Below are 288,358 nucleotides of genomic sequence, written 5' to 3'. Positions count from 1 at the left end.
ACCCACGGTCATAACAGCTGACATAACGTGTCATAACCTGTCATAATATGGTCATAACACTAATGACCCATATATTTACACCTGTTGTGACATATATTGCATTATTTTATGGCTGGTTATGACACCTACAGAAGCGTGTCAAAACCCACATTTATTCAAATGAGTTTTTCCCTTCCTAGAACTTTCCTTCAGTTTTAAAGGTTGTTTCTTAAAACCTTTGTTGCTTTGTTGTTGTTGTAATGAATTCTTTACAGTCGTGTTTTTTCCCCCATCATTTTAAATAACTTGTAGAAAATACACGTTATTACACTCAAGAAGAATTATAACCATCTCATGACACTATCAAGAAGCATTATGATCATCATAATCATTAGGGTAGTTGCATGTCTGACATCAATGCGCTCACAAGTACAATTATAACTGAATATGGTACATAAAAATAAAAAAAAGATGACATAAAACATTCTATTTTGTAAGCTATGGTGTAAAGCAATGTTTTGTCTTGTGTGGTAGGTTTTGTGGGTTTTGACCCTCTTATGTAGGTGTCATAACCAGCCATAAAATAACTCCAGTGGTAGGTTTTGTGGGTTAGTATACTCTTATGTAGGTGTCATAACCAGCCATAAAATAACTCCAGTGGTAAGTTTTGTGGGTTAGTATACTCTTATGTAGGTGTCATAACCAGCCATAAAATAACTCCAGTGGTAGGTTTTGTGGGTTAGTATACTCTTATTTAGGTGTCATAACCAGCTAGAAAATAACACAATTGATGTCACAACAGGTCTTAACATATGCCATGACAGTGTTATGACCATTTTCTAACAAGTTACGTGAGCTGTTATGACGTCATGATGCTGGGTGTCAAGTAAAGTGTTACCATCATCATGTATGGCATTTGTGTGGAGATACAGAGATGGTATGCCTGCCTCTTATTTCTGGTGAGATTTTTCCTAAATTGTGTGATATGATAAAAAAGGGTATCTTTGGCACCGTCTTCTGGCTAGACTGTGTCAGGATCATGTAGCTGCAGCAGGCTTTCTCTCTCTCGTGACGTACCTGTGATGTCTACAGGCATAGGGAAGTCAGAATGTCATGTGTAACCCTAACCTCAACCCCAACAGCATGTGAGTGTGCCTGGATCGTCTGCTTGTCTGGGACATAAGCATGCTTGCTCCTGCTTGGTACCTCGCCCCTAGTCCTTCACACCCAAGGCCCAAAGCAGTGAGCAGTAACTGGAATGTATGCATGCACCGGACACACACTCATGCATGCACATGCATACATCTACCCACTCACTCTTAACACACACACACACACACAGTCAAAAGGTCTGGGGCAGACCCACAGTGCCAAGACAGAGGTACCCCCTGCACTCTGTGAAGAGGTATTCAGAGTGATGATTAATGCTATGATAACCATTACATAGGATGCATACACAGAGCATGGTAGATCCCTATACACAGTCACATGGTCAGGAAATACTCAAGGCCCTTAACATTGGATGAACAATATTATCTGGATACAAGATAAAAGGATGATAACATAATAATCTGGTCAGTGGCATCTAATGAAAAACGCTGAATGGTGCATTCAGATCAGGAAGTGGGTTTTAATGATCAGGGGATTAGAGTAAGGTTGCAAGAGCCAATGACGGTTTCTCTTGTCTGGCACTAACTGGGTGAATTAGCAACCTCTACTGGATATTATATGCAGTGCAAGCCACTGCAAGGTGACTCATCAAGGCCACGACTACTGCATGAATTTGGTACAGTTTACACACTCAATATTAAGCATTCAGTTTGGTCATAAGCCTTTAGTATGGTCGTTGATAATATCTATACCTACTTACACAATCAAATTGTTATGGAGATCCAGAGAACCCTCTTTAGGAACAATGTCCTCAGTATATCACCCCTCTGTACAATAATTAAAAGCCATCTTCCCAAATTCTAAGGATATTTTAAAAAGCAAATGGACAAAAGGTCATAAGTAACCTACATCATTCTTATTTTATACAGTCTATGGGCAAGAATTTTGACGATTCAAAAACGTTACTGTAGTTACGTTCTCTGTACACTAGGTGACAGGAGAGACCATAAAACAGCCATATACAACAAAATTGTTCATATTTAACCTAGCAATAGTGCTACTGGTTGTTCATCTACACACCTACCTATCTAGTCACTGTATCAGCACACGTGACCCCCTTTCACATGCAAAGGCAATTCATCAAAAGCACATACAAACAAGCACAGGCACACCTAACATGTGTGTAAATATCCCTGCCCACACACTCACTACATTTGACTAAACAGTGAAATCTGCTATTTCCCTTCTGAAACCTGAATTGAGAGAATGAGCCCCACTAGGCTCCAGCACTGGGGGAGCTGGGGGCTGTGTTGGGTCTGAACTGGTTCTGTGTGACACCAAGCTAATGTCAGTCAGCCCAGCACTACTGTCAGCCCACATAAAGCCACTTTAAATGTGAAAGGATATGCTTTGAGTTTGCTTTCTAGCCACGGTCAGAGTCATTGCAACAGGCCCAAGAATGGAGTTCCCCTCAGGTTACCCCCCCCCCCTCCCCCTTTCTTCCCCCTTCCTCCCTCTTTTGCCATCCCAAATAATCAGACAGACCCTGCTTATTTGTCCCGTTTGAGAAAACAAATCCTGAAATCCTGATGCTGTGCAAGAGATCAAAAAGCGACACAAAAATCAATTGGCTCTGCAAGTCTCAAGACTGCCATGCAGCAAATTGCCCCTGAAAGACGGCACTATGCGAAGGCTTTCTTTTTATAGCTCCTCTCTTCAAAAAATAAAACTAATATTTTAGGAGGGAAGAACAGAGTTCAGAAGGTCTTTACTGAAATGCATTTGAATCATGTGGATGGAGGGACTCTTCATTCGAAGCAGAATACTGTCTGGTGCTATTTGTGCTATCTTATTTGCCACATCCAATATCCACATCCTAAAATTACCAAAAAAAGTGTACATTTAGGTAGAACTTGTCCAAATACCACAGATCTAGGGTCCGATTACCCAACTCCCAAACCTAACCGTAACCATTACAAGTATGAATAAGAATCAGATCCTTTATTTCTATATGTGCAATCAAACATATTCCCTGGAATCCAATGAGTTCTTCCAAGCAGAGCTGAACTTTTTTGGAGATAATCAAATTTGTCAGGACCCTGAAACTCCCTCTCCACCCCTCCTCTCACCCCCTCCTCCATCTGCTCTGAAGGAAACAGACAAATTACTCCTAATCAATTAAGAGGCCTATGTTTTTGTGCATGCTCGTGGGAGACAGCCACATAAACTAGTGAGGGACAACTTCCCCCAACTTTGATCCTGCTGCTGTGTTGTAAGCATGGACTGGAGGGGGCTCACGGGGTGTGTTCACGCAGCCTCCCACCAGCACACCAGAGGAACAAAGGGGAAACTCTGACATCCTCAAAAAGTCTTCAAAATAGATCTTCGGCAAAGGGGACTAGCCTCACACGCCGAGTGCAGAGATGACAAATGACAAAACACAGATACATTGATCTTTATGGTATTTTGTATCAAAATATACTATACTAGACACAAATATAAATGCAACATGTAAAGTGTTGGTCCGATTTTTCATGAGCTGAAATAAAAGCTTATTTGTGTCAAATGTTGTGCACAAATGTGTTTTACATCCCTTTGTCTGCCGCCATCACCTCACCAGCATGATAATGCACGGCCCCATGTTACAGGGATCTGTACACAATTCCTGGAAGCTGAAAATGTCCCGGTTCTCTCATGGCCTGCATACTCACCAGATATGTCACCCATTGAGCATGTTCGGGATGCTCTGGATCAACGTGTACGATAGCGTGTTCCAGTTCTGGCCAATATCCAGCAACTTCACACAGCCATTGAAGAGCAGAGGGACAACATTCCACAGGCCACAATCAACAGCCTGATCAACTACATGCGAAGGAGATGTGTCTCGCTACATGAGGCAAATGGTGGTCACACCAGATATTGACTGGTTTTCTGATCTACACCCCTACCTTTTTTTTAAGGTATATGTGACCAACAGTATTCTGTATTCCAAATCATGTGAAATCCATAGATTAGGGCATAATGAATGTATTTAAATTGACTGGTTTCCTTATATGAACTGTAACTCAGCAAAATCTTTCAAATTGTTCCATGTTGCGTTTGTATTTCTGTTCAGTGTACAAAGTACTTGTATTGTGTAATGTATTTTATTAAAATACATCTGCTAAATGACCTAAATGTATATGTGAAAATGAACATTGGGTATTACTTTTGGCCTTGTTACGGGCTAGAGCTTAATTGTTCATTTTTATATTAACGTTAGGTAAACAATGAACCATAATCACAACTGTGTGAACCATGATGTTACTAACCTGATGAATTTGCAGGTAGCTAACCAACCAGGTTCAACGTTAGCTCGCTAACATTAGGCTATAGCTAGCCAGGCAAATAGCTCTGAGATAAAAACATTAAGGTCATAGACATAACGTTAGCTAGCGAGCCAACCAGCTAACGTTAGCTAGCTAGGTAAACAATTAACCATAATCACAGCTCATGACGTTACTACCCTGCATCAATCTGCAGGTAACTAACCAACCAGGTTCAATGTTAGCTAGCTAACTTTAGGCTATAGCAAGCCAAGCTAATGGCTCTTTCTGTCAAATTACAAACATGAAACATGTAATATTTGAAACTGTAGCTAGCTGGACTATGCCTTGACTGTGCCTTGACTGTGCCTTTAAACAGCTTGGAAAATTCCAGAAAATGATGTCATGGCTTTAGAAGCTTCTGATGAGCTACATAATTTGAGTCAATTGGAGGTGTACCTGTGGATGCATTTCAAGGCCTACCTTCAAACTCAGTGCCTCTTTGCTTGACATCATGGGAAAATCAAAATAAATCTGCCTCCACAAGTCTGGTTCATCCTTGGGAGCAATTTCCAAATGCCTGAAGGTACCATGTTCATCTGTACAAACAATAGTATGCAAGTATAAACACCATGGGACCATGCAGCCGTCATACCACTCAGGAAGGAGACTCGTTCTGTCTCCTAGAGGTGAACGTACTTTGGTGCGAAAAGTGCAAATCAATCCCAGAACAACAGCAAAGGACCTTGTGAAGATGCTGGGGGAAACAGATACAAACGTATCTATATCCACAGTAAAACAAGTCCTATATGGACATAACCTGAATGGCCGCTCAACAAGGAAGAAGCCACTGGTCCAAAACCGCCATAAAAAAAGCCATACTACAGTTTGCAACTGCACATGGGAAAAGGATTGTACTTTTTGGAGAAATGTCCTCTGTTTGGCCATAAAGACCATCGTTATGTTTGGAGGAAAAATGGGGAGGCTTGCAAGCCGAAGAACACCATCCCAACCGTGAAGCACGGGGGTGGCAGCATCATGTTGTGGGGGTGCTTTGCTGCAGGAGGGACTGGTGCACTTCACAAAATAGATGGCATCATGAGGAATGACAATTATGTGGATATGTTGAAGCAACCTCTCAAGACATCAGTCAGGAAGTTAAAGGTTGGTCTCAAATGGGTCTTCCAAATGGACAATGACCCCAAACATACTTCCAAAGTTGTGGCAAAATGGCTTAAGTACAACAAAGGCAGGGTATTGGATTGGCCATCACAAAGCCCTGACCTCAATCCAATAGAAAATTTGTGGGCAGAACTGAAAAAGCGTGAGCGAGCAAGGAGGCCTACAAACCTGATTCAGTTACACCAGCTCTGTCAGGAGGAATGGGCCAAAATTCCCCCAACTTATTGTGGGAAGGTTGTGGAAGGCTACCCAAAATGTTTGACCTAAGTTTCAATTGTTTAAGGCAATGCAACCAAATACTAATTGAGTGTATGTAAACTTCTGACCCAGTGGGAATGTAATGAAAGAAATAACATCTGAAATAAATCATTCTCTCTCTACTATTATTCTGACATTTCACGTTCATAAAATAAAGTGGTGATCCTAACTGACCAAAGACAGAGAATTTTTTACTATGATTAAATGTCAGGAATTGTGAAAAACTGAGTTTAAATGTATTTGGCTAAGGTGTATGTAAACTTCCGACTTCAACTGTACATTGATATTTAGTTAGTTTAGAAGATGGTCTTATTACACCATAGTACTATCAAACTTCTGATACCAATGCAGGGTGAAAAGGGGTGCCACAAAATGTGAACCACTAAATAAAAACATTTGTTATAGAAAAGTATTTAGAAAATAAAAAAATACAGTACAAAAATACTCAGACGTAATTAAAATACGTATTTCAAATATGTCTGCCCGAGTGGAGATGGTAAATTATACTCTACCATGGGTATGGTTAAAGTACAACAGGGACTAAAACACACATCCAGGACTTGAATAGATTTTACCATATGGTTGTCATGCTGGAATATGTTTACTAGGGTTCTACAGCTAAGGGTTCTAAACTCAGCAAAAAAAGAAACGTCCTCCCACTGTCAACTGCGTTTATTTTCAGCAAATTTTCACTGTGTAAATACAGTGGGGCAAAAAAAGTATTTAGTCAGTCACCAATTGTGCAAGTTCTCCCACTTAAAAAGATGAGAGAGGCCTGTAATTTTCATACCAGCAACAGTGTGTGAAAACCTTGTGAAGACTTACAGAAAACGTTTGACCTCTGTCATTGCCAACAAAGGGTATATAACAAAGTATTGAGAAAAACTTTTGTTATTGACCAAATACTTATTTTCCACCATAATTTGCAAATAAATTCAATTAAATTCCTACAATGTGATTTTCTGGGTTTTTTTTCTTCTCATTTTGTCTGTCATAGTTGAAGTGTACCTATGATGAAAATTACAGGCCTCTCTCATCTTTTTAAGTGGGAGAACTTGCACAATTGGTGGCTGACTAAATACTTTTTTGCCCCACTGTATTTGTATGAACATAACAATATTCAACAACTGAGACATAAACTGAACAAGTTCCACAGACATGTGACTAACAGAAATGGAATAATGTGTCCCTGAACAAAGGGGGGGTAAAAATAATTAAAAGTAACAGTCAGTATCTGGTGTGGCCACCAGCTGCATTAAGTACTGATGTGCATCTCCTCTTCATGGACTGCACCAGATTTGCCAGTTCTTGCTGTGAGATGTTACCCCACTCTTCCACCAAGACAACTGCAAGTTCCCGGACATTTCTGGGGGTGGAATGGCCCTAGACCTCACCCTCCGATCCAACAGGTCACAGACGTGCTCAATGGGATTAAGATCCGGGCTCTTCTCTGGCCATGGAAGAACACTGACATTCCTGCCTTGCAGGAAATCACTCACGGAACGAGCAGTATGGCTGGTGGCATTGTCATGCTGGAGGGTCATGTCAGGATGAGCCTGCAGGAAGGGTACCACATGAGGGAGGAGGATGCCTTCCGTATAACACACAGTGTTGAGATTGCATGCAACGGTTTTGTCTTTGCATGCAAGACAAAACTGTGACTCGTCAGTGAAGAGCACTTTTTGCCAGTCCTGTCTGGTCCAGCGACGGTGGATTTGTGCCCATAGGCGACGTTGTTGCCGGTGATGTCTGGTGAGGACCTTCCTTACAACAGGCCTACAAGCCCTCAGTCCAGCCTCTCTTAGCCTATTGCGGACAGTCTGAACACTGATGGAGGGATTGTGTGTTCCTGGTGTAACTCGGGCAGTTGTTGTTGCCATCCTGTACTGGTCCCGCAGGTGTGATGTTCGGATGTACCGATCCTGTGCAATCCTTACACGTGGTCTGCCACTGCGAGGACAATCAGCTGTCTGTCCTGTCTCCCTGTAGCGCTGTGTTAGGCGTCTCACAGTACGAACTTCCCAAATGATTGCCCTGGCCACATCTGCTGTCTTCATGCCTTCTGCAAACCAAAAGGTTTCTAGCTGGAACCAAAAAGGGTTCTCATATGGGGACAGCTGAAGAGCCCTTTTTGTGACATGGTAAGGGTGGACCCAGGTACAGAGAAGAGACCAGACGAGGATTCAGCGGCTAACGATAAACATAATACTTTACTGAGAAACAGTAGCCTCAGGATCACAGTACACTTGATAAAACAAACACTAAGTCTCGAAAAATTATTCAGGAAACAAACGCACACGGTAAACAATTCAAGCTTTTGCAAAGGACCACAGCAAATACATCTATTTTAACAGGGACACAATCATGAAATCATAAGACACACCCACCAGATTCCAATAAAAGTCTCTAGGGCGGTGTCTGCCGCACTCTGGTGCCAGGAGGAACCATGACAGAAAGGCTTGAATCTGGTGCTGACGTTTGTCCCAGTGGAGGGTTGTGGGTAGTAACAGATGGTGACTGGGTAGCTGGGAGGTAACTGCACAGCTCGTCAGGGTCTCCCTCTGTTGTGGCGAGCCCTGGCATTTCCCGCTAGCTCTAGGTAGGTAGCACAGAAATGGCCGAGATCTCCGCCGTAGAGGCAGCAGCCTTCACGCATTTGCCTGTCACGCTCCTGTGGGCTCAGACGTGCGCAACCCAGCTGCATTGGATCCTCCATGCTGGGCTTGGTGGGCTTTGGATTCTCAGGAAACCGGAATGCTGGAGTGGTGTCAAAAGGGCGCTTTCTCACCTGTTCCCGGATGCGGTTGTCAAACCTGATTGCCAGCGTTTTCAGGGACTCAAGGTCCTCTCCCAGTTTCCGAGTGGCCACTTCATCTTTGATGGAGTCAGACAGACCCTGGTGGAAAGCAGTAACCAGTACCTACATATTCCACCCACTCTCGGCAAAGTCAGCCACTGGTTTGGTCCCTCGGAGGAGGTTGAACAGTCGGCTGGCCGCTTCTCGTTCGCCAACTGGGTGGTCGAAGACTCGTCGCAGCGGCTACTATCGATCTGCAAGATGGTGGCTGCTGTTGCCATACCACCGTTTCCCACACCAGGGCATTGCCCGAGAGTAGAGATGATGTAGGTGATCATGGCCTGATTGGTGTGGAACGAGTAGGACTGTAGATCGAACACTGGAGAACACAAAGTGATTAACCCATTGCATCCTCCCGGGTGGCCATCATACCACTCCCTGGAGGAACAACAACGATGTCTGTAGCACTGGGCGATGAGACCTGGGCATTGGCTCCTCCTAGGTATGGGGTGTGCTGTGGTTGGAGGGACTCGGCAAGTGCCCGAAAGGTCCCGGAGATTTGGGAGAGCTGTCCTTGCTGCCGTCCTAACAGTGCTCCTTAGTGGGCTACCACATTCCGGATCTGGGTGATCTCTGCTGGGTCCATGTTGTGGCAAAAGCTTGCTGTGACGTGATAAGGTTGGACCCAGATGCAGAGAAGAGACCAGACGGAAGGAATCAGTGGTTAAATCAGTGGTTAAGGATAAACATAATACTTTACTGACAAACGTTAGCCGCAGGATCACAGTACACGTGAAAAAACAACAAACACTATGTCGCGAAAACTAACTCAGGAACCGACAGCACACGGTAAACAATTCAAGCTTCTGCAAAGGACCACAGAAAATACATATTTTTTAACAGGGACACAATCATGAAATCATAAGACACACCTGAGTCCAATCAAAGTCTCTAGGGCGAAGTCTGCCACCCTCTGCTGCCAGGAGGAACCATGACACTTTTAGGTTCTAGATAGCACCTTTTATTCTAAGAATGTATATTCTGTTACACTTAGTGCGTGCGCACACAGACACACACACACAACTACCGGGTCTAGAAAGTAGAGGCTGAGGGTAAGTGGAGTGGGGATTGAGGTTGAAGGACCAGGGAGAGAGATCTGGCAGTTTCAGTTTCTTCACTTTGTTGGTTGGAATTTGCAGCACCATGGAACGATTTAATAACAATGCGTGAAGCAATAAAAATTACACAGCTTCTGCTCCAAAGGAAAAATTCATTGCTCTCAGGTTGCACTCCAGATACATTTGTTCATCCGAGCAAACACACGCACAGGCAGGCACGCAGGCACATTCGATCAGACACACCCAGTTTATTTCTCTCTCTCTCTCTCTCTCTCTCACACACACACACACACACACACACACACACACACACATGCACACACACAGGTGCATGTAGAGCCCTTGGCTGCAGGCTGACCCTGGCCTAAGGACTATGAGATCTGATAGAAGTGAGTGCAACCGTGTGTGTGTGTGTGTGTGTGGGTGTGGGTGGGTGGGTGTACCTCAACCTGGAGCTCTGTTCAGTGTAGAGAAAGAGAGAGGGCCTGGGCCACATTCCAGCCTAGCCTCACTGGGTGAGAGACGGGCCAGCAGCATTCCACCGCCTTCCTGTCAGGCCAGGTGCATTCTGCTCTGTGAGGAGGGGGCCAGAACACACACATGAAAACACACATGCATGTATGCACAAGCACACACACACACACACACACACACACACACACACACACACACACACACACACACACACACACACACAGAACATCCCCCAAACAAACACACACACAGAGACCACCCCACAAACACACACACAGAGACCACCCCACAAACACACATGTTCACATTCATGCTCAATCACACTTAAAACATGCACATACATGCTTATTCCCACCCCATGTGTAAACATCTATTGGTGAACATACACATTGGTGAACATACACATATGCTCACCAATATATACACATACAAAAACAAATAGTACATCCTTTTTTTTTCAAACTAAAATATTATTGCACTATGTCGGTATAACATTAGCCATGAACATTCAACTCTGTATCATACAGTATACACAGCATACACACAATATCATGTAAAACACATTTAAGTACATCTACATACATACATACATACATACATACATACATAGTTGCACACATACAGTCTGACTCATTCCCATGAGTCATACACATATGGTATGTAGGCAAGGGAGAGACAAACTGCCATTGTCTGTGCAGCGCTCCTTTGAGAGCTGCGTGAAAAAGTATATTTAATTAATGTATGGTTCAGTCATTTCGAATGCATGGATTTTTCTGTTCATAGGAGGCACAGCTATTTAGAGCAGGGTTTGAATACACTGTGAATGTACAGCCAGCTTCGCGTTCTCACGGTGTTGCTGCTGTTGCTCTGTGAGTCACACACGGACAGATGGGGGTGGAGTGTGTGTGTGTGTGTGTGTGTGTGTGTGTGTGTGTGTGTGTGTGTGTGAGTGTGTCACCATCATGGTGATGGTGTGGCACCATCATCCGGGTCCTTTTTTCATTTGCTCTCTCATCATCAGGTTTGCTCCCTCCATCTCTGAGCTCTTCAGGAATCATATGGCAAAGGCCTGATATGTACTTCCTCTCCTCTCCTTTCATATTTTCACAAATCCCTCCTTCTTTTCTCACTGGACAAACTCAGTCGCACTCTGAAGAGCCCAATGACACTATCCTCTTCTCAAGGGTGAGGAGGACAGGTAGAAAGGGTGAAGGGGAGAGAGGGGGGATGGAGGGAGGGTGTAGGAAGAGACCACGTTTTATTGCTCCTCGCATGCAAAGACAGTTGTATCTGCAGTCTCGGTCCAATGTAAAAAAACGCAACGACCCCGGAACAAAAGCGCCATTCAGCGTTAGCGAGCTGCTTCCCCTCCACACTACTCGACCATCACACACACACAGAGAAAAAAAAGCTGCTGGTTACATGCTATTTGACAGGCACGGGACTCCATGCTTAAAAAGCCCTGAATCACACCCATTATTCCCTAGCATAGTGGACTATACCTTTTCCTTTGTGGTTCCGCTTGCTTCCCCCTATTCCTGCATCTCCCCACACCTTCCCCTCTTCTTCCACCCCTCCCCTCCTTCCAGCCCTCCATCCCTGTTCACATCTGCTGGTAGAGCGGGCCAACACCCACCTCATCCCCAACCCTCACCTCTCACCCCTGCCTACTACTCATCCATTTCCATACGGCTACTTTTCATCCCTGAAGTGCCGCCCCCACCCAGCATCAAGCTTTTCTGAATGGATGTTGAAGAGAGCAGCCAGGAGGATTGCTTCCTTCGCTCTTCCCGTGCCACCCCTTTGGCTGCCTCGGCACTTGGTACGTTCCGAGCGAAAGGACTAGAAGAAGTTGTGTGAGAGCACATTGTGTGTAATCTTGCATCGCAGGGGTCACTTCCTGAGTCGTGTGTCCGCTCTCCTAGCCCGCCGCCGATCCCCCTGTGTCTCTCCATCCACCCCCGCCATCCCCGCCCCACCCACCCCTGGGGGCTAAGCAGCCCCGAGAGGCTTTTCTGGACAGGCCCCTGTTCTTCCTCTTTTGTGTAGGAAAAGCTCTGACATCTGAAAACAATCAAATAATCTGGGCACAATGCGCCTCTTTATGGAGGGGGTACTGGTGGTTCCCAGATGAAGCGGGAAGGATTAAGGGGAGGATGGGGGAGGAAGGGGGGGTCACACAGCTAAAGTCGGGAGGGAGTGGGGACCATATTGTCACTGGTTGTGTGGGTGGGTGTCTGGGTGAGTGTTGGGGGATGCTCAACGGGAGAAAAAATATTCAAATATTCTTGCAAAGAGTAAGATGGGGAGTCATGTGTGACTCAGAGCTTTCCATCAGTGATTCCTCCTCCGGGTTTGAGGGAGACTGGAAAAGTCTCCGGGCCAGGTTAGGCAATGGGGGACTGAAATTTAAAACAGTTTTCACAGAAACACACCACATTCATAACTCATTTCAGATTCATCTCTGCAGTGTTTGTCAATTAATTTGTCATATTGGCTGTCTGACTGCTTGAAAACCACATACACAGTGAGAGTTGTGAGACGACAATGGTTCAATCCACTGAGTACATTGTAGGAGTGTATACACTGAATATTCACATAGATAATCAATAAGGGGGGGGGTTTATCAATACAATTAGGGTAACCTTTAAACCTCTATGTGCCTCTCTCTTTCTCTGTCTGTCTGTCTGTCTGTCTGTCTGTCTGTCTGTCTGTCTGTCTGTCTGTCTGCCTGCCTGCCTGCCTGCCTGTCTGTCTGTCTGTCCTTCTCGTTCTCTGCTCTTTGAAACATCCCCATGAGAATAGTAAACAGTCATCTGTAACTTCCTTTCCAACGTGTTCATTAATCCCTTTTATCCTGTGGGGTCGGATGATTACAGGGAAGCCAATTCAACTGACGCTGCCCAAATACACCACCGCCCCCCCATCCCCACCCCAACACCCCCATCCCCAAGCAACAAAGGCCTGTCTACCTCACCCAAAACACAGTTCCCTGCTTTAACAGGATCAGGTTTAAATAACACTAACATACAACCACAGAAACTAGTCTGAAATGACTAGAAAAGGCCCATTGTAAGTTAAAAAACGAAAACAAACAGTCCAAGTATCAATTTTAAGCCCACAGTGCAGTATGTTATTGAACTAAACAGGAGCTATTTCAATCTGGTCAAGCACATCCCTCAACTCTCTAAGCATGACACACTTTACCCATCCATTTAGCCAGATTCTCTAACTGGCCAATTTCCTAGATAAGTACACTCTCCTTAGGTGGGTCAACAACAGGTCCAACACATGGACTCATAGTCACATGTCACTACCTCAAAAGTACTTCAATATTACCATGCAGTGTTGTCACTGTCTACTCTAAACCAGTTTTAGTCACGTTCTGGTGAAAAAGTCCCACAGGCAGTCATAGGTCTACATACATATGCAGTAGTCAAATATGCCTGAAGGCCCCTAACACTTCCTCTCCTTGGAGCAGCTACACCTTTTCCGCTCGACACCCAGCAATTAGTGTGCCTGACAGCCACGAGCTTCCGAGGCTGGACCCGCACTAATCATAGGTATGCATTGTTGTGTTCAGCTGGCAGCCCTTTAAACAGTACCTCTTGTTCAACGCCCCACCTCTGTTGAGTTGGGTCCCAGCCTGTAGACTAGGCTAGTACATTGTCTGGTTAGATGGCAAATTGAAGTCAACAGGAACATAAAGGGAACCCAACCCGTTGTGGTTTAAACCAAATAAACAAGAGAGAGGGACACAATGTATATAAAAAAAAAAGGCACAGGATCCTTAGATTAGTGTCTTTAAGATGTGTTATTTATCATCTACTCTTAACGGGCTCCAGGAGGTCTCCACAGACTGAACGTCTGATGATGTACACACATCCAGTTCTCACCATAATGTTCATTCAAAGAGAGACCTTTGTGACCAGAGATTGTCTGTCTACTCTGCTGCTTATTATAGCGATCACCTGTGATCACCTGAGTTTGAGGTCGTCACCTAATTGTGGTCATACATGAGAGAAACTGGTGCTGCTACTACTTTGAATAGAACACAGCTTTGGACATGTTTCACCTTGAGCATCTTCCTCCAGTAGCCACGTTGTGTCCCTAGACTGTGTTTCAATGTGTGTCATAACTCACTTTCCTTGGAATGTTGAATTTTGGTGGGCATTTTTGCAGTGTGAGTAAATTATTTGTCTAACAGAGATCTACTGCATCTATAAAAAATGTGTTGTTACATCTATGAAATGCGTTGCCATGAGTTGTTACTCCCTTAACCCTATCAGCCCTGAGACACCAGAAAAAAAATGGCTTTTAATTTATCTGATTTTCATTTATCTGCATGTCCAGACCTTATATTTAGCCTCACAATGAAGTGGTTTACCATTTTATTTTCATAACAACCAGGGCTACAAGTAGAACACAAAACAATTTGACATAAACAGTTTTATTCATGAGTTTATTGACAAATGTCAATAAGAAAAACAAGGTCTGCCAAAGCAAAAGCCGGATAAAAATGTATTTATGTGAATGCTGTACAGAAATTGTTTGCTCACTGGGAATTGGCAACTGTGTGGAGTTTGACATCAACTACGTGAGCTTATTACAGTATTATAGACACTATGTCCTGGGATTTCCTATGATCTTCTATGTAGAAGAACACCTTACCTTCTAATTTATTGTGTGTAGCTTGTGAGTGGGAGAGTCTTAGCTTTCAAAAGTTTGTAGCTCAAACCATTCAGACTCTAGAGACGTTTTTGGAAAAAAGACCCGCCCCCAGGGCACCTTCGGGATCCACCCTTGTCTCACAAACACCACTCTAGCTCAACCCATGTTAAACATACAGACTAATGGTATCTACTGATGCAGAAGAAATAGACAAATCCAACGGTACAACCCAGAAGTCTGTAGCTCAAACACACAATGTTTAGAAAGGCATTTCACTGTGCTTGTGCATGTGATATTAAAACTTGAAACTTGTTTAAAAGGGGTTAGAATCCTAAAATGCACCGTTATGGTGGGACTCATTGGGTTAAGACTTGAGAAGCTAACCCTGTTATAGGTCTAATCTTCAGGTACTGTAAGTAGGTCACCATTGAACATCTTATTGATTCATTATGTTATATATCTCCTTCAACAGTTGACCCTTATTGCTCGTTGTGAGGGAAGTAGCGCACTAAGGCTTCTCTCTGTGAGCTAAACATCCTGTTGCCCTTTTGCTCAGTACACTGTGTCGAGTGAACAACACAGGAAATGCAATATAGGCAATTCATATTTTTGAGATGAGAAAACAAACTGACTTCCTGAACTCTGAACACTCCAAAGGATAGAGGCATGCTAGTGGGAAAATTCAAAGATGGTCATTGTTTTTCTTCTCCAATGACACTTTATTTGGGCATGTGGACGTAAGCCTAAGCATGAGGATGCTTGATTCTATTTAAGAACGGAGGGGTGAAAAGTGCACTACTGTAGCCGAAAATTAGTTCATTTTATGAATCCATTTCCACCAACATCTGTTTGATAACGTCGACATGCGTATGAGACTGTAAATAACTTGGCCGTCGAGACTGCACCATATTGTTGGAAAATTAACCTGAACAAAAAAACTCAACCTTTGTTCTAAGAATATCAGCAGCTACCCACCAAATCAGACCATTGTGTCACACTGATAAGCTCCACCCCCCACTGTCATGACAGATAGGAAATATTTTCAAACACCTGAGAGCAGTTCAAAATGCGTTAAACTATGCATCTCATTAGATAGAGCAATGTACTTTATCTACTGATTGGGGCTGTTTTATACAGCTGCTACATAGGCCGTAGCACAAGCTGTATGGGAGCCAGTAAAATACAAAGAAACTTCTCACACAACATACTGTCACTATGACAACCGGGTAGAATCATTTAGCCTGATCTCTTGCCATTCCACACAGCACAGAAATCCAATAGCATAAAGACTTATATAACCACCCCATTGGTTGCATATGACAAATCTTCAACTAGTCTAGTGAATAAGATGAATTCATGCCATATGGATTTGCAGTTAACTTGTCAATTGGTATTGCATTTGTTTTCTAGCTGTCTTTATCTCACAAAATACACGAATGAAATCCAACAGGGAGAGCTCAGAGATATTTCCCAATTTCCAATGGTTGTCCACGGAATGCCAATGTAATAGCACATTATGCTACATTCACACTATTTTCTGGAGAAACATGTGGCTAGAACAATACAATATTTATAATAAAGTTAAAGATCTGTAAACATGCTGAGTGGAGTAGGTTTTTTCAAAGGCCTGCACTTGCTGGTTAATGGAATTTAATTCAAGAATCTATTATTTTCTAAAGCCATGGCTGTGAAGGGCTTAAATACCTGGCTAACATTATTACCTGTCTTCAAATATAATTTAGATTAAAAAATCATATTATTGTGTATTATTATCACCTTTTTACATCCAAGAAAAAAAGGTAACAGTTTTGAGAAAATTATATTCTGGTCCCAGTAAATATACTCAGGATAATTTTCCTGGCCTAATTTTCCTGGCATTGAACATGATTCAATAATTGTATACAATTCAAAGTCAAACAAATTACAAGAATCACCATTCACATATCGGGCCTCAGACCTAAATTTAAGATCAAGCCTACAGCCAATAAATGAGAAGCAGATTGAAGAATACAACTATAGCCATCCTTCTCTGCTATTTGAAATCATGAAGGGAATCTGATGTAATTCCACGTGCTGCACCATGTATTCGGCTCATACTGTATGTCCAAACTATCTCCTCCATTTTAAAGCACTAGTCATCCAGAATTGAAAGTGCTTGTTTTTTGTGATATTAAATGCTTGAAATGCAACGCAAGTTAACATAATCTACACTTGATATTGGCGGTGCTATCACACAGTCACACACAATCCTTCCTACATATTATTTTCTATTTTGCGTGCTATCACACAGACGCTTCCCTTTTCTGTGTATCAATGCGTGATTGAAAGGAAACTTCGTTCGGGAAGTGCAGGGACTACTTTAAGTCAACTTTGGATATAAATAATCAATGTATATGCCAAATGACACAGGCATATTTGAACATGAAAACGAATTAAATATGTTTCGAGTAGATGTAAGCAATTGTATTGATAGTTGAGACCCCTTTGACATATATGTTTTTGCGGCCACGCGGAAGGATTTCATTCTCGAGCTGGGTCGACGCTTCCGCCCAGTTTTCCGATGTTCATTGCCCGAGTTGAAAATGGAATTCGATTAAAGCAGATGTCCAACAACTTCTTCGAGAAAATTTTACTCACCGTTTTTGCCTAATGTACTTCAATTTCATCATTGAAATTAGTTTGTAGGCCTGTCTTTTTCCCCCAGTTGTGGAGGTTATAATTCAACGTACACCGACACATTGACGGATCAACGCTGCAGCGCTTTTCAAGTGTTGTCCTGGACCTGAAGTTGGCGAGGGAACGCTCGATAGCTAAACACGAATAACGTGCCAAATGTCGGGTTTATTTTGTAAAAGAATGTAGCATCTGAACACATTGGATTTCGTGTTGGCGAAGAGGATGACGAAGCTGTGTATTTTATTCTGGTTGGATTTTACTTCCAGGGAAGATAAAATGAATCATCGGTTGTCATTCCTCCTGGCAATTTAGTTACAGCTAGCTAGGCTACTTGGTTTTCCGAAATAAAGCTCACTTATGCATGCACCACTGTAAGACCATTTACTTTTATCCAATATCTGGGTGTTTTATGCAAAAGAAAATGGTGATATTTGCGGTTTATTTCCCCGCCGTCACTGCGTCCTCGATGCTATTGCCAGGATTTGGATCCCCTTGAGGAAAGATGAGCGAAGATTCGACAAATCCAAACAACGAGTGAGTACATTTTACCCCACATTCTAGAATGCAACGATGTCCTTCATGTCTAATCTTCACTGCAATGATTTGCAGGATTCTAAATGACTACTCTGTTCCACTAGGATCATTGCTTCTACACATTGGTTCTACTCACGTTCATATTTAAATTAGATTACTATTGAAGTAATACAAAAGACAAACATCTATTTAGTTTGTTGTGATAATATAAAATAAACCAATGTGTTTTGGGACTGTATTTAATAGAAATAGAGGCCTCTTATTATATTATGGCAACGAGAGATGCTATAGGTAATTTTGACAACTGTACAGAAAATGGTATACAGTCCACTTTATAACAATAGCCTCATAATTAATGCAATATATGGTAGTTGTTTCATCAATATTGTCTTTGAAGAATACCTTTATGATTTGACTGCAATTGGATAATATATGTTGCTATTTCAGACTGTAATAAATTACACGATGTAGTCACACATAGTCACTGTGGCTAGATTATTTGTTTGTACATAGGATTTAAGACCCTATGCTTATCCGCTTTAAAATGATCTTGTCATAAGATTCAATATTATATACGATAGTGTTTTCTTGGCATTTGATAACAGGTTAACGCTAACTCCTCTACATGTACTAAGAGAGTATCATAAAATAGTAATGTGGTTTAAAAAAATATTCCCTCAATATTAAAATTATTCAATGTTAATGTGGCTGTAAACTGGTTGCTGCAATGTCAGAATCCAGAAGTAGAAGACGCCATATTTTTTTCTCAATCACACTCATTTGCATATTACAATCTCATTCATATATATATATTTTGTAATGGACGTAATACGTTCCAAATGCACTGGCCTGAACCCGGAAAGCAGTATTTATGTGATTGTGAACTTGAAATAGGGTCATTTGTGTACATTTCAATTATTTATCGCTGTAAATCCGTGTTGTTTTAATGGACTGATCGCTTGCGTGCGCTTGTTGACAGTCAGTGAGAAATATCTGGTCGGGAGGTGGTGCGGTCATGTGACCACTTCCATTCATAAAGTACCTGGGTGCCCATTCACAGTACTATGTGCAGTACAGTGTCTTGCAACGCATTGGCGATTACGCAAACATTTTATCTGCATTTGGAATCAGCTTAATCCAGATGGCCATTAATTTAAAAACAAATAGATAAGGCAAGGATGCTTCGCTCTTATTGCAGACTTCCAATGCTCTCAAAAGAATGGCGTCCATATTTCTTATTCTAGACGGTTGAAATGCGTTCATACGCTGACATTTCCACAGTTTTGTGCCCCAAGACGGCGATGTTCTCCATTCAATCTTTCTGCCTAGCACACCTCGAGTTGATTGATATATTGCAGGGAGGCTTTGTCCTTGAACTTGGCATGTGTTTCATATTCAATATATTACATAAGCGAGGACCATGATGTATGTGGTTCTGTGTGTTTGTTCTTCCTAGTGACAACAGCAGCACAGCGCATAAGATGGCCAACATATGATCCAATGTATTTGGTAATTATTCATTGAAGGTAAAGGAAGATGGTAGGAACGGATCAGTAAGACCCGCCTGATCCCTTTTTATGTTCATGCTGGCTGGAATTAGCAATCAGTCGAGCCCAACAATGGACTAAAGGAAAGGGATCGAGGATGGTACCTAGTCAGTTGTACAACTGAATGCATTCAACTGATATGTGTCTTCCGCATTTAACCCAACCCCTGTGAATCAGAGAGGTGTGGAGGGCTGCCTTAATCAACATCCACATCTTTGGTGCCCGGTGAACAGTGGGTTAACTGCCTTGCTCAGGGGCAGAACGACAGATTTTTTTTACCTTGTCAGCTCAGGGATTCGACCAGCAACCTTTTGGTTACTGACCCAATGCTCCTACCCGCCAGGAGCCTAATGTTATTCCTTATTGTCCATGGACCTTCCATGTTCTGTGTAGAGGCGAATTGGCTCTGGCAGTCAAAAGGGCCAAATACTCCATCAAACCGAGTATCGATTTTCAATTGCGGTACTACTTTCATATATACAAAATAAAAAAACACAAATGCTAAATCTACACTTACTGCAAACTGTTTTAACTTATTTTAACACAGTTGCAGCCGACAGTATTTTTCAGTGGCAACACGTTTGTGGCGCCTGTCTTTTGTTTACTCACAGGTGTTCACAGACACAGATAGCTAATTAGCACAGGTACACCTCTGTCTTATGTCTGTTTTCCGTGTGGGAACCCTAACCCTATATATTGTTTCCCATTGATGTCATCTGTTATGGATCTGATCAGTGTATTCACCCATCTTCTCACAAACTGACAGTCCAATTTTGTTATTTGTCTGCATTTTCATATATTTTACAGTTTGTTTTCTATTAGTGGTGTTTTGTTTGAATTGAGAGGATGGGGAGAATTTTGGATGCAATCGCACCGTGAAAAGGAATTGCACAACACAACCCTGTGTTTTTGTATCAGGATGGGTGGGTGGTTTTAGGTTATAAGCATGTATACCTTACTGTTTCTCCTCACAGTACCATTATAGTAAACCATGTCAATGCGTCTCGGGACGATACATTTCTTTTTTCTTAAAGGATGGTCAGGGGGTCGGAACATAATTTTCAAATAATTTGTATACTGCAAATTGACAGCAAGAAGCCCAAACAGATATAACATTTGACTGAAACATAGTCATTTCAAACATTGTTTACATTTGTATACGATCGCATATCTCTATTACGTGTAGGAATACTTTGAAATAATAGATTTCCCAAATGTAAATCACTTGGAGCTGATTTGCTGACCCTTCTCTGTTCGCATCATGGGTCACGTGTGATGAATATGCTTTTATTACGCATAGCAAATGTATAAAGTTCCACAGCTTTTTCCTTCATCAAAATAGCACAAAGCTGTCTGACGAAAAACATGTGGTTGAATAGGAATATGTGCGCTACTCACTGACACCTGCAAAGACTCACTCGTACAGGTTATTAATCCCTAAAAGTCTAAACCGTTGGGGTTTAAGATGGTTATACCATTGATCATTGTAGTTATTTGATTTAGATTTTAAGGACCCATGTAGGTATAAATAATATATTTAACAATGTGTGGATATAATATTGAGTTTGGCCTTTACTACTGTTGCCCATAGAAACGCATTGAATAACTCATTCAGAAATAGCAGAACAAAGCGTCAAAATGTTTTAAGTAATAAGGTTTTGAAGTGTCTGTCGTATATCTAGAAGATATAAGAACACTCAGGAAAGAAAAAAAAAAAAAAAAAAAAAAAAAAAAAAAAAAAAAAATATATATATATATATATATATATATATATATATATATATATATATATATATATATATATATATATATATATATATATATATATATATATATATATATATATATATATATATATATATATATATATATATATATATATACTGAACAAAAATATAAATGCAACAATTTCAAAGATGTTGCTGAGTTACAGTTCATAAAAGGAAATAAATCAATTTAAATAAATTCATTAGCCCCTAATCTATGGTTTTCACGTGACTGTCCACCCACTGGGGACCTAGACCCATCCAATCAGAATGAGTTTTTCCCCACAAAAGGGCTTTATTACAGAGAAATACTCCTCAGCGCCAACCCTCCCCCGATCCTGCAGGTGAAGAAGCTGGACATTGGTCCTTGACTGGCTTGGTCTATGTTTGTGAGGCCGGTTGGACATACTGCCAAATTCTCTAAAACGACGTTGGACGCTTATGGTAGACACATTTAATTCTCTGGCAACCGCTCTGGTGGACATTCCAGCAGTCATCATGACAATTGCACGCACCCTCAACTTGTTGTGGCCTTTTATTGATCCCAGCACAAGGTGCGCCTGTGTAATGATCATGCTGTTTAATTAGCTTCTTGATATGTCACATCTGTCAGGTGGATGGATTATCTTGACAAAGGAGAAATGCTCACTAACGGAGGTAAACAAATTTGAGAAATAAGCTTTTTGTGCGTATAGAACTTTTCAGCTCATGAAACATGGGATCAACACTTTACATGTAACGTTTATATTTTTGTTCAGTGTATATATGTTTTAGACACATTTAACCCCCTTTTTTCGGGTACAAAACTACTTCCATACTTCTAAAAAAATAAAATAAAATAAATAAAAAAAAGTTAAATGGTACTGGGCTACCTTCAGTCCCGTGGGGTTGTGGCGGTCGTAGAGCAACATGGAAAACGCCATTGTGTTCGTGAGAGTCTTGTCTTTTACACCAAACCGTTCAGATGCTTTTTGTGAGAAGACTGATTTTCGGGATGTCTCCTTGGTCTGACAAACAGAGCTATAACTGGGGTGCGTCAATCGACTCTTAAGGATTAACAGCTTTTTTTCCTGAGTGTGAAATACATACCACCATGTTAAATATCCGGTCTGCATGTTGCACTGAAAAGAGGAAGGACTAGGTATAACGTGTGTTTGAAGAAGGTAGCCTAGTTATCCAAAAACGCAAAATTTAATCAAACATAGGGAAGGACATGAATCAGGGTGTGTCTAGCTGTCTTGGACTTGATTATATTTCTTTGATTTTATTAGGATCCCATTAGCCGATGCAATGGCGACAGCTAGTCTTACTGGGGTCCAAGACATTACAGACAAGACTTTACAGTTTACGTACATTTAAAAACCTTAACATGTAGTGTGTGTTTGCTTTTATCAGTTGCACAGCCTTGTCAGTACATACACACAACAAGTAGGTCACGTGTATGCCGTTGTGTCTCCTATAGATGTACACAATAGCATTCATTCATATCCTTATGAGGGAGTATCTAGGTCTGTGTACTACTGTGCTGAACATTCATTCACTAAGTTATTTTCCTTTTTTTAACAATTGTAACTCAACAAATAGGCCTACAGGCTATATACACCTACAAACTGTAAATTTACTGTTAGCCAAAATAATTTTACTAAGTTTAGCCATTTGATGCTATTTGTTTTATGTCTGGTATTGGTAAAGTCATTGAATGATTAGGGTTAGTCTAATATTTTGATTGTTTAGTGTAGTTGTTCGCCAGTCAAGTGATTCCTCAGTCTTTTTTCTATCAGGGAGATTTATTTGACAGCTCAGCGTTTGTCTGTCAATGTGGGTTGTTGTGATCTTATCACCTGGGGGTCTGTTCTGCCCCTCACTCTCTTCTTTCAGGCTTTCCAAAACACATTCAACCCAAACAACCACTGATTTGAATGTGAGCATCTTGTCTTGACAACAGCGCATAGCTACTCCAACTGTTTGGCAAATAGTTTATGGTTGGAATTGCTCTGTGAAACCGATACTATGTGTATTGCGATTCTCACAATTCTATATGTATTGCGATTCGATACAATAGAATTCAAATCGCAGTATGTTGCAAACATATTTCTCACTAGAGCATGAGAATGAGTTTAGATCAGCCAGGGAAATAAATTTAACTATTTAAAAAGAGCATGGATAATTAAGCTATAGGATGAAAAAAACAGAAGTTTTGGCGCAGCCAACTAATGCCAGCTAACGCTACCTACAGTAGCAAAAACAATATAATGTCGTCACAAAATAATATTGCGATATGTAACTACATTTTTGGGATAGCCTACGTAACACCACCTTTAGTTCTATAGCCATGGTGTATGAGCCTAATATCCATTGGTGTGTAGTGGTCAGGCTCAGTAGAGGTTCTCAGTTGTTTGTAGTTTTGCTTCTGTAATCTTTTTAGGAAGTCGCCTTTTTGAATGCTTTTGGCCACTGCCCTGTATTGACTGAATTGGAACTTGTCTCTGTAAACAATGTCGAAAGGAAGTTTTGGTCTTACGTAAAGACTTGACTTTGGTTTCAGTCAGAGCTAATTGTTCTTTTGTAACTATGTCAGCTGGCTGTCCTAGTAGATTGTCAAACGATCACTGATACTAGCTAGGGCTGCACAACACGAGCAAAAAAATCTAATTGTGATTTTTTTTATTTTTTTTACCATTATATTGCGTTTTTACTTGCGATTTAGAGATCGGAACACTTGGGTAAACTGATGGAGTCATAAATAAAATGATCATTCTAATTTTATGGTTAGAATACAGTGGACACTTGGAATGTAGTTTTGTTTGGCGTGACAACGAATGGAAAAGTAAGGGAGATGTTTGTGACAGAGTATGAATCAAAGTGTTGGTCAGTGTTTCCCATGGGACCCTAATTAGGTTTAAATAATTTATTTAAATGCATTTTAAATAGTACATTCATATTTTTCTCTCTGATTAAGAACAAGCTGTTTCACAAACAGTGCTGATATACTTCCACTGGTACTGGCCTGTATTAAAGCAAAGGTTTGCTAGCAATATTTGCCCTAGCTCAGTGGATTTCGATAGCTTGTTAGCTAGCAATTAGCATTAGGAGCTAACACTCTTTTTAGGCACATTTAGAGCTTAAGAGCGACTAACTAGCATTTTGCAGAGAGCAAGTTACAAAAACTAATCGTATAATATAGAAAACGTGGATTTGTATTAACAAGCAAAGTGGAAAGCTGCGTCGTTCTGTTGACTGCATGCTGTTTGGTCCATGCATGCGGTCATCCCCCTCTTCAAAGGGGGAGACACTCTAGATCCAAACTGTTAGACTTATCCATCCTGCCCTGCCTTTCTAAAGTCTTTGAAAGCAAACTGAACAAACAGATCATCGATCATCTTGAATCCCACCATACCTTCTCCGCTATGCAATCTGGTTTCCGAGCTGGTCATGGGTGCATCGCAGCCACGCTCAAGATCCTAAACGATATCATAACTACTATTGATTTTTAAAAAAGTACTGTGCAGCCGTCTTCATCGACCTGGCCAAGGCTTTCGACTCTGTCAATCACCGCATTCTTATCGGCAGACTCAACAAATTTCAAATTTTCAAATGTGTATATATATAGCCCTTCGTACATCAGCTGATATCTCAAAGTGCTGTACAGAAACCCAGCCTAAACCCCCAAACAGCAAGCAATGCAGGTGTAGAAGCAGGTGGCTAGGAAAAACTCCCTAGAAAGGCCAAAACCTAGGAAGAAACCTAGAGAGGAACCAGGCTATGTGGGTTGGCCAGTCCTCTTCTGGCTGTGCCGGGTGGAGATTATAACAGAACGTGGCCAAGATGTTCAAATGTTCATAAATGACCAGCATGGTCGAATAATAAGGCAGAACAGTTGAAACTGGAGCAGCAGCACAGCCAGGTGGACTGGGGACAGCAAGGAGTCATCATGTCAGGTAGTCCTGGGGCATGGTCCTAGGGCTCAGGTCCTCCGAGAGAGAGAAAGAAGGAGAGAATTAACAGCCTTGGTTTCTCTAATGACTGCCTCGCCTGGTTCAGTAACTACTTCTTAGATTTCAATGTGTCAAATCAGAGGGCCTATTGTCTGGACCTCTGGTTGTCTCTATGGGGGTGCCACAGGGTTCAATTCTTGGGCCAACCGTTTTATTTGTATATATCAATAATGTCGCTCTTGCTGCGTGTGATTCTTTGATCCACCTCTATGCAGGCGACGCCATTCTGTATACATCTGTCCCTTTGGACACTGCTAACAAACCTCCAAACAAGCTTCAACTCCATACAACACTCCTTCCGTGGCCTACAACTGCTCTTAAACGTTAGTAAAACTAAGTGCATGCTCTTCAACCGATTGCTGCCTGCACCCGCCCGCCTAGCATCACTACTCTGGACGGTTCTGACTAAGAATATGTGGACAACTATAAATACCTATGTGTCTGGCTAGACTGTAAACTCTCCTTCCAGACTCACACTAAGCATCTCCAAACCAAAGTTAAATCTAAAATCGGCTTCCTATTTCACAACTAAGCCTCCTTCACTCATGCTGCCAATCATACCCCCGTAAAACTGACTATTCTGCCGATCCTTGACTTTGTCGATGTCATTTACAACAGCCTCCACTCTACTCATCAAATTGGATGCAGTCTATCACAGTGCCATCTGTTTTGTCACCAAAGCCCCATATACTACCCACCATTGCGACCTGTATGCTCTCGTTGGCTGGTCCTCTCTACATATTCGTCGCCAAACCCACTGGCTCCAGATCATCTATAATTATTTGCTAGGTAAAGCTCCGCCTTATCTAAGCTCACTGGTCACCATAGCAACACCCACACGTAGCACGCGCTCCAGCAGGTATATTTCACTGGTCATCCCCAAAGGCAACACCTGCTTTGGCCGCCTTTCCTTCCAGTTCTCTGCTGCAAATGACTGGAACGAATTGCAATAATCACTGAAGTTGGAGACCTATATCTCCCTCACTAACTTCAAGCGTCGGCTGTCAGAGCAGCTTACCGATCGCTGCAGCTGTACACAGCCCATCTGTAAATATCCCATCCAACCAACTGCATACCTTATCCCCATATTTTTTTTCTGCTCTTTTGCTCACCGGTATTTATACCTGTATTTATACTTACACATCCTCATCTGCATATCTATCACTCCAGTGTTAATTGCTAAAATGAAATTACTTCGCCACTATGGCCTATTTATTGCCGTACCTCCTTACTTCATTTGCACACACTATACAGATTTTCTATTGTGTTATTGACTCTACGTTTGTTTATCCCATGTGTAACTCTGTGTTGTTTTTGTCGCACTGCTTTGCTTTATCTTGACCAGGTCGCAGTTGTAAATGAGAACTTGTTCTCAAATGGCCTTCCTGGTTAAATAAAGGTGAAATAAAATAAAAATGCAAAGAGAATGTTGCGCACTAGGAACTGTCTGCTTGAGTGGCGGGGATTGGTGTGTGTGTAGGACTGGGAAGCGGACAAATAGAAGACGTACTGAGAGAGAACTCTGTCAACTCAAGGAATAAATCAATAGTAAAAAACAAACAAAAAACAGGCTTTACAGACGGCCTAGTGGCGTTTTGAAACTGTCACTGCCTCTTGCGATATGGATATTGCGCATGTCAATATTGCAATTTAGATAAATGTATTAACCGTGCAGCCGTAAAACTAGCTCACACTTACAGTTGAAGTCGGAAGTATACATACACTTAGGTTGGAGTCATTAAAACTAGTTTTTCAACCACTCCACAAATTTCTTGTTAACTTCGGGCTAGGGGGCAGTATTCGGAAGTTTGGATGAATGAGGTGCCCTAAGTAAACTGCCTGTTACTCAGGCCCAGAAGCTAGGAAATGCATATAATTAGTATTGGATTGAAAACACTCTAAAGGTTCCAAAACTTTTAAAATAATGTCTGTGAGTATAACAGAACTGATATGGCAGGTGAAAACCTGAGGACAATCCATCCAGAATAGTTTTTTTTCTTCCCCAGCTCACCTTTGATTGCAATGGCTGGGAATGGGAATATAACATGAAGACCTCCCAGATTTCAGTTCCAAGGGCTTCCACTAGATGTCAAGTCTTTCGAAAGAGTTTCAGGCTGTTTTTTTGAAAAATGAGCTAGAATTTGTAGTTTTTCTAAGTGGCTCCCATTTTAGCTGTAGTGTTTGTTGCGTGTTCCGGTGAGGGCGTGCACTTCGTTGTTTATCTCCGGTAATGGTCTCCGGTATTCTCCGTCTTATATTTTATAGTTTATTTACATATTAGGGTACCTGAGGATTGATTAGGAACATTGTTTGATATGTTTGGAAGAAGATTATTGGTACAGGATTCATTTGTATGCATTTTGAATGAGGGAAACCGGTGGATTACTGAGTTAAGTGCGCCATTGAAACATACTTTTTTCGGATCTAAAGAAGGACTTTATCGAACAAAAGTACCATTTTTTATATAGCTGGGACCCTTGTGATTGCAACCAGATGAAGATCTTCAAAGGTAAGTGATTGATTTTATCGCTATTTCTGACTTTCGTGACGCCTCTGCTTGGTTGGAAAATGTATGTAATGCTTTTGTGTGCCGGGCGCTGTCCTCGGATAATCGCATGGTGTGCTTTCGCCGTAAAGCCTTTTTGAAATCTGACAAAGCGGCTGAATTAACAAGAAGTTAAGCTTTTAAATGATGTATGACACTTGTATTTTCATGAATTTGTAATGTTACAATTTCTGTAATTTGAATTTGGCACTCTGCAATTTCACCGGATGTTGTCGAGATGGGACATTAGCTTCCCAACTATCCGTAAGAAGTTAACAAACTATAGTTTTGCCAAGTAGATTAGGACATCTACTGTGTGCATGACACAAGTAGTTTTTCCAACAATTGTTTACGAACAGATTATTTCACTTATAATTCACTGTATCACAATTCCAGTGGGTCAGAAGTTTACATACACTAAGTTGACTGTGCCTTTAAACAGCTTGGAAAATTCCAGAAAATTATGTCAAGGCTTTAGATGCTTCTGATAGGTTAATTAATGTAACTTGAGTCAATTGGAGGTGTACCTGTGGATGTATTTCAAGGCCTATCTTCAAACTCAGTGCCTATTTGCTTGACATTATGGAAAAATCAAAAGAAATCAGCCAAGACGAAGAAGAAGCCACTGCTCCAAAACCGCCATTAAAAAAAGACTACGATTTGTAACTACACATGGGGACAAAAATCGTACTTTTTGGAGAAATATTCTCTGGTATGATGAAACAAAAATAGAGCTGTTGGCAATAATGACCATCATTATGTTTGGAGAGAAAAGGGGGAGGCTTGCAAGCCAAAGAACACCATCCCAACCGTGAAGCACGTGGGTGACACATCATGTTGTGGGGTTGCTTTGCTGCAGGAGGGAGTGGAGCACTTCACAAAATAGATGTGACTTCCCTGACTTCAATCCTAGGATTTTACTAGGATTAAATGTCAGGAATTGTGAATAACTGAGTTTAAATGTATTTGGCTAAGGTGTATGTAAACTTCCGACTTAAACTGTCTCGATCTCTTTTGTCAAATGTTGAATTTTTTTGTCAATCTTTCCTGCCACAATATCATCCTTTGTTCTTAACTAATTACCATATGTTAAGAATTGGTAATGGAGATGAGCAGTTTCATCTGTGAAATGAACCCATGTACCGGCTATTTATGGTTTAGTTTGTTCTTTTAGAGGGTGTTGAATTGTTTGCATGATTAATGACAATCCTCTAACTCTCTGGCAAATGGGATGGTTTGTTACTGACCGTGTGTTACTGTGTAACTGAGCAGGCCCTGTACAGTATAAATGTTGTCTGGTTTGGCTGTTCTCTTCCCATGGCCAGAGTTATAATGCAGTATATTTTAAACCTGAGCCACTTCCCTCTTGTAATTCTCATTTCCTCTTAAAAGTATTTTAGCAGCAGACTTATTACTAAACTTGTAAATGTCTCCCAGTGTATTTGGAGATTTTTTATTTTCTTAAAGCACAGTATTCCTTCAAATAAAACTGTGCAGTGAAATATGTTTTAGCCTATTTAGTTGGTCACAACATTGAAGACAAATTATAGGTAACACATATGAAATGCCCATTTTGCCTTTGAAAATGCTACTGATTAGGCTATGTTGTGTCTTAGACTAAAAAAATCCTCCATTTTTTTTTGTTAGGCCTAGATCGGGAATTCAACTAGCGGTTTGCTGGCCAGATCTGGGCTGTTATTCATTTAGAATGGCCCTTAAATCAATTCTGAACATTAATAAAATATCTGCAAAAAAATCCTGCCAAAATCTTATGTTCAGTGCCAAAATGTCACTTTCCTGGAATTTGGCATTGGATGATTTGACTTATCATTGTGTTAATATTGAGCTTAGTTTTCAGATTTTTAAGAAGCTTTTAATAGTTAAAATGGTGAATGAGGGTTGCACCTTTTTTCCTTTTTGAATTAGCAAATATTTTTTTTGCGCCTCGACTTTTGTTGGTTGAGTGCCCTCCACTTCTTTCGTAATTACTTGTAGCAATATTTAAGTGCTTTATTGGTGTGTGTGTGTGTGCATTGCTTTTTTATACAGTTATTCCAAAGAATAATCTCATGTGGAAAATGTCCCCCCCTGCCGTTAACCTTAACCTGCCCCTGCCGTTAACCTTAACCTGCCCCTGCCGTTAACCTTAACCTGCCCCTGCCGTTAACCTTAACCTGCCCCTGCCGTTAACCTTAACCTGCCCCTGCCGTTAACCTTTTCTTTTTTTTTGTTCTTTTTTTGTTGTCCATCTGGCCCGTAAGAATATAGTTGAATATCCCTGGCCTACAATGTTACGTCTTTTTTCAAGGAGCCCGTCTCTCTTTAATTTGCCCTGGCCATATCTCATTGCTTCTAAGAATTGATTTGAGCAGTATAATGTCTGAATTGTACATATTGTTTTCAGTTGTACTGCTGCATGCAGGAGCATGAAGGCTAAGCCTTGTTGGATGGTGCTGCAGCTGGGTTACGACGGTTCTTTCCTTCGAGGCCACAGACCTAAATCCCTGTCTTTGAGTTACCAATCTCTTTGAAACAGGAAGGGGTTGGGGCCTGTGTGTGGGTTTGTGTAGGCCTGTGTTCGTGTTTGTGCTCAACTATGTATGTGAGTGTGTTTGTGTCTATAAAAGATAGGTAGGTATAGGCTAGATGAGGGGATTTAAGCAAACACATCATCATCTTATAAAATGAATCTTTTATGAACCAAACTCTTAACAGGGTATGTAGCCTATTAAAGGAAACATTGACCCAAAATCCAGAAACTCCCAAGTGATTCCATACATTGAAACTAGTTCAGTGGAGTTTGCCCTCTCACCCTCTCTCTCTGTAGCGCTGTCATGAAACGGCTGCAAAAACGGGTCACGTGACTGGTGACGTTGCTGGATGCCGTCCTCGCTCTGCTCCATTGCCAGTGAATCCATGATTCAGAAATCTGCGAAGTGTGGACATTTGGTTTTTATTGAAAGCATATGGCCGAATTAGCTATTTTGAGCAAAGTAGGATCCGTTTTGAGTCAGGAAATGTGTACTCTTCCACCTAAAACATTTGCGATTACAGCAGCGAAGATGGTTAACAACTGCGCATGTGGGGGAATCCCTGCCACATAGAAACTGCTATTATGCCGTTATTCATAGATGCTAGGTTTAACTTTACACTAACTTTACTTTATTTTACAGTAAACAACAACAACCTACAAATATGTCTGGTGACAAATTCAAGAGTCATGAAGAAAACAATGGGAGGAGAGCCCATTGTGTCATCGAACATATTTATTTGAGCCGGAGTATTGAAACAAAGATTTGTGGAAAATGAAGCTATGGATGGCCCACCGCAGCAGTAGCTAATAAAGGCCTTCAGGGGTCCAAAATGGACCTGGGGCTTTTCAACCTGTACCCGATATGCATAAATACATATAGAGACCCGTTCTGAACAGATCCGAGGACAACTAGAGTGAGGGAAACAGCAGAAAATGATATATTTTAATCTGCTTTATTAACCGTAGCTGATAAAGGGAGAGGTAGAGAGAAGTCCCGGATAACGTCTGAGGTATTCTGGTAGCTGGATAACACCCCCAACCCATCACCAGGATCAGCACAGACCAGATTGGTGGTGCAGTTGTTTTTGCTGCAAAAAATGTGTGTACGTGACTACAGTTCTTAATTAGAAATGGAAGAATGTAATGATGAGCAGTTAGTTTTACAAAAATCTGTAATACAAAAACGAATTGAAGATGCAAATGTCCAAATGGACACTTATCTAACAAGTAAGTTGCTAAACTTTACTTTATTCGCTTATCACAAACCTCTATGAACTAGCTATTTTAGTTGGTTTATGCTTTCACATTAGCCAAAAACACTATATTGCCTATGTTTATATATCACAATGTTTTGGGGATATTCTATTCTGCAATGTTAGGTGACAACATGTCACTCAACTATGGCTGTGGTGGTCATGAAATGTTGTCAGCCGGTTAGTGTCATGCAAAAGACGGTCTCATGGTAATTTACCGTTAGTTAATATAAACACATTTAGTAAAATATCTCGAGACCTGCTGATGCTGTATGCATCATCTGTATGCACTCTAATAGCGAATTGAATCTGCGCGTCCATTTTTCAATGATGCCAGGAGGCTACTTTGGTTTTATAGCAGAGCATGCGCTTAATATAAGCAGCTGAAAAAAATAAATATATAAGAACACTTATTTTACTCCACCCATCAACCACTGTTTGAGGAGCATTTTCTCGCTGAGTGACAGGTGATATTATGCCCAACCTATGTATGCCATGGGCTCTCCAACCCTGTTCCTGCAGCTGCCTAGTGCTTAATTTGCGAAACCAAGTGAAATCTGTCCGGGAACATCGATAGTAAAAGGTTTTTGCAATGAAACATATTTTACTAAACTGTTTCTGGAGCTGACAGCCCCTCTACCAGCTCCAGAAAGAAATAAAGGATGTGCCACCCAATTTAATTATGATAATGTAAAACCTTCCCTATTGCTAGGCTTTTCAAAATCTTCCTGCACAACCAACTTCATCGCCTAGGGCTGCTGTCTATCCACGAGTCTGGGAGAAAATGTACATTTTGGAGCATAGCATAAGTTAACCAGTCCATACTCAAGGCGACTATTGAGAAACTGTAAAATCTAGTGCCTATTTTCCTTGGTTTCCTCTATAAAGTGCAGCCAGGGACTGAACATCAGCTTGCAAGCTCCATATAAGGGCATATCGTGATGTTTCTACATGGCAGGGTCTCCCTTACGAGGGTGCACATGCACAGTTGTTACCCATCTGTGCTAGTGGGATACAAAAAATAATGATATAAAATAATCACAAGTTTTATGTGGAATAGACCCTGCCTTTCCTGATTTACAAAGGAATAAATCTGCCATGTCGCGGACACCAACGTCTTGCTCCCGGACAAGAGAAACACATTTTTCTCCCACTTTGAGGATAACACAGTGCCACCGACGTAAGACAGTTACGCGTGTTAACCCTTGCAAGGTTACCTTCCCAGACGGCATCCCTAGCCGTGTCCTCAGAGCATGTGCAGACCAGCTGAACATTCAATCTCTCCCAATCCCAGTCTGCTGTCCCAACTTGCTTCAAGATGTCCACCGTTGTTCCTGTACCCAAGAAAGCAAAGGTAACTGAACTAAATTACTATTGCCCTGCAGCACTCCATGCTCATCATACAGCTCAGGCCCTGGGTCTGAACCCTGCCCTGTGCAACTTGGTCCTGGACTTCCTGACGAGCTGCCCCCCAGGTGGTGAAGGTAGGAAACAACACATCCACTACACTAATCCTCAACACGTGCCCCACAAGGGTGCATGCTCTGCCCCCTCCAGTACTCCCCGTTCATCCTAGACTCCAACTCAATCATCAAGTTTGCAAACGACAACAGTTTTAGGCCTGATTTACCAACAATGGCAAGACAACCTACAGGGAGGAGGTGAGGGCCCTGGCGGAGTCGTGCCAGGAAAATAATATCTCTCAATGTCAACAAAACGAAGGAGCTGATCATGGACTTCAGTAGACAGCAGAGGGAGCACGCCCCATCCACATTGACGTGGCCGCAGTGGAGAAGGTGAAAAGCTTTAAGTTCCTCGGCATACATATAACTGACAATCTGAAATGGTCCACCCACACAGACAGTGTGGTGAAGAACGCGCAGCAGCGCCTCTTCAACATCAGGAGGCAGAAAAAATTTGGCTTGTCCCCGGAGACCCTCACAAACTTTTACAGCTGCACCATTGAGAGCATCCTGGTATGGCAACTGCACCGACCGCAACCACAGTGCTCTCCAGAGGGTGGTGCGGTCTGCCCAACGCGTCACTGCCTGCCCTCCAGGACACTTACAGCACCCAGTGTCACAGGAAGGCCAAAAAGATAATCAAGGACATCAACCACCTGAGCCACGGCCTGTTCACCCCGCTATCATCCAGAAGGCGAGGTCAGTACAGGTGCATCAAAACTGGGACTGAGAAGCTGTTTTTCAGTTTCTATCTCAAGGCCATCAGATTGTTAAATAGCCATCACTAGCCAGCCTCCACCCAGTACCCTGCCCTGAACTTAGTCACTGTCACTAGCCGGCTACCACTCGGTTACTCAACCCTTCACTTCAGAGATTGCTGCCCTATGTACATAGACATTGAATCACTGGTCACTTTAATAATATTACATACCATTTTACTCATTTCATATGTACAGTGTATTCGGACCCCATGACTCTTTCCACATTTTGTTACTTTACAGCCTTCTTCTAAAATGTATTAAATACATTTTTCCCCCTCATCAATCTACACACAATAACCCATAATGACAAAGCAAAAACAGGTTTGTAGAATATATATATCTCTATCTATATAAAAAAAGAGGAAATATCACATTTCCATAAGTATTCAGACCCTTTACTCAGTACTTTGTTGAAGCACCTTTATCAGCGACTACAACCTTGAGTCTTCTTGGGTGTGACACTACAAGTATGGCACACCGGTATTTGGGGAATGTCAGAGCAAAAACCAAGCCATGATGTCGAAGGAATTGTCTGTAAGGCTCCGGGACAGGATTGTGTGGAGGCACAGTTCTGGAGAAGGGTACCAAAATGTTTCTGCAGCATTGAAGGTCCGCAAGAACACAGTAGCCTTCATCATTCTAAAATGGAAGAACTTTGGAACCACAAAGACTCTTTCTAGAGCTAGTCACACGGCCAAACCTAGCAATCGTCGGTGAAGGGCCTTGGTCAGGGAGGGGACCTGACAGAGCTCCAGAGTTCCTCTGTGAAGATGAGTGAACCTTCCAGAAGGACAACCATCTTTGCAGCACTCCACCAATCAGGCCTTTTATGGTAGAGTTGCCAGAAGTAAGCCACTCCTCAGCAAAAGGCACATGACATCCCGCTTGGAGTTTACCAAAAGGCACCTAAAGGACTCTGACCATGAGAAACAAGATTCTCTGTTCTGATGAAGCCAAGATTGAACTCTTTGGCCTGACTGCGTCACATCTGGAGGAAACCTGGCACCATCTCCACAGTGAAGCATTCTATGGCAGGAACTGGGAGACTAGTCAGTATCGAGGGAAAGATGACCGGAGAAAAGTACAGTGAGATCCTTGATGAAAACATGCTCCAGAGCGCTCAGGACCTCGGACTGGGGCGAAGGTTCACCTTCCAACAGGACATCAACCCTAAGCACACAGCCAAAACAATGCAAGCGTGGCTTTAAGAAGAGTCTCTGAATGTCCTTGAGTGGCCCAGCCAGAGCCTGGATTTGAACCTGATCTAACATCTCTGGAGAGACCTGAAAATCACTGTTCAGGAATGCTCCTCATCCAACCTGACAGAGCTTGAGAGGATCTGCAGAGAAGTATGGGAGAAACTTCCCAAATACAGGTGTGCCACGCTTGTAGCGTCATACCCTAGAAGGCTCAAGGCTGTAATCGCTGCCCATGTGTTTCAACAAAGTACTGAGTAAGGGGTCTGAATACTTATGTACATTTCTATAAGCCTATTTTTTTCCTTTGTCCATTATGTGGTATTGTGTGTAGATTGAGGATAAAAAAGCAAGTTAATCAATTTTAGAACAAGGCTGTAACGTAACAAAATGTGGAAAAAGTCCAGGGGTCTGAATACTTTTTGAATGCACTAATGCATGCATACATACTCATTCACTCACTCACTCACTCACATACTCCGACATTGCTCATCCTAATATTTATATATTTCTTAATTCCATTTTTTATTTGTGCGTGTTGTGAATTGTTCAATGTTATTGCACTAGGAACACAAGCATTTCTCTACAAACACAACATCTAAATATGTGTATGAGACCATTAACATTGTATTTTGATTTTAAACCGATAGTACTTATGACAAAAGAAAGATAATTCGGCCATACATTTTCAATAAAACAGAATTTGTCTACAATTTTACATCAGCAGATGTCACAAAATGCTATACCGAAACCAAGCCCAAAACCCCAAACAGCAAGCAATGCAGATGTAGAAGCACGGTGGCTAGGAAAAACTCCCTAGATAGACAGGAATCTAGGAAGAAACCTAGAGGGGGAACCAGGTTCTGAGGGGTGGCCAGTCATCTTCTGGCTGTGCTGGGTAGAGATTATAAGTGTACATGGCAATTTAAGGCTAGCTTGAACATCTTGAAGAACAAACATTAATAGATGACCAGCAGGGTCAAATAATAATCAGTGGTTGTAGATGGTGAAACAGGTCAGTACCTCAGGAGTAAATGTCAGTTGGCTTTTCATTGGCGACGCATTCAGAGGTCGAGATAGCAGGTGCGAGGGAGAGAGATTCGAAAACAGCAAGTTCGGGACAAGGTAGCACTTCTGGTGAACAGGTCAGGGTTCTCTAGTCACAGGCAGAACAGTTGAAACTGTAGCAGCAGCACGACCAGGTGGACTGGGCCAGGAGGAGTCATCAGGCCAGCTAGTCCTGAGGCATGATCTGGGATGGGAGGGAGAAAGGGAATTAGAGGGAGCATACTTAAGTTTACACAGGACACCAGATATGACAGGAGAATTAAACCATATGTAACAGGCTGACCCTAGCTCCCCGGCACATAGACTATTGCAGCATAGATACTGGAGACAGACCGAGGTGGGTCGGGGGACACTGTGGCCCCGTCTGACAATACTTCCGGACAGGGCCTACCAGGCGGGATATAACCCCACCCACTTTGCCAAAGCACAGCCCTCACACCACTGGAGGGGTATCAACCGACCACCAACTTACTACCCTTAGACAAAGCTGAGTATAGCCCACAAAGATCTCCTTCACTGCAAGAGCCTGAGGGGGGCGCAAAACCGGACAGGAAGATCACGTCTGTGACTCAACACACTCAAGTGATGCACCCCTCCTAGGGACGGCATGGAAGAGCACTAGTAAGCCAGTGACTTAGCCCCCGTCAGAGGCAGAGAATCACAGTGGAGAGCCGTCCAGGCAGAGACAGCAAGGGCAGTTTGTCCCTCCAGTGCCTTTCACCTTCGCACCCCTGAGCCAGACTACACTCTATCGTAGGGCCTACTGAAGATGACTCTTCAGTAAAGACTTAAGGTTGAGACCGAGTCTGCCTCGCTCACATGGATAGGCAGATCATTTCATCAAAATTGAGATCTATAGGAGAAAGCCCCGCCTCCAGCCGTTTGCTTAGAAATTCTAGGGACAAGGAGGCCTGTGTCTTGTGAGCGTAGTGTAGGTATGTACGGCAGGACCAAATCGGAGAGATGGGTAGGAGCAATCCCATGTAATGCTTTGTAGGTTAGCGGTAAAACCTTGAAATCAGACCTAGCCTTAACAGGAAGCCAATGTAGAGAGGCTAGCAGTGGAGTAATATGATCACATTTTTTGGTTCTAGTCAGGATTCTAGCAGCCTTGTTTAGGACTAACTGAAGTTGATTTAGTGCTTTTATCCAGGTTGCCGGAGAGTAGAGTATTGCAGTCTAATCTAGAAGTGACAAAAGCATGGATTAGCTTTTCTGCATCCATTTATTTTACAAAAATATTCAGATTATGCAATCTTACAAAAATGGAAAAAAGCTGTCCTTGAAATATTCTTGATACTCTATGTTGGTCAAAAGAGATAAGGGTCCAGAGTAACGCAGAGGTCCTTCGCAGTTTTATTTGAGACAACTGTACAACCAAGATTAGTTGTCAGATCCAACACCAGATCTCTTTGTTTCTTAGGACTTAGAACTAGCGTCTCTGTTTTGTCTGAGTTTAAAACACTTGCCAAACTCCACTTCCGTTAAACATTTAGATCCACAATATTTATTCCACGGGACAAAACTAGATCCAGGGTATGACTGTGGCTATGAATAGGTCCGGAGACATGTTGGACAAAACCCACTAAGTCAATGATGGCTCCAAAAGCCTTTTGGAGTGGGTCTGTGGACTTTTCCAAGTGAATATTAAAGTCACTAAAAATGTGAATATCTGCCATGACTACAAGGTCCTCAAAAAGAATGGAGGACCAAGGCACTCTTCATATATTTCATCAAAATGCCTTTATTTGTATTAGAAGTCGACCGATTAATCGTAATCGGAATTTCAAGTTTTCATAACAATCGGAAATCTGTATTTTTGGGCACCGATTTAAAAAATTTATAATAATATTTTTTTTTAACACCTTTTTATTTAATCTTTATTTAACTAGGCAAGTCAGTTGAGAACACATTCTTATTTTCAATGACGGCCTAGAAACAGTGGGTTAACTGCCTTGTTCAGGGGCAGAATGACAGATTTTCACTTTGTCAGCTCGGGGGATCCAATCTTGCAACCTTAACTAGTCCAACGCAATAACGACCTGCCTCTTTCTCGTTGCACTCCACAAGGAGGCTGCCTGTTATGCGAATGCAGTAAGCCAAGGTAAGTTGCTAGCTAGCATTAAACTTATTTTATAAAAAACAGTCAGTCATAATCACTAGTTAACTACACATGGTTGATGATATTACTAGATATTATCTAGCGTGTCCTGCGTTGCATATAATCTGACTGAGCATACAAGTATCTGACTGAGCGGTGGTAGGCAGAAGCAGGCGCGTAAACATTCATTCAAACAGCACTTTGGTGCGTTTTGCCAGCAGCTCTTCGTTGTGCGTCAAGCATTGCGCTGTTTATGACTTCAAGCCTATCAACTCCCGAGCTGAGGCTGGTGTAACCGAAGTGAAATTGCTGGCTAGTTAGCGTGCGCTAATTGTCGTTGTGTTGCTGGTTCGAGCCCAGGGAGGAGCGAGGAGAGGGACGGAAGATATACTGTTACACTGGCAATACTAAAGTGCCTATAAGAACATCCAATAGTCAAAGGTATATGAAATACAAATGGTATAGAGGGAAATAGTCCTATAATTCCTATAATAACTACAACCTAAAACTTCTTACCTGGGAATATTGAAGACTCATGTTAAAAGGAACCACCCGCTTTCATATGTTCTCATGTTCTGAGCAAGGAACTGAAACGTTAGCTTTCTTACATGGCACATATTTTACATGGAACATATTGCACTTTTACTTTCTTCTCCAACACTTTGTTTTTGCATTATTTAAACCAAATTGAACATGTTTCATTATTTACTTGAGGCTAAATATATTTTATTGATGTATTATATTAAGTTAAAATAAGTGTTCATTCAGTATTGTTGTAATTGTCATTATTACAAATAAAAAGAATCGTCCGATTAATCGGTATCGGTGTTAAAATCATTATCGGTCAACCTCTAATTTGTATTGCATGTTTAATGGAAACAAAGATTTAAAAATCTGGCGCGTTTCGGCTGCATGGCCTTCGTCAGGGAGTACAAAGATGTGATAATACAATGTCCTCTTTTGAAGAGGGAGTGGTTACATAATTCATTGGACAATACCTAGTCAGCAATACTATACACATGCAAAAGTGAAACACTGTAGATATGTTATAAAAATGCAGAGCCCATAGAAAGGTAACCTTGAATATTTACTCCTGAGGTACTGACCTGTTGCACCCTCGACAACCACTGAGATTATTATTATTTGACCCTGCTGGTCATCTATGAACATTTGAACATCTTGGCCATGTTCTGTTATAATCTCCACCCAGCACAGCCAGAAGAGAACTGGCCACCCCTCATAGCCTGGTTCCTCTCTAGGTTTCTTCCTAGGTTCTGGCCTTTCTAGGGAGTTTTTCCTAGCAACCGTGCTTCTACATCTGCATTGCTCACTGTTTGGGGTTTTAGGCTGGGTTTCTGTACAGCACTTTGAGATATCAGCTGATGTAAGAAGGGCTTTATAAATTAGATTTGAATATGACTAGGCAAAGTGCTAAGAATAGGGGCGCCATCTATTTTATTGTACACTAGAACACAGCAAACGTGGACCACAACTGTCTAAACATAGCTGAGGGCAATAGAGCAAAAAGTCCACTAGATGACAGCAAATGGACCTCTCGCGACCCTACAGGAAAGGTGAGAAATCCATATCTTAATTTAAACCAAGGTATTTAGTGGCCTGTAGTTTGTAAATCTCAAAACTTTCCCTTTGGTTTAGCTGTTTAAGATGGTCCCTTTTTCTAATTGAGGCCGGAACATGATCAATACCCATAGCTTGTAGGGAGGCAGGCTTGCCTTGTTGTAAGGACAATTCCAATAGGAATTCAGGGAACTCGGTGAGGAACGCTGTATACGGCCCAGGAGGCCTGTAAACAGTAGCAATAAAAAGTGATTGAGTAGGCTGCATAGATTTCATGACTAGAAGCTCAAATTGTAAATACAAATTTGCTGTCATAAATGTTAGCTACACCTCTGCCTTTGCAGGATGCGCGGGGGATATGGTCACTTGTGTAACCAGGAGGAGAGGCCTCATTTAACATGGTAAATTCATCAGGCTTGGGCCATGTTTGTCAGGCCAATCACATCAAGATTATGATCAGTGGTTAGTGCATTGACTATGACTGCCTTGGAAGTGAGGGATCTAACATTAAGTAGCCCTCTTTTATGATGAGATATCACAATCTCTTTCAATAATGACAGGAATGGACGAGGTCTTTATTCCAGTGAGATTGCTAAGGCGAACACCGCCATGTTTTGTTTTGCTCAACCCAGACACAGTCTCAATGGGGATAGCTGAGCTGACCACGCTGACTGTGCTAGTGGCAGACTCAACTGAGCTGGCAGGCTGGCTAACAGCCTTCTGCCTGGCCTGCACCCTATCGTTGTGGAGCTAGAGGAGTTAGAGCCCTGTCTATGTTCATAGATAAGATGAGAGCACCCCTCCAGCTAGGATGGAGTCTGTCACTCCTCAGCAGGCCAGGCTTGGTCCTGTTTGTGGGTGAGTCCCAGAAAGAGGGCCAATTATCTACAAATTCTATATTTTGGGAAGGGCAGAAAACAGTTTTCAACCAGTGGTTGAGTTGTGAGACTGCTGTAGAGCTCATCACTCCCCCTTACTGGGAGGGGGCCAGAGACAATTACTCAATGCCGACATCTTTCTAGCTGATTTACATGCTGAAGCTATGTTGCGCTTGGTGACCTCTGACTGTTTCATCCTAACATTGTTGGTGCCAACGTGGATAACAATATCCCTATACTCTCTACACTCGCCAGTTTTAGCCTTAGCCAGCACCATCTTCAGATTAGCCTTAACGTCGGTAGCCCTGCCCCCTGGTAGTGTATGATAGCCGGATGATTATTTTTAAGTCTAATATTGCGGGTAATGGAGTCACCAATGAATAGGATTTTTAATTTGTCCAAGCTAATGGTGGGAGGCTTCGGCTGGTCAGACCCCGTAACGGGAGGAGGAGAGACTCAAGAAGGCCCGGACTCTGACTCCGACTTGTTGCTTAATGGAGAGAACCGGTTGAAAGTTTCTGTCGGCTGAATGAGCGACACAGGTTGAGCATGCTGACAGCATTTCTTTCCCGAAGACTTGAGGAAAATTGTCCAGCTGCGGGGACTGTGCGGGGGGGATTTAAACTACTCCCTGTACTTACAGACACTGTTTCATCCTTTCCTGCACTTACATGACCCTTGCCTAACAATTGCATCTGAAACTGTGCTTGCAACATGGCTATCCTCACCATAAGGCGATAGTTCTCCTGTATATTATGAGTACAGTGACTGCAATTGGATGGCATCGTGTTAATGTTACTACCTAGCTTTTTTGGCTGGTGGAGGTTCTGTAGAACCATGTCCAGATAAAGCGTCTGGGGTGAAAAAGTTGAATGAATAATTTCGAGCGATGAAAAAACTAAGACATTGGTAAATGTATTAAAAGTAAAATTAGAAAGGTTTGGCAGTTAGCCAAGTAGCAACACACCGCACAACAGCACAGACAAGTCCGGAAGTTGAGGGTGGCGCGAATGGCTGGAACAGTCTGGATTACAGGGATAGTTTGCAACCTAGATAGTTACATTTCTGTGATTTTACAGCCATGGTGGATGGTTGATGGCTTCTTTACAGCATGGTGGATTCCTTGTAATGATGGCTTCTTCTCAGCCTTGTCCTGGTACTCTTTCCCAACAGTCCCCAGTCTTGCGTTTCAGACTGTAACTATGACGTTTAGAAGCAGGGTCTCCAGAGACTACTTTCACATCAAAGCCGCCCCGGAGACGCCGCAGCAGTCCAAATTTGCGGTTCCTCTTTTTTTGTAATGGTGAGTGCAAGGTTTTAATTTTCCAAATGCTTGCGGTTCGAATTAAGATCATCTCAATATGTGGGGCTTTGACTGATGTTTGACAAATAGTTTTGGGGCTTTTGATACACATGTGGGATTATTTTTGATTTATTACACTAGCCTGGCGCTGCGGTACCCAGAACATTGTTGTTGGGGTTGCAGTCCCAATCCTGCAATGAAAGGTTGGTTAGCGTTGGCGCAAGGCATAAAATCAATGTTACAAAAAGCGTTGCCTGTGTAGCTTAACATGACGCTCTGGTTTATTTTTTAATTATTTGGCTGTTTTTCTGTGATTAGGCGTAAACAAAGGGTGGCCTTCAACCACTCTCTTTCCTTGTTACTCTTCTAGCCTATTTATACTCACCTTGATGGGTAGATTTGCTCTTGTGCGGAAGGCACGTTGCATTTTTCTGTCTCTGCTAAGCAGTGTTGTAGTGATGGAGATGAGTCACCACTAGCACCAGGCTGAGGTAGCTAGCTACCATGTTGAGAGAATATGTGGCTAGGACACCTTTCATTATCCCTTTTTTTAGGATGGCTAGGCTCATTGCTAACTAACCTGATACTTGCTGTACATAGATGTGTGTAGGCCTATTTGATATTTACGCTAAATTAGAAGCCTTAGTTTAGAAGGTCATGGTGGAATTCAGTCATTTGTCCAACATCCAAAGGATTGTGTTGGTCTTTTGTTTTGGGTCTGAATGCTTGTTGTGTAGCCTATTTGTAAACAAAATGTAAACAGTAGGCTAGATTTGTCTTTTGGAAGCATAAAGATGTGTGATTATATATTTGTCCTTTAACGGTTGCTTGGCTTGTGTGGAAGAAGGTAGACGATTCAGCCACAAAAAAATAATGAGTCACTGTGAAAAGCAAGCGGTTCGTTTCCCACTCTGCAGAAGGATAATCTATAGAATCCGATTGGGGTAAGTAGCTTGTTTATTTAGCAAATTATTATTTTTATTTTACCCAAAGTGGACTGCTGGAGCTTGACGGCCTTCCTCCGGTTTGGGCACAAGGGAGGTAGAAAAGGGGGAATTTGGGGAGGGTCATCTCTCCCCTTTTCTGATGCTAATGAAAAGAGGAACGGTTTTCCGCCTTTAGCTTGCAGAGTGTGTCTCTCCTGCAGCATGCTCCACTGCCTGGACATTGTGAGAGTACAAAACTTCAGGCCCGGGATCCAATAACGTGAAATTTCAGCAGAGAAGCGGCCATTGTGTAGAGAGAGGCAGCCGGGGAGGGTGATGGATAGGGGTGGGAGGGGATGGTGACTTGGCGAGCACCCAGGGCTCAGGCCACATCGTCCCTCTCCTCCTCCCCCACTCTTCCTCCACTCTCTCTCTCCTGTCTTTCACCCCCCTCCTCTCCCCTCAGGGGCTGGGAAGCCAGAGGGCTGAGGCAGAAGCAAAGCATGATGGCATGCTGGAGCTCTGTGAGCCACGGGCCGGGGCCACAGACAAACGGACACTTTGTCAGGCCAGGAAATGGCTGTCCCAGGATCCCCCTTCTCCACCACACACTGAAGCAGCCAGGCCCTCTGGACACAGGCCTGGCCAGCACGTGCTTGCTCTCAAGTACAGCCTTAGCCTACAGAAGTTCATAATGTAGGCCTTCCTGAGTGGCCTACCACCAAAAACTATGGAGAAAATGCATACCATTACTTTTTAACATGGAAAAAACTGTTCTATGATACAGCCTGCAGTAGCAGCCAATGTGTGGTGTTCAATGTGGGCCCATGTTCCACGAGATTTCTGAAAACATGCAGGTCTTGACATTAACCTGTTTAGCCACTTGTCCTTCAGACAAGGAGGTGACTGAAAATGTTGTTTGATGCAAGAAACCAAAATCAACAATTCCCTGTATGTTATGAGTGCTTGCAAATTTCACCAATCACTTCACTATTTTCACATACAACAGGCAAATCAAAGCAAAATTATTGCATAAAACTGACCCATCACCGCAGTACAAAAAGAGGGTTCGCAATTTCTACAAATCAATGCACATTTACCATTGTGGTTAAATCAAGCCACACAAAAAGAAAAATCCCTCTTCAGTGCATTTCCCCCCACAAATTTGACAAAATCATTGCATATTCCAATGCAAAATGTCAGATTTGCTGGAGACAAATGAAGCATTTTTGGCCACAAATATCACAAGATTCCTGTGGAATCCTGAAGGGACTGATTTATAACAAAGAATCAGACAACTGTATGTTACCCTCAGCCTATTGGCCTCTTACTTTATTCAAGCCCGTCTCAAAATGCAACACTGCCTTTTTAAAACAAAAAAAGCTATTTTCCTGACTCGCTTTTCAAAGATGGCTAGAATAAAACAAGTTTTGTGCTCTTGTAGGAGGCAATCATTCCCTCGTTGCTGACCAGAAATTATAGGGCTAATGACTCATTAACTAGCAAAGAATATAAAGAATTGAGCACACGCATGAGGCTTTCGCGCTGACATCTCACCACTGCTCAATTGTTTGCCAATGCAAAAAAAGTATAAAAAAATACTTAATGTTTTTCAGTGTAAACTTAAATAACTTAAACCAAATATTTAGAAAAAATAATATAGAAATATAATGGAACAATATACTTTTCCATAACATTAACGGTCGCGACTGGGAGACCAATGAGATGGCTCACAATTGGCACAGCATCGTCTGGGTTAGAGGAGGGTTTGTCCGTCTGGGATGTTCTTGTCCCATCGCACTCTAGCGACTCCTTGTGGTGGGCCGGGCACATGCACTCTGACTTCGGGCGCCAGTTATGCAGTGTTTCCTCCGACAAGTTAGTGGAGGACGCATGGCTCTTGACCGTTGCCTCTCCCTAGCCCGTACGGGAGTTGCAGACCTGTAACTACCAATCTGGATATCACAAAATTGGGGAGAAAAGGGGGTAAAAAAAACAACTAGACAGTCAGGGAGAATCTAACATTAAAAAATTGTCATACCATTGATTTTTATATTGGAGTCACTCAGAGCGCATAAGAACACAGCATAAGCCATGCAGGAAACTGGTTTTAAATCTGCAAATATGCTCTCAGCCCCATGGCAAAATGTGTAGAATTGCAGGAAATTAGCTTTAAAATGTTCTCTTAGACTGATGGCAAAATGCGAAGAATTTCAGAAAATAATCTTTAAAGCAAATGGTCTCTGGCTTCTAATACCGCATCATTGACTACACCTACCCCCATGAAACACTCCTGACTGCTTGTGCCTGTCAATGCAATAGATAAGAGGGAACTTTGGCTGAGAGACTCAAGAAATGTAACCACTCAAATTCATAAATTGACCTATGGATGTAAGGCCTTACTGACAGTACATGAGATCTACATATTTTGAAGTTATGCATTTTTTTGTTGACAAATACATAGTTTCCAAACCTTGGAGTAAAATAACCTTATTTTGGGTTTCAAATCTCACATCCAACAAGATTGTTTTGAGCGAACATTCTCAATGACCTGACTACACAAACCTGTTTGGCTAGCCTATATTGAGGAAGATGATATAATCCTGAAATGCACATGTATGCCCTCACATGAGAAGAGGAGACCCATGTCCTAGTTTGGTGATGAACTTGAGGGGTTTTAAATCCGGAAGAGAGCTGAAGACTCTCTCCCCACCCACACCCTCTTTCTACCCCGGGCTCACTCACTCCCTCTGTTTTGTTCTTCTCCTTTTTGTCGGAAATGAAGTCAGTCATCCAGCAGAAAATTTGGAATGGGGGGGCTCCTCTCTCTTTCTCTCTCTCCCTCTCTCTCTCCTTGCAGGCCTGAGCCAGCTGATCTGCTTCCGCTCTCATTGTATGTCCAGTGGACTGTGTGCACCCAGTGAGGAGCACGGCGCCCAACCTTAGTCTCCACAGACCGTCCCGCTCTGGACAGGAGGATTGTGTGTGTGTGTGTGTGAGGACAGTGGAGCAGTTGGTGTCTAGGCTTAGCACGTGCTTTTTTAGCAGATTGTGGGTTTCTCTTTTTAAGCAGGGGTGTAGGAGTTGTTGCATGAGAGGAGAAATATGAATTGAATTGGAATGAAAGGAAGTGAATCAATTTGTAGATATTTTAATGTCTGGACAGTGCAAGGCCTATTTTTCCAGACAAATGCTGCTCATTGTCATGCTGCTTTAGGGCCGTTCCATTTGATTTCAATCACTTTTTGACCACACCCCTTTTGCTTTGAACAAAACTTTCTATACATATTTGCCCACAATAGAAGTGGTCAGAGTAACTTTTTGGACCTGAATGCCCAAACATTTAAAGGGGAGAGGTGCTCTAAGTTTGCCCATTTTTATATACCCCACTCTACCATCACTGCAAAACAGGGATGGGTGGGACCCACTTTTGCAGGCCCACGGATCAGTCAGTCTCAACTTTAATGTTGTAAAATTGTAGAATACAGAAGGTGCAATTGTGAAATGTGGTTGTGTATCAGCAGTTGTTCTCTTATGTCAGTCACTGACATTCAATCAATTAGCCCATGCCAGCAAAAAAAAGTTAGTCTAGCGGCCAGCTATTGAAACGTATAGTAATCATGGTCGAGGGGCCCCCATTGATTTTTGTCAGCCAGTCTGACTCAAATCTCATTAAAAACTGCAAATATTTCTCTCTACCCTATGGCAAAATGTGTAGAATTGCAGGAAATTAATTGAAAAACTTTCTCTCAGCTATCAAGAGGGGGTCTGCTAAAATGTTTTGCTCACAAGGTATGAGAGGGGGGGCAACACATTTTTTCCTAGGACCCCATAGAACGCTAGAGCCGGCTCTGACTGCATGTGTGGGTACGCAGACCCACGAGCCACTGCGGCCCCTCATGATCATTTCAGATTTTGTGGCCCCCGCCCCATCAGTTGCCCATCCCTGCTGTAAAAGATAAACAGTTGAGTTTGATATCATCGACAAACAGTGTTGTAAAACTATTTAAAAATACAATTCAAAATAAAGGGATTCAAAAGATAATTTTTAAACCGTTAAAACCTGTTAAGTCTACCCTCTCCCTTTTCGAACATTCTGTTAAAAATCGCGCAACATTTCAGCGTCCTGCTACTCATGCCAGGAATATAGTATATGCATATGATTAGTATGTGTGGATAGAAAACACTCTGAAGTTTCTAAAACTGGTTAAATCACGGCTGTGACTATAACAGAGCGTGTGTTTCATCGAAAAGCGCAAGAAAAACTGGTCACTGAAAGCTGAAAATAATATCCATGCGCCACCTGCATGTATTGTTTAAAGGACACCAAATTAAATAGGGCCAAGGATGCAATTCCTACAGATTCCACACGATGCCGCCATTGTCGTCATTTTCCTGAGAGTTATTTCTTGGTCAAACAAAGGAAAGAGATTCCATTTCTTCCGGTCTCCGACAGGATGTTTTGGAGGAGAGATTTTCGACCATGATTTGAAGACGTGGAGCTATTGAATACACATCGCCCCGTGATCATTTTGATAGATTATAAACGTTTACTAATACCTAAAGTTGGATTACAAAAGTATTTCGAAGTCTTTTGTGAAAGTTTATCGTCGACTTTTTTAATTTTAAAAAATGACGCAGCGTTTTGAAACAATGTTTTTTTCTGAATTACACAGTTTCCATAGATGGCTATTTTGGATATATATGGACCGATTTAATCGAAAAAAAGACCCAATAGTGATGTTTATGGGGCATATAGGAGTGCCAAGAAAGAAGCTCGTCAAAGGTAATGAATGTTTTATATTTTATTTCTGTATTTGTGTAGCGCCGGCTACGCTAATTCTTTTGTTTACGTCGCCTTCAGGCATTTTGGGGTGTTGCATGCTATCAGATAATAGCTTCTCATGCTTTCGCCAAAAAGCATTTTAAAAATCTGACTTGTTGGCTAGATTCACAACGAGTGTAGCTTTAATTCAATACCCTGTATGTGTGTTTTAATGAACGTTTGAGTTTTAACGAGTACATTTAGCATTTAGCGTAGCGCATTTGCATTTCCAGGTGCCTACTTGAGACGCAGACGTCTCAAGTAGGATCAACAGGTTAACATCAACTATCAAGAAAAGCGTTAAAAATAGATATTTTTCATTTTCGCATATGTTGTAGCTTAGAGCCTGTTTAACATCATCTGAGGTGTTTGCATTGTGCCGGCCATCAGTAGAGACACAGCATGCTCTTATACAGGGTGGGTGTCATGTTTTGGCTGATAAATACAATTTGAAATGTAACTTTCAAATGGTAGCACAAAGGTGGTTGGTGGTCCACACATCAGAGAATGTTGACTTGGATGAGAATATCAACTGTTTTAAATTATACTGTCAATCTTCCATAAGAAGCCTATTGAAGTCATAGAAAAATGTATAATAGAATAGGCATTCCCCTTTTAAGTTGACATTTGACAGTAGGTGGACTGGCGGCCATCTTTGTGGTAGTAATTGGAAGTAAACATTTCAATTCAATGTACATTTCAATGATGTACCAGCTAAATTGCAGTGGTCTGAAGTAGAGTTGGGTGGTATCCTGAATTTCATATTGTAATACAGTCCTTCTCACATCCTGGGATTTACAGTATTACTGGCTTAGTACTACACAAGGGGGCACCAAAAAAAGAAAAGGCCATTGGCTGTCTATTACCAGAATGCTAACAAAAGGTACCTAAATATGCTAAAGAGCGCAAATGAAAATAATCAAATTGCAAAGACAGGCAAACCAGCTCATAAAGCTATACATGTATAGGTAGGAGCTACCGAATGCGAATGTCATTTTTGGTGCGTTTGGACATTTACAAGCAAATGTGAACGAGAGACATTGTGCAAATTAAATTTGTTTTGACGCATGCTAGTCTGAAGGACCAACAGTACAGGCTTTGAAGCAGCATGTGTACACGCTGTGTCTGTGTGGCGTCTGGAGTTGCTAGGGCAATGGGCCTGCCTGCTCTGCTTGGAGAAGAGGGGGAGGAGCAGACGGGAGAAAAATGCAAGGAAATCAAGCATTGGCAGCTGTACAGATAACTCATCCAAAGGGCTTGGCCTTCTCAACCACGGCAGAAAGCGAACAATATACACTGCTCAAAAAATAAAGGGAACACTAAAATAACACATCCTAGATCTGAATGAATGAAATATTCTTATGAAATACTTTTTTCTTTACATAGCTGAATGTGCTGACAACAAAATCACACACAAATGATCAATGGAAATCAAATGTATCAACCCATGGAGGTCTGGATTTGGAGTCACACTCAAAATTAAAGTGGAAAACCACACTACAGGCTGATCCAATTTTGATGTCATGTCCTTAAAACAAGTCAAAATGAGGCTCAGTAGTGTGTGTGTGGCCTCCACGTGCCTGTATGACCTCCCTACAACGCCTGGGCATGCTCCTGATGAGGTGGTGGATGGTCTCCTGACGGATCTCCTTCCAGACCTGGACTAAAGCATCCGCCAACTCCTGGACAGTCTGTGGTGCAACTGTTGGTGGATGGAGCGAGACATGATGTCCCAGATGTGCTTAATTGGATTCAGGTCTGGGGAACAGGCGGGCCAGTCCATAGCATCAATGCCTTCCTCTTGCAGGAACTGCTGACACACTCCAGCCACATGAGGTCTAGCATTGTCTTGCATTAGGAGGAACCCAGGGCCAACCGCACCAGCATATGGTCTCAATTATCAAGAGCCGGCTCCGGGTCCTTGTCTCATCGTTCACCAGCGACTCCTGTGGCGGGCCGGGCTCAGTGCGCTAACCAAGGTTGCCAGGTGCACGGTCTTTCCTCCAACACATTGGTGCGGCTGGCTTCCGGGTTGGATGCGCGCTGTGTTAAGAAGCAGTGCGGCTTGGTTGGGTTGTGTATTGGAGGACGCATGACCTTCAACCTTCGTCTCTCCCGAGCCCATACGGGAGTTGTAGCGATGAGACAAGATAGTAGCTGCTAAAACAATTGGATACCACGAAATTGGGGAGAAAAACGGGGTAAAATTCAAAAAAAAGAAATTCATGTTAGCAGGCAATATTAACTAGGGAAATTGCGTCTCTGTTCTTGTGTTCTGTGCAAGCAGAGTCGGGGTATATGCAGCAGTTTGGGCCGCCTGGCTCGTTGTGAACTGTGTGAAGACCATTTCTTCCTAACAAAGACTGTAATTAATTTGCCAGAATTGTACATAATTATGACATGACATAACATTGAAGGTTGTGCAATGTAACAGCAATATTTAGACTTAGGGATGCCACCCGTTCGATAAAATACGGAACGGTTCCGTATTTCAATGAAAGAATAAACATTTTTGTTTTTCGAAATGATAGTTTCCGGATTTGACCATATTAATGACCTAAGGCTCGTATTTCTCTGAGTTTATTATAATTAAGTCTATGATTTGATAGAGCAGTCGAACTGGGCAGTGGTAAGCAGCAGCAGGCTCGTAAGCATTCATTCAAACAGCACTTTCCTGCGTTTGCCAGCAGCTCTTCGCAATGCTTGAAGCACAGCGCTGTTTATGACTTCAAGCCTATCAACAACCGAGGTTAGGCTGGCCAGCCTATAGTCAAAGGTAAATGAAATACAAATGGTATAGACAGAAATAGTCCTATAATTCCTATAATAACTACAACCTAAAACTTCTTAACTGGGAATATTGAACTCATGTTAAAAGGAACCACCAGCTTTCATATGTTCTCATGTTCTGAGCAAGGAACTGAAACGTTAGCTTTATTACATGGCACATATTGCACTTTTACTTCTCCGACACTGTTTTTGCATTATTTAAACCAAATTGAACATGTTTCATTATTTATTTGAGACTAAGTAGATTTTATTATTTATGTATTATATTAAGTTAAAATAAAAGTTCATTCAGTATTGTTGTAATTGTCATTATTATAAAAATCGGCCATTAATCGGTATCGTTTTTTTTTTTTGGTCCTCCACTAATCGGTATTGGCGTTGAAAAATCATAATCGGTCATCCTCTAATTACAACCTTTATTCTAAAACGGGTCAAATACATGTTTCCCATCAATCTACACACAATACCCCATAATGACAAAGCAAAAACAGGTTTTTAGAAAAATTTGGCACATTTTCAGGTCTCTCCAGAGATGTTCGATCGGGTTCAAGTCTGGGCTCTGGCTGGGCCACTCAAGGACATTCAGAGAAGCCACTCCTGCATTGTCTTGGTAGGGTTGTTGTCCTGTCGGAAGGTGAACCGTTGCCCCAGTCCGAGATCCTGAGTGCTATGGAGCAGATTTTTTTATCAAGGATCTCTCTGTACGTTGCTCTGTTCATCTTTCCCTCAAACCTGACTAGTTTCCCAGTCCCTGCCACTGAAAAACCACCCCACAGCATGATGCTGCCACCAGCATAATTCACAGTAGGGATGGTGCCAGGTTTCCTCCAGACGTGACGCTTGGCATTTAGGCCAAATGGTTAAGTCTTAGTTTCATCAGACCAGAGAGTCTTGATTCTCATAGTCTGAGAGTCCTTTAGGTGCCTTTTTGCAAACTCCATACGGGCTGTCATGCCTTTTACTGAGGAGTGGCTTCCGTCTGGCCACTCTACCATAAAGGCCTGTTTGATGGTGTGTTGCTGAGATGGTTGTCCTTCTGGAAGGTTCTCCCATCTCCACAGAGGAACTCTGGAGCTCTGTCAGAGGGACCATCGGGTTTGTGGTCACCTCCCTGACCAAGGCCCTTTTCTCCCTATTGCTGAGTTTGGCCTGGCGGCCAGCTCTAGGATGCTTCTTGGTGTTTCCAAACTTCTTCCATTTAATAATGATGGAGGCCAATGCGTTCTTGGACCTTCAATGCTGCAGAAATGTTTTTGTACCCTTCGCCAGATCTGTTCCTCGACACAATCCTGTCTCGGAGCTCTACGGCCTTTCCTTCAACCTCAAGGCATAGTTTTTGCTCTGACATGCACTGTCAACTGTGGGACCTTTATATAATGTGTCCCTTTCCAAATCATGTCCAATCAATTGAATTTGCCACAGATGGAATCCACTCAAGTTGTATAAACATCTCAAGGATGATCAATGGAAACAGGATGCACCTGAGCTCAATTTGAGTCGAGTCTCATAGCAAAAGGTCTGAATACTTATGTAAATGAGGTCATTCTGTTTTATTTTTATAAAAATTTGCAAAGCTGTCTAAAAACCTGTTTTTGCTTTGTCATTACGGGGTATTGTGTATAGATTAAGGAAACATTTATTTAATCAATTTTAGGATAAGTCTGTAACGTAACAAAATATGGAAAAAGGGAAGGGGTCTGAATACTTTCTGAATGCACTATGTTCATTGTATTTAAATGTTTGAAATGACACCCACCTGTATTCAAGAGTATACTGTGTCTCAACTGATGACAGGCACAACACAAACACCTCAGATGTCAAATAGGGTTTAACTTACAATGTGAAAAACAGAGTTGATGCGTTTTTAGCGAATTGATGTTAAAATAATGATATAATTCTTTATTTAAAAAAATTATAATTCAAGGAATTGTTAGTGTTTGGAAGCTTTTAAATTATATCAAAATCAATTGTGTATATTTTCCAGTGATGAAGACATAGATGTCTCATGGTGGAGTGGGGTATGCAAAATGGGTCAACTTTAAGCACCTCAATCTTAGGGCTGGGTGGTATAACGTGTTTTACTATGTTCCGATATTGATGCACGGACCGGTTTGGGTTTTTACTTGATGTTCTATAACAGTATTTGAATGTTTGGTTTATTAAATGTGATATGCGATGTGTATCGTATATTTTCATTCGTATTCAAAGTGCCCACTATTATTTATATTCTAACTATTCATGGGTTGCATGTTTCATCACAATATTGTTTTGATGCTAATGATGCACCGACATTACATTTTTGGCCGATATCCGAAATATTTTCCTTGCCAAAAAAACGAAACCGATGAACAATATTAAAAATGTTATTTGCCTTAAGCATTCTAGTACAGTTAAATAGTTAAAACACAAACATGGACGCAGCAGTCTAAAGCACTGCATCTCAGTGCAAGAGGTGTCACTACAGTCCCTGGTTTGAATCCAGGCTGTATCACATCCAGGCTGTGATTGGGAGTCCCATAAGGCGGCGAACAATTGGCCCAGCGTCGTCTGGGCCGTCATTGTAAATAAGAATTTGTTCTTAACTGACTTGCCTAGTTAAATAAAGGTTACACACACGCACACCACACTGAACAAAAATTACTTTTTTTGGCATTTACGTATGTTCCCAGTACCAGTAAGACATAATCAAAACCTATTTATTTTACTTATTTGCTGTTCTGTTTCTTTGTTCATTTGGTCATTCGTTTCATTCTCAACCAGGATTTCTATGAAACGCCGTTTGGGTCTTTGCGTGTCAAAATATATACTATTTGACGTGTCTATTTGACCAATCAGGACCTGAATATGACTGCACGTCGCATAATAATTTAACGCGTTCATAATTTTAATGTAGTTATTACACATTGATTACACTATCACTCGTATTTCATATGTCACAACGATTCATTGATTCATCGATGCATATGCTATGATGCTGGTAGTTGTCTAGCGCACCTACAGTGCTGGTCATAAAGAAAAGCTAGCTAGCTCATGGATGCAAACAATGATCTTCCCCAAAAACATAGCAAAACGATATCTGTTTCAGTAGCTATAGCTGTTTCAGTAGCTACCTATATAGCTAGGTGTCATCTAAAATAATTTATAAGACAGTTCTTATTTGATTGATGGTAGTCAGACCAATCTGTGAAGTGAGCCCCGATGATTAGCCACAAGAGTGGATTTTGCGGTTAGCCTTCAAAATAAAAGTATGGCACAATTCTGCTATTTGTATTCATTTGCATCACTGTCAATGACACTTTTATTTTGAAGGCAAACCGCAAATTCCACTATTGTGCCTAATCCTTATTGTGGCTAGCTTCGCAACACATAACCCGGTCCGGTTGAGCCTCACTAACTGGCTGCATATAACCTTAGTTTTGGGTAACGGGGTTAAGTGGCTGGCTAGCTATTTATTTTCATGAATTGTAGTTACATTTCAATAGGCAAACAACACGTGGCAACCTAGCTAATACTTACTGTCAAGGATTCCTAAATCATTGCTATGTATAATGAAAATGACTGCAAAAACGGCGTTCCATAGTATGTATGTCGTGAAGCTAATAGCAGTGACACGATTACTGTGTAACTCCGGTAGGGCAACATCTGAAAAGTAGCGCACTTGGTAGTGTGTACTGGTACTTGACCAGTCGGCGAAAGCCAACATCACCCACGACAGAATGGTTGTCAAGGGCAATGAATTCCATTATATTGGCTTTAATGGATTTCGCCTTTCACTTGTCTCGCTGAAACTTTCTTACTCTTTCAAATGACTGATCGACTTGTTGACTGCTCGATCCACACAGCAGACATTGTGGGCTAAGTTAGGAATGCTGTGTTCACCGATATATCGTGCATCCCTAATTGATGCCCAACTGAGCATTCTACTCAATGCATTGTCAATGAGCGCTGAAGATTTAATCAAAAGTGTGTTACATTTGTTTGGAAATACAATGCCAGTGTGTAAATGATCTCAAATGAGTGCAGGAAATGCAGAAATGGATATTTTTGTTTTATACTGTTCAATTCAACATGAACCAATCAAAATGGAGATAGACCCATTGAAATCACTTTGTTTCCACCCTAGGGTCACACACAAAGCAAATTTGTTCCAAAACATAAAATACTGTCATACCGTGAAAAATACAGTGCTATATTTTGTCCATATCATCTAGCTCTACTCAATCTCCTAAAATGTTTTGGCATTCAGGTACAAACAGTAACTTTCTGACTACTTCTACCAAGGGCAAATATGTACAGCAAGTTTCATTCAAATCAAAAGGGCTGCGGTTAAAAAGTGATTGAAATGAATTGGAACAACACTTTAGTAAGCAGTTGAAGGGCAGAGCGAGTGTATGTGTAGCACCTGATTGTGATACCTCCAGAAATATGGATGTTCTTCGGTTTATGAAACCGTCTGCATTATTCAGTGATATTGAGTTACCAGGTTTCCGGCATAACTCAAATGGTCATTTGTGACCAGCAAAAAATGTGACTGACCAATTTTGGTTTTTACATTGGATAGAAGCAAAGACTCAGAGCTACAAAATGGTATGTCATAGACTGCAGTTGAGGAACAATGGGAAAGTCATTCTGCTTTTATAGTTGATAAACTTGTAACCCCACTTTTGAGAAAATGGTACACCTACTGGAGAGCTCTTTGTCTACACCCTTTCAGCATCATTCACACCCTCTTAAGCCTTAGTCCCACCCATCTCCTTAAGGGTTCACATGTGAGGCCATGTGCTAAACAGAGTGAAAAGTGTAGTAAACAACCAAAGATTAAGACTAAAAATAGTAGCCTACAAAAAGAAACTCCAGGTAGAAATAAACTATCTAGTACTTGGCCTATATCCTAATCTAACTTTGGTGCTGGTCATGTTGTTGTTCACATTACTGTCTCTGGTATATAAAAAAACACAAATCAAAGTATTTGTTACATGCGCAGGTTACAGAAAGTGTCAACTGTACAGTTGAATGGTTACTTGCATAGTAGCAATATCAAAAAGTGTCCAGATAAACATATTTTATAGATCTTAGATGACGCTTACCCAGACACACTTGTCTAAATTCATGGGTCATGTGAAGGAAATTATGTAACCCCCAACCACATCTTGTTCAGGGAAATGGGTCACTACAGAAGGTTTAAATGGTACAGTGAAATGATTACTAGCAATATCAAGAATAGAAAGTGTCAATATAAAAATGGTAAAAACAGTGTCAATGCCAGTAGAGAAAGAACAAAATAATATACTGTATGTACAATAACAATATCAATAACGATCTCAGTGAAACTGGTGAGACAAGTTCAGTTATATGCATACATTAAGAGGTAGTCGCTGAGCAGCAGGATATTACAAATATTATCAGCAACGTATGACTTTTATGTTTATGTTAGAGATTCATGGTAATTTGCATAGAGGCACTGAAGATAGTCTGGATGACTGGGAACTTGCCTCCAGTGATGAACCCGTCCGTTCACACCACGTATGAACAAGGGAATCTATATTCGGAGAGCCTGTTTCTGTTCTGCCCTTGACTTTGGTGCAGGGTATGTGATGTCCATGGCCTCTTTGTCGCACAACTCCCGATCTTCTCAAAAAGATAAGTTTGTCTAGTTGTGTCCAGTCCAGGTGGTTTCAGCTGCTGCATATAGCTGATGTCTTTCCTCCCATAGATGATCTATGGGAGGAAAGACATCAGCTATATGCAGCAGCTGAAACCTGGTACTGACTGAGTCCGAACGCTCCTTGGCAACAACAGGAAATAGACAAAAAAATGGAAGACATTACATTACATTACATCAATTGACCTCCCAAGTTTATATAATAAGGAAATACGATGGAATGAAAATTATATTCACCTGAAGTGCTGGTACTGCTTGTTCTGAGTCAGGTGCTTTCCACCAGCACCGTACATCCAGTCCATCCAGCTGTGGAATGTTAATTTTTTTAAATATATATATATATTTTTGAATTTTACCTCTTTTTCTCCCCAATTTCGTGGTATCCAATTGTTGTAGTAGCTTGTCTCATTGCTACAACTCCCGTACGGGCTCGGGAGAGACGAAGGCTGAATGTCATGCGTCCTCCGATACACAACCCAACCAGCCGTACAACCCAACCAGCCGTACACAGCGAGCATCCAACCCGGAAGCCAGCCACACCAATGTGTCGGAGGCTACACCGTGCACCTGGCAACCTTGGCTAGCGCGCACTGCGCCCGGCCCGCCACAGGAGTCGCTGGTGCGCGATGAGACAAGGAGATCCCTACCGACCAAACCCGGACGACGCTAGGCCAATTGTGCGTCGCCCCACGGACCTCCCGGTCGCGGCCGGTTACGACAGAGCCTGGGCGCGAACCCAGGGACTCTGATGGCAAAGCTGGCGCTGCAGTACAGCGCCCTTAACCACTGCGCCACCCGGGAGGCCTAGCTGTGGAATGTTGACCCCTGTCACAGTGCTGTCCTTCACTACACCAGCAGTCTCTTCACAGATTCCTGAAGGAAGACAGCCTGACTACACAAATAATTTGAGATCTAGAAAAGTATTGCCAATCATGTTGAAGGTAAAATAATAAACAAAATATTTGTTTATGCTTTATGCAAGTGTTGTCATATCCCTAGTAGACACTACACCGCTGATTTTGTCACATGAGATAGCAGCAGCTTTCCACCAAAGGGTTTGTTTCCTGGGTGGTGTCCTGGTAATAATAATAATCTTCTGCATAGTTGTTGATGAAGTTCACAACTCGCTGCAAGTTCCCCATGCTTCAGGTGGAACCTGTGCTTGCTTGGGCCGGCACTATTGATGGGAGGCATTAGACCATTCTCCTTGTATGAATGATTGAGGAGAGTCGGGCGTGTTCTATTGATGCTGAAAGACAAATTCCAGGTACAAATACATTAGCATTATTATACAATAAATGGCCGTAATCACCGCCAGACACTCCTGGCTAATTTGATGGGTTATGTCATCTGGTGAAGTGGAGTCTTTTGTTTAGACATGTAGCTAGCTAGCGAGCGAGCTAAACAATGAACCATAATCCCAACCCATAGATTACTAGCAATACAAACCGATTGTCATAGCTAGCTAAAGCTACCCAACTAGGTTCAATGTTAGTTAGCTAGCTAACATTAGGCTATAACTAGCAATGTGAATGGTTTCCTGAGATACGAATAATATTGCTTCACAGATCACACATGTTACATTAGCTAGTGAGCCAGCCAGCTAATATTAGCTAGCAAGCTAACAGTACGCTTTAAGTTGGAGTAGCTAGCTAGCTAAATAATGAACTATAATCCCAATCCATGGAGTACTAGCAATACAAACCGATTTTTATAGCTTTCTGGCAAAATGAGAAACTTTTATATCTGAAAATGTAGCTAGACTCTTACCTGTATACATGGATGAACGCTTCGCAGCAGACTGCAACCCTTTTCATTAAATATCACGTACTTTGTCATTTCCGTTTTGTTTGTACAGCTTTCTTGTACAAGTCACTCTGGTTCACACTGACCGTGTGCAATGCCAATGTCATCTGATCTTTCTCCCGCTTTGTCACGGATGCCATGGTTGCCTTTAGTTTGAAGATGTAATCCAGAGAAACACTTGCAGTTCTCCATATCATCATTCAAGAAAGCTGCAGTAGAAAGGGTTATCTACATGTACAGAGCAGATCATGTTATAAACAGAAGGTGCTACAAGGCAGACCCATCTGAACTCATCTCTCGGCATGTCCAGTCCATTCATTAGCAGGAAGGTTTCTGCTTTACTAGAATCGTAATTTAACAATTTGTATTCGTATTTACAGATGGTATACATGTTTGTTATTAAGGCACATGAAAGTTCACATGTTCCAGAAGGCATTTCTGCCCAAAAACGCATTTTGATCAACAGCAAAAAAAAGTTAACGTTCAAATGGCTCTCCTGTGAAGTAGTAACCTGCGACGTCATATCACATTTTATTTGTCACATGCGCCGAATACATCAGTGAACTTTACAGTGAAATGCTTACTTACAAGCCCTTATGCAGTTTTAAGAAAAATATTAACAAAAAAATAAATAAAAGTAACAAATAATTCAAGAGCAGCAGTGAAATAACAATAGCGAGACTATATACAGGGGATACCGGTACAGTCAATGTGTAGGGGCACCAGTTAGTCGAGGTACTATGTAGGTGGAGTTATTAAAGTGACTATGTATAGATACTAACAGAGAGGAGCAGCAGCATAAAGGGGGGGCTACTTGTTTCAATATTTGTATAAAATAATTGCCTGCACGTTTGGTTAGATTTTGGCTTGGCTACTTTGAAGCAAGGTAAGACATGCATCATAATATGTAGTAAAACATTCAGGTTTTAAAAAAGTATGTATATGTTTTCAAAATGCATACTGCCTCCAGCTCATTGCAAAGTGGTGTGCGACACGCTGAAGCCTGCCTAGTTGTCTCTGCACTTGAATGGGAAGTGTCAATTACCAGTTTAAAAAATAGTACCGCTTAATCGTGGCCATAGTTTTTTTTAATTTTTCTATTATTATTTTTTTTATTATTTATTTATTTTTTACACGTGCAATTGCCTTTAGAATGGTTTTACTCAATGATTGGGCTTATTAAAGCACATTTTACTCCAGCAGTAACAACCATTGTTTTGAGCTGTATCAGCAGCTCTCGTGCTACATTGACATATTTCAGTCAATGAACAGGCTAAAGTGCCATATATTGCATGTTTGTTCTTCTCCCAGACAATTGGCTGGGGGCAATTTTATTACCAGCTAATGGAAACACTGGTATAGAAATATTACTGTATTGTAAAGAAGCAAATCTTGATTCATATCTCACGTCACGTACACTACCCCCGTAGGTAGTGTACGACTCTACCCCTAGATTCGAACCCCCTCTGAGCAGTGGAATGTAAAGAGAATTGTCTCTTCAAGCCAAATGCTCGCACAGGAAAAATCTTAGCTCACATCTCTCCTGTTTGTTTCAAGCCCTAATGTTTGTATGAATCCATCTTCCTAGGAAGGAAGGCTACTTTTGATTAGCATGACCAGGAGTGTGTTACGACATTATGTGCACAAGTGATGTAATGCAGTAGGCCTTCTCCCACCTCTCATCCCTCCTTCCACCGGGACCAGAATTGACTGTGTGGCTTCAAGGCTGCTTAAACCAACTTTCCTATTTTGTTAGTTAATTTATTTTGTAGTTATTAACTTTGGTCATTGATCCTGGAAGGAACTTTGGTCAACTATTACCAGGGCTGGCTAGCATTTGTATGCAGGTCTACCTAAGTTTGGATGCAAGGAAAAAATATGTTTAAGCTCGATTACTAAAATGGATTAATTGATAACTAATAACCTTGGCATAAAGGTTTGCCAAGAGTTGTGGCTGCAGGGCAAAGGGCACCTGTTTGAGTTGTTGCTGCAGTGGAGAGACTTTACACTGGTATGAGTGGAGAAAACGGAACTCGGACAGGAACTGTCTTTTGACGGAGACCATTAGCCTATTTGACAGTACTTGAATAGGCAGTCTCTTTGTAAACGTTTTGTACATTTTCAGTCATCAAGCGTCATTTGGCATTTCCTCTCTCATTCCGGGCTCACTGACTACTACAATTGATCACAATTAACAGGAGGGGGTAAATACATGTTCCCAACCAAACCCAGTGGCGCTGGCAATGGAGGATCAAACCTGCCATAATTATAAATAAATGCACACACAAATAGATGAATACATAGATGAGTAAATGCACACCAATGGATCAATAATTATTTAAAGAATGTAATCCCACTAATTCATTTTATTAATTGATATTATTTATTGCCTTATTTCTTCTTCCAATATGATAATAAGGGGGTGTCAAGAAAACAGACTACATGACCAAAAGTGTGTGGGCACCTGCTCGTCGGCCAGCTCATTTCAAAATCATGGGCATTAACATGGAGTTGGTCCCCCCCTTAGTTGCTAACAGCCTTCACTCTTCTGGGAAGGCTTTCCACTAGATGTTGAAACATTGCTGCAGGGATTTGCTTTCATTCAGCCAGAATCTGAAGTCCTCGGGCAACTTCCTTCAAATTGTTAAGAACTAACGCGTTCACTTTTGTCTGTTGTAGCAGCTAGCTGACCCAATTTTTTAATGCATGCCTCCACACTGAAAACAGTTCATCTGGAGAGGCAATGTTTTCAGCAGTGTTAGCCAGCACCGCCAAGTCTCTGGTTACCGCTCATCTGATTGCAGCCATACTACATGCCAGAAGAACTGGGCTACTGTAGCTATCTACTGGTTGGTCTCTCAAGTATGTGTAGTTTTACTTTGTGGACCATCAGAGCCAGGCAAAAGCAATACAGCAACACGCCGTGACAACCAATGGTGTGTTAGATACCACCCACAGACATTTGTCACCCTGTCATTGACACCCTGTCATTATCATACAGAAATGAAAAGTGTAAATAATTGGATAATAGATCAATAATTGAATACATACAGGTATGTGGAGAGAAATGCATTTAATTTGGGTCAGTTTTCGTATTTCGTTGCTCTGTGTCAATTTTTTTCATTATTTGTTTATTTTTAATTATGGCAGGTTTGGTCTTCCATACTGGCGTCATCATTCGGTGAGGGTGCACCGTGCCACAGAGAGACGTCTCGCGGTCAAACTCCCTCATTTCTCTCTTCCTCCCAGCCTTTAATATGTTACTAGTAGGATCTGTAAAGTGCTACCCTCAGCACACTTTGACCTTTGTCGTTTCCGGTGGCCCAGTGGAATGTTCTTATCTAATCAGAGAGCCATCAGACGGCAGCCATAGAGCACAGGGAGAGGGCTGGATACATTTACTACACTACAGTAACTACCTGCCTGGCCTGCTGTAGGGGAAAGGTGAGGCCACAGCATGAGCCTGGTACTGTAGCCTGCCCACGTGGTCACTCACCCACTGTTTGACCTGAAAGGGGCGGGACACATCATATGCACTGACTGACACCCCCCCCAACACACACATACCGCACACCACACACAAAAGACCGACTTTCTGCCTCTGTCATATGTAGGGGCCTTTTTAATGTGGTGCTAGTTAGTTATAACCATAGTGCGTTTTAGTTTATGGTAACCTGGGATTGAGTTTTCAGTTGGTATCTTTATAGACTCTAACAGATTTGCATTTTATGCTTCATTTTTTGCTTCTCTCCAATACCTATTGATTGTGGTTGGGTATCCTTGGCTATTACCATTTGTTCAACTCTAACCAGTAGGATAAGTCCTGTCAAAATCATCTGTCAGTGAAGCCCATGGGATATGGAGGTTGTAAATGGTTATTCAAGAGTTTAATATCCTGTTGTTTTTGGGGTGTGTTGGGTTCCCAGGTCCTCCTGCCATTGTCTTTTATCAATCAAATGTATTTGTAAAGCCCTGTCACAAAGTGCTAAACAGAAACCCAACCTAAAACCCCAAACAGCAAGCAATGCAGATGTAGAAGCACAGTGGCTAGGAAAAACTCCCTAGAAAGGCATGAACCCAGGATGAAACCTAGAGGTGGAACCAGGTTCTGAGGGGTGGCCAGTCCTCTTCTGGCTGTGCCAGGTCGAGATTATAACAATAGATGGCCAAGATGTTTAAACGTTTGTTTTTATGACCCGTCTGCTCAAATGATTTTGTCTTTCTCTGACACCTCAAACTCTGTCTTCCTGTCTCTGGTTCTCTCTCTTTCTCTCCCTCTCTCACTTACTGACAGTTGTGAGAGAGTCACATCACGGTCAGTTATAAAGTGTGTGTTCAAGCAGTGGTCATGGAATGTGTTGCAGTCATTATGTCTAACCATGTTCTGTCTGTGTGCGATGGCACCCCTATATTCATGAGGCAACATGGTTGTGTTCAACTTCTCTCTATATGTGGAGGTAGTTGATGCCATGGTCTTGTTGCGGTCCCACCCTAACTATCCCTCTCTCTCTCTCTCTCTCCCTCTCTCTCTCTCTGCAGTGACAGTTATGCGCGTGTGAGAGCAGTGGTCATGACTCGGGATGACTCCAGTGGTGGGTGGCTGCCTCTGGGAGGCGGGGGCCTCAGCTGCGTTACCGTCTACAAAGTCAGCCAGACAGCGGACAGCAACAGCAGCACCACAGACCCAAACACCACCACCACCAACCCCACAGCAGACTTCCTCATCAAGGGGGAGAGGCTGAAAGACAAATCGGTAAAGGTCCAACTGGCTTTCTAAACACACACACCAAGCACAACTCTCCCCATTTAAGATGTATGACATGTAGCCTGCGATTCTTATAAAACTATACCAACCTTCCACTCAAGGGGTTACACACTCTTTATACACACCTCACACTCCTCACCTTGCAACTCTTGCTCACTCTGAGGACCTCACCCACACCTAACACTCGCCGCTCACAATGGAGTGCAAGGATGCTCGCTATGTACTATGCACCGACTCAGCCTGTGACGCAACGACCACTGAGGGGGTCGTGGGATGAGATCAACACGCGCACACACACACAGGAAGTGATTGTTTTGTCTTTCTTCCACTGCAAGGCAGGTATCTGTAAATAGGAGCAGGGCTGACTGAGTGTGTGATACATGCTGACATCATCAGAGAGAAGAGAAGGACAGACTGCTCAGGAGAAGAGAATGGGGGATGTAGGAAATTAAACGTTAAACTATATCAGAGGGAAAAGGAAGGAAATAAATGAATGAATGGATAGTCATGCTCTGAGCACTGCTTCAATTCATGACTATATATATACCTATGCTCTTGCCCTAAAACTCTGATACCGTTTTCTCTTTTTTCATGTAAAAAAACATATATTTCCTTTGACAAGAATTAAGAGATGACTGTATTAATTCATTTTTGCGGATACGTGGCTCCTCCCTGCCATGTCACTTCAAGTGTAACTGTCTATTCTGAGCCTGGGCCACTGTGCAACATGGAGCGTGAATATGGTGATGTCACCAATCCCAGTGGCTTGTTAAAGCAGGAGGTCCAACCCGCCGTTTTACTAGAGACAATCCTTCCACCTCAGACTGACACTCATAGTTCCCACCCCGTGTGTGTTTACGCGGTGGGACAGGGCGTGCTCTCGGAGTGTTGTACAGTCAGACCTACAGCACGTCTTCAGTTCAGATGTTTGGGTGGCTCATGTAGTAAAACATGGCTTCCCCGGCTACCACAACAAACACCCCACCATATGTAGGCTGTTTGGGGCATGCCACCCAGTGCCAGGGTGTCAGCTGGCATTACCCACTGTGCCACCAGCAGATTGAGGACACTAGAGAGCGAGAGGGGCACAGAGAAATGCATCGAGGGAAGGAAGAGGGTGAAACATGGGAAGAGTTGGAGCCAGAGAACAAGAGAAAGAAGGGAGCAGTGAAAGAGATGGAGAGGAGGGAAAAAGAGAGAAGGATGAGAGCGAAATGGCCAGTCAAATTGCAAGAGGTAGTGGAACAAAACATTTGACGGAAAGAGAGAAGGAGTGGGAAAGAGAGAGAAGAGGTGGTGACTGCAATGTTTGAGGGGGATCTGGCTATCAGTGCAGTGATGCGGCACAGAGTGTACTGATGAGTCAGCTGGCTCCTGATATAGCCACCAATGGGCCTCCTCTCTCTCTGTTCTCTCTCTGTGGTCTCTCTCTCTTTGTGTGTGTGTGTTAAAGAACACAGCTTTAATTGGCTGCTGAATTATCAGGTCTCAGATTATAACAGTGCTCTCTTTTTAACTACCCACATGTACATACTACCTCAATCAGCCAAACTAACCGGTGTCTGTGTGTAGCCTTGCTACTCTTATTTTCAAATGTCTTTTTACTGTTTTTTTTCTTAATTACCTACACACACACACACGTTTTTTCCACCACACTATTGGTTGGAGCCTGTAAGTAAGCATTTCACTGTAAGGTCTACTACACCTGTTGTAGTCGGCGCACGTGACAAATGAACTTTGATTTGATGTGCGACAAGAAGCTGTCACCTTCCCTCCCTGTAATTGGGCAACTTTGGGGGCATAGTGTAAATAAGAGGACCATGTGTTTTGAAAGATGAGACACTGTGAATTATAATAAATACAGTTTTGATGTCATACGAGCAAGCCAAACACCTGTGAGTCCAAATGGGCTCTTCACATTTCCAAATCATAAAACCCATGTCATATATAGTGTCAACGTTTATGATCACTATGTTTGTACAGTTACAAGATGACGTGTTGTCAAACCCTGGGTTGTTCTGAACAGAGTTGAGCCGTTGTTTGTTCATTGTGAAGAATATTTGGCGCGGCACACGCACCTGAATACACTCATGACCCCTTTCTATATACGCACCAACATTAGTCTGTTTCTCTGAACTGCCTTGTGCAAGCCTAGCACTGTCAGATCCTATTTTAGAACTTAGCTAGTCATGTTGGCAATAGAAAAAGCTTTGAAATCATGCCCGCCTGACCCAGATCGAGATTTTTACTTGACCATTTTTGGATTGCGTAAACTACAAAAGTAATTTGGTGATGCAGGGGAGTGTTTTTAAATGTAACATTTACAAGTGTGCTTGCTCTGCTTCCTCAGCGGCACAGCTAGGAGACCTCAAAACAGTACCTTATAGTTGAAGACTTCTTGTGAGTCATAAGTGCAGTGAAATTGCTTAAGAACTGTGCACATTTTGGAGAGGTGTGTGCCACTTGGAGACTCCAGTTAGCCCTCTCACTCAAACCTTTGTAAATGTTATGTTGCGCCTACCCCACGTTTTCCATGAATAGTCTTATGTTATCCAGAGTATTTTCAGATTTTGTTATCAACAAATGTTGCAAGAAGTACAATAAATAATCAAATCAACAGAGTAATATTTTGATTCAAGTGAAATGTTGCGTACTCACCTTTTGGTCTAATAATGTTCCCATTATCTCCAAATTGTTCCCTTTCAATTGCTACAATGGTTATGCATATGCTTTTCATATTTCTTCCGGAAGAAATGTTTCAATTCCCACAAATGTAAAGGGTTTTAAGCTTTTTGACTCTCAATACATTTCTTTCTCCACTGCTAGATTGAACCTAACTTCCTATTTCTGTCTACTATTTGTGTAGCCTGCCTAATAGGCTACTTTTGTATTGGAGTGTTTTAAGAAAGATAAAAAGTCAATCTTCCTTAACCAATGTAGTTCTTAAAGCTAGAATACTTAGTTAATACTTAGACTTATAAATGAATGTTATTGGGTGTATAGTTATATTCTCCAAGAATCAATGGGTATACATATACACCCCTGCCCCCATATATACAGTGGGGCAAAAAAGTATTTAGTCAGCCACCAATTGTGCAAGTTCTCCCACTTAAAAAGATCTGTAATTTTCATCATAGGTACACTTCAACTATGACAGACGAAATTAGAAATAAAATCCAGAAAATCACATTGTAGGATTTTTTTTATGACTTTATTTGCAAATTATGGTGGAAAATAAGTATTTGGTCACCTACAAGATTTCTGGCTGTCACAGACCTGTAACTTCTTCTTTAAGAGGCTCCTCTGTGCTCCACTCGTTACCTGCATTAATGGCACCTGTTTGAACTTGTTATCAGTATAAAAAACACCTGTCCACAACCTCAAACAGTCACACTCCAAACTCCACTATGGCCAAGACCAAAGAGCTGTCAAAGGACACCAGAAACAAAATTGTAGACCTGCACCAGGCTGGGAAGACTGAATCTGCAATAGGTAAGCAGCTTGGTTTGAAGAAATCAACTATGGGAGCAATTATTAGGAAATGGAAGACAAACAAGACGGTGAGCAAAAATCTCAGAACCACACGGGGGGACCTAGTGAATGACCTGCAGAGAGCTGGGACCAAAGTAACAAAGCCTACCATCAGTAACACACTACGCCGCCAGGGACTCAAATCCTGCAGTGCCAGACATGTCCCCCTGCTTAAGCCAGTACATGTCCAGGCCCGTCTGAAGTTTGCTAGAGAGCATTTGGATGATCCAGAAGAAGATTGGGAGAATGTCATATGGTCAGATGAAACCAAAATATAACTTTTTGGTAAAAACTCAACTCGTCGTGTTTGGAGGACAAAGAATTCTGAGTTGCATCCAAAGAACACCATACCTACTGTGAAGCATGGGGGTGGAAACATCATGCTTTGGGGCTGTTTTTCTGCAAAGGGGCCCGGAAGATTGATCCGTGTAAAGGAAAGAATGAATGGGGCCATGTATCGTGAGATTTTGATGCAAGGGCATTGAAGATGAAACGTGGCTGGGTCTTTCAGCATGACAATGATCCCAAACACACCGCCCGGGCAACGAAGGAGTGGCTTCGTAAGAAGCATTTCAAGGTCCTGGAGTGGCCTAGCCAGTCTCCAGATCTCAACCCCATAGAAAATCTTTGGAAGGAGTTGAAAGTCCATGTTGCCCAGCAACAGCCCCAAAACATCACTGCTCTAGAGGAGATCTGCATGGAGGAATACCAGCAACAATGTGTGAAAACCTTGTGAAGACTTACAGAAAACGTTTGACCTCTGTCATTCCCAACAAAGGGTATATAACAAAGTATTGAGAAACTTTTGTTATTGACCAAATACTTTTTCTCCACCATAATTTGCTAATAAATTCATAAAAAATCCTACAATGTGATTTTCTGGATTTTTTTTTCTCATTTCGTCTGTCATAGTTGAAGTGTACCTATGATGAAAATTACAGGCCTCTCATCTTTTAAGTGGGAGAACTTGCACAATTGGTGGCTGACTAAATACTTTTTTGCCCCACTGTACACTACCGTCCAAAAGTTTGGGGTCACTTAGAAATGTCCTTGTTTTTGAAAGAAAAGCACATTTTCTTGGTCCATTTAAAATAGCATAAAATTGATCAGAAATACAGTGTAGACACTGTTAATGTTGTAAATGACTATTGTAGCTGGAAACAGCAGGGTTTTTTAATAAAATAAAAAAAAAAGTGGAATATCTACGTAGGTGTACAGAGGCCCATTATCAGCAACCATCACTCACTTTAACTGATAAATTAAAACAAATAATAGATCATACGATCTAAGAGGACTCAGCCCCAGGTACTCTGTGCATCGGAAGTTGTTTTTGGAATTCGTTTTTAGCTAGCATTGCTGCTTGGTAGATTACCAAAGGGATACCTGAATGGATGGATGTGGTATCTATCCATCTCTGTGTGGTGTGTGTCTGCTGTTTGGTGTCTGCTCTCACACAGAGAAACAGTCCTGTCCTTTTGATAACATCCCAGAGTGGAATCAGTCCCTCTCCTCCTGTCACAAAAGCCAGAGTGCAACTCTAAACTCCCCAAATCTGTTTAGACCATCTTAATTCCATGAATCCTCTCGCTCCTTACTCATCTCTCACTGTCTTTCCTGATCCCGCTCTCTCTCTCGCTTCCTGTCTCCTATTTTTTTTCTCTCTCTCGCGTCACCTCTCTTCCTCTCGCTCTATCTCCCCTGTGTAGAATGCGTTGTCGTCATTCCTCCTAGTGGAGATACTTCCTCCTCCTCCCGGGCTCACCTTACCCACTCCGGCTCCGCTCAGTCTCGCCTCCCACAATCAGCCCCAGAGGCAGACACCTCTTGCCCCCTCTTCTCTCTCTCCCTCCCTCTATCCCTCAGCAGGCTCTGTGAACACAAGGGCTTAACCCTTACCCCTGTCTTTCTTACTCCTCTCTTTCCCTGGGAGCGACACACACACACCTTGTCTGTTACACACCTGCTAGGCCTGTTGGGAATGTGTTCATGCACTAATGTCATACTCCCTCACTCACAAACTCACCAAATATGTTTCCTTGCCTATTCATGTGACCACAGTCACACACCAGGTATATCACACATCCACATGCTGTCACATACAGCTGCCACGTATGCACTCTTATCAAACATCGACAAAGGTGCACAGGTTGACAGTGATTTAGATAGCGACTGTCATGGTGCAATTAGGGCTAGACTTTCTTTGAATGTTGATTTGTTTTAGGGGTTTCTATAGTATTGTTCTTGCGTTGGTAAGAATATTTCACTTATTTGTTTTATTGATTCATCTCATTTACTAAATACCATCAACACAGATTACCATGTTATAGACTGCTCCCATATAAGGGATTCAAACATGCACATCAAACAGAATGCACAAGTTACCAGGTGTCGTCCCTCCCTTCCCTCTCTGATCCAACCCCAGGTGCACGTGCCCCGTCTCACTCACTTGGCCCTCTTCGTTGTGCACGCTCACACACAACCTCAGACCAATGGCCACCTCATTTCATTTAATCTGCCTTGGGTAGTGGTCACCAACCTTTTCTGTGTCAAGGTCACTTTCCCAGCAAGCTGAGATCTACCACTCAGATTATTTATTTGAACAATACTTTAACAAAAAATTTAACATTAACCTAATATAACCAGTTCTGTAGGAAATAAGGTTTGTGCAGCAGGCCTAATACATTATCACAGCAAATTGGCTATATGCCTGGCCTGCCAATATTGTTATTCTCAGACCATGTTATATATAAAAACTCGAGCTTTGACAACAAAATAGATCAGTTGGTGTAGCAGAGGCACTGTGGAGCATAAATGTAAACAATTAGCGTTCTTATTTTACTGTACTGATGGTACCTGCATCTGATGCCACACAGTGCTTTCAAGACAACTGGGAACTTGGGGGGGACTAGGTCAAATCATGACGTCAGTGATCTTCAGGTCAGAAAGTTGGAGCCTCAATGCAGGGAGCAACAGAGGTTCCGTCTGTCACGACGGGCCCTGCCCTCTACTTCCTTTCCTCCGGGGAGACTGATCAGAGAGAAGGAACACCGTCTTTCACCTGATGGCGAATCTCGAGTCGCACCGCATCTGCCTCATGCACAAATTCATGTTGTTCCTATGACCAGAGAAAGTGAAATATTATTTGATATTAAAATAGAGACGACGAGCTGCTAACAATAATAACGCAGGGCTATCTACACTTGGCTACTCGTTTTATGTTTTGTAATAGTGTTAAATTAAAACTTAAAGTAACTTGTAAAAACAGCAGCTCTTTTCTGTATTCTTTGTCAGTCTCTCTGTGATCATGGTTCTAAAATGAATTCAATCTTACATAGAGGCTAGTATCAAAGTTTGCTGTGGCCAGGTTGTGGAAGCTCTGTATGCATGGAGATTTGAGCTATCTGATTTGGCCAGCGCATTAGGCGCACTCGTTTTAGCCACCGATATCCCAGTCTGCTGGGTAGGCGGAGTTTGTATATTCTGACAAATTAAATGGTTCAAAATGGGAACACTTTTCTTACCTGGTGCGCAGGACTTCTGAATCAAATGCACCTACCGCCAACAGAGCAAGCCTTTATCGTTCGCTTTTCTACAGAAATGTTTGGTGATCGACTAGGAATGCCTTCAAGATCGGCAAGTCGATTGGCGACCACTGGCCCAGGGGAAGGGCTGGAGGCCGTCCAGCACGCTTGATTAATAATGGGCTTTTGGAAGCATCCGACTTTCTGCCACACACTTGCAGTGCCTTCAGAAAGTATTCATACCCCTTGACTTATTCCACATTATGTTGTGTTACAGACTGTATTCTGAATGGATTAAAACAAAAAAATTATCTTACCCGATAATGACAGTGAAAACATGTTTAGAAATGTTGTATTGAAAAATTAAATACAGAAATATCTAATTTACACAAGTATTCACACCCCTGAGTCAACACATGCTAGAATCACCTTTGGCAGTGATTCCAGCTGTGAATTTTTCTGGGTAAGTCTCTAAGATCTTTGCACGCCTGGATTGTACAATATTTGCACATTAGCCTTTTTAAAATTCTTCAAGCTCTGTCAAGTTGGTTGTTGATTATTGCTAGACAGTCATATTCAAGTCTTGCCATAGATTTTCTGGACGATTTAAGTCAAAACTGTAACTGAACATTCAATGTTGCCTTGGTACGCAACTCCAGTATATATTTGGCCTTGTGTTTTAGGTTATTGTCAGGGTTGTGTTCGAGACCACCTAAAGCGGTAGCGATTCCAGACCAAGACCGGAGCAAATCGAGTCCGAGCCAAGAACGGAGGGGGGAGCCGAGAGCGATTTAAGACCGAGAGGGGTCCGAGACTAATTCAAGACCATGATTGTAATTTTGTCAAATCACCACCATAATAAGAGTTAAAAATGCCCACTAATTCTGTGCTCATATTTCAGAATGACAAAAAATGCAGTGAAAATAGAGCCACTCTACAAAATATTACTAACCTCAACACACAATGGGCCTTCTACACCTTCAGATAAGGGCTATGAATTTATGAAATAGTAATTATAGCACTATAGCAATTATAATTACATTATTTTCAATTATGTTCTGAATTAATCTCTTACGTTTTTATTGGAAAGGAAATGGTTAACACTGAAGAGGAGAAAAAAAAGATCTGATTTTAAAGATTTTTCTTTGCTGTTCTCTGGGGAGATCAATCTAGCTAGCAAAGTCAGCCATTGGCTAGGCCATCAAAAATTAGATTAAGGCATTTGCCATTCAACTATATTAGGGCAACATTTTGGACTGACAGTTGAATCATCCAATCACATTTTGACTTAATGGATGGGAACATTTTTACAAAACCATATGGAAACTTCTGCCTTCTTGAAGGCCAACATAGTCACAGCTCCAAATACAAGCAGTAGTCTTCCCACGGTCTAGCCAGTCAGAGCTACAGTAGCCCTTTTGTACAACAAGCCATTTGCCTCATGGGCCTGCCATCATTCACTTTGAACTGGACTGTGTGTTTACAGGCAGTTGCAACAGTGCGACTTTAGATCACTTGAAACCATTTGCCAAAAGCCACAAAATACTTCTGAATGGATTTCTGCAAATATGTAAACACCGCCAGAGTCCTCTTACATTTGGGAACTTTACAGTCCTATTGATCAAGCAAGCATGAAAAGGTAGTCGCTCTCTCTCTCTGTTATGCAAATAAACAACAAGGTCAACAACTAATGCTAGCCAGAGCAAGCTAAAATCTAACGAAGGAACATTATATAAACCCTCAAACTTTTTCAGCTAGTTGGCCGTCAAAATTGCATTGATAAACGATGGGGAATTGTAGCCGCCTCATTCTTCTGCAGCTTGCCTGCCAATGCATGCTTGTCCCAACCAAGCGAACTGGCTAAAGTTGGCTAGCTTCCAGACACAAATGAGAGCACACTTCACTGACAATTTTACTCTCCGTAACAGAGCTGGTAATCTAGAGCGTTCTTGACTAACTATATTATTATTTTTGTCTACGTTTACTGACACTGGTCATATTCAACAAGTGTTACGCGTTTGTAAATTCATCAATTGTTTTCCGCTCTGGCACACTCAGACGAGAGTGCTCTGAAATTGGGGTAGATAGCCAGAGTGAATTAGCCAACGCAAGAGATGCTAAATGAATAACAGTTGTTCAAGTTCTTGCTAGCTAACCAAATGACTCCTGCATCTCTAGCTGCATATAGACACTGAAAGCTTGAGGGGAAAAGGTTGGTCACTCAACTACTCCTCCAATGGCATGACATCCTCCTAGCAGCTAACTAACGTTAAGCTCCGTGTTTTTAGCTTGCTACATAAATAGATACGCTAGCCTATTAGCCACGTTATGACTGACTTGTGATCATTGCCCTTGCTAGTTTGATTGTATTGACATTCCCAGACTTAGTTATATTCTTCCGTTTTTGTCCAGAATTTTGAGTCACTAAAAACAGTGCATCACATCCCGAATGCAGACAGCAAACAATGCCAGCTGTGATTTACAACCTGATAGCAATATTTTTGGGACGATCATGAATTGAACCAGATCCATCTATTCTGCCAACAATGCCTTAATGTACGTCATGGAACTTTGAGTCAAATAGATCCCATTTTTAAAACCTCTTATAAAGTTGGTGTTGTAGCTTAAACTGGGAATTGAATATTTTTTGACTGATATTATGATTGTCTGTTTGTTTCATATCTGCAAAGTAGTTTAAACTAATTAAGAAGTGAATTAAGAAGTGAAAATACACAATACCCACTGAAAGAAAGTAAGTGTAGGGCCTATACGTGTGTATATAGCCTCCACTACATCACTGGCCCTTTGTGTTTTACAAAAAGTGCACTCTCCTACATGAGTGTGCTGGTATTAGGGTTGCTGTCCTTTCAGAATCACCAACCTGTCACACACTGAAGGTCATAGGTACACCACTGTGCTAACCTGTCACACACTGAAGGTCATAGGTTCGCCACTGTGAAAACATGTTTGCAATAGATATAAAGGATGTTAAGAATACTTTATTAATGTTTAAAGAAAGGAGTGTATATATTTGGGCTCGAAAGTGATTTTATGTGCTTTCTGAATGGAAGCTGATCATTTTGTTTTTTACTACTCTGGTCTCTGGAAGAAATTACGAGTCCTCACTGTCCTACACAGAGACCAGACCGAGACATGTCTCAAGTACTACAACACTGGTTATTGTCCTGCTGGAAGGTGAATTTGTCTCCCAGTGTCTGTTGGAAAGCAGACTGAACCAGGTCTTCCAGGATTCTGCCTCTGCTTAGCTCTATTCTGAATTTAAAATAAAAACATGTAACTCCCTAGGCTTCCGGATGACAAGTATACGCATACCATGCTGCAGCCACCACCATGCTTGAAAATATGAGGAGTGGTACTCTGATGTGTTGGATTTGCCCCCCAAAAAACATTTTATATTCAAGACATAAAGTACATTTCTTTGACACATTTTTGTACTTTAGTGACTTATTGTAAACAGGATGTATGTTTTTATACTGTACAGGCTTCTTTTCACTCTGTCATTTATTGTGGAGTAACTACATTGTTGTTGATCCATACTCAGTTGTGTCCTATCACAGCCATTCAACTCTTAACTGTTTTTTAAAATCACCATTTGCCTCATGGTGAAATCCCTGAGCGGTTTCCTTCCTCTCTGGCAACTGAGTTAGGAAGGATGCCTACATCTTTGTCGTGACTGGGTGTATTGATACACCATCCGAAGTGTAATTGGTAACTTCACCATGCTCAAAAGAATAATAATGCTTTTTATTTTTTTTACCCATCTACCAATAGGCACCGCCCTTTGTGAGGCATTGGAAAACCTCCCTGATCTTTGTGGTTGGATCTGTGTTTGAAATTCAATGCTCGACTGAGGGACCTTACAATTATCTGTATGTGTGGGATACAGAGATGAGGTAGTCATAAAAAAAATGTTAAACAAAAATGTCAAGATTTGTGAATACTTTCTGAAGGCTCTGTAGTTTCTGTGGATGCCTGCAAAACTTACCCCCCTCTACTGCTTTATCATAATTTGTAATTAAACCCCATTTATGTTATGTGTTTTACACATTTATGAGGGGGGGGGGGGGGGGGGAGATGTCTAAAATGATTTTTGGACTTGTTTATATTTTTCCGAAGTTTCATAACCAGTGTCGGGACAGGACTGGGGCTTTTCTTTCTCCACTTGTTTCGTTTTTCGGTGTTGTATTTGAACGAGACAATTATGCGTCTTAGGGTGAGGAGTAAGATGGCGGTTAATGTCTGTTCCTCAAAGGCTCCCTCGGACAGGGATAAATAACGAAGTTTCCACTTAGTGATTTTACACTCCTCTCAAGATGGATTTCTACTTAAAGAGAGAGACTGCAAGATTCTGGCAATTCAGACATTTTTCTACTAACCTCGAGTCAGGTGAACTTGTGGATACTGTTTTCTTTGCCCATGTGTGCAGTGTGATGGTAGAGGTCGTTTTGCAAGCCAATGCTAATTAGCGTTAGCGCAATGACGAAGTCCACAGGTACCTTGTACAGTAGCATAAAACCTTAGAATCTCGCAGTATCCCTTTAACCATGAATGGCTTTGCTTATTGGATATATACATTATTTGGGGGTTTTCTTCTGCTTCTGGAGATAGCTAGACTAGATTGTGATCTGTGTGCTTCTGTATCATATTATTTTTTGCATTAAAGTTGTGGGACCAACGTTTTACTATCTGGGAACTTCAAGTCACTAACAGAGATTTTCGTCTGTGTGGTCAGGTTGTTCTGGAGTGTATTCTAAAGAAGGACCTGGTCTACAACAAGGTCAACCCCATATTCCACCATTGGAGGATCAACGACAAGAAGTTTGGCCTGACCTTCCAGCGTCCTGCCGATGCCAGGGCCTTTGATAGAGGGATCCGCAGGGCCATCGAGGACATCAACCAAGGTGGGTTAGGAAGAATCCCTGAGCTTTTGTTCACCTCAGTTCAGTACAGTCTCACCTCACGGAACTTGTGCTTTTGTAGACTCCTTTCCTTTGACATTATGCGTGTGTCTGTTTGTATGAATTAGTGTGTGTGTGTGTGTGTCTGTTTGTATGAATTAGTGTGTGTGTCTGTTTGTATGAATTAGTGTGTGTGTGTGTGTGTGAGAAAGTGTACATTTCTGCGTGTGATTCTATGTTGGTTTATATCTGGCGTGTAATGGTTGACCTGTTCTCCAGGTGGTTGATGCATAGCATTGATTAGCTGTGACAACTTCCCCTGCTCCCTGCTCACTCACCCATGATTGGCCCTCCTATCTTATCTTTGCCAGTTGTGAAGGAGATAAGGGCACCACTTCCTGTACAGACTGGCAGCCTAGACAGTTGAGTTAGAGGATAGGGGCAGTCTCAAAATTGCAGCAGTCTGTGTCTGGTGAAATTTGGAGTTTGGGCTTTAAGATAGGTGGAGTTTGGAATAGGCTAGGTGGAGTTTGGAATAGGCTAGGTGGAGTTTGGAATAGGCTAGGTGGAGTTTGGAATAGGCTAGGTGGAGTTTGGAATAGGCTAGGTGGAGTTTGGAATAGGCTAGGTGGAGTTTGGAATAGGCTAGGTGGAGTTTGGAATAGGCTAGGTGGAGTTTGGAATAGGCTAGGTGGAGTTTGGAATAGGCTAGGTGGAGTTTGGAATAGGCTAGGTGGAGTTTGGAATAGGCTAGGTGGAGTTTGGAATAGGCTAGGTGGAGTTTGGAATAGGCTAGGTGGAGTTTGGAATAGGCTAGGTGGAGTTTGGAATAGGCTAGGTGGAGTTTGGAATAGGCTAGGTGGAGTTTGGAATAGCGGAGTCCCCACTTCCAGAAGTTGGGTTGAAAATATCCCTAAAAAAACGGTAACCACTTTCTACCGACTCCGCTGAGAGTGAGGCTTGCATTGTGAGAGATGGGCTGAGGATAGGCTAGGTTACCATGGTTGTTGATGTGCTGAACCTGGGATAGGCTAGATTAACATGGTTGTTAATGGGCAGGAGCTGGACTAGGCTAACCTGGTTGTTGGTGGGCAGAAGCTGGGCTAGGCTAACCTGGTTTTTGCTAGGCCAACCTGGTTACAGATGGGCTGAGGCTAGTGTAGGCCGGGCTAAGTGTTTGGAGATGGGCAGATGTTAATACAGCAGCTCGGGGCTCTGATAAGAGTTTCCAGTAGAGGTAGTGCCAGAGGTAGCAACGGCATCCAATTAGCAGGAGAGGCGCCAGCTCAGCAATCTGCCATCCAGCCTCCTGGCCTGTGTTACTCAAGACTCAAACCTGGCTTGGGTGCTATGGATACCTCCTCCACCTCCTGGCCCTGTAGACCTGGGGGGGAAACTGATGGGGTCTAACAACATGAAAAAGGGTTGCTAGCCTATACCAAAATATGTATGTAACTCTATCTCAAAATGTCTTAGGTACTGATAAACCAGTAGAAGTAACAGTCAATACTAGTGTATTAGCAGAAATATTATTGCTGTAAATTAGCACACATGCCTATGCCTTTGGTCTTGTCAGGAATGGCTGTATAATAAGAGTGCTGCCTGGCTCCCAGTGCCTGTTCTACTCTGCTCCTCTCCTCCCTGTATCCTCTGTTGTGTTCTGTCTTCCTCTGTATTCCTCCAGTGTTGTGTAATGCCTCTCCTCCACACAGGCAGGTTCCTCTGTATTCCCGTTGCATCGCTCTGTTGCCGGACTGCAGTGTGTGTGTGTGTTTGAGTGTGTGTGTGTGTGTGTGTCTCTCAACCTTGCAGTCCTCTGTTGCCATGACAACGGTGGGTACATGGTTCAGGCAGCTCCATGGCCCAGCACTGGCAGAGTCGTGCTGCAGAAAGTCTCTGTCTCAATGTGCTACAGACAGACGTTTGGCCAAGCCATCAATGTAAATAAGAATTTGTTCTTAATAGACGTGCCTGGAAAAATAAAGGTTAGGGAAAAAATAACATTAACAATGGACAGAGACTGACACAAAGATACACGCACACTGTTGAATGCTTCCGCAGTTTGATTCTGCTACGTTTCCACCCGACAGTCTTCTTCTCTAAACTAGAGACGGAGAGACAGACAGATGCCTGGTTTCTCCTGCTGCTTGCCTGGCTTCTCCTGCTGCTTGCCTGGTTTGTTTTAAATGAGATCTTGGTGATCCTAATTAAGTGAACTGGGAGTCTTAAAAGAGCCTCTTGATGCCGTAGGTACAAACAGTTTCCTCTTCGTCCGTCCCAGTGGAAAGGAGCTAATCTCTGTTTTCTACACTACTGCCAACATTTAACTTTGGACAAATTTTCTTTCCCCCAACATTTCAATCAAAGCTTGTTTTTAGACATGTTGTTGTTAAGAGTTGGGTACAAGTTCAACAGTACTATTACTTACACTGAATAAATATATAAACGTATAACATGTAAAGTGTTTCATGAGCTAAAATAAAAGATCCCAGAAATGTTCCATACACACAAAAAGCTTATTTCCCTCAAATGTTGTGCACATATTTGTTTACATCCCTGTTATTGACCATTTATCTTTTGCCAAGATAATTCATCCACCTGAAAGGTGTGGCATATCAAGAAGCTGATTAAACAGCATGATCATTACACAGTTGCACTTTTTGCTGGGGACAAAAAAGGCCACTCTAAAATGTGCAGTTTTTCACAACACAATGCCACAAACGTCTCAAGTTTCGAGTGACCGTGCAATTGACATGCTGACTGCAGGTATGTCCACCAGAGCTGTTGCCTGAGAATTTCATGTTCATTTCTCTACCATAAGCCGCCTCCAACATCACTTTAGAGAATTTGGCAGTACGTCCAACTGGCCTCAACTGCAGACCACGTATAACCACGCCAGCCCAGGACCTCCACATTCTGCTTCTTCACCTGCGGGATCTTGTGAGACCAGCCAACTTGACAGCTGATGGGGCTTGACAACTGTGAGGCTGGCACAAGCAAGTCATTTCTGTACAAACTGTCAAATTGTCTCAGGGAAGCTCATCTGCATGCTCAGTGTCCTCACCAGGGTTTTGACCTGACTGCAGTTAGGTGTCGTAACTGACTTCAGTGGACAAATTCTCACCTTCGATGGCCACTGGCACGCTGTAGAAGTGTGCTCTTCACGGATGAATCCCGGTATCATCTGTACCGGCAGATGGCAGACCACGTGTATGGCGTTGTGTGGGCGAGCGGTTTTCTGATGTCAACGTTGTGAAACAAGTGCCCATGGTGGGGTTATGGTATGGGCAGGCATAAAACAATTGCATCTTCTCGATGGCAATTTGAATGCACATAGCAACTGTGACGAGATCCTGAGGCCCGTTGTTGTGCCATTCATCCGCTGCCATCACGTCATGTTTAAGCATGATAATGCACGGCCCCATGTCTCAAGAATCTGTACACAATTCCTGGAAGTTGAAAATGTCCCTCTCTTCCGTTGCCTGCATACTCACCAGACACCCATTGAGCATGTGTGGGATGCTCTGGATCGACGCGCACGACATCGTGTTCCAGTTTCCTTCGATATCCAGCAACTTTGCACAGCCATTGAAGAGGAGTGGGACAACATTCCACAGGCCACAATCAACAACCTGATCAACTCAGTGAAGGAGATGTGTTGCACTGCATGAGGCAAATAGTGGTCACACCAGATACTGACTGGTTTTCTGATCCAAGCCCTTACCTTTTTTTTAAGGTATCTGTGACCAACAGATGCATATCTGTGTTAGAGGTTATGATTTTTCAACACCGATACCGATTGTAGGACCAAAAAAAGCCGATACTGATTAATCAGCCAATTTATTTTATTTATTTGTAATAATGACAATTACATCAATACTGAATGAACACTTATTTTAACTTAATATAATACATCCAATAAATAATGAAACATGTTCAATTTGGTTTAAATAATGCAAAAATAAAAAAGTGCAATATATGCCATGTAAGAAAGCTAACATTTAAGTTCCTTGCTCAGAACATGAGAACATATGAAAGCTGGTGGTTCCTTTTAACAGTTTTTTAGGTTGCAGTTATTATGGGACTTTCTCTCTATACCATTTGTATTTCATTAACCTTTGACTATTGGATGTTCTTATAGGCACATTAGTATTGCCAGTATAGCTTCCATCCCTCACCTCGCTCCTCCCTGGGCTCGAACCAGGAACACAACGACAACAGCCACCCTCGAAGCAGCGTTACCCATGCAGAGCAAGGGGAACAACCACTCCAAGTCTCAGAGCGAGTGACGTTTGAAACACTATTAGCGCGCACCCCACCTGGTTCGAGCCATTTCACATCGGTTACACACGCCTTATCTCGGGAGTTGATAGGCTTGAAGTCATAAACAGCTGCTGGCAAACGCGCAAAAGTGCTGTTTGAATTAATGCTTACGTGCCTGCTGGTGCCTACCACCGCTCAGTCAGACTGCTCTATCGAATCATACTTAGTTATAACATGATAACACACAGAAATACGAGCCTTAGGTCATTAATATGGCCGAATCCGGAAACTATCATCTCGAAAACAAGACGTTTATTCTTTCATTGAAATACGGGACCGTTCCGTATTTATCTAACGGGTGGCATCAATAAGTCTAAATATTCCTGTTACATTGCACAACCTTCAATGTTATGTCATAATTACGTAACATTCTGGCAAATTAGGCGGCCCAAACTGTTGCATATACACTAACTCTGCGCGCAATGAACGCAAGAGAAGTGACACAATTTCACCTGGTTAATATTGCCTGCTAACCTGGATTTCTTTTAGCTAAATATGCATTTTTAAAAATATATACTTCTGTGTATTGATTTTAAGAAAGGCATTGATGTTTATGGTTAGGTACACATTGGAGCAACAATACGCACCGCATCGACTATATGCAACGCAGGACACGCTAGATAAACTAGTAATATCATCAACCATGTGTAGTTAACTAGTGGTTATGATTGATTGATTGTTTTTTATAAGATAAATGTAATGCTAGCTAGCAACTTACCTTGGCTTACTGCATTCGCCTAACAGGCAGTCTTCTCGTGGAGTGCAATGAGAGGCAGGTAGTTGGAATAGTTAACTGTAAGTTTGCAAGATTGAATCCCCCGAGCTGACATGGTAAAAATGTAATTCTGCCCCTGAACAAGGCAGTTAACACACCGTTCCTAGGCCATCATTGAAAATAAGAATGTGTTCTTAACTGACTTGCCTAGTTAAATAAAGATTAAATAAAGGTGTAAAGATTTTTTTTCTTAAATTGGCCAAATCGGTGTCTAAAAATACAGATTTCCGATTGTTATGAGAACTTGAAATCGGCCCTAATTAATCGGACATTCCGATTAATCGGTCAACCTCTAATCTGTATTCCCAGTCGTGAAATCCATAGATTTTGAATGAATTTCAATTGAAATTGTTGCATGTTGCGATTTTATATTTTTGTTTAATGTAGTATTCTTATCATAAGTCTACTTTCTTCAAAATCGTCATGGCTTTTTATCCCCGACCCGAGTTGTACTTATACAAGAAGAGAGCAGATTTCATTAGGCCATGTGCCTTACTAACACAGAGTAGCTTTCATTTCCCCATTTAGCTGTGATGGCCAATGTAAGTCTGGGCCTACCATACTTCCCTCAATGGCTTCCCTCTTCCCATCTATCACCAGTGGCATGCTTGTGGGGATGTGTGACGTCTGGGGACTTATAACATTTTAGGGACTTTTGATAGAAAGGGACGTGGTGACGTGGGGATGTACAGTATGTTATGTGAACTGTCTGTTGTGTCTGTGTAGCTACATGCTGGAATTCTTATTGAATTTCTGACTTTAATCAATCTTCTCTTTTCAGGCTGTCCTGCGTTTGGTGACTCGGACTCCCTGGATGGATTACAGGTGAGTCCAGGGACAAGGGTCCTCGTATATTCTCCATGGCTTTATTTGGTAGCACTACGGATTTCTGTCGGACTGACCTGACTTCCCACCAGTCTAGTGTAATTCAGTTCTGTTGCCTGTGCTTGATTCAAGGACGCAGGGCCGAGGTAAATCTGAGCAGTGGCTCAACACGACACTCTATCCCAGTACTGCTTCAGGCCCTTTGTCTTTTCCTCTGACAGTTGTCTTTAGGATATGGGTCTGTTGGAACAGCCAGGGTCTTGCCTTACCTTTCATTGCTGGGGAGTTGTCGAGTGTGCCCACGGCTTAGGTGTGCATATCTGTCACCCGGTCAAAACTGATACCTGGGAACCAAGTTTCCTAAAAAAAAATAAAAAAAGTCAACATGGTACGTTTCTCCAGTTTGTCTTTGTGGGTTATCTGAAACCACTCGTATTTCCTCATCTCTTGATAGATTGAGCTGTGCTGAGGTGTAGTGTGTTGGTAAGTTGATAAAGGAGTTGGCTCTCTTTGTCCTCCTTAGTATGACCTTTTACAAGCTACTGGTACTGTTCGGCAGTGTAGATAGCAAAGTTTTCTCAATCTCATCAACAGGGAGTGAAGGTAAAGACCTGCACACCCAAGCTGATTTTGCTTTAGATATGGAGTGTGCTGTAAAAACACCACTGCTCCTTGCTCAAGTTTTGCTTATGAAACACCACAAGTAGACAAACCTATCAGATTTGTGACACGAAGGGCCAATGTGTTGTATTTGTGAAAGTATACATGGCAAACTGAACCTCTTTCCAAAAGGCATTGTTTCAGATGACCTGCTAAGCTAATGATTTAGTATCCCTTGCTGCTCTTTAATTCCCAGTATCTGGGGGTTTTGTGTCCACCAGTGACCTGGTGGCTGGGCTGCAATCACCTTTGACCCCACAGTATCTGACCTGATTCACAGAATGGAGTAGAGAAGGTCAGAGGGCGTGAGAGGAACGAGAGGATCTGTTCCTGTTCCTGTGGAGAGCAGCTTCCTCTTTAAGAAATCAGCCGTACAGGAAGTCCAATGACAGCTGTTGCCAGGCAGCAAAGGAGCCGGCGGGCGGCCGGTGGGTGGGTGGGTGGGAGGAGCAGGGGGGGTTCAGTAAGTGAGCAACCGAGGGTGTCGCCATGGTAATTTGGCATCAGAGTGTTGCGGTCTGAGACCTGGGAGTGGGCTACACGGGCGAGAAACTGTGAGGCTAGTCACACTCTCACACCAAGCCACGCAGCCAAAGAGATGGAGCTAACTAACACTCGACTCAAATGCCACCACACGCTAGGCAAGCTTCCATTGACCCAGGTTTATTTGACAAAAGCAACGTAAAATAAATAACTAAAAAACAGTTTTTGCAGTATGTGTAATGGAAACGGCAGATACAGTAGAAACGTTCTTAAGATCTACAACATATTTATCCTTGCCGAATCATTTTGAAGGTGATGACGCACGTGATGTCACCGCCTAACTATAAAGCTCCACTCCAGCATTTCATTTTGTCTACTGCTTGCAAAAAACATTTTTTAGTATAACAATCATGTTTCTTTGCAGGACAAGGATTGTCCTGACTTTCAAGAAGGCCTGAATTGCTTCTTCTTGCTTTTCTGGTTGGCTGGAAAGTTTCACCATCCAATTATTTCAGCTCTACAGGAGTGCAGGTTTCACCAAGACATCGACCGTGGCGACACATTGGCACATGAGGATTATTAGAACATGTCAAATATGAGTCTTTTTTATGCTGGCTTTCGCGGGCTACCTGAGACGTGAAGCGGATAGGTGGAAGGGCAAACAGGCTGTTTGTTGCCAATTTATTAATGCGCAATTGACCTAAATAGCTAATGGAAGCCCTTCAACCACTGCATTTTTATTTGGCGCTAGTTTTGTCATTATTTTCTTTCCAAATGTTTTTATTTATTTGTAGGTGTGATGTCATTACGTCCAGCTGTTTTCATCGACACAAGAGGGTTGAATGGAAACGCACCCTAGCAGGCAATTGTCACATCTATTTTCTACGCAAACTTTTTAAAAGTTACAAATAAATAACTGGACAAGTTACTGGAAACATATCTACTGTGTGACGTTAACTGGACACGTTTCAGCCATCACTATGTGCTGTGCTCCATCCCAGAATTTAACTCGCACGGCGAGAACTGTGTGTGCGCAGACTAAGTAAGCCATAGAAATAAGTTGGGTTTGGTCCAGTTGAATTTCTTTGTCGAAACTCTGACATGAATTGATTTAGCTGAAAGTGACCTTGTGCTGTAGCCCAGCCAAGATCCTTGAGACGAGTCACTTTGACACGGGAGGTAGGGCACTTTGACACGGGAGGTAGGGCACTTTGACACGGGAGGTAGGGCACTTTGACACGGGAGGTAGGGCACTTTGACACGGGAGGTAGGGCACTTTGACACGGGAGGTAGGGCACTTTGACACGGGAGGTAGGGCACTTTGACACGGGAGGTAGGGCACTTTGACACGGGAGGTAGGGCACTTTGACACGGGAGGTAGGGCACTTTGACACGGGAGGTAGGGCACTTTGACACGGGAGGTAGGGCACTTTGACACGGGAGGTAGGGCACTTTGACACGGGAGGTAGGGCACTTTGGAGGCTTGTTTGGCCTTTCATTGGATTTAGCCTAGTCACTCTCTATGAGCTTGACGGGACTTGTAACATGTCTGCCATGTAGAGCGTTTTAGGATGTCTGGTTTTCCCCTGATACTCTGAAACTCCGAGCATATGCAGACATCAATGGCCATCCAGGTCTCTTGGTATCTGGAACCTCTTAACCCCCAGTCCAGATGTGTGTGTGTGTGTGTGTGTGTGTGTAATGCTCGGCTCTGTATCTTGTGTATGCCTGTGTGTGGTGTAGGGCCCTCATCAGCCCACATCCTGCCCTCCCTCACCCTGACACCTCACACCCACTGCCAGTCTCTCTCTCACACACACACATGCACAGTCGACACTGTCAAAGGCTGACATACTGCAAAAATGCCCCCACCCCCACCCACACACACTCTCATAGCCATTCACACACTTCATTGACAAGATGCTGCTGTCCTTGACTTAGCCTTTGCAGAACCTTGTTTAGATGAAACATTTGACAGATTTATGAAGAAGAAAAACCACATCTACTGCATGACCTCAGCTGAGGGGGATGGATGAGCCTTTCCTTATCTCAAATGGATGTAGAAGATAGGACTTGTGGGAGATGTAGTTTGTGTTTGCAGAGATTTTGATGCAGCCACGTATTTGAGAGGAGGTGGGGTGATATAGTTCAAGAGAGATTAAAGAAGCAAACCCCAGTGGTGGGTGGTCAAACGGTGCATGTTTTAGTCCAAGTAAGGTAGTTTGGTTGAGGAGAAAGCTTACTGAAGAGAAGCCCCCCGTAGAATCAGTGTAGAGCAGGGCTGAGCAGCGTTTACAAGGATTCATACTAGGAATGAGTCATCGTCTGTGACACTGAAGAACTCGTCATACGCAATCCCACTCTCTCCCCTTCTGCTTCTCTCTCTAACACACATCTGAATGGTTTTTGCTTGGGATGTTTCACAATGAAATACTGTGAACAGAGGACCCAGATATTTCAGCGGTCGTCATGCAGATGCCTGGACCTGTGACTCCTTATGAGTCGCTGATTCAACACACCTGTGCCTTATGGGGTTTCCAGCATGTGGAGCAGCCAAGCCCCTTCCCCCGTGTGTGTGCCTGGGAGGGTGGGAGCGCTTGAAGCTCTGATGTTGGTCCTGCGCCAAGTTGCTCCCCGCCATCTCCCCCTCGACATCTCTGGGGTCAGATCAGAACCAGATTGGCCCCCACGCATGCCTTTGAATGGTGGGGCTCAGCCCAGTGCTTTAAAAGGAAGCCCAAATCTGGTTCCCATTTCACTCCCCTAAAACACACACACACACACACACATACACACACACACACACACACACACACACACACACACACACACACACACACACACACAGCTGTCATCTGTCTTTTTAAGTTATGGGCTGCATTTCTCCAGCTGGAGCTGGTTTATGACATTCTCTCGGCAGACTCGTTGGCCGTGCTCTCTGTCTCTCTCTCACACACACACACATACATACATACATACATACGTATACATATGCTCTCGTACACGCACTTATTTTATTCTGTTCTTTCTCTTCTTTCCACTCCTCTTCTTAGTCTGTCCTTCCTGCTCAGACGTCTAACACACTGGGTGTGTGTGACACAGTATTTTAACATTCAGAGAAGCAGAGAGGAAACAAGACGCACACACTTTGTTGAGAGAGAGAGGCATCTCTTAGCAACCACAGGACAGTAATTACTGTAACAGCAGCTGGGCGCAAACCAGATTTCCGCTGTGCGTTAAAACACTGGCGTGGGCTACTTTACACAGTGCACTGACTAACCAGCAGCCTCCTCCACACGCAGGGAGAGAGAGGGAGGGAGAGAGAGATGGACAAGCCTGGATGGAGCCAGGGAGTGTATGCTTATGTGTGTGAGAATATGTATCTTTGTGTGACTGCGTGTAAGGTTGCGTACTAATATATATTGTGTGTGTGTGTGTGAGAATTTGTGTGCCTGTGTCTGCATGCGTGTACTGGCATGTGCACAGATGGGACACCATGCTTGTGTGAGTGCTGAAATGTGCTGGCCATAAGGCCTCTCTCTGTCATGGCTGCCTATCCATCTCCTCTCCTCCATACCTTTCTGCCTCTCCTGCTGGGGTTGGGCTCATACTCCATTGTCACCTAACAGGTGTGTGTCTGAACATGTATGAATGTATTTGGTGTGTGTATGTTACGTAGTTATTAACAGTATTTGTCATTTTCAGTTGACTAGGAGCTGTCTGTGGATGATGCCGTTAATACCTTCTGAGACAAATTTTTCAAAGGGAAAAAAAAGACTCCTTTGAGGACACATTTAGCCTTAAAGAGGAGGGAATGTTTTACTTTTTAATTTAGCAGACACACTTATCCACAGTGACTTACAGTAGTGAGTGCATTTATTTTGGTACTGGTCCCCCTGTGGAGGTTGAACCCACAACCCTGGCGTTGCAAGCGCCGTGCTCTACCTACTGAGCCACACGGGACTGCGAAACTGGCTACAGGGTTAGAAGTGGCTATGTGTTTATCAGGCCCATGTTTGTAGATCTCACAGCAATAAAAATGCCTGTGGGAACACATGGGCGGCTGATAGGAACTCTGAGTTCTCAACAGACGGGGCTTGAGTCATCTCAGGCAGAAGCACAGGGAGAAATGTGGGCTCTGGCTGCCACCTGGTGGACAAATGTTGGAATTCATATAGTTAGGATATCAGTGGCATCTGTAGCTAATGTGAGTCAGTGTTACGCTTCTTATTTAGAAGTATAATAAAGACGCCTTGTATAAGTTGGAATAAGATGTGTTTAATATAAACTCAGCAAAAAAAGAAACGTCCTCTCACTGTCAACTGTGTTTATTTTTAGCAAACTTAACATGTGTAAATATTTGTATGAACATTACAAGATTCAACAACTGAGACATAAACTGAACAAGTTCCACAGACATGTGACTAACAGAAATTGAATAATGTGTCCCTGAACAAAGGGGGGGTCGAAATCAAAAGTAAAAGTCAGTATCTGGTGTGGCCACCAGCTGCATTAAGTACTGCAGTGCATCTCCTCCTTATGGGCTGCACCAGATTTGCCAGTTCTTGCTGTGAGATGTTACCCCATTCTTCCACCAAGGCATCTCTGGGGGAGAATGGCCCTAACCCTCACCCTCTGATCCAACAGGTCCCAGACGTGCTCAATGGGATTGAGATCTGGGCTCTTCTCTGGCCATGGCAGAACACTGACATTCCTGTTTCGGAGGAAATCACGCACAGAACGAGCAGTATGGCTGGTGGCATTGTCATGCTGGAGGGCAATGTCAGGATAAGCCTGCAGGAAGGGTACCACATAGTGTTGAGATTGGCTGTAATGACAACAAGCTCAGTCCGATGATGCTGTGACACACCGCCCCAGACCGTGACGGACCCTCCACCTCCAAATCGATCTCGCTCCAGAGTACAGGCCTAGGTGTAACGCTCATTCCTCCGATGATAAACGCGAATCCGACCATCACCCCTGGTGAGACAACTGCGACTCCTCATCGGTGAAGAGCACTTTTTGCCAGTCCTGTCTGGTCCAGCGATGGTGGGTTTGTGCTCATAGGTAACGTTGTTGCCGGTGATGTCTGCTGAGGACCTGCCTTACAACAGGCCTACAAGCCCTCAGTCCAGCCTCTCTCAGCCTATTGTGGACAGTCTGAGCACTGATGGAGGGATTGTGTGTTCCTGGTGTAACTCGGGCAGTTGTTGCCATCCTGTACCACAGGCGTGGTGTTCGGATGTACCGATCCTGTGCAGGTGTTGTTACACGTGGTCTGCCACTGCGAGGATGATCCACTGTCCGTCCTGTCTCCCTGTAGCGCTGTCTTAGGCGTCTCACAGTATGGACATAGCAATTTCTTGCCCTGGCCACATAAGCAGTCCTCATGCTTCCTTGCAGCATGCCTGAGGCACATTCACGCAGATGAGCAGGGACCCTGGGCATTTTTCTTTTGTTTTTCAGAGTCTGTAGAAAGGCCTCTTTTAGTGTTCCAAGTTTTCATAACTGTGACCTTAAATGCCTACCGTCTGTAAGCTGTTAGTGTCTTAACGACCGCTCCACAGGTGCATGTTCATTAATTGTTTATGGTTCATTGAACAAGCATGGGAAACAGTGTTTAAACCCTTTACAATGAAGATCTGTGAAGTTATTTGGATTTTTACGAATTATCTTTGAAAGACTGGGTTCTGAAAAAAGGACGTTTCTTTTTTTGCTGAGTTTAGAAGTTGATAAATGTGGCCGATGTCTGACTGGTTGTGTGTGGTTCTGTTGCAGCCCCTGTGTGAGGAGCCGCCCTCCATCTGTACACCCATGAAGGAGCCCTTCTCCCCCCTGAGTGTCCACAGTGTGGTGTCCACTGAGCCCTGCAGAGGCTGCTATGTCCGCGCTCAGCCTTTTGACGAGTTCCCCTCCAGCAACCGGCGCTACCTGCCTCCTCAGGTCAGTATCAAACGTCTCTAGACTTACTCAATATTATTGTATATCATTCGCCCTTTATCACTGATGGAGATTAAACCTAGTTAAGTATGGAAGAACAGTAAAGATCAGTCAAGATGCATACATGCTAAAATGTCTTGTGCACCCTCCTGAACTGAATATACAAATACTATAATAACTGTCTCCACTAGGTCTCCTTCAAGTCGACGCGCCACGTGAGCTTTCACATGGACGAGGAGGAGATCGTTAGGATCAACCCTCGTAAGGACGTTCTGATCCGCGGTTACGAGGACTACCGCCACCCCTTCATGTGGAAGCATGATGTGGAGCGAGAGGACCCTGACTTCCCCGCCTCCTTCCACAAACTGGACACCAAGAAGTGTGAGTACCTCTTCCCCGAGGGGCCGGGCATGGAGTCCCACTCGGGCCCTGGGAGTATGGGTATGGACACAGGGCGAGGGCTGGGTAAAGACTCCTCCATCAAGACCCAGCCCTCGCCGCTGCTCAAGTCCAAAAAAGGGCGGCGGCGGCGGGAGGATGGTGAGCGTTCACGCTGTATCTACTGTCGGGAAATGTTCAATCATGAGGACAACCGGCGGGGGCAGTGCCAGGACGCTCCAGACCCCATCAAGCAGTGCATCTATAAAGTCAGCTGCATGCTGTGTGCCGAGAGCATGTTGTACCACTGCATGTCCGACTCTGAGGGAGACTTCTCGGACCCGTGCTCGTGTGACACGGCCGACGAGCAGTTCTGCCTGCGCTGGCTGGCCCTTACGGCACTGTCCTTCATCGCTCCCTGTATGTGCTGCTACCTGCCGCTGAGAGCCTGCCACCACTGTGGGGAGGCCTGTCGATGCTGCGGGGGCAAGCACAAGGCCGCCGGGTGACCTGACTGAACTCTGACCCCCCCCTCACCCGGGACGACCTACCCACAACACAGCTAGCTAACACAGGAAAGCGGAAGCTTGTTTTTCCATTCACCTCTCAAAGGGGGGTGACATGTTGTTATAGACCCCTGGCTCTGGATGTCTTTTGGAGATGTTTGTGTCCTCCGACGCAGAGAGCAACGGAAGACCGACCTCGTGCTTTACGGGCTCTGAGTGTGAAGTTAAGTTCAGGAGCTGAACGCGAGGAGAAGGCATTGTGATTAACAGACATGATGATATTACTAAACACACACTCACACTCGTACATAATACACACAGGCAGGCCACCATGTCAGACTCTCTCTAAAAGTAATGTGTAACTTTATGAAGGAATAACAAATGACGACAAAAAGGAAAGAAAACATACTTAGTGTTCCAGTATGCTGAAAGGGATATTTTCTTGCATTTTTGTGAAATTGCGTTTGGGTAACAGTGGCCTTTTCTTTGACTCGAGCATTGGCCGACAGTGTAATTATTAGACAGAGAAAGTGCACCAGACATGTTTTATCCTCCCCCTCCCCCCATAAAGGTAAACTTCACACAATTCTAATGGTACGTTAACCATAAGACCATTCTTACAGAGTCATTTAACAGTTCAGAGATGTTGCTGTGGTGGATGTGTACGTGTTTCCTTATTTTGTACTATTCATCGAATGTTGAACAAAAAAAGAGCGTTTATCTTTAGACGGGTACAGTATGACATAGCTTTTGACGTTCACCATAGATAATGTTAGAATTATTTCCTTGTTTTGGTAAGGCGATTTGGACCACTTATTTGCATTCCAACATAAAGGGATCGATTCCATGAGCAGAAGGGAAAACATGGTAATGTATTCCCCCCCCCCCCCCCCCCCCCCCCTCCAAATGTTTTTCCCAAGTCAAGAGTTAATGTTAACACTCCTTGAATCACCTGACACGAATGAGACCAATACTTCACAATTCCATGTACTTAACCAGATTTTCAATGTTGACTCAATCAAATGTTTGCTTCGTGGTGAAACTGGTGTTTTTTTTGTTTTGTTTTTCTTGCTCATTTTATGTTTTGAATTTATAAAGCTGAAATTTTACTCAACCAGCAAGTTTTTACATGTAATTTTGGTGACTAAAATTAGGCTAGTTTTGGGGAAAACTAAATGTTTTTGAATTAGTCGGCAACAAGAAATCACCAATTTAAAAAAACCCACCTTGAAAGCACTGGGCTCCAAGCTTTGGTTACAGCACCATCTCCAAGTTTCAAAAGTACTGTATGTCTGTCCCCTTGTGATTGAAGCATTTGTAAGAATGAGTCTTAATGTACTGCTGTTATTAGGTCATTTTGCAGCTTGTTCACGGTAACTCCTAGAATACATCATTTAACATTTGTCCAGTCGTGAATGAATGGATGCATCGTTTTAAAGGTCACAGAAAGAAAGTACATTTGGAAATAGGTTATTAAAGCATGTGAGTATGATTGTTGCATAAGCACAGGGATCGTAGAAACTGCTATCTGTTTTGACTAGTTGTAACAAAACAGACTTTGTTGAAGCCTGATTGGTAGATATGAAGGTCCTTGTTCAAATCCGTATTTCACACAGAAGAACAATAGCCACGATAACAACCAATGAATGACTGTAGACAGACCCCCAGTTGTATTAATTTGATACTGCATCTCAAAAAGACAGTATGTTATTGCTAATTCCACACAACAGCATCAACTGTTGATTTTAGACTGTCTGCCTGTGCACCTGAATAATGTTTGAGTACAAAGAGTCTTCTTTGATCATTTAGATCAAACTGATTAGAAAATCGCCCTTCCCAATTTGAAAACCTTGTCATTACCGCCCTGTACCTTGGCCAGTAGATATGAACCCCATCCCTCGGCCCGCCACTCCTCCAGAAAAGGAAGTGGCAACTCGGTCTTTTCTCCAGACTGGACGGGGGCAGTCAACTTCTTCCAAATCCCACCCTTATGCCCCATGCTGGGCACTCTTTACTTTCTATGCAAACTCTTGACCATGGGAAACATATAGACCTCTCTCCACACTGAGTCAGTGAGAGGACACTTTAATAATGCTATATAGATGTTACCCAGGTACCAAAATCCAAATGCCTGTAAATATGTAACACTATATTGAAATAGCTGATAATAATCCCGTTTTAGTTTTTTGAAAATGAAGATAGAGCTGTATTTATCACTGCTGTCAGCATATACTGTAGCTTCAATTGACAGCATTATGCACATAGGTCACCTTTTAGTATTACTTCACATTGAAAAGTAGAGGGCGTTGAGGATTGAAATGACTATTGCGCGTTGAATAGAGTTTCTTTCTAGTTTTGTACCGAGGAAGGAAGGCTAGAGGGCTAACGTGTCAAAGTAGTGGCAGTCCACTTATTTTTAAAAAGTTTATATATAAAGCTGCTAGATACAATCACTAAGTTTATTGTGTTGGGAGGGAGAGAAAGATCTGCTCTGAAAGACTGTTAAAACAATATCTAGTTCTCTGACAGCATATAACCATGACCACGAGTGTGTGTTCTTGTGTGTTAGGCGTGTGCGTGTGTTCACCCGTTTTGGTTTGTTTGTCCATTTCCTTTCTGTTCTCATCCCATATTGTAATTTGGATTGCCCTGCATATTGCAAGCTGAACCAAGGTTTGATGAACCTGATTTTAAAAACTTGCTGGCTGAGAAGCAAAATGTAGGATGTACATTTATACAAGTATAGCTGAGAGATACTGAAATAGCCTGTTTCATTCTGCATTAACCAGCACAGTGCAACTCGCTATCATGTACTGTATTATATATGCAACGTCTGTCTGCTTTAATATATATCTTTTTTACCTGTCAGTTAACTTTGCAAATGTAAGACTTCAGTTTCTAACCACTGCTGCTAGTCTTATTATTCTTTCCTTCAATCTTAATGTTTGGATATCTTTGGAATGCATACAAAATGTACATTCTCGACTTTGTCTCGGTTCAAATGAAATGCCTATATAAACGTGTTTCTTCAGTGTGTTGCTTAGAAAGGGTACTTTTCACAGCAGTTGAGTGGTCACTTTTACATTCTCCGATGCTTTGGTGCACTGATATATGTAGACTTTTTTTCTCCTTCTTACGGCGCTTGATGATGTAACATTTTATGTGATTAGTTCTAAATAGTGGGAAACATTTGTGTTTTTTTTTTTTGAAAATTGCAGTAACAATGGTACTCTAGTTGTTCTGTAAACACTGCCTGTTTATTTTCTTTCTCGTGCATCTTTTCTTTCGTTTTCTTAGTGCCATTGGCTTCACACCCTGACAACCATCGGGGGGAAAAAAGTGCCTCACGTCCATCATAGTTTCCATCTAAAACTTAACAGCTCTTGTCCTGGTTATATTGGTTTATATATGTCTAGCTATTTCTATCATGGTTTGAAAATTCCAAGTATATGATGTAAAATGTATAGTTCAATAACTCATGTCATAGTTGTATTTTCTTCATACAGATGTAGCTTGTTACTTTTCATAAATATATCATGTAAATATACATACATATGTTTGTAACTGTTTTTGTTACATCATACACTTGTAATTTGACATATCAAATAACATTATCATAATAAAATGGTGAGTTTTAATCTTGTTGTTGTCTTGTGGGATTATTTTCAAGACTTCACTCATTATCTTGCCACCTCAAGTAATATAATTATATTTCTATGGGGGAGATGCCACCTTGCATATCTACATCCAAATTCTACGTAACGTTGCAGGAGTATTTCTCACGTATTATCCTCTAGCTAGTGGTATCGTTATTTTTCATTGAGAAAATATCAAGACGCTCATCAGCAGGATGAGTTTATGACAGCACCTTCCATTTGAGCTTCTCCGGGACCAAGTGAAATTCATCCCAGAATGTTTTCCCCATGTGAATGTCACATATACTATAATAGTATTCTGTTGAATCACTTGACATATAATTATGGTTAGACTATATAGAAGATTAATAACATTATCCATAGGTCATGGCTGTACACAAATTACACGTTTCATTCACATACTTGAATGGTAAGAATAACATTTCAGAATGTCATGTAACTCTTTTCAAAGAGTATTTTTTTGATGATTTTATTATGCTTTTCAGTCCACGGAAGATATGAAGATAAAACCCGGGAGGCTCCTGAGGGGAAGACGGCTCATAATAATGGCCGGAACAGTGCAAATGGAATGGCATCAAACGCATGGAAACCATGTGTTTGATGGATTTGATACCATTCCGCTCCAGCCGTTACCACTAGCCCGTCCTCCCGGTTAAGGTGCCACCAACCTGTGCCGGGAGGTTATTAGCGGGAACCATACTTAGACATCACATCATTATAGATTTTCCATTATGGCGTCTGTGAGGACATGAGCAACGCCATTGAGGCCGTCTCCATTTTAAAGTAGACCATTTTCTAAAATGTTCTACTACTAAATTTCCTCTAACTATGACAAAATACTTGTCAACAACCTATTTTTCCTGACTATGACGATAATGGGAAAATAAGCCCTGGAAAATATTAACCATTACAATTGACTTTTCATTTTAGTCTATGAAAATGTGAGCTGAGAATTTCACAAGACTAATGGACATTTAAGTTGACAAGAAGCTTATTTTCGTCTGTTTTTTTCCAATCATAAGAATGAATGCATGCACAATATTGCATGCAATCCTCTCATTGGAAGAATTGACAGTTCAGTTGCAAGGTCTAATTGAACTATAGTGAATGATAAAGGCCTCTACTGGCCAAAAGGGGGTTTTAACATGGGCAGCACCATTGAGGGCTTCCACCATCCTTCCACCTTTTTAAAGTAGTCAACTGGGTGGGGATTCTTATGGGTTGTAGCCTCAAGGGCACTGCCCATGCTGTCACTGACCATGCTGTCACTGACGCTATAATGGCACAGACAAAAAGATGAGTCCTCTATCTATCTCTATGGATTGATCTGCCTTTCACTTCAGTCACTCGACAATCTGAACTGATGCTAAACCAGACCGCTTCACTTGTAAGCCTAAATAACCTCAACTAGAAATAATAATACTCTCTCTCTCTTACTTTCATGTATAGGCTATTTTTGCTTTGATCACATCAGAAGCTCTATTTTCCTATATGCGCTGTGTTGCTGCTCTCGCACTGCAGTCCGCATATGCGAGTTGCAGTTGCTTTTTTCCTATGTGAAAAGCTTATGCTATTTGTTGCACATTATGAGTAAAGTAATACTTCTGGCATTTTTTGGCAAGCTCAAATTCTCCTCTTTTCAAAGAAACCACTTATTTACCCCCATTGATGGTTATGATCGAGAGAAAATCAGAGCTGTAAATTGTTCAACCTGTGGCCAAGGCTTTATAACGTGTATGCTTAATTATGGCTGGCATTGGTTACAATCTGCCACAATATCAATGTTGCCAGCTAATGTATACGAGAGGACAGTAGGCCTAGTTGGACAGAGCTATCTGAATGTGCACATGATGGAAGTTACAGGTAGCCTAAAAAAAAAAGGTAGCCTAAACCTAAAATATCTGGGATTAAAACTAGACAAAAACTGTCCAGAGTATTAGTGGACTGATAATTAACTAACTAAGGATGAAATTACTTAAATGTGACTAAGACTAAATTATATTTTAAAACTAGGACGTAAACTAAATCTAAAATAATGGCCAAAATTAAAAATGGTAGTGTTGTTTGAACAGGTATAAAGCCAAGGTTGGTGATTTACCGCCACCTGCAGTTCTGGAATGTTTGCTCACCAGTATAATTAATCTGCTAATCCTTCTTGATAACCCGGATGGAATCATGTGATTCTTCCTTAGGGAGAGAAATGTACACCATTGTAACCCGGAGAGGGTCATGCTTTCTCAATTTCAGGCATGGGGAGAGTAGTAATTTTTTATTTAAATTTAGTCCAGGGGAGGGTCATGTAATTTGTAATCGATTAAGTGTCATGTTAATCAGGGTTTAAGAATGAGTTGCTTATTATAGTATTTCATCTTTTCCCTGATTCTCTGCTGGGCTCAAAGTATAATGCGCCTAGTGTGGTCTCAATCAAATGATCATGTAGGCTATAGACCTAGGCTATATGAAGAGCATGCTCAGAGAAGCACAGGGCAAAGTTATATTTCTAAGAAAATGTACTTCCAGAGTTTTTGCGCTGGTGGGATGGTGTATTTAAACCAGGCAAAACTGCATTACACACCGCAATGGATATGAGTTCCCAATCATGAGCCCCGGCCTGCCCTGCTCTTGTTGATGTAAATATACCCTTTTGTACTGCCTAACCAATGACTGTGCTGTATACGGTGGCACTTCACTAGGCAAGTCGATTTGTTCAAAAATGCTATATCTGTGTGCGTGGACTGGGCCTACTGATGTCTTGTTCAGTTTAAGAAGGAGAGCATGAAGATGGTATTTTATTCCAGATACCCATTAGTTCTACCTGGGGTCCTAAGCTTCCTACTGCTATAATTAATTTTAAGAAAAACAATATGTTTCGTTGCCCATAATGAAGCTATTTGTCAGAATTATTGACCTCACAATAAGCCATACTCGAGTAATCTACATAATTTGCATTACTATGACACAGCAACCATGGAGATGGACAGCGCATGGGTGCTGAAAGTAGGCTAATTCCAGAAGGCCAAATTAATTTAAACAGACGTCATTTTAATTTGACTTTAGGCTACTAACAACAAGAGTGATTTGTGTTGGAGCCTATTTCTTCGTATTCAATAAATAAGTGACAGGCCTATCTGTTTGACAGACAGAACTAACCTGTGGAATGATCTACTTTAAAATTGGAGGAATTGGTGCCTCTAGGACATTTTAGATGGTTGTTAGGGAAACTTTTTACTGAGTAATGTGTCTGTTTTTCATGATTGTGCTTTGCTTTTCGAGTATTGTCGTGTATAATAATGTGTATTTTATTGTGTAGTTTAATGTGTTTATTGTATTTCAATTTATCCAACGGGTGGGTCTAATCCTGGACACTGATTCGTTAAAACCGCATTCCAGTCGATGTCTATTCCACAATTTACCACCGGCGAACACTATGACATTGAAATGCCTATTGACTCTGTTCCATCTCACAGCGCAATCCACTGTCTCTTCAACCCAGCCAGACAATTTAGAAACTTGATTTCCACTGTAAAAAAGCATCTAGACATCTCCCATTTATTTTAGACTAGGAATGAGTTTTCAATAGTGGAGATTTGTATAAACCTTGCTGTCTGTCTCTGACATCTGCAAAATTGTTTCAGTATTGAAATTCGATCTCCAGCTCATCCATAGTAATGAATGTGTAGGGGTTGGAAGTCTGGATGAGACAGACAGCCAGGCAGCTTTTCTCGGCCAGTCAAAATCATGAATCAGCATGATTTTTCTGAATATTTACAAAGAAATGTCAATAGATAACAGGTCAAACGAAACGAAGTGCAGCTAGTTTGGAGTCTTTCCAGCTCCAGTGTGACGTGATTGTGTTAGCTGTGTTGTTGGCTAGCTCCTCTGGACAACAGTGTTCTGACAAAAGAGCACATTTTCTATGCCAAGTGAATTTGTGCATCATTAGCTCAATGCTATGGATGTAACCAAATAAATGTCACTAGAAAACAGCTTAAACAAATACAAACGCAAATACTTTGTTGTTATTATGGCTGCACTGTTTGACGTGACTGTAAATTAGCCGTAGTTGGCTAGCTAGTGAGCAGGGAATAAGCACAGTGCCAGATGGGTCGCGTCAATAGATACAGAACAAAAATACTTAACGACTGGATCGAGTCTCTGGCAACCGAATAATAGAACGACCGACCAGCTGGCTTGGGAAGCAACCCTAGATTTGTGCCAGGACTATATATTGTGGAAGAATGAAATACGAATACATTAATCAAAATAACGTTTTTAATGAAAATATGTAAAACAGTATTTGAATAAGTTGATAACCTATTGTATAAAAGTGATAATGGCCTCAAAGCCGGTGTTTTGAGGATATATTGGCACGGTTTGCCGGCCCTCGACTTCATCTTGGGCCTAACAACACTCGTGCTAATATATCCTGCCAAACTAAAGTGTATTGTGGTGCTATACAGGGCTAATCTGGAGAAAAAATATGACAGCAATAACCCACTGTCAAAATAAAGGTTAAATAAAAAGATAAGAATAAACGAGTACCATTGTGTGATGTGATAATCTGCTATTTGTTATAATAATAACAACAATAATAATAATAAGTGATGAGTTGGACTAATTAGACAAAGGCAACACCTTAAAGGTTATTTTGAGTGACGTGAGCGCCCTTCGAATTGTGGTGCTGAAAGGACAGCAGCGGTCACGTGTCGTTCTGGGTTCCAATCCGTAAGGTGGTCGGTGGAGTTTTATGAACATCATGGCAAAAACGAGTGGATTTGGAGCCTAGATCTCGTTGGTGTGATGGTAAGGTCAATGCAGTAGATCAGATAGTCTGCATGTACAATAGAGGTGGTACGTTTCTGTAAGCTAAGCACTCGGAGAGTAGGGAAAATGTAAGTGCGTCGCACAAGACTGTTTTGAGGACAGCCGTTTTCGCCACCCTTTGGTAGAGTTTTCCGTCTGTGGCTATTCTTGTTATGTCGGATTTGGCCCACTCAAAGTAGTCACGCCACCGAGCGACGCGCCTCTGCACACAAGCAAACAGTTAGTTCATCATTCATGCCACCGCCATAGAGAGAGAATAAAGGGAAGAAACCACCATTTAGGCTACCTACCTCTAGGCTGCTATAGACTACATATTCATTTAGAATGTAATTGTATCGTTTTCATGGAATGTTACTGGTAATTAGCCCTAAATATCATGTATTTAGAATTTATCTGAATTAATTTTACAGAAATAATTTGACCATTCACCAAGGTCTCGGCTTTTCTCATATTGAAAAAAAAGTGCGGGAGCGTCGTAACAGGCTATCAAACAACATACTAAGTCTAAATAAGTCAGGACCAAGCCAGGTAACCTAAGAAGGAAATTATTATTATTATTTCAAGGATATAGTCTGCCATTTAAGAAACCAATTGTGGAGCATTTGTGACACAGTACAGGCTGGCAGGAGCGCTTAGTATTTCAACAACTTATTAAGAACAGCACTTCAACAACATGCCTATGCATTTAGCATTTAGGCTGTATAACATTACATACTTAGAATGACATAATAATGAAATTAAAATGCCTTATTAGGCCATACGGTCATTCTACAGTGTCTTTGAATTCACTTTTAGAAACACGAGTGTGGCCATCCTGGTTTGAGTATCATGTGGTGAGCTATGCATACCTAGTTTGTTCATTTAGCCTAGTAGGTGCTCTTATATTCCCATGCCCTAATCACAGTCAACACAAATCTATTTTGTAACAACAATATAGTGGAATAAAATGTAATAAATTAGAAAATTATAGTTTTTTCCCCCACAAGTGCATGTAGGCCTATCTGAGGATATCTGAGGATATGTGGCTGCTGTGTTAAACAATTAATGTCCTTTTCTTGAATTCATTGATGATCAGATACCTCAGTTGTAACTGGTTCTGTTGCCTACATTTTTACAGTTGATAGACAACTTTAGCACTGTTAAGACTATCCTCTTTTTTAACAATAGCCAATGGCCATCCATTTTCATTTCAGAGAGATCCGATTTTCTCCAGGTATCCCTCATTATAAATAATGCACAGTCCTTTAGACTACTAAGTATTTTTTTATCCTCCCACTTTGGGCTTGATGTATCAATGTATAGTTCATACATGCATAATCTATGATCAAAATTACTGTGTTACATTTAATTAGCCAAGAAATCCCAAGTTGGAAAGCGACTGTTTTTCTGAAAGCTAACATTTTACCCCAGTTGGGCCAGCCCCCAATTCGAGTTCTAGTCAATGAGCTTCAGCCCCTCGTCATTTGAGTGACAGCTAGCAAGAAGCACACACAGCAGAGTGAGACAGAGAGCAATGACGTGGTGCACATATCTGCACATATGTGATGTAGTATGCAATTTTCAGGCACAACTTTTGGCTCGTCAGACTATTTTCAGAACTACTGGCTAAAAAGTATACAAAAGTATCAGAGAATCCCTTTAACCCATAGGAAGTTCAACCCAGATGAACATGTGTTGTGAACTACATTAGCATGAGCAACAATAGTGGAATCGGCAGTTCGCCTTCCAAATAAAAGCCCCCCTCCCCCTAGCTGATCAATGTCTGCAGCTGGCTATGATCGAAGTGTAAGGAAAGAGGCAGGGAGCGTGAGCTCGTATGTGGAGGCCGGCGAACCCTCAACTTTCTGGCCTGTATCCCTGTGTAGCATCAACTGTGCCACAAAAGCATGCTGAAGAATTCCACATTTATAAACACAGGGATGCTACAGTTATTGCTATTTTTGGTCATAAACATTATTTTGAGTTAATTATATGAGGGGGGAGAGTGTTCAATTTATGTTACAGTACAAGGGGGAGGGTCATTTTAAAGTACAAGGAGAGTTGGACCAGTAGGCTAATATCCCACAAGTAAGCCTCCAATGCAATTCTGAAGCCAAATACATCCACAGTGCGATTTAAACAGATTTTCTTTGGTCAGATTAACTAATAATTGTATTTTCTTTAATTTATATAACAACATTCCAGTCTTGTTTAGCCTTATCTTGTCCAACTGTGGCATGTTTCCATCAGTTTGCGTCAGTTTCAATGGGGGACTTTTATTTTAACGGCAAATCAGCGATTCCCCTATTGTTGCTCATGCTCACGCTAATGTTATTCATAACACACTAGTCCCACTTGACTACTTCAAAACCCTTCCCATGTTAAAGCAGGCTTTTGGGCAGTAGAGTCCTCTATCTATCTCTATGAAGGGAACACACTGAGCGGAACAAAAGTAACCAACATGAATGTTCCACTACGGATTTAATTTCCGTTACTTCTGACTCTCGGGATGGTTTTAGCTAGCCGATGAATTAAGCTAATAATGTATGTTTGTGTCTCACAATGTCAATACACTCACGTTTATATCGGTTACATGTATAACTTTGAAGGAATCTGCTGATATTGTTGTCTGCCACAATGGAACGTGATATTTTAGATGTTCTGGAACAAATCGGGTAAGCAAACCACACTCCGCCATCTGATGGCATCATGGATTACGCTTCTCAATCAGTTATTAACCGCTAGCTAGCAAATGTACATGGCTGTTGTCAATATAGTGTATTCGTCCTAGACAGTGGTATTCAAAGTATATGCTCATTAGTTCACAAATGCATCCATGCAAAATCCAAGTCCTATCATGATTCGATGCTAGCTTGCTTTCCCATCCATGCATGTTCGGTATGCTAATACTAGCGCATTACGAAGTAAATTACGTATGTATGCCGCCCTGGGTTCTCGAGCTAAATTTGTCTTTTGGTACGCAGGTATGACGGACCTCTGCAGGATGAGGAGACGCTTGTCAAAGCATGTGAAGGTGGACTGTCATCACCTGAGTATATCAACCTTTGCATGTGGTTTAAATCCCGTCTGACACCGTTATGTGACCTGGAAGAGAGCAGTACATCAGGTTATGGTGAGCCAAAATACCATCAGACATCATCACCTCTCACTGCCTCTCACTGTTTTGTTAAATCACATACTACCCAGTTAATGTAACCAATGGGCCACTCTTCCGGTCTAGAAGCATGGTTTCGACTGCACATACGGTCTTGCTCAGTACTGCAGTTTAACTGAAGTTCGACCCAGAAAGACAATTTCCATAGACGACCACATAGAGAAGTCAGGTTTGAAAATTCAAAATTAAACACTTTAGTCGTTACCTTTGTGCACTAAACATCCATTTTTTTATTTTATTTTTTATTCCCCTGTCATTCACAGCCAAAGATATACCATTTTTATATTCATCCAATGTCTCCCGTGTTTTTGGATGATAATGAGCACGTCAGTGCTGCTCCCTGTGCGCACTGAGCGCTAGTGTGCTTGTGAAGTTGAGCCGTGCTAACCGGATGCAACCCGGATATAGACGGTCCATGAATCGGTTTATGCGATCATGAGTAGATTAGGTTGAAAACAATCAACGTCTCCAGTTATTTCATACTTTAGTGATTGCCATGTTAAAGTAATAAACACCAACAAATAGGGCACTGTCAGTGTAGCTAGCATGCTAACCTTATATAGCTAGCTAATGTAGTCAATGAACAGCATTCTTACATAGGAATTCCTTTTGTCCAGATGGGATAGGGCAGTGGATAAGAGGAATACCTATGTAAGAATGCTGTTCATTGCCTACAGCCCAATATTCAACACCATAGTACCCTCCAAACTCCTCATTAAGCTTGAGACCCTGGGTCTTGACGGGGGTAAAACATAACACTCATGTAGTAACCAAAAAAGTGTTTAAATAATTTAACTTAGAGATTCCTTGATGGCAGCTTTGCACACTCCAAGATTTGAAAGACACGCACATTATCTGGCAACTCCTTTTTTCTATATTTACAATTTAGGTCTGCTTATGCTGGTGTACGGAGTCTTTTGGGAAACCCAACTACTAAACCATCTAATGATGGGATTTCTAACTAAATTATCTGGGCTCCCAAAAGGACTGATCTCTATAATATATAAACAACTTTTGAAAATCTCATATTCTGACCAAAAGTATGGTCCACAGATCTAAGTGAATCTGAACAACTCTTTAACTGGACCAGAAAAATCTGAAAATATGACCTTGGCATCCCGTAATCCGAACCATCAACTCACAGCTCCCAACTGTTCACTGCATCTACTATGTTACTTAACAATGACAGTTTATTGAATCTCTCACGATTACTGCTGGCAGGCAGCACTGCAGCAAAACATATATATGGGGGGTTGGACGGAGACATGTTGGGCTTGGGGAAATGTGATTGAGAGTTTATATACCAATTTTATTATTACAAAATCCTGTGTGGTCAAAATTATAATTTCTCTATGTACAATAACAATCAAAAGTTTGTACACAGCAACTATTTCAAGGGTTTTTCTTTATTTAGACTATTTTCTACTTTGTAGAATAACATTGTAGACTTCAAAGCTATGAAATAACACATGGAATCATGTAGTAACCAAAAAAGTGTTAAACAAATCTAAATAGATTTTATGTTTGAGCCACACTTTGCCTTCTCTAAAAAGACCTGAAAATAGCTGTGCAGCGACGATAACCAAGCTATCTTTTCTTGTTGGCTTACAGCTGAAGCTATCATCAATTCACTACCCTGGTACTTTGTGCAAACCATAATGCAAAATACGCTGATTTCAAAGCTGATTGCCACCAAAACTTTATTAATTCACTTAATCTGTCTCTATTTTTGTTTCATCAGACCAGAAGACATTTCTCCAAAAAGTATGATCTTTGTCCCCATGTGCAGTTGCAAACCGTAGTCTGGCTTTTTTTTATGGCGGTTTTGGAGCAGTGGCTTCTTCCTTGCTGAGCGGCCTTTCAGGTTATGTCCATATAGGACTCGTTTTATTGTGGATATAGAAACATTTGTATCTGTTTTCTCCAGCATTTTCACAAGGTCCTTTGCTGTTCTGGGATTGATTTGCACTTTTCGCACCAAAGTACGTTCATCTCAAGGAGACAGAACGCGTCTTCTTCCTGAGCGGTATGACGGCTGCGTGGTTTCATGGTGTTTATACTTGCATACTATTGCTTGTACAGATGAACATGGTACCTTCAGGCATTTGGAAATTGCTCCCAAGGATGAACCAGTCTTGTGGAGGTCTACAGTTTTTTTTCTGAGGTCTTGGCTGATTTTTTTTTGATATTCCCATGATGTCAAGCAAAGAGGCACTGAGTTTGAAGGTAGGCCTTGAAATATATCCACAGGTACACCTCCAATTGATTCAAATGATGTCAATTAGCCTAACAGAAGCTTCTAAAGCCATGACATAATTTTCTGGAATTTTCCAAGCTGTATGTAAACTTCTGACCCACTGGAATTGTGATACAGTGAAATAATCTGTCTTTAAACAATTGTTGGTAAAATTACTTGTCATGCACAAAGTAGATGTCCTAACCGACTTGCCAAAACTATAGTTTGTTAAAAAGAGAAAATATAGTTTTAATGACTCCAACTTAAGTGTATGTAAAATTCAGACTTCAACTGTAAATGCTGTTGATCCGTTCAATAAAATAATTCCCAAATGGACGCAATGCATGCACACACTCCTATTAAATATGCAATCATAAATATGCAATCATAATAGGCCTAGGTTACAACTTGATTTACCCAGTTTATCAATAGAGATCTACCATTCAACTAAATTATTACGATGTTATGTAGTTCATTTGGTAAAAACTAGGAATATACAATACATCGGAATCTGACCAATCCTAGCTAGCTAAGTCAGCCATTGGCTAGGACATCAGAAACATCCCCACTGTATTTGGGTTAGTGGCTCTATTTTCCCTCAGCATGCTTTTTTTTTTTTACCTTTCTGAATGTCTAAACAATCCATATGTTCTGAAATATGAACACCGACATACTGGACATTTTGAACTCTTATTATGGTGGTGATTTGACAAAATTACAATCATGGTCTTGAATTAGTCTTGGACCCCTCTCGGTCTTAAATCGCTCTCGGCTCCCCCCTCCGTTCTTGGCTCGGACTCGATTTGCTCTGGTCTTGGTCTGGAATCGGTCTGGATTTAGGTGGTTTCCAACACAACACTGCTTATTGGCTCATCTCAGCCGCAAATAGGAATAACGTTACAGCTGTTTCTGATTATTAAACAATGCCATGCTAGTGGGTGGTAACATTTAAATAAAACCCATCCCTGAAACGAAATATAGGCTGAAAACAATTTGTAATATCATAGGGAAAGACACCACATTCACAGATTTGCACCAAGTGATCAGTTCAGATTTGTCACTTCAAGCTCAAATATATCATACTTTGACTACAACTCAGACTTATTGACTTAAATTGTTGTGCAACATCATGGGTAAGCTCTGGCCATCGTCTTTCAGCTCGAAAAAGTGGATTTCTACTAAATGCCCACAACATTTCACGTTGTGTTTAGGTGATACTGATGGCCTTCGGTTTGAGATGAGTGGTATGCTGAAGGAGTTGGAGTGCCCCTATCAAGGCCTTGTCTCCGGGATTCTACAGGGAGGGCTGCAGAATAAAGAAGACCATCTAAAGCTAGTATGTAAGTACTGACGTGACCATTTGTTCAGAAAACGGGTCTGAGTACCCTCATGTTATGATACCCTTTTGGTGTGTTGCTGATCTGCCATGGTTCTGACATATATTTTACAGTTTCCATTTTACATGAATGCGATTTTTACCTGTGGCTCATATCTTTATTCTGCAGTGTTTTTAAGCTCAGAGGTACAAGCTGCACAGATTGTGAAGAGCCGACTTGTTGAGGACAAACAACACAAAGACCGAAACGATCTCCAGGCAATCTGTGAAACACTGAAGCTCCCACAGCCAAGAGGGCAGGAAGTAGTAGAGCTGTTCTCCGGGATAGAACAAAAGGTGTGTCTAAGTTAGTCTTGCACACCCGATACTTCCTCCCTAGGCTCAGATCTGGTATAAAAAGGGCCTTCATTAACCCAATAGAAAGTCTGTGAGAAAGTGCCGAATGCATAGCCTTTGATTTTATCATTATCTTTGTATTCAACAAATGCATTGTATATCTGTATTTCCAGATAAACGCAGTGTTTCAAGAGCTTCCAAATTATCACATTGGAAAGCCTGTGCTGAAGAACAATCTCGACAGTGAACAGTGGGTAAGCAGACTGCATTCAGACTTTAACCCATTTATGTGCAGGCAAAATTCAGAATTCCTGCTAAGGCATGAGGAGATGTCAAGTGTGTCCATTGACTCTGGGCCTTGTCTGTATCCACAGGAAAGGCTGGAGCAGATCAACACGGTCCTGTCCTCACAGTATGAGTGTCGGCGGAGGCTGCTGATCAAACGTCTGGACGTCACTGTGCAGTCTTTCGGCTGGTCAGACAGAGCCAAGGCAGGTGGAGTCTTTGGGTGCATCTCAATAGTCTAAAGCAGGCATGGTCAACTTTGATGGGGGTGGGGGCCACAAAAAAATAACCACATGAATATGTGGACAACTACAAATACCTAGGTGTCTGGTTAGACTGTAAACTCTCCTTCCGGACTCACATCAAATATCTCCAATCTGAAGTTAAATCTAGAATTGGCTTCCTATTTCGCAACTCATGCTGCCAAACATACCCTCGTAAAACTGACCATCCTATCGATCCTCGACTTCGGCGATGTCATTTACAAAATAGCCTCCAATACCCATCTCAATAAATTGCATGCAGTCTATCACAGTGCCATCCGTTTTGTCACCAAAGCCCCATATACTACCCACCACTGAGACCTGTACGCTCTCGTTGGCTGGCCCTCGCTTCATACTCGTCGCCAAACCCACTGGCTCCAGGTCATCTACAAGACCCTGGCTGGCCCTCGCTTCATACTCGTCGCTTGATGAAAACCTGCTCCAGAATTACTCAGGACCTCAGACTGGGGTGAAGGTTCACCTTCCAACAGGACAACGACCCTAAGCACACAGTCAAGACAATGCAGGAGTGACTTCGGGACAAGTCTCTGAATGTCCTTGAGTGGCCCAGCCAGAGCCCGGACTTGAACCCGATCTAACACCTCTGGAGAGACCTGAAAATAGCTGTGCAGCGACACTCCCCTTCCAACCTGACAGTGCTTGAGAGGATCTGCAGAGAAAAATGGGAGAAACCCCCCAAATACAGGTGTGCCAAGCTTGTAGGGTCATACCCAAGAAGACTTGAGGCTGCAATCACTGCCAAAGGTGCTTCAACAAAGTACTGAGTAAAGGGTCTGAATACTTGCACTACCAGTCAACAGTTTGGAGTGGACACACCTACTCACTTTCTTTGTACTATTTTCTGCATTGTAGAATAATAGTGAAGACATCAGAACTATGAAATAACACAGAGAATCATGTAGTAACTAATAAAGTGTTCAACAACTCAAAATATATTTTAGATTATTCAAAGTAGCCAACCTTTGCCTTGATAGCTTTGCACACTCTTAGCATTCTCTCAACCAGCTTTACCTGGAATGCTTTTCCAACAATCTTGGAGTTCCCACATATGCTGAGCACTTGTTGGCTGCTTTTCCTTCACTCTGCGGTCCAATTCATCCCAAACCATCTCAATTGGATTGAGGTTGAGTGATTTTGTAGGCCAGGTCATCTGAAGCAACACTCCATCACTCTCCTTGGTCAAATAGCCCTTATACAGCCTGGAGGTGTGTTTTGGGTCATTGTCCTGTTGAAAAACAAATCATATTCCCGCTAAGCGCAAACCAGATGGGATGGTGTATCGCTGCAGAATGCTGTGGTAGCCATGCTGGTTAAATCAGACATTGTCACCAGCAAAGCACTACCACACCATAACACCACCTCCTCCATGCTTCAAGGTGGGAACCACACATGCGGAGATCATCCGTTCACCCACTCTGTCTCACACAAAGACACAGCGGTTGGAACGAAAAATCTCAAATTGGACTCACGAGACCAAAGGACAGATTTCCCCTGGTCTAATGTCCATTGCTCGTGTTTGTTGGTCCAAGAAAGTATCTTCTTATAATTGGTGTCCTTTAGTAATGGTTTCTTTGCAGCAAGTCAACAATGAAGGCCTGATTCACGCAGTATCATCTGAACAGTTGATGTTGAGATGTCTGCTACATGAATTTATTTTGGCTGCAATCTAAAGTGCAGTTAACTCTAATGAACTTATCCTCTGCAGGAGAGGTAACGCAGGGTCTTTCTTTCCTGTGGCGGTCCTCATGAGAACCAGTTTCATCATAGCGCTTGATGGTTTTTGCGATTGCACTTGAAGAAACTTTCAAAAGCCTTCCAGGTGAAGCTGGTTGAGAGATTGCTAAGAGTGTGCAAAGCTGTCATCAAGGCAAGAATGGCTACTTTGAAGAATCTAAAATCTATTTTGATTTGTTTAACACTTTTGGTTACTACATGATTCCATATGTGTTATTTCATAGTTTTGATGTCTACACTATTATTGTACAATGTAGACAATAGTAAAATAAAGAAAAACCCTTGAATGAGTAGGTGTGTCCAATTCCCCCACCCCTCAAAAGTTTGATCTTCAGGCCAACAAAATGGGCGCCTTCTGCACATCCCTGGTCTAAAGTGACGCCCTTTCCTCATCAGGACACAGTGCTACTGGTGATACTGTCCTTAATTGGCAGGCTACACCCTTTCTGCTCTCTATGACGAATCTCATTGTGCATGTCCTATGCTCAACAAACTACCCATCTGTCTTTTTTGTTAGGAGAGAGTTGACTGTATGGCCAGGGCCTACCAGCCTAAGAGACACTCCCTGGCCCAGATGTCGTCTGTGGGCATGGCTCACCTGCTGGCAGCCAGGGAGGACATATGCAACGTGGTGAAGACCAGCAGTGGCTCAAGCAGAGAGAATACTGCCTGTGCCGTCAATAAGGTACTGTGGAATGAGACCCAAAGTTCATTGTGTGCACAAATGTCTGAGTGTTGTCTTTAGGACAAAGCATTGTAACTGACCAAATGAGGGTCCATGGTCCCCAGCCATTGTCCTGTCATTGACCTACCATTTGTATTTCACTTCTATAGATCCTGATGGGGAGAGTGCCAGATCGCGGTGGTCGGCCCTCTGAGATAGATGCCCCCCTCCCTGAGATGCCAGCCTGGCAGAAGAGACAAGACGGAGGTTTTGGAGGTCGTGGTGGTGGTGGTGGTGGTGGTCGAGGAGGTGGTGGTAGTTGGGGAGGTGGTGGTAGTTGGGGAGGTGGTGGTAGTTGGGGAGGGGGTGGTAGTTGGGGAGGGGGTAAGAGTGGCTGGCGAGGAGGGGGTGGAGTAGGAGGGGGCGCTGGTTGGGGTCACGGAGGAAAGAGGGGACGTTATCAATACTAACAATGATTTATTTTTGACTGAAAAGCCAAACAGTGTTAACTGAAACCTACTCATGTGTACCTGCTTCGCTAAGGGCAACACTAAGGCATTGTTTATTTGGAGTGATGTGGACTTGACTGAGATTTACAGAATGCTACTGTAGGAACACTCCCAAATATTTGTCACCCATTTTTGTGTTCATTTTCAATGCTGTTATGAACTGTGCTGCTGAGGATCGTTGTAGAAGCAACGAGTCAAACTCACTGACCATTTTTTTTTTATAGATTTCTTTTATTATTTTGTTAACACTTTACTTGACACCCAGTGTTAACACGTTATGACACGGTCATAACCTGTTATAATACTGTGATGATGCATATATTTACACCGGTTGTGACATTGCGCTATTTTATTGCTGGTTATGACACCTGCATAAGTGTTAAAACCCACATTTATTCAAATTAGATTTTCCCTGCCAAGAAATGTCCTTTCATTTGAAAGTTTCTCTTTAAATCCTTTGTTTTTGTTTAGTCATGTATTTTTTAATAAATGTTTTAACTTGTAGGAAATACTCTTTATGACAGTCATGAAGATATAGGACCATCCTGTTTTATTTGACTTGGACTAAGAAAATACACTTTATGACACTGTCAAGAAGCATTATGACCATATTATCATACAAGCCAGATAGGCCTATCACGTACATGCCCTTATATCAGTTAAAAGGAGGGTGTCTTGTCCTGCTCCTGAAGTCATCAGCAACCGAGCATGGGGTTAGGTGCATGTCTGACGTCAATGTGTGCACAATTACAATGATAATTTAACATGGTAAATATAAAATATATATACATCATAAACATACTGTTACATACAGCACCAGTCAAAAGTCTGGACACGCCTACTCATTCAAGGGTTTTTATTCTTACTATTTTCTACATTGTACAATAATAGTGAAGACATCACAACTATGAAATGGAATCATGCAGTAATCAATTAAAGTGTATATATTTTAGATTCTTCAAAGAAGCCTTGATGACAGCTTTGCACACGCTTGGCATTCTCTCAACCAGCTTCACCTGGAATGCTTTTCCAACGATCTTGAAGTAGTTTCCACATATGCTGAGCACATGCTGGCTGCTTTTTCTTCACTCTGTGGTCCATTCTAAATAAATCACAGACAGTATCACTAGCAAAGCACCATCACACCACCTCCGCCATGCTCCAAGGTGGGAACCACACATGTAGAGATTGTCTGTTCACCTACTCTGGGTTTCACAAAGGCACAGTGGTTGGAACATAAATCTCAAAATTGGACACATGAAACCAAAGGACAGATTTCCACCGGTCTAATGTCCATTGCTCGTGTTTCTTTGCCCAAGTAAGTCCCTTCTTATAGGTGTGCTTTAGTAGTGGTTTCTTTGCAGCAATTCGACCATGAAGGCCTGATTCACGCTGTGTCCTCTGAACAGTTTATGTTGAGATGTCTGTTACTTGGACTGTGAAGCATTTATTTGGGCAGAAATCGGAGGTGCAGTTAACTAATGAAGCAGAGGTAACTCGGTCTTCCTTTCCTGTGGCGTTCCTCATGAGAGCCTGTTTCATCACAGTGCCCATTTTTGAGACCGCACTTGAAGAAACTTCTTGTTCTGTATTGACTGACATTCATGTCTTAAAGTAATGATGAACTGTCGTTTCTCTTTGCTTATTTGAGCTGTTCTTGCCATAATATGGACTTGGTCTTTTACCAAATAGGGCTCTCTTCTGTATACCACCCTACCTTGTCACAACATAACTGATTGGCCCAAACTCATTAAAAAGGAATGAAATTCCACAAATGAACTTTTAACAAGGCACACCTGTTAATTGAAATGCAATCCAGGTGACTACCTTTTGAAGCTGGTTGAGAGAATACCAAGAGTGTCCAAAGCTATCATTAAGGCAAAGGGTGTCTTTTTTGAAGAATCTCAAATATAAAATAGGGGGGGGGACGACGACTATGGATCTGCCTTTGTACGTTAGTCACACACGATATCTCAGACAGCGCTGGCCCGATTTTGACAAAACGTGGGTGTATGAAGTGTCTTGTCATAGAAATCCGGCATTTACAAAATGACACTGATTGGCCCAATGGGGGTGCTGTAGTAATCAACTGAAATTCCAAACTTTGAACAAGTATATCTCCTGTCCTGTTGTAGCTACAGTCATGACATGACATGACATTTTGTACATACCACCAATTGGCCCGGGGGGAGACATGTTTAAGGATACCTTGTTTACTTTAAACCAGAGAATGTACAGTATGAGTAATGATATACTGTACTGACTGTTAGCACGATAGAGAGGGTTCTCCATCAATTGAGCTGAGTTGCCAAAATCCCCAAGACCAAGTGTGCTAAAGGCGCCTGCAGATTAGGTTCTTACTGCTCCTAGTAGAACTCAAATAGGCAAAAGCTGGCATACTCCCTTAAAAGACCTTTGATTGAAAAGCTAGAAAAAATCTCTCTATCCTTCAGAAAGACACCATAGCAACAACATTGCCAGAACACTTCCTCAAAATAGTCAGAAAAATCTGTAATTTTGACATTTTTGCAAAGGAGGTCTTAGTCGTGCAATTTTATATCTAAGATATTTGGTGCAGTATTTCTCAAGTGAAAGAATTTGCATGAAAACAAGTCCTCTCTCATTGAATGACAACAACACTATGGATGGGATTCTGATATTAGAAACAACGTCACAAAATGTCATAATATAGGCCTATGTGCAAACTTTTTAGACTGGGAAGCATACAGTAAACTTTAGGGAGTTTTGTAGTGAGCCAAGAAAGCCAGAGGGGTATACTACGAAGCAGGAACAATGAGTTTGCCAGCTAACTTTGATAAACAACCAGAAATAGCAGTTGATTTTCTGGTTCCTTAAGAAAGCTAAACATAGGTATGTGTGTTTGGTTGTTAAGTCAATTAGAACATTCTCATTTCAAGCTTATCTTTCTAAAAAAACTACAAAGTTATTTCAGAATTTTCAGGCAAGATAGCTTGCTAACCTTGATATTCCCCTCTGCTCCCTGGGAAACCAAACACATGAAGCCCCGGGGTTAAACTGCATGAGAGCGGTAGGACACCAAGAGCAATGGAAAGTGTTAGGGACAGTTTAAAATTTACTGAGGGGTGGGCTTTAGCCAACAAACACACAAAATTGTTGTCACAAAAACTGTTGCGTTAAATAGCAAATGTGCCTACTATGGTCTTGGCACGCGCGCTCTAGCCAACAGCTCGCAGGTACAGTGGGTAGGCTGTGCTGGTGTAACACAATCTCACACTCAATTCATGTAAATATGTACAAGTATTTCAGCAGATTTTGTCTTTGTGTGGCTTAATTTGTGTGAAAATACACACATTTTAGTACAACTTAATTTGTGTGAAAATACACACATTTTAGTACAACTTAATTCGTAGGAAAATACACACATTTTAGTACAACTTAATTCGTAGGAAAATACACACATTTTAGTGCAACTTAATTCGTAGGAAAATACATTTTAGTACAACTTAATTTGTAGGAAAATACACACATTTTAGTACAACTTAATTCGTAGGAAAATACACACATTTTAGTACAACTTAATTCGTAGGAAAATACACACATTTTAGTACAACTTAATTCGTAGGAAAATACATTTTAGTACAACTTAATTCGTAGGAAAATACACACATTTTAGTACAACTTAATTCGTAGGAAAATACACACAGTTTAGTGTAACTTCATTCTTTTTGTGCAACACATTTTTGTGCAACTTCATAGGAAAACATTTTTAGGGGGGGAAAACTTCGGAACAATCTTTTGAAAGTTATTGGAGCAATGCATTTTGGGCAACGGTGTTCTACACTACCTTTTTTTGTGTCCCACTTTTATTTATATCAAATAACAAATTTGTCAACATCCTAATATTGTTAATCAAACAGAAGATAACAAAGTTATAACATTTATGCAACTGTTTGAGGGGCTGAATCAAGATTATGAATGACATGTCATAATCATCGTTTTAATCATCTGAAGTCAATGGCACGCAAATCCCTCAAATTGTCTAATCCACCTCTCCATTGTTACAGCCTGGCTCAACTGAGATCATGGTTTTTACCCTGAGTTATCAGTGATCTGCACTGGTCTGCTGTACTCTATAAACTGGTGTTAATGCAATGTCACAGTTCTTTACCATCAGAAAAAGGCATATTTCAATGGCGAGACGGGCGACACTTCAAGCTGGGGAGTATGGGCTTGTTTCAATCAGTAGGGCTGAAGATCACCGTTGTAGCGTGAATGACATTTGAAGGCAATGATCCTGCGTTAGCGGAGACTGTATTCACGGTAAAAGCTGCTAATGTCGGCTCAATTGAAAATGAGCTTTATATTTAAATTGCGCTATAATGCTGAACTTCAGCGATACAGATTGAATCAAGCACTAAGTTTCACAGATCTGCAACATATGCATAAAATCCATTTTGGACAGTTTGTTGAAGACACACTTATATCAGTGCGGTTGACATGGAAATGTTGAGTATGCTGAAAATACCAAAAATCATTTCTGATGAGATGTTTGTCAACACACATATTCCATTATGTGGAGCACTCAAAGCGTGTCTGTTGCCCAAACTCAGTTTCCTTGTTTCCGTAATGATGCCAGGATGAGTTTGCACTTTCAGGGTACATGTAAAACACTTCATTGTGAGACTAAATATAAGGGCTGGACATGCAGATAAATGAACGTCAGATAAATAAAAAGTAGATTTTTCTGGGGTCTCTGGACTGATATGGCCAATGGGATTGTAGTGCTAGGGGTTATACGGTGAAGGTGAATCATGGTTAATAAATCATGTTTGTTGATGTGGAGTGTCCACTATACCTGAATATGTCAAATATTAGAGCTGCGCTCGATTTTGAGTTTCCCCAGTAGTCAACTTTCAAGTATTTGACATATTTGACCCAGGTCTGGTGTGCATATGGCACAATGAACACTTTTAGGGTTAGTGCTGTGATTGGTGGAGGCTATAAGATCCAAGTTGATGCAACAAGCCACGGGTAGACAATGAAGTTACGCTGTTTGTTTTACGTTTTGTGCCTTGAAGGTGACCGGGCCACCTGTTGTCTTTCCTCAGGACCCATCAATAACCCCCACGATGCTTCACTTCTCTTTTTAGGTCAACAGAAAGACTTGTCACAGTTTCCATAAAGTGGACTATATTGTCACAACAAGGTTACCACAGATGTCATCTCAGCGAAAGTCGTGGCATTCAACTTCTGTCTTATGTGACAGGGCCAGAAAGGCCCCTATTAACTTTTTGTACCTTGGTTGTTGGTGGTGGTGGAACCACCTACTAGCATATTTCAAGGTGCTTCATGGTCATTCTATAACTGATCTAGCTAGCGACAGCATATTTGTTTTTAGTTTGAATTTGAGCAGAGGAAATGAGGGGTTGGACTGTAAATACTGGCGTGACAGGAATATGGAACAAATAAAGAAAGGCCTTCTCAGGCTGAAATATTGATAGTAAATGGGCAGAGGTAAAATCACATGTACGGGAGTTATCTTTTCTACAATATCAATTTTGGGTCTAACTCCCTACAGCACAACAAAGGAAAGCATGGTAGTGTGTCTGTTAACGCTTCACTTCTGGAGAGGAAAAGTGGACTTGAAGATGTTCAGTACTGGCTCACTGCAAACTTGTTCATCTGTATACCTTCCTCATTCACTTCGCTGTTATGTTCAAGGAAAAGGGAGGGGTGATACAGAAACACATTCAGGTTGACTGATTTGTGTGACACAATAAGATGCATCGCAATTCAGTTCACTCACCTGATTAAATCACTATTTCGAAATCAGTGAATTCCCTATTATTTCCAATGAGAATATTCTCAATATAACGATTGATTTTCCAATTAATTCCCTGAATAAAATGGCCTCAGCCCTGGTACAGTATTGTACCATGTACAGTACACTTCGGATGCATAGAATGGTGGCTGTCTCAAACTAATACAATACCAACACACGCCTAATGCTCGGGAAAAAACCTTGCTACCTGTAGGGGAATCTTTTGAATAGATTTGTCAGAAATTACTTTAAGAGGGAAACAAAGAGGGTCACAGAAAAACAATGTGTATATGTGGCTCAGTCTTTAGAGAATATCATGGACACAGAAATGTTACAGGGCAAGTTTATTTTTCCTCCTTCAGGTTTCATCCCATCACAACCTTCAAGTAATTTCTTCTCTCTATAGCTGCTGGAAGTAGTGATGCTGAAAAATAGAAATAAAAAATATAAATACGCCTCCTGGGTGGCGCAGTGGTCTCTGCTGTGCCACCAGAGATTCTGGGTTCGAGCCCCGGCTCTGTCGCAGCTGGCCGCGCCTGGGAGGACCATGGGGCGGCGCACAATTGGTCCAGTGTTGTCCGGGTTACGGGGGTTTGGCCAGCAGGGATATCCTTGTCTCATTGCGCACTAGCGGCTACTGTGGCGGGTCAGGCACAGTGCACTCTGACCAGGTCGCCAGGTGTATGGTGTTTCCTCCAACACATTGGTATGGCTGGCTTCCGGGTTGGATGTGCATTGTATCAAGAAGCAATGCGGCTTGGTTGGGTTGTGTTTCGGAGGACGCATGGCTCTCGACCTTCGCTTCTCCTGAATCTGTACGGGAGTTGCAGCGATGAGACAAGACTGTAACTACTACCAATTGGATACCACAAAATTGGGGAGAAAAAAGGGGTAAATAAATAAATAATATATATAAATACACCCCCCCCAAAAAAAATATGTATATTCCATTTTTTTCTTATCAAAAGTAGAGCGCTGGGCCTTTACAACTTGTGTATTAGCAGACCGATAGAGCCTTCTGCAGTGGAGGGGAAAACATTTCTCACAAAAGTTGTGGACTGGGCCTTTACTACTCCTGTATTCCTAGTCATTCTGCTGCCCTAGGCAAGACAAAAATATTGCACCCTGTACAAAACTAGAGTAGAATAGTCCCAGTAAGTGATATTACAGAGAAAATATGTAAGAAATACATATTTTCCAGACGTTGAGGTTAGACTCAATTTAGGTTCTGAATGAAAGATGAAAATACGTATTTCCAGGAAGTTCAAATCAGGTACATTTTCGGTTCTGAACGAAAGGGTTCCCGAGTGGCGCAGCGATCTAAGGCGCTGCATCACAGTGCAAGAGGTGTCACTACAGTCCCTGGTTCGATTTCAGGCTGTATTACATCCGGCCGTGATTGGGAGTCCCATAGGGCGGCACACAATTGGCCCAGCGTCATCCGGGTTTGACCGGTGTAGGCCATCATTGTAAATAAGAAATAGTTCTTAACTGACTTGCCTAGTTAAATACAGGTAAAACTATTTTTATATAGAATTAATCTCTGGTTTGACAAGTGGAAGAGCTCGTTTATTCCTTTGCTCATCTATCACTGCTCATAAACATGCAATAATGTAGCCTAAATCAAGTGTATCATTACACACATATTACACACATATTGACTCACGTTGTTGCCTTTTATAGCTTTATATAGAGCCTGTACTATTTTCCTAGCGTCCCAATCCCACTGAAACCCCAAATCCTGACTCCTGTCCCGATTCATAACTTTATTCTGCAATACATAGGTTACATTATCAAAGCACATGTCGCCTATGTATGTAAAAATAGCTTGAACATTTCCCCCGTTTCTCTGCGCTGTCTTGTAATTGCTTCCCATGAGAGCTTCGGTAGAGAATGTGTGATCAGTGATCAACAAACTGTATGAGAGTAGATATATGGTATTTTTTTAAACAGAGTTGGTCCCCGTTAAAATACCTTGATATTTAAACAATTTCCCTTTTTCAAACCCCCCGTTATTGATGAGCTGATCTGCTATCTTTATAATCATAAACTCAAGTCAAATAGGATATATTCTCTCATTCGTTGGAGGTTATCTAGCAATTTGAGCAACTTTAGTCATTTGACTTTAAAAAATAAACTTTTGTTACAAAGTTTGTATGATTCGCTATAGCGATAGCCTACTCTGGGTGCGCTCTTAGAACATGATGGCACAACACACCCTCCCATTTAGCAGATACTCTTATCCAGAGCGATTTACACTAGTGAGTGCATAAACTTCTCACACTTTTTCTAACTGGTCCCACGTGGCTATCGAACCCACAACTCACGGCGTTGCATGCGCCATGCTCTACCAACTGAGCAACGCGTGGTACATTACAATAGGCTCAATAGATTAGATATCTTTTACCGATCTATAGATAGATAGGAAACATGATCACAGATTACAGCAATGGAAAACCAATGATCTTGCCCTCGTGACAACCAACGGTTCTAGAGCGTTTGACTTGGAAAGACGGAGAACGAACAGGTCTATCGGGATGGGGAGCGTCTTTTACGGGTGTCTGTATGGCACCGGTTGCCCCAGTGGAAGAAGTTTGCACTGGGTGATAAGTGATTGCATTCGTTTTGGAACCTCCCAGCCATGAGCCCCACTCATGGCCAACCGCGATGTCGGCTCAAAACAAAAGTTACTTAGGTTAAGTACATGGAGTAATAAGTAGGATTCTGTTTTCACCTGCGAAAAGTGATTGCTTTTGAAAAACGCTTCATCTGTCTTCCGAATAAAAACTAGTTTGGAATTTTGAACAAATATGGTATGGAAAATAGATGTGTGTTTCTTCATGACAACATGACCGAGCGCCACAGATTACTGTTTATTTTGAGAAGGGCGCCTGTCCCTCCACGCTACCAGTCAAAAGTTTGGACACACCTACTCATTCAAGGGTGTTTCTTTATTTTTACTGTTTTCTACATTGTAGAATAATAGTGAAGACATCAAAATGATGAAATAACAAGTGTTAAACAAATCAAAATACATTTTAGATTTTAGATTCTTCAAAGTAGCCACTCTTTGCCTTGACAACTTTGCACACTCCTGGCATTCTCTCAACGAGTTTCATGAGGAATGCTTTTCCAATAGTCTTGAAGGAGTTCCCACATATGCTGTTCACTTGTTGGCTGCTTTTCCTTCACTCTGCGGTCCAACTCATCCCAAAACATCTCAATTGGGTTGAGGTCGGGTGATTGTGGAGGCCAGGTCATCTGACGCAGCTCTCCATCACTCTCCTTATTGGTCAAATAACCCTTACACAGCCTTACTAAGTGATAGTCTTACTAAGCACAAACCAGATGGGAGGACGTATCGCTGCAGAATGCTGTGGTAGCCATGCTGGTCCTGTGGCGGTCCTCATGAGAGCCTGTTTCATCATAGCGCTTGATGGTTTTTGCAACTGCACTTGAAGAAACTTTAAAAGTTCTTGAAATTTTCCGTATCGACTGACCTTCATGTCTTAAAGTAATGGTGGATTGTTGTTTCTCTTTGCTTATTTGATCTGTTCTTTCCATAATATGGACTTGGTCTTTTACCAAATAGGGCTATCTTCTGTATACCACCCCTACCTTAACACAACTGATTGGCTCAAACACATTAAGACGGAAAGAAATTCCAAAAAAATGGACTTTTAACAAGGCACACCTGTTAATTGAAATGCATTCCAGGTGACTACCTCATGAAGCTGGTTGAGAGAATGCCAAGCGTGTGCAAAGCTGTCATCAAGGCAAATGGTGACTACTTTAAACAATCTCAAATATATTTTGATTTGTTGAAAAACAAATTGGTTACTACATGATTCCGTATGTGTTATTTCATAGTTTTGTTATCTTCACTATTATTCTACAATGTAGAACATTGTAAAAAAAAAAAAAAATTAAAAATGGAATGAGTAGGTGTGTCCAAACGTTTGACTGGTACTTTATAGACATATATATATATATATATATATATATATATATATATATATATATAGGGGAGGAGTGAAGGCAGGGATGAGTACAAAAGTATAAACACTAAACAGAACAGGCTGTTGTGGTGGGCATGGAAACAATGGAAGTCTACAAAGCACTCTGTTTGATGAATCTACTAGTTGCATTCCTTTCAAAAGGTAAGAGACACGATTCCCATTATTCCACTGCTTTACGTCTATGGACAGTTCTACAGGTGACTCTGGAGTTAAAGGGATAGTGTGATTATGCTAGTTGTAGGGGAGACCATGCTAGCTGTTCAGCATCACTACATCATGGAAAAAATAATAGGCCTTTTCTTTCTAAAAAAAACGATATCTACTTATATATCAGGTAGTTGTGTATCCCTGTAAATAATTGGAATGCATGTAACCTCGAACACAAATTAATTTGACTTGTTGAAAATCAAGTTTCTTTTTACCTAACTTGCTTACCACTTTTTCCTTCACAGACTTTTAGAAACAAGGGTAGCTGAACTTACCCCTTTGGCTCAATTTACCCCACTCTCACCTACCTGTAGACTTCCAGTCATTGTGCTAACCTAGTGGCTTGCAAAACGACCTACAACTTCTTTCAAACAGCAGAGACATAAAAACGGTATCCCATGAGTTAATCTGACGCTTGGTAAAATCTTGCACTCACCCTTTAAGGAGTTGGCCAGGTTATGGAATGGTGATGGCCGTGAGCATAGCCAAAAAAGACAGTCAAAGTCAATACAATGTCATGTGCCTTATGACACAGGAGAGAGACCTGTTAGACTGTTTTGGGCCTTGAGGGTGCCGCAGTGCATGCAATGAGGCAGAACGTTTACATTTGTCTAACATGAGCATCATAGCAACACAACAGAAATGGTATTGAACATGACTGAAGTACACTGCAAAATGTTCTGTGTGTATAGTGTTGAAGTGGACAAGCTGAAGTCATCTTTCAAAGCAGTTAAAGGGACAGAATTAGATATTTAATGAGATGAAAGTTTAATCGTACAAGGAACTTAAGTTAGGGACAGAAAAAATACAAACCGGTGAGTAACAGAGTAACTCTTGGCCAGGTCTTCCTCGTAAAAGAAGGCTGACTTCAATGGGACTTCTTGGATAAAAAAAGGTTAAAAACAGTAAAACATTTTAAAAGCATTCCTCATTCAAGTAATGAGACTCATTAAACTACAATCTGACGCTAAGTAAAATGTTTATGAGAGAGAGAAAGAAAGAAACGAAAGGAAAAGGGTCTGCATGAAACCTCACTTTGATTATAGGGTGTCATGAACTCTGATGATGGCATAAAGGAGATACGCAATCCCTGAAATAAAAAAGACCACAGGCAATGTTCCTTTACATGTCATGTGTATACCTTTATACAAACTAAGATTCTCCTAGCCAGCCAGACAAATGCACTGAGAATTTGCATTTGAGAACAGCCTAAGAAAAAAAAGCTAAAGCACTGTCAAGTAGAGACACCTACAGTTGAAGTCGGAAGTTAACATACACCTTAGCCAAATACATTTAAACTCAGTTTTTCACAATTCCTGACATTGAATCCCTGTAAAAAAATGCCCTGTCTTAGGTCAGTTAGGATCACCACTTTATTTTAAGAATGTGAAATGTCAGAATAATAGTAGAGAGAATTATTTATTTCAGCTTTTATTTCTTTCATCACATTCCCAGTGGGTCAGAAGTTTACATACACTCAATTAGTATTTGGTAGCATTGCCTTTAAATTGTTTAACTTGGGTCAAACATTTTGGGTAGCCTTCCACAAGCTTTCCATAATAAGTTGGGTGAATTTTGGCACATTCCTCCTGACAGAGCTGGTGTAACTGAGTCAGGTTTGTAGGCCTCCTTGCTCGTACACGATTTTTCAGTTCTGCCCACAAATGTTCTATAGGATTGAGGTCATGGTTTGTGATGGCCACTCCAATACCTTGATTTTGTTGTCCTTAAGCCATTTTGCCACAACTTTGGAAGCATGCTTGGGGTCATTTGGGTCCATTTGGAAGACCCATTTGCGACCAAGCTTTAGCTTCCTGACTGATGTCTTGAGATGTTGCTTCAATATATCCACATAATTTTCCAGCCTCATGATGCTGCCACCTCCGTGCTTCACGGTTGGGATGGTGTTCTTCGGCTTGCAAGCCTCCCCCTTTTTCCTCCAAACATAATGATGGTCAATATGGCCAAACAGTTCTATTTTTGTTTCATCAGACCACAGGATATTTCTCCAAAAAGTATAACCTTTGTTCTCATGTGCAGTTGCAAACATTGGTCTGGCTTTTTTATGCCGTTTTCTGAGCAGTGTCTTCTTCCTTGTCGAGCGGCCTTTCGGGTTGTCAATATAGGACTTGTTTTACTGTGGATATAGATATTTTTGTACCTGTTACCTCCAGCATATTCACAAGATCCTTTGCTGTTATTCTGGGATTGATTTGCACTTTTTGCACCAAAGTACGTTCATCTCTAGGAGACCGAACGCGTCTCCATCCTGAGCAGTATGACGGCTACGTGGTCCCATGGTGTTTATACTTGCGTACTATTGTTTGTACAGATGAACATGGTACCTTCAGGCGTTTGGAAACTGCTCCCAAGGATGAACCATAATTCTGGAGGTCAATTTTTTTTTTCTGAGGTCTTGGCTGATTTCTTTTGATTTTCCCATGATGTCAAGCAAAGAGGCACTGAGTTTGAAGGTAGGCCTTGAAATACATCCACATGTACATCTCCAATTGACTAAAATTATGTCAATTAGCCTATCAGAAGCTTCTAAAGCCATGACATCATTTTCTGGAATTTTCCAAGCTGTTTAAAGGCACAGTTAACTTAGTGTTTGTAAACTTCTGACCCACTGGAATTGTGATACAGTGAATTATGAATGAAATAATCTGGCTGTAAACAATTTTTTGAAAAATGTATTGTGTCATGCACAAAGTAGATGTCCTAACCGACTTGCCAAAACTATAGTTTGTTAACAAGACATTATTGGAGTGGTTGAAAAACGAGTTAATGACTCCAACCTAAGTGTATGTAAACTTCTGACTTCAACTGTACATTCTAAAAAAATACATATATGTATATTGACACTTGGACCACATATGTGGCCTGTATGACGGTGGTTAGTTCTTAGATCTAATACAGCTGTAAAGCCAGTGCACCTGTAAAATGATGGACACTTCTTCCTGTTTATGCCACTGGAACTGATGTGAAAAAGGCACCTTTAATTAATTAGGCCTATCACTGATGTGTGTGTGTGTTTTTGTGTGCATGCAACATTCCCTCTGAAGCGCATGGAGAGTTGAGCAAGACCATAGAATGGCTTTTCAACACGTCAAGGAAATGCTTCACCTTCAGCTGACAATTCCATCTTACTGGAAACAGTTAGCTTGAGTCACCAATGTAATCAATGCTTGTTGTCGTTATCTTAAGGACAGAGTACAGGGAGGAAATTGAGGTTCCAAAGTGTATCAAAATTGGTGTCGACAGGAAAGTTGTGCCTCAAATCAAAATGTTTGTCCTCACACACAACAGTTGGGTGGAATACAATGTTTGATATGTTCATTATGTAATGCAATATTTCATGCAATGAATTTGTAGAAATGTATAATTTTGCAGTAGAGAAGTCTGATTTGTCGATTGTTGTTTGCCTCTTTGTGTGAAAAAAAACATTACCTGATTTTAATTTAGTGGGTGGGGACTGAATGTGAAGCCAGCCAGCCAGACACACCCACAGAGCACACAGAACTAGGGTGCTTATCAGTAGTCCACTAGTCTCTCACGGTTCTGGTTGCCAATATCAGCAGTCCAGTGGATCCCTCACCTTGTCTGTTCTCCTTTAGTTGCACTGGTATGAAAAGACAGAGTAGTTGAAAGTGTTATTAAGGCAGAAGTTTACCAGGGTTGCTTTCACATTGTCCAGTTCTTTCAGATCCGAGGAGAGGAAGCCACTTTGGAAGATTCAAAACATTAGAGGCAATAGAAGGGCAATTTGGGTTACCTTCTTTGTATTCTTTTCTGTGAAATCCCCATATAGTCCTACAGCCACGATGACTCTGTTGTGACCACAACGCTTCCTTTGTTGGATGATTGTGATTTTTTTCTTCTTGTTATTGTTTTGTTTGGATGAAATGTTTCCAGACGAAAAACCTGAATGAACAGTTTGGCACAAAGTTAACCATAACATTAACACCACCTAAAATGTATATACAGTGCATTCGTACACAGACCTGTTGACTTTTTCCACATATTGTTACGTTACAGCCTTATTCTAAAATTGATTACATTGTTTTTTCCCTCACCAATCTTCACATAATACCCCATGATGACTAAGCAAAAACATTATTTGTATATATTTTTTGCAAATGTATTAAAAAACAAAACTGAAATATCACATTTACATAACTATTCAGACCCTTTACTCAGTACTTTTTGAAGCACCTTTAAGCTTGGCACACCTGTATTTGGGGAGTTTCACCCATTCTTCTCTGCAGATCCTCGCAAACTCTGTCAGGTTGGATGGGGAGGGTCACTGCACAGCTATTTTCAGGTCTCTCCAGAGATGTTTGATCGGGTTCAATTACGGGCTCTGACTGGGCAATTCAAGGACATTCAAAGACTTGTCCCGAAGCCACTCCTGCGTTGTCTTGGCTGTGTGCTTAGGGTTGCTGTCCTGTTGGAAGGTGAACCTTCGCTTCAGGCTGGGGTCCTGAGCCCTCCGGAGCAGGTTTTCATCAAGGATCTTTCTGCTCCGTTCATCTTTACCTCGATCCTGACAAGTCTTCCGATCCCTGCCGCTGAAAAACATCCCCACAGTATGATGCTGCCACCACCATGCTTCACCGTAGAGATGGTGCCAGGTTTCCTCCAGACGTGACGCTTGGCATTCAGGCCAAACAATTCCATCTTAGTTTCATCAGACCAGAGAATCTTGTTTCTCGTGTTCTGAGTACTTTAGATGCCTTTTGGCAAACTCCAAGCAGGCCTTTTACGGAGGAGTGGCTTCCGTCTGGCCACTCTACCATAAAGGCCTTATTTACGCTTTATATACGCTTCTCATATGTTCTTCTGCATTGACTTATTATTAAGCATATCTTCTGCACCTGTTTCCGGACTCACAGTGTATTACGTTACAAACGCACATTCGGGATCATGTTAAGTGTACAGTAATGTTCGGTAACATACACAGGGATTAAATTCGTTTTGACAGATGGCGTTTTGTCAAACAATCCACAGACTCATGACAAGCATCCAGCATCCAAAGTTCGCTCACATGGAAACTATGGAGCAACACTAAATGCACTGACTAATTGATAGACAGGCTTGCTGGCTGTGCTCTAAGACTGTATGTTACTACCATAGAGATCCTATTCAATTATTCTAATTCCTTATGTGGTTGCTATTGTAAAACCAGTAGGGTGCAAAGAGTTAAGTTACATGTTTTCCCACAGTGTGCCAAAACCAAACTGTTCAACTGTTTTTCTCCTCTCCTGTTTGTAGGGTCTCACTCTCAGTTGGATGGTAAGTATTTTTCTAATTGAATGACATGACCATGCACCTATTCACTAACTTAGTGAGGTTTCAATCTCTTCACTTCCTTTGTGTGCTCCATTTCGTAAACCTTCATCCATATGTGTCTCTGTTAGTATGCGGAACCCCTCTCAACACTAGGATTGTGGGGGGTCAGGATGCTCTTGCAGGGAGTTGGCCATGGCAGGCCAGTCTGCACAGATCTGGCAGGCATTTTTGTGGGGGATCCCTCATCAACAAAGAGTGGGTGCTGACTGCTGCTCACTGCTTCTCCAGGTGAGGAATTGCAGGATTGCTAGAATCCCAACATTTAACTCTTACACCAAACCTAATCATAACTCAATTGAGCCTCCTTTTACAGCATTTCTGTTATCTTTTTTATACATATATTATCTCAGCCCCAGTACATCAAATTTGGTGGTCTACGTTGGTCGTCAGAACCAGAAGGGCTCTAACCCCAACGAGGTGAACCGCGGGGTCACTCAGATCATGTCCCACCCCAACTACACCAGAAGTACTAATGACAACGACATGTGTCTTCTCAAGCTCTCCTCCCCTGTGACTTTTACCAACTACATCCGGCCAGTCTGCCTAGCTGCACCAGGCAGCTCCTTTCATGCCGGCACTACTAGCTGGGTCACTGGCTGGGGCACCATCCGCAGTGGAGGTGAGATCTGATGGGAGAGATTAAATCTAATGCATGGGCAATAGTCAATATGTAAAATAGATTTGTAATATAATAGGAGTGATCAATTGTAACAAAATACCTTTTCCTCAAATAAACCTTCAAAATGAATCAATCAAGTAATGCATTTCAAATCATGTTGTACTAACTTTACTTGTCTGAATGTGTCTCCCATCTCCTCAGTGTCCCTGCCCTCACCAAAGACCCTACAGGAGGTGGATGTGCCAGTAGTGGGAAACAGGCAGTGTAACTTTAACTATGGAGTAGGTTCAATCACAGACAACATGATCTGTGCTGGTCTAGCAGCAGGAGGAAAGGATTCCTGTCAGGTAAATTCTCTTGGTTATCCTTTTTGTTTATTACATTGTGGGTCAATTACATATTGGTCCGATTCCCCGGACACAGGTTATACCTAATCCTAGTCTAAAAAGCATGTTCACATTGAAAATGGTTCCTCATCTGAGACTGTGCTTCATCTGGGAAACCGACTGTTTCATAATCCTGTGAAAATGCAATCTCAGTGACACTGTAAATCTGTCTATGCATAGGGGGACTCCGGAGGTCCGATGGTAACCAATCAGGGTACTCGCTGGATCCAGTCTGGTGTTGTGAGTTTCGGCAAAGGCTGTGCCCTGGCAAAATTCCCAGGAGTGTACACCAGAGTGTCCCAGTACCAGACCTGGATCAACAGCCAGATCAGCAGTGACCAGCCTGGCTTTGTCACCTTCTCCTCCAGTGGGACTGACTCTGACCTCAGTGTCTTCTGTACTGGTCTTTCAGCCCCTACAACCACCACTACCACTACAACCACCACTACAACTGCCCCTACAACTGCCCCTACAACCACCCCTACCACTGCCCCTACAACCGCCACTCCAACTGCCCCTACCACTGCCCCTACTGCCCCTACAACCACCACTACCACCACAACTGCCCCTACAACCGCATGTACATACCTACAGTGCCTTCAGAAAGTATTCAGACCCCTTGACATTTTCCAAATTTTGTTACGTTACAGCCTTATTCTAAAATATATATATTTTTCCCTCAATCAACCCCATAATGACAAAGCAAAAACAGGTTTTTGGACATTTTTAAATATAAAACGGAAATATCATATTTACATAAGTATTCAGACCCTTAGTACTTTGAAGCACCTTTGGCAGCAATTACACCCTTGAGTCTTCTTTGTTATGACGGTACAAGCTTTGCACACCTGTATTTGGGAAGTTTCTCCCATTCTTTGCAGATCCTCTCAAGCTCTGTCAGGTTGGATGGGGAGCGTTGCTGCTATTTTTAGGTCTCTCCAGAGATGTTCGATCAGGTTCAAGTCCGGGCTCGGCTGGGTCACTCAAGGGCATTCAGAGTCTTGTCCCGAAGCCACTCCTGCGTTGTCTTGGCTGTGTGCTTAGGGTCATTGTTCTGTTGGAAGGTGAACCTTAGCCCCAGTCTGAGGTCCTGAGCGTTCTGTAGCAGGTTTTCATCAAGGATCTCTCTGTACCTTGCTCTGTTCATCTTTCCCTCCATGTCTCCCAGTCCCTGCCGCTGAAAAATATCCCCACAGCATGATGCTGCCACCACCATGCTTCACCGTAGGGATGGTGCCAGGATTCCTCCAGACAAGATGCTTGGCATTCAAGCCAAAGAGTTCAACCTTTGTTTCATCAGAGCAGAGAATCTTGTTTCTCATGATCTGAAAGTCTTTAGGTGTCTTTTGGCAAACTCCAAGAGGGCTGTCATGCCCTTTACTAAGGAGTGGCTTCCGTCTGGCCACTCTACCATAAATGCCTGATTGATGGACTGCTGCAGAGATGGTTGTCCTTCTGGAAGTTTCTCCCGTTCCACAGAGGAACTCTGGAGCTCTGTCAGAGTGACAATCCGGTTCTTGGTCACCTCCCTGACCAAGGCCCTTCTCCCCCGATAGCTCAATTTGTCCAGGCAGCCGGCTCTAGGAAGAGTATTGGTGGTTCCAAACGATGGAGGCCAGTGTGTTCTTGGGGACCTTCAATGCTGCTGAAATGTTTTGGTACCCATCCCCAGATCTGTGACTCGACACAATGTCTCAGAGCTATACGGACAATTCCTTCGACCTCATGGCTTGGTTTTTTGCTCTTACATGCACTGTCAACTGTGGGACCTTATATAGACTGGTGTGTACCTTTCCAAATCTTGTCCAATCAATTGAATTTACCACAAGTTGGCTCCAATCAAGTTGTAGAAACATCTCAAGGATGATCATTGGAAACAGGATGCACTTGAGCTCTATTTCGAGTCTCATAGCAAAGGGTCTGAATACTTATGTAAATGAAGTGTTTCTGTTTTTTGAAAACCTGTTTTCACTTTGTCATTATGGGGTATTGTGTGTAGATTGCTGAGGGAAAAACATGTATTTAATCAATTTTGAAATAAGGCTGTAACATAACGTGAAAAAAGTCAAGGGGTCTGAATACTTTCCGAAGGCACTGTATAGACTAACTTGTGCTTATGGCTACAACTTAATGTGAATCTTTACTTTTGTAACATATCTGACTACTGAATTATTCCCTTTTATTTGTCTCTCAAATGTTTCTGTCTCTCCCTCCCTCTGCAGCTGTGGTGTGTGGCAGCGCTAGCTCCTCTTTGAACTCCCATGTTGGTGGCGGAAGCTCGTTGGCGACAGCAGGTTTGTGGCCCTGGATAGCCAGCATACAGACTAACGGAGCGCACGTCTGTGGGGGCACTTTAGTGGCGGTAGACTCTGTCATGAGTGATGCCAGCTGCTTTTCTAGGTAAGTTAACTCTACCTGTATGTCAAAGTGGGAGAGTTAGTAGCTGGATTGAAATGTCACTCCTTACATGATTCTAAGGAAATCTAATCATAGAACCTACATTTTGATTGGATTTAGATTTTTTTTACAGTGCCATTACATTAACAGTTAGTGACGTATAGAAATGTTTCCTTTTCAACCCTAATGCAAAGGTTAACCAAGATGAATACGTATGACATTTGTACAATCATTGTGCTACTGAAAATTCTAGGAGGGGTAGCTGTCTATAAACAACACCCATGTTTTACACAACCTTGGCTTCAGAAAGCATGGTTATGGTGTCATCATCATGCCAACCAGTGTCTGGGTGACTCCATGGGCTCAACAGGCACTTACTGTAGTAGTTACTCTAGTGTACCAGAGGGGGGAGCCACCAGCCAACATCTCTTCCACACTACTGTTTTACCATCCTAATCAGCTGGACAGTTTAACGTTTTGCTACCTTCACAAGGAATTTAGTGGCCCATTCAGACTTAGGATATCTATGACTTTTTACGTGTTTTGATTTAAGCACTTCTCAGTAGTTGGTATTCAGACTTACACTACATGGCCAAAAGTATGAGGATTCGACTGACACGTGTATAACAGAGCACACAGCAATGCAATATCCATACAGTAGAATGGCCTGTACTGAAGAGCTCAGTGACTTTCAACGTGGCACCGTCATAGGATGCCACCTTTCCAACAAGTCAGTTCATAACATTTCTACCCTGCTAGAACGGCCCGGTCAACTGTAAGTGCTGTTATTGTGAAATGTCAAGGAGCAACAACAGCTCAGCCGCGAAGTGGTAGGACACGCACGCTCCCAGAACGGGACCTCCAACTGCTGAAGCGCATAAAGATCATCTGTCCTCAGTTGCGACACTCACTACCAAGTTTCAAACTGCTTCTGGAAGCAACATCAGCACAATAACTGTTCGTCGGGAGTGTCAAGAAATGGGTTTCCATGGCCGAGCAGCCGCACACAAGCCTAAGATCACCACGCGCAATGCCAAGCGTCGGCTGGAGTGGTGTAAAGCTAAATGATGCCAGGAGAACGCTACCTGCCTGAATGCATAGTGCCAACTGTAAAGTTTGGTGGATTAATAATAGTCTTGGGCTGTTTTTTATGGTTCGGGCTAGGCCCGTAGGGAAAATCTTAAAGCTACAGCATAAAATGACTTTCAAGGAGATTCTGTGCTTCCAACTGTGTGACAACAGTTTGGGCAAGGCCTTTTCCTGTTTCAGCATGACAATGCCCCCGTGCACAAAGCGAGTTCCATACAGAAATGGTTTGTCAAGATCTGTGTGGAAGAACTTGACTGGCCTGCACAGAGACCTGACCTCAACCCCATTGAACAGCTTTGGGATGAATTGGAAAGCCGACTGCGAGCCAGGCCTAATCACCCAACATTAGTGCTCGACCTCAACAATGCCCTTGTTGCTGAATGGTAGCAAGTCCCCACAGCAATGTTCACATCTAGAGGAAAGCCTTAACAGAAGAGCTGTTATACCAACTCCATGTTAATTCCCATGATTTTTTTTAACAAGATGTTCGACGAGCAGGTGTCCACATAATTGTGCAGGGGGGTAGTGAGCTCTGCTGGTGTGGCTCCCTTGTTCGCACTGAATAAATGTAATTCAATTAAAAAGTTTTGGTTCAATTAGTTTTTCTGTTTATCTCAAACAAATCCATTTAAATATTGTGCAGCTTTCATTTAAATTAGATCAGCACAAGACTAATTCAGGTCTGAATTTCCCTTTAATTAATAATTACGTCAACTTCAAGACAAAGAAAATATCAACTTAGTACAATAATGAATTATGTCAAATGATGATAACATGAATGAAGAGTTGAGTATGAAGGGTGCCTACCTAGGGCATAACACATACATAACCCATACATATTACATAAGCAATAAATAAACATTTAATAAGACAATTGGAATGAAGAGTTTAGTATCCCTCACTAAAGTAGCAGGGTGAGGCCACTTGATGTACACCCCTTGGACAGGACGCTAGTCTGTCACAGGCAGTGGAGGCTCCACAGAGAAGGGAGGGGAGGACCATCCTCATCAGTAAATTTTATAAAAATGTAAATTGTAAAACATTAAAGTTATATAATTTTTAGATGAAACTATACTAAATATAATCACGTCACGTTCTCACCCCCTTCCATGGATATACACAGTAATTATGACAGGCTGGAGGACACCCTCCTGAAGTTATCAGAGCTCTTGCAACATGATCTGCCATGTTGTCCACCCAATCAAAGGATCAGATAATTAATCTAGCACTGAAAACATAATCTACAGTTTGCTAGCACTGCAGTGTATAAAATGTGGTGAGTAGTTAACTCAGAGAAAGGCAATAGTTGAACAGTTATTTTAACAAATGAATTTATTCTTAAATGAAGGAAGAGAAAGAGATCGAAAAAGACAGTTTCACTTACTTAGCTAGCAAATGCAGCTAGCTAGTTTAGCCTACTGAAACGCCCTGCTCAAACAGAGGGATGCTACGTTAACTAGCTGGCTATGACTATCCAACACAACACTGGAACTCTTCCAAATCAAGGTAAGCTTTTGGTATTACTAATTTATTGTCACCGGGGCCTGTCGGTGTAACTGCTTACTAACTTCACTGCATGATAGTAGCAGCTATACGAACGCATTAGTTCTATTAACTATGACGTTACTTTAGCTAATATGGTGACAACGAAGTAGGCTGTGTGTAGAGTTTTGGCTTGTAAACTCTTGTTTGCAACTGTTGGAACCTCTTTGGACTAGGGGGCAGTATTTTGACGTCTGGAGGAAAAGCGTGCCCACAGTAAACTGCCTGTTACTCAGATATGCATACAGTGAGGGAAAAAAGTATTTGATCCCCTGCTGATTTTGTACGTTTGCCCACTGACAAAGAAATTATCAGTCTATAATTTTAATGGTAGGTTTATTTGAACAGTGAGAGACGGAATAACAACAACAAAAAATCCAGAAAAAAAAGCATGTCAAAAACGTATTAGGGTACCTGAGGGTACCTGAGGGTACCTGAGGTTTGATTATAAGTGTTGTTTGACTTGTTTGGAGAAGTTTATTGATAACGTTTGGGATTAATTTTGTATGCATTTTGAAGGAGGGAAACCGGTGGATAGCCCTCCCTCATTTTGAATGAAACGCGCCAGCTAAACTGAGTTTTTGGGGATATAAAGAAGGACTTTATCGAACAAAGGGACCATTTGTGATGTAGCTGGGACCTTTTGGAGAGCCAACAGAAGATCATCTTCAAAGGTAAGGCATTTATTTTATAGCTATTTCTGACTTTCGTGGCGCACCAGCCTGGTTGAAAAATGTTTTTAATGCTTTTGTGTGCGGGCCGCTGTCCTCAGATAATCGCATGGTGTGCTTTCGCCGTAAAGCCTTTTTGAAATCTGACACAGCGGCTGGATTAACCAGAAGTTAAGCTTTTTTTCTGATGTATGACACTTGTATTTTCATGAATATTAAATATGACTATCTGCCATTTGAATTTCGCACTCTGCAATTTCACCAGATGTTGTTGAGGTGGGTCGCTAGCACCACGTCTAGCCATAACAGGTTTTAATGATTGCACCGAATATCAGCTAGGTGCAGGTAAGCGTGTGAAAGGCGGTATTGAATGTCACTGTCTGTCACCTCAAATTGTCTCTCGACCTGTGTGCACCTAAGTTGTAAACCTTCATTCATGAACTAGGTTGTAGCAACCTCATGATGGGTATAGGGAAAATTCCAGTATCATGTGCAGTTGAAGTCGCAAGTTTGCATATACCTTAGCCAAATACATTTAAACTCAGTTTTTCACAATTCCCTGTCTTAGGTCAGTTTGGATCACCACTTTATTTTAAGAATGTGAAATGTGAAATAAGAGATTTATTTCAGCTTTTATTTCTTTCATCGCATTCCCTATGGGTCAGAAGTTTACATGCACTCAATTAGTATTTGGTAGCATTGCTTTTAAATTGTTTAACTTGGGTCAAACATTTCTGGTAGCCTTCCACAACAAGTTGGGTGAATTTTGGCCCATACCTCCTGACAGAGCTGATGTAACGGAGTCAGGCTTGTATGCCTCCTTGCTCGCACATGCTTTTTCAGTTCTGCCCACACATTTTCTATAGGATTGAAGTCAGGGCTTTGTGATGGCCACTCCAATCCCTTGACTTTGTTGTCCGTAAGCCATTTTGCCACAACTTTGGAAGTATGCTTGGGGTCATTGTCCATTTGGAAAACCCATTTGCGACCAAGCTTTAACTTCCTGACTGATGTCTTGAGATGTTGCTTCAATATATCCACATCATTTTCCTGCCACATGATGCCATCTATTTTCTGAAGTGCACCAGTCCCTCCTGCAGCAAAGCACTCCCACAACATGATGCGGCCATCTCCGTGCTTCATGGTTGGGATGATGTTCTTCGGCTTGCAAGCCTCCCCATTTTCCCTCCAAACGTAACGATGGTCATTATGGCCAAACAGTTCTATTTTTGTTTCATCAGACCAGAGGACATTTCTCCAAAAAGTATGATATTTGTCCCCATGTGCAGTTGCAAAACGTAGTCTGACTTTTTTATGGTGGTTTTGGAGCAGTGTCTTCTTCCTTGCTGAGCGGCCTTTCAGATTATGTCGATACATGACTCTTTTTACTGTGTATATAGATACTTTTGTACCTGTTTCCTCCAGCATCTTCACAAGGTCCTTTGCTGTACGTTCATCTCTAGGAGACAGAACGAGTCTCCGTCCGAGTGGTGTGACGGCTGCGTGGTCCCAAGGTTTTTATACTTGCTTACTATTGTTTGTACAGATGTACGTGGTACCTTCAGGTGTTTGGAAATTGCTCCCAAGGATGAAACAGACTTGTGGAGGTCTACAATCTTTTTTCTGAGGTCTTGGCTGATTTATTTTGTTTTTCCCATGATGTCAAGCAAAGAGGCACTGAGTTTGAAGGTAGACCTTTAAATTCATCCACAGGTACACTTCAAATTATGTCAATTAGCCTATCAGAAGCTTCTAAAGCCATGACATAATTTTCTGTTTCTGTTTCTGTTTAAAGGCACAGTCAACTTAGTGTATGTAAACTTCTGACCCACTGGAATTGTGATAGTGTAATAATCTGTCTGTAAACAATTGTTGGGAAAATGTCTTGTCATGTAATGTAGATGTCCTAACCAACTTGCCAAAACTATAGTTTGTTAACAAGACATTTGTGGAGTGGTTGAAAAATGAGTTTTAATGACTCCAACCTAAGTGTATGTCATCTTCTGACTTCAACTGTAGTAGCCTAAACCTATCGCTGTTACATTGAACTGGGTGAATGGAATATGAATGAGTCATCCAATATGCTGTAATAGAAAAATAAGGCCATGCTCATGAATAGAAAATAGCCCTCCTCATTTTAAAGGGCACTGACCGCCAATGATCACAGGACATCACTAAACAGAGATGCAACTCATTATCTCTCTAGCCAGGCCAACGCCTCTGAGTGGACCGTGATTCTGGGTCGTCTGAAGCAGAGCGGCTCCAATCCCCACGAGGTAACCCAGAACGTCATCAACATCACCATGAGCAATGTGACAGGCAAAAACGTGGCCATCCTCCGACTGGCCAGCCAACCCACATTGTCTGACTACATCCAGCCTATCTGTGTGGACAAGGGAACCAGAACCTTCAGCACAGGGACTCCGTGTTGGGTAGCTGGCTGGGCAACAGGTCAGGGTGGCGGTGAGTGTAAGGACTACTGTCTTTGTGTGTTAGTGAGAAATGTTCCCTGTTCAGAAACAAACCCTATAGCACCAAGGCATTTGTGTAGATCTGAAATAATTGGGTAAGCAATGGTAGTAGGTCCACCTGTCTTCTGATAGGATAGGTGAGATTTTCACCATATTGCTTATAACCTATCCAGGCCTCTCAGATCTACACAAATGCCTAGGGTAGGAGCTGGCTGCACTGTAAGATGTTTCTGTAATTTCAACAGTAAAACACTGTAGAATAATACACAGTAATTATCGTGCATTGTGGGAAAATGTTGTGGGCAGGGAAAGTTGTCTTTGGCTCATAAATATATTGAAGGCGTGCATTGTAAGAGGCTATATTTGTTGCACCTGTGAGTGAGAATGCTGTACACAGAATACAGTAATATACTCCATTTTAGGAATTTTACAAATCTTGTCCTGAAAATTGACAGTTATTTACTGTAATTCAGAATCCTGGACCATACATCATTTTTGGAGCACCAAAAACCTTTTGAACAATAGTGGGTGGATGGTATTGTGTTTCTGACTAACATATTTTTAGGCATGTCTTGTAAGAGCTATATTTGTTGCACCCGTCAGGGTGAATCCTGAACGAATTTAACTGTATGTCTTAGTGGTCCCCTAACAATTTCATTTATAGAGGGGACAAATCAGTGGCAGCAAGTCTCAAACCTTTAATAGTTGAATGGCTAGCCATGTCCTTTTGATCTGTTTTGGCCTGTAGTTACTGTCAGCATAGAAGCCTTTGTTAAGGCATAAAGTGCAAGTGACATAAAACACCAAATATAGTGTTTTGTGTTTATTAGGTACACCAATCTAGTACCGGGTCAGACCCCTATTTGCCTCCATAACAGCCTGAATTATTTGGGGAATGGATTCTACAAGGTGGGGAGTTCAAACGTTGCTCTATTGGCGTCAAGGAACCGAACGTGCCAGGAAATAACATTCCCCACACCAGAGCCATCAGCCTGTAATGTTGACACCAGGCAGGATGTGGCCATGAACTTATGCTGCTTACGCCAAATCCTGACTCTCCCATCAGCATGACGCAACAGGAACTGGGATTTGTCAGACCAGGCAATGCACTCAATTGTCCAGCGTTGGTGATCATGTGCCTACTGGAGCTGCTTCTTCTTGTTTTCTGCTGCAATCGCCCATCCGTGACAAGGACAGACGCGTTGTGCGTTCCGAGATGCCGTTCTGCACATTACTGTTGTACTGCGCCATTTTATGCCTGTTTGTGGCCTGCCTGTTAGCTTACACGATTCTTGCCATTCTCCTTCGACCTCTCATCCACAAGCTGTTTTCACCCACAGTACTGCCGCTGACTGGATGTTTTTTGTTTTGTTACCCTATTCTTGATAAACCCTAGACACTGTCGTGTGTGAAAAGCCAAGGAGGCCGGCCAGTTCTGATATATTGGAACCGGCGCACCTGGCATCGACAATCATACCATGCTCAAAGTCGCTTAAGTCACTCGTTTTGCCCATTCTAACGTTGAATTGAACAGTAGCACTGCCTCTGCCTTCTTTAAATAGCAAGCCACGGCCATGTGACTCACTGTCTGAAGGAGCAAAACATTTGTGAATGGGGTGGTGTACCTAATAAACTGTAAGTTCATATGCTGTAATATCACTGGATTCACCATTAGCAATTGCAGTTTTTCAATACAATTCAACAAATTACTGTATTGCTGTATATTTAATGCAGCACACTGGTAGTGATGGTGCGTTGCATCCAGGTCTTGGACCCTCCACGTCACTTGCGGTGTCCCACAAGGATCTATTCTTGGACCCATGCTGCTCATCCTGTACATGGTCATGTAATTAGCCGGAATGGAATCTCATTCCACTGCTATGCTGATGACACCCAGCTGTATGTAAAAACTACCCCAAGTCCGTCTGATGCATATGTCTCATCCATGTCTTTATCTCCTCAAGCCTGGACTACTGTAACACACTCTTCATTGTGATCCCTGGCAGGAGTCTCCAAAAGCCCCACTACATCCAGAACAGCACTGTCAGGATCCTGGTGAGAGTGAAGAAACATCACCCCCATCCTGGCATCTTTGCCCTGGCTCCCCATCTCACTACGGATTTAATTTTAAAACCCTCTTGCTGACTTTCCAGCATAGTCATGGATATCCCACTCCTTTTCTCAAATACCATAACCCCACCCACACCCTCAGGTCAAGCGATGGCCTGCTCCTCCACGCCCCCAGGACCAAGCTCTGCTCCTTGGGGGAAAATCGGGCTTTCAGCTCAACCATCCCGAGCCTCTAGAATACCCTCCTGGACCACCTGAAGGCACCACAGACTGAGCTCCTTTGAAAGGGCCCCAAAGACTGTTTAGGAAGGTCATTCTGTTGATAGCTGTGCTCCTTGGTGTCCTTGTCCCTTGTAGCGTCAGCTGGGTTCTTTGTACCAGTTGCCCTGTCTTTCAGTTTTTTTATTTGAAGGCAATTTGAGATTATTCTGTATAATGAAACGCGCTTTACAAAGGTAATACATTATTATTCATTGCTGGAGGGGAATGAATCACTGTCTCATGAACATATTTTAAGGCGTGCCTTGTAAGTGGCTATAATTGTTTCACCCATTAGTGAGACTCCTGTACTAATTTAAGTGATATGTGGTAGTAGTTCCCTAACAATTTAAAGGTATATTGAGGACAGATCAGTGACAGCAGGTCTTAAACCTTTAATGGTTGAATATTTAACCATGTCCATTTGATCTGTTGCCCTGTAATCACAGCCAGTTTGGAACCCTTTTGTTTAGGCCTCTGGGCCTCATTTAATATGCTGTAATATACAAATGCCTAGCAGCCAATCTACTTACTCTAATCCCTTGTAATTACAGTAAAATACTGTAAAAATGACTTTCCTACAGTTCCTTACAGTATTGTACTGTGTTTTTTATTGCTTTGACGTTTTAGTAATTTACAGGAAGCTGGCATCAAGTTACCGTGAATATCTCAGTAATGTATTGGTACTATCCAGAGATATATCATCATAAGATATCTTGTTGTAATTACAATTATTTTAAAGACCATTATATCCTTAACTACAACAACATTTTCAGTAATGGTTATAGAAACGTTTACATGTTGTGATATATATATTTTTATCAACCTTGGTTGACTGCACCGATTAAAGAGCGCCACTAAATGACCAAAATGAAAACACTGGGTAATATGCAGTAATTATAATTGATACTGTAAATTAGTAACTGACTTGGTACTGTAAATTAGATTTAAGTAACATTTTTGGTACCGTTAAATGAATTACAGTAGCTGTAAAATAAATTACAGTACCTTTCTGGCCAATTGCTGCCAGTAAGTTTCTGTTCATTTTACAGGAAATGTTTTACAGTGTCGGTATTGTTTCCGGACAGGACCGTGGGGATGGGTATGATAAGTAATAAACCCATCTCTCTTTGTCCTTAGCTGAGGAAGTTCTGCAGGAGTTCCAGACCTCTGTGGTGGAATGTGTGAATGTTTCGTCTACGGACAACATTTGCACCGGAGCTGTGACACTACTACAGGTTTAGTACAGATCTGTCTTACTATTTAGCTTGCAACATAAGCACATAACATTATAACCATATTAAACCTAGTGTACTTCCACCCACAGGGTAATGCCGGTGGTCCTTTGATGTGTAAGCATGGCAACTCATGGTTCCAGACTGCTGTGTTGACTGTCGACAGCAACACCACTAGCAATAACAGCACCAACAAAGCACGTTGGAGCAGGGATCCCCGCACCTCCCCTATCCAAGTCTTCACCAAAACCTCCCACTTCCAAAACTTCCTGGCTGCCAATTTGGGAACCTTCCTATCCCCTGCCACCTCAGCTGGTGGCAGCAGTGGAGCTTCCCTGGCCCACTCCTCTCTCCTCCTCTTCTCCCTCTCCTCTGTCTTACTGTTGGGTTGGTACTAGGAAACTCCACAGCTACCATTGACAAGCCCTCTCTAACTTCCAACCAAAAGTATATTTTTTTCGAGGAATTAATCAATTTTTGTCAGTGACTGGTAGTGTGTCAAAGCCAGGATTCTAGTTTTGAACTCAGGGAGCCTTCATTTCTAGTCATTTGAATGATGAATGTTTCCAACTTCCTTTGTCTTTTTACTATTTTTGCTGTCAATGTTTTTGTATCAGTAGCATTTTCTGGATACTATTTTGTTATGACACTTACAGCATTGCTGTTTGAGACGCAATATGCCAGATTTTCTGTTAACTGTCTGGGTATGTGTAACATGACAATATCCAGATACCATGTAAAACAATGGAACATAATAATGTTGCCAGAGTTGACCCTTTCTAGCCTGAGCGAAATGTTCCATTTCTTGCAGGATCAAGACCTCTGCATATATTAATGGGTATACTTTGCTGGTGTAAAACCATGATAGGCATTTTGAAAGCGGAGAAACAGCCCCTTGACTGATTGCTATTGTATGTCACATTTCAAGAAATAACCTGTGAAAATATGCTTCTTATACAAAAATCGATGCTTTCTCCCAAACAACTGCCATTCCCACAACTTTTTAATGAAGATGAGGAAAGAGAGCATATTGTCTTTGTTTGATAAGTGTTGAACATTTGAAATCAGAATAGAAATACCTTTTACTGATGTTATTTTTCAAAAATTCTATGGAATATTCTTTGATCAGACACTATCTGGTTAGTAAATAAATAAACATCTGCATCAAAACAAATTACAACTAGCATTTAGTCTTACATAAGGAAATAAGTAATATAATATTAAAACAATTATTCTTTCAATGAAGTTATGGGGAATAGATTGTCTGTCATAGCCATAACATTAATCTCAGTGATTTTTACCATAAAAATTGATCTGGAATTACAGTGCCTATAGAAAGACTACGCTCCCTTAACTTTTTCAAAATGTTGTTGTGAGAAAATAAGTATATATTAAAAATACAAAACTGAAATATCATAACTGGATAAGTCTCCATCCCCCTGATTTAATACTTGGCGGAAGCACCTTCGGCAGCAATTTCAGCTGTGAGTGCTGAAATAAGTTTCTACCAACTTCGTATTTAGAACTCTTGACCTTTTCCACATTTTGTTACATTACAGCCTTATTGTAAAATTCATTAAATTCCTCAATCTATACACAATAACCCATAATGACAAAGTGAAAACAGATTTTTTTAAATTCTTGTAAATGTATTAAAAATAAAAAACAATTCCTTATTTACATAAGTATTCAGACCCTTTGCATTCGCAAAGATGCGAAATTGAGCTCAGGTGCATCCTGTTCCCATTGATCATCCTTTTGATGTTCCTACAACTGGATTGGACTCCCCATGTGGTAAATTCAATGGATTGGACATGATTTAGAAAGGCACACATCTGTCTATACAAGGTACCACAGTTGACAGTGCATGTCAGAGCAGAAATGAAGCCATGCGGTTGAAGGAATTGTCAGTAGGGCTCAGACAGGATTGTGTGGAGGCACAGGTCTGTGGAAGGGTACCAAAACATTTCTGCAGCATTGAAGGTCCCCAAGAACACAGTGGTGTCATTTTTAAATGGAAGAAGTTTGGAACCACCAAGACTCTTCCTAGACCTGGCCGCCCGGCCAAACTGAGCAATCGGGGGAGTAGGGCCGTGGTCAGGGAGGTGACCAAGAACCCAATGGTCAATCTGACAGAGCTCCAGAGTTCCTCTGTGGAGATGGGAGAACCTTCCAGAAGGACAACCATCTCTGCTGCACTCCACCAATCAGGCCTTTATGGTATAGTGGTCAGACGGAAGCCACTCCTCAGTAAAGGGCATGACAGCCTGCTTGGAGTTGGACAGACCATGAAAAGGACAGACCATGAGAAACAAGATTCTCTGGTCTGATGAAACCAAGATTTAACTCTTTGAACTGAATGTCAAGCCTCACGTCTGGAGGAAACCAGGCACCATCTCTACGGTGAAGCATGGTGGCGACAGTATCATGCTGTGGGGATCTTTTTCACCGGGAGGGACTGGGAGGCGAGTCAGGATTGAGGGAAAGATGAATGGAGCAAAGTACAGAGAGATCCTTGATGAAAACCTGCTCCAGAGCGCTCGGGACCTCAGACTGGGGGCGAAGATTCACCTTCCAACAGAACAACGACCCTAAGCACACAGCCAAGACAACACAGGAGTGGCTTTGGAACAAGTCTCCGAATGTGCTTGAGTGGCCCAGCCAGAGTCCGGACTTGAACCCGATTGAACACCTCTGGAGAGACCTGAAAATAGCTGTGGAGCGACGCTCCCCATTCAACCTGACACAGCTCGAGAGGATCTGCAGAGAAGAATGGGAGAAATTGCCCAAATACAGGTGTGCCAAGCTTGTAGCATCATACCAAAAAGACTCAAGGCTGTAATCGCTGCCAAAGGTGCTTCAGCAAAGTACTGAGTAAAGGGTCTGAATACTTATGATATATATTTTCTTAAAGTGATATTTCAGTATTTTCTTTCTTCACATTTGCAAACATTTCTAAAAACCTGTTTTTGGTTTGACATTATGTGGTAGTGTGTGTAGATTGAAAAACAATTGAAACCATTTTAGAATTAGGCTGTAACGTAACAATGTGGAAAAAGTCAAGAGGTCTGAATACTTTCCAAATGCACTGCAGATTTGGCAATATATGAACATTCTTCTTTACAAAACCGTTCAAGCTAGGTCAAGTTCCTTGGGGAGTGTTGATGGACAGCAATCTTCAAGAAATGCCACAAATTTTCAATTGGACATGTATCTTTTTATTCCTTAGCAATTCCACTGTAGCTTTGACTGTGTGCTTCGGGCTGTGTGCTTCATTGTCATGCTGAAAGGTGAACTTCCATCCCAGTATCAGCGTTCTTGCAGAGGGCAGCAGGTTTTCCTCAAGGACTTTTCTGTACATTGCTTTATTTATTTTCTCTTCTATCCTGATTAGTTCCCCATTCCCTGAAAATGAGAAACATCCCCAGACCATTATTCCTCTTCCACCAAACGTGACAGTTGGCACTATGCATTGGGACAGGAAGCATTCTCCTGGCATCCACCAAACCCAGATTTGTCCGTCGGACTGCTAGATGGTGAAGCGTGATTCATTACTCCAGAGAAGGCTTTTCCACTGCTCCAGAGTCCAATGGCTGAGCTTTACACCACTCGAGCCGATGCTTGGCATTGCGCATGGTGACCTGAGGCTTGTGTGCGGCTACTCGGCCATGGAAACCCATTTCATGAAGCTCCAGAAGAACAGTTCTTGTGCTGACGTTGCTTCCAGAGGCAGTTCGGAATTCAGTAAGTGTTGCAACAAAGGACAGAGGATTTTTGCGCCCTATGTGCTTCAGCACTCCGCTGTTCTGTTCTGTGAGCTTGTGCGGCCTACCACTGAGTTGTTGCTCCTAGATGTTTCCACTTCACAATAGCAGCACTTACAGTTGACCGGGGCAGCTCTAGCAGGGCAGAAATTTGACAAATTTACTAGTTGGAAGGGTGCCATGTTCACAGTCACTGAGCTCTTCAGTAAGGCCGTTCTACTACCAATGTTTGTCTCTAGAGATTGCATGGCTGTGTGCTCGATTTTATACACCCGTCGTGTAGCTGAAATAGCAAAATACACTCATTTGAAGGGGTGTCCACATATTTGTGTATTATATAGCGTAGTCTAGGAAGGGACGTTGCAGGCCAGCTCAGTGCTGGAATTGGTGGAGCCACCTTCAAGATACTGTGCCTACCCAAGGATTAAACAAACAACTAGAGCTAAACGGTTTACTCTAGTATACATAGTCCTTCCTAGATTTACCAATATATTGTATTTTGTGTATTTCATTGTTGAGTTTTTGATCATCGCCAGTGTGCCTGCCTCTGTTTTTTTTATTTTTATACAACCTATTTTCTGCACGCAGCTCTGATAGGACGTGCATAAAGCTATCTTTGTATAGACAACATTACTGTGCCGTTCTTAATAATAATAAACATATATTTTTTTTATATGTACTTTTCATGTTGCCTCTACAATGACGTGATGTATATTGATTTTGTATATAGCCTAGTTATTTAGGCCTACCTGTCATGTGACATTTACTTGTCCCCACCTCTATTTCTAGAGACATGTCCACAAAGCTGCCTGAGAAAGATTAGTTGTCGAAACGCGTTGCAGTTATGCGTCCTGATGTACTATGATGACTGCTCCTATATGTATTATTGTGTAAGCATATTGTGTTAATAGTTAACTAAAGTTAATTGCAACGTACTAGCCGTTTACTCGTCTGAGCGCGAAGGTTGGCTGCCGTGCGGAACTATAGTCAAAAGTCCGACAATGAGCACTTAATGGTTTCAGATGGCACTGTATCCCCGCTCTTTCAAAGAGAAAAAAAATCATTTTTTAAGTTCCATGCAGCGATAGCCCTAGCTCAAATACCGCTCTCTCTCAATTCAGTCTATAAAGCTGAAGCGTTACAAATGTGATTGAAATGTAACGGTCATTTCTGATTGAGCCGATATGCAGCGTTGCCCGTGAATGCAGTCTCAATTCATTTCACTAGGCCTGTCGTCCCCCCCGCTTCCCTAAATGTTCAATCAATAGCTATTGTTTTAATCTAAGAACACTGTGATTTATTTACTTAGGCGATTCATATCATTTGGAATAACAGAGTAGCTATATTTCCATGTATTGTATATGGCATAAAAGTGATGGTGTGCAGTGTAAATGACGGTAGTCTTCCATCTGGTGCTGATGTGACCATGATGATAAATGCACTTTCCTATATGTCCAGCAGTTGGCAGGATGTACATGGTCTGAGTTACAGAGAACACAAAAACAAAATATCGTATGCCTTCACGTAAGACTGTGATTCAGTTCAGCTGTTTCCTACAAAATACTCATATCACAATTCTTTCAAATACTTAATCTTAGCAGAAATTACTCCTTTAAATATATATATTTTTTTACAATGGAATAATTCGTTTTTTTCCTTCATTTTATACAGGTAATAGGTCTAAATTGGTTACAACAACATGGTGCTTTAAAACTGAGGATTTCAATGTGTACAGCATAGCAAACCGGTATAACATTATTAGGAGATCATATATGGGCCAAACTGTAGCCTCAGTTACAAATGAGTAACATTCTGTAACAACTTCCACAACATAAGACTCAAATCAATAATCAGCATGATCTTGTAAAAAAAAATTGAAGCAGCATGTACAAGGGCCTTTAAAATCCAGTTCTGTTCTATAAGCCAACCAATGTCCACTCAGTTTACGGGTTATGAGTTTTTTCCAGTTCAATCTAATAAATATGGTAAAAGTTTAAAACAGTTTCACACCTAAACAAATTCAAACCTCATTCTAAAGCAAGCCTTATCAAACCCACCTTTCTGGAAGAGAATATTACTCTTTTGTCAAAATCTTCTGGTTGCAATGTTGGAACCTGCTTTTGGAATCATCATTCCTGATAGACTGCTTTGACCAGATGGTCCTCATAAGGATATACATGTCAGTCAAAATACTTTCTGAAATTCTGACAGCAATTCATTTAAAAAAAGATCCCTTTACAGTTACTGTGGCTATAGGCTAGCAAAAAGATCAGTCCAAAATGGCACCCTACTCTCTAGTGCACTACTTTTGAAAATAGCCTCTATGCACCCCTGTCAATGGTAGTGTAGGGAACAGTAGGGAATAGGGTGCCATTTGGGAACCAATTTGACCTGATATATAGGATCTTAACTCTGGTCCAGCATGTATTGGTTGTCACTGTGGTTAGGCCTGTTTTAACGACAGGATGTCTCTCTCTCTGTAGCAGAGGTGGGCCAAATGTCTCACTGGGGTGAAAACAAGCACTGTACCCAGGATAACTGCTGCCAGTGATACTCTGAACCAATCATAGTCCACTAAACACATCTGTAATACAGCCCTGACACATACCTCCTTACACTAATGAGCATGGTACTTAGTTCAACATACCAAGCATTGCTAGGGAACAGGATGACAAAATATGATTTGTGCTTTCCAATGAATGTGTAGGTCTGAATTCTCATGAAATACTTGCTTTTCCTTGCCTCTTTTTGATCATGGCCGTGAACATAGGTGACATTAAAAAGATCTAACCCAATCAAGTTCTTTCAAATTTAGCACTCAAAGGAGACAAGGAAAGGAAGCTATTTGTTACTATTGGGATGTTGCCTTCGTGAAGAGGGCCATTGAACACATCACGTGTTTCTCCATAAGATGAGTAGAACAGATTACTTCATGGTACTATGATGTCAAAAGAAACTGATACGAACGATGCAAGAAAAAAAAAAAAAAAGAAGCAATTTAAAGATTGTCATTCACAACACAAATTCCATCAGTGTTGTTTCCTTCATATGTGCAATACATAAAGCCCTTTCAATGCAGATTTCTACACTTAAAAAATATATATGTAGGCACTTTTTTTCCAGATATAAAGAAAGCTCGCTGTAAAGGGCTATTTCCTCAACAATAGTTATGGCACTCATTTTAAAACACATTCTGTGTGTTTAAATTAGTATGGATCAGCAGCGTTCAGTCTCTGAACGGCTAAATATGTAAATCATCCACTACAAACCAAACCTTTCCTCCTCATTTCTCAATCCTTTTTCCATCTTGTACACATGAATCTGACTGAAGTAATCAATCAATGGCCATGTCTCAATACCTATCTCCTTACAAACTGCTTTCTGACCTACAGTGCATTCAGAAAGTATTCAGACCCCCCATTGTTGCAGCCTTATTCTAAAATTGATTAAATCATTTCTCTCAATCTATATGCAATAACCCATAATGGCAAAGTGAAAAAATATTTAGAAATGTTTGCAAAATAAAACAAATACGTAATTTACATAAGTATTCAGACCCTTTGCTATGAGACTCAAAATTAAGCTCAGCTGCATTCTGTTCCCGTTGTTCATCCTTGAGATGTTTCTACAACTTTGAGTCCACCTGTAGTAAATTCAATTAATTGGCCATGATTTGGAATGGCACACTATATAAGGTCCCACAGTTGACAGTGCATGTCAGAGCAAAAACCAAGCCATGGTCAAAGGAATTGTCCGTAGGGAGGTGACCAAGAACCCGATGGGCACTCTGCCAAGCTTGTAGCTTCTGCCAAGCTTGTAGCTAAGAAGACTCGAGGATGTAATCGCTGCCAATGCTGCTTCGACAAAGTACTGAGTAAAGGGTCTGACTAAATAGTTACACTACCGTTCAAAAGCTTGGGGTCACTTAGAAATGTCCTTGTTTTTGAAAGAAAATATATTTTTTTTGTCCATTAAAATAACATAAAATTGATCAGAAATACAGTGTAGTCATTGTTACTACTGTAGATGGAAATGATTTTAAATGGAATATCTACATAGGCCCATTAACAGCAACCATCACTCCTGTGTTCCAATGGCATGTTGTGTTAGCTAATCCAAGTTTATTATTTTAAAAGGCTAATTGATCATTAGAAAACCCTTTTGCAATTATGTTAGCACAACTGTTTTCCTGAAAGAAGCAATAAAAAAAAAACTGTACTTTAGACTAGTTGTGTATCTGGAGCATCAGCGTTTGTGGGTTCAATTACAGGCTCAAAATGGCCTGAAAACAAATAACTTTCTTCTGAAACTCGTCAGTCTATTCTTGTTCTGAGAAATGAAGGCTATTCCATGCGACAAATTGCCGAGAAACTGAAGCGCTCTCACAGCGCTGTGTACTACTCCCTTCACAGAACAGATCAAACTGGCTCTAACCAAAATAGAAAGAGTGGGAGGCCCCGGTGCACAACTGAGCAAGAGGACAAGTACATTAGTGTGTCTAGTTTGAGAAACAGATGCCTCACAAGTCCTCAACTGGCAGCATCATTAAATAATACCCGCAAAACACCCGTGTCAACGTCAACAGTGAAGAGGCGACTCCGGGATGCTGGCCTTCTATGCAGTTCCTCTGTCCAGTGTCTGTGTTCTTTTGCCCATCTTAATATTTTCTTAGTGTATGTAAATGTGATTACATTTTTTAAATAAAATGTCTAAACCTGTTTTTGCTTTGTCATTATGGAGTATTGTATGTAGATTGAGGGGAAAAAATATATTTAATCAATTTTAGAATAAGGCTGTAACGTAACAAAATGTGGAAAAAGTCAAGGGGTCTGAATACTTTGCGACTGCACATCCTTTTTCAATTGAAACTGTCTTATCCCAGAGTCCACCAACCATTTAGGCACACATCAGTTAGAATGGAATGTACTTAAGGGTTCATCTGCAGTTACTACATCCATTATTTTTTTTACTTACAAATGAATGTGCCCATTGATTCTTGAAGAATATAAAACGTATAAATGCATCATGAGCTTAGTTCAACTGCCGTATCCCATCAGAACTTAAAATATAAGCTGGTTTTACTCCAATGTTTGTAAACAAAGTAAATGTAAAAGCCAATGTAAACAAACACGGTATAGCCTCAAAACATGGTTCAAACGATAATTTTGATATCATGGATGGTCAGTCCTTGCACACATGGCCCTGTCTATGAATTTGAGAGTGGTTACATTTCTCCAGTCCCATTCCTCATCTTTTTATCAAAACAGTGGCGGGGAAAACACTTAGTTATTATATCAACTGCGGATTGCACATTATGTGTGAGCCACATCTGATATAGTGCTATATGGGAGAGACAGAATGGGTGCTAATGTAATACCATCAATTCCAGTTATGTCCAAATACCTCAATGTGTGTTTGTGTTTAACAGTAAAGATTCTTTGGTAGACACCTGAATAACTCAACATGATGTGTGTAGCTATTGAATGACTTTAGCTCTTTGGTTACAAATACCCAGTTTTCCCCCAAAGTGAGGTTTGTGGTACCATCGGGGGAACATAAAATTAACCCCACTTATAAATCAATACATGGTCTTAGTGTCAGGCCTATTGCTAAGCCAAATAAGAGCAAAGGAGAAATCCTAAACCACCACAGTAGAGACATGGAAACACATCTACACTCCTTAGATACAAGTGCAGTTCACCAAAGATGCCCTTCATTTAAAAAAGTGGCCATTCTCATCTTCCACGGTCAACAAACAGTAGTCCAACATAATCAAAGTGTGATTTTAACTTCCTTCAGGAATTGTCAATCAAAACATTAGTCAAGTCCTTTATAAAGACCATCATCCAGCACAGCACACAAATCGTCAAAACTAAAAATCTGTGATAAACAAATATCTGTAATTAATGATATTGATATACAATAATCAGAGTGCTGGGTTTCATGTCTGGGTTTCAAGTGCTGGGTTTCATGTCATTAATTGTGTAGTGTAAAAATCCTACAGTCAAATCTCATTAATACTGTTCAAGAGGGGGACACGCACAAAGTCATGCGATCCTTTCATTGTCAGGTTTTATCGCATTCACGCCTCCATTAACACTTTCGAAAAAGGACCATCCACCAGCACCATCATTTTGGAGCTAAAAGCCACAGATGCTTCCTCGTGGCTGACACAAACCTTTGGGGGGGGGCTGCTGAGGATTACGCTTAGATTAGATTAGCCTGGAGTTGCGAAGGAACTGGATAAGGACTTTGTAAATGAAGGTGTATTGTGAGATGGTCTGCACCATCATCATGCGTTGCTGCCGGAGCATGTTCAGGACGGTCGGGACGTCCAGCATCTGGAGGAAAGAGGGGGAAACAGGACACAGACACTTTCAAAAAGGAGTATGTTATTGGATTTGTTCATGGGCCTCTTGAGCTAAACCAGGGATGGGCGGGCAACTTTGATGGGGGTGGGAACCACAAAAAAAAAAAATCAAAACTCATGAGTGGCCGCAGTTGCGCCCCATTGCGAGCAAAACATTTTATTGGCCCCCCTCTTGACAGTGGAGAGAAATGTTTTACATTTTAATTTTGTACAATTCTATTTTGCCATGGGTTGTAGAGAACATGTACTAGTTTTAAGGCAAGTTCGCGGCAATTCTATACATTTTGCCATGAGGGGGGGGGTGAGATTTAGCAAATTTATAACTAACAATGCAAATCTACAAATTTTTCCATGGGGCGGAGAGGAAAATTAGCTTTTTTACAGCTAATTTCCTGTAATTCTATAAATTTTGCCATAGGGTGTAGAGAAATGTTTACAGTTTTTAATAGATTAATTGAGACTAACAAAATCAATGGGGGCCCCCCGGCCGGTAATTTGACCGTGATAAAACGTTTAGATAGCTGGCCCTAAACTAACTTAGCAATAAAAAATTCTTAGCCGACATGGGCTAATTGACTATCACAGACTGCTGACATAAGAGAAAAACTGCTGATGCACAACCAAATTTTGAAATTGCACTCTGTGTATTTTACTAGTCTAACTTGCAAGGGGGTCCCTTGAGCCGGCAGTTGCCCATCCCTGATCTAAACTGACCAATGCCTGCATTACTGATGGAATAGACTAGGGTTCAAGCCTGGCGACATGATTCACACTGTCCTAACATAAAACAAAGAGAAGCATGAACCCTTACAGAATGTTTTTAGAAGTTCTACATAGCTCAGCAATGTAATGGCAATATGCAGATCCCACTATATAGCCCAGTAGACCATTACTGTAATGGTAATATACATAGACGTGAGCTTGTTTTTTTACCTCGTTGTGTTCCAGACAGGCGATCATGATCTCAGTGAGTATGACCACCCCGGTGCGGCCCACTCCAGCACTACAGTGGACCAGCACGGGTAGGTTGGTGTTCTTTGGGTCGCTGGTGCTGTTGGTGTGTCTCCTCACTGACTGGATCTCCTCCAGATACGCTGGGTAAAAAAATAAATAGATAAATTATTTATTATATTAACCAAACTCTTAATGAAAAAAGAGGATTTTACAACAAAGTGCCAATTAATCACCCCTTCAAATTAGACTGGAACTGCCTTCTTGACCTTTCCCTTGGAATATAGATTGACAATCTTAAAGCGAATTCCTGGTTTGAATACACGTTACATCTAGATTTCAACCGATCCACTCACAGAGGAAGCCTTTGAAGTCCTCGGGGCAGCCGTGGTCGGGCCAGTCTGTGTACTGCAGGTGCCATACGGTGCGCTCATGGCCCGTCAGCAGGTGTTTGATCTTCAGGCCCGTGGTGGCATAGCAGCCAGAGTCCGTCCTGAAGCGCGTAGTGATTTTAAAGCGTCCGTATGTCACCGTGTTGTGGCGAGAGCCCAGCCGTGGCCAGTAGCGGAAACTCTTTTCCCTGCCACCCTCCTGCAAAGGGGGTTAGAGGAAAAGGTTAAAGGTTAGCCAGAAGGATTGAGCTGAGAAACCTGCTACAGAAAGGTCAAAGGGTCATGTTACTGCTAGATCTGAGGACATTCAATAACAACTTACACTTCTGACAGGCACCAAGATCAGTTTAACAAACACACACACACACAAACCTCTTCAGCTGTAACCATGGCGATGATGGCCACACCCTGCTCCCACACCATTTGCCAGAAGTCCAGACAGGTGTTCGAAAGAGGGCCCTGGGAGGCGATGTAGCTCCACTCGTCTCCACCCACCGTAATCTAGGAAAAGCCAGAGGAGAGATATGGTTAGTGACCCCATCTAAAGCCACAGCAGGTATGCATGCATGCTGCTCATTATATGAATGTTGTTTTTTAGGATGTGACAGTCAACAGTTGGAGGTAGTAACTTAACATCCAAGTGGGTGGGTCTCTGCCCTCCCAGGCCCACCCAAGACTGCACCCCTGCCCAGACATGTAAAATCCATAGATTAGGGCCTCATTCATTTATTTCAATTGGCTGATTTCCTTATATGAAATATACCTCAGTCTTTGAAGTTGTTGCACATTGCATTTATATTTTGGCACCTGATGTGTCAATCCTACACCACATAACCTTCTTGTTGTTCCCATGCACCATCAGTAAGGTAACATACAAGACCCTGAAAATACCTTACATTCTGACTAAGTATGATTGATTCCATCTGAAAATATTGATTTAAATTACTGGGTGCAGTAATGCTATTCAATGTAATGCACTTTTACACTGTGTTTTGTGCTGCCATAACAGAGTAAAGAAATTAGGGCAAAAGGATAAAATAGACTTTTCTTTAAAGATCAATGTTTTGGCTACAAGGTCCTTTTCAAATGAAGTGCCAATGGTACAATGCACAGTTGAAAACAGTTGATTAAGGTGCTTGATTAAGGGGCTATATCCTTGGGTTGCTCAAGTCAGCATGAAATAAAATAATATCACTTCTGGATTCATTACGTTTTTGTTGTCCAACTTTGTTTCTAAAACTACAGGGTGGGAGATGCAACATGGCCTTGAGAACAGCAGGAACTGTGTTGGTCATCTCCTCTCTTGCAGGTAACCTATGGCCTCATTCTTAACTTTGCAGTAGCCCTTGTTGAATAACAACAATTATAAACTGGGTTGTTTGAGCCCTGTATACTGATCGGCTGACATCCGTGGTATGCCCTGGATTTGACAAAACATGTCTTTTTATTGCTCTAATTACATTGGTAACCAGTTTATAATAGCAATAAGGCACCTAGGGGGTTTGTGGTATATGGCCAATATACCACGGCTAAAGGCTGTATCCAGGCACTCCGCTTTACATCGTTCCTAAGAACAGGCCTTAGCTGTGGTATAGTGGCCATTACACCACACCCCCTCATGTACTATTGCTTTAGTAGCTTGTTATTCAACCTTTTCCTCAGACATTAAAACGGCATAAAAGAAAGATTACTCTGAATCTTCTTCTGGTCTGTTGTATTCAGTGACATTGTCTGTTAAACTGCTTGGTCATTTTAGTAGTCATCTTTCACACCTCACATAGTGATGCTTATCTGTGGTTGTCATTCACACTCAGCAACTACTAATAAATGTGTGGATAAAAAAGCCAAATGTCAGTATGAGCCAATAGGTCTTACAATACTAAATTCAATGTTGTTATAATCTGTGTGAGTGTGTTGCAGTGATATACAAGGTCAGAGCGACTGGAGTGTGATAATCATGAGAGCATACGGTATGCGCCTTGAAGGGCTCAACAGGGGACCTGTCTTGCACGTACACATACAGTGCATTCGTAAAGTATTCAGACCCCTTGACTTTTTCCACTTTGTTACATTACAGCCTTATTCTAAAATGGATCAAATAAAAACGTTTCCTCCACACAACAGGTTTTAGATTTTTTTGCAAATTTATAAAAAATAGAAAACAGAAATACCTTTTTACAGAAGTAATCAGACCCTTTGCTATGAGACTCGAAATTGAGCTCAGGTAAATCATGTTTCCATTGATCATCCTTGAGATGTTTCTACAACTTGATTGGAGTCCACCTGAGGTAAATGTAATTAATTGGACATGATTTGTAAATGCACACACCTGTCTATATAAGGTCCCACAGATGACAGTGCATATCAGAACAAAAACCAAGCCATGAGATTGAAGGAATTGTCCGTAGAGCTCCGACACAGGATTGTGTCGAGGCACAGATCTGGGGAAGGGTACCAACACATTTCAGCAGCATTGAAGGTCCCCAAGAACACTGTGGCCTCCATCATTCTTAAATGGAATAAGGTTGGAACCACCAAGACTCTTCCTAGAGCTGGCCGCCCAGCCAAACTGAACAATCGGGGGAGAAGGGCCTTGGTCAGGGAGGTGACCAAGAACCCGATGGTCACTGACAGAGCTCCAGAGTTCTTCTATGGAGATGGGAGAACCTTCCAGAAGGACAACAATCTCTCCAGCACTCCACCAATCAGGCCTTTATGGTAGAGTGGCCAGACGGAAGCCTATCCTCAGTAAAAAGGCACCTAAAGGACTCTCAGACCATGAGAAAGATTCTGTCTGATGAAACCAAGATTGAACTCGTTGGCCTGAATGCCAAGCGTCACGTCTGGAGGAAGCGTGTTGGTGGCAGCATCATGCTGTGGGGATGTTTTTCAGTAACAGTGACTGGGAGAGTGGTCAGGATCAATGGAAAGATGAATGGCACAAAGTAGAGAGATCCTTGATGAAAACCTGCTCACTTTCCAATAGGACAACAACCTTAAGCACACAGCCAAGACAACACAGGAGTGGCTTCGGGGACAATTCTCTGAATGTCCTTGATTGGCCCAGCCAGAGCCCAGACTTGAAACCAATCTAAAATCTCTGGAAAGACCTGTAGCAATGCTCCCCATCCAACCTGAAAAAGAGAGAGAGGATCTGCAGAGAAAAATGGGAGAAACTCCCCAAATACAGGTGTGCCAAGCTTGTACAGTCACACCCAAGAGGACTCGAGGCTGTAATCGCTTCCAAAGGTGCTTCAACAAAGTACTGAGTAAAGGGTCTGAATACTTATGTAAATGTTTATTATTTACATTTGCAAAAATGCCTAACCTAAACGCGTTTTTGTGTCGTCATTAGGGGGTATTATGTGTAGATTGATGAGGGACAAAAACACAATTGAATCCATTTTAGAATAAGGCTGTAAAGTAACAAGATTTGGAAAAAGTCAAGGGGTCTGAATACTTTCCGATTGCACTTTATCCAAATGGTCTTAAGGTCACCAGAGTATTCATTCTGGTTTAATAGATTGGAGGGTTTGCGCAAGGACTCAGCATATGCAGGTCACGTGGAGAACTGTAGGGATAACAAAAGTGACTGCACCCTGATAATCCCAGAGCTGAGAGAAAAAGTGACTCATGAGTTCAGACTAATAACAGATCAACCAAGAGAGAAATATTCAGGTGCCCCTGGATTCAGTGTGTCCATCACAGACCTGCAGGTGAAGGTGACTCCTGCCACAGAGGGAGGGAAGGTGACACTGACCTGTAGCAGCACTGACTGACATTACCACCTACACCTGGTACAAGAATGAACAACCTCTGGATCAAGCCTTTAGATCAGGCCACACTCTACAGACAGTTACTGCTGTGCTATAAAATGCCACAGAGATCTCCACTCTCCTGAAGTGGCTGCAATGCGTTTTCTTTGTCAGAGCGTTTTTCATTCATTTCTGCTGGGGAGCGGAGCTCCTGCCAAAGTGAACAAGAGTCAGATAGTGACACTGACCTGTAGCACCACCTACACTCTGACTGACATTACCAACGTCACCTACACCTGGTACAAGAACGGATAATAAGAAGAGAATTACCCCAGAGCCAGGACTGAAGGGCTATGGCACAAAACCAATCGTAGGCCTCACACCTCTACTTTCATATTGACCTATGTGGGATGTTTTCTAAATTCAACTTTAGCCTAAGTTCATCTTTTTCTTTCTGGATGTTAATATTATTATTTTTTTTAACTCTATATTGATTCATTTATTACAGTAATGGGATAATGTTTTCAAAGTTCAAGATTATGCTTCTGTTCTTTCTCCATGGGATTCACTATTTCCAGATTTATCACTGGGTAATGTACTCTACATGGAAAATATTGACGACATATTAAAAAGCTATTTTTGCTTTTCGACCAAGTTGCTCTTAACTTATATGGTTTAGGTTTGTGCGTTCACATTTGTTATGAGACACAGTTTATATTACATTGTGATTAAGGTCAAAATCCTGATTGAAATAAACATTTTAGAAAATATATTTAAGCATATGGTGTATGTAGTCTGTAACATTACCCTGATGTGCGAGGCGTTGATGTAGCCTGTGTTGTTCTCCTTGGTGGGCACCAGCTCCACACGCGTGTCGTCGTAGGGCAGCACATCCTGGAAGCGATTCCTCTCGCCGCTCTCCGGCAGCTGGGCGATGCTGCAGTCGCCTGTCGGACGCCGCTTGGCCACCTGCTCGTACTCTGTGAACACCATGCCCTGCTCCATGCGCTGCTCCAGCACCTTACACTGAAAGAAACAGAGTAAGACACATTGGATTGATCAGCTTCTAGACATGAAACAGGTATGGAGTTGAAAATCTATAGCTTTGTGTGTGGAAGAAGAAAGTACATTTTTCTGATGGTTAGAAACATGTAGTAGCAGTATATGTTGTGCATGAGAAGGAAACATATCAGCATATTGGTGAAATGTGATTAAGACGTAAAAAGCCCTACAGTACATATTACTTAAGATAGTGTATCAGTCTAACACGTGCAGGAATTTCTACTAAAACAGATAAACATCAGCATTTACTTGGTAGACCTGCTCTCCTATTTATTTACGTCACCAGTATCACTCAACGCCTTTGTTCTGTTTAAACTACGGTACTGTTTGGATCTCCATAAATAAAGTCTTATGTAACGCATGATGTAAAAACACAACCCTTTGAATACAGGTGACATGGATTTACAATAGATGTTAGAAAACTCCCAACAGCAATTATTTTAGACAACATTTACTCTGCCTGCTTGATCACCTGGTAATCGAAACCACTTACACATCCCAAGTAAACTTATGCAAATGTAGAGCAGTGAGGAGCCATGTCTGTTTCTTTAAGGGCTGGGTTTTATTTCTAATGTTCCCACCTACAAGCATGGCATTGTTATTTAAATCAGAAACACCTGCAAAGTTCAGAGTCGCGACTGAGCCAAACAGCTTTTCGTCTTAGCCTACACTGAGCTATAGGGGGTGAAAACTTGTTATCCATTGGATAATAAGTCAATTTCACTGATTTCTGCATTAGTCTGTATTAAATATATACACACAGAGTACAAAACATTAGGAACACCGGCTCTTTCCACAACAGACTGCCCAGGTGAAAGCTACGATCCCTTATTGATGTCACCTGTTAAATGCACTTCAATCAGTGTAGATGAAAGGGAGGAGACAGGCTAAAGAACGATAAGCCTAAAGAACGATAAGCCTAGAGACAATTGAGATATGGATTGTGTATGCGAGCCATTCAGTGTGTGAATGGGCAAGACAAAATATTTAAGTGCCTTTGAACAGGGTATGGGTAGTAGGTGTCAAGAACTGCAATGCTTTCGACACCATGCCCCAACAAATTAAGTCTGTTCTGAGGGCAAATGAAGGTGTTCCTAATGTTTTGTACTCATGACAGTGCGGCTTGGTTGGGTTGGCTTTCGACCTTCGTCTCTCCCGAGCCCGTATGGGAGTTGTAGCGATGAGACAAGATAGTAACTACTAACAATTGGATACCACAAAATTGGGGAGAAAAAGGGGGGTAAATTGTATTTAAAAAATAAAATTGCAAGCCAGATCTACTGGTCTGATTTTTTAAAGCCTATGCAAGATTCACCTATTAAAAACAATACTGTAGCAATGAGGTTTTTGCAGTAGGCTATAGGCCCAATACATCATCAATGCATATTGGCTATGCTTGTTGTTCGGACCATTTTCGTTTTTTGTATTACTTGAGGCACAGCTGAGTGAGCATACATTTAAATAATTAGCTTTTTATTTTACTGGGCTGATGGTCTCTGCATCTGATGGTCAGTGTCAGCGGAAGGGGAGAGAGTAGCAGACTGAGGGTCCGCCTCTCACCGTCCGTCCTTTCCTCTACTGACACTGACCAAAAAAGGACACCGTCTTCCAGCTGATCGTGAAACCCGAGTCACACCGCATTATTTCTGCCTCATGCACAAATTCATGTTGCTACTCCTATGAACAGTGAAATATTTCTATATATTAAAAATATAATAACGCAAACCTATCAATACACTTTCCTACTCATTCATTACAGCTGCAGTGCTGGTTGTAGCACCAATGGAAGTAGGAAGAACACACATTTTATGGCTTATAAAAGTGATGAATAAAGTGTTGAATAAAGTGTGTGCTGAGTAAGAACTTTAACGTGAAATCACTCATAGAAACAACAGCTCTTTTCTTTATTCGTTGACAGTTTCAACTATGCCTTAACTTTCTTTTACACCACCTATGTTACTGCAGACATTGAAATCTGAGCCATCCGATTGGCCAGTGGTAGGCCTATTGTGCACTTGATTTGCTCTCCAGGCCCTCTGGGAAGGCAGAGGTTGTACCTTCAGACACATGAAATGGGAACACTTAGCCTACCCGGCGCGTCTGGCAGCTGAATCGGGTGCACCTACCGCCAACACCGCAAAACAAATAATTAAAAACACAAACGCAAGGCTTTATCGTTGGGTGTTTACGGAAATGTTTGGCGATCGACTAGGATTGCCTAAGAGATCGACCTTTCGATCGCGATCGACCGGTTGGTGACCACTGCTGTAGCCTATCATTTCACTTCCCCTGTGAGGACCATAAGCACGGGCTGACTGGCTTTGCTGTACCACAGCCGAAGGAAGCCTGCCAGCAGCCTACCTACCAAAAGGTTGCACTGTGCCCATTACAATGTAAAAAAAATGCATGGCTTATTGAAGATGGAAAAACTTGAGATAACAATAGACAGCAAAGTCAAAGATACTGATTTCCATCTGTGGAAAAGTTTTCCCGAAATGCTTATGACAAATCCAGCTCCATCAAAAAAACTCAACAGCAACAACAGATAACATTAGCTAGCTAGATAAGGTTAGCATACTAGCTAGCTACACTGACAGCTGTCAGTTCCCCATTTGTTGATCTTTCTCCACTCAATGTGGAATTCACCACAACGTCCTATCCTACTCCCAATTCGTAAATATGTATAAGTAGCCTGTGTCATTCTTCTGAGGTGGAAACGTAACCATTTTGCTCTAGTGCAGGAATTACGCCGAATTAGGGGACGCATTGCTCCCTGGTGGGCACCTTTAAACTAGTCTAGAGCATTGCCCACTGCCAGTGCCTACCCTCTCGTCGTTGGAGGCCTTCTCAGGTTGGTCCTTGCCTCCCTCGTGCATGGGCAGCCTGGACAGGGTCAGGCCGTTGAGGGCCGCCACCTTCAGAGGACCCATCTTCTTCAGCTCAGCCCGCTTCTTCATGCCCTGTTGTGACGGAGGACAGAGAGAGAGGTAGAGGGGCGAAAGAGTGAGTATGGCTGAAGTTGACCGAATGTCTAAGGAAGTTAGGGGAGGGGCAGTTATGGCTCAGCCTGGTTTGGTGCCGTGTTTTCCCATGGAATGCGACCGAACCAGCTACTGAGGTCGCCTTGCAACATTCCTTTCAGTTACAGGTGGCCAAGGTGTCATCGTGAATCGGTCTCCCAACCACCATGAAACTACACAGAATACCCCTGCATTGGTGGTTCAGTGAGTTTAGGAGTGATTGTGATGTCACAGGTTTAGTCACCTGACCAACAGATAGAGTTTGTTTTTTAAAATGTATTTAACTAGGCAAGTCAGTTAAGAACAAATTCTTATTTACAATGACGGTCTACCCCAGCCAAACCCTAATCTGGACGACGCTGGGCCAATTGTGCGCCGCCCTACGACAGTCCCAATCACAGCCGGTTGTCTGGAATCAAACCAAGGTCTGTAGTGACATCTCTAGCACTGAGATACAGTGCCTTAGACCACTGCGCCACTTGGGAGGTTGAAATGAACATGGCCAACTTCTGGCCTTTGGTATATTCCACTATTGTGTTGTGTGACAGTCCGTGATGGGAATGTGAGACATTTTAGCTAAGAGGAAAAATGTATCTTAACTGACAGAAATTAAAAATAGTCTCCAAGACATGAAGATTGGGTAACAGCTGTTCCTTGAACAATGAAAGACACACTGACACCTCGAGTCAAACTTAGTAGTCAAATTTGCTTTTAAAAAACAATTCTAAATACACAGGCATGTTTGGGCAGCAAGTAAGGCAGTGGAGACTGGGGCTACTATGGCAGAGGAGAGGGTGCATGACTCACGGCAGGAGGCAGGCCATCAATGGGTTTCTTCCCAGCAGGAACGTCTGACACAGGCCTCTTCTTGATGAAATCCTTCTTGGTCTTCGGTTTGGTCTGCCCACTGATGTCACTATCCGACATCGAGGGCACCATCCTGCCAGTCTGCACGCCCTCAAACAGGTACAGTGACTCTGCCTCCTGGATCAGTGGGTGCACCTGATAGGCCGGGAGACCAGACAGGACAGGGTCAAGGAAGGAGCCAATGGGATATGCGGGCGGGGGCTCCAGGGGAATCTGTCCTAGATTGGTTAGAAGCTGCTGCGGGTCAGGCCCAGACAATAGTGCATCGTGGGATTGGGGTGTATGGCGTCCGCTCTCATCCTCAAACTCCTCTTCCTCGCTGCTGTGCACCAGCATGGTGGCGTCTGACAGGGACTTCTTGTGGCCGTAGCGAACGTCCTCTTTCCCCTCCCCCCCGTCCTCTGACTTGGTCCGCTCCAGGAACACGTTGAGCTGGGAGCCTGAGGAGCCATGAGGGACCAGATGGGGGGTGTCTGCGGCTGAGGCAGATACAGTCCTTTCCTTGACCCTCATACCCTCCAGGCTGTAAGCCAGGCCGGCAATCTCGATGGAGTTGCGTTTGTGTGCGTTGTGTTGGTGGGGGTGGTGTTGTGGGGGTCCAGCCAGGAACAGGGGCTCGGATACCTCCTGCAGGGAGTGGGCTACAGGCAAACTGTCCTCCTGGAAGGTCTGGACCGAGTGGTGCACGCGCCGCGTAATGATCAGGTCCGGGTTGCTGCTGCTCACATACAGGTGGCGAGACAGGTCCGGCGTGCTGTTGGCGGGCCGTGGGTGGGCGCCGTATGGGTAGGGGGGTGGAGGGCGGTACACTTGGGTCCTCATGATATTGGCTGCAGGATATTCCTGCGCCTGCTGCAGCTGGACGTTTGTCAGCTCGGGCACACTAACCGCCCCCACCACCGGCCTCCTCTCCGTGGGGTAGGGGTACGGCGAGGGGCTGTGGAAGCTGGAGTTGAGGTGGAAAGGGTAGTGGTGGTGCGCTCCTCCGCCACCATGCTCTCCTCTGATCTCCGGCTGGCTGTAGACCAGGGGGTCCGGCCTGCTGTAGGCATACGAGTTCCCAATGTTCAGGTTCCTCATGGAGTGGCTCTGGCGGTGCTCGTGGCCATGCACCATCCCTCCTCCACCTCCCCGATTCTTCTGCCTCATGACCGTCTCGTAGTCCGGGGTGGCACGGTAAGAGGGGGGGATGAGTGCGCTGTGGCGGTGCGAGGGCACGTAGTCGGGCCGGGTGATGTCACTTCCTGTGATGGAGGGGTTGGAGGACATGGGCGAGGGCTGCATGTAGTGCTGGGGGTTAGTGAGGGAGCTGGTGCTGTGGGCACTGTACACGCTGCCGTTACGCAGCCGCCCGTTCCCACCGCCGCTGTTGCCGTACTCGAGTGGTGAGCGGTCCAGGCTGGTCTGAGAGTGGTAGTAGTAGCCGTGCTGACTGTTCATGTACAGGTTGTCTGAGAGAAAGGACAAAGACAAGGTATTTGAGAACTACAGGCATAGGAAGAACATACCCTTTAATCTAAGCATTGTTGCATGACTAAGCAGTGAGCAGACATTCACCTTCCTCTCTTTGTTCATTAGGGCTCAGATAGATGCATGGTGCATGATGGTGGTTTAAACACCAGTGATCCTGGTAAGGTCAGGCCTAACTCTATAAGTACCTTGTGAGGATGTGTAAGGCTCAGTGAAGTGACCATTGTAGTGCATCTGTGGCGGGGGCAACATGTAGGGCGGGGGCTTTGGCTGCACAGAGAGAGAGAGACCAACCAACAACATGATTTAGTTACTGCACACTTGATCTTCATGCAGTGCAACAGCATGGAATTCCACACAAATCTAATAGTGTGCTGAAGCACTGGCCAGTGTCTGACGTTTGTCATGTTCTGCCCTCCACCGGCCATAGCTTAGAGGGAAAGTGTGTGTGTTTGTGTGTGTGTGTGTACGTGTACGTGTGTGCAGTTCACTGGCAGCATACCAGAGACATCCTGGTGGAGGACCGGCGTCTCACTGGGTTCACAGCGGTAGGCTGGGTTTGGCTGAGAACAGGAACACAAAAACAAAACACAGGTAGTAAAAACAAAAAGGCTTTCTTTCAAGTTGAAAGGGGGGGAGGGGGGGGGAGTGGTTTTAAGGAGGCTGAATAGCTCAGATCACCTCTTCTCTGTTCAATTAAATCTCCCTTTATCGCAGTGAAAGATACAAGCAATATCCAGGAGAGAACGCCTTTCCTTAAGATTGGTTTTATTTGTATACTCCTTTCTTCGCCCAAACATTGAAAACATAAAAAGGTGGTGATGAAAGGATTGGTGTCATTTGAATGTAGCTAGGGTGTTTTGTAGGGCTCTGGTTGGTTTTCAGGGGAGGCTCTCTGAAGAGACCTGTACTGTGGGCGGTGGCTGCAGACAGCGTTGCTCACCCCTTGTTAGAAGGCAGAAAAGGAAAGCGAGGAAAGGAAAGAGTGAGAATGGACTTCTGGGAGCCCTCAGAAGGCGAAGGGGGGTCAGACTCCTCTCTGGAGAGAGGAGGAGAGGGGACAGGAATGAGGAGAGAACACACACACAGGAACAGGGCTAGATTCCTTAAGAGTGACACTTACAGGCTGCTCTTGTTAATCTTATAAAACTTGTGCCTGGCCAGACACATCCGGCACACATATTTGGAGGTTTCCAGGTCTTCCTGTAGAGGGAAAAGAAAACATCCACAGCGTTAGACATTCAGTACACTGGTGGTGGTGTTCTACTCATTCACCTACTCAAATAGAACTGCATGGGGCTATAGCCAGCGGTTGTTGACTCTATACGCATGTGGCATGGTTATTGCGATACAAGCACACATACACAAGATCACATGTTTATCTAGAAAGGTCAATACACATTCACACAGCATGCACTGTGAGAGCATAGAACACCAGTGCATGTGTGGGACAATGTGTATAATGGGAAGAGGATAATTGCGGTGCGTGGTGGTGGTGGTGGTGGTGGTGGTTTGAGACTCACAGTCTGGAACTGCACGCTCTCCTCTTTGTTGGTCAGCTCCAGGGCAAAGAAGGACTTATTGTGAGTCATGTTGTTAATTTCATTCCACCTACACAGTACATTAAAACACGGGAGCATGAGGCAGTGTCAGTGGTCACAAAACCTCAGTTTCTGCTGCCTGCTGTGGGAGGGGAGTGACGTTAACACAAACCATATGAGTCAATAGTTAGAGAAGTGTTTACATTCAACACTCTCAGTAGCAATTGGACTGGGATATTCTACACAAAATGAGACTTCCCTCTGGGTAAAATTGAAGTCATGTGACCTGATCAGAGGCCTAGAGTTTCTCCTTGCCAGGTCACATGGTCAGAAAAAAAAATCCCTGACCCCAACTATAGAACATATCATCTGATCCAAAATAGCCAGAGACGACCATGCCATCTAAGAATAGTAGCTAGCTGTGGACTGAACCAGACTCAATATGCTGAGTCATTGGATCTAACACAATTACTGCTTCATGTACACAAATAGCAGACAGGATTTTATTCAGACAGCTCATATTTAGAAGCAGAACATATTGCAGGCCTGGGGAAATACTGTAAAAAATGCATATAAAAATAAACTAAATTCTTTCCTGTCTTACTTGAATACAAGGGGTGGCCTGCCGTTTTTGTGCTTGACAAAAATCCCGTCCAGACAGGCCCCAAGGAGGATATCAGTGCCTTGGCTGTCCTGTGGGGATGGGAAGAGAGAAGATGATTAAATGGAAGAACTATAGCTAATGAAAAATGCGGACCTCACTGGGCTTTTTTGTCCTCTGTGCTGGGGGCGGGGGTCTATATTTATACTTCTATGAATATATTCCAGAAGATCAGCACCTGCAACAGCTGCATTTTGAACTGAAAAACCATCTGTCCCTTGATTCATGTCTCCACACATACATAATGTTGAACAATAGGAGGTATTGACAGAAAGTCAATAGGACTGGATAGCAATGTAGTAGTGCAGTAAGGCTTTGGTGGAGCAGGTACTGTAGGTTGGTGTAGCTGTGTTCACCTTGGCTGGGGTACTCTCCTGGCCATAGCCCTCCATCTTCTCCACCTCCTGCATGTACAACATCTCAGCCTCTGGGGCAGGCAACCCCCTGAGAGAAACACACACAGCAATATAAGTTAACATAAACAATACACATGTCCAAAGCAGACAGACACAAATGGAGACACCAACACCCATTAACCAGCACAGACAGAGTACACAGACAAACCCACACATACTTAGGTCACATTCCGAAACAAGACTCATGACATCACACCCAGGGCTCCAGACTAACATTTTCCCCTGTTGGCACTGGTGCCACTAACTCTTTCAGTTGGTGGCACCAACCCATGATTTCGCTCCGTGACACAATAGAAGAAATAAGGAATCCTATAAGGCATTCAAAGTGCTTTATTAAAAAGGTGTACTAGACTACTGTTTGAGATTTTATTCAAGAAATAAGTTGTTTCATCTAACATGTCTATGCAGGAATAATGCATGACTCCAGCTAATTTTGGGATGATAATTAGGTTATCGTTATATTACTGTTAAAATAGGGCCACGTCATTTTGAGGGTGTCAGCATCGTAGCTGGTGAAATCCTATTGTATTTATTGCAGTTGATTATTTTCCTTCTGCAGATTGGTGATAAAAATGCATATTCTTGTGAGATGGTAAGGCCGAGGTCAGGAGGTTGCAACTTTGATGGTAAAGGAGCAAGGGCCACACTATCATGCAATGCCATATGGCCACATGGTGGCACTAACAAGTGATTGAATATGCAAACTTTTAAAATCGCACACCCCTCATCCTGTTTGAGCTAGAGTCCTGAAATTCCGTAGATAGGTCCCTCTCCACACAAGGAACAAGTGTGCCTCAAGGACCCATAAGGTCCACCATGATGGATTTTCTGCCATTTAGAATTGAGAAAAATAGTTAACTTAAAAACACTACTTATCAGGCACCAAATGACTGATCTGCACAAAACATGGCATCGATGGAGCAAGCAAGCCGTCACAAATTAGTTTTTTTCCAGGATAGCATCTCAAGCATTGGCTACTGACCAATAAAGAAATCACGTGGGCGTGGTCTGGCACAAATGCATTTAACTCCGACACAGATATTCACATTGTAACTAAATTTGGTACACATCACAAACACTGTCAAGACTCAACATATCTAAGCACATTCAGCTCAACCACACAGTAGCGCTATAATGGGCACGTTTATAATCGCTTGATCGGATTGACTCAGAGTGATGCAATTTGGCACACATGCTCAGGAATATGAGCCTGGTTAACGTGTTAATTATGGTTCAGTTTGGCTCCATGGTGGTGCTGTTGGAAAGAGAAAAAAACATTCATGCACACTCATTGGCTAATAGCAAACATATTGCTTGAGCAAAAGTCTTGAAAAATCGATCGGACCAGTGGTGCTGTAGAAGAATACATTTGAAAGTTGTAAACATCCTTCAAAATACATCAAACGGATATTACACTGCATGATCAGTTTGATTTTCAGTTCTGATATTTGACAAGTGTGGTAAACAGTACAGAAGTAATTAATCTTAGGGCAATGTGCCCATTTACTCCTGATGGTGACACAGTGGGCCCATTGCTGAACCCTGTCTTTTGTTCAATAAAGATACATTTGTCTACATGTACTAACTATGTACTAACTCTTTGGGGGGGCTTATTGACTAACTGAATGTGTAAACTACAAACACATTAGCTAGATCGCTAACTCTAAATATAATAGCCACTGATGTAAGCCACGTATTAATCTAAAAGGTTTTTTTTAATGTAAAAAAAACACACAAAACATTGCTGTGGTAGCCTTCTACTCAATGGAGTCCCATGCACTTGCAATGGACAATGCACATGTCTTGTGCGCCATATCTCAAAGCCATATCAAATATTTTGGTTGTAAAATAGTTTCCATAGAGCTCCATTATCAGAAAAAAAAGATATGCCTACAGAAAGCTGAGAAACTCTTCTCTTCAACAGTGACGACAGTAGTTGCTTCCAAGGCTGTATTTTTCCAGCAATTGAGTTAAATGATATTGCCTACAATCTGAGCACGTGGAGAGGGAGTGAGTTGCTCGCTCTTCACAGCAGCAAGCTCCATCGGAACAGGCACAGATACTTTCATTACAGGAACCACAAAGATTGGGGCCGTCCCCGACAAAACACAATATTATTTGACCAAGAGTTGTCTGTTCTTTCAACCAATCGGTTGGTTGCTGACTTAGTTGCTGAAGTGGTAACATAAATTACTGAAAAGTTTAGGAAAAACATTCCCATTTCCCTCATCCCTTGATCCATGTGTGTGACACATGTACGCATTGCATGCACGTGACCAATACGGCCTGACCTATTGCATATCATAATCACATCAATAAACAAACTCAACACCGTAACACATGTGACAGCAGAATTTATCCAGAAGACGTGACCAACACAAAACGGGGAAAGTTTACTGGTTAATCAGGAAGTAAAGGGGAAGTCAGATGTGTGGAATAAATTTCACTAGTTGTGGAAAATATTGGCGTTCAAGAACAAAAATGAGGTAAAGCGCAAGCATATGTGTGCCAAACAGGTGCTGTTAGATTAGAATATCCCTTTTCTGACCGTTTGGAACAATGTAAACACAAATACATTGCAAGCCAACCAGAGAGTCCGTTTTTTTTTGTAAAGCCTTTTGTTACAGCAAAGACTAAAAACAGTCGCATTCATTGGTGAATGCAATTTGCGAAATGGAATAGTTTAGGCCTAATTATTGTTCACGCAAATTATTTAATTGTCGCTTTGTTATTTTAAAACTAAAATGCTTGATTGCATTTCAAAATCCGGAATTTCCCTTCTAGGCAGAGTTAAAGAAAAAGCCATATCTCAGACTGGCCAATAAAAATAAAATATTAAGATGGGGCAAGAGAACAGACACTGGACTTTTGAACGGTAGTGTAATATGGACGATTTATAAAGCCAGGCACATTTATCAGTTAGGCTATTGATTATAGACCTAATTAGGTTGGGGTTTCCTCTCTTCTCACTTGTTTAGACAAACAGATGTCTAAAAAAAAAGTTAAGGGCTGTTTTCTTGCCTCCTAACTCCGTTGCTGCCTCTGCCGCATTGTTCAACACCAATATGCTGGTTAACTTTGCTATTATGCACATTGCAACATGGTCTAGGAAAAGGCGCTAATTCAGTGCACTAATGCGTTTCAAAACAGCGGACAATGACTACTATCCGCGGGAGAAAACGCATTGGTTAGAAAATATATTTTTTATTTGTTTTGCACAATTGTTCTTATGTAATATAACCATATACAGTTTCAGTATCACATTTCTAAGACTGATGGACTGTCATCCCCACAGCCTCCACAATGGATCAGTCCACTCAGACAGCCTCCTGTGGAGGGGAGGGGGGGGGGGGGGGGGGGGAGCATTGCATGTGACAAATTATTCACTAAACCTCAACTAAATCTTGTAATGAATAATGTGGAAATTGAGCGAGTTAAGGGGACTAAACTACTTGGAGTAACCCTGGATTGTAAACTGTCATGGTCAAAACTTATTGATCAGGAGAGGTCTGTCCATAATAAAGCTAACATTAATATGCATGTCAATCTCTCCTGGCTCAAAGTAAAGGAGAGATCGACTTCATCACTTCTTGTACTTGTGAAAAGTATAGACATGTTGAATCAGATAAAAAGACACCTTATGGAACAGCGTGGTATGTGAAGAGACACCCACACAGACATACACCATAACATACGCACAAGACACATGGATTTTGTGCCGGAGGGCACACACTTGTGTTGTGAAATGTATTGTAATTTGTTTTAAATTTCTTTAATTTTGCTAGACCCCAGGAAGAGAAGCTGCTGCCTTGGCAGGAAATACTGGGGACGCATAATAAATACAAATGTAGAATGTGCAGCTCGTACCCATGCAACCAATTAAAACATTTACTCACACAGCCAAGTCAAATGGTAGCAAAATGCATCGAAATGGTCACAGACTTGAGCCCTGACAACCCTTCTCAAACTGAAAGTGTCAGTCTAGTTCAACCACCAGCAAGATCAGCTGCTGCTATGTGCTATCCCCCATCATCTCCATCTTCTGTTCATCTGTGTCACTGCACTTCGTTTGACACACACAAAGCAGTGAAACCATTTCATACATACCAACATTGAGGCAAGCATCAACTCCTCACCTCAACTACAGAACTCCCCCCCCCCCCCCCCCCCCCAACCTGACACCTCCCTCCCCTGTAGCTGGGGCCCAAAACAGCTTTTTCCATCTATCTATCTATCCAGTTCATATGGGGGGTGAGCAGAAGGCTGGAAACCTGCAGGTTGGGATGGACGGAATGAAAACCAGCTGGCCTTGGAGGTGGCTTGGTGCCAGGCCGGCCCCGGCTCGGGGCTTTTCATCCATCTGCCTGACTGTAAATTAGAGCTGAGGACCCCTGGTCAGATGGGTTTATTTTCGGCCTGCTGAGGCCAGATGAGAAAGAAGCACCATGGACTGTCCCACTGCATGGATCGAACCTGGACTCAATTAAAAGGCCCTGCGAATGCCAGCCTCAGGAGATGTGAAGGGGGGGGTTCCTGTGAAGGGGGGGTTCCTGTGGAGAATATAAGGCATGTCTTCTTTTCCACAGATGGAAAATCTGATGTGGGAACATCTGAAGATTTCTCACCTGTAGTTCTGGTAAAGCACAGCCACTTTCTGAGTGGCCTCTTCCAGTACTCTCTCATCCTGGATCCAGCCCTATGAATAGATGGGGAAATCTAGATTACATTGTGCACATTCATGAACAGATGACTATAGATCGTAAAACAAGAACTTTGAGACGTAAAGCCATAAAGAAAAGAAAGAAACGGCTTACGATAGGAAAGAGCACAAACTTCTGAAGAAACTCCTGCGAATCGTAACGATTGAAGTCTCCGAAGTCAGCTGAACCAGAAAATAATAAAATACAATCGCAATTTTAGTACACTGGGTGAATACATATAACACTACAGTAATATTTTTCCTGGCAGTGAATACAAGTGAAAACCTGCCAAACATGTATTTAAATAGGTAAAAGTCTAATGTGTCTATTTCTGCAGTTAGTGCGAGGCGGACAAAGCGTCCATGGATTTTCAGAATGGTGTGATGCTTATTTTAGAAAAGCAGGGGACCCGTGTGTTATGACACGGGATTGCTTTAACGTCTGAAACTGTAGTGGTCCAACGTTAACAGCAATCTCTTTCTGCACGCCAGCTATGTTCACAGCTATGTTCAGTATCCCAGGCATTAGCCATGCTAGCTACGGCTCTACCGGCCAGGCCCCCACAAGCCCTAACCTCAGCAGCTAGGTAAAAATAGACAATGTCCAACATCTTCCAAGCAAAAACCAAAAGCAAACTTAGCAGGGCTTTTTTAAGTCAACAAATAGAGGTTTCTTAAAGCTTTTAGTATTACTGGGATGCTATTTTGATCTAGCTTACCATGCAGTTTGGGCAGCAATAGTTTGGACCTGGGTTGCACCAGTAAGTGATCTCAGTTGCTGTGCAATGTTAACACCTAGGCCAGTAACTTGCACTGCCTGATATAACTTTGCCAGTAATGTTTGAGATTCTTCTGGCTGGGCAAAAGTGGGAGTCCAGAAATGTCAAGCTGGAGACTCATGCAAAGGGAGTTTACACTCCCTGAGCCTGGCCAGTTTATAGGTTAGTTTGGGCTTGATGTTGCTTGTTAAGTGTCCTACATTAACAGACTTGTGAAAAGCTCAATAAACCCAAAATAAAGTGCTCGACTCAGCTTTTATACAAACAAGGTTACTTAGGATTGTAGAAAATGGCCTTACGTTTGTACAATGAGACAATGATGTTCTCTTGAATAGCAAATTAAAATATTCAAGTTTAAAATTCAAATTTTCCCTAGGTATGCTTTGAAATCATATGACACATCTGACAAGTCCCGAGCTGAGATTCAGTAATGATCCGCGAAACCATACTCTAACAACTTCACTCCTGTTGCATTGTTGTACTGTCACCAGCTTGAGGTTCAATAAAGCATGAGCAGTGGAATTTACAACAGGTCATGACATCAGTGTGTGAGTGTGGTGCAAAACACCCGCTGTGGCCACCTATGGCAGGACCTGACCTGTCACCACAGTTTGAACAGGTGGCGATCCTCAGTCAACCCATCAGTAGATAAGTGTGTACGGAGTTTAATTTCCCGTTGTTGCATTCAGAGCCCGTGTTCAGTATTCACATTACCTTGCACTGCCAAGCCAGCCAGGCGGATGGCCTGTTCTATAGAGCAAGGGATTCGGCCTTCGAGAACATCCTTCTTCAACTGGAGATAATACTGATATCTGTAGGGAGGTAGAGGAAGTTGGTTAATCTTAAGGTGTGGACAGAAGACAAACATGACTTGGTTTGACACCTCCATTCAAAATCAGTCAGTGAGAGATGTGATGTCATACTGTAGTGGGTGCCAACACAGAAAGAACAGTGGTTACTGGACTTAATCAATGCTTAGTACTGGAGTACTGGAGTTAATCAATGCTCAGTAAGTGTTATGGCATACGGAGTATGGCAAATCCTCTAGCATGAAGGATACACATGCATTACATTCCACTACTTTTGACTGATCCAATAGGAATGGATAGATTAAATAAATTTGGTGGGAACTGTGTGGCTTAGAGTTAACCAAGAAATGCATGAAGGAGACAACAGTTTGGCATGAGAAGCAACGTGAATGAGTGTCTGGTGTCCCTCTGTGTTAAGCGGATATCTGACCTAGTGATCTCCTGCTGCAGTTGGCCTACGGTGGGCACGTAGAAGACCACGCCGAAGTAGACGGTGGGCTCCAGGCCATACTTGTCCAGCTGCTTCTTCAGGGGCTTCTCCAGATCGATCCAACGCTGCTGGTTCTGCTTGTTGAAGTACCATAGGCTGAAGTATGTTATCTGGTGGGGGGAGGAAATGAAAAGTGGGGCTTTAAATCGGGGAAACAGGAAGCAGTCTATTGAAAGATGAGGCGATTGTGAAATCGTTACTTGTTAATGAAATGACAGTAATATGGTATTTTGGTTTACAATGACAATAGCTTAGGTTAAATGACCTACGCTAAATTATAGAATACTTAACATGTTTGTGCTTCCTTCATAAACATGGCGATACTACTACACATAGCTTGTATTTATCTGAAACATGAATGTTGACCCACAAGCCCAAAGTAAAGTTAAAGGTTCCTGTGCTGCTGCCACTCCCTGTCCAGTCTTGTGACTGTCTGCTGGGGTGGAGCAGTGTGCATCACACAATGAACAGTGGTTCTGGAGTTGACCTGTATTGTTTATGATGAAGGGAGTCTGGCCACAAGGCTCACAGCGTGATTGCTCTGACTACAATTATACCATTGCTAACCCATTCACAACATCTGAATGTCTATTTGAAGCGTTGAGATTTATATCAGAAATCACTGCTAGGCAATTTAAACCCTCCCCTATTGCAAACAGTTCACACAAAGTTCATGGTAAAGATCATCAACGTCTGTGAGAGAATCAAGACTTTCCAACAAAGAGCATAGTCTAGAGATTCTCTGATGGCAAAATAGTCAGGCCAAAACATAGGCTACTAGTCTACAGATTTTGAAAGCATTTCTATCTTCCTTTTATATATTGCATGGTAACAGATCCTTCAACCATGTGACCATCAGTGTCCTTTCCTATATAGGGCCCTATAAAATCTGTACTTTTTTGGGCCTGATACCATTAAGTTTTCCCCCAAATTCAGTTCTCTGTTTTGTTTTCCAGGTTTAAGCTAAAAAAATAATAATTTTAAAACACTTTTTGAATAGAAAAACAAAATTGTATGTTCAAAGTCCACAATATAACTTAAACCATGAGACCACTAAAGAAATGTAGACTTTTTGGTTGTAGTTACCGAGATAAGTTTCTGTAGGAATCATATGATTGCAGTTGTCTATTTTTTATTTTAAATGTGCATTTATAGACCCACCCTATGTGTTTTAATAAAATCAACTATATGCACTGAGCAATGCTTTAAAACTTATTGTGGCTGCAGGGGCAGTATTGAGTAGCTTGGATGAAAAGGTGTCCAGAGGTGCCCAGAGTAAACTTCCTGCTCCTCAGTCCCAGTTGCTAATATATGCATATTATTATTAGTATTGGATAGAAAACATTGACGTTTCTAAATCTGTTTGAATGATGGCTGAGTATAACAGAACTCATATGGCAGGCAAAAACCTGAGAAAAAAAATCCAACCAGGAAGTGGGAAATCTGGGGTTGGTCGATTTTCAACTCAGCCCCTATTGAAGTTATATATTGTGTTATATTAAGTGTATAAGTGTTATATTGGTCATCTTGCACTTCCTAAGGCTTTCACTAGATGTCAATCGTCTTTAGAAACTTGTTTGAGGCTTCTACTGTGAAGTGGGGCCGAATGAGAGTGGATTGAGTCAGAGGTCTGGCAGCAGTCACTCCCTGGTCACGCGCATTTCACATGAGCGGTATCTCCCGTTCTTTTGCTTTTCTGAAGACAAAGGAATTCTCCGATTGGAAAATTGACAATTTGTGTTAAAAACATCCTAAAGATTGTTTCCATACATCGTTTGACAAGTTTCTACGGTCTGTAACGGAACTTTGACATTTCGTCTGCAACTAGTGAACACGCTTCGTGAGTTTTGATTTGTTTACCAAACGCGCTAACAAAAGTAACTATTTGGACATAAATGGACATTATCGAACAAATCAAACATTTATTGTGGACCTGGGATTGCTGGGAGTGCATTCTGATGAAGATCAAAGTGAATATTTATAATGTTATTTCTGACTTCTGACTCCAACATGGCGGATATATGCATTTGTTCTCTGAGCGCTGTTCTCAGATTATAGCATGGTTAGCTTTTTCTGTTAAGCTTTTTTAAAATCTGACACAGCGGTTGCATTAAGGAGAAGTATATCTTTAATTCCATGTATAACACTTGTATTTTCATCAACATTTATGATTAGTATTTCTGTAAATTGATATGGCTCTGCAAATTCACCGGATGTTTTTGGAACTACTGAACATAACGCACCCAATGTATACTGAGATTTCTTTTATATAAATATGAACTTTACCAAACAAAACATACACAATACATGTAACATGAAGTCCTATGAGTGTCATCTGATGAAGATCATCAAAGGTTAGTGATTAATTTTTTATCTATTTGTGCTTTTTGTGACTCCTCTCTTTGGCTGGAAAAATAGCTGTGTTTTTCTGTGGCTTGGCTCTGACCTAACAATCGTTTGTGGTGCTTTCGCTGTAAAGCCTATTTGAAATCAGACACTGTGGTGGGATTAACAACAAGATTACCTTTAAAATGGTATAAGATACTTGTATACTTGAGGAATTTTAATTACGAAATTTCTGTTGTTTTGAATTTGGCGCCCTGCACTTTCACTGGCTGTTGTCATATCGATCCCGTTAACGGGATTTCAGCCCTAAGAATTAAGGGCACTGTTTGATGAAATAATTAAGACCAATGACGGAGCCAGAGATCAAGACAACCAAAATAACAAAAACCTGTACCCGACCATCCTCCTCCCGCTCCTACTGGCCTTTGCAGATTCTGCCGTTACACTCCTGAAGTTGCCGGTAGGCTACACAAACCTGTTTCATGTCGAGTGCCAATTTATCTTACCATTTCTACATGCCAGTTCTGGTTTTCATATGCACAGTCTCAAACGGTTACATTTAATTTTTAATAATGTCTTCGCATCTCATAACCATTGTCGTGTTGTTAATGAAAATTTGAACTAAATGAAAATGATACAAATCTAAAAGTAACTTATATTGCCAACTATGTAAAAATATCCTATATAAAGCCAACAAATAAAAACATTGCAGACTGCAGGTAGAAAATATCCTATGAATCACATTGGCTACACATGGCCTGTCTGCAAGGAACTTGAAACATTGTATCAACATGGTCTGGTGCTAGCAAACTAACAACACTGTATACATATTCTGGGCCCTCAGTTTCCCGGGTCAGACACAGCTGTAGGCTTTTTGAGCAAGGGATAAGAAATAATCAGGTTGGCCTATTTTATGAAGTTTCCACTGGATCAGAGCATTGTTGTTTTATTTTGCAGAGTAGTTATTGAGCTGTAAAGATTTTTCAAATAGTCTACACTGAGGAACTATTGTCAATGGATGTAAAAACAGACTGTTTATTTGCTGTTTGAGATTAATAAAAAATTACTCCACAGCTCATTAGTTGTGGTGGGTTAAGACAATCAGAAATACCATCAGATACCCAAATGGGCACAGTTATAGCCCTACATTTGCGAGCAGTGCAAGTAGCCTATGCCTACTTCTATGCGTAATCAGGTGCGCGTCCTTACTCAACGTTGACAGGAGGGCTCCAAACAGAGGAGTAATAAATTAGCAAAACTCCTAAGTATAGCATAGGTTTTTGCAAACAACGTGACCACTCTGACAATGAGAACAGTAAAAGACTGTCAAAATAATAATAATATATTGAATACATTAACAGAAATGACAATAACCAAACAAACATTGTAGATTAGAAATTATGAGAATTAACGGTAAATGTACTGGTGATAGTGGTGTGCCATCCCCGCGGCCTCCACAATGGATTAGTCCACTGAGCCTATCGACCAAACAATTTACCAGTCGACTAAATGGGACCAGCCATTAAAAAAAATGGCCACTGGATTTATGTTAAATAATCATGATATAAATTCTGCTAGGTATGCTTAGGCTACTTTATAGCTAACATTTAATTGAGTTTTTTTGGAAAGCCTTTCCATTTTTACCAGAAGATGAGTATCATTAGCATCATCGTTAATGGCTACACAAAGTATAGACATACGCAAGCACCGAATTAAAAACACAATATTTTCTTTATGCGGATTCTGGAATATTCACATGAAACTATTGCCAATTAGAGGGAAACCTAGCTACCGAGTCTGATTCAGATGCATATTGAATCACAGCACAGGTGTGTCCACTGTGTCCACAGCAGAGGTGGGTCCACTTGAGCAGTGCATGCATGGCCTACGTGATTGAAGAATGACTAGGTCAATGTGGAATGCCTTTGGCTGAAACAAATTATTATTTCCATACCCTCAAGACAATAGGATAGGTTCTAGGTTTCTGATTGTTTTATAATGACAGGACTATCAGGTAGGCTGTTGGAGAACAGATCATAGACCATGATAACTTTAGCCTAAATGGCCACTCACTTAAGAGCAATCACAAACAAAAACGACAACCATCAGTGTTTCAGTCATCTTGAGCATACATACCTCTCGTAACTCGAGTCTCTGTGCAACTGCCTCCAAACATTCCTGGCCGGTGCTCTCCACAGAAAGAGTAAACTCAACAAATTCACCATTGAGCAGCTGAATGCGTGTGACCAGACAGCTCTTGCTTGAGACAGTATACCTTCGAGTTCTTTTGAGTTTTAAGCCAAATGGCAAGGGCATGTTTCAAAGTCCTATGGCAAGGAGTACTTCCTTGACCCAGAAATATATGTCCCGTTGTCTCTAAACTTTGCCCATCAAAAATGTAGTGGATAAGAGGCCATCCATGAGTTGGATACATGTATCCCTGTGAAAACAGAAAGAGAAAAATTGTTATGAGACAATATAAAATTATTTCATCATTCCAGATAACATTTTCAAGACAAACATAGCGAGCAGTATTATACTATATGACATGTTATTCGGAATCACCAACTTTGGTTCTGGAGAGCAACAGTGTGTGCTGGCTTTTGTTCCAACCCAGCACTAACACACCTGATTTTAATGTTCAACATTGATAAGTTGATTCAGTTATGTAGTGTGCGTGGCTGGAACAAAAGCCTGCAATCCCTCACCACCGGCAGAGGTAACCAATCTCAGAACATAAAACAGATGCCCTTTATGAAACAACCCATCTTATTGGTAATCCACTTAGCTAACTAGACAGGGAGCATCTAATTTCTTGGTGCAAATCAGACAGTCGAGTGATTATTGAATGAGCTGCAAATAACTCTGTACCAGTAGCTTGCTAATGGTTCTCCATCCCAAAGTTATCTGTAGGACACTTCCATTACACTGGAATAACAGAGATCAATATTGAATGTTGATAGACAGTGCAGTGGGCTCCAGTCCAGATTTAACTAGTAAACTAACGTTGTTTGTTACAAAAGACATCAACGACTTTTACTAGCCAATAGCCAATATACTAGATGACAATGTACAATACATTATATATTGTAGAGACAGACAGTCTCCATCAGATATGAGCATATATTTATTTTTACGTTAGTTAGTCCAGCTAGCAAAGTCAGGTGGCTAACTAGCCGTGTTAATTTAGTTAGCAAACGTTAGCTCATTAACGCCATCAAGTTGAAGCAACAAATTACTTCGGGTTACATGAAAAATAAACAAAACACTACTTTAAACAAAGCTAGCTATACGGTTTTGAAAAAGAGATGCTCCCCAAAAAGCCTAAACATAGAACCAAAGACAGTACAGTACGTTTAAAAACTATCCAGTAAGTTACTTCATGGTTTCCCAAGCTCGGTCCTGCCACCATCCTCAGACTGCACTTTTTGTGTTTTGTCCTTGCACCACACAGTTGATCCAAATAACCAACTCATCATCAAACTTTGATTATTTCAATCAGCTGTGTAGTGGTAGGGCAAAAGTTTGGGAAAGCCTGCAGTACACTAACTTTAGCTAATTAGCTTGCAGGCTAACATAGCTAACGTCGTCAGCGTCAAAATGGGCTCTCCATCACCATAACAAAATCCCTGCAAATAGCCAGATAGTTGACATTAGCATCTTTACCTTATTGATGTCCGCCAAAAGCAAATTAGTCCATTTGTAAATTGTGCATATCCAAAGCTGCCGCCAGTCATTATAGGTGATAGTTATGTCAAATATCGAAAAGGTTTAGTTTGGAATCTGCATACAGAAAACCAACTCGGCTAACGACGTGCTTCACTTCCTGCCGAAAGAGCAACAAGTGTGTATGAAGCTCTACATCCGCGGATCTATATTATCCTCTTTTTTACACAACCGTTTTCCTATTATGCTGATTTACATAGACAAACAAAACTATGAGCATTTACATTAAATATAATATTTTCTTCAGGTCCTGTATGAGTTTCAACGGTTGTATTTCTTTTTAAAAGTTTGAGTAGTTCTTCAACAGCGGCGTGATACACGGCAGATTTAGAGGCAATGACATCAGACAGCTGGAATGCCAGGCAGGGAAAATGACAAGAATGAGACAGCTGCCACCCTGCTTACGACGTACGTTATTCAGCCCCGTACACCGAAAACCTATATTTCTGCTCATGTTATACTCATTTGTGAACTGTCCGTTTACTTTACTAATTTATGAATGTCAGCTGAGGTTGCTGTAAAATAGTGTGATACTGCTGGATGAAAATAGACGCACACACACCCCTCCCACTCGGACAAAGCTGAGACAAGTTGACTTTTGTGCAGAGTGCATGATGAAAGAGGAGGCGGGTTCATAACAACATAACAAAACATTTTATTGTAAACATGAACAACACTGTTAGGCAGTCACAGCAAAGGTCACAGTTAACTAGGCTACATGTTGCAGAGAGCACAGTGCCTCTTATTAAAGGTATTTCCTAGAATATTGACTGATACTCAGTTATTTGAAACCAATAGGCTACAAAGTGAGCAATACATTGATAAATATATAAAAATACATTTCTGGTCTAGTTAATTCTCATTATTGTGTAACAATAATCAAAATACATATTGGTCAATACTTTGTACCGTAAATCATTTACAAAAAGTATGAAATATACAGCTTCCATTTATAAAACACATTCGAGATTCAAAAACCTCAATATCGAGTTGCTCGTAGCGAAAATAGCATCCGTTGACTTCAAAGCTCATTAAACTAATCCTTAAAATACAAATAAAATCAGAACTCATCATCACTGAAAAAGGCTAGTGTTTATATTCTCAGTGACTCCTGGCGCTGGGAAATCAGATGCATTGGACACGTGGAAAGACTCTTCCAGCTCTTTGGACAGTCCACCATGATTGTTTTCTAGGTTGATTGTGATCCTCCTCAAGGGGCAGAGGGGTATTTTCACCAAGTGAAAGACAACAGCCTTTTTCCCTGTCATAATCCTGCTCATCAAGGCCCTCTGTACCTTCATCAGCATCAGGTGAACTAATAGACAGACACAGAGTCAGTCCTCTCAGGAGGAGGGCTACCATGTAACGGTGTTGATACTGACAATGGAACGACATTCTCCAGCCCACCACTGTCCTTGTTACTAAACAATGCATAGGGAAAAAGGCAATTGTCCTCTTTGGTTTCTGATGGTGATCCTCTGTCTAGAGATTCCATACCATGCAGATGACTATGAAGAAGGTAAATCTCTGTCTCTTCACCAGCCTCAGGCTCTGCACCACAGGTAGGTGTGTTCGCTGGACTTTACAAGTCATTGCGCAAAGTTTCCAGAAGATGGCGCATTTTGTCCTTAAAAATAACATAACCAAACTTATTGAAAAAATTTCACTGTGTGACACTGAGTAATTCTCTGACAGATCTCTAATTTCACGTACAGAATGTATCAGCTTGTTTGATTTCCTTTTTGCCATTTTGTATGTAAGCATGAGTGTAAAAAAAACAACACAATAAGGCTGCCAGTGCAGATGCCCATGTAGAGTTGAGACACTCACCTCATCTAGTCAACGTTTGTTCTTGTCCACATGACGTTCCAACAACTCCTCTATAGCCCGTTGGAAGAAGAAGAAATTAGTATCAATACCTACACGTGGTAACAACACATTCATATTCACAAGGAGACAGAGACCAGTTAATCAACATCATTAATGCCCCTTTTTAAAGACCTATTACAGGTTTCATGAGGTGGGATTATTACGAGTAACATCACTTGTGATTTATAGCCCAGCATTAATACCATATGAGGTGCTGTCGACAAGGTCTCTCATGTCCTGAGAAAAACAGTTAATATAAAAGTGGCATACACTATACAGTGCATTCGGAAAGTGTTCAGACCCCTTCCCCTTTCCCACATGTTGTTACAGCCTTATTCTAAAATTGATTCAAGAAAAAAAATCCTCATCAATCTACACACAATATCCCATAATGACAAAGCGGAAAACAGGTTTTTAGAAATGTTTAAAAAACAGAATTACCTTATTTACATAAGTATTCAGACCCTTTGCTATGAGACTCGGAATTGAGAATGGGTGCATCCTGTTTCCAGATGTTTCTACAACTTCATTTGAGTCCACCTGTGGTAGATTCTATTGATTGGACATGATTTGGAAAGGCACACAACTGTCTATAGTCAGGTCCCACAGTTGGCATTGCATGTCATTGCACAGTGACAGGATGCCACCTTTCCAACAAGTCAGTTTGTAACATTTCTGTTCTGCTAGACTTGCCCCGGTCAACTGTAAGTGCTGTTATTGTGAAGTGGAAACATCTAGGAGCAACAATGGCTCAGCCCCGAAGTGGTAGGCCACACTGTGAAGTGGTAGGCCACACAAGCCTACCACTTCAGATCACCATGCGCAATGCCAAGCGTCGGCTGGAGTGGTGTAAAGCTCGCCGCTGTTGGACTCTGGAGCAGCGGATGCCAGGAGAATGCTACCTGCCCCAATGCATAGTGCCAACTGTAAAATTTAGTGGAGGAGGAATAATGGTTTGGGGCTGTTTTACATGGTTTGGACTAAGCCCCTTAGTTCCAGTGAAGGGAAATCTTAACGCTACAGCATATGGTTAGACTATTCTATGCTTCCAACTTTGTGGCAACAATTTGGGGAAGGCCCTTTCCTGTTTCAGCATGACAATGCCCCCATGCACAAAGTAAAGTCCATAGAGAAATGGTTTGTAGAGATCGATGTGGAAGAACTTAACTGGCCTGCACAGAGACCTGAACTAAACCCCAGCAAAGGGGGGACCAACTCCATATTAATGCCCATGATTTTGGAATGTGATTACTTTGACGAGCAGCTGTCCACATACTTTTGTTCATGTAGTGTACCTTTCAGAGTACAGGCACCTGGACAATATTTCATTTGTTACATTAGCAATACATTCAAGGTACATTAATTATTTCTCCCTGTAGAGAAAATAATGGTAAGCCGGAATGGTTACTTTACAGGGGAACTATGTACTGTAGGTGAGACTGCTAGGAGCTGCTAGGGCTCTGAAGTGATCTTGAATTTATTATATCTAGCAGCCTATTTCACACTTTACCATCTTCTCCTATATTTATAAAAGCTTTTAAAGCAGTAATTAAAAGTTTAGAAAAATCATTCTTACTCTGCAAAAAAAGCCCTCTTCATGATAGGAGATTTCATTATTTCTGGTGAAACCCTAGAAGACAACAATCAAGACAAAATACATACTTTTTCACAGAAAGCACAGCATTAAAAACACAACAAATACAGTCTGAAACCAGTATAAACTGTACCTGTATGAGAAAATGAAGTGATCGCTGCTTCTGCTCCTGTTTCTCTTGCTTCATTGTCCAAATGCTGACAGATTCATTGAATTTTACTCATCGTCTGTGTCCGAGCGCTCACGCTCTGTACCATGTCCATATAATAACAGAGTGAACAATTCATTCTGCTTTAATTAGTCTCCATGTGTTTAATTAAGCTTTCTAAACATTTACAAGTATAATTTGCTCAAAACTTGTTCGTTGTTAATGAGTTTTGGCGTTTTTTTTCTCCTTATTTAGACCAGAGTTGTTTACTCTGCGTCTGAAATATTTGTGACTTCAATAATATTGACCTTGCAGCACAGTTAGTGTAATTCACCTCTCTCAATTTGAAATATTATTTTTATTGGATTCTGTTTCTTGCTACTCTCAGACAAACCAGGCTGTCAATATGATGGATGCTGCCTTAGTCATCTCCCCCTTTACTATTACCTTATGGCAAGACTTTGGCACTGCGTCCAGATCAATCACATTTGTCTCTATTCTAGCCAATCCTACTTCTTGTCTATCATATTCTTAGTTTACCATACACCTCTTCAACCTTCTAATTCTAATGGATGCTGATCTTGCATTGTAGTTGCTCTTAAATTAACAGCAACAAAACTCTATGAATTCTACCACACTTTTTTCCTAACTATATTGTATAATACTGCAATATGTTCCTCCAGGATTGAAGGGTTTAATCCAACCTCTGTGAATGTGAGCGGGCTGACTGAGGACTTCTCTCAGAGCTGGCATCTTTCCTCAACTGTTACCGCCGTAACGAGTCATTGTCTGTGAATGTACACAACGATGATTAACTAAATCAGGTCATATCGCCTATGTGTGATTTTCTTCTTCTTGGATTTTGTGATCGATTTCAGGCCACTCTGGTAGGCCTACATTATGATCAAATAGCCACAGTAGCCTACTTGGCCACGGATAAAACTGTAACTTATAGCGGGTACAGCCTCAGCATTCACAGTAAACATGTGCTGGAAGTTGCACAGAATTTTCACAACTTTCAAGTTTGCGCTCAGCAGACCTGAAATTTGCTCAGTGCCAAACAAAATTAGAGGGAACATTGGCCAGTACATCTCTGGAGCTGAGCTCCATGCCATCCAGGACCTCTATACCAGGCGGTGTCAGGGGAAGGACCTAAAAATTGTTAAATACTCCAGACACGCAAGTCATGGACTGTTCTCTCTGCTACCACACGGCAAGCAGTACCGACGCACCAAGTCTGGAACTAACAGGACACTATACAGCTTCTACACCCAACCTATAAGACAGCTAAATAGTTAGTTAAATTGTTAACCAAATATAATTTATTGTGGTTGAATTAATTGTTTGTGTGCTCTGATTGGTTGCAGCAGTTATGACTCTGGAGAATGCACCTCCAACGGTTTCCTACAAGATGGTGGTGCTTTACTGCGTTTCCTGCCACAGGACAGAGAGGGAAAGACATGGCAGCGCTGCAATTGTCTCCAGACAGCTAGCAAGGTAATTCGTGAGAAGTGAAAATTGCATGTAAGTGGTAATCACTGAATTATTGTAGCAGCCCTGTCGTACTGAGTATTTTGAGACTAAACCTTTAACCTTTAAACAACCTGCCTGCTGTGGCAGTTCAAGCCCACCAGCATACATCCCTGATTTTAAAGGGTAGGTAGTATAAACGTAATCACTTGTAACATATGGATTTGCATTAGTATACACATCAAAAGTCCCAATACAAAGTTACACCTCACTTTTTGATTTTGGGGGTTATTACATAAAACAGATCTGAATTCTGAAGAATGCCGAAGTCATGTCTGAAAATGTTTTTCCAGGTGTGATGTAATATGGAGGACCCTGCAAGCCAGCTTATTCACTACAATATAAACAGGCTGAGTTAGCTACCAAAGCGAGGGGGAGGCAGGCGCTTCACCGGGCTGAGGGAGAGTCAGGGAAATCCAATAGCTACAGTGCATTCGGAAAGAATTCAGACCCCTTGACTTTTTCCACATTTTGTTACGTTACAGCCTTATTTTAAAATTGATTAAATATTTAAAAAATCCTCATCAAACTACACACAATATGCCATAATGACAAGGCAAATACAGGTTTAGGAATTTTAGAAAATGTATTAAAAATAAAAAACAGATACCTTATTTCAAAAAAGTATTCAAACCCTTTGCTATGAGGCTCGAAATTGAGCTCAGGTGCATCCTGTTTTCATTGATCATCTTGCTCAGGTATTTCAACATGAAGCCAATGGTGACATTAAACCAGTTACAGAGTTTAATGGCTGTGTAGTTACTCCACAATACAAACCCAATTGACAGAGGGAAAAGAAGGAAGCCTGTACATAATAAAAAAAGATTCCAAAACATGCATCCTGTTTGCAACAAGGCACTAAAGTAATACTGCAAAAAAGTTGGCAAAGCAATTCACTTTTTGTTCTGAATACCGAAGTGTTATGTTTGGGGTAAGTCCAACACAACACATTACTGAGTACCATTCTCCATATTTTCAAGCATAGTGGTGCCTGCATCATGTTTTGGGTATTCTGTAATCGTTACGGACTGGGGACTTTTTCAGGATAAAAAATAAACAGAATGGAGCTAATGTAACAGCTGTCCAGTGAAGACAAGTACGCTGGTCTCGGCACCAGTGTAACAGATGTAATCGTACTTCGTAACTTAATGCGTTGTGTTTTTAAAGAAAGGACTGTCAATCAAGCGATCCCAGTTGATTGTTGTTTTTTCTGACAATAGACACAAGGAAGCACATTAGATGTGCAGGACAACAGTATGTGGATGGCTGTAGATTCGTGATAAATCTGGAAATAACTGTGAATTAGCAGGGAGCTAATGTGTCCATTACAATTGGAGCATGTTAGCTAACTCATCTCTTCCAGCAATAATTGTACAAAGCACATCCCAGAATGCCTCCAATATCTAACAGGTACCGTACACATATATAGACACATCAGGACATGTACATAGTGAACTCGTACACGTTGAAAATATGAAAATAGAATACAATATTTCAGTATGTGACCTACCGCTTGCATGTCAAAATCAGACTGGGAAAAATGTATGCTTGCGATTTCCCCCTATCTGCAAGCATGACCAATGACATAACACCTTATTGACATCTGACTTGAACCAACCAATTAGAATACATAAACATAAAATACATATTTATGCAGTGTCAAGTGGAAAGATAACCAACCCTGTTACACTAAGCACAGTCAAAATCCAAGAGGAAAACCTGGTTCAGTCTGCTCTTCACCAGTCACTGGGAGAGTAATTCACCTTTCAGCAGGCTTACCAAGCAGGCTTACCAAGAAGACAGTGAATGTTCTTGAGTGGCTGAGTTACAGTTGACTTAAATCTACTTGAAAATCGATGGCAAGACCTGAAAATGGTTGTCTAGCAATGATCAACAACCAATTTGACAGAGCTTGAAGAATTTAGAAAACATTTATGGGCAAATGTTGCACAATCCATGTGTGGAAAGCTCTTAGAGACTTACCTAGAAAGACTCACAGCTGTAATCGCTGCCAGAGGTGCTTCCACAAAGTATTGACTCAGGGGTGTGAATACTTATGTAAATGAGATATTTCTGTATTTAATTTTCAATAAATAAGCAAACATTTCTAAAAGGATGTTTTATTTTGAATTCAGGCTGTAACACAACAACATGTGGAATAGGTCAAGGGGTATGAATACTTTCTGAATGCACTGTAAGTACATGTTGATTTCAGAAAGCAATTATCCCATACCATTAACAGTATAGGCCTATACCAGTAGTCAATAGATGGGGTCATGCCAGACATGACATCACACACTTACAGTAAATGGTCTCGCTCAACAGCAACGGCCAATCAAAGATAAGGTGATAAATACCCCTTCTCCAAACACAAAGAAAAAACAGAAAATCTGATGAACACTATTTTGAGTACTCTTTGGTCAAAGGAACATGCTGTCAACAGCATATTGCTATTGCTGCCATGTTCCTTGTTTTGTTTAAGGGACCTTTTGACCCAGTACCGCCCATTATGAGCAAAGTATTATGATTTATTTTACAGCTGTGTGGTGAAGTACACAAGTGGGACAGATAACTCTCCCTCAAGGCTGGAGTGTTGGCAGTGTTGGGCAGCCCACTTACATCATAAACCAATGTTCTCTACTTTTACCAATTTGCTCGATATTTCCTCTCAGATTCCTGAGTAGTGATCATTTATGAGCCTCAAGCTTGAAATATCTCTCTTGAAGTGTAAAGGCAAAAACTCTTAATTTGTGCAACTCAATATTAGGAAGGTGATCTTAATGTTTTGTACTCTGTGTAGCTACTTGTGTAAAACATACATATTTAAATGTTAAGTGCATGAACCATAGGGACAAGGGTCATGTCAGCCATACATTTGTATTAATGACAACTTTGTGTACAACAATCAATCCTCAATGTGTACATGTCATTGACATACGGTAGGCTGTATGCAGGCAGAAACCCTCTTGTTAACCTTTTAAATGCAGATGTGTTAATTCTGAATAATGTCCTCTGACATGCCCTAGTAGTTGTTCACCTCTAATTTTGCAATGGGGTTTTGTACTGTGTATTTGAATATTGTTTTCTTACACATATTGTATTTCTACTACTGTACGTTGCTTTTTAGTTAGGCTTAGGCCTACACTGTTTATACACACCACCTTTTATGTATATACTGGATTCTTGACATAGCTCACTGTAATATATATACTGCTGTACATGTCATTCTTCCTTTATCTTGTGTAAATTCATCCTGTCTGTATACGTGTAGATTGCATTTGGATTACTGTTAGTGCTATTTGGGTTGTTAATTGAATTCGTTATAACATTTCTTGATTTATTTTTATGTTTAAAAAAATATATATTTGTGCGCTTGTTTGACGTTTTACTGCTTTGTTTGGGAGCTAGTAACATACGCTTTTCGCTGCACACCGTACAACATCTGCTAAACTGTGTGAGCGACCAACAAACTTTGATTTGATTTATTCACAAATCTATGCCCACAAAAGGATGACTACAATAGCATATCACCAACCAATGGCTTGCTTTCCTTGCAGACAGTTTTTACACTTGGTATGCCAATTCTATTTCAGTTTAAAGTCAGACAGCTGTCTATCATAACTGGTTGAAGGTTCTTGGGGAAGCATTGTCTATAGCAACTACAGCCGCTCAGTGTTTCTGGAGGTGCACTTTTCTCATTGTGGAATACCATTGTAATGGTTTCTCTGGATAATTATACATTTGTTAAACAACAGTGAGATGTTCAATGAACTGTATCAAAATGAAACGAAATGATGATATATCCATTTGTTTGTTTAATTTCTTTAAAAAAGTGTCCACTAGTGGTTGAATGATATGCAATTATACTACTCAAATGCATAATTCAACACATATGCAAATCATAGGACATTTTGATGTTATTAACATCACGGCAAGGTGCTTCGTTCAGCAAGGCCGATCCACTGCAAAAATAACAATAATTTGATTTAATTTCAGTTTTTTTTAAACAAATTGTAGCCTACTGACTGAAAGCGCGTGTTGTATCTTAAATGCATTTCAAGCATCCCTATAAAATAAGTGATGTTTATCTAGAACCTCAAAATAACAGCGCAAGATTTTATGGCATCTTTTTAAGGGGCACAGTGACAGTATTGCAGAGATTACTGGTCTCGATGTAGGCTATTGATTTTGATACATTATGTATGATTTCTCCAACATCGGATGATGTAATGTTTTTTTTAGTTGTCTATGCTTGAATACATTATTTATGACTTTTACTCCCGCGCCATGTGCCTACACGCCGGTACCCAATCGTGATTGGAGTGGAGTGGGAATTAACTGAAAAAGGAGGATAGACGCTATCCCCCCCTGTCACAAAATAGTAAGTAAACCATTTAGACATTTATTAATTAGCATGTATATAATGAGCCTACAGTATTAGTGGTAATATCATTAGTACTTTTAGAAAATCGTCCATTGATGGAGAGATGGACTACTATCCAAGAAACGTCGTTATTCCTTTGTTGGGGTTACATCCACATCCTTGTGTGAAGTTCGTTGTTCTAAATGCGTTCGTTGTCCACTTCTGTTCGGAGCCTTCTTCAAGTGTTCTGGCGTGCGAAATGTGTTGTAGCCCATAGGGTGGTCCTGAGTGGTGCGACAGACAGTACACATACATAAACCTCATTACTATCAACCGCTGGGGTGCACCCACCCATGTCAAGCTGAGAAGGATAGGCAACATCTATGGCTTCAGACCCTGTCATTGCTCCAGACACATTTTCGCCTTACTTTTCGGGTATATTTTATCATGCCATTCGAAGCAACAATAATACATATTTGTGACAAGGGCGCTGGCACATTTGTTTTATTTTTCTACATTTTCTCAAGCGCTATTGAGCAGATCTATGGTCTTTGTGTTTATTGAGAAGAACAATAGCTATGAAATTTCCACTGGAAAACCCTAGAAAACAAGTCAATTTGGACCCGGAACAACAAGGTTAGTAAATGTACATTTTACTCTAAAAGTGGAGTTTGTGTAATGATAGCTTTGTGCAAGGATATGTTGACTGAAGAACCTGGGTATACAGTTGTCTCAGCATCTTTACTGTGTGACTTGGACAAAATTAGTTACAATGTGAATAGCTTTTCTTTCAAATAATTTATTTTGTGTTTATTTAATCTAAAATAGGAGCTTTAATGCCATTTACAATCATGCAATGTGCTTTTTATGACGCCAGGCGGTTGGGAGTGGATCTCTTTCTTCTCCATCCCTTATGTGCTCAGCTGTGTGGTAGGCTACAGTGTGCTCTTCGTTAGGGATAGATAGAGGCGGGGATAGGACAGCTGCTGGGGAGATGTCGTTCAGGCCAATTGGGAATTACTGGGCAGAGACAGAGCCTTTCTACTTACATTCCGCATGCTATTATCTGATTCAGTATTTGAATGTGGTCCTCCACTCTTAATCTCCATACTGAACCCACACAGACAGACTCCTTTCATGTGATGTTTCCTCATCTACAGCTGCTAGGCTGGATAAATCAATATTCTGGCCTCCCACTGTGCCACTTGCCTGGCTTCCCAGACTCCTTGTTCCAGCCAAACGCTACGCCACGCCCACGGATGTTAGCTTCTTCTCCACAATGAGTCTGGATCATAGATTTATGATAGACATCGCATCATTGTATCTGTCCAAGTATGGCGTATATGAGAGCATGGGCAGGGCCATTGAGGCCATCTCCATTTTGAAGTAGTACATTTTCTTCTTCTACTACTTCAATGACTTTGCAACGAAACTGAAAGGGTGCACACTGCCACCTGTATATTGTGTTGTTTGAACAGGTATAAAGCCAAGGTTGGTGATTTACTGCCACCTGCAGTTCTGGAATGTTTGCTCACAAGTATAATTAATTGGCCGATCCAAAGACAGTACAGTATGAAGATAGGCATAAACTGCTTCTCCAATAGAACTGCCCAATCATGCTTGTAGGCGATGCCATGGCAACGCTGGCTAGCTAAGCTCATGCGCAGAAAGACAAATTGGGTCTAACAGTCGTCTCATGCTGAACTGCACATGTACAGGCTATCAAGTCAAAGGGAATTCTTCAATATAAAGTTGGTTTTGACAAAAATGAAAACTTGTCAATTTTTCACTTTTCCAAAGGTTGGAGTAATAACACATTCAACTACCATTATCCCAGAAAACCTAGACCCACTCCAATTTGGATACCGCCTCTACAGATCCACAGATGATTTAATCTCTAACGCATTCCACACAGCCCTTTCCCACCTGGACAAAAGGAACACCTATGTGAGAATGCTATTCATTGACTACAGCTGAGCGATCAACACCATAGTGCCCTCAAAGCTCATCACTAAGCTAAGGACCCTGGGACTAAACACCTCCCTCTGCAACTGGATCCTGGAGATCCTGATGGGCCGCCCCCAGGTGGTAAGGGTAGGTAACACATCTGCCACGCTGATTCTCAACACAGGGGCCCCTCAGAGGTGCGTGCGCAGTCCCCTCCTATACTCCCTGTTCACCCATGACTGCATGGCCATGCACAACTCCAACACCATCATTACGTTTGCCGACGACACAAAGGTGGTAGGCCTGATCACTGACAATGATGAGACAGCCTGCAGGGAGTAGGGAGGTCAGAGACCTGGTAGTGTGGTGCCAGGATAACAACCTCTACCTCAACGTGATCAAGACAAAGGAGATGATTGTGGACTATAGAAAAAGGAGGACCGAGCACGCCTCCATTCTCATCGATGGGGCTGTAGTGGAGCAGGTTGAGTTCCTTAGTGTCCACATCACTAACAAACTATCATGGTTCAAACACACCAAGACAGTCGTGAAAAGGGCACGACAACACCTATTCCCCCTCAGGAAACGGAAACGATTTGGCATGGGTCCTCAGATCCTCAAAAAGTTATGCAGCTGCACCATCAAGAGCATCCTGACTGGTTGCATCACTGCCTGGTATGGTAACTGCTCTGCCTCAGACCGCAAGGCACTACAGAGGGTAGTGCATACGGCCCAGTACATCACTGGGGCCAAGCTTCCTGCCATCCAGGACCTCTATACCAGGCGGTGTCAGAGGAAGGCCACAAAAATTGTCAAGGACTCCAGCCACCCTAGTCATAGACTGTTCTCTCTGCTACTGCACGGCAAGCGGTACCGTAGCGCCAAGTCTAGGTCAAAAAGGCTTCATAACAGCTTCTATCCCCAAGCCATAAGACTCTTGAAAAGTTAATCAAATGGCTACCCGGACTATTTGGATTGTCCCCACCCCACCCCCCAATTTTACGCTGCTGATACTCTCTGTTTATTATTCATGCATAGTCACTTTACCTCTACCTTATTTGTTATATATATTTTTTTCTTCTTAAAACTGCATTGTTGTTATTAAGGGCGTGTAAGTAATCATTTCACTGTTGTATTCAGCGCATGTGATGAATACAATTTTATTTTAAAGGGATACTTCAGGATTTTGGCAATGAGGCCTTTTATCTACTCCCCCAAAATCAGATGAACTCATTGATACCATTTTTATGTCTCCGTATCCACTATTTAGGAAATTAGAGGTAGGTTTCGTGATCCAATGCTAACTAATGATTGGAAGTCTGTGGGTATCTGCTTGCATGCAACCAGATACCCATAGACTCCCAGTTATTACGCTAACGCAAATTAGCAATTGCGCTAGTGCAACTTCCTTCAAACAGCATGCAGAGACATAAAAATGGTATCCACGAGTTCATCGGACTCTGGGTAGGTAGATAAAAGGTATCATTGCCAAAATCCCGAAGTATCCCTTTAAGACATTGACTCGAACATATGTTGAGCAACTGGATGCATCCGGTTTTCAGGGGAAATGGAAGGAGAACCTGTGACACGACTTCCACTTTTGGGCATTAATAAAGCTACACTCTGTCATAACTCCTCCTCCACATTTACTGGATCGGTTTGTCAAGATCAGAAGTAATTAAATGCCGCTCAGGCGTTTCTTTTACACCTGCTATGTTAGGTTACGGAACGAATGCGTACACATTCGGGGATATCTGATTGGTCCAGAAACCGATGGGTTGGGCCAGAGCAAGAACACGTGGGTAAAGCGCTGGTTTGAAAATTCGTCATTGGCTTTGATTTTCTGATGGTTTAGAGATAATCCAATTGCTGATGACTTTGTTTTGTATAATGCCTCTCGTCACCACAAACAACTTCAATGATGGCAGTCTCAGACTAAAGTATGTAACGTATAGAGAATGATAGAGGCCTCTAGTGGCCAAAAGGCCGATTTAGCATGGGCAACGCCATTGAGGGCTTCCACCATTTTAATGTAGTTAACTGGGTGCAACTTCCAACTTTATTGGCTGATCCCTCTTAATGACCCCGCTGGAGTCATGTCCAACTGGCTCATCAGGAGGGATCAGCCAATCGTGAAGAAAAAAATGTACTACTTCAAAATGGAGTTTGTCTCAATGGAGATGCCCCCTGTACTCACAGACGTCATAATGGGAACTATATAGGGATGCTCTACTATTCTTTGAGCTAATGACAGAGCGGCGGAATAATTGAGTTTGAGTAGTCAGGCTACTGTGCCCCAACAGTATACAAAAAGTTTAGGTGTCAGATTTAACACTTGCACTTTGTGTGGCTTGGCATAAGATATTTCTGTTGTAAACATGGATAGGAGGTATGAAATGATCATATCATGATCTCCAATCATCATCATAATGGCCTGTGGATGGCATCATCATATCCAGGATTTACCAGCCAATACCAGCCAATCAATCAAGAAAAAAAAATCATCTTTATCATCCATGCAGTTTAATTTAGCTTTTCTTTGAAGATCCTCCAGTGCATCACATCACACTTATTTTTGTCCTGTCAGCTTTGTATTCCTCTGGTAACGTCTGGATGAGAGACAGAGAGAGCGGTGGAAGATGGGGAGGAGGAATGTATTGGATAAAAGCATTAGCCTACTCTCCTGCATAATCAAATCTTGTAAAACTATGGAACTAAACAGGAGGTGGGTTCAGTGGTTTGAATACTATTATATATTTTGTGAAAGCTGAACTTGGAGCAAATCAAATCAAATTTGATTTGTCACATACACATGGTTAGCAGATGTTAATGCGAGTGTAGCGAAATGCTTGTGCTTCTAGTTCCGACAATGCAGTAATAACCAACAAGTAATCTAACTAACAATTCCAAAACTACTGTCTTGTACACAGTGTAAGGGGATAAAGAATATGTACATAAGGATATATGAATGAGTGATGGTACAGAGCAGCATAGGCAAGATACAGTAGATGGTATCGAGTACAGTATATACATATGAGATGAGTATGTAAACAAAGTGGCATAGTTAAAGTGGCTAGTGATACATGTATTACATAAGGATACAGTCGATGATATAGAATACAGTATATACGTATGCATATGAGATGAATAATGTAGGGTAAGTAACATTATATAAGGTAGCATTGTTTAAAGTGGCTAGTGATATATTTACATCCTTTCCCATCAATTCCCATTATTAAAGTGGCTGGAGTTGAGTCAGTGTCAGTGTGTTGGCAGCAGCCACTCAATGTTAGTGGTGGCTGTTTAACAGTCTGATGGCCTTGAGATAGAAGCTGTTTTTCAGTCTCTCGGTCCCAGCTTTGATGCACCTGTACTGACCTCGCCTTCTGGATGATAGCGGGGTGAACAGGCAGTGGCTCGGGTGGTTGATGTCCTTGATGATCTTTATGGCCTTCCTGTGACATCGGGTGGTGTAGGTGTCCTGGAGGGCAGGTAGTTTGCCCCCGGTGATGCGTTGTGCAGACCTCACTACCCTCTGGAGAGCCTTACGGTTGAGGGCGGAGAAGTTGCCGTACCAGGCGGTGATACAGCCCGCCAGGATGCTCTCGATTGTGCATCTGTAGAAGTTTGTGAGTGCTTTTGGTGACAAGCCGAATTTCTTCAGCCTCCTGAGGTTGAAGAGGCGCTGCTGCGCCTTCTTCACAATGCTGTCTGTGTGAGTGGACCAATTCAGTTTGTCTGTGATGTGTATGCCGAGGAACAGGGTGTACAGGAGAGGGCTCAGAACGCACCCTTGTGGGGCCCCAGTGTTGAGGATCAGCGGGGAGGAGATGTTGTTGCCTACCCTCACCACCTGGGGGCGGCCCGTCAGGAAGTCCAGTACCCAGTTGCACAGGGCGGGGTCGAGACCCAGGGTCTCGAGCTTGATGACGAGCTTGGAGGGTACTATGGTGTTGAATGCCGAGCTGTAGTCAATGAACAGCATTCTCACATAGGTATTCCTCTTGTCCAGATGGGTTAGGGCGGTGTGCAGTGTGGTTGAGATTGCATCGTCTGTGGACCTATTTGGGCGGTAAGCAAATTGGAGTGGGTCTAGGGTGTCAGGTAGGGTGGAGGTGATATGGTCCTTGACTAGTCTCTCAAAGCACTTCATGATGACGGAAGTGAGTGCTACGGGGCGGTAGTCGTTTAGCTCAGTTACCTTAGCTTTCTTGGGAACAGGAACAATGGTGGCCCTCTTGAAGCATGTGGGAACAGCAGACTGGTATAGGGATTGATTGAATATGTCCGTAAACACACCGGCCAGCTGGTCTGCGCATGCTCTGAGGGCGCGGCTGGGGATGCCGTCTGGGCCTGCAGCCTTGTGAGGGTTAACACGTTTAAATGTCTTACTCACCTCGGCTGCAGTGAAGGAGAGACCGCATGTTTTCGTTGCAGGCCGTGTTCATTTCAAAGCCACAGTAGGTTTCAAATCTAGATCGCCATTACAACCATGAGTTATGCTAATAATGATGGAACCATTTGTGATTGGAATTGAATGGCTATTTTTAGACGGATGCAGATTTAGTGGTAGAGAAATAGCTCAACCCCTTTCATAAAGTACTCGTCCAAGTATGATAAACTGTAGTGCCCATTTATTCCATTCCACTCATTTATCACAAACGATGCAAACCAACTCATGGTTTTGTCAGAGGAGTCAAGAAACTTGAATGGGTGGGCTGTAGAGTTGGATGTTCTATAATATCCATCAGCAGGCCCCTTTCTGTAGCTTGCAGGTCTGAAAATATTACACAAAATGTCTTCCTAAAAATAATCCCACCCACCCTAAGAAGTTAATTGTGAATTCCTTAATTGTGAAGTTACTCTTTTTGGGCCAGTTTCCCAAACTCCTAGTCTTGGACTAAAAAGCAAGCTCAATGGGGAATCTTAATTGAAAGTAGTTTTAAGTCCAGGACCATGCTTCATCTGTGTCTGGCAAACTGCCCTTATTGTCCTAAAAATAGCTTGAAAATGTTTTCCTAGGCACCGGTAATGTGGTAACTCAATGTGGCCACGTTGGTGTTGATGTTGGTGAATCTCCGGCTGTGTGTTCTCATCCTGATGACAGTTTGTTTTGATCAATTTAAACTGTGATCCATGCCAAAGGATGGACTAACATGATTTCAATCCCTGTAAGTGAGTGAAACTTCCTTGATGTCCTTGAGTCTTCATGACAGGTTGTGTTGGTGTTCATACTAAAGGATGCTAGACAGTTGTTCCAGGAACATAGTATGTGGTAGTGTAGTAAATGTATAATACAGTAAAATACACAAAAAGTACAGTTTAAATAGAAAAATACAATTCTTCACAAATTACGCATATTCTCCCAGATATGTATTAAATGAATACATTGCATATAGTATGCAAAGTATGACATATCCTGCAAACAAGGCTTCTTGTTGCAATTACACAAACACATCTTTAGTACAATAAGATATTTGCTTCTAGAATACTGACAGGGGCTTTTTAGATTGTGTCACTTTAAAAATAAATAAAAAATGGGCTAGCACGTTACATAGCCATATGGCCAGTCAATCTCTCAAATTAAACAAAGAAGCACCTCCCTATGAACAATGAGCTCTTTTTTTAAAACAGAGTGTTAGGTATTGCATCATGGTGAAACCCAGCCAGGCCCCTCCCACCCTCCCTGGGGCTCAGTCAGAACAATCTCCCATAGGAGGAGATCTAAATATGGATGCCTCCTTGACAAAGTCCCCCACCTTGGGTGACCCCAACCCCCTCCCCATTCACATGCATTTATTGCACTTATTTATTATCACATGCATTTATTATTCGCAATGCAATGACCCAGTGGCAGTTATCCCCCTCTCTTACTGGCCACGCTTGTCTATTAGAGAGATTGAATCCTGCTTTCGGAGAGGAAAGCGTATACATTTTTTAAGCACACTCTTGTCAATGTTCTTGGTGTCTCTGTGTGTCAACAACAACTTGTCCTTCCCTTGATATCAAAACACCCACCGCATAATGCCATTTAGATACGGCTGTGGAAATTAGAATCGAGGGTTGAATACAAAACAATTCTCACTGTGGTAACATTATTACATATCGCAATGGCCTGCTGGGATCTCAGAGAGAGAGAGAGATGAAACGCTATTCTACCCTAGGGTGGAATGGGGCATCAGTCCAGGGCTGCAGGCTGAGTACTACACTAATGGCTTCTATCATTAGTCTGCTCCGATAGATGAATACAGTTATCCCATCTGCCTCTCCGTTAATGTCTAGAACTGCAGAGGACAATGCACCATACTTGAACTTTGACTGTTTTGGGGTATTATTCAGGGCAGGTAAGGTCAATGTCAACATTGTCAAAATGCCCTGTAATAACAAACTAAAATGCTATATTCCTAGAGGTTAATTAAAACAATAGTTTGCTAACACTATTACTCTCTCTCCTCCTGTTAGTGGCAGTCCAAACCAACTTGGTCCCTCCCAAGAAGGTCCAGTCAGGGATGGTCCAATCCAGCCCTGTCCAGGCCAGTGGGGCAGCCATGCAGAACCCGATGGGCTGTGATCCCAAGGGGGCCAACGGCCACTGCCCCTTACCCCGGCTCTCCGTCTCCTCCCGTTCCGCCAGCGTGGTGGCCAGCATGGACACCACCGGTGACCTCTTGGCCCTCCACTCTGTGATGAAGTGGAAGACGGTGGTGGCGGTGTTTGTGGTGGTGGTGGCCTACTTGGTGGGTGGCGGCTTGGCCTTCCGGGCCCTGGAGCAGCCTTTCGAGAGCAACCAGAAGGACAGCATCACCCTGGAGAAAGCTTTGTTCCTGCAGAGGCACCGCTGTGTAATGCCTGCTGAACTGGAGGCACTCATCAAGGTGAGTGTTGGTGGTGGTGGTGGCTCACTACATGTGGACACCTTCTTGTCAAACATCTCATTCCAAAGTCATGGGCATAAATATGGAGTTGGTCCCCCCCTTTGCTGCTATCACAGCCTCCACTCTTCTAGGAAGAAGATCCACTAGATGTTGGTACATTGCTGCGGGGACTTACATACATTCAGCCACAAGAGCATTATTGAGGTTGGACACTGATGTTGCACGATTAGACCTAGCTTGCAGTTTGCGTTCCGATTAAACCAAAGGTGTTTGATGGGTTTGAGGTCAGGGCTCTGTGCAGGCCAGTCAAGGTCTTCCCCACCGATCTCGACAAACCATTTCTGTATGGACCTCGCTTTGTGCACGGGGGCATTGCCATGCTGAAACAGGAAAGGGCCTTCCCCAAACTGTTGCCACAAAGTTAGAAGCACAGAAGTGTCTAGATTGTCATTGTATGCTGTAGGGTTAAGATTCCCCTTCACTCGAACTAAGGGGCCTAACCCGAACCATGAAAAACAGCCCCACACCATTATTCCTTCTCCACCCAACTTTACACTTGGCATTATGCATTCGGGCAGGTAGCGTTCCCCTGGCATCTGCCAAACCCAGATTTGTCCGTCAGACTGCTAGATGGTGAAGTGTGATTCATCACTCCAGAGAACGCATTTCCACTGCTCCAGAGTCCAATGGTGGCGAGCTTTACACCACTCCAGCCAACGCTTGGCATTGCGCATTATGATCTTAGGCTTGCGTGCGGCTACTCGTCCATTTCATGAAGCTACCGACGAACAGTTATTGTGCGGATGTTGCTTCCAGAGGCAGTTTGGAACTCTGTAGTGACACTACTCTGTAGTGTAGTTGCAACCAAGGACAGACCATTTTTGCGCCCCACGCGTTTCAGCACTCGGCAGTCCCATTCTTTGAGATTTTGTGGCCTAACACTTCGCGGTTGAGCCGTTGTTGCTCCTAGACGTTTCCACTATAATAGCACTTTCATTTGACCGGGGCAGCTCTATCAGGGCAGACATTTGACAACGACTTGTTGGAAATGTGGCATCCTATGACAGTGCCACTTTGAATGTCCCTGAGCTCCTCAGTATGGGCCATTCTTCTGACAATGTGTCTATGGAGATTGCATGGCCGTGTGCTCAATTTTATACACCTGTCAGCAACGAGTGAGGTTGAAATAGCCAAATCCACATACTTTTGGCCATGTAGTGTATGTGTGTGCGTGTGTGGCTGACCTTCATAAGGGATCATTGGGGCGTTGAATAGTGATGGTTATAGTGAATTAATAATTTATGTGATCTGGCAGATAATGGGATCTGTTTATGATAGATGATCATGGGATCCTCATAGAATTCTTTGGGTCAACATGTGCTTACAATAAGTATTGGTCTGTTCATATGAACACTAATCTTTTAAAATTATATTCTATGTTCTGGAGCAATTATGTTATAGTGAATGGACTTCGGTATTGTCATATCTACAAAGTTATGGGTGTGCAGCTTTAGTGCAAAAGTACATATATGTATGATGAGTTACGTAGATGCCCAGCTAGAGAAATGTAAAATAGGGTTGTTTGTATCCATATTACATTTGAAATCCTGCTTTAGTAGCTCATTATAATTCCTCCAGCTGTCCATGAGTCATGAGATATGAGTTAGGAACTAGCTAGCTAGTCAGGATTGTTATCGGTAGCTAGCTTAGCCAGCTAACTTTCTTAGCTAACTAGCTTGGAAATGAAACAACTCCCTGAGGAACAATAACGTTTGACACCTGGCTAGCTAACATTAGCTAGCAACAACTCTTACCCCTAAACTCCTGCTTGCTTCACACAAAGTAGCTAGCTAGCTTGATAAAATATGTTTATTAATATCTGGTACTTCATTCAGCTGACTAACATTAGCTAGCTAGTAAATAATTGAAAGGACAGCAAACATTTGATGTTCTGACACTACACTAATGTTAGACCTACTGTGTAAATTGTTCCCTTACCTCAGTTCTTTTGAAGTCTTTCATAATAAACAAAGTTATGTCTTGTTGTTGAAATCACAGCTAATATTGCGGAGAGGCCTGACATTTTTTTTGAAAGACTGTGCTAAAAGAATTATGTTAGGACAGTGAGTGGATCTCTCTAGCTAACTGACACTGAAATTCATATATTCCTGCCCCAACGTGAGTAGTACTAGCCAGTTGGTCGGGTGTGTACTGACGTGATGCTATGACGTCTCCTCTTTCCAAGGGTTATCACTAGTTACCACAGCCACAAATGGCTAAACCCTGCCTTTTTCTACAAGTTTTCTTAAAATATGACTTTAAACAACCTTAATCACACAGCTAACCTTATGTCTAAATCTAACCTTAAATTGAGACTAAAAAGCAGAACATGTTCAAGAAATGTTTACAATATAGTTAATTTTGACTTTGTGGCTGTGGTAACTAGTGACAACCCTTTGCAAGCGCGAGTGTCATGCAGTTTACACACCCGAAAATGTCATTATGTTAATGCCCAATAATGAGTATATTGAGAATGTACGATCCCGGAAATAGTTATTTTCATGCAGTGCATGGGAACACACCCTGCTGACTACCCCCTGGTCAGCTGTGTGTTCTGTCACGAACCGGCTCGTAGCCCTTAACAAAAAGGGAGACAACGCAGAGATCAAGGGATTACAAAAATATATTTTATACCTATATACAATTAATGATGATGTGTGTAGTCAGTAATGTAAGTGAATGGTTTTGTGTATAGATGATGATAATGAGGGGTGCTTAGAGGTGCCAAAACAAAGGTATTTATTCCCGGGGACACACCCGAGCCCAGTTGTGTCCCGTTTAGCTGACGACCCGGCCGGCGCTGCCCACTGACATCCTATTAAGGAAAACAAGATCACAGAGAAAGAATTCGGCAGACTGAGTGCATCCACCCACAAGTTGAATGACAAATCCACGAGAGCAGCAGCCAGCACCCTAGTTGAGGTAAGCAACCTCTTTGCATCCCCAAAAGCCTGTTGACAGAGGAGACCAGACGAGACCACCTTAGCTTTCAGCAAGTCTGTCATCAGAGTGATTACGGTAGAGAAGTTCCTACAGAAACTACAGTAATAACCAATCATTCCCAAGAAACCCATCAGTTCCTTTTTAGTAGTTGGCGGTGGGAAAGCATCAATAGCTACCACTTTAGCCCGAACAGGATGCACTTCACCCTGCCCAACCACCTTACCAAGGTACGTAACAGTCGCCTGAGCCAACAAACATTAATCCAGATTGATAGTGAAGCAACCAGCAGCCAGGCGGTTGAACAAGGCTTGAATAAGGGACAGATGCTCCTCCCAGGTATCTGCATAAACCACTACATCATCCAGATAAACAGCACAACCGACCAGACTGGAGACAACCCTGTTCACAAGGCGCTGAAAAGTGGCAGGTTCATTACACAGGCCGAAGCTCATAACCAAATAAAAGTACAGACCGGAGGGTGTAATAAAGGCAGAGATGTCACATGCCCTACTCGTCTGGGGCACCTGGCAATAGCCCTTTAACAGGTCAACTTGCTCACAAACTTAGATGCTCCGACCTGATCAATGCAGTCCTCCATCCGAGGAAGAGGAAATTAATCTGGTTTAGTGACACGGTTTACCTTACAATAGTCCGTACAACATCTGTTTGCCCAGAAGCCCAGCTGAAGAAAGAAGACTGCAATATCAATCTCAGCATCCAGACAATGCCGTTTCGCTCAAGAAACTACAGAACTGCTGACGGATGGGGTCAGCATCTCCAATGTCAATATCGTGTTCTATTAAGTTTGTACTTGTAGGTGTATCAGAAAACAACTGGAAAACTCAATCAGACCGACCAACTCGTCCCGCCTATCAGCAGGTAGATGAGCGAGAAGGCTATCCAAAACATCCAGTGACTGAATTTTTCAATCTACCCTGCAGTACGCAATCGTCAGGACCAGGGACATCCTCCTCACCATGCACGGATCTAGCATGACAAAAAGAAGAACCCAGCAATCCAACAGTACCGGCCAAAATAACAGGTTTACTGTCCTCTGTGGACTCCCAGTTCGGCCCCAGAGGAATGTGCATCATAGGGCTTTAGCAGATTTACAGTTGGCACAGTTGGTGCGCAGATGGCACAGTTGGTGCGTTTTCCTCCATTCTGGAAAACTAGATAGTTTTGCTCAGTGCACTGGTGCACAACCGTATATGGACCTTGAAACATGACTTGAAAAGGAGAACCAACAATTGGCAGCAGAGCAAGAACCTGGTCACCTGGACTAAAGTGACGAAGCTTAGCTCGCTGATCAAATATACCTTTCATCCTCCCCTGTAAAGATGATAGCTTCTCTTTAGCCATCTCACTAGCGGTGTACAGGCGTCGCCAGAAATCACACACAAGATAACAAGGACTGAGGTGGCTCAGGAGACTTCCAGTCATCCTGGAGGACCGCTCCTCCATCTCCGTACAATAAGCTCTCAACAAAGTGTTTGATGGAAACATTCCAGCGGTCCTTGACTCTGCGCCAAATTGTGTTTAATATGGAGCTGTTGGAGAACCTGACCAAACAGATTAGAGGTGAAATTAGAACCTTGGTCACTCGGAATGACCTTAGGGATTCCAAACAGCGAGAAACTGAGTCAAAGCTTTTAGCACAGGCTTAGTCATGATAGACCAGAGAGGATAGGCAGCAGGAAACCCAGTGGTCTGACACATCACAGTGAACAAGTAACTACTACCATTCTTAGAGTGAGGTAGAGCTCCAACACAGTCAATAATCAGATACTCAAAAGGCTGGCTGAGTACGGGAATAGGAAACAGCAGTACCTGCTTAATAGCTTGATTAGGTTTACCCGTTAATTGACTGGTGTTACAGGTTGATGAAGGCAGAAACATCCCTCTTTAACCTAAGCATGTCTCAGTATGTAATTATAGGTTTTCCTCACACCCAGATGTACAACAACATCATCGTGGGAAGTTAACTCCACCTCAGGAAGCTTAGCTGGAAAAACAACCAGACTAATAACCTCCATCAAAACTACTATAAGGCACCCACGTTCTCATCAGAACATTGTCCTGGAGAAAATAGCCATGCGACATCTCCCAACTGTTCCACAGCCACAGTTTGGTAATGAACTCTTCTCATGTAGAGTCAGCCTGTTGCTCCGTGTTTAGATCAGAGCGGGGCACAGATAACGGAATAACAGGGAAAGTAGTGACAGATTTCTTTGTAATGTCATCATTAGCCGACCCAGTGACCAGGTCGCCACGGCTCATGGAACCCGTCACGCGCACGCAAAGAACACCTCTGCGTGGCTTAGTGGAAACCATCGGAAATGAAGACATGACAGGCCACACACGCTCACTAGCCAAGTTATTCCCATGGATAACGTCGATTCCCTCAACAGGCAACGAAGGACGCATCCCTAAAACAACCTCACCTTTCACCAGTTAAGAATCCAACATCAGTTTATGCAAGGGAATTGACAGCGGGTTCAAACCGATTCCCACAATTTAAACACTATTCCCCGAATTAAAACACTATTCCCCGAATCAGTCTCAGCAGATTGTACTAACCTCCTCGGAACAATGTCCCAACAGCCAAGTACTAGATAGTGCCTTTTTGGATCATACAGCTGTAAGACAGAAAATGTAACAGAAACATAATGGGGATATCGTATGTCAGATCATGTCAGGTTATTCGTCTTAGACAGCTCTTTTTCACTTTCAACTGATGAAACTGCAAATCTCACACTGTTTTGGTGAGTGTCTGCTGAGATCTTTGTTATTATCCTGGAAACAGATGGTCGTTACGGTAATTTGAGACAGAGTCAAGGGTCTATGTGTGTTGACCCTACCCTCAACACAAGCTATGGCTGCGTGTTTATGTGAATCCAACCGAACCCCAACATACAGTTGAAATCTGAAGTTTACATACACTTAGGTTGGAGTCATTAAAACTCATTTTCAAGCACTCCACAAATATATTGTTAACAAACTATAGTTTTGACAAGTAGGTTAGGACATCTACTTGTGCATGACACAGGTAGTTTTCCAACAGTTGTTATTTCACTTATCACAATTCCACTATCACAATTCCAGCAGGTCAGAAGTTTACATACACTAAGTTGACTGTGCCTTTAAACAGCTTGGAAAATTCCAGAAAATGTCATGGCTTTAGAAGCATCTGATAGGCTAATTACATCATTTGAGTCAATTTGGAAGTGTACCTGTGGATGTATTTCAAGGCCTAACTTCAAACTCAGTATCTCTTTGCTTGACATTATGGGGAAATCAAAAGAAATCAGCCAAGACCTCCAATTTTTTTTTGTAGTTATCCACAAGTCTGGTTCATCCTTGGGAGCAATTTCCAAATGCCTGACGTTACCACGTTCATCTGTACAAACAATAGTACGCAAGTATAAACACCATGGGACCACGCAGCCGTCATACCGCTCATGAAGGAGACGCGTTCTGTCTCCTAGAGATGAACGTACTTTGGTGCGAAAAGTGCAAATCAATCCCAGAACAGCAGCAAAGGACCTTGTGAAGATTCTGGTGTAAACAGGTACAAAAGTATCTGTATCCACAGTATAACGAGTCCTATATCGACATAACCTGAAAGGCCGCTCAGCAAGGAAGAAGACACTGCTCCAAAACCGCTGTAAAAAAGCCAGACTACGGTTTGTAACTGCACATGGGGACTAAGATCATACTTTTTGGAGAAATGTCCTCTAGTCTGATGAAATAAAAATAGAACTGTTTGGCCATAATGACCATCATTATGTTTGGAGGAAAAAGGGGGAGGCTTGCAAGCCGAAGAACACCATCCCAACCATGAAGCACAGGGGTGGCAGCATCATGTTGTGGGGGTGCTTTGATGCAGGAGGGACTGGTGCACTTCCCAAAATAGATTGCATCATGAGGTAGGAAAATTCTGTAAATATATTGAAGCAACATCTCACGACATCAGTCAGGAAGTTAAAGCTTGGTCGCAAATGGGTCTTCCAAATGGACAATGACCCCAAGCATACTTCCAAAGTTGTGGCAAAATGGCTTAAGGACAACAAAGTCAAGGTATTGGAGTGGCCATCACAAAGTCAATCCTATAGAAAATTTGTGGGCAGAACTGAAAAGGCGTGTGCGAGCAAGGAGGCCTAGAAACCTGACTCAGTTACACCAGCTCTGTCAGGAGGAATGGGCCAAAATTCACCCAACTTGTTGTGGGAATGTTGTGGAAAGCTACCCGAAATGTTCGACCCAAGTTAAACAACTGAAAGGCAATGCTACCAAATACTAATTGAATGTATGAAAACTTCTGACCCACTGGGAATGTAATGAAAGAAATCAAAGCTGAAATAAATAATTCTCTCTACTATTATTCTGACATTTCACATTCTTACAATAAAGTGATGATCCTAAATGACCTAAGACAGGGAAGTATTACTTGGATTAAATGTGAGGAATTGTGAAAAACTGAGTTTAAATGTAAGGTGTATATAAACTTCCAACTTCAACTGTACATATGACATACCCACCAAGCAAGCCCAGGAGCCACGCTCTGTAATTCACGTGATGAATGAGAATAGCAGAGGCAAGCTTCCCTTTTCTCTTCCTGAATAGGTTCTTCATTAGTCTCAGCTTTTAGGTAGTAAATGACCCCAAAGACAGAATCAACGCTGCTCCAGTGAGTATCGAGGTGCCCGTCTTTCTTTTGCCCGCTTTATGTATATTATTTCCACACCCAGTTACATTCAGATTAGTGGAGTATCATCTTTTTCATTATCTCTGAAGTGGCTGATTTGAAAACAGGCAAACTAACCAACTGCTGTGTTTGTAGAAATCAATGGCAGTATTTCCTGAAGAAGGTGTTGACATAAAAAACATTTAGCATGGTGTGCCTAGAGGCTCCATTGGGAATCTATTATTCATTGCATGGGCTGCCAGTCACAGACCTTCCCCATAAGCAGCAGCAGCAGCATCAGCCAGCTGCATCCACATCTGACCCAGCGGAGAGCATTGGGAATCTATTATTCATTGCATGGGCTGCCAATCACATACCTTCCCAATAAGCAGCAGCAGCATCAGCCAGCAGCATCCACAGCTGACCCAGCAGAGAGCATTTCTTCAGCATTACCTGTGGTTTATAATGGTATTGAGCAACTATAGAGATTATTTGTGAATGCCATAGTATCCAAATGATATCAAGGATTTGGCAGAAGTGCTATTAGCTTTTTTTGCTTCAGTATAAAGGAATACATTGGAAATATGAGGTTGAGTCAGGGCTGTTGCGGTGACCGTATTTTTAAAACATTTTTATTTCACCTTTATTTAACCAGGTAGGCCAGTTGAGAACAAGTTCTCATTTACAACTGCGACCTGGCCAAGATAAAGCAAAGCAGTGCAACAAAAACAACAAAGAGTTGCACATGGGATAAACAAATGTACAGTCAATAACACAATTGAAAATCTGTATACAATGTGTGCAAATTAAGCAAGGCAATAAATAGGCCATAGTGGCGAAGGAAATACAGTTTAGCAATTAACACTGGAGTGATAGATGTGCAGATGAGGATGTGCAAGTAGAAATACTGGTGTGCAAAAGAGCAGAAAAAACGAAAAACAAATATGTGGATGAGGTAGGTAGTAGGTTGGATGGGCTAATTTACAGATGGGCTGTGTACAGCTGCAGCGATCGGTAAGCTGCTCTGACAGCCGATGCTTGAAGTTAATGAGGGAGATATAAGTCTCCAACTTCAGTGATTTTTGCAATTCATTCCAGTCATTGGCAGCAGAGAACTGGAAGGAAAGGCGGCCAAAGGGGTGTTGGCTTTGGGGATGGCCAGTGAAATATACCTGCTGGAGCGCCTGCTGCTGGTGGGTGTTGCTATGGGGACCAGTGAGCTGAGATAAGACGGAGCTTTACCTAGCAAAGACTTATAGATGACCTGGAGCCAGTGGGTTTGGTGGCGAATATGTAGTGAGGACCAGCCAATGAGAGCATACAGGTTGCAATGGTGGGTAGTATATGGGAATTTGGTGACAAAACGGATGGCACTGTGATAGACTGTATCCAATTTGCTGAGTAGAGTGTTGGAGGCCATTTTGTATTACCACCACACCAGCAGGTGTCGTATTACCACCACACCAGCAGTCATGAGTCATGACCGCAGTCTAATTCCAAGTGACCGTTGGGGTCATGGTAATCTCCTCCTCCTATGCGATTTGTACATTAATGGTGCTGATGCATTTGTAGTACCCAACTCGCTAATGATCGGCAGGACTCTAATGGCCTGGTACTCAGCGCTCTATTGTCCCTCTAATCCCTCTGACGTCAATGCAAATGATATGTGGATCTTGTATCAAAGTTAAACACAACATAATGGCCAATTATTTCTAAGGTGATGATTAATTCAAAGCATTTAAGACCTCGCATGTAGAACACGCATACGCATTTTGGAACTTATGCATACTGTATGCATAGGCCAATGAGCCCAAGCCTGAAAAAAAGCCTGAATTAAAATAAGGATTGTACCTTTATACAACACATAGCCTAATATCCTACCACTTAATACGCACGGCAGAAAGACACTTTGGTACATAATTGGTCTAGCCTCTACTCCAAAATTGATCAAACTGTAGTGATCGCTTTTGTGTGGACTGTATTATTATGTATACTGGATGGACTGGTTAACTTGTGCTACGCTCCAAACGTTCTATCCATATGGCTGGGATAGAATGTAGGCCCTACAGGCCTTGGTGATGCTGTTGGTTCATTGATTGTGCAGGCCGGCATACTGAGTTAGCCTACAACTATAGTGAATTTGTATTTGATTTTAAATTGACTAGTACTATTTTCTAAATTAATAGGCTGACATTTAGCTACAGAATATCTCACCGCCGTGCGTTTCCCTCTCCTCCTCTCTCTCCTTCATTCCTTTATCGAGTGCACAGTTAGAGGGGCTGTAAAGAGTTTCATGAAATTTTTTTTGTTCTAAAACATTTTTTTATACTATCGATGTTCCTGAACTGATTACACTTAGTTTACCAAATTAAGCGCTGGGTAGGTTGGCGAGCCCATGGCATATAGAGTTTGGGTGAAATATCACCTGTCACGTAGCAAAGGCTACTACTCAAACAGTGGTTGATGCATGGTGTGAAATAAGGGTTCTTATAAGCCCAGACATTTCTATATGCAATCTGGTGTGAACGTTTTAATGGTAGCCACTAAAAAGAGGAGGATCCCAGCTGCTACTATATTTATTTCTCAGCTGCTAATATTAAGCACATTGTCTACCCGGCATGAGTGAAAAAGGAAGCATGGGAAAGTGCAGCCTCCATTCGCTATTCGAGTGCATACTGATGACATGTCTTTTCCCCCTGCCCATTGCCCTGTCCATTTGATAATGGCCCATTCTAAATCCAAACTAATTTCACATATTAGTAAAGACAAGATTAAATTCAGAATAGTCTCATGGGTGAGAGTATTATTACTTGATGAGAGAACAGCCTGACTGACGCAAGGAACAGAGCGCAAGCTTTTTTTGTGACTTTTTAAATGAATCAATATAGGCACATCATGCAACCCATATGTGTTTTGATTTTTAAGACATTATAAGGTTTGTCATTCACACCTAAAGTTGCCAAATAGACTAATTGTAAATCTAGCATATCGGACCTGTTTCAAATAATCACCTTTATGCTCAACATAGCTACCTCACTAAGGAATGTGAAGAATATCCTTTCTGTTTTAGTCATCAAAGTTGAATTATATTCTTCTCACTATAAAATTATATAATATAAAATAATGGCTTGGGATTTATAAGCATATCTTGTCTTCTAAATGAACTAGCCTACAGCCTAGGCTGCCAATGGCATGGCAAATAGCCAGATAACATACATGTACTCACTGACTCAAAAGATGCTATTTTGTTCTTCTGAAATACATTTTCTTCATATCATAATGTTTCTTTATACCTGCCTAAAATAAATAATGGATTTATTGTGATGGTGTATAAAAAATACCTTTAAAAAAAAAATCTAAATGCGCACATCAGTGGCTTGTATGTGTGGAGGCCTGGAGATGCTAAACGTGTTTATGTGAATTAACGGTCAATTAATGGACCGGCAGTCATTTGCATGACAGTTACCGGCTGACAAAATTTCAAGACCGCCACAGCCCTAGGTTGAGTCACTCCTTAATTGATGACAGAGCAAACTAAATGCATTGATTTCCAGTACATGTTGTCATGACGTGCCCCTTTTGGGTGAGGATCCTAGCCCCCCCCCCTCCCCTCCCTCCCCTCTCTCCCACCACAGGTTTATGATGGTTGTAAATACCGAAACTCCTTTCCCCACTCTGCCGAAATGAAAGTTGAGAATCCCTTTGTTAACAAAGAGAGACACTTGGACATCAAAAGGTTGAATAATTGAACAGTATTTCTGTAGTCCAAGCAGTTGGAGTGGTTCGTGGACACTTAAGGAACAGTCATGTCGAGTTTGTTTCATTTGGTGACCTCATGAAGGACAGGAAACACACATTACTGTTTCTTTTTTTGTATACACTTCTCAATTATCAAGTTTGCATCTGAATGTTGTATAAAATAAATGATTCTGTATAGGAATACATTTGGAAAGATGTAATGTGATGTTAGTCTTCTAAATGAGAATTGTTTTTCATAGTAACTTATGATCAGTCAGTGGCCACGCCCCCACATTTACATCGGTGTCATGGAACACCCCCTTTTCTACTCCAGTATAAAAAACACTTATGACAAAATTTACATTAGACAAGAAAACATGGAGCTGTCGCTACATGTTGAAATGGTTGGCAACTCTACCAAAGGACAAGACCAGAGAACGTGGAGATCATTCCCACTTTGAAATGGCTAAGAAATCGACAAACTACAGAGCAATTATTCAGGCTGCAGCTGTTTAAGTACTTTAGTCTGGTAAACGCAACCAGTCGAACTGCTTAATGGTACTTTGATGTATCCATTATAACAAGCTACAACTCCGAAAGACTTTGATCTCTAGTGGACAAACCAGATATTTCTGTCAACAGTCTATCCAGCAGACGGACCGGCAATCGCAGAGAGGGATAACAAAGGCATACACTCGTAAATATGTCAATTGCAATTTATTTTCGAATGAGCGGTTGTTCATGTTCAAAGTATAAGCATTTCTATGACTGCAGTGTATATACGGGGTTCCACTCTGAGTTTTCCACTCCTGAGCTGGCCCCAACCCTTTCCTTTGTCTACCAAGCTGTCATAATGGCTTAGCCCACTAGGGACTTTTCAATGTATTATGTCAGTAACCAATGTATAATTATTGTGTGTATGTTTATGTAATTCTGTGATTGATTAGTTAGTTAGTAAATAAATAATTAAGCCAATTTGTATATCGCTGATTCATGATTTGATGCTAGGGTTCGTGCAGATATCCAAGGGTTTACAACATTCAGGAATGAGATTGATGAGGTAATAATACATTGATAGAAGACTGTAATTGATAAGATATGAAAATATCCGAAGAGTTAATTCAGGAAATAGAGACTCTATAAACATTTTCCTGTGGTGCCGTGACATCCTAGTTAATTAAAGTTACATGATTAGTTTAACCACACGAGGAATAATTACACATAGAGAATTGATTTGATAATATAACAGTCTTGACATTTAATGATAGTCAACGCTACGACAATGTCCATCTTCTATAACAAGTCACATCTAGACATTAGCCTTCATTTGACAGATACATCCATGTCTGAAGCTCAGCAAAAGGAAGCTACAGTAAAAGCAGTAACTCTGCCCACTTGAGAGATGTCCTTTGAGGGCGTGCACTCTTAAAACAAGCACTCCATCAATATGACTGGGATTTATCTGTTCCCCTAACAGGTTCTATAGCCCGGCCATTAGTGCTGTGTCAAGCATGTCATTCAGCCATCATTCATCCTGATGGCCATGGGCAGTAGCCCAGCTTTCGGTGTCTCACTGTTGTCATGCTGTTTGACAGGGGCGTCGGTTGCGAGATGGCAATTTCGAGAAGAGTGTGTGTGCATGCGTGCATGCATCAAATCAAATTGTATTTATCACATACACGTGATTTGGAGATGTTATTGTGGGTGTAGCGAAATGCTTGTGCTTCTAGCTCCGACAGTGCAGTAATATCTAACAAGTAATATCTAAGAAATTACACAACATATACCCAATACACACAAATCTAGGTAGGAATGAATTAAGACTATATACATATGGACGAGCGATGTCAGAGCGGAACGGACTAAGTTACAGTAGAATAGTATAGAAAACAGTATATACATATGAGGTGAGTAATGCCAGATATGTTAACATGAAGGGACCAAGATACCGTAGAATAGTATTGAATACAGTATATCCATATGAGATGAGTAATGCAAGATATGTAAACATTATTAAGTGAATGAGATACTGTAGAATAGTATAGAAAATAGTATATACATATGAGGTGAGTAATGCCAGATATGTAAACATTAAGTGACTAAGATACTGTAGAATAGTATAGAATACAGTACATACATATGAGATGAGTAATGCAAGATATGTAAACATTAAGTGACTAAGATATCGTAGAACAGTATAGAATATGTGTGTGCGTGTGTTTGTATGTGTGTCTCTGAAGTGTGTCTGCTGCCCACCCACTGTGTGCCCACTGGGACGTTAGGCCTAATTGGCAGTGCCTGGCAGGGTTGGTATGACTCAGTGTGTGTGGCACAATGGGACTTCATGGTGTCATCCACTCCAATCAAGACTTGTTGTTTTTCTTATCTAAGAGCTTTAGCTCTGAAATAGAGCTTTTGAATGTTATACTGTCCACAGGCAGTTGTTTTTTATAGTAAATATATTATTTGTCCTAAACTGTCTTTACCGGGTGGAAAAGCTGTAATTTACAGCACAGCTATAATGGGTTGTATTACCATATAATATAATGGGTTGTATTATATAATGGGTTGTTATAATGGGTTGTATTACCAGTTACTCAAGCGTTTCCTCCTGCAGGCATGCACAAACACACTCCTGCAACATTACAATGCCCTTGGTAAAGTTGCAGTCACTACCTGTTTGTGGCACTAGTCACTGATTAATTTGATTAGCAAAATAAGCAATTGATTAAACCCATGTTCAAGGTTAAATCCAGGTGGAATGATTGGTTACCTTATCTCTAATGATATGTAGGTTTAATGTAGGGTTAAAACCAGTGCTAACTAAGCATGCAGAGAATCACGTCTTAACAGTAAGGATATTATTTTGTCACACGAATGTATTCCTTTCATCATACAGACATCAAACCATGCAGCTTGAATGATGTAGCTAGCGGGTTGATTAATCCAGGTGAGGTTTTTTGAGAACTAAAATTAATCAGGAAGACAGAGAGGAAAAGTGAATCATTTATATACGGATTGTATGTATCACTGTGTTAACTAACCTCCAGACGAGCTTCATTGCCATACAACTCTCCTTCCGTGGCCTCCAACTGCTCTTAAATGCAAGTAAAACTAAATGCATGCTCTTCAACCGATCACTGCCCACACCTGCCCGCACGTCCAGCATCACTACTCTGGACGGTTCTGACTTAGAATATGTGGACAACTACAAATACCTAGGTGTCTGGTTAGACGGTAAACTCTCCTTCCAGATTGACATTAAGCTTCTCCAATCCAAAATTAAATCTAGAACCTGTTTCCTATTTTACAACAAAGCATCTTTTACTCATGCTGCCAAACATACCCTCGTAAAACTGACTATCCTACCGATCCTAGACTTCAGTGATGTAATTTACAAAATAGCCTCCAACACCCTACTCAGCAAATTGGATGCAGTCTATCACAGTGCCATCCGTTTTGTCACCAAATCACCATATACTACACACCACTGCGACCTGTATGCTCTCGTTGACTGGCCCTTGCTTCACATGTTGACAAAACCACTGGCTCCAGGTCATCTATAAGTCTTTGCTAGGTAAAGCCCCGCCGTATCTCAGCTCACTGGTCACCATAGCAGCACCCACCCGTAGCACGTGCTCCAGCAGATATATTTCACTGGTCACCCCCAAAGCCAATTCCTCATTTGGCCGCCTTTCCTTCCAGTTCTCTGCTGCCAATGACTAGAACGAACTGCAAAAATCACTGAAAAAATCAATCTTCCTCACTAACTTTAAGCACCAGCTGTCAGAGCAGCTCACAGCACCTGCACATAGCCCATCTGTAAATAGCCCATCCAACTACATCATCCCCATACTGTTATTTATTTTATTTATTTATCTCCTTTGCACCCCAGTATCTCCACCTGCACACTCATCTATCACTCCAGTGTTTAATTGCTATATTGTTTCCTAGCACCAGCTGTCAGAGCAGCTCACAGCACCTGCACATAGCCCATCTGTAAATAGCCCATCCAACTACGTCATCCCCATACTGTTATTTATTTGATTTATTTATCTCCTTTGCACCCCAGTATCTCTACTTGCACACTCATCTATCACTCCAGTGTTTCATTGCTATATTGTATTTATTTTGCCACCAAGGCCTATTTATTGCCTTACCTCCCTTATACTACCTCATTTGCACACACTGTATATAGACTTTTTCTATTGTATTATTGACTATGTTTGTTTATTCCATGTGTAACTCTGTGTTGTTTGTGTCGCACTGCTTTGCTTTATCTTGGCCAGGTTGCAGTTGTAAATGAGAACTTGTTCTCAACTAGCCTATCTGGTTAGATAAAGGTGAAATTATTTTATTTATTTAAAAATACATAAAATGTTGTCCTGAGGTACTCAGGCTGTGCTGACAGAGCTAAAACCAGACATTTCATGTCTAACCTTTTGAGCCTCTATAATATAGAGTGCCTCTCACTGATGCACTACCCTAAATTTAATGATGTGGAGATTGTAATGCACATTTAAGGAGAGAGGGAACTCATCCTTTCAGTCTGTGGTTCCACCTATAACAATAATATCTGTTAGTAAAACCTGGACAGAGATTATATTCCAGACTGTGCTGCTAACAACAAGGGATATGCTTTTAAGGAATCTATTTCCTCTATTCTTCCTCTGTGTCACGGGTGTTGGAAGGAGCGGACCAAGGTGCAGCGTGGTGAGCGTACATTTCCTTTATTAATCCAAATGACGCCAAACAAAAAAATAAGCACTACAAAAACAAACCGTGAATCTCACAAGCAAAGTGCTCTAAACAAAGTCAACCTCCCACAAACACAGGTGGGAAAAAGGGTACCTAAGTATGGTTCCCAATCAGAGACAACGATAGACGGCTGTCCCTGATTGAGAACCATACCCGGCCAACCACAAAGAAATAGAAAACATAGAACAGAAAACATAGAATGCCCACCCCAACTCATGCCCTGACCAAACCAAAATAGAGACATTAAAAGGATCTCTAAAGTCAGGGTGTGACACTCTGTCTATTATCAGTTCTTTTGTTGCTCATATTTTAGATGTTTTTCTTCATACCTCTATTTATCGATGATAGGTGATTGAGAATACATTCTCCTTTCCAATAACCTAGTGTATATATTCAACTGCTCAAGTGTGAAGTTGATCTTGGCTTAGTCAAGAGAAGTAGGGAAATAGACAACTAAACTTACCTGGGCAGTGGAGCCTACTGCTGTTTTAGCCTGGACAGCACCGGTATCATTGGTCACACTGAGAGTCTAAAACTCAGCGTCAGCGTTGCCTTGTGCTTTATCCCTAATAAGGCTGCATTGCGTAAATCTGAACATGACATATTTAGACATACTGGGAGAAAATGTAGTTGTCGCGTTTGGTCTTGAAACATATGCATTTCTATCCTATATTGTGATGTATGGGTGATGTCCAGATTCATTGGAGTACAGTACAAGTTATCTTAAAAACTGCATGTTCAATCATATGCTATCAAGGGAGGTTTTTCAGTCCCAGGGTCCCGAGCTTGGTGAAGAGCTTGAAGGGCACTTTGGTGTTGAACGCTGAGTTGTAGTCGATGAACAGCATTCTCACATAGGTATTCCTCTTGTCCAGGTGGGAGAAGGCAGTGTGGAGTGCAATTGAGATTGCGTTGTCTGTAGATCTGTTTGGGCGGTATGTCAGTTGGAGAGGGTTTAGGGTGTCTGGCATGATGGAGGTGATGTGTGCCATGACCAGCCTTTTAAAGCACTTCATGATTACAGATGTTAGTGCTAAAGGGCGGTAGTAGCAATCCAGGTAATCAGGTTTATAGAATACACTGGGTATTTATGTTTTCAATACTGAAAGCAGCTCAATTAGATTCACACCATACTTAATGTTCTGCGTCTTACTTCCGACACATGCATATATATTAGAGGGCATGTGCAATGATATGTATAAAGTAGTGCTCCTCTGCTGAAGATGTGCTGTTGACTCCGTCTCTCTCTGTAAATGTGACAGCAGGGTAGATAGATCCATATTCACAAGGGAGTACTCATCACTACCACCTGACAGCATGGAGGAGAAGTGAGGAGGTGTTTACTAGGCAGGCATGGGTTGGTCTTGTATTTGTATATTCCCATCAAGAAGGCTACAAGTGCCTTCTTTATTTTAGATGAACCCCCCCCCCCCCAAAAAAGATCAATGAATGTAATGTTCTGCAGGGCTAGACAGCTACAAAAACAAGATCCCACAAACTCAGGTGGAAAACAGGCTGCCTAAGTATGATTCCCAATCAGAGACAACGATAGACAGCTGCCTCTGATTGGGAACCATACCCGGCCAACAAAGAAATAGAAAACTAGAATGCCCACCCAAATCACACCCTGACCTAACCAAATAGAGAAATAAACAGGCTCTCTAAGGTCAGGGCGTGACATCCTTATATAAAAAGATTTTAAAATTTCTACCTTATTGTATAACGCACATAAACATTCTGATTATATAATGGAGAAAATGGATATAATATACTACTTTGTTTGGATACTTGCTACAGTACAGAATAAGGAGACAATGAGAGGTAGCAGGAGACTGTAGTTCTCTAACGTTAATGCTCTGCCTCTGACAGAGCAGGAGAAATAAGTCAGGGACTAAATAAGACCTGAGATCGGAGAGAAAACGAAACATAAAAGGCTTCCTGTAGGTGACTGTTTCCGCGGACTTTCGCTGGGTGTAAGAGGAAATGCCAAAACACTAGTATTTTAAGCTTGGCCACACACACACAACAAACCACCAGACACTTTGAACAGTCTTTGTAGTAGAGGAAGTTATGCATTCCTGTAAGAATGTGCTAAGTATGGGGTTGTATGGTGTGAGCATTGACTGTGATACATTAATGTTGTTGATATTATGGGCTAATCCAACATTTGCTATGCAGCCATCTTTCATCCACCACTCAGTAAATAAAAAAACATGCCCTGATAGTAATAATTACAAAGCAAGTGTTCCTTATGGATGTGCCCTGTGCCCGGACAGTGGGTACCCAACCCTTCAGATATACTGACTCTGACTCTCACACACCTGGCCAGTTCAGCAGTGCAGAAGTGCTGGGGCGGACCACGACTGCTGCCTGCCTTGCACGCCACAAGCACACAGCTAGCCATCTGGACAGTGGAAAACACTGAACACCACCCCACCTTGTCCTGCCTATCTCCTCAGTGCCCCCCCCCCCCCCCCATCCGTCTATCCGGCCCTCCCTCCCTCCCCACCATACATCCTCCTGCCACTGGTGACCTTTAAGTTTCATCTGAAGAGGTCGGCACAATCATCAGTCATTCGCTCTCAAGTACATTGCATAACCCATGCTGTGTACGGCACACACAGGGGGCGGCCGTTTATAGTGGCAATTAAATGCAGTCAAGACACATGTTAGGCCTATGGTTTTGTCTTTCCACCAGCCGAGGGCTTAGTGTGGCATGGTACTGTCCTCTTTACTGTATGTAGCATGTGTTGAAAGACCAAAGACAACACAGGTTATTCCATTGGCCTGTGCCCTGTGTGATATCAAAGGGCTTGACTGTGGTTGGTTCTGGGTTCATTTTGTTCACCATTTGTCTGTTTAAGCAGATGAACTACACATTGAACTGTGTGGAATCGCTATGTAGCCTACCAGTTAAAATAACCAACCCTATACCCTGCCTGTTTCTCTCTTTGTTAGCATTCCATCGACGCTGTCAGTGCAGGAGTCAGTCCGATCGGAGACACGTCTTACAACTCCAGTCACTGGGATCTGGGCAGTGCTTTCTTCTTTGCTGGAACCGTGATCACAACGATAGGTACTTTCCATCACCAACCTACGAACTCATTACTTGCTCCTCTTAACTGAGTAGAATAAAGCAATATCACTTTAACGTGAAAGTTTATGAGGTAACCTACGGGTGCCGTGACTCGCTAATTCAAGTGCAGTTCTGTCAGCATTACACTACTGTAATGTAATGTGTGCTATTTATCATGAGCTTGCTGGGAAATGGGTAAAACAAACGTCATTCACAGGATGTACTTTATGCTAATGTCTGTGTGTGTGTGTCTTCACAGTACATGATTTACTGATGATAATAGCATCCTATCGGGAGGTGGGAATGAACAGTACACCAGGGTGTCTTTTTAGCATAACATATGAATACCATTTCATCTGTTTACACAATTTGGAGAGGGACACACATCCCACCGTGCTGGTTTAGATGAAGCCGTGCCTTAGTCATCCCTGCCCTGTTTTGTCTCTCCATTCACTGCAAGTTGTAATTCATGTCATGTTCTCTGAGCCCAACCTGATTATTTCCTCTCTTAGTGCTTATTTACCTCCGACCTCCAACTGCAGGAATATAACACAGGCTTTACATAACAAAACACCACTGTGACAGGTTACGGGAACATAGCACCCAGCACGGAGGGAGGGAAGATCTTCTGCATCCTGTACGCCATATTTGGCATCCCGCTGTTTGGGTTCCTCCTGGCTGGCATCGGAGACCAGCTAGGAACCATATTTGTCAAGAGCGTCTTGAGGGTGGAGAAGATATACAGGGTAAATTGGATTACTTGAGAACTTTGGGTTTTGTTATGTGCATGGGATTTACTGGAACTGCATAAGCACATGATGCTTTCAGAGATAAGTTGGTTATAGTTAACTTTCAATACGTTTATTCAAATTAATTTAGACACACCATGTTTGATTACTTATTTTGTGAAGAAAGGGGTCTTTGAAAATGAGTATTTGGGGCATGTTATGTACAGATGTAGGATCTTAATTTGAAGATTAGTTTGTTACAACAGGAAAATAATCCTGGAGCAACAGGACATTTGAAAATATTATATTATAATAGACAGTTTTGTAGGGCTTGATACATTTTTCATACACCAATATGCTACCCACAGTGAAAACTAGGCATATTACCTCCAACCTATAAATCACCCCTTTCACTGTGAACAGCACAGCAAATAGGGTGATTACAGCATGATACAGTCATCCCTGTAAAAGCTATGTCTGTTATCCAGGTATTATACCAGGCTCAGTGAATGGTTTTGGACTCTTGTAGTGAGGGCAGAGGTGTTTGATGTAGTGTGGGAGCAGTGGAGGTAGAGGGCCAGGACCTGATTGAGATTCTGTGAGCAAGCTGTATGTATCAAGCATATCAGAGTAGGAGTGCTGATCCCTGTCCATGTAATATTGTTTATTGGGATCTAAAAGCCAAAATGTAGAGCTAAGCCCCTCTTCAGACTACTGAAAGCCCCAGGGGACTTGAGTTTCTGTGACATAGGGGGAGTTTGGGAATTAGGATTTTCCTGCTGGATGAATGGAAGGGTGGTTTTGTATGGTTTTCTTTCTTGGTGCCTGGGGTGCTCTGGAGTGTTTTGGCTAATGGGTATTGATACATGAAGTAATTGATGAAACTGTATCTCTTCAAGCTGGAAATGTACTGTGTATAGCTAACTTTTTTCCAATAATTTTTTTGACAACTTTGTTTTTGTTGACTTACTGTCGTCCTCTGACCATGTCTTGTTTGTACTGCAGCAAAAACACAAACAGATCAGCCAGACCAAAATCAGAGTCACCTCCACCATACTCTTCATCATAGCTGGGTGCATAGTCTTCGTTGGCATCCCGGCAGTCATTTTCAAACACATCGAGGGATGGACGACTCTGGATGCTATCTACTTTGTCATCATCACGCTATCAACCATTGGCATAGGGGACTATGTGGCAGGTATGATAGTGTTACGGTATAACAGGTTTATGTACTGTGACTCTAGTTATCTGAAATTATCCATTGGATTCTCAATCAACTCAATGTTTTATTTGCGTGTGTTTTGTTGTGTCTGCATTACATTGATAATCCCTTGAATAATGATGCTAAAAGTGACTGCCGGTAATTATATCTCAGGAGGATTTATCTAGGGGAATATTATGGCAAAAATAATCCAAAATAATGCTGATATAACATAAAGTCTCTTCAAAACCCAATTACAAATGTTGTGTTTGTCAAACTGAACCTTTCCACCTCCCTTGTCATACTAATCTGTCTGTAATGAAAATATTTTTGGGGTGGCAAATGTTTTATTGTTGACAATAACTTGGTGGTAACTGGCACATACATACACATACACACACACACACACACACACACACACACACACACACACACACACACACACACACACACACACACACACACACACACACACACACACACACACACACACACACATGAAATGTAACAACTCTTCCTCTGTTGTTCCAGGTGGGGATCGGAAGATCGAGTACATGAAGTGGTACAAGCCTCTGGTCTGGTTCTGGATCCTGGTGGGCCTGGCCTACTTCGCTGCTGTCCTGAGCATGATTGGAGACTGGCTCAGAGTGCTGTCCAAAAAGACCAAAGAGGAGGTGGGTGCTGCTCATTAAATTACACTGCCTGTCATTACATTATCTAAAGCAGTGGAAACTAATAGGTCAGTCCTTACTAGACTCATCTCTTACCCTACCCACCTTCTGTGTCTGTTTTGCTATTATGCCTGGTTGATGCCCCTGTCTGGAGCCCTTGAGACACTCCCGACAGACCGCTGTGTGTGAGAAGTGGCTAAATTAGAGATGCAGTCATTAGTGTTCAGGCTGACGTGTTAATAGTGAGCTTACTAAGCTATTTATCTGTACATACAGTATGGATGGATCCTGTGGTATTGGCTTTCCATGGAAGGAGCTAGGCTTTTGTCTGAAGGGGAATTTGTAGAAGATCCTTTGATGTAGTGCACCCCTTCCACCCTCCTGTCTCTAATGACTCTCCATCTTTGTGTAATTGCAGGTGGGGGAGTTCAAGGTCCATGCGGCTGAGTGGAAGGCCAACGTGCGGGCCGAGTTCCGAGAGACGCGGAGGCGGCTGAGTGTGGAGATCCACGACAAGTTGCAGCGGGCCGCCACCATCCGCAGCATGGAGCGCAGGCAGCTGGGCCTGGAGCAGAGGGCCCACTCCCTGGACATGCTCTCCCTAGAGAGGAGGGCTGTGTTTGCCAGCCTGGACCAGGGCCGCTTCAAAACCTCCTCCCAGGAGAGCATCGACACCAAGCTGAATAACTTGAGGGCGAAAGGGGCAGGGGATCTTTGTTATGACCAGCGGAGAGGCAGTGAGCAGACACAGCAGGCCTCGTCAGAGGATAATCTTTTCAACCTCCGCTTCCGCTCCCTCACCAAGCTGGCCAAGAGACACAAGAACCGCGACCTGAAGAGGAACATTCCTGAGGACGTGCGGAGGGCCTGTGAGGCGATGGAGAGGAGGAAGGAGGAGGAGGGAGCGGAGAAGGAGGAAGAGGTGGAGGAGATGGAGGTGGAGGAGGAAGGGGGAGAGAGGAAAGAGGGCAATACCAGCTCAACAAATTTAGAGTATGCAGACGAATGCTGAGGACAAAGAAAGAGAGAACGATAGAATATTGAAAGAAAGAGAGTTTGAGCCCCAGAAAAGTCCCTATTTTGATGTCTCAAATTGTGCCTGGTTGTTTTTTCTTTTCAGAGCACCCTACTTCCTATCCAACCCCACCCCACCCCCAACCGACAAAAAAGCAGACGCAATGTGGGATAGCTTCTCTTTTTTACCCAAGGCTTATGTGAGCAAGTAACCCAGTGAACTAGTGCAGAGCTTCCTAAACCCGGTCCTGGACCGAATCTACTTTTACTGATGAGGTTTTGATGGCCATTGGACCCAGTTCATTCTGCACATCATAGGAACGATTTGTTAGTGTGACATTTTGTTACTTTATTCTGTCATTTAAGATTGATTATGAATTTCATGTATTTTATTAATTGTATTTTACACAGCATGTCTGTGTACAGTATCTATGTAATATCAATTTCTGCAATTCTTTTTTTTCACAGTAAAAGAGAATACAATTATATTTGTCCACCATACGCTACATATATGTGTTAGTGTTTTTCTCTCACACAATCCGATCAAGTATTGCATTTACCTATACTGAGGCAGGAACTTAACCATATGGGTTGTAGCCACTTTACAGTTGACTAATGTTTTTGGTCCTTTGCTATGTTTTTGTCATTGATGTGCTTCCTAAAGCTTTACCTACTGGGCAAAAACTAGTTGAATTAATGATGTTTCCATGTAATTTCAACCCAAGAAATCTACGTGATGTCATTGAATGAACGAGAAAAACTGATTGGATTTGCAAAAGTCATCAACGAAAGGGAATGACATATTTTTTCACTCAACTTTGAACCTAAATCCAATGAAATGGTGACACTTGTTGTTGATTTCGAAACTAAACGTTGAACTGACGTCTGTGCCCAGTGGGTACTCAGTAATCAAAAACACTAATTATGTGAATAGTGGTAACAACCTTTACTCTATCAAATACAATTACATAATGGATTTTGGTGTGAATGAGCTAGCCTCTCCATTATTTAATAAGGGAACACATGATTATTGTATTTTTGGTAGTCTAGTTATGTTCCTCTACGGTGGAACATTGAATTCTGTATTTGGTCCCTCTGGTCTTCTGCATAGTCAAAGAAGGAACAGATGCTGTCGGGACTTAGGCTCACTCATCATATCAACAACAATACATATTAGATAGACTGAAAAGCTTGTAGTCCTGATAATGAATAATGTAAGTACTGGTTATAACCTCTATTTCTTGAATTCTATCATAAAAATGGCTTACCATGATAATGACCTTTCTAAGAACCAGAATGGATTTTCCTTGCTCAGTCTTTTTTGTGCAAACATTATATCAAATGAAGTGAGTGGCTTTCTGGGAATAAATATCACTAAGGAAAATTAAGCTGATGTTGTGAAATGGCTTCTTATCACTCGTGTCATGTGAGACTCCGAGAAGTCTCTTAAAGTCCCCAACCGCCATTATTTCCAAACTTGTAATTAACAGACTTAAAGAGACCATAATTCGATTTTCTGCTGAAGGAAATGATCAGATTTGACCATAGCCTATGCCTATGCTGTGTGTGAGGACTTTTTAAAGACACACAGACATTCTGTGTTTAGGGGGTGTTCCTGAAACACATTATTAATTGCAGTCTATTATCACTCACCTGCTGTACTGCATGTGAAAGATGCTGCAGAACAACATCTGCAAACCGAAAGGAGGGCCAAGTGAGGAACCAGAGAGAAAAAGTAGAGAAGATGGTTGGAAATGAATTAGCTCAATAGCTTACGTTATACAAGTTCAGCCTTTACAAAACAAATGATAAATAAATGATCTTTAACAAGATACCAGTTAAAAGAAACAGCTTAATGCTAAAGAAATGACAACATAATAATGTATAATATGTGACATAGGTAACGACAGAAAGAATATATCCTGATATTGTGCAGAACATTGCTAACGGCTGATAATACTCTGGACCCCAGGGCTCTGACGGTGTCTCTTACAAGCAGCTTGGGTCACGCGTGGCGTCTCATGCTGGATCCAGTAAAACCGGTTGACTGCAACAGAAAGGGAATAGATTCGGGAGAGAAAGCCATACCTGGGGCAGCAGGTAGCCTAGTGGTTCGAGCGTTGGATTAGGTTGCAAGATCGAATCCCCGAGCTGACAAGGTAAAAATCAGTCGTTCTGCCCCTGAACAAGGCAATTAACCCACTGTTCCTAGGCCGTCATTGAAAATAAGAATTTGTTCTTAACGGACTTGCCTAGTTAAATAAAAAACATTCTATAGAAGGGGTTGGGTTGTCAGAGAGGTGGGGGCTGCTGCTGCCTTCAAGGTTGAAGCGTCCTCCACTTGCCTGCCTTCCCTTGTCTCTGTCCCTCCACTGATAAACCAAGATGAATTGGCTGGTGCTCTTACAACATTTATTTTGTGTATTTATTTACGTCTTGAAACCGGTAATCAATGGTTACAATGAAGCAGTAGCAGGTACCCGGGGAAAAGTCAATGTGCTGACAGAACACAATCACCTTGTGGAGATTGGGGAGGCACCTTGGGGAGGCATTTGCTGATGTTATTGGCTGGATAAATAATCTATGGGTGTTAGATCCATTGTAATTATCTGATCATTACTGGTAGTAGTTGGCATATAGATCAATTTGATTATCAATGTCTGTTTTTTTGTCTGCCAATCTAACATTATCTTCTGGTCAGTTCCCTTTCCCTATCAGTTCCTTTGCTTTATCTAGGCTGTAGGCTTAGCTGCTGAGCATAAAGAAACCCCAGTGGTTCATGGTGGTATATTTAAGCAATAAGGCCCCAAGGGGTGTGGTATATGGCCAATATACCACGGCTAAGGGCTGTTCTTAAGCATGACACGACATGGAGTGCCTGGATACAGCCCTTAGTCATGGTTTATTGGCTATATACAACAAACCCCCGGATGTGCCTTATTGGTATTATAAACTGGTTACCAATGCAATTAAAGCAGTAAAAATAAATGTTTTTAAAATAAAAGGCCAAAGCCTCTGCATGTGATAAGCATACTGTGGCAGACTGGAAACAATGACAAATTAATTCAACTATTTCTTGAGACACAGAAAGTGCTTCAGACACAAAAAGCATAGCAACAAAGTATTTTGGGGGTGGAATTATGATTTTACAGTCCTCTTAGATATTAGTTCAGTCTGATGGGACCACATTTGAAAACATGCCCCCTAGCTGAATATGAAGCTATGATCTCTTTATGCATTCCACTGCTTATTGTAAAGAAATGACTAAATTTTAAAAAGGGTCCCATCAGGGTCAAACAGAAGTGAATGATATTCATCATGCTAAGTCACTGCAGTGCGGGTGGCTCACGGTTGCTCCTCCATTAAAGGGATGTAAATGACACTGAGGGGATGGGACCATGCATCGGACCAGGGGCTGCAGAGAGAGAGAGAGACAGTCCTTGGGCGTCTCGGACACATTACCAGCAAATATGGTGGTGCGTGGCTTTGTCCAGTGGTGTTTCCATGCAAGCCCTCATGAGCACATCCCACCCAGTATTCACCCTATCCTGTTGACTATGTGTTCAGGTTTACTAGTGGAGTGATGGACTGAAAATCCATTCCAACTTTCTGATGGAAATATCCATTAGAAATTTAGAAAGAGGGAAGAGCCAAAGATGCACGACAAATTGTGATAATATAGGTATCTTTACTTTTACTCAAGTATGACAATTGGGTACTTTTTCCATCACTGAAAACGTCATCACATGTGCTACAGAAACTCTGCCAACCAAACAATTTCTTTGATTTTCTTCCAGACCTAAAATGTGATCTCCTGATGTGGTTTAAACATTGTTATGGGTTTAGAACATCCAATTTGATAGTTTTTCTATTACAAAAGTGTGACTTTGACAGCGAAATCCGGAAAGAAATGAGAAGAATCAGAAACCTGTGAATTTCTGACTCAGTTGACAGCCTCATTCATCGGTTTCAAAAGTAGGCCTACTATTAGCATATTTGCACAGTGCAGCTTAGGTTGGCCTGACTGAATTATCAACATGGGCATTATAATTTTAGGTAATTCAGAATTGCATATCACTGTTCCTCATATATCATATCCTTTGCCAGGCAGGCCATTTGGGAGATTTTAGACACCCAAAATTTAACCAAACAAAAGTCACACTTTTGTTTGTTTACCCACTTCAGAGGCACCATTACAACACAGCATTAAGGTGTCTATAATAAAATAAATGTGCAAAAACAAATGTAAACATCAATAAATGCATCTCTATAGCTTCTAAAATATTTTTTTTTGCCACAGTAGGGAAGTGCCAAGGAGCCAATGGCTTCAAAACAGCAGCCCGTTACTCATCTAGTGTAAGGTGCATTCGGAAAGTATTCAGACCCCATGATATTTTCCACATTTTGTTATGTTACAGTCTTGTTCTAAAATGTATTAAATATATTTCTTTCCCCCTCATCAATCTACACACAATGCCCCATAACGACAATGCAAAAACAGGTTTGTAGAAATGTTTTCAAATTTACTTAAAAAAAAACAGAAATATCATATTTACATAAGTATTCAGACCCTTTACTCAGTACTTTGTTGAAGCACCTTTGGCAGAGATTACAGCCTCAAGTCTTCTTGGGTATGACGCTACAAGTTACGCACACCTGTATTTGGGGAATTTCTTCTATTTTTCTCTGCAGATCCTCTCAAGCTCTGTCAGGTTGGATGAGGAGCATCGCTGCACAGCTATTTTCAGGTCTCTCCAGCGATGTTCGATCCTGTTCATGTCTGGGCGCTGGCTGGGCCACTCAAGGACAATTAGAGAGACTTGTCCCAGAGCCACTCCTGCGTTGTCTTGGCTGTGTGCTTAGGGTCTGCCACCACCATGCTTCACCGTAGGGATGGTGCCAGGTTTCCTCCAGATGTGAGGCTTGGCATTCAGGCCAAAGAGTTCAATCTTGGTTTCATCAGACCAGAAAATCTTGTTTCTCATGGTCTGAGTCCTTTAGGTGCCTTTTGGCAAACACCAAGCAGGCAGTCTTGTGCCTTTTATTGAGGAGTGGCTTCTCTCTGGCCACTCTACCATAAAGGCCTGATTGGTGGAGTGCTGCAGAGTTGGGGGTCCTTCTGGAAGGTTCTGCCATCTCCACAGAGGATATCTGGAGCTGTCAGTGACCATCGGGATCTTGGTCACCTCCCTGACCAAGGCCCTTCTCCCCGATTCATCAGTTTGGCCAGGTGGCCAGCTCAAGAAAGAGTCTTGGTGGTTCCAAACTTCATCCATTGATGAAGGCCACTGTGTTCTATGGGACCTTCAATGCAGCAGAAATGTTCTGGTACCCTTCCCCAGATCTGTGCCTCGACACCATCCCATCTCAGAGCTCTATGGACAATTCCTTCGACCTCATGGATTGTTTTTTGCTCTGACATGCACTGTCAACTGTGGGACCTATACAGTACCAGTAAAGGTTAGGACACCTACTCATTCAAGTTTTTAGTGTTTTTTTCTTCTTCATTGCATAATAATAGTGAAGACATCAAAACTTTGAAATAATACATGTGGAATCATGTAGTAACCACCTCCACACTCTTGGTATTCTCTCAACCAGCTTCATGAGGAATACATTTCAATTAACAGGTGTGCCTTGTTAAAAGTGCATTTTTGGAATTAATTTTCTTGTTAATCCGTTTGAGCCAATCAGTTTTGTTGTGACAAGGTAGGCGTGGTATACAGAAGATAGCCCTATTTGGTAAAAGACAAAGTCCATATTATGGCAAGAACAGCTCAAAAAAGCAAAGAGAAACGACAGTCCATCATTACTTAAAAGACATGAAGGTCAGTCAATGCGGAACATTTCAAGAATTTGAGCGTTTCTTCAAGTGCAGTCGCAAAAAACGTCAAGAACTACGGTGAAACTGGCTCTCATGAGGAACACCACAGGAAAGGAAGACCCAGAGTTACCTCTGCTGCAGAGGATAACTTCATTAGAGTTACCAGCCTGAGAAATTGCAGCCCAAATAAATGCTTCACAGAGTTTAAGTGACAGACACATCTCAACATCAACTGTTAAGAAGAGACTGCCTGATTCACGCATTCATAGTCGAATTTCTGCAAAGAAACCACTACTAAAGGACACCAATAAGAATAAGAGACTTGCTTGGGGAAAGAAACACAAGCAATGGACACTAGACCGGTGGAAAGCTGTCCTTTGGTCTGATGAGTCAAAATTAGATTTTTGGTTCCAACCGCCATGTTTTGTGAGACGCAGAGTACGTGAATGAATGATCTCTGCATGTATGGTTCCCACCGTGAAGCATGTAAGAGGAGGTGTGATGGTGCTTTGCTGGTGACACTGTCAGTGATCTATTTAGAATTCAAGGCACACTTAACCAGCATGGCTACCACAGCATTCTGCAGCGATACGCCATCCCATCTGGATTGCGCTTAGTGGGAATTTATTTTGTTTTTCAACAGGACAATGACCCAACACACCTCCAGGCTGTGTAAGGGCTATTTGACCAGAAAGAAGAGTGATTGAGTGCTGCATCAGATGACCTGGCCTACAAAAGCACCCGACCTCAACCCAATTGAGATGGTTTGGGATGAGTTGGACCGCAGCGTCAAGGAAAAGCAGCCAACAAGTGCTCAGCATATGTGGGAACTCCTTCAAGACCTTGGAAAAGCATTCAAGGTGAAGCTGGTTGAGAGAATGCCAAGACTGTGCAAAGCTGTCATCAAGGCAAAGGGTGGCTACTTTGAAGAATCTTGAATCTAAAATATATTTTGACAGTATTTTTCATTTTTTAATAATAAAAGTTCTACATTTGCTTTATGAGTAGTGAGTGATCATAGGGTGGCAACACATACATTCTAAGTGATTTCAATTAGGCTTTCTCAATTCTGATTGTTTTATACTGTTCAATTCAATTTCAACCGTAACAAATTTCAGCACTTTATAATTTCTGCATTTCCTGCACTCAACTGCAGTGGTGGAAAAAGTACCCAATTGTCATACTTGAGTAAAAGTTAAGATACCTTAAAAGAAAATGACTCAAGTAAAAGTGAAAGTCACCCAGTAAAATACTACTTGAGTAAAAGTATTGTTTTAAATATACTTAAGTATCAAAGGTAAATGTAAGTGATAAAATGTACTTAAGTATCAAAAGTAAAAGTATAAATCATTTCAAATTCCTTATATTAAGCAAACCAGATGGCACAATTTGTATTATTTTTTTTACATTTATTTACGGATATCCAGGTGCACACTCCAACACTCAGACATGATTTACAAACAAAACATTTGTGTTTAGTGAGTCCTCCAGATCAGAGGCAGTAGATGACCAGGGATGTTCTCTGGATAAGTGCGTGAATTGGGCCATTTTCCTGTCCTGCTAAGCATTCAAAATGTAACGAGTACTTTTAGGTGTCAGGGAAAATGTATGGAGTAAAAAGTACAGTATTTTCTTTAGGAATGTAGTGAAGTAAAAGTTGTCAAAAATCTAAATAGTAATGTACAGATACCAAAAAAAATGACACCAATGCTCAATTGAGATAATTTCCACACTGCCATGTAGAGCTGCACGATATGGGCAAATAATCTAGGACTTATTTTTAACTAAATGCCGGGGTAGCCTAGTGGTTAGAGCATTGGACTAATAACCAAAAGGCTGCAAGTATCGAATCCCTGATATGCCAAGGTAAAAATCTGTCATTCTGCCCCCTGAACAAGGCAGTTAACCCACTGTTCCTAGGATGTCCTTGAAGATAAGAATTTGCTCTGAACTGACTTGCCTAGTTAAATAAAAAAATTGCAATTTGACTTGTGAATTAGAACAAAAATGTTGGAATCATGGAAATAGAATGACTATTCTAATTCTATAGTTAGAATATAATAGTGGGCACTTTTATATAAGTGTTTGAGATGACAATAAATTAAAATGCCAGGGAGGAGTAATTGTGACAGGGTAGGAACTAAAGCGCTGATAAGTGTTTCCTAGGGGTCCCTATAAGCTTTGGCTTCATCGAATCCTTCAGCTGACTAGGTGAAAAACCTGTAGATGTGTCCTTGAGCAAAGCACTTAACCCTAATTGCTCCTGTACCTTGCTCTGGATAAGAGCGTCTGATAAATGACTAAAATGTAAATGAGGAAAATAGGAGTAGGCCTACTGTATGTTGTTATCTGGCTATGCTTCATGCCATAGGCTTGTTCATTTAGCTGACATAATATGCTTATAAGTCCCGTGCCATTATTTTACAGTGCCTTCGGAAAGTATTCAGACCGCTTGACTTTTTTCACAATTTGTTACGGTATAGCCTTATTCTAAAATTGATCAAAAATAACAATTCTTAGCAATCTTACACACAATACCCCCTAATGACAACGCCAAAACAGGTTTTTAGATTATTATTTTTTTTACAAATGTATTACATATAAAACAGAAATAACTTATTTACCTAAGTACTCAGACCCTTTGCTATGAGACTAGAAATTGAGCTCAGGTCCATCCTGTTTCCATTGATCATCCTTGAGATGTTTCTACAACTCGATTGGAGTCCACCTGTGATATATTTAATTGATTGGACATGATTTGAAAAGTCACACACCTATCTATATAAGGTCTCATAGTTGACAGTGCATGTCAGAAAAAACCAAGCCATGAGGTCGAAGGAATTGTCCATAGAGCTCCGAGACAGAATTGTGCCAAGGCACAGATCTGGGAAAGGGTACCAAAAACTGTCTGCAGCATTGAAGGTCCCCAAGAACACAGTGGCGTCCACCATTCCTAAATGGAAGAAGTTTAGAACCACCAAGACTCTTCCTAGAGCTGGCCACTGGGCAAAACTGAGCAATCGGGGGAGAAGGGCCTTGGTCAGGGAGGTGACCAAGAACCCGATGGTCAATCTGACAGAGCTCCAGAGTTCCTCTGAGGAGATGGTAGAACTTCCCGAAGGACAACCATATCTGCAGCACTCCACCAATCAGGCCTTTATGGTACAGTGACCAGACAGAAGCCACTCTTCATTAAAAGGCACATGACAGCCCGCTTGGAGTTTGCCAAAAGGCACCTAAAGGACTCTCAGACCATGAGAAACAAGATTCTCTGGTCTGATGAAACCAAGATTAAATTCTTTGGTCTGAATGCCAAGTGTCACATCTGAAGGAAACCTGACACCATCCATTCCTACGGTGAAGCACGGTGGTGGCAGCATCATGCTGTGGGGATGTTTTTCTTCGGCAGGGACTGGGAGACTGGTCAGGATCGAGGCAAAGATGAACAGAGCAAAGTACAGTGAGATCCTTGATGAAAACTTGCTCCAGAGTACTCAGCACCTCAGACTGGGGCAAAGGTTCACCTTCCAACAGGACGCTGACCCTAAGCACAAAGCCAAGACAATGCAGGAGTGGTTTGGGACACTTCTCTGAATGTCCTTGAGTGGCCCAGCCAGAGCCCAGACTTGAACCTGATCGAACATCTCTGGAGAGACCTGAAATTAGCGGTGCAACACCACGCCCCATCCAACCTGACAGAGTTTGAGAGGATCTGCAGAGAGGAATGAGATAAACTCCCCAAATGCAGGTGTGCCAAGCTTGTGGCATCATACCCAAGAAGACTCAAGGCTGTAATCGCTGCCAAAGGTGCTTCAACAAAGTACTGAGTAAAGGGTCTGAATACTTATGTAAATGTTATATTTGCTAACATTTCTAAAAGCCTGTTTTGATTTGTCATTATGGGGTATTGTGTGCAGATTAATGACACACACACACACAAAAAAAGCAATTTAAGCAATTTTAGGTTGTAACATAACAAAATGTGGAAAACGTCAAGGGGTCTGAATACTTTCTAAATGCACTGTATATTATATGATTTTATAGTAAGAAGAATATAATTGAACTGAATAAAATAGAAAGGATATTTTTCCCATTCCTGAGTAAGTGTGCATATGAAGTGGCTATGTTGAGCATAAAAAGTGATCATTTCAAACAGGTCCTATAGACTAGATTTAGAGTTATTTGGCAACTTTAGTTGTGAATCATACAAACCTTACAATGTCTTAAATCTAAAAATATATGGGCTGCATGGTGCAACTATAGGCTATTGATGATTTGAGAAAGTAAAAAAAAAAGAAGCTTACACTCGGTTCCTTGTCTCAGGCATCACAGCTGTTCTCTCATCAAGCGATCACATTTTCACCTATCAGACTATTCTCAATTTAATTTTGTCTTTACTAATATGTAATATTAGTTTTGATTTAGAATGGCCCATTATCAAACGGGCAGGAAAAGGGTCAGGGGAAAAATATACGTCATCCCTATGCACGCGAATAGCGAGTGATGGCCACACGCTTTCCAGCAGGTCCGCTTCTCAATGATGATGGATAGGCTACTTTGGTTTTATCGAGGAGTATGAGCAGCTGAGAAATAAACATAAGAACACATCTCAGCCCACGCGTGAATCACTGTTTGAGGAGCATGCTTTCGCTACGCAACAGGTGATATTCCGCCCAAACTCTGTATGCCATGGGCTCTCCAACCCTGTTGCTGCAGCTACCCAGTGCTTAATTTGGGAAACCAATTGAAATCTGTTCAGGAATATCGACAGTAACAGGTTTTTGCAACGAAACATATTTCACTGAACTGTTGACAGCCCCTTTGCACGCCCGAGAACGGAATACATGAGAGAGAGGAGATGGAAATGCATGGTGGTGAGATATTCTGTACTTTCCGAGCTTAAGATCACTGACACTGATACTCTATAGGGAACAATTTGGTGGTGGTGGAATAAATGAAATTGCTTAAAGACATTCAGCATGGAGAAATTCATACGTAATAGCCATTTTGTTTTTCATTACACAATTTACTACAGTAGGCTGCATAAAACAGATGAAGAATAAACATGTAAAGTAGGCTGCATGAGCAGGTCAAATGTTACAATCATAAAAAGCATATTCAAATCTGTAGCACTCCTTAGAAGTGAATTGTGATCGGTTTCAATGTACCACACAGCCAGGTATAGGCACTCTGTTCCTCTTCCCCAAGTGTCCTCTTGCCCACATGGTGAATTGCCTATAGGCATTCAATCTGTAAAGACTGAAATATGCATAATGATTATTAAGTGCGCCCTTATTGTGAGAAATTCACGAGGTCCTTACAATAGAATGCTTGATTGTAACAGTAATCAACAGTATGGTAATAAGATAATAGCTAATTATAGATGATCAGACTGTGCGCGTTCTTGGAATGGATGCAAGGTAGCCTACAAAAGAAATAGGCACTGAAAGTGGATTGTGTCACGATCTGTAAAATGTCAAACTCTCCTGTCATTACAGTCGCCAGCAAAACACTTTAGAGTGGTTGTAAACAACTATCTAACGAACAGTCTTGGCAACTTGTGGAGTCGACAATTTACCAGACTTCACTTCGCTAGCTTTCCTAGCAAACAAACTCACTGCCTCAGATTAGGTTTTGTTTACATTCATTGCCGGTTATGACATCTCCACTTTCACTCAATCAATACACATCAATACGATCAAACAGGGCTGTGCCAATGCAGGATAATCTATATTTTGCTAGCTAACTCCTTACTAGCGCTTCTAAAATGTAAACAATGCCTAGTACGTTATGGTTCCTGCTGTTTATTGGGCGCTCCAAACTTTCTGCCCGTACGTCCTTCAGAGATAGCATGGCCACCTCCAAAAGGACTCCCTCTTCACAGAGCATGGTGAAGAACCTGTGGTTAACAATACAAGGTAGTTGTCCTGGCTCACCACCTACACCCAGGTCATGTAGGGCTGCTTATTTGCAACATATCGCAGTGCAGTTGACACAAGTGTACCACTCGCAATTGTTCAGCCTGCAGTGTAATCTGTCTACAACTACATTATTTTGCGCAAAAGGACCTGGCAGTAATACTAGGGGGTAACGACGAACAGGTTGAAAGGAATATGCCAGGGTATGAAAATGGACAGTTTGGATGTGTCGGTCTTCTTCGTTTGTATTCTTCTTCTGCTTCTGTGGGTTTTATGGCGGACTACAACCCCAAAAGGTGTATTGCCGCCACCAACTGGACAGGTTGAAACCTAAACAAGGTACAAAGAAAATCCATACGTAATTGGGAAACTAACTTAATCCACCCAAATAAACATAGTACATTGACAAAATAAAACAAAACAAAACTCAAACTTCTTCCTTTCAAATCTCCATATCTTACTTCTCAGGATGTAGGGCCTGAGAGGGTGGTACTGAGAAATCTTTCAGCTCCAGGAATCGCTCCGCCACATCCACAATAATTTCTATCTTCCTGGACCTGCTCTCCACCTTGGCAGTGGCATTTATCACCATAGCTATAAAGGCCACCTTCTTAACCTTTAAAATGTCTGGCTCCTGCTGGTGAAAGTCAACCCCTGCAGCTTGCAGTGAAGGCTTATCCACCACCATGGACTCTCTTCTGGTGCACCTTTCAAACCCTCAGCCCTTTTAACAGCTGCTGCATATGAAATGCTCTGTACAGCCCTGACTTTGGCCACCTCATTCTCTTTCACTCTTGCGGGGCATTCGAAAGACGTGGCTTCATGGTTCCCACCACAATTGCAACATATCTCTGTAGTTTATATACCCCAACTGCATTTGAGTAGGGGAGACTCCAAAAAACTAAAAGATCAGATAGACTTTTACATTTTTCACCATTCACCACATGATTCATCCGAAGTGCTTCAATCACTCCTGGAATATTTTTCATTTCTTCAAAACGGACTTCCCATGAGATGCCAGATATAACCCCCGTGAGGGATGCCCTATTCCGAAGAGACACAAACAACACTTCAAACGTATCAAATTGTTTGAGACACAACGCACGTTCCTTCTGATCCGCAAAAAAATCTAAACCAGCCCGCCTCTCGTGATCCTCACATTCTTCACTTTACCAAGCACTCTCTCCACCAGTTTAGATAACTCAAATGGTTTCTTCAAGATTGGTACTCTGCTCAGCTGCTCCTCATTAACAAACCGTACTCCTAGATACAAAAGGTCATTCTCATCACTTATCATAATTGTTGCGAACACCATTATACCAAAGAAGGGATGTGGGAGAGCTGGTGAAAGGAAAGATGGTGGAAGCGGATGATGAAGTGGATTCTGAATACAATGGCGGTAGAATCAAGGAGAATTGGAGTATTGTCCAAAATAATGGAAAACGAAGCAATACTCCAATTCTCCTTGATTCTACCGCCATTGTATTTAGAATCCACTTCATCCTCCGCTTCCACCATCTTTCGTTTCACCAGCTCTCCCACATCCCTTCTTTGGTATAATGGTGTTCGCAACAATTATAGGTGCATTCCGCCACCTACTGTACAGATGGATAAAGATCCAAAAAGGAAAAATTGCAGGATATTTAAAAAAAAAAATCCATACAAACTATCAATAATGAAATATTAATACAACTAAATCAGCCTGCTTTTTTTTGTTTTAATCAGCTCCCTACACAGACTATATAAATGCTACAAAATCCACCTTCTTCACAATGAGTGTATCCAGATCACTTGATTGACATACAACATTTGCAACTGGTTGAGGTGCATTCACCACCGTATCTTCTTCAGAACTGTGGCCCTTTGCCCCTATAACGCTCTTCACCACCTCCACATAGGCTATTTGCTGTACAGCCCTGATACTGGAGCCCTCAACCTCTTTCACCCTAACAGGCCACTCAGGGAATTTCGAAATATGATCCCCACCACAGTTGTAACATTTTACATTCACAGACTCTTCAATAACATATTCCTTCAGTCTGTAAACACTTGATACATGGCCACACTTTTTACACTTGTTGCATTGCATCGGGTTTTGCGAGAACACTCTTACAGCGTATCTTGTATATCCCAACTTTACATAGGGTGGTAAATACTCATGAAACATCAATAATACCGTAACATCTGCTTCCAACTCACACCCTCAAACACGTAGATCCCCTGAACGCAGCTCACTTTCCAGCTCACTCTCTCAAACACCTTGATCCACTGAACGCAGCTCACTCTCGTCTTGGTAAGCAACTGGAGTTGCTTACCAAGACGACATTAAATGTTCCTGAGTGGCCCAGTTACAGTTTCGACGAGTTGAAAACGGCTGTCTAGCAAGAATTTTGAATAGAATAATGTGCAAATATTGTACAATCCAGGTGTGCAAGCTCTTAAGAGAAAGACTCATAGCTGTAATCGCCGTATTGACTCAGGGGTGTGAATACTTAAGTAAATGAAATATTTCTGTATTTCATTTTCAACACATTAGACAATCTCTAAAATCACGTTTTCACTTTATCATTATGGGCTATTGTGTGTAGATGGATAAGAAATGGTTTAATCTGTCAGTAATGTGTGTACCTTTAATTGGTTCTATTGTTCTAATTTTAAATGTGTGTAGCTCAGTCCTTGAGCTGCTCTTGTCTTTTGATGTTCTGTATTATGGCATGTTTTATGTTCTGTGTGGACCACTGGAAGAGTAGCTGCTGCTTCAGCAACAGCTAATGCGGATCCGAGTAAAATACAAAATACTAGAATATTTATCCTATTATTTCTTGTAACAACATGACTCCAGGGTTCTGATATTGGCTTGCTAATGTGGCCAAAAATTAGACTGGAAGTTGATAATGGAAGCATGGGGTGTTATTATTCCCCATATGAAATGCCCATCAGCTCCAACTGTTGTGATCAAACGTGGATCGTGGAGAAACTGAGTCATCCACCTCTGATAGAAGTGATGCAAAGTTGAAAGCCAAATCATTAAAAGTGGCACCATGGTGAATGAGTAAATACATATTTTCCCAGTTCTCCTTTTAGCCTTGACATTTATGCACATCTGAGATAATCTGAATAGGACCATGACACAAGGCATCAATAGCCAGACTCATTCACTTTAAATTGTGGTGAATTAGGCTATTCGAGTTTGTCAGCAGTAGTGGCAGTTCGCTGCCTTATGAAGAAGTGATGATTAATTGTTTATAGAACGCTAGTTCACATATTCCGTCTTGTATTTTAACCATTATCTAACAGCTTCTTTAAAATCCTCTCAGCTTTCAGCTCTGTTGAAATCCAGAGCAGTTTTAGTAAAATCACCCGCGAAGATTACAGTCTTTTCATCCATCATCCTATAGAGCCTGTCTTTTATCCCAGTGTCCGAAGGTGATCGAACGAGACAAGATAAATCACTGCTTCAGCAGTCACAACAATCATGTAGTGTGTGTGTGTCTGTCTATATGAGAGGGAGAGAAAGAGAGGCAGCTCCTGAAGGTGCGGAACCTGATCTTATCACAGTGGCTTCAGTGGTCTGTACCAGGAGCAGGAAGGTCTACAGGTTTCTCTTAAACCCAAATCAAACGGAAGACGTGCGTCAACGGCTCACTAAGGCGCACAACTACTGCACACGTTGATCTATTGTTGACATCATTGTTTACAAATATTTAGACAAACCTGCTGGGAATTTGCGCTGAAAACACTTCTTCATGGGTAAGTGAGAGTTCAACTCTGTGTAATAAAAAATATGCCTTTGTAACGGAGGTGAAACGGCTAGCTTAGTTAGCGGTGCGCGCTAAATAGCGTTTCAATCGGTGACGTCACTTGCTCTGAGACCTTGAAGTAGTAGTTCCCCTTGCTCTACAAGGGCTGCAGCTTTTGTGGAGCGATGGGTAACGATGCTTCGTGGGTGTCAGTTGTTGATGTGTGCAGAGGGTCCCTGGTTCGCGCCCGGGTATGGGCGAGGGAACGGTATAACGTTAAATTGTTACACCTTGATGGTTATCTTTCTACATCTTTAAAAATAGAGCATGTATTTGTTAGCTAGCTAGCTGTCAATGGTTTCTGATAATACTAGCAAATCAGTGCCTGCCCTTGTGAGTAATACAACAACAAGGAATAGCTACATAATAGTACAAACGTGATTAACATGGTACACTTAAGTATTTCTGATTTAACCGTTTGTATATGAAATAGGAAATCCTCTTCTTTTTTTAAACAGAGCAAATTTTGGCCGAAAAATAGAAGGTGTTATATCGGGCTAGGCAGCCCTAACCAACATCTCCAATCTCGTCTCATTAATTGGGCTTCAGGTTAGCTGACTCCTTACTCCAATTTGTTTTTTGGAAAAGTCATTAGCCCAGGGGTTCACATACTTTTTCCAACCTACACTGTGAATGTTTAAATGATGTACTCAATAAAGACAAGAAAAATACAATAATTGGTGTGTTATTAGTTTAAGCACACTGTTCGTCTATGGTTGTGACTAAGATGAAGATCAGATCAAATGTTATGACTCATTTATGCAGAAATTTCAACAGGTTCACATACTTTTCTTGCCACTGTACACAATCCATGTCTCAGTTGTTTCAAGGGATAAAAATACTTCTTTAACCTGTCTCCTCCTCTTCGTCCACACTGATTGAAGTGGATTTAATAAGTGACATTAATAAGGGATCATAGCTTTCACCTGCATTCACCTGGACAGTTTATGTCATGGAAAGAGGAGGTGTCCTAAATGATTTGTACACTCAGTGTATACCAAGATGATAGTGGCCTTATAGTGGACCACAATGCCACTATAATGATCATTTGGTGGGTGCTTGTATTTGTCCTGTTTCAAGTGTGTATTATACTCATGTCTGAAATGGAAATGTGTTTTTTTGCATATCCCAACTCCCCCTGAGACACCCTCGGAGAGTGGGGTCACGGCCACTACAATGTATGAGGATATCCTCGGGGCAAATAAAATGGCAATTTATAACCTGTGGGACAGTATCCATCCAGATTAAATTACATGATTTTGGTTGATAGCAGCTGTCAGGCAGCTACCTTGTTTTAGAGTCTTTGCCTCCAGTGTGTAGTGGCTGCACATATAGACAAGAAGAGGGTGCCAAATACATACAAATAGAGATCCCACGACTTTCCCAATGCTGCTACTTGATGGCTTCCGATACCACAGTTTACATGCTGCTCTACTGCCAGTGTTACATTTGACATGAATAAGCAAAAACACTGGCACAGCATGAAGGTTGACAGTTATGACAAGGATTTGGTCAAATAAGAATGCTGACCGAGTAATGTGGTCAAGTTCTATTTTTGGTGCTATTAGTACACTTGGTCTCCTCTGAAACACTAGTCTGTAAATGTATTAACAGCAAGACAAAACCTGAAGTGAAAGTGGAATGAAGTTCATCCTTCTGTAGTGTCACGGGGAGGGATGAACACAGTCACATTAGCCTTGAACGGTTCCTTTCAGAAAAACACGTCTTAGTAATGATAGCCTGGCACGATGATCCAAACCACAGCACAGTATGTATCCACGTTGGTATAATCTAACAATCCTTCACATAATACATTTTGGAATGGAGTCTTGACAAAGCATGAGTCAATATTTGTCACTCACAAAATAGTATGAGTCTCTCTCTTAACTCCTCCAATGTTCTGGTTTGTGGTTGAGTATCACTACACTACACCACCTCCTGACCGGTCCCCTCTCTCCTCCCCTGGAGGAAGTGTACCACCTGTGTGACGTTGGCCTTGCCCAGTCTGGTGATGAAACAGTAGAGGAAGGGGTCAGCCAGGCTGTTTAGGGCTGACATGGCCATGCTGATCTTATAAGGCAGGAAAAGCCAGGAGGGTCTCCGACAGTGCTCCAGAAGATCCCACAGGAGCATAATAACGTGGATGGGTCCGTAGCAGAGCCCCAGGGTGAGCAGCACCACCCCCAGGAGTCTTGACACCCGTCTCCTCTCCTGCTCCTCCGTGGCCCGGTTGGAGCGGACCGCCACACAGATGCCCCGGCAGCAGAACGACACCAGCAGGACAGGAAACAGGAAACCCAGGACAAAGCGAGTCAAGTTGACCTGCACCAGCCTGTCCCTCAGAGGGTAAATGTCGAAGACCTCCAAGTCGTACGAGTCTATCCAGGTGATTGTGGCCGCGTTGAAGGAGATCACCAGCACCCAGATAGCCACGCTGATCACAATGGCCGTGTTCAGCCTTCTCAGGACTGGGTATTTCAGCGGGTGGACCACAGCCAGGTAACGGTCCAGGGCGATACAGCAAAGCAGCCCATCGCTGGTGTAGAAGTTTGTAAAGAGGAGGATGACAGAGATGACGCACACAGCCTCCCCGCGAAGCCAGACACCGCGCCAATGCAAGTCCACCCACAGAGACAGACCTATGGTGAATAGGAGGTCAGACAGGGCCAGGTTAAACAGATAAACACCCAGCTCGTTCCTCTGTCTGATGTGCTGCCAGGACACATAGAGGGAGAAGGAGTTGGATGGAATCCCGATGATAATGATGACCAGGTACAGAAAGAAAAAGGGTTTCTTCTCCTCGGGGTAGTCAGCTGGATAACACAGTTTGTCTGAGTCATTTGTGGTGGTGAGGCTGAAATTATCCATTCCAGCAGTGAAATTCATTACCTTTAGGAAAACAAGGCAATACAACACAAAATGACTTTCTATTTCTAAAGTGTAGCAACAATCATTTCGAGACTGTGCATTATTTACCCAAGAAAGTAAACATCCCCCTAAAAGCTTGCATATGGAACATAGCAAGGACATCTCTAAAGCCATTAAGAATCAGTCAGATTTTTTCATAGAAAAAGCCATACTCACGGTTTATACAGGAGAGCAGCCGATTGGACCGTACTTCTAATGTAGATTAAAGTCATAACATTATCTGATGTATCTCCCAAACGATAACCCTCCACACAGACACAGTCCCCACAACATGTACTATAATTCAGAGGATTGCTCAACGAGCTCAGACAAACAGGAAAAAGAAACCATTGCTTCCTGAGACCTTTACTACCGTATAGATACATGTATATTGAGTTCGATCCATAACATGACAGACAGAGAGAGGTCTAGTGGACCACACTGTACCTATAGTTATAATCTCTATGTTGAGCCATTAACTACATGCTCTCTCCCTACAGTATTGGTTTCACAGTATAGACTGGTTATATTAGTTTAGCTTGTCTTGACATAATTGTTTGCAGTGTGATAAAGGATTATGAACAAGCCATATTGGGAACTTCCTCATGATATTTATCTAATCCAATTTCCATATAAAAGTCAAACAATGGTTAATGATCCAGCGTGTGTACATAGAGATACTTAGGTTTTCCATATTAAATAGTTGTAGAAAATAGGATACTATATCTTCATATTAACAGATACTATTTAGGCATTGTACCTTTACAGGAATATGGGTTAGGGTTTGAATAGCTATACGTTTGCATAGAAAGTATTTGAACAACATTTTTATAGAGTAGTGGATGCTTAAACAACACGCGTACAGTACTATTATAGCCTCACAAGGCATCAGTTGAATATATTGCGGCAAATACGGTTACTTAATTACTCTATCATGGAGGCTACTGTCTACAATGTGAGGTAACACACGTATACAAGAAATACTACTTACATGTCCCAATTCTGATAAATAATTTCAAACAAGCATGCTAGCATAAAGCCATTTTTACAGTTTTATTTAAAAAAAAACAACAGATAAAGCAACACATCGCGGCACAACTCCTCTCCCCTATTTGACCTAGACAGTGTGTGTGTATGCATTGATATGTAGGCTACGTGTGCCTTTATGTAGTTCTGTCCTTGAGCTGTTCTTGTCTAGTGATGTTCTGTATTATGTCATTCTGTATTATGTTTCGTGTTTTGTGTGGATCCCAGGAAGAGTAGCTGCTGTTTTTACAACAGCTAATTGGGATCCTAATAAAAGGAGGAGAAGCCCTGCAGCGCTCCCATGTGGTGAAGAAGGTAGATGTGGATAGGCAGTTCTACACAACACAGCGCTCACTGCCACTGCAGTACGCACCTGCGATACCCAGTAAAGAAGGTAGACCAAGGTCAGTTAGCGATCCACTGAGATGCAGCAGAGGAGATCAGACCCAATGTAGAAACTATGGTACATCACCACAGACACTAGGCTACAGAGGGTGTCCCGTATGGGCCGACCCAGGGTCAGCCCCATCCACACCAGCACGGAGATAGTGTAGAGGAGTGTCTGAGATTGACAGGTACACAGCCAACTTGTTGCATTTCCTCATTAGCAGCCAGGCCACCTACAGAGACAGGCAGTTAGCAGGGGAAGCCTACGAGGAAGAAGAGGGAGTACGCCGTTGGGTATACAGTATGTGGCGGTCCACCCATTTTTGTCTTTAATGCAGGAGTCAGAAAGGTTAGAATTGGTCTGATTGCGTGGTGCTACTGTTGGGTCCGTTTTTGCCTTCTCTGAGTTGACTCTGCATGCAGGCTGTAGTCAACTACTGTACTTGTATGGTTCAATGAGAAAAGGGATGTTAGGAGCCCCTCTATTCCATGTGAATTCTATGCATGCAAATTATTTTTCTGGAACTTGTGAGAATGGCTCTACCAGTGTTCTTAGGGCATACCCTACTTATTTTTTTAATCAATAACACTTTTTGTTCTACATTTAGAATATTGTTAAACTACTAGATGACAATTTAGTGGTTAGTTGAGTAATGGGTATCCAAATATATAAATAAATACTGTAAATGTTACGTATGCATTTGAAGCACATGCATATTTCCCTATTCCTGTCCCCATGAAGACTTACCTGAAAAGGACAAATTGATAAGTAGGAATCTCATCTGGTTGATTTACCTCTGAAAAGACAGCGGCCCCACAAGCACACGTAATGTAACATAATGGTGTGCATGGATTGTTTAGGAGTGTATTTGTGGAAGGTGATGTGATGTTGTTTTCCTCTTTTGTTTCATTGAGGTAGAGCGGACAAACAGCCTTACTGCATCGACCCACTGTTCTGTCTCCTCTGTCAACATTTGATCACACAAATTGTTACAGTGAGACCATTTCCATGTACTCACAACAGGAGAGAAAAGTTTGGGAGAAGGAAACAGATGGGCCTTGTTTTCTTACACAAATGCCTGTTCAACAGTAGGCATATTTCTCAGATATGTTTTGTTAGAAGTACATTAGGATACAAACATGGTCAAACAAAAATTGTGACACCCTATTTGAATGTAAATAATGATCATCTGGATTTTTTTTGTTGATTACATTTGCATCAAACATCATTTATTATTCTACATTGGAGCTATAACCACATTTCTGTCTATAGGCATAGTTCAACCATGAATCAGGACACTATAACCTAATTTCCTTCATGTTTATGATATTAATCTCCTCTATAGCGTTGGATGAAAATATAAAAAACTTTCATTATACATAATGGCAGACGTCACAAAGCGATGGTTTTGTAGACGGTAAACAAGGGGAAATTAGTGTGAACAGGGCTGTTTTAACTCTGTTGGAGCTGTTGGAGCCCCAGATGGCTGATACCCCTGATGGTCCATATACCAGATAATTGAATGTCATTCACGTAGCAATTATGTCAACCCCTAACTAAATTTAAAATGCCTCCTAAATATCTTGTAAACTGAAAAGGGGGGAGACTGCGTGAATTTTATAGGATGTAATATTTGCCACTCTTATATCTGCTGTATGAAAATAAAACTTTGGTAACATATTGTTCTTCTAGGTAGTTTTTACTTTTGCTCTCACACAATATTTATTTCGGTGCCAAATTTCTGTCTCCATCAAGGAAAATATTTGCACAAGGGTATTCCTCAGAAATGCCCTCATTCAAATGGTGAAAGTTCAACTCTTACTCTTGTGAATAATGTTTTGATTCGTCCTTTACTCTATTTATGTATTTACATATTCATTACCATCATGCATATATATTACCTGTGCACAATGACAAATAGAACAACCAAAAATGCAAGAAAAAACCCATTTGCCTAAATGGTTTTAAAAGTCAAGATTTTATCAGGAATTTCATGGCTTCTGCTCTCGAACCTTTATTCTCTCAGCACCAGGGATTGTGACTGTTTAACTTAGCATCCTGAAGTGAATGTCAAACATTATTACTCTCTATCATTTCTTTGTCTTAAATGTCACATGAAATTAGCACTGCAGGTGAGAGAGAACTGTGTGCTGAGAGAGTGAATGGTGAACTCAACAATTAAACAAGGGTGGTTTGCAGTTCGTACATCCTATTTATGTGCATAAAGCACACAAAAAAGGAGAGTTGTTTTTCAAAGGTGACTTTGGGGACCTCATCAGTTGTTATGATGCAGTGAGAGACAAGAGTAGTGAGTACAACAGAATTTGTGCAAACAGTGGGCCACTCATGCAACAGGCTTTTAAGCTGTGCACGAATCTGTGGGCCAATGTCTCCACGTCACCCTGTGAGAAATCTGAAGCCCTAATACAGCAGCTAGTTAGTGTGGTGGACACCAGCCCACAGATTTGTGCACAACTTGACTGCCTGTTGCATGAGTGGCCCACTGTTTGCACAAATTCTGTTGTACTCACTACTCTTGTCTCTCACTGCATCATAAGAGCTGATGAGGTCCCCATAAAGAAGGCCTACCTAGTGTCTTTGCAGAAGCAGGGGTTCATAGACAGACAGATCAGGGACATGGTGAGCAGCGGCAAGGTCAGACGTTCTACATCCCCCTGGGCCTCACTTGTAGTGCTTGTGAGGAAAAAGGATGGAGGAACAAGGTTTTGTGTTGATTACAGAAGTATCAATGCGAAGAACCCTTCTGATGCCTACCCCATGCCTCAAATTCAGGAAATACTGGAGTACTTACATGGAGCAACAGTATTCAGCACTATCGACCTCAAGAGACATCATGGTGTACTCCCGCTCAGAGCAACAACACCTGGAAGACCTGAGAGTTGTATTCAGCAGGTTGCATAAAGTTGGACTCATGGTGAACCTGAAGAAGTGAAACTTGTTCCGGAGGAGCATTTCCTTCTTTGGACATGTGGTGGTTGAAACTGTCCAGTTTTCTCCAACTCCTAAGTCAGTCAAGGACGTGGAGAAGTTTCTAGGTATGACAGGATGGTATCATCGCTTCATCCTTCACTACGCAGATCACTCTGCTCCTCTCAATGCTCTGAAGAGGAAGGATGTGCCAGAGGGCTTTCAAGGACTTGAAGGAGGCCGTAACAAAAGCACCAGTGGTCCTCTCCTCTGACTTCTACCTGCCCTTCAAAGTGCAAACAGATGCTAATGACATTGGTCTTGGTGCTGTTTTGACACAAGAGTTTGACGGCGGTGAGCGAGTTATCGCCTATGGATCAAGACTACTGAACTCTGCTAAGAACTACTCTGTTTCTGAGCATAGAGTACCTAGCAATCATTTGATCGGTGGAATATTGATGTCCTTGAAGGGAGGAAGTTTGAGGTCGTTATGGACCACTCAGCCCTGGCCTGGGTGTTCAACCATCCAATGCCCAATTGAAAATGGTAAGATAAACGATCAGACTACAGAAGTTTGACTTCCATGTCACTTACAGAAAAGGAAAGTGCAACATTGTTCCGGATGCTCTCTCTCATGCCCTGGTTGGAATACAGAAGCAAGCCACGGTCTGCGTCAGCCAAGCATCCAGCAGTCACAAATGCTCACTCCCTGTGGACTAGTCTGACTTAGCTTCAGCCCAACAGTATGACCCCGAGGTGCAGACCACTATGAAGTATGTCCAGGGCAGAAGGCCAAGACATGGACACATCAATTATGCCATTGAAAATAGGTATCTGTTCTGGGTCGTCCCTGTGGGACAGGAAGGTCAGACGTTTAAACTGTTTCTCTCACAGGGGATGAGAGAGCAGTTCTTGAGATACTTCCAACAGTCCACCCTACTCATAGTGCTGGAAGTCGTCTACTGGCCAGATGCGAAGGGCATGTATCGGAATACACAAAGAGGTGCATTACTTGCCAGAAGTACAAGTCTCAACTGACTAAGCTGTCGGGTCATCTACAGTCTACTGCAATCAAAGAGCCAGAATACAAGCTGGGAGTGGATATACATGGGCCTTTTACCAAAAGCAGAAGGAAACATCAGTACCTCCTAGTGGTCGTTGACTACCGTAGCAAGTGGGATGAATTGTTCCCCATAAGAGAGGCGAAAAACCCCAAAGATTGCCTCCATTCTCACTGATGAAATATTTAACAGATGGGGAACACCTCGGACAGAGGAGCTCAGTTCACCTCCCTCCTTCTCAAACAGGTTAGCCAGAAATGGGGTGTAGTCCAAAAGCTCACTACAACGTACCATCCACAAACAAATCTGTCAGAAATCGCATGCTGAAGACCATGATCACATCCTTCGTGAAGGACAAGCACAACACTTGGGACAGCTGGTTGCCTCCATCAACTCTGCCCGGCAGGAATAAGCAGGTTTCACACCTGCAGAAATAGCCCTGCATTTTGACTGGGAGAAAATGTTTGTTGACAATTAAACTATTGTTATTTTAGCATTTGTGATTTTTACTTTGTATATTTACTTTGGACAATTTTTTATGAACTGTGCAGCATGAACTTGTAAGATCAAGCTTTATTTTCATTTTCTCCCTCCTGGATTACATTTTTGGGATATCTTACCTGGACTTGAAACTGAACTGTATTGACTTTCATTGAAGGACAGAGACTATTTTCAAATCAAATCAAATTGTATTCGTCACATTGTAGTATGTAGTTGGAGGATGGTCATACACTCAAGTTAACACGCTATGTATACAAACATGAGCCAACAGAACCAGTCTGCAGAGGTGTCTTTTTTATAGGGCATCATTAATATTTGTGTCAAGATACAAATATACTGAACAGAAATGTAAACACAACATGTAAAGTGTTGGTCACATGTTTCATGAGCTGAAATATACAAAAATGCATAAAATGCTAATTTCTCAAATTTGTGCACACATTTGTTTACATCCTTGTTAGTGAGCATTTCTCCTTTGCCAAGATAATCCATCCGCCTGGCAAGATTATCATGCTGTTTAATCAAGAAGCTGATTAAACGGCATGATCATTACACAGGTGAACCTTGTGCTGGGGACGATAAAAAGCCACTCTAAAATGTCCAGTTTTGTCACACAACACATTCAGTGGGGAGAACAAGTATTTGATACACTGCTGATTTTGCAGGTTTTCCTACTTACAAAGCATGTAGAGGTCTGTAATTTTTTATCATAGGTACACTTCAACTGTGAGAGACGGAATCTAAAACAAAAATCCTGAAAAACACATTGTATTATTTTTAAGTAATTAATTAGCATTTTATTGCGTGACATAAGTATTTGATCACCTACCAACCAGTAAGAATTCCGGCTCTCACAGACCTGTTAGTTTTTCTTTAAGAAGACCTCCTGTTCTCCACTCATTACCTGTATTAACTGCACCTGTTTGAACTCGTTACCTGTATAAAAGACACCTGTCCAAAAGACACCTGTCCACACACTCAATCAAACAGACTCCAACCTCTCCACAATGGCCAAGACCAGAGAGCTGTGTACGGACATCAGGGATAAAATTGTAGACCTGCACAAGGCTGGGATGGGCTACAAGACAATAGGCAAGCAGCTTGGTGAGAAGGCAACAACTGTTGGCGCAATTATTAGAAAAAGGGAAGAAGCTCAAGATGACGGTCAATCACCCTCGGTGGCTCCATGCAAGATCTCACCTCGTGGGGCATCAATGATCATGAGGAAGGTGAGGGATCAGCCCAGAACTACACGGCAGGACCTGGTCAATGACCTGAAGAGAGCTGGGACCACAGTCTCAAAGAAAACCATTAGTAACGCACTACGCCGTCATGGATTAAAATCCTGCAGCGCACGCAAGGTCCCCGTGCTCAAGCCAGCGCATGTCCAGGCCCGTCTGAAGTTTGCCAATGACCATCTGGATGATCCAGAGGAGGATTGGGAGAAGGTCATGTGGTCTGATGAGACAAAAATAGAGCTTTTTGGTCTAAACTCCACTCGCCGTGTTTGGAGGAAGAAGAAGGATGAGTACAACCCCAAGAACACCATCCCAACCGTGAAGCATGCAGGTGGAAACATCATTCTTTGGGGATGCTTTCCTGCAAAGGGGACAGGACAACTGCACCGTATTGAGGGGAGGATGGATGGGGCCATATATCGTGAGATCTTGGCCAACAACCTCCTTCCCTCAGTAAGAGCATTGAAGCTGGGTCTTGGCTGGGTCTTCCAGCATGACAACGACCCGAAACACACAGCCTGGGCAACTAAGGAGTGGCTCCGTAAGAAGCATCTCAAGGTCCTGGAGTGGCCTAGCCAGTCTCCAGACCTGAACCCAATAGAAAATCTTTGGAGGGAGCTGAAAGTCTGTATTGTCCAGCGACAGCCCTGAAACCTGAAGGATCTGGAGAAGGTCTGTATGGATGAGTGGGCCAAAATCCCTGCTGCACTGTGTGCAAACCTGGTCAAGAACTACAGGAAACGTATGATCTCTGTAATTGCAAACAAAGGTTAAGTTCTGCTTTTCTGAAGTATCAAATACTTATGTCATGCAATAAAATGCAAATTAATAACTTAAAAATCATACAATGTGATTTTCTGGATTTTTGTTTTAGATTCTGTCTCTCACAGTTGAAGTGTACCTATGATAACAATTACAGACCTCTACATGCTTTGTAAGTAGGAAAATCTGCAAAATCGACAGTGTGTCAAATACTTGTTTTGAGGGACCATGCAATTGGCATGCTGGCTGCAGGAATGTCAGGAATACCATAAGCCGCCTCCAACATCATTTTAGAGAATCTAACCGGCCTCACAATCGCAGAAAATTTTCAACAACACCAGCCCTGGACCTCCACATCCGGCTTCTTCACCTGAGACCAGCCACCCGGACAGCTGATGAAACTGTGGGTTTGCACAACTGTAGAATTTCTGCACAAACTGTCAGAAACTGTCTCAGGGTAGCTCATTTGCGTGCTCGTAGTCCTGACCAGGGTCTTGACCTGACTGCAGTTCGACTTCGTAACCAACTTCAGTGGCCAAATGCTCACCTTCGATGGCCACTGGCATGCTGGAGAAGTGTGCTCTTCACAGATGAATCCCCGTTGTGAACTGAGTGTCCCATGGTGGCAGTGGGGTTATGGTATGGGCAGGCATAAGCTACGGACAATTAACAATTTCATATTATCGATGAAAATCGAGGTCCTGAGGCCCATTGTCGTGCCATTCATCAGCTGCCATCACCTCATGTTTCAGCATGATAATGCACAGCCCCATGTCGCAAGGATCTGTACACAATTCCTGGATGCTGCAAATATCCCAGTTCTTCCATGACCTGCATACTCACCAGACACGTCACCCATTGAGCATATTTGGGATGCTCTGGATCGACGCGTACGACAGCGTGTTCGCTGTCCAATACCCAGCAACTTCGCACAGCCATTGAAGACAACATTCCACAGGCCACAATCAACAGCCTGATCAACTCAATACCAAGGAGATGTGTCACACTGCATGAGACAAATGGTGGTCACACCAGATACTGACTGTTTTTTTGATCCACGCCCCTACCTTTTTTTGTAAAGGCATCTGTGAGCCACAGATGCATATCTGTATTTCCAGTCAGTTCAACAAATTGAAGGAAACGTACAGTATTATACAGAGTCATGAGTGCATGGAACTCCCTTCCATCTTATATAGCGCAAGTGAACAGCAAACCTGGTTTCAAAAACAAATAAAGCAACACCTCACGGCAAAACGCCTCTCCCACATGTGACCTACTTGTTGTGTGTATGTACTGACATGTATGTGTAACTGATAGATGCACACACACACACACTGCATGTTCATGTTTTTAAACGTATGTAAATTGTAAAGTATTTTGTCTTTAATGTATTTTCCGTTATGTGTCAGACCCCAGTAAGACTAGCTGTCGTCATTGGCGTCGGCTAATGGGGATCCTAATAAATCAAATCAAAAATCGAAACAGACTAGGGCCTAATTTATTGATTTCAATTGGCTGATTTCCATATATGAACTGTAACTCAGATTTTATTATTTTTTAAATTGTTGCATGTTGCATTTATATTTTTGTTCAGTGTAGTATTCTCTCCAATGTCACACAGGGGAAATGTGCTTAGAGTATATTAAATAACTTTATTGAAAATATGAATGGTAAAGGTCCAGCAAATGTGGGTACTGGTGAGAGAAATGTCATACAATGTTTAGGCCTTCACCTAGTGGTGTTTGGCATTTAAAGGTCACCATTTATTGTAACAAAAGACAAGATTTCGGGGGCTATCTGGAATGGTGTAACACGCACACACCTATGTAGCATTTCAAATCTATCACCCCCATGATCTTCCCTGCTATAATCTACAATCTCTATCGCTTGTCTCAGAGAAAGGACTGGAAAAGTTACATTCAGCATTAAAATTGACATTGTGACATTGTGAGAACACAATGTACGCTTCAGGAAACATCGCCATGATCTTACTTTTGAGACTATCATTTCCGTGCCATCTAAATCTGATAGGTCTACATAATGTGGTTCTAGATTGCACACATTTGATGTGGATATATTTGATCAATTGCGTTATTCATTAAAAATGCCATTTAGTTGATATCAAATCACAAATGTGTAGGAAAATGCAGGAAGATATGTCTGTATTACAACAAGTTTGATTTGATCAACCCTGTGGCAATAGGTTGATACACTGGCATTTCAGCTTTCAGTTGTAGAGCTCCTGCGATTCTTAGTTTTCCTGTAGATGGCGCTAACTTTCTTCCTAACATACTGACCGGAAATTACACACAGCACAGGGTTTAGGCTACTGTTCAGAAATGCTAGGTACATTGAAATGTGGGTTCCAACATCCAAGGTATGATCCCACTTATTGTCCAAGACCTCTACTTCACACAGTATATCGAGTAGGGTGAAGAGTTGGAAGCGACTCCAACCCACAAGGAACAGCAGCGTCACGGCGCAAACGAGGACTGTGGCCTTCCTATAATTTATATCCTCTATGTCAACACTCTCCCTCTTCCACAGGGCTCTAGTGATGCTACAAGTGCAGGAAATAATCACCACAACAGGTTGAATAAAGTCCACAATGTTCATCAGGAGGTTGTGGGCCAGCTTCCAAGATTCCCCAGAGTTGTCAGGATACTCCAGAATACACACCATTGTCTGAAGTTCATCAACAAACATCACCTTTACGTGAATCGTCGCCAGCACCCCCATCAGCAGCCCAAACAGACACAGGATGAGGCAGACCTCAGCCAACTGGCCCTTATGGTCCTCACCAGCGCTAAGTAGCGGTCCACACTAACCATTGCCAACAGGTAGATGCTGGTATAGAAGTTGACCAGGATAGACTGACTCTGTGTCACAGAAAGTCTCCATACGGCCAGTTGTGGTCGTTGAGGATCTTCATGACCTAGAAGAGCAGGCAGGCCAGGAGGAGCAGGTCAGTCAGGGCCAGGTTACCCAGTTATATCTCTGATATGGGGCACTGGCCCCTCTGGAGAAGGACAACCAGAAGGATGAAGCCATTACCCAGCAGCTTCACAACAGACAGGGTAAAGATGTAGGGAGGGCCGATGCTGTAGACCAGGATCCATTCTGTTGTGGAGAGGAGTCTAGATGGTGGGAAGTATTGTGCTAATGTTTTCTGACAGTCGCATTGCCATGGAGACCACCAGCTCTGTGGTCATAGGAAAATATCTTATCTGTGCTTATTATTCACTAAGAAACAACAATATTCATGTAAATATTGTGACTCTGAAGTTGGATACTGTATTTGGCATGGAAATAGAAGCCAAGGGGAAAAACACTGTAATCAATCTCCTGAACATTGTAGCCAGATATCTTTCAAAAATGTATGCTGAAGTCCAAACTCTTCAAAACTCTGCTTAAGTATGCAGAATCTACATACATGTTTAGTATTTCTGGTGTTGTTTGACAAAAGAGGGATTTAAGCATGATGTTTTAATAAAGACATGACAGGAGTCCTTGGAGTAATTGATCACACATTTTCTTTATTACTATTTCTTCTAAAATGTGATTTAGAAACTCATGAAAGATTTATCATGTGCGACTCTGAGTAGAACATTCTTAAAAATACAGATGGCTGATCAAACAACTACGCTTTCTTCTTGTCAAGTTGAATAACCTCTAAAAGGTGGCAGTCAGTGTTTTGGTCTATCAGTATTAATTTGTACTAAAATACTTTAGTCTATATAATTACTTTATTCAGATGCCTGGCTCACAAAGCCATCTTTTTGAATGTCATGTAATAAATTGCTTACCTAGTGTTAATTTAGTTTTAAAAGGAGTTTTGTAGTGTTGTTCATCTTTAAGCAACTCACTGAGTTAGGGAGAGATCTGCAGGAAAGTTTGGTTCTGTATACAACATTCTTTGACAACCTTGTCCCAACGTGTATGTCAACTTGTTTATAAGCCATTTTCAGTTTGCCTCCTGAAGCGCCAAAGGTTAGATCAGAATGTACGAATACTCAAGAGAGAACATGTATTTTGTCAAGCGAACAGCTTGTTTGCCAAGTGTACAAACCCATTTAAGTGTACAAACCCATTTAAGTGTACAAACCCATTTAAGTGTACAAACCCATTTAAGTGTACAAACCCACTTTCCTTTTAGAATTATTTTAGAACATTATTACAACCTCTATAAAGTGGTCTGGAGCTTTTTGGCAGAGGTGTAAGAAAACACAAAGATAACTGTAGGCGGAGGGCCAAGTACAGCCTCTGTTGATATTTCATCATGAGTCATTTCAAAGTGAATAACATTTTATTTGTCCCATCCGCCGATTACAACAAGTGTAGACTTGTAAATGCTTACTTATGAGCCCTTTCCCAAAATGCAGTTAAAAAGTAAGAAAATTAACAAATAGATCAAAATAAAATAGCAACACAATGAAATAATGTTTCTGGATTATAGAGTGTAATGGTATTACATATTTTCACAGAAACATTCTATCGGTACTATACACTGAGCGTATAAAACATTAGCAACACCTGCTCATTCCATGACAGACTGACCAGTTGAAACCAGGTGACAGCTATGATCCCTTATTGATCTCACTTGTTAAACCCACTTCAACCAGTGTAGATGAAGGGGAGGAGACAGGTTCAAAAAGTATTTTTAAGCTTTGAGATTTTTTTATTTATTTTTTTATCCATTATTTTACCAGGTAAGTTGAATGTGAACACATTCTCATTTACAGCAACAACCTGGGGACTAGTTACAGGGGACAGGGATGAATAAGTCAATCATAAACCAGGGATTATTAGGTGACCAGATTGGGAATTTAGCCAGGACACCAGGGTTAAAACCCCTACTCATACAATAAGTGCCATGGGATCTTTAACGACCTCAGAGAGTCAGGACACCTGTTTAATGTCCCATCCGAAAGACGGCACCCTACACAGGGCAGTGTCCCCAATCACTGCCCTGGGGAATTGGGATATTTTTTAGACCAGAGGAAAGAGTGCCTCCTACTTGCCCTCCAACCCCACTTCCAGCAGCATCTGGTATCTCATTCAGGGACTGACCAGGACCAACCCTGCTTAGCTTCAGAAGCAAGCCAGCAGTGGTATGCAGGGTGGTATGCTGCTGGTGTTGAGACATGAATTGTGTATGTGTCATTCAGAGAGGGAATTGGCAAGGCAACATAATTAAGTGCCTTTGAATGTGGTAGTGCCAGGCGGTTTGAGTGTGTCAATAACTGCAACATTGTTGGGTTTTTCACACTAAACAGTTTCCCGTGTGTATCAAGAATGGTCCAAAGAATGGTCCAGGACATCCAGCCAACTTGACACAACTGTGGAAAGGATTGTAGTCAACATGGGCCAGCATCTCTGTGGAACGCTTTCGACACCTTGTAGAGTCCATGACCCCACAAATTGAGACTGTTCTGAGGGCAAAAGGGGTGCAACTAGGAAGGTTTTGCTAATTTTCTGAACACTCAGTGTAGGCCCATGCTTTAGGTCCACTTAATATGTGTCCGTCTTATTTCACATTTCTACATAGACCAAAGCATACACTTTAGTGTACAGAACAGATATATACAGTACAGACTTCAATTCATCACAACATCCAATGTCTGTTTGCTGGCTAGACATCATCTTAGAGTTGAATAAGAATGTACTCTATATCCCTTTCTCACACATTATGACAATGTGAGGGTATATTTGGATTGTTGCTATGACCTGTCAATAACTACATTCAATCATTTCACATGGAATTGTGCATGGTAAGTACCAAACAAGCCATTGCAATCTTTGTGCAATTTAGCTATTCAATAACTATTCCACAGTATTGGTGAACATTCACTTATCATATAAAATAGATTATTATCAAGGACTTTACAGATGTTTTATTTGTATGTATGTATAAACATGTCTAAACCATATAAAATATAAAATCACTGAGAAACCTTTTTGAGATACAGGTATACCAGTGACTCGCTCAATAAGGAAGTGGTCAGATGACGCGGCTGCTACGCTACAGGACTGTTTTGCTAGCACAGACTGGAATATGTTCCAGGATTCATCCAATGGCAGTGAGGAGTATACCACCTCAGTCATCGGCTTCATCAATAAGTGCATTGACGACGTCTTCGCCACAGTGACCATACGTACATATTCTAACCAGAAGCCATGGATTACAGGCAACATCTGCATTGAGCTAAAGGCTAGAGCTGCCGCTTTCAAGGAACAGGACACTAATCCGGACATTTATAAGAAATCCCGTTATGCCCTAAGACGAACCATCAAACATGCAAAGCGTCAATACAGGATTAAGATTGAATCCTACTACACCGGCTCTGACGCTCATCGGATGTGGCAGGGCTTGAAAACTATTATGGACTACAAAGGGAAACCCAGACGCGAGCTGCCCAGTAACACGAGCCTACCAGATGAGCTAAATGCCTTTTATGCTCGCTTCGAGGCAAGCAACACTGAATCATGCACAAGAGCATGAGCTGTTCTGGATGACTGTGTGATAACTCTCTCGGTAGCCGATGTAAGCAAGACCTTTAAACAGGTCAACATTCACAAAGCCACGGGGGCAGACGGATTTCCAGGATTGTACTCAAAGCATGCGCAGACAAACTGGCAAGTGTCTTCACTGACATTTTCAACCTCTCCCTGAGTCTGTAATACCTACATGTTTCACGCAGACCACCATAGTCCCTGTGCCCAAGGAAGCGAAGGTAACCTGCCTAAATTATTACCGCCCCATAGCACTCACGTCGGTAGTCATGAAGTGCTTTGAAAGGCTAGTCATGGCTCACATCAACAGCAACAGGATACCCTAGACCCACTCCAATTCGCATAACCCCCCAACAGATCCACAGATGACGCAATCTCAATCGCACTCCACACTGCCCTTTTCCACCTGGACAAAAGAAACACCTATGTGAGAAAATCTGTTCATTGACGACAGCTCAGTGTTCAACACCATAGTGCCCATGAAGCTCATCACTAAGCTAAGTACCCTGGGAATAAACACCTCCCTCTGCAACTGGATCCTGGACTTCCTGACGGGCCACCCCCTGGTGGCAAGGGTAGGCAACAAAATGTCTTCTACGCTTATCCTCAACACTGGGGCCTCTCAGGGGTGTGTACTTAGTCAACCTCCTATACTCCCTGTTCACCCACGATTGTGTGGCCAAACACGACTTCAACACCATCATTAAGTTTGCTGACAACACAACAAGGGTAGGCCGACAACGATGAGACAGCCTATAGGGAGGAGGTCAGAGACCTGCCAGTGTGGTGCCAGGACAACAACCTCTCCCTCAATGTGAGCAAGACAAAGGAACTGATTGTGGACTACAGGAAAAGGTGGGCCGAACTGGCCCCCATTAACATTGACGTTGCTGTAGTGGAGCGGGTTGTGAGTTTCAAGTTCCTTGGTGTCCACATCACCAACGAACTATCATGGTTCAAACACACCAAGACAGTCGTGAAGAGGGCACGACAAAACCTTTCCCCCTCAGGAGACTGAAAAGATTTGGCATGGGTCCCCAGATCCTCAAAAAGTTCTACAGCTGCACCATTGAGAGCATCCTGACCAGTTGCATCACTGCCTGGTATGGCAACTGCTCGGCATCTGACCACAAGGCACTACAGAGGGTAGTGCGAACGGCCCAGTACATCACTGGGGCCAAACTTCCTGCCATCCAGGAGCTATATGATAGGCGATATTGGAGGAAAGCCCATCAAATTTTCAGAGACTCCACTCACCCAAGTCATAGACTTTTTTCTCTGCTATCACACGGTACCGGAGCGCCAAGTCTAGGACCAAAAGTCTCCTTAACAGCTTCTACCCCCAAGCCATGAAACTGCTGAACAATCCATCAAATGGCCACCAGACTATTTACGTTGCCACCCCCCTCCATTTGTTTTGCTACTCGCTGTTTATTATATATGCCTAGTCACTTCACCCCTACCTACATGTACAAATGACCTCAACTAACCTGTACCCCCGCACACTGACTCTGTACTGGTACCCCCTGTAAATAGCCTCGTTATTGTTATGTTATTGTGGTACTTTGTATTATTTTTTACTTTAGTTTATTTGGTAAATATTTTCTTAACCTCTTGTTAACTGAGATGTTGGTTAAGGGCTTGTAAGTAAGCATTTCACGGTAAGGTTTACACTTGTATTCGGCGCATGTGACAAATAAAGTTTGATTTCATTTAAAGAAAACACACAAAAGCTAAATACAACGTAAACACAAAACACATTCACAAGTTGCTGTTACACAAAACAGTGAGGCTAGTGCAGAAATATGTGCCTTAAAATTACATGGTTATTTGGGGTTTATAAATCATACCTTAGTGGAGTCTGTGTACTTAATGGTGGAGTTGAGATTGACAATATGATAGGACTTCCTTCCCTTTCCACAGCACATCATCTGTCTACATACCCCTCTTGCCCTCTGCTTAAAGTGCTTCCCCACAATCACGTACAGAAAAGGGTTCAGTGAGCTGTTGCTGTAGCCCAGGTAGGTAGCCAGTTGAGTGCTGATTTCTAATACATCCACCCAGTCGCAGCCAGAGATGACCTCATAGTGATACAAGGTATCCAGGAAGATGACGACCTGGTAGGGCAGCCAGCAGAGGATGAAGATGGCCAGGACGATAAGCACTAGGTGGGCAGCCTTCCTCTCCGTGCCTGCTGCCGTCGTGCTCCTCATCCTGCTCGCCTGGTTGTCCCGTAGGACACTGATGATGTGGTAGCTGCAGAAGGACACAATGGGTATAGGAACCAGAAAGCCCACTATGTTGACGGTCAGGTTGTAGCGCAGCCTCCAGCCATCGTGGGGGTATGCCATGTAGCACGCCTCCACCCCCAGTTGGGGGAAGAACTGGACGGATCGGAAGAGCAGGGCTGGGAGGCTGAGAAGAGCGCCCACCACCCAGACAACCAGGCAGATCCCGCTGGCCCAGGCTGGTTTTCTTCCCCTGCCCTGGGACGACAGGGGACGTGCCAGCACCAGGTACCTGTCCACACTCACCAGCGTAAGGAACAGGACACTGCAGTAGTAGTTCATCCCAATGACAATGTTCACCAGCTGACACATAAGCTCACCAAATGGCCAGTGGAACTCCTGTATGACCGCCACCACCCAGAAGGGCAGGCAGGACACCATGAGGAGGTCTGCAGCAGCCAGGTTCCCCAGGTAGATGTCTGCCACTGTGCTGTGTCTCTTCTGGAAGCAGAACACACACAGCACGAAGGTGTTGCCCACCATTCCCAGCAGGCAGATGACGGACATGTAAACTGGCTGGATGGAGTACACCCAATTCCAGGCTGCTGTGTGGTTACACTCCATTAAAGGGTCCACCGACCAGTTTGAGACCATTTCGAGAGCTGTCTGAAGAGAGATTGTGTGTGTCAATGTTGGAGCACAATGTTATATTATAAAACATCAAAAAAGCTTTTAATTATGTCAATGCTACTGAACATGTGTACCACGACTTCTCTCATTTCAAAGTAAAGTAAACTGCTACCCTCTGGTTCAAAATAAAATTAATAATGCGCTAATGGACTGGGGAGGATGAGAATGGAAGGGCTAATATTGATATTAGTAAGAGTACACAGGCTCTGCGTGCTGTTGCCTTGTGAAGCACACCTCAGCTCTTTACATAAACCACCGTGATGTACAGTCATCTAAAAGGCTCTGCAGGCAACAGATGGTCCTTCTCTCTTATCTGGATGACATGGAGCACACTCTCTGTGGACTGACTCTGTCTACACCTCCCTCCCTCTGTACTGTAAGTCGGCACAGCTTCACTCAGTGGAATCCAGAGAGTATGTTTTCAGTCTCCCAAGAGAAAAGTAAAAGTGCATGGGATACTCGCTCTGTCTACACCTCCCTCACTGTACTGTAAGTCAGCACAGCCTCAGTGGAATTCAAAAAAGTGTGTTTTCATTCTATCAAGACACGAGTAAAAGAATGGGGTACCTTACAGTGACTGGGGGAGAATATTATTGTAGGTTACTCAGTATCACTCTTTCTGACTGAAGTACCTAGGAGTACCACAATTACTTTGACCCAGCAGCAAAATACTTTCCTCTCTGCTCCTCATCAACTACTTCACCCACACAATGGTTTCAATTTCAGTTTCAAGTTGTATTAGTCGTATGTACAAGATAGACATGGTACACAGTGGTACAATCAAATGCTTACTTGCAGGTTCCTTTTCGACAATGCAACAACAACAAGAAATAATAAAAGATATGAATATGAACATAAAGTAAATGGGTCAGTAGAAGAGAATAAACATTTGACCATAAAATACAGGAAGGCACACTTTAAAGTACAATATTAACACATGTAAGAGGGGATTGGGGGGCAAGTGTTTAAGTACATGTAAAAAAAAAACTATTATTTCTTGTCTCAGATATAGGACAGACACTTCAGAACAAACTTATTTTATTTTGGGACTATCTGTTGTTCCATGTATTGAATCTGTTATTCTATGTGTTTGTATGAGCTAATAGCAGGACAAAACATGTTTTTCATCGAATTATACATTTTTTAAAAATGTGATACTTCAAAGGGGTATTAAAATTCTCAAAACTTCTTTCTTTACTGCAGCGATCCCTCCGATGCTTCCTGAAGTCAACAATCAACTCCTTTGTTTTGCTGACGTTGAGGTGGAGGTTGTTGTCCTGGCACCACAAATGCCAGTTCACTTACCTCCCCCCTATAGGCTGACTCGTCGTTGCGGTCACACCTGCTCCTGCTCTTCCTCCCCTGGCGCTCGAGGGGCATTACGCACTCAAGACACCATCAGTACGCACACCTGCCTTCCCCCCGTCACGCACATCAGCAATCATTGGACTCACGTGGACTCAATTACTTGTGTCATTACATTCCCTATATCTGTCTGTTCCCAAACTCTGTGGTGACGTCAGTCCTGGGTCGCTGCCGATGGAACCGGGAGTGCCTACTTCTACAACCATCACTCCTGTGTTCCAATGGCACGTTGTGTTAGCTAATCCAAGTTGATTATTTTAAAAGGCTAATTGATCATTAGAAAACCCTTTTGCAATTATGTTAGCACAGCTGAAAACTGTTGTCCTGATTAAAGAGGCAATAAAACTGGCCTTCTTTAGACTATTTGTGGTTTCAATTACAGGCTCAAAATGGTCAGAAACAAAGACCTTTGTTCTGAAACTCGTCAGTCTATTCTTGTTCTGAGAAATAAAGGCTATTCCATTCTAGAAATTGCCAAGAACTGAAGATCTGGTACAACCAGAATAGAAAGAGGAGTGGGATGCCCCAGTGCACAACTGAGCAAGAGGACAAATAGATTAGAGTGTCTAGTTTGAGAAACAGATGCCTCACAAGTCCTCAACTGGCAGCTTCATTAAATAGTACCCGCAAAACACCAATCTCAAAGTCAACAGTGAAGAGGCGATTTCCATGATGCTGGCCTTCTAGGCAAAGAAAAAGCCATATCCTACAACAAGACAATTACCCAAAGCACAGCTCCAACCTATTTAAGGGAGAAGCAGTCAGCTGGTATTCGGTCTATAATGGAGTGGCCAGCACAGTCACCGGATCTCAACCCTATTGAGCTTTTGTGGGAGCAGCTTGATCGTATGGTACGTAAGAAGTGCCCATCAATCCAATCCAACTTGTGGGAGGAGCTTCAGGAAGCATGGGGTGAAATCTCTTCAGATTACCTCAACAAATTGACAATTAGAATGCCAAAGGTCTATGATGCCTGCTCCCGGAGGACATACAGGGCCATGACCAGGTGGAAGGGCACCCAGCAAAGCAGGAAGGTCAGGAGAACAGACAGCACCTGCAGAGTGGCCTTCATCTCCATGGTAGGGGTGCCCAGCAGCAGGCCATAGCCCCACACTAACAAACAGGCCAGCTTGGCATAGGAGGGACTCCTCATACTCCAGGGATTCATCGTATGCACCAATGCCACATAGCGGTCCACGCTGACCAGAGCCAAGAAGTAGATACTGCTGTAGGCATTCATGTTGATTCCCACGTTGACCAGGCGACACAGCAGGGGGCCGAAGGGCCAGTCAAAGCCATTGGCCACATTGACAGCCCAGAGGGGGAGGCAGGAGACCAGGAGCAGATCAGCGGCAGCCAGGTTGCTCAGGTTGATCTCTGCTACGGTGCAGGCCTTCTTATGCAGGCAGAATAACAACAAGACAAACACGTTATCCAGAATCCCCAGTACGCTGGTGGCCAGGATGTAGGCCAGTTGCATGGTGTGAAGCCAGTCCCACTCCTCAGCGTAAGGGCAGTGGCTGGTGTTGGTACTGTTGCTTCCAGTCATGTCTATGGAGCTGGAGAGAATATGTTGTGTAAATGTAACTGTGGTTGTTCAAGGAGGGGGACAGGGGTATATGGCAGATAGGGGAGACCGGGGCACAATGTTACACTTTCAGTCTTTTGCTTATTTATGAAAATATTATTTGATTTAACAACATAGATATCTCAGTTACCATTATACACTGTATCTCTGTTTCTAAGACATACCAATCGTTTACAATTCAACCGAAAGTGTCGGAAGTCAAAATGTTACAATTAACCCAGAGGCTAACTGGGTTAACTGTAACACTGTCTTCAGTAGTAAAAAATTAGGTGTAATTTAAAAAAAAAAATGATTTGAAACTGATACCGTAAAATTTCAATTAAACACAGTCTAAAATAGCCACTTGTCCCTTTTAATAGCCTGGCAACTACACACACTTCAGCAAATAAACACCTGTAATGAATTACCATTAATTGTTTGAGGTTTAATGTTTGATTCATTAAATTAAATAATTCAGTAACCACTCTGAAAAAAGGATGACATACATCCATTTTATCGCCAGTAAGAAACTGCTAGCCATTGGCCGCAAACAGCTAAGAACTGCTAGCTAACTGGCAAGCACAAAAACTATTCTGGGAGTACAGACCCGTAAAAATAGGCCAATTACCCTCTAGTGGTGAAAGAAAGAACTGACAAAAATGCACAGTCAAAGAGGAAAATAATTATTGTGTCAAAGAAAAAATAAGTTTTGAAATGGAGGCATACTAAGACAAAAGAAACGTGACACAGCGTGTAAATGATAACACATTAGTGCTAGAAATGAAGAAAAAAATATGTTTTCATTTTGGGCATGTCATATTGACAAAAACACTGAGAAGCCAAAATGTATATATTTTCATTATTATTTCACTTATAATTCACTGTATCAGAATTCAAGTGGGTCAGTTCACATACACTAAGTTGACTGTGCAGTTTAAACAGCTTGGAAAATTCCAGAACATTATGTCATGGCTTTAGAAGCTTCTGATAGGCTAATTGACATCATCTGAGTCTATTGGAGTTGTACCCGTGGATGTATTTCAAGGCCTACCTTCAAACTCAGTGCCTCTTTGCGTGACATCACGTGCCTCTTTGCGTCATACTGCTCAGGAAGGAGACGCGTTCTGTCTCCTGGAGATGAACGTACTTTGGTGCGAAAAGTGCAAATCAATCCCAGAACAGCAAATGACCTTGTGAAGATGCTGTAGGAAACAGGAACAAAAGTATCTATATTCACAGTAAAATGAGTCCTATATCGACATAACCTGAAAGGCTGCTCACTGCTCCAAAACATCCACAAAAAAGCCAGACTACGGTTTGCAACTGCACATGGGGACAAAGATCAAACTTTTTGGAGAAATGTCCTCTGGTCTGAGGAAACAAAAATATAACTGTTTGGAGGAAAAAGGGGGAGGCTTGCAAGCCGAAGAACACCATCCCAACCGTGAAGCACGGGGGTGGCAGCATCATGTTGTGGGGGTGCTTTGCTGCAGGAGGGACTGGTGCACTTCTCAAAATTGATGGCATCATGAGGTAGAAAAATTATGTGAATATATTGAAGCAACATCTCAAGACATCAGTCAGGAAGTAAAGCTTGGTCGCAAATGGGTCTTCCAAATGGACAATGACCCCAAGCATACTTCCAAAGTTGTGGCAAAATGGCTTAAGGACAACAAAGTCAAGGCATTGGAGTGGCCATCACAAAGCCCTGACCTCAATCCTATAGAAGATTTGTGGGCAGTACTGAAAAAGCGTGCGCGAGCAAGGAGGCCTGCAAACCTGACTCAGTTACACCAGCTCTGTCAGGAGAAATGGGCCAAAACTCACCCAATTTGTTGTGGGAAGCTTGTGGAAGGCTCCCTGAAACGTTTGACCCAAGTTAAACAATTTAAAGGCAATACTACGAAATACTATTTGAGTGTATGTAAACTTCTGACCCACTTGGAATGTGATGAAATAAATAAAAGCTGAGATAAATCATTCTCTCTGCTATTATTCTGACATTTCACATTCTTAAAATCAAGTGGTAATCCTATCTGACCTAAGACAGGGAATTTTTACTAGGATTAAATGTCAGGAATTGTGAAAAACTGAGTTTAAATGTATTTGGCTAAGGTGTATGTAAACTTCCGACTTCAACTGTATGTACAGTGGGGCAAAAAAGTATTTAGTCAGCCACCAATTGAGGCCTGCAATTTTCATCATAGGTACACTTCAACTACGACAGACAAAATTTTTAAAAAATTCCTCCAGAAAATCACATTGTAGGATTTTTAATGAATTTATTTGCAAATGATGGTGGAAAATAAGTATTTGGTCAATAACAAAAGTTTATCTCAATACTTTGTTATATACCCTTTGTTGGCAATGACAGAGGTCAAACGTTTTCTGTAAGTCTTCACAAGGTTTTCACACACTGTTGCTGGTATTTTGGCCCATTCCTCCATGCAGATCTCCTCTAGAGCAGTGATGTTTTGGGGCTGTTGCTGGGCAACACGCACTTTCAACTCCCTCCAAAGTTTTCTATGGGGTTGAGATCTGGAGACTAGCTAGGCCACTCCAGGACCTTGAAATGCTTCTTACGAAGCCACTCCTTCGTTGCCTGGGCGGTGTGTTTGGGATCATTGTCATGCTGAAAGACCCAGCCACGTTTCATCTTCAATGCCCTTGCTGATGGTAGGCTTTGTTACTTTGGTCCCAGCTCTCTGCAGGTCATTCACTAGGTCCCCCCGTGTGGTTCTGGGATTTTTGCTCACCGTTCTTGTGATCATTTTGACCCCACGGGGTGAGATCTTGCATGGAGCCCCAGATCGAGGGAGATTATCAGTGGTCTTGTATGTCTTCCATTTCCTAATAATTGCTCCCACAGTTGATTTCTTCAAACCAAGCTGCTTACCTATTGCAGATTCAGTCTTCCCAGCCTGGTGCAGGTCTACAATTTTGTTTCTGGTGTCCTTTGACAGCTCTTTGGTCTTGGCCATAGTGGAGTTTGGAGTGTGACTGTTTGAGGTTGTGGACAGGTGTCTTTTATACTGATAACAAGTTCAAATAGGTGCCATTAATACAGGTAACGAGTGGAGGACAGAGGAGCCTCTTAAAGAAGAAGTTACAGGTCTGTGAGAGCCAGAAATCTTCCTTGTTTGTAGGTGACCAAATACTTATTTTCCACAATAATTTACAAATAAATTCATTACAAATCCTACAATGTGATTTTCTGGATTTGTTTTCTCATTTTGTCTGTCATAGTTGAAGTGTACCCATGATGAAAATTACAGGCCTCTCTCATCTTTTTAAGTTGGAGAACTTGCACAATTGGTGGCTAACTAAATACTTTTTTGCCCCACTGTATATACACTGCTCAAAAAAATAAAGGGAACACTTAAACAACACAATGTAACTCCAAGCCAATCACACTTCTGTGAAATCAAACTGTCCACTTGGGAAGAAACACTGATTGACAATACATTTCACATGCTGTTGTGCAAATGGAATAGACAACAGGTGGAAATTATAGGCATTTAGCAAGACACCCCCAATAAAGGAGTGGTTCTGCAGGTGGTGACCACAGACCACTTCTCAGTTCCTATGCTTCCTGGCTGATGTTTTGGTCACTTTTGAATGCTGGCGGTGCTTTCACTCTAGTGGTAGCATGAGACGGAGTCTACAACCCACACAAGTGGCTCAGGTAGTGCAGCTAAAATGTGATTTTTTTAGGTTACAAATAGACGTCTATGTTTGGTTCAGATTTTGTTGGGTCTGGGCCACCCTTGATTTGACCCAAACATAAACACCTATAAATTTTGTTTTTTCAACTTGGATTCAGAACCAAAAATTTGCCTGATTCAACATCCGGAAAATACATATTTTCAACGTATGGAAAATACATATTTTCACAACTGGAAAATAAGTATTTTTAACTTTCATTCAGAACCGAATGACCGGGTAAACAACCTGTGCAACCAGTTCTGTTAATCATATGATCATATGATCATCTCGACTGCAATCATATTACTAGATGGGATACACCTGATCCAGCTAATTTAGGTTACAATGAAGCTGAGTAATTGAAGCCTGATTTCAACTTCCCGAAAATAAGTATTTTTCAACATCCGGAAAGAAGCCTTTTCAACGTTGTGGAAAATATGTATTTTAAAAGTACAGTATGGAAAATAGGCATTGTCACCTTTCATTCCAAACCTAAATTGAACCTAACTTTTTCAGTTTGATTACTGGGACCATTATAATTTAGCAGGGGCTGCATTTTTTGGCCTCACCTAGGGCGGCAGAACGGCAAGGACCGGCCCTGGATGTAGCCTATAGCCTAAGTTAGAAGCTTATGCATATTAGCCAATAATTAATAAGCTCAATGTTAGGCTTAATACTGCAGTGAATATATCCAGTCAATTTACACAGCGAAAGAAAATCATAGGTAGCCTAGACTATGTGCACTCCAAAGCTACTCTATTGTTTAAGTTTTTTAGGGACAAGAAATCATCCTACCTAGGCTACAACAACATAATGTAATGAAGAATGTTATTGTTTTCAAGTGAGTTAAAAAACTCTAGTCTAGACTATAAACTGCGGTGAAACGTCTACACTATGTCATTTGAATAACCGCTCAAAAGCCTGTGTATTTTGTCAGGATGTATTGAATTTGGTGAAAAGGACAGTGAATTTCTTAATACTTTGAAAACGTCTTACCAAGCTCCTGTTTGTATCACACACACAGTTTTTTTTCTCTTAGCGATTATTCTGAACTTTAAAAACGTGTAACCACGTTAAGTATAAGCCTATTGGTGACAGTCATTTACTTTGTGTTATTCTGTAATGTATCTCATGTACACTGTAATTGTTTGAGTGTTACTTATTTTGTGACTAACAAATTATATTAGTTGAACTGGGTAAATGCATTCCTCATTTTACAGGGTAATTATTTGATTGACTATATACTTATAATTTAGTAGGTGTATTGGAAGTTGTTATATACACTGTACACATAGCACATGCTTGGGAACTACCTTGACATTCCTGATCTGCTTGCCTCAATAAATGATTGCTAAAACATTGGTCGCCAGGATTAGGTATTTGTATCTAGTCTCTTAATAATTGCATAACGGTGCAATTTAGACACATGTTCATTATAGTCATACTGCCAGTTGATGTAAGGCTCGCTACCTTGACTAGATTCCTCCGGAGACGCACAGGGCCTGTTGTATTTATTCACATAATAATGGAGTCAGATTGATAAATGTTATTATTATATTCAAAATAATTTCGACATAATGTTTGGAAAATGTCCATCCCTTACAGAGGAAGGCCCTAACAATTGTCAAAGATTCCAGCCATCATAGACTGTTCTCTCTGCTACCGCACGGTAAGCGATACCAGAGCTCCAAATCTGGGACCAAAAGGCTCCTGCACAGCTTCTACCTCCAAACCATAAGACTGCTGAACTGTTAATCAAAAGGCTACCCAGACTATTTGCATTGACCCCCTTTTTTTTTGCACTGGCTCTGTGCGCAGTCACTGGACTCTCTCTACCCACACACACTCACACAATTCCTTCAGAAAGTATTCACACCCACTGACTTTTTCGACATTTTGTTGTTACAGCCTGAATTTAAAAGGGATTCAATTGAGATGTTTAGTCACTGACCTACACGCAATACCCTATAATGTCACAGTGATTTTTTAATTATTTTTTTTATTTTATTTTTTACATTTTACAAATTAATACAAATTAAAAGCTGAAATGTCAAGTCAATATCTATGTATCAATACACCCAATCACTACAAAAATACAGATGTCCTTCCTAACTCAGTTGCCGGAGAGGAAGGAACGATCAGGGATTTCACCATGAGGCCAATGGCGACTTTAAAACAGTTAGAGTTTAATGGCTGTGATAGGAGAAAACTGAGGATGGATCAACAACATTGTAGTTAATCCTCAATACTAACCTAATTGGTGGCTGCATCATGTTATGTGTATGCCTGTAATCGTTAAGGACTGGGGAATGGAGCTAAGCACAGGAAAAATCCTAGAAAAAAACCTGGTTCAGTCTGCTTTCCACCTACACACTGGGAGATTTTTTTTCACCTTTCAGCAGGACAATAACCTAAAACACAAGGCCAAATCTAAACTGGAGGTGTTTACCAAGAAGACAAAGGTGCTTCTACAAAGTATTGACTCAGGGGTGTGAATACTTATCTAAATATTTCTGTATTTAATTTAATACATTTGCAAAAATGTCTAAAAATATGTTTTCGCTTTGTCATTATGGGGTATTGGTGTGTACAGTAGATGGGTGATCTGTGTAATCCATTTTGAATTCAGGCAATAACACAACGAAATGTAGAATAGGTCAAGGGGTATGAATACTTTCTGAATTCACTGTACCACACTGACACACACACACACACACACACACACAACATATGCTCACGCATACAAAACACACATGCATGTTGACGCCACACACACTTTCACACGCTTCACATATATGCTGCTGCTACTCTGTTTATTATCTATCCTAATTGCCTTGTCACTCTTACCCCGACCTACATGTACATATTACCTCAATTTCCTCAACTATTTTGTACCCCTGAACATTCACTCGGTACAGGTACTCCTTGTATATAGCAACATTATTGTTATTTTATTGTGTTACTATTTCCTTTAAAAAAAATTATTTGCTAATCTGTTCTTACTTTTTAACTGCATTGATGGGGAAGCATTTCATGGTAAAGTCTACACCTGTTGTATTCGGTGCATGTGACAATACAATTGGATTTGATGATCAATATATCTTGTTATGGAAACATTTGGGAGATAAAACATTGTTCAATAATTCTCCTAAGCATTATGATACAAGCAGCTAATAGGCTTATACATTATCCTGTTATCATTGTTTCACATACCAGTATCCTCATCAGCAGTGATTTATGACAAAACTGACAAAAGTAAAAGAAAAATCTGACAAAATAAACATTCACACAGTCATCTTCCCTTTTGTAAAATGTGCTCTAAAATAAGAGGAGGCAGCAATTCAATGATGTTTACCCTAAATATATTCTGAACTAACAATTTATTGTGATTTATATAAGCAGTTCTTCAATATTTATAAATGTTCTTACACTAGGGAAAAACACTAGCCTATGTTTGACATATACATTAACAGAACTTAATCTTACAAACCTTGTCGGCTGGAGCGAGAGTCCTCTAGACTGTGTGTAAATCCAGAAGTGCCGTGCGTCTGGTCAGTCCAGTCAAGACGTTTCCGCACAGTGTTCCTCTACCCTGTGGTCGGCACCAACTCACTCTCTTAAAGGAGGAAGGAGTCCATAATGGAAGTGATGTCACTCCATCTGTGCACTTCTTTTCTTCCATTTTGTTTTACATCTTATATTCAAACAAGATCACGTGAGTGTGAAATATGAAAACACTTGAAATGATCTGGTTTGTCTTGTTGACCACTTCGGTCGAGCTTTAAATGATGTGCAGCTTATAAAGGCTTCATAAAGCCTTTATAAACACTAGCAAACATTTAGCTAGCTAGTAGGTTCAACTAAATAAAAATCCCCCTAGATGGTCATAACAAAAATGATGTTATAACTCCAAGATCGCATAGCAGTTCAGACGTCTTTTGTCCTCGTCTTGTCGTGTCCTGTATATATATATATATTTACAACTTTTTTCACATACATTTTATTTTTATTTTCCATCAACTCATCTTCAAAACACTCTCCTGCAACCCGCCTCACCAATTTATATTTATAAAAAAGTATTATTTATCTCAGATCTGTAATCCTCCAAGAAGCTAGCCAGAAACTCCAAGAAGCTAGTCAGAAACTAGCCAGAAGCTAGCCAGGAGCTAGCCCAGAAGCTAATCCAGAAGCTAATCAGAAGCTAGTTAGCTTCTTTACTGGCAAATTGTTAGTATTCAGCTAACCACGGTTTGTGGTCATCAGCTATCCTTTAGCTCGAAAATCTATCGAAAATCTATCGCCAGTTTTGTACGGCGCAGCGCGGCTCGGAACGGAACATACCGGATCAATTTTTCTCTCCATGTCCCTGGATTTCAACTGCTCTCTGGACATTCATACCCGGATCTCACAGCTAGCTAGCTGCTATCCGTGTGATAATCGGCTTTCGTCGATTCCGGAGCAAACATCAATTATTCCGGTGCTAGCCAGCTCCGTCAATCACTCCTGAGTTCCATCATTCACTCCTGGGCTGCAGTCACCGATCCGGACCCGTTTTACTGCCTACTCGGAGCCCCACCGGGCCTTCACAACTGGACTGCCAACGTTATCTACCTGAAGGAGATCCGGCTGGCTCCTCCGTCGCGACGTTACCTGAACGCCCATCTGCGGCCCGCTAACCGTTAGCTGTCTTACCGGCTGCTATCTGAATAGCCTCTATAACTATATCTATTGTTCTTATTTTTGTTGTTGTTGTGTGATTTGGATTAATCCCCTCTACCACACGGAACCCCACTAATCTACTGACTGAACGCAAGAGGTGGCTAACAACATACCTCCATCCTATGCTAGCTTGCTACCGATGGCCTGGCTAGCTGTCTAAATCGCCGTGACCCTCAACCAACCTCTCCACTCACTGGACCCTTTTGATCACTCGACTAAGCATGCCTCTCCTTAATGTCTTGTCCATTGCTGTTCGGGTTAGTGTTTATTGGCTTATTTCACTGTAGAGCCTCTAGTCCTGCTCACTATACCTTATCCAACCTATTAGTTCCACCACCCACACATGCAATGACATCTCCTGGTTTCAATGATGTTTCTAGAGACAATATCTCTCTCTTCATCACTCAATACCTAGGTTTACCTCCACTGTATTCACATCCTACCTTACCTTTGTCTGTACATTATACCTTGATGCTATTTTATCGCCCCCAGAAACCTCCTTTTACTCTCTGTTCCAGACGTTCTAGACGACCAATTCTTATTGCTTTTAGCCGCACCCTTATTCTACTCCTCCTATGTTATGCTGGCAATGTAGAGGTGAATCCAGGCCCTGCAGTGCCTAGCTCCACTCCTATTCCCCAGGCGCTCTCTTTTGACGACTTCTGTAACCGTAATAGCCTTGGTTTCATGCATGTTAACATTAGAAGCCTCCTCCCTAAGTTTGTTCTATTCACTGCTTTAGCACACTCTGCCAACCCGGATGTTCTAGCTGTGTCTGAATCCTGGCTTAGGAAGACCACCAAAAATTCAGACATTTTAATTCCAAACTACAACATTTTCAGACAAGATAGAACTGCCAAAGGGGGCGGTGTTGCAATCTACTGCAAAGATAGCCTGCAGAGTTCTGTCCTACTATCCAGGTCTGTACCCAAACAATTTGAACTTCTACTTTTAAAAATCCACCTCTCTAAAAACAAGTCTCTCACCGTTGCCGCCTGCTATAGACCACCCTCTGCCCCCAGCTGTGCTCTGGACACCATATGTGAACTGATTGCCCCCCATCTATCTTCAGAGCTCGTGCTGCTAGGCAACCTAAACTGGAACATGCTTAACACCCCAGCCATCCTACAATCTAAACTTGATGCCCTCAATCTCACACAAATTATCAATGAACCTACCAGGTACCTCCCCAAAGCCTTAAACACGGGCACCCTCATAGATATCATCCTAACCAACTTCCCCTCTAAATACACCTCTGCTGTCTTCAACCAAGATCTCAGCGATCACTGCCTCATTGCCTGCATCCGTAATGGGTCAGCGGTCAAACGACCTCCTCTCATCACTGTAAAACGCTCCCTGAAACACTTCAGCGAGCAGGCCTTTCTAATCGACCTGGACGGGGTATCCTGGAAGGATATTGACCTCATCCCGTCAGTAGAGGATGCCTGGATATTTTAAAAAAATGCCTTCCTAACCATCTTAAATAAACATGCCCCATTCAAGAAATTTAGAACCAGGAACAGATATAGCCCTTGGTTCTCCCCAGACCTGACTGCCCTTAATAACCAACACAAAAACATCCTATGGCGTTCTGCATTAGCATCGAACAGCCCCCGTGATATGCAGCTGTTCAGGGAAGCTAGAAACCATTATACACAGGCAGTTAGAAAAGCCAAGGCTAGCTTTTTCAAGCAGAAATTTGCTTCTTGCAACACTAACTCAAAAAAGTTCAGGGACACTGTAAAGTCCATGGAGAATAAGAACACCTCCTCCCAGCTGCCCACTTCACTGAAGATAGGAAACACTGTCACCACTGATAAATCCACCATAATTGAAAATTTCAATAAGCATTTTTCTACTGCTGGCCATGCTTTCCACCTGGCTACTCCTACCCCTGTCAACAGCACTGCACCCCCAACAGCAACTCGCCCAAGCCTTCCCCATTTCTCCTTCTCCCAAATCCATTCAGCTGATGTTCTGAAAGAGCTGCAAAATCTGGACCCCTACAAATCAGCCGGGCTAGACAATCTGGACCCTTTCTTTCTAAAATTATCTGCCGAAATTGTTGCCACCCCTATTACTAGCCTGTTCAACCTCTCTTTCGTGTCGTCTGAGATTCCCAAAGATTGGAAAGCAGCTGCGGTCATCCCCCTCTTCAAAGGGGGGGACACTCTTGACCCAAACTGCTACAGACTTATATCTATCCTACCATGCCTTTCTAAGGTCTTCGAAAGCCAAGTCAACAAACAGATTACCGACCATTTCGAATCTCACCATACCTTCTCTGCTATGCAATCTGGTTTCAGAGCTGGTCATGGGTGCACCTCAGCCACGCTCAAGGTCCTAAACGATATCTTAACCGCCATCGATAAGAAACATTACTGTGCAGCCGTATTCATTGATCTGGCCAAGGCTTTCGACTCTGTCAATCACCACATCCTCATCGGCAGACTCAACAGCCTTGGTTTCTCAAATGATTGCCTCGCCTGGTTCACCAACTACTTCTCTGATAGAGTTCAGTGTGTCAAATCGGAGGGTCTGTTGTCCGGACCTCTGGCAGTCTCTATGGGGGTGCCACAGGGTTCAATTCTTGGACCGACTCTCTTCTCTGTATACATCAATGAGGTCGCTCTTGCTGCTGGTGAGTCTCTGATCCACCTCTACGCAGACGACACCATTCTGTATACTTCCGGCCCTTCTTTGGACACTGTGTTAACAACCCTCCAGGCAAGCTTCAATGCCATACAACTCTCCTTCCGTGGCCTCCAATTGCTCTTAAATACAAGTAAAACTAAATGCATGCTCTTCAACCGATCGCTACCTGCACCTACCTGCCTGTCCAACATCACTACTCTGGACGGCTCTGACTTAGAATACGTGGACAACTACAAATACTTAGGTGTCTGGTTAGACTGTAAACTCTCCTTCCAGACCCATATCAAACATCTCCAATCCAAAGTTAAATCTAGAATTGGCTTCCTATTTCGCAACAAAGCATCCTTCACGCATGCTGCCAAACATACCCTTGTAAAACTGACCATCCTACCAATCCTCGACTTTGGCGATGTCATTTACAAAATAGCCTCCAATACCCTACTCAACAAATTGGATGCAGTCTATCACAGTGCAATCCGTTTTGTCACCAAAGCCCCATATACTACCCACCATTGCGACCTGTACGCTCTCGTTGGCTGGCCCTCGCTTCATACTCGTCGCCAAACCCACTGGCTCCATGTCATCTACAAGACCCTGCTAGGTAAAGTCCCCCCTTATCTCAGCTCGCTGGTCACCATAGCATCTCCCACCTGTAGCACACGCTCCAGCAGGTATATCTCTCTAGTCACCCCCAAAACCAATTCTTTCTTTGGCCGCCTCTCTTTCCAGTTCTCTGCTGCCAATGACTGGAACGAACTACAAAAATCTCTGAAACTGGAAACACTTATCTCCCTCACTAGCTTTAAGCACCAACTGTCAGAGCAGCTCACAGATTACTGCACCTGTACATAGCCCACCTATAATTTAGCCCAAACAACTACCTCTTTCCCAACTGTATTTAATTTATTTATTTATTTTGCTCCTTTGCACCCCATTATTTGTATTTCTACTTTGCACATTCTTCCATTGCAAAACTACCATTCCAGTGTTTTACTTGCTATATTGTATTTACCTTGCCACCATGGCCTTTTTTGCCTTTACCTCCCTTCTCACCTCATTTGCTCACATTGTATATAGACTTGTTTATACTGTATTATTGACTGTATGTTTGTTTTACTCCATGTGTAAACTCTGTGTCGTTGTATCTGTCAAACTGCTTTGCTTTATCTTGGCCAGGTCGCAATTGTAAATGAGAACTTGTTCTCAACTTGCCTACCTGGTTAAATAAAGGTAAAAAAAAAAATGTGCATGCTTCAATAGGGCAGAGGTCCATAAGTTGTTGAAATTCTGGATGCCCAGATAGATACAAACAATGACCAGAAACTGCTATGTAGGAACTCGTAAGTGATTTATTTTTGCTAGTTTCATCTCGTTCTTGATAGCTTGTCTTGTTTTGAGGTGTTTTAACAGATTTCATGTGGCTAAAATATGCTAGCTAGCTAACCAACAACTGTAACGATGTATTTGAGAGAAAAGAAGTGCTCATTGTGCAAATGTATTTATGTTGTCAATAAACGTTGGAGACGATATATAGTTTATGCTGACAATTTAAAGGTGAAATCAAACAATGCTTTTTTTTATGCGCGTGAATGAGTGTTCACACTGGAATTAGAATGCACGGTATTGAAAGAGAGAAAACAGACGGTCGTGAGAGTCAAAACCGCCAACGGCGTCATGTGCGTCAAATTAGAAAGCGAGTGAATTTTTTCTTGCGTCTATGCAAAGCAAAGATGGTAAAGTGAGCGGATAAATTCTAATAAAAAAAATACAACATTTACTCTAGGGTGTAGATGAGCTTTAATATTGCAGATGGTTTGTGGCTTCCATCAATGTAATGGTCTGTATCATTTCCAATCTCCCATATATATTTTTTGTGTGCATATGAATGTATATATATGTATATAGTACCAGTCAAATGTTTGATGCACCTACAGTACTTATTCAAGGGTTTTTCTTTTCTTTTTTACTATTTTCTACATTGAAGAATAATGAAGACAATAGTGAAGACATCAAAACTAAAATAACACATATGGAATCATGTAATAACCATAAAAATGCTCAATCGCATTAAGAAGGAAAAAAAAATCACAAATCAACTTTTTACAAGGCACACCTGTTAATAGAAATGCATTCCAGGTGACTACCTCATGAAGCTAGTTGAGAGAGTGCCAAGCTGTCATCAAGGCAAAGGGTGGCTACTTTGAAGAATCTCAAATATATAATATATTTTTGTTTAACTCTTTTTGCTTACTAAATGATTCCGTATGTGTTATTTCATAGTTTTGATGTCTTCACTATTATTCTATAATGTAGAAAATAGTAAAAATAAAGAGAAACCCTTGAATGAGTAGGTGTGTCCAAATTTTTGACTTGTACTGTGTATTTTTTTGATACCTAAAGGGGCCCTAAAATTCTAAATCAAATAGCTAAATGATCTTTGGTATGACCATCATAAAACAATTCCTTGTGTTAGCTCAGGACTCACAAACATTTCCCAAACACCATGCCCACTAACGTTGCTTCTCTGTATGGAGCGATCGATAGAGCAGCAGAATTCAATTGTCATAACCCTTCCCATTAATCTAATAATAAGGGCTCAGTTAATTCTGTAATGTTTAAGTATTACAGATTCCGCAATAGAAATGTAAAAGTGATTTCCGATTGAGCCGACATGCAGCGTTTACCGTGAACGCAGTCTCCGCTAAAGCTGGAACATTGCCTTTAAATTTCAATCAGGCTGTACAGCTGAACTTCTATGATGCGGATTGAATAGAGCCATAAGTGCTTTTCCACATGTAATTTGCGCTGTTCTTTATCCATGCATGGGCACCAAGCAGACTAAGGACTAAATAGGTTTGATATTGACCCAAAGCAAAGTGACCTTGGTATTTCTCCGCCTCAATGCTGCTGCAGCACTTAGTGCAAATATAGCCATCAATTAACGTAACCACTGATTGTCTGGTAGTGGTCTCTAAGAAAACAATGATTTATTATGGGTGGGTTTAAAACAAATAAAAATGTAAGATGCCATTTATATAGATGGATGACCTATTGTGCCACCCAATACTTTTTGTTGAAGAAGCCCTTTCATTCTCTAGGGTACATGGAAAATGTGCACATTAAAAGCTAGAGTCGATCTCCGCCTGATATCAGCTTAATGAGGAAAATGATGAAAACGTGAGGGCGTTCAATACCAACTGGTATCAAAAGTATAGTTGGTTAACCAAGCCGCCTGTATTGCTGGCCTTGCCTGCTTTTTGGAAAGTCTGAACCTTGGTCGAAAGGTGGGTACAGTGACCTGAAGAACATCGATCATTCAGCTAAACTGCAAAACAAATGTACGGAGCATATAAATGCCCACATCAGATTCAAGTTTCTGGGAAAAAGCTGCATCGATCATGACGAAGGTCTGCGTTTTCAAACTGCTACCAAGCTGCTTATCAACACCACGGCGTTTTTGGACATGCAATAATTTGCTTTTAGAGGACATGACGAGAGGATAAACTCTGCCAACAAGGTCAACTACAATGAGCTTGCAGAGGTAATTGTGCTTTACTTGCTGAACATATGGAACTTTCTACTGTCTTTTCTGGGATGTTGAAAACAATTCCGAATGATTTGATAGCTTCCATTGCATCATCCAATAAAAGTTGGATTAAAGAGAGAGGTTGACGCAGCGCATTTTTTTTTGTGTGCGCTCAAATAGACTTTCCACCTTCCTCCGGTATTTATTTAGCAAAGATGATAACACACAATCACTCCAGACAGACGCAAGCAAAAACTCATGACATAAATGTTGCAGCAGCCTAGCCTACACCTAAACATTAGAAATCTGACATGCTGTATGGGATGAAAACAATACTATTTTTCAATCTGATCAACTGTAGGCTATTAATAAGAGTAGCTGCATACAGCCTATGCGCCAGGTCTATCTGGTCAGGATAAATTAATTGGTAACATTATGTATTTATAGTCCATTTGTGTGTCAGGAGAAAATGTGAATGTGATCCAATTTAGTTTATATTCACAATTGGGCTGGCTAGGCTGCCTATACGTCCAGTATGATTAACTGGAATTAATCAATCAACATAATAGTGATGACATTTTTACAAGGCCTACAGTTGCATAGGCCTGCATGATGCAAACATGCATAAAGCAAGCTTAGTTAGCCCTGTGAGTTATATTGCCTATCAGTTGTTGTCCGTGTCTGGTAAGAGGAAATCCCCCTCCTAATCTAGTCTAAATATCATTTATATGAACAAATGTAAGGTAGCTGCAGTTTGACAGAGTTTTCATTCCACCCCCAGGGCCAGGAGTTTTTTTCAGGAGTTTTTTAAAACCATGTGACCTGATTAGGAAACACTGGTCCCATCATAGTCCTTATAAAACCTTTTTATAACTGATTAATCACTGTCATACCTGTCATACGCAGGGTGCATAGTCTGTGTTTGACTTTATGAATTTTGAGATGTCTGAGTTTAACTTCATAGAGAAACTTGTTGTCCAAACCTACGATGGCGCAGCTGTAATGAAATGTATCTGTTATTTGTATTTACAGCTAACTCCCCTCCTGTTCCCTGATTAAGAGGTGATGATTACTCCACTCCACTCCACTACCATTGCCAACTTTCTCCTTACATTAACCGAAGCCACGTCTCATGTGCCGTTATCAATTTTCTCTCATTACTGTATGTAGAGTCAATCACATACACAATCACATTATTACACATCAATGATTTTACTCCTTGCTTGGACTAACTCATTCTTAGCTCTTTTGTCTAACTGTGTAGTCTGTTGTGTTATTGTTTTTTGTCTTCTCAGTCAAATCCTGTCCGGCACTTGTCAAGCCTCTGAACACCTCAGCTCATGCCTCAGCTCATGCCTCATACCCTCATTCAATCACTGCTGTGATCCCTTTCCACCACTGTGTAAGTTACCCTCATTCCCATTCCCCATAATATTGTACTATGAATGTCTTTATTAAATGCTTTAGGTTAAAAATAATTAGTCTTTGACGATTTTTGAAACACAATTTCTCATCCCAGTGCATTCCGAGCCTATACCGTGGGTCTCCCATCCTCCTCAATTATTCAAGTCACCAGTCTCCAATGGTCTTCACTATTATTCTACAATGTAGAAAATAGTAAAAATAAAGACAATTCCTTGAATGAGTAGGTGTGTCCAAACTTTTTGACTATTTACACATTTTTCCATATGTGATTCTGTTATTCAATGCGTTTCGATGGGCTAAAAGTAGTAATCCAGGATTCAACAAAAAATAGACAATGCATATATAGGCCAAGGGTTTCAAGCTTTGGTTGATTTCAAATGGAATCTACAAATTCATAAAAAAATATAAAAAATGGATTCACGTCTCCATCTCAACCAAAAATGTAATTTAAAGAATACAACTAAATCAAATCAAACTGTATTTAAAGTGCATTTAAAGTTTGATTTGATTTAGTCCTACTAATTAAGTTACAATTTTGGTTGAAATGGATGTGTGAATCCAACAAATCAGTTATTAATTTGTGGAAAAGCTGGAATTAAAGCCAGACCCAGTGGCACAGATACAACTATCTAAGGATACATCTCCTTAAAATGTGTGTATGTGGTTGCATTGACAACCAAACACAATTTGCTTTTGCAGTACAGTAAATAGTCTATTACCTTCTTGACCAGTTAAATTATATGTTGGATTTAGTTTTCCATCTCAACAAAAAACAAGGCAACAGTAAACATGTCGTCCCCACGAATGATGCAGTGCACCCCATTGGGCCAATTAAGAGAGAGTGTGTGACTAACATATTTCAGTTCATTACTATAGCTCCCACCTTGGGCCAATCAGTGTAATTTGGTAAATCCCGGATCTCTATGACAAGACGCATTATTCACCCACGTTTCATCAAAATCGGGCCAGTGCTGTCTGGGATATTGCGTGTGACAAATGTATGAACAGACAGAGACAGATCCACAGTCCCCTCCCTGATTTCATAGTTTATTAAGCCAGTGGCTCATGTGGAACTATCCAAGCAGTAGATACATCTCCTTTAAATGTTGATATTTGGTTGCGTTGTCAACCAAACACAATTCAACATTACATTTTATAATACAGTAAAAAGCCTAAAGTTTAGGCTATAACATAATGTATGTAATGTCCCACTGTTTAGATTGCTTATGTTTATAAGAACTGAGGTCGGGGCGCCCTTGTACTTTAGTTTAACTTTACTCAGATGTGTGCTGGTATTACATAGTTCACATGGCATATCACTCCCGCTGTCTGGCTACGGTCAAATACGGAACTGGAATCCCACAGTACGAATACACAAACTGGATTATGGCAGAATGTTCACTACGTTACATTTTAAAAGCATTTATTCAATTTACAAATGAGTAACACATCCCTATCCACATTTTGAGGTTACTGTAACAAGACATGTCTTATGTAATCATAGAAAGTGTGCATGTTCAAGATAGCATGCAAATGTCACAGGTCTGTGGAGATTTTCACAATTGCTATAACAATCTGCGCAGAATCTCAAATGGCATTGATCACTTGCACCATGTACTTAAATAATCTAAATTACAATCCAGGTCATTTGGTTGTGCTAGTACATGAAGCACAGTAATAACACAAGTTGTATAAATAAACAAAATATCTAACATTGTATTCCCATCTGAACTTTGTTGTGCTTTTAAACAGTTGAAAGCAAAGTGACACCACATTTAGGTGACAATTAAACAAAGAATCTGACATTGATTTTCCATTGGAATTTGGTTGTGCTTTTAGATGGTTGAAAGAATGGTAATTTCACATTTCAACAAACTTTTAACTGTATTTTTGAGTAGGTGAAAATAGGTTGTAATCTATTACCTGGCCTGATGACTCCTTGCTGTCCCCAGTCCACTTGGTCGTGCTATTGCTCCAGTTTCAACTGTTCTGCCTGCGGCTATGAAACCCTGACCTGTTCACCGGACGTGCTACCTTGCCCCGGACCTGCTGTCTCTAGAGATAGAGATAGAGATACTCTGATTGATCGGCTATGAAAAGCCAACTGACATTTACTCCTGAGGTGCTGACCTGTTGCACCCTCTACAACCACTGTGATTATTATTATTTGACCCTACTGGTCATCTATGAACATTTGAACATCTTGGCCATGTTCTATTATAATCTCCACCCGGCACAGCCAGAAGAGGACAGACCACCCCTCAGCCTGGTTCCTCTCTAGGTTTCTTCCTAGGTTCTGGCCTTTCTAGGGAGTTTTTCCTAGCCACCGTGCTTCTACACTTGCATTGCTTGCTGTTTGGGGTTTTAGGCTGGGTTTCTGTACAGCACTTTGTGACATCAGCTGATGTGTAAAGGGCTTTATAAATACGCTTGATTGATTGAATCGCATTGATCAACATATCAACCAAATAATGACCCAATTTTCCACATTGAAAGGACGTGGTGTGCCCAGTGGGACCTTATTTCCCTTCCTCCTGTCCAATGCTTCCTCCATTTTTTTCTGGCACTGAGCTAATTTCAGGTCTGCTGCGTGCAAACTTGAACATCGGAAAATCTGTGCAACTTCCGGTGCTCGTTTACTATGAACACTGAGTACCCGGTTTAAGTTACAGTTTTCACAGTGTCCAAGCAGGCTACTGTGGCTATTTGATCATAATGTAGGCCTACCAGAGTGACCTACCATCAAAAACAATGGAGAAAATGCATTCCCTAACATTTTAACATGGAAACGTCCTTTTTAAGACATGAAAAAAAACTCTTCACCTGACTTGCTTTTCAAAGATGGCTAGAAATGTAAACATTTTGTGCTCTTGTAGAAAACAACCACTCCCCCATTGTTGACAATAAATGAGCTATAACTGGGTTAATAACTCACAAACTACTAAAGAAAATGAACAAATTTTCACAGGTGGCTACATGCAGTTCTCGCTTTGATCTCAAAACAAGCACATCTACTCAAAAACGCTCATGCTGTCCAGTTCAAAGTGAATGGCACAGATCCATATATGGCAATGTTTATTTGCATATAGTCCTATTGCAGCTCTGATTTGGTGATGGCGCACCAAGTCTTGCATGTCAATGCAATAGAATCCTACTACAATCTCTTGCACAGTAAATCTCTTGCATAGTGAGTTTTGCATACTAAGTCTTGCATAGTGTTTCGGTAAGTTACATTGAAACGGGCTAATATTGCGTTGATTCGAGCACAATTCCCACAGCAGAGCGAAACGTTGATAGTGTTAATGAATAAAGGGGAAAACTCTGGAAAGTTGAGTGAAGTTTAACCTTGTGCTTTTCTGCAAGCTGATATTTCTTCTGGGTGGCAGTCCCCTGTGTACTCGTGCAGCTTAGAGGGAACATTGCTCCTGTCTCATATGACAGGTCCTACATGTGGTGGGCCCACAGTAGGCTGCAACCCATCATCCAACAATGTAATATTCCACTGGTGTCATGCAAGACTTCCTGGTCTGTCAACCATTTCCTCCACTTTTCTCAGCCCTTTCCTTTCAAAAATTAGATCATCACAAAAGTTGACGGAAACCTGAAAATCAAACTCTCACATTCTATGCCAGCAACTGCAGTGAGTTGATTGGAAATCCTCTTAAGACGCTGATCATAGTTTCAGATCAGGAAATTGCCCATCTTTGTCTAAGGGTTTCTCAAGTAGTGAATTTCAATCAGTTCATCCATTGACTTTCAAAATGACCACAATACCGAACACTCTTCATCATTGCAAGACAAGTCAATCAACTGTGCTTAGTGCATGCTCTCAGTGCATCACAAACAACCATTGGAGCACCGTGCTTTAGGTGCTGTCAATAAATGCTCCACCTTGCAAGGGAACGGACACTCATTTCCCTTCAACATTTGTCCCGTCTATTTTTTCCACATCTATTCTCAGATTTTGACAAATGCAACAACCGCATGACACTTCCCTTTATTAGTCCCACTTAAAAATGAATTAGCAATCTTTGTTGAGATCAACCGGCGACCTTTTTTCAGCCCCCTTATGTTATGTTGTTTGTTTTTGGAACTGCGAGCACATCTGAAATGGCTAATAAGTCTTCCATGTGCAATATGATACAATTATATTTATGTTTGCGCTCTGCAGGTGACCATATGGTGCCCATGAGTAACACAGTAATAAAACAACACACATATGGTATGTGGTGAAAAAAAACACTTCAACACTGCATATATCAACTGGGGAAAACATTGTCTGAATAACAATGTCCTAGAGAGTGCATGTCTCAAACACCACACTGTTGCACTAAAACGTCAAAGGGTGACTCAAACACCTTGTTCCTGTGAAGTGCTACCCTTTTATCAAGACAGTGTTTGAAACAGATGGCAGAAGCCACAAGGTAAATGGTGCACTTCCATGGATAGTGTACTCTAACTCTATTCATTGACACTGGTATAGAGATGCAGTACTTTCATACAAACTTACAAGCAGTTGCACAAATAGACACATGATACATTATGTATACAAAAGCATGTGGACACCCCTTCAAATTAGTGGATTCGGCTATTTCAGCCACACCCATCGCTGGTTTATAAAATTTGGCACACCGCCATGCAATCTCCATAGACAAACATTAGCAGAAGAACGGCATTACTGAAGAGCTCAGTGACTTTCAGCGTGGCACCATTATAGGATGCCACCTTTCCAACAAGTAAGTTTTGTCAAATTTCTGCCTGCTAGAGCTGCCCCGGTCAACTGTATGTGCTGTTATTGTGAAGTGGAGACCTCTAGGAGCAACAACGGATCAGCTGCGAAGTGGTAGGCCACACAAACTCACAGAACGGGATCGCCGAGTGCTGAAGTGGGTAGTGAGTAAAAAACATCTGTCCTTGGGTTCCACACTCATTACCGAGTTCCAAACTGCCTCTGGAAGCAATGTCAGCACAATAACTGTTCATCGGGAGCTTCATGAAATGGTTTTCTATGGCCGAGCACACACAAGCCTAAGAGCACCATGCGCAATGCCAAGCGCCGGCTGGAGTGATGTAAAACTCGCCGCCATTGATCTCTGGAATGGCTTTTGTTTCTGGCAGTCCAACGGACAATCTTGGTTTGCTGGATGCCAGGAGAACACTCCATGCCCGAATGCATGGTGCCAACTGTAAAGTTTGGTGGAGGAGGAATAATGGTCTTGGGCTGTTTTCATGGTTCAGGCTCCTTAGTTCCAGTGAAGGGAAATCTTAACGCTACATGACATTCTTGACGATTCTGTGCTTCCAGCTTTGTGGCAACAGTTTGGGGAAGGCCCTTTCCTGTTTCAGTAAACCTTTTAGTTGTTCACTGATGTCACACTGACACTGACTCTTACTAATCTAGAGACTGCCATTGTCTTTATATTACTTATCAGCATGTCTTATTTGTTGAAATCATGCCTATTTATGAGTGCCTTTTAATCACATATGCTGTGTGTTGTTTACAACGAATGAATGCCTTTCACATAATTTCTTACATTCTCACATGTGAAATCGAATTGAATCGCATGGACTGTTTTGCTTGCTTGCATGGTGTGCCGTGATTACACAGATTGGCATGGATGAAAGTGACATTGATCAGCTGTTGCCAATTCCCTATCACCTCCTCCCTCTCCAAAATACATTTAACAAAAATATAAATACAACATACCCCCTTTTCTCCCCAATTTCGTGGTATCCAATTGTTAGTAGTTACTATCTTGTCTCATCGCTACAACTCCCGTACAGGCTCGAGAGAGACGAAGGTTGAAAGCAATGCGTCTGAAACACAACCCAACCAAGCTGTACTGCTTCTTAACACAGCGCGCAACCAACCGGAAGCCAGCCGCACCAATGTGTCGGAGGAAACACCGTGCACCTGGCAACCTCGTTAGCGTGCACTGCGCTCGGCCCTCCACAGGAGTCTCTAGTGCGCGATGAGACAAGGATATCCCTACTGGGCAAACCCTCCCTAACCCGGACGACGCTAGGCCAATTGTGCGTCGCCACATGGACTTCCCGGCCGCAGCCGGCTGCGACAGAGCCTGGGCGCAAACTCAAAGTCTCTGGTGGCACAGCTAGCACTGTGATGCAGTGCCCCAGATCACTGCGCCACCCGGGAGGCTAACAATTTCAAAGATTTTACTGAGATACAGTTAATATAAGGGAATCCGTCAAATACATGCATTATGCCCTAATCTATGCGTTTCACATATATGCATCTGTTGATCACAGAAACAAATTAATGGCGTGGATCAGAAAACCAGAGAATATCTGGTGTAACCACCATTTGTCTTATGCAGCGCGACACATCTCCTTCACATAGGGTTGATCCTATTGTCCCACTCTTCAATGGCTGTGCGAAGTTGCTGGATATTGGCGGGAACTGGAACACGCTGTAGTACACGTTGATCCAGATCATCCCAAACAGGGTCAATGTACATGTATGACATGTATGGTGAGTATGCAGGCAATGGAAGAAATGGGACATTTTGAATTGTGTACAGATCCTTGCGACATGGGGCCATGCATTATCCTGCTGAAACATGATGTCGTTCCACTTCATGATTGTGTCCCACTTGTTGTTGATTCTTCACAAAAAAATACAGTTTTATATCTTTATGTTTGAAGACTGAAATGTGGCAAAAGGTCGCAAAGTTCAAGGGGGCCGAATACTTTCGCAAGGCACTGTACATGCTGTCTACCATCTGCTCCGTGCATTTGAAACCGGCATTCATCCGTGAAGAGCACACTTCTCCAGCATACCAGCGGCCATAGAAAGTGAGCATTTGCCCACTGAAGTCGGTTACGACGCCGAACTGCAGTCAGGTCAAGACCCTGGTGAGGACGACGAGCATGCCGATGAGCTTCCCTGAGACGTTCTGACAGAAATTCTTCAGTTGTGCAAACCCACAGTTTCATCAGCTGTCCAGGTGGCTGGTCTCTGACGATCCCGCAGGTGAAGAAGCCGGATGTGGAGGTCCTGGGCTGGCATGGTTACACGTGGTCTGCGGTTGTGAGGCCGGTTGGACGTACTGCCAAATTACGGATGGCCGGCAATGAGACTGGAGGAGGGGTGGGCCTGGAAACAGGAGTCAAAGGGCTGTGAGGCAAGCGCTTAATCCTGGACACATGAAAAGTGGGATGTATACGGAGGGTACAGGGCAACAGAAAATGAACAGCAGTGGGACTAAGGACTTTAGAGATGGGGAAAGGACCAATAAAAGGGGGGTAAAGTGTACAGGACTCCACCCGGAGAGGCAGGTCCCGCGTAGACAGCATACCCTCTGCCCGAGACGATAGCGGAGAGCCAGAGTGAAGGTAGAGGTAGTATTGAGGAGAGCAGACCGAGCTCTCTTCCAGATACCCGCAGCCCAGGTGTTCGTTCGCCGGCGTATGTTGACCTCTTCTTCTTGCTTCGGGAAGATCGGGGGCTGATACCCCATGGAGCACTCGAAGGGAGAGAGCCCAGTGGCCGAGCAGGCGTACTCCACCCACACAGGTTGTCGGCTCCAGGTGGTGGGGGTTGGTCGAGACGAGACACCTAAGTGTTGTCTCCAGGTCTTGATTGGCACGCTCAGACTGGCAATTGGACTGGGGATGAAATCCGAAGGACAGGCTGGCTGACGACCCAAGGAGGGTGCAGAACGCCTTCCAGAATCAGGACGCAAATTGAGGACCACGATCAGAGACAATTTATTTTATTTCACCTTTATTTACCAGGTAGGCCAGTTGAGAACAAGTTCTCATTTACAACTGCGACCTGGCCAAGATAAAGCAAAGCAGTGCGACAAAAACAACAACACAGAGTTACACATAAACAAACATACAGTCAATAACACAATAGATAAGAAAAATAGAAAAATCTATGTACAGTGTGTGCAAATGTAGAAGAGTAAGGAGGTAGACAATAAATAGATAGAGGACGAAATAATTACAATTTAGCATTAATACTGGAGTGATGTGCAGATGGTGATGTGCAAGTAGAGATACTGAGGTGTAAAAGAGCAAAGGGGTAAGTAATAATATGGGGATGAGGTAGTTGGGTGTGCTATTTACAGATTGGCTGTGTACAGGTACAGTGATCGGTAAGCTGTGCTGACAGCTGATGCTTAAAGTTAGAGAGGGAGATATAAGACTCCAGCTTCAGAGATTTTTGCAGTTCGTTCCAGGCAGCAGAGAACTGGAAGGAAAGGCGGCCAAGAGAAGTGTTGACTTTGGGGACGACCAGTGCAATATATCGGCTGTAGCGCGTGCTATGGGTGGGTCTTGCTATGGTGACCAGTGAGCTGAGATAAGGCGGGGCTTTACCTAGCAAAGACTTAGAGATGACCTGGAGCCAGTGGGTTTGGCGACGGATATGTAGCGAGGGCCAGTCAACGAGAGCATACAGGTCGCAGTGGTGGGTAGTATATGGGGCTTTGGTGACAAAACGGATGGCACTGTGATAGACTACATCCAGTTTGCTGTGTACAGTGTTGGGGACTATTTTGTAAATGACATCGCCGAAGTCAAGGATCGTTAGGATAGTCAGTTTTACGGGGGTATGTTTGGCAGCATGAGTGAAGGAGGCTTTGTTGCGAAATAGGAAGCCAATTCTAGATTTAATTTTGGATTGGAGATGCTTAATGTGAGCCTGGAAGGAGAGTTTACAGTCTAACCAGACACCTACAGTTGAAGTCGGAAGTTTACATACACTTAGGTTGGAGTCATTAAAACTAGTTTTTCAACCACTCCACAAAGTCGGTTAGGTTATCTACTTTGTGCATGACACAAGTAATTTTTCCAACAATTATTCATTTATATTTCATTTATAATTCACTGTATCACAATTCCAGTGGGTCTGAAGTGTATGTGAAAATACACTAAGTTGACTGTGCCTTTAAACAGCTTGGAAAATTCCAGAAATTATGTCATGGCTTTAGAAGCTTCTGATAGGCTAATTGACATAATTTGAGTCAATTGGAGGTGTACCTGTGGATGTATTTCAAGGCCTACCTTCAAACTCAGTGTCTCTTTGCTTGACATCATGGGAAGATCCAAAGAAATCAGCCAAGACCTCATAAAAATGTTGTATCCCTCCACAAGTCTTGTTCATCCTTGGGAGCAATTTCCAAACGCCTGAATGTACCACGTTCATCTGTACAAACAATAGCACGCAAGTAAAAACACCATGGGACCACGCAGCCGTCATACTGCTCAGGAAGGAGATGTGATTTGTCTCCTAGAGATGAACGTACTTGGTGTGAAAAGTGCAAATCAATCCCAGAACAACAGCAAAGGACCTTGTGAAGATGCTGGAGGAAACAGGTACTAAAGTATCTATATCTACAGTAAAACGAGTCCTATATTGACATAACCTGAAAGGAAGCTCAGCAAGGAAGAAGCCACTGCTCCAAAACCGCCATAAAAAAAGACGGACTATGGTTTGCAACTGCACATGGGGACAAAGATCATACTTTTTGGAGAAATATCCTCTGGTCTGATGAAACAAAAATATAACTGTTTGGCCATAATGACCATTGTTATGTTTGGAGGAAAAAGGGGGAGGCTTGCAAGCCGAAGAACATCATCCCAATCGTGAAGCTTGGGGGTGACAGCATCATGTTGTGGGGGTGCTTTGCTGCAGGAGGGACTGGTGCACTTCACAAAATAGATGGCATCATGAGGTAGGAAAATGATGTGGATATATTGAAGCAACATCTCAAGACATCAGTCAGGAAGTTAAAGCTTGGTCACAAATGGGTCTTCCAAATGGACAATGACCCCAAGCATACTTCCAAAGTTGTGGCAAAACGGCTTATGGACAACAAAGTCAAGGTATTGTAGTGGCCATCACAAAGCCCTGACCTCAATCCTATAGAAAAGTTGTTGGCAGAACTGAAAAGGCGTGTGCGAGCAAGGAGGCCTACAAACCTGACTCACTTATACCAGTTCTGTCAGGAGGAATGGGCCAACTAATTTTGGGAAACTTGTGGAAGGCTACTCGAAACATTTAACCCAAGTTAAACTATTTATAGACTATGCTACCAAATACTATTTGAGTGTATGTAAACTTCTGACCCACTTGGAATGTGATGATAGAAATTAAAGCTGAAATCAATCATTCTCTCTACTATTATTCTGATATTTCACATTCTTAAAATCAAGTATTGATCCTAACTGACCTAAAACAGCAGATTTGACTAGGATTAAATGTCAGGAATCGTGAAAAACTTTGTTTAAATGTAGTTGGCTAAGGTAAACGTCCTATTTCAACTGTAGATTAATACTGACAGGTTGTTTCTCCTCATACCCTCACACACTTAAAATGTTTGAGAGAGAGAGCAAGCGAGAGAGAGATAATGGCTAAAATGTTGAGTGTATTGATACATATTGTGTTATTTCTTATTTTATATTGTATAAATAGTTCCCCCCCAAAAATCTCACTGTTTTTGTGCATAGATTTCATAACATATTTCATAACATTCAGTGCCCTCTACCGGTCAAATAGTCAATTGCATACACATCCTCATGTACATTAACACATACTTCTGTTTATACACACACACGGTGGACACACACACACACACAAATTGCCTGGTCATCTGTCAGCAGTGATTTCATTTATTTCAAGATGCTGAAGTGTGATTTGTTATGACTGAGCATGAGATGGTCAACTAAGTGAACAGATTCGATTTGATCTGCTGGTGGCGTCAACGAACTGTGACAAAACAACAAACTGTGACGCTACATGAAAAAATGTCATACATTACATTTTATAACACCTGAGCTGTGCTTTTATTGCAAACAAATTAACTTACACTCCAATACATCAAAATAATGAGATTGGAACGGAAAACACCAGAAAACACAAAACAGTCACCTTGGTTGACTTCCTAATGCTTCATTAGGCAGAAATGACTGATATCACAAACAATCAATCTTTCACATGCTGTCTGTGTCAGCATCAGCTCAGACATTAATCACAGAGGACAGAAAGGGACAGAACATCCACTGGTAATACCACTGGTGGTGTCCTGAAGCTCTTTTTCTATCTTTCTCTCTCACTCTCTGTGTCTTGCTCTATGTGTGTGTGAGTCTCTCTCTCTCTGTCTCTCTCTCTCTTTCTCCTTCCTTCTCTGTTCAACAGATCATGCATAAAACATGGCCCTAGAGCGGCATCTCCTTTGATTTTGGCCAACAGCCCTGAAAGAGATACTCCATGGAGGCTGACTGTCTGCAAGGCTGGATGAGCCGGCTAGAAGATTGATACACGTCAGTTGCCATGGTGACAGGAGACCTGCCCTGCATGCTGATATCCAATCAGATCCCTAGTAGGTAGTATCAGGGCTCTGTTGACATGTGGACAGGTGTCTTACTATGACGTTGTCACTCCACATACAGTACATATAGTCACAAGACTCATTGGGAAGATGGGCAAAATCTCAGGAACAACTATTTTTGAATCCTGAATCCTGAATCACTTCTGTGTCCCTCTGTGCGCTTGGTATGCTACCGGAAGAGATGCAGCTGTGGGCTCAGGTGGATTAGAGATCACATTAGGGCTGTGGCAGTCATGAAATTCTGTCAGCCCGTGATTGTCAAGCAAATAACTGCCGGTCTCACCGTAATTGAATGTTAATTAACATAAACACATTTAGCATCTCCTGGCTTCCACACTGATGCAGACCTTTGTACATCTACATGTTATAAAGTCTAATAAATCCATATAACATAGCCTACATCTTCACAATAAATCAATTCTTTATTTTAGGAAGGTCTAAAGAAGCATGATGTGAAGAAATGTTCGTCTATTTCGGAAAGGAGTTCTCCTTATGTTAGGTCCTGATGTGGCTATGGCAAAATGCTGTGGGCTACACTAGCTCATTTAGCAGGCAATATTTGCTTATAATTCTGTGGCATTATTTTATAGTATGAAGAACATAATTGAAAAAATCAGAATAAAATATAAATATTTCTCTAAATGAGTTGAGGGAGTGCGCACATGTGGCTGTTCTGTGTTGAGCGGTTAACAAAGAAATAGGTACTCCTATATGCTTCATTTAGAGTTATTAATGTATCTTTATGTAACAAGTCGGGAAGCAAGTTCAGGGAGTGAGTGTTTTAATAAATAAAAGAAACGATGAACACAAACAAACAAACATTATACTTTAGTTTTTCTAAAAACGTTGGGCTTTATGTTTTGCTTTTTAATACATTGTAATACATGATGAGACTCTAATGATGATTTGAAAAAAGTTGCTTGAAAGGCATGAGCTCTGCTTTGTTTCCTGCGCAGGCTGTGCACACTCCAATATCCATGCCTTTTGTGGCCCGGAGTGCTGCATTTTGCCCTTCTCCTTGAGTGCTGTGCAATCTGAAGCGCCTCTCACTCACATGGCTCTCTGTCACCTGATCTGGTCTTTCTCACAGGCTACAAGTGAAGACAGACACATTGGTAACGCAACTGCGCGCGTTATTATCCAATTCTGAGGTGCACATTGAAGATATTGGAAGAACTGTCCACATTTACTTTTCGCCAGCCAACAAGATGAGTAAGCCTAACGAACAGCAAAATCACTAGCCTATGTCAATTTACTATCCCCCATAGTACAAAAGTCGACATATTCTATTCTCTGTGAGAAATAAATATTCCAAACATAGTCTGGGACAGTTGTGAAGTGCAGTAAATCCCAAATTAATACAACCACTTGCATAAAAAAATAAGTTTTAACGCAACAGATCAGAATGTTTAGCTTAAAATGATGATAAACTATTAGGCTATTTTTTCACATTATAAGCACAGCATTGCGCACATGGCAGTAAGCTATAAGAATGTTCCATTAGTGGAAAACACCATTATTAAAAGTGACCACCAATGCGATAATGCATGTAATGCTTTTATTATAAAGGTGCATTTTTATAGTGAATATTATCTTCCCCAAACTTGAAACTCACGTGCTGCTTCTGTATGCCAGTTAGGATCTACACCCCTTGTAAAGTGGATTGATGTGCTTAATTTTTAGAAGTTATTTGGCCACTTTAGTTGTAATACAAACCTTATCGAAACACATAGGCCTACGGGCTAGACTACATGAGGTATGCGTCTATAATTCTAAAAAGTCGCAAAAAAAGGCAGTTTCTTTTGCTGGACGTCATAGTGTCACGCTCTGACCATAGAGAACCTTTTTAGTCTCTATTTTGGTTAGGTCGGGGTGTGACTAGGGTGGGTGATCTAGTGTGTCTATTTCTATGTTGGACTGGTATGGTTCCCAATCAGAGGCAGCTGTTTATCGTTGTCTCTTATTGGGGATCATATTTGGGCAGCCATTTCCCTACTGTGTTTTGTGGGATATTGTTTATGTGTAGTTGCCTGTGAGCACTCCATAGCTTCACGTATCGTTTGCTTTAAAAAAAAATGTTTTGTGCGTTTCACAAATAAAAAGATGTGGAACCCATCTCACGCTGCGCCTTGGTCCGAATGTTATTTCGACAAGCGTGACACATAGTATATAAGTGATAGTATATAATTCACAAGTGATAGGCTAATATTGTCACCCATCAGACTATTCTTGATTTAATCGTGTCTTTACATATACTAAATAATGTGTGAAAATTGTTTTGATTAAAATGGACCATTATCATGCACCTGTATTGAAATGGGGCAGTGGGGAAAAAATACATGTCTATGCACTTAAACCCCTTGGTTTATTTTCATGTCAGCCAGGTAGGCTATACTCCTGTTGTAAATACAAGCAAAGTGCTTAATATTAGGAAAGTTGAGAAATAAATATAGTAGGCCTAGCCCATAGAAAGATAATGGGAACCTCCTTTTTAGAGGCCATAACTCTGTTTTCTCGCTCAATTGCATAGCCTATAGAAATGTTGCACAACCTGAGCTCATGGGCTACAACGAAGTGTTTGATTCGATTTTCAATTACATTTGCATCGATGTCAGAGTGATTAGAGGGACAATAGAGTGCTGAGTACCAGGCAGTTAGCAAGTTTGGTAGGCTTCTAATGAAGATCAGCAGCATCAGAGCTTGGAGCCTGATTAGAGGTAATCTGATTAGATTACCGTGACTAAACGGTCACATGGAATTTGACTGCATTCATGACTCATGACCGCCGGTGTGGCGGTAATATGGTCACCGCAACAGCCCTAGGTCACATTCATATTCTCTGAAAGGGAAGCCTTGTCATAAATCCACCTATCTTTCTAAGGACATTTGCTGTTCTGGTTGCAGACAGAGACAGATACCTTCTCAACCCTGAGAGCCGAGTGCCGCAGCCAGCCACCAGAACCATGTTCATATTCATATTTACATTCTAAGAATATAGCCTTGCCTATTTGAGTGACTGTGTCACGTTCGTTGTAAGGATCGGACCAAGGCACAGCGTGAGTAGAGTTCCACATAATTTTAATAAATCGACACTCACTGAATAAAACAACCAAACGAAACGTGAAGCTACTGATGTGCACTAAGGCAACTATACATAGACATCTGTCTCTGATTGGGAACCATATCAGGCCAACCTAGACATACAAAACCCATAGACATACAAAAACTAGAGTAGTAGTCACACCCTGACCCAACCAAAATATATAGAAAAACAGAGATATCTAAGGTCAGGGCGTGTCAGACTGACAGACATTTCTGAGCTACTATCAATGACTAATCATAATGATGCATTCTCAAGGGGCATGGGGGAATGAAATGGCTACAGTGGCCCTGGGCTACCCGACACATACTCCTATTCCATTTCCTCCTTTTCCGTCTCTTAGTTAGACCAGGCACATTATTTACACTTCTGTTAGTTTGGGAGAAAGGAGCACTTAATGTGTGTTTTTAATGACAGTACAAAATCTGTCCCAAGACAAATTCATCATGGGAGAATCTTTCAATTACTGTAGGCTGTCTCAGAGGGATACAATACCAAATTGGATCTCACTGAAAACACACAGGGCGAGACCCAGATGCAGACACGGGAGGCAGATTGCTCGAGTCTCTGATATTTATTAGTATCCAAGGAGCAGGCAAGAGAATGGTCGTGGACAGGTAAAAAGATCATAACAAGGTCAGAGTCCAGGAGGTACAGAGTGGCAGGCAGGTTTGAGGTCAGGGCAGGCAGTATGGTCAGGCAGGCGGGTTAAGTGTCAGGGCAGGCAAGGGTCAAAACCAGGAGGACTAGCAAAAGAGAGAATAGAAAAAGAAGGGGCACGGGAAAAACACGCTAGTTGAGTTGACAAGACGAACTGGCACAAAGAGACAGGGATAAATACACCGGGGAAAATAAGCGACACCTGGAGGGGGTGGAGACAATCAAAAGGACAGGTGAAACAGATCAGGGCGTGACATCTTCAGTGACATCTTCAGTTGACTGCTCCAAGTCCAACTTTGCAAAGTATGTAATCTAATCATTAATAATTATGTTGATCACCATGGTAATAAAACATTTTCAAGGCAGCAGCGGAGGCTACAGTTCTTTTTTCATAACACATGAATGAGATTTGACATGGTAATGATAAGTGCCATTTGTGTGGGTGAGAATGTGGAGGTTTGAAAATAACAGCCAAAGTCCCAAGGTGCAAGTCTAACTATTACCGTGCCGCTCACTGTTGCTATGGCACCACACCTGAAAAAAAGTCCAGCTCTGTCATCCATCCATCCACCCACCCAAACCTCTCCTCTCAATCCCCACTCAACTTCCTCATCAAGTATGCTCAGGGAGGGGAGGTCAGGGAGGTCAAAGTTCAGAGATAGAGAGAGGGGAAGGTAGTTGTGACCCAAATGGCATGCTATTCCCTATTTATTGCACTACCTTTTGATCATGGCTTGTACTGGTCAAACGTAGTGCACTATACTCTACTCACGAACTCTGCTACTTTGCTCAGGCCATTAAACCAGAACCATTTACTTCATTCCCTCATTCTCCCAGTGTTTTAATGGTGCAGCCAAGAGCACATGGGCCGAGATGAACTCCTGTACTCTTCTACTCACCTGGGGCTGCCATTAAATCAGGTTCTCCAGCCAGAGCTCTCCACCACCACAGCCAGTTCGGGCAATGCTGTAATATTGCAATTAACGAGTTTGTTTTTGAATCTATACTCCTTATATCTGCTAAAGAAGTAGCACATACAGTATACTGTACCTGTACAGTATACTGTCTACATCACAGGTGGCCAGTGGCACTTTAATTGGAGAGGATGGGCTCATAGTAATGGCTGAAACGGAATAAATCTAAGGGTATCAAACATATCCAAGTCATGGTTACCATGTGGTTGATACTGTTCCACTCACTCCATTCCAGCCATTATTATGAACCGTCCTCCCCTCAGCAGCCTCCTATAGTCTACATATCTACTATACATGTGCGTATGAGACCTAAAATTGAGGGAGTATATTGTCTGTGCTGTGGAAGTGTGTGGGTTTGCAGTATGTACATTGCTTTTCCTCCAGTTTCCCTGACAACAGGCACGTGCACAGATAGGAGTTTGTGCACAGATAGGAGTTCTGCCTGTGCCGAGCACATAACCCTTTTCCCTCCTTTTGTATAGCCTACAGTTTTTGTCTTTGTTGTTCTGAAACCACTGCCTACAAGTTGTTGTGATATTATCAAGTTCGTCACCCTCCACCCCGTCAGTTGGTTGCGCCTGTTGGTCTGCCCTGTACAGAGCTCACGCGTGCCTCGGTCATGCCTGTTTCCCAGTCTGCCCTGTACAGAGCTCACACGCCTCAGTCATGCCTGTTTCCCAGTCTGCCCTGTACAGAGCTCACACGTGCCTCGGTCATGTCTGTTTCCCAGTCTGCCCTGTACAGAGCTCACGCGTGCCTCGGTCATGCCTGTTTCCCAGTCTGCCCTGTACAGAGCTCACGCGTGCCTCGGTCATGCCTGTTTCCCAGTCTGCCCTGTACAGAGCTCACGCGTGCCTCGGTCATGCCTGTTTCCCAGTCTGCCCTGTACAGAGCTCACGCGTGCCTCGGTCATGCCTGTTTCCCAGTCTGCCCTGTACAGAGCTCACGCGTGCCTCGGTCATGCCTGTTTCCCAGTCTGCCCTGTACAGAGCTCACGCGTGCCTCGGTCATGCCTGTTTCCCAGTCTGCCCTGTACAGAGCTCACGCGTGCCTCGGTCATGCCTGTTTCCCAGTCTGCCCTGTACAGAGCTCACGCGTGCCTCGGTCATGCCTGTTTCCCAGTCTGCCCTGTACAGAGCTCACGCGTGCCTCAGTCATGCCTGTTTCCCAGTCTGCCCTGTACAGAGCTCACGCGTGCCTCGGTCATGCCTGTTTCCCAGTCTGCCCTGTAAAGAGCTCACACGTGCCTCGGTCATGCCTGTTTCCCAGTCTGCCCTGTACAGAGCTCACACGTGCCTCGGTCATGCCTGTTTCCCGGTCTGCCCTGTACAGAGCTCACACGTGCCTCGGTCATGCCTGTTTCCCAGTCTGCCTTGTACGGAGATTGCGCACACCCATATCTAAACATGCATGGCTTGAGCTGCGGTGTGTTTAGCTACACTTAAAAAAAGTGCTATCTAGAACCTTGAACCTTAAAGGGCTCTTTGGCTGTCCCCATAGGATAATCCTTTAAATAACCTTTTTTTGGTTCGCGTTATAACTCTTCTGGTTCCAGAAAGACCCTTTTGTGTTCCATGTGGAATCCAAAAGGGTTCTACCTGGAACCAAAAAAGGTTCTGCTATGGGGACAGTGGAAGAACCCTTTTGGATACCTTTTTTCTAAGAGTGTAGCTACCTAGTTTAAATATCAATAGAACTGCGATAGCAGCAAAACTTTTAATTAACACTTGATAACATTTGATTTACATCATCATCACTATTCGGTCTGGTTGGCTGATACACGCAGCAGACAGAGGCAGAAAGACATAAAGAGGAGCATCCGTGGTGAAGATTGCACTGCAGTAGATAGTAGCCGTCTTACAGGCTCCTGACCAATTCTGCAATTCTGTGTGATTTTTACTCTGATCTTAGCTTTTTAATTAAAAAAATAAAAATAATGTCTCCACCATCATTTCCTATGACCGAAAACAGCTTCTTGACATCAGAACCAAGGAGTCGGCAGCTCTGGACTTTCTGTTACTCTTTACATGGCCCTAATCCCCGGGACTCGAAAGAGAGGCAAAGGGAGGAGGGGTGTGTCTTTTTGTCAACAACAGCTGGTGCGTGATCTCTAATGTTAAGGAAGTCTCTAGTTTTTGCTCGCCTGAGTTAGAATACCTCATGATAAGCTGCAGACCATACTATTTACAGAGAGTTTTCAACTATATTTTTAGCAGCTCTCTATTTACCACCACAAACCGATGCTGGCACTAAGACCGCACTCAGAGAGCTGTATGCCATAAGAAAACAAGGAAATCCACATCAAAATTCGTCAGTTTAAGCAAGAGATATATTTTTTTGCGTCCACATCTGTGGTGGAAAGTGTCGGAGCTTCAGCGCTGTTTGTCAGACCAGGAGACATCCCAAAACATCTTTCCCACAGGCTACAAGTGAAGACCAACACATTGGGGATGCAACTGCGTGAGTCCTTATCCAATTCCGCGGCGCATATTGAAGATATTGGAAGAACTGTCCACATTTACTTTTCGTCCGCCAACAAGATGGGTAGGCCTAATGAACAGCAAAACAATAGCCTATGGCAATCTACTATTCCCCAAAGTGCAAAAGTTGACCTTATTCTGTGCGAGAAATAAATATTCCAAACATAGTCTGGGACAGTTGTGGGATGTGATAGATCCCAAATTAATACAACCACTAGCATCAACAAAAATAGGTTTAAGCAATGAGCCTGACGCAACAGATCAGAACATTTAGCCTAAAATGTTAATAAACCATTAGGCTATTTCTTCACATTATAAGCGCAGCCATGTGCTCATGGAAGTAGGCTATAAGCATGTTCAGTGTGTTCCAACAGCAGGAAAACACCATTCTCAAAAATGACCACAAATGTTATTATGCATGTAATGATTGTATATAAAGATGCATTTTTATAGTGAATATTATCTTCCCCCAACTTAAAACTCACGTGCTGATTATGTATGCCAGTTAGGATCTACACAAAGCGGATTTTTAAGAAGTTATTTGGACACATTAATTGTCATACAAACCTATATAGGCCTATGGGCTAGGCTACATGATTTGTGCGACTATGATTTGAAAAAGTCGGAGACAAAAAAGCATATGCTGCTTCCCTTAAGCTGGGAATCATTCACAAGTGATGATATATCATCCACAAGTGATAGGCTAAATAACCCATCACACCATTCTTGATTTAACCTTGTCTTTACATATACTAAATAATATATGTGTGAAATTTGTTTTGATTTAGAATGGATCATTATCATGCACCTGTATGGAAACAGAGGCAGTAGAAAAAAATACATGTAACCTATGCA

The 288,358-nt window shown here is 42.1% G+C and overlaps 6 protein-coding genes, 1 long non-coding RNA gene and 3 pseudogenes across 11 annotated transcripts; 5 read left to right on the top strand and 5 right to left on the bottom strand.

The window, feature by feature from the left end:
- Positions 1-17,153: 17,153 nt before the first annotated feature.
- LOC110497753 (sprouty-related, EVH1 domain-containing protein 1) lies at positions 17,154-92,364 on the top strand. The gene is made up of 6 exons (XM_021574093.3): positions 17,154-18,104; positions 62,640-62,853; positions 74,671-74,839; positions 80,716-80,759; positions 87,681-87,845; positions 88,034-92,364. Exons 1-6 carry the CDS (start codon positions 18,073-18,075, stop codon positions 88,727-88,729), a joined length of 1,320 nt encoding a protein of 439 aa, XP_021429768.3. The 5' UTR covers positions 17,154-18,072; the 3' UTR covers positions 88,730-92,364.
- A 7,293-nt stretch (positions 92,365-99,657) lies between these two features.
- On the top strand, positions 99,658-108,256 carry tslig3b (tRNA splicing ligase complex subunit 3B). The gene is made up of 8 exons (XM_021574091.3): positions 99,658-99,860; positions 100,170-100,318; positions 103,808-103,936; positions 104,102-104,268; positions 104,442-104,522; positions 104,643-104,759; positions 107,089-107,256; positions 107,406-108,256. The coding sequence occupies exons 1-8, from the start codon at positions 99,823-99,825 to the stop codon at positions 107,703-107,705; spliced, it is 1,149 nt and encodes a 382-aa protein (XP_021429766.3). The 5' UTR covers positions 99,658-99,822; the 3' UTR covers positions 107,706-108,256.
- Positions 108,257-117,580: 9,324 nt separating this feature from the next.
- Positions 117,581-137,282, top strand: LOC110497751 (polyserase-2). 3 transcript variants are annotated; one of them, XM_021574087.3, is made up of 10 exons: positions 117,581-117,707; positions 123,048-123,068; positions 123,194-123,353; positions 123,476-123,744; positions 123,946-124,091; positions 124,311-124,527; positions 126,353-126,530; positions 132,036-132,292; positions 135,769-135,866; positions 135,956-137,282. In XM_021574087.3, exons 1-10 carry the CDS (start codon positions 117,641-117,643, stop codon positions 136,259-136,261), a joined length of 1,719 nt encoding a protein of 572 aa, XP_021429762.2. In that variant the 5' UTR covers positions 117,581-117,640; the 3' UTR covers positions 136,262-137,282. The 3 variants fall into 3 exon arrangements, with proteins under 3 accessions (XP_021429762.2, XP_021429760.2, XP_021429765.2); XM_021574085.3 differs by having other exon boundaries at positions 124,311-124,710; XM_021574090.3 differs by having other exon boundaries at positions 117,612-117,707; positions 123,624-123,744; positions 124,311-124,710.
- Positions 137,283-141,271: 3,989 nt separating this feature from the next.
- ptpn21 (protein tyrosine phosphatase non-receptor type 21) lies at positions 141,272-173,558 on the bottom strand. 2 transcript variants are annotated; one of them, XM_021574083.3, is made up of 20 exons: positions 172,922-173,558; positions 171,392-171,695; positions 166,850-167,019; positions 166,325-166,422; positions 164,947-165,014; positions 164,758-164,828; positions 160,073-160,160; positions 159,660-159,748; positions 159,038-159,125; positions 158,638-158,717; positions 158,458-158,553; positions 158,017-158,077; positions 157,703-157,784; positions 155,985-157,495; positions 154,983-155,117; positions 151,903-152,121; positions 147,713-147,841; positions 147,305-147,539; positions 146,931-147,091; positions 141,272-145,968 (listed from the first exon to the last, which is right to left on the bottom strand). In XM_021574083.3, exons 2-20 carry the CDS (start codon positions 171,569-171,571, stop codon positions 145,840-145,842), a joined length of 3,690 nt encoding a protein of 1,229 aa, XP_021429758.1. In that variant the 5' UTR covers positions 171,572-171,695; positions 172,922-173,558; the 3' UTR covers positions 141,272-145,839. The 2 variants fall into 2 exon arrangements, with proteins under 2 accessions (XP_021429758.1, XP_021429759.1); XM_021574084.3 differs by lacking the exon at positions 158,458-158,553.
- Positions 173,559-182,363: 8,805 nt separating this feature from the next.
- kcnk10b (potassium two pore domain channel subfamily K member 10b) lies at positions 182,364-214,688 on the top strand. 2 transcript variants are annotated; one of them, XM_021574082.3, is made up of 7 exons: positions 182,364-182,503; positions 190,895-191,307; positions 210,452-210,569; positions 211,155-211,315; positions 212,303-212,495; positions 213,030-213,172; positions 213,588-214,688. In XM_021574082.3, coding segments are annotated over exons 1-7 (1,623 nt in total). In that variant the 5' UTR covers positions 182,364-182,502; the 3' UTR covers positions 214,182-214,688. The 2 variants fall into 2 exon arrangements, with proteins under 2 accessions (XP_021429757.1, XP_021429756.1); XM_021574081.3 differs by lacking the exon at positions 182,364-182,503 and adding an exon at positions 182,788-183,121.
- Positions 214,689-230,402: 15,714 nt separating this feature from the next.
- LOC110498339 (G protein-coupled receptor 65-like) lies at positions 230,403-232,611 on the bottom strand. Its single transcript, XM_021574967.3, has one exon. The coding sequence runs from the start codon at positions 232,609-232,611 to the stop codon at positions 231,652-231,654; it is 960 nt and encodes a 319-aa protein (XP_021430642.2). The 3' UTR covers positions 230,403-231,651.
- Positions 232,612-242,756: 10,145 nt separating this feature from the next.
- LOC110498338 (B2 bradykinin receptor-like) lies at positions 242,757-244,311 on the bottom strand (annotated as a pseudogene).
- Positions 244,312-248,867: 4,556 nt separating this feature from the next.
- Positions 248,868-249,936, bottom strand: LOC149975210 (B2 bradykinin receptor pseudogene; annotated as a pseudogene).
- Positions 249,937-252,296: 2,360 nt separating this feature from the next.
- LOC110498337 (B2 bradykinin receptor pseudogene) lies at positions 252,297-254,000 on the bottom strand (annotated as a pseudogene).
- Positions 254,001-267,214: 13,214 nt separating this feature from the next.
- Positions 267,215-269,144, top strand: LOC110498571 (uncharacterized). The gene is made up of 4 exons (XR_002469848.3): positions 267,215-267,519; positions 268,537-268,566; positions 268,800-268,906; positions 269,024-269,144. It is a non-coding gene; the product is annotated as an uncharacterized LOC110498571 (long non-coding RNA).
- The last annotated feature ends 19,214 nt before the right edge of the window (positions 269,145-288,358 follow it).

The sequence above is a fragment of the Oncorhynchus mykiss genome, chromosome 19, assembly GCF_057628025.1.
Source record: "Oncorhynchus mykiss isolate SJ-2025 chromosome 19, ASM5762802v1, whole genome shotgun sequence".
Lineage (NCBI taxonomy): Eukaryota > Metazoa > Chordata > Actinopteri > Salmoniformes > Salmonidae > Oncorhynchus > Oncorhynchus mykiss.
Note: the sequence above shows the minus strand (reverse complement) of the source record. Positions and strands in the feature narration are given on the sequence as shown.

Excerpts from the sequence above, each read along its gene's own strand:
- LOC110498339 (XM_021574967.3), bottom strand. The coding sequence starts at position 232,611 with ATGAATTTCACTGCTGGAATGGATAATTTCAGCCTCACCACCACAAAT.
- LOC110497751 (XM_021574085.3), top strand. The coding sequence starts at position 117,641 with ATGGAAACAATGGAAGTCTACAAAGCACTCTGTTTGATGAATCTACTA. Across the intron at positions 124,711-126,352 it reads AACTGCCCCTACAACCGCAT|CTGTGGTGTGTGGCAGCGCT; the intron begins GTACATACCTAC and ends CTCCCTCTGCAG. Across the intron at positions 135,867-135,955 it reads GAGCTGTGACACTACTACAG|GGTAATGCCGGTGGTCCTTT; the intron begins GTTTAGTACAGA and ends TTCCACCCACAG.
- tslig3b (XM_021574091.3), top strand. The coding sequence starts at position 99,823 with ATGGAACGTGATATTTTAGATGTTCTGGAACAAATCGG. Across the intron at positions 104,523-104,642 it reads ATCTCGACAGTGAACAGTGG|GAAAGGCTGGAGCAGATCAA; the intron begins GTAAGCAGACTG and ends CTGTATCCACAG. Across the intron at positions 104,760-107,088 it reads GCTGGTCAGACAGAGCCAAG|GAGAGAGTTGACTGTATGGC; the intron begins GCAGGTGGAGTC and ends CTTTTTTGTTAG.
- kcnk10b (XM_021574081.3), top strand. The coding sequence starts at position 183,064 with ATGAAATTTCCACTGGAAAACCCTAGAAAACAAGTCAATTTGGACCCG. Across the intron at positions 183,122-190,894 it reads TTTGGACCCGGAACAACAAG|TGGCAGTCCAAACCAACTTG; the intron begins GTTAGTAAATGT and ends TCCTCCTGTTAG. Across the intron at positions 213,173-213,587 it reads CCAAAAAGACCAAAGAGGAG|GTGGGGGAGTTCAAGGTCCA; the intron begins GTGGGTGCTGCT and ends GTGTAATTGCAG.
- LOC110497753 (XM_021574093.3), top strand. The coding sequence starts at position 18,073 with ATGAGCGAAGATTCGACAAATCCAAACAACGA. Across the intron at positions 62,854-74,670 it reads AGAGGCTGAAAGACAAATCG|GTTGTTCTGGAGTGTATTCT; the intron begins GTAAAGGTCCAA and ends CTGTGTGGTCAG. Across the intron at positions 74,840-80,715 it reads CATCGAGGACATCAACCAAG|GCTGTCCTGCGTTTGGTGAC; the intron begins GTGGGTTAGGAA and ends TTCTCTTTTCAG.
- ptpn21 (XM_021574083.3), bottom strand. The coding sequence starts at position 171,571 with ATGCCCTTGCCATTTGGCTTAAAACTCAAAAGAACTCGAAGGTATACT. Across the intron at positions 159,126-159,659 it reads AGGCCACCCCTTGTATTCAA|GTGGAATGAAATTAACAACA; the intron begins GTAAGACAGGAA and ends TGTACTGTGTAG. Across the intron at positions 157,496-157,702 it reads GCCTTACACATCCTCACAAG|ACAACCTGTACATGAACAGT; the intron begins GTACTTATAGAG and ends CCTTTCTCTCAG.